General features: G+C 34.0%; 25 protein-coding genes, 1 long non-coding RNA gene, 3 other non-coding genes and 1 pseudogene across 59 annotated transcripts; 19 read left to right on the forward strand and 11 right to left on the reverse strand.

The window, feature by feature from the left end:
- Nucleotides 1-2685: 2685 nt before the first annotated feature.
- Nucleotides 2686-5730, forward strand: LOC110806457 (zinc finger protein JACKDAW). The gene is made up of 3 exons (XM_088214450.1): nucleotides 2686-3237; nucleotides 3333-3732; nucleotides 4128-5730. Exons 1-3 carry the CDS (start codon nucleotides 3051-3053, stop codon nucleotides 5125-5127), a joined length of 1587 nt encoding a protein of 528 aa, XP_088070576.1. The 5' UTR covers nucleotides 2686-3050; the 3' UTR covers nucleotides 5128-5730.
- A 9278-nt stretch (nucleotides 5731-15008) lies between these two features.
- On the forward strand, nucleotides 15009-17716 carry LOC148269015 (uncharacterized). Its single transcript, XR_015817393.1, has 3 exons — nucleotides 15009-16312; nucleotides 16556-16652; nucleotides 17621-17716. It is a non-coding gene; the product is annotated as an uncharacterized LOC148269015 (long non-coding RNA).
- Nucleotides 17717-18864: 1148 nt separating this feature from the next.
- Nucleotides 18865-20178, reverse strand: FLA12 (FASCICLIN-like arabinogalactan-protein 12). Its single transcript, XM_022031342.2, has one exon. The coding sequence runs from the start codon at nucleotides 20022-20024 to the stop codon at nucleotides 19272-19274; it is 753 nt and encodes a 250-aa protein (XP_021887034.1). The 5' UTR covers nucleotides 20025-20178; the 3' UTR covers nucleotides 18865-19271.
- A 3914-nt stretch (nucleotides 20179-24092) lies between these two features.
- TRNAK-UUU (transfer RNA lysine (anticodon UUU)) lies at nucleotides 24093-24165 on the forward strand. The gene has a single exon. It is a non-coding gene; the product is annotated as a tRNA-Lys (tRNA).
- An 845-nt stretch (nucleotides 24166-25010) lies between these two features.
- Nucleotides 25011-25083, forward strand: TRNAK-UUU (transfer RNA lysine (anticodon UUU)). The gene has a single exon. It is a non-coding gene; the product is annotated as a tRNA-Lys (tRNA).
- Nucleotides 25084-25366: 283 nt separating this feature from the next.
- TRNAK-UUU (transfer RNA lysine (anticodon UUU)) lies at nucleotides 25367-25439 on the forward strand. The gene has a single exon. It is a non-coding gene; the product is annotated as a tRNA-Lys (tRNA).
- A 1918-nt stretch (nucleotides 25440-27357) lies between these two features.
- LOC110806452 (dehydrodolichyl diphosphate synthase 6 pseudogene) lies at nucleotides 27358-28654 on the forward strand (annotated as a pseudogene).
- NF-YC10 (nuclear factor Y, subunit C10) lies at nucleotides 28567-33493 on the reverse strand. Its single transcript, XM_022031326.2, has 5 exons — nucleotides 32965-33493; nucleotides 30116-30200; nucleotides 29126-29167; nucleotides 28891-29032; nucleotides 28567-28803 (listed from the first exon to the last, which is right to left on the reverse strand). The coding sequence occupies exons 1-4, from the start codon at nucleotides 33451-33453 to the stop codon at nucleotides 28959-28961; spliced, it is 690 nt and encodes a 229-aa protein (XP_021887018.1). The 5' UTR covers nucleotides 33454-33493; the 3' UTR covers nucleotides 28567-28803; nucleotides 28891-28958.
- Nucleotides 33494-37631: 4138 nt separating this feature from the next.
- On the forward strand, nucleotides 37632-46480 carry BGAL8 (beta-galactosidase 8). Of its 2 annotated transcripts, none has more exons than XM_022031332.2 (20): nucleotides 37632-37920; nucleotides 38009-38218; nucleotides 38361-38456; nucleotides 38887-38999; nucleotides 39103-39169; nucleotides 39247-39339; nucleotides 39537-39680; nucleotides 39860-39948; nucleotides 40094-40199; nucleotides 40330-40417; nucleotides 40627-40745; nucleotides 42052-42213; nucleotides 43049-43251; nucleotides 43358-43467; nucleotides 44317-44426; nucleotides 44620-44730; nucleotides 44833-44934; nucleotides 45393-45604; nucleotides 45683-46019; nucleotides 46136-46480. In XM_022031332.2, the coding sequence occupies exons 2-20, from the start codon at nucleotides 38051-38053 to the stop codon at nucleotides 46241-46243; spliced, it is 2538 nt and encodes an 845-aa protein (XP_021887024.1). In that variant the 5' UTR covers nucleotides 37632-37920; nucleotides 38009-38050; the 3' UTR covers nucleotides 46244-46480. The 2 variants fall into 2 exon arrangements, with proteins under 2 accessions (XP_021887024.1, XP_021887025.1); XM_022031333.2 differs by having other exon boundaries at nucleotides 38017-38218.
- Nucleotides 46481-46589: 109 nt separating this feature from the next.
- On the reverse strand, nucleotides 46590-48335 carry LOC110806459 (uncharacterized). Its single transcript, XM_022031334.2, has 2 exons — nucleotides 47793-48335; nucleotides 46590-47526 (listed from the first exon to the last, which is right to left on the reverse strand). The coding sequence occupies exons 1-2, from the start codon at nucleotides 48124-48126 to the stop codon at nucleotides 46745-46747; spliced, it is 1116 nt and encodes a 371-aa protein (XP_021887026.1). The 5' UTR covers nucleotides 48127-48335; the 3' UTR covers nucleotides 46590-46744.
- A 2483-nt stretch (nucleotides 48336-50818) lies between these two features.
- On the reverse strand, nucleotides 50819-53062 carry LOC110806463 (uncharacterized). The gene is made up of 3 exons (XM_022031337.2): nucleotides 52379-53062; nucleotides 51530-51966; nucleotides 50819-51351 (listed from the first exon to the last, which is right to left on the reverse strand). Exons 1-3 carry the CDS (start codon nucleotides 52857-52859, stop codon nucleotides 51070-51072), a joined length of 1200 nt encoding a protein of 399 aa, XP_021887029.1. The 5' UTR covers nucleotides 52860-53062; the 3' UTR covers nucleotides 50819-51069.
- Nucleotides 53063-54415: 1353 nt separating this feature from the next.
- PDX2 (pyridoxine biosynthesis 2) lies at nucleotides 54416-60766 on the reverse strand. The gene is made up of 7 exons (XM_088214451.1): nucleotides 60589-60766; nucleotides 60245-60372; nucleotides 59143-59230; nucleotides 58929-59002; nucleotides 57240-57431; nucleotides 54876-54973; nucleotides 54416-54803 (listed from the first exon to the last, which is right to left on the reverse strand). The coding sequence occupies exons 1-7, from the start codon at nucleotides 60638-60640 to the stop codon at nucleotides 54674-54676; spliced, it is 762 nt and encodes a 253-aa protein (XP_088070577.1). The 5' UTR covers nucleotides 60641-60766; the 3' UTR covers nucleotides 54416-54673.
- A 9223-nt stretch (nucleotides 60767-69989) lies between these two features.
- GRIK2 (geminivirus rep interacting kinase 2) lies at nucleotides 69990-76600 on the forward strand. 2 transcript variants are annotated; one of them, XM_022031341.2, is made up of 13 exons: nucleotides 69990-70204; nucleotides 70711-70943; nucleotides 71175-71598; nucleotides 72239-72313; nucleotides 72392-72436; nucleotides 72765-72839; nucleotides 73403-73490; nucleotides 73578-73702; nucleotides 74330-74425; nucleotides 74964-75030; nucleotides 75127-75242; nucleotides 75337-75415; nucleotides 75986-76600. In XM_022031341.2, exons 3-13 carry the CDS (start codon nucleotides 71290-71292, stop codon nucleotides 76141-76143), a joined length of 1233 nt encoding a protein of 410 aa, XP_021887033.1. In that variant the 5' UTR covers nucleotides 69990-70204; nucleotides 70711-70943; nucleotides 71175-71289; the 3' UTR covers nucleotides 76144-76600. The 2 variants fall into 2 exon arrangements, with proteins under 2 accessions (XP_021887033.1, XP_021887032.1); XM_022031340.2 differs by having other exon boundaries at nucleotides 71225-71598.
- A 12415-nt stretch (nucleotides 76601-89015) lies between these two features.
- Nucleotides 89016-91444, forward strand: LOC110815604 (Galactose oxidase/kelch repeat superfamily protein). The gene is made up of 2 exons (XM_088214452.1): nucleotides 89016-89184; nucleotides 89493-91444. Exon 2 carries the CDS (start codon nucleotides 89955-89957, stop codon nucleotides 91119-91121), a length of 1167 nt encoding a protein of 388 aa, XP_088070578.1. The 5' UTR covers nucleotides 89016-89184; nucleotides 89493-89954; the 3' UTR covers nucleotides 91122-91444.
- A 2400-nt stretch (nucleotides 91445-93844) lies between these two features.
- Nucleotides 93845-104918, forward strand: LOC110815560 (putative E3 ubiquitin-protein ligase LUL2). Of its 3 annotated transcripts, none has more exons than XM_022043414.2 (6): nucleotides 93845-94638; nucleotides 95093-95591; nucleotides 96006-96161; nucleotides 96602-97808; nucleotides 103100-103142; nucleotides 104621-104918. In XM_022043414.2, the coding sequence occupies exons 1-3, from the start codon at nucleotides 94187-94189 to the stop codon at nucleotides 96120-96122; spliced, it is 1068 nt and encodes a 355-aa protein (XP_021899106.1). In that variant the 5' UTR covers nucleotides 93845-94186; the 3' UTR covers nucleotides 96123-96161; nucleotides 96602-97808; nucleotides 103100-103142; nucleotides 104621-104918. The 3 variants fall into 3 exon arrangements, with proteins under 3 accessions (XP_021899106.1, XP_088070581.1, XP_088070580.1); XM_088214455.1 differs by having other exon boundaries at nucleotides 93846-94638; nucleotides 96006-96222; XM_088214454.1 differs by having other exon boundaries at nucleotides 93846-94638; nucleotides 96006-97808.
- Nucleotides 97667-104918, forward strand: LOC110815538 (Pentatricopeptide repeat (PPR) superfamily protein). Its single transcript, XM_022043369.2, has 4 exons — nucleotides 97667-97808; nucleotides 98352-100667; nucleotides 103100-103142; nucleotides 104621-104918. The coding sequence occupies exon 2, from the start codon at nucleotides 98467-98469 to the stop codon at nucleotides 100201-100203; it is 1737 nt and encodes a 578-aa protein (XP_021899061.1). The 5' UTR covers nucleotides 97667-97808; nucleotides 98352-98466; the 3' UTR covers nucleotides 100204-100667; nucleotides 103100-103142; nucleotides 104621-104918.
- A 573-nt stretch (nucleotides 104919-105491) lies between these two features.
- On the forward strand, nucleotides 105492-111381 carry LOC110815583 (zinc finger (CCCH-type) family protein). The gene is made up of 14 exons (XM_088214453.1): nucleotides 105492-106169; nucleotides 106540-106632; nucleotides 106728-107024; nucleotides 107119-107191; nucleotides 107411-107543; nucleotides 107615-107768; nucleotides 107858-107941; nucleotides 108047-108169; nucleotides 108535-108708; nucleotides 108803-108937; nucleotides 109209-109304; nucleotides 109498-109803; nucleotides 110659-110702; nucleotides 110797-111381. The coding sequence occupies exons 1-14, from the start codon at nucleotides 105606-105608 to the stop codon at nucleotides 111041-111043; spliced, it is 2523 nt and encodes an 840-aa protein (XP_088070579.1). The 5' UTR covers nucleotides 105492-105605; the 3' UTR covers nucleotides 111044-111381.
- Nucleotides 111382-118041: 6660 nt separating this feature from the next.
- LOC110806462 (RING/U-box superfamily protein) lies at nucleotides 118042-123542 on the forward strand. The gene is made up of 8 exons (XM_022031336.2): nucleotides 118042-118568; nucleotides 119413-119910; nucleotides 120241-120403; nucleotides 120876-121170; nucleotides 121719-121791; nucleotides 121865-121955; nucleotides 122368-122447; nucleotides 122896-123542. The coding sequence occupies exons 1-8, from the start codon at nucleotides 118503-118505 to the stop codon at nucleotides 123154-123156; spliced, it is 1527 nt and encodes a 508-aa protein (XP_021887028.1). The 5' UTR covers nucleotides 118042-118502; the 3' UTR covers nucleotides 123157-123542.
- A 480-nt stretch (nucleotides 123543-124022) lies between these two features.
- Nucleotides 124023-127993, forward strand: LOC110806469 (DHBP synthase RibB-like alpha/beta domain-containing protein). Of its 3 annotated transcripts, none has more exons than XM_022031347.2 (6): nucleotides 124023-124485; nucleotides 124580-124686; nucleotides 125100-125331; nucleotides 126400-126530; nucleotides 126740-127031; nucleotides 127452-127993. In XM_022031347.2, the coding sequence occupies exons 2-6, from the start codon at nucleotides 124614-124616 to the stop codon at nucleotides 127516-127518; spliced, it is 795 nt and encodes a 264-aa protein (XP_021887039.2). In that variant the 5' UTR covers nucleotides 124023-124485; nucleotides 124580-124613; the 3' UTR covers nucleotides 127519-127993. The 3 variants fall into 3 exon arrangements, with proteins under 3 accessions (XP_021887039.2, XP_021887037.2, XP_021887038.2); XM_022031345.2 differs by having other exon boundaries at nucleotides 124025-124485; nucleotides 126355-126530; XM_022031346.2 differs by lacking the exon at nucleotides 124023-124485 and having other exon boundaries at nucleotides 124553-124686; nucleotides 126355-126530.
- A 1158-nt stretch (nucleotides 127994-129151) lies between these two features.
- HDS (4-hydroxy-3-methylbut-2-enyl diphosphate synthase) lies at nucleotides 129152-137670 on the forward strand. Of its 3 annotated transcripts, XR_002538284.2 has the most exons (21): nucleotides 129152-129335; nucleotides 130050-130276; nucleotides 130506-130663; nucleotides 131201-131307; nucleotides 131400-131500; nucleotides 131578-131654; nucleotides 132245-132364; nucleotides 132461-132691; nucleotides 133010-133126; nucleotides 133231-133305; nucleotides 133395-133472; nucleotides 133590-133649; nucleotides 133754-133816; nucleotides 134026-134170; nucleotides 134330-134468; nucleotides 135000-135077; nucleotides 135160-135319; nucleotides 135403-135501; nucleotides 135598-135702; nucleotides 136046-136234; nucleotides 137292-137670. XR_002538284.2 is itself a non-coding variant. In XM_022031320.2 (20 exons), exons 2-20 carry the CDS (start codon nucleotides 130069-130071, stop codon nucleotides 136145-136147), a joined length of 2223 nt encoding a protein of 740 aa, XP_021887012.1. In that variant the 5' UTR covers nucleotides 129152-129335; nucleotides 130050-130068; the 3' UTR covers nucleotides 136148-136354. The 3 variants fall into 3 exon arrangements, 2 of the variants coding, with proteins under 2 accessions (XP_021887012.1, XP_088070583.1); XM_022031320.2 differs by lacking the exon at nucleotides 137292-137670 and having other exon boundaries at nucleotides 136046-136354; XM_088214457.1 differs by lacking the exons at nucleotides 129152-129335; nucleotides 137292-137670 and adding an exon at nucleotides 129432-129450 and having other exon boundaries at nucleotides 136046-136354.
- A 1633-nt stretch (nucleotides 137671-139303) lies between these two features.
- Nucleotides 139304-140490, reverse strand: LOC110806455 (uncharacterized). The gene has a single exon (XM_022031329.2). The coding sequence runs from the start codon at nucleotides 140072-140074 to the stop codon at nucleotides 139556-139558; it is 519 nt and encodes a 172-aa protein (XP_021887021.2). The 5' UTR covers nucleotides 140075-140490; the 3' UTR covers nucleotides 139304-139555.
- A 1781-nt stretch (nucleotides 140491-142271) lies between these two features.
- On the reverse strand, nucleotides 142272-146514 carry PDIL1-4 (PDI-like 1-4). Its single transcript, XM_022031338.2, has 12 exons — nucleotides 145780-146514; nucleotides 145105-145234; nucleotides 144719-144884; nucleotides 144507-144625; nucleotides 144323-144403; nucleotides 144075-144161; nucleotides 143894-143968; nucleotides 143615-143683; nucleotides 143451-143531; nucleotides 143229-143363; nucleotides 142937-142993; nucleotides 142272-142838 (listed from the first exon to the last, which is right to left on the reverse strand). Exons 1-12 carry the CDS (start codon nucleotides 146346-146348, stop codon nucleotides 142671-142673), a joined length of 1737 nt encoding a protein of 578 aa, XP_021887030.2. The 5' UTR covers nucleotides 146349-146514; the 3' UTR covers nucleotides 142272-142670.
- A 10028-nt stretch (nucleotides 146515-156542) lies between these two features.
- LOC110806460 (zinc finger, C3HC4 type family protein) lies at nucleotides 156543-159131 on the forward strand. Its single transcript, XM_022031335.2, has 3 exons — nucleotides 156543-156662; nucleotides 156813-156932; nucleotides 158809-159131. Exons 1-3 carry the CDS (start codon nucleotides 156642-156644, stop codon nucleotides 158923-158925), a joined length of 258 nt encoding a protein of 85 aa, XP_021887027.2. The 5' UTR covers nucleotides 156543-156641; the 3' UTR covers nucleotides 158926-159131.
- Nucleotides 159132-159769: 638 nt separating this feature from the next.
- LOC110806470 (uncharacterized) lies at nucleotides 159770-170629 on the reverse strand. 23 transcript variants are annotated; one of them, XM_088214459.1, is made up of 11 exons: nucleotides 170502-170629; nucleotides 169665-170398; nucleotides 169508-169583; nucleotides 168549-168749; nucleotides 168189-168403; nucleotides 168030-168092; nucleotides 167823-167932; nucleotides 161317-167700; nucleotides 160882-161086; nucleotides 160333-160741; nucleotides 159770-160233 (listed from the first exon to the last, which is right to left on the reverse strand). In XM_088214459.1, exons 3-7 carry the CDS (start codon nucleotides 169568-169570, stop codon nucleotides 167860-167862), a joined length of 615 nt encoding a protein of 204 aa, XP_088070585.1. In that variant the 5' UTR covers nucleotides 169571-169583; nucleotides 169665-170398; nucleotides 170502-170629; the 3' UTR covers nucleotides 159770-160233; nucleotides 160333-160741; nucleotides 160882-161086; nucleotides 161317-167700; nucleotides 167823-167859. The 23 variants fall into 23 exon arrangements, 4 of the variants coding, with proteins under 4 accessions (XP_088070585.1, XP_088070587.1, XP_088070586.1 ...); XM_088214461.1 differs by having other exon boundaries at nucleotides 161317-168092; nucleotides 168549-168592; nucleotides 168685-168749; XM_088214460.1 differs by lacking the exon at nucleotides 167823-167932 and having other exon boundaries at nucleotides 161317-161420.
- Nucleotides 170630-171148: 519 nt separating this feature from the next.
- On the reverse strand, nucleotides 171149-171831 carry LOC110806468 (uncharacterized). The gene has a single exon (XM_022031344.2). It carries the CDS (start codon nucleotides 171685-171687, stop codon nucleotides 171271-171273), a length of 417 nt encoding a protein of 138 aa, XP_021887036.2. The 5' UTR covers nucleotides 171688-171831; the 3' UTR covers nucleotides 171149-171270.
- Nucleotides 171832-174887: 3056 nt separating this feature from the next.
- On the reverse strand, nucleotides 174888-176514 carry PIP2;4 (plasma membrane intrinsic protein 2;4). Its single transcript, XM_022031324.2, has 4 exons — nucleotides 176127-176514; nucleotides 175738-176033; nucleotides 175479-175619; nucleotides 174888-175392 (listed from the first exon to the last, which is right to left on the reverse strand). The coding sequence occupies exons 1-4, from the start codon at nucleotides 176434-176436 to the stop codon at nucleotides 175279-175281; spliced, it is 861 nt and encodes a 286-aa protein (XP_021887016.2). The 5' UTR covers nucleotides 176437-176514; the 3' UTR covers nucleotides 174888-175278.
- A 4258-nt stretch (nucleotides 176515-180772) lies between these two features.
- Nucleotides 180773-181535, reverse strand: LOC110806454 (Ribosomal protein L11 family protein). Its single transcript, XM_022031327.2, has one exon. It carries the CDS (start codon nucleotides 181459-181461, stop codon nucleotides 180961-180963), a length of 501 nt encoding a protein of 166 aa, XP_021887019.1. The 5' UTR covers nucleotides 181462-181535; the 3' UTR covers nucleotides 180773-180960.
- An 11542-nt stretch (nucleotides 181536-193077) lies between these two features.
- Nucleotides 193078-194001, forward strand: LOC110806456 (protein S40-4-like). The gene has a single exon (XM_022031330.2). It carries the CDS (start codon nucleotides 193185-193187, stop codon nucleotides 193704-193706), a length of 522 nt encoding a protein of 173 aa, XP_021887022.1. The 5' UTR covers nucleotides 193078-193184; the 3' UTR covers nucleotides 193707-194001.
- A 20522-nt stretch (nucleotides 194002-214523) lies between these two features.
- On the forward strand, nucleotides 214524-222222 carry LOC110806449 (SAND family protein). Its single transcript, XM_022031322.2, has 14 exons — nucleotides 214524-215240; nucleotides 216599-216678; nucleotides 216774-216845; nucleotides 216930-216969; nucleotides 218054-218155; nucleotides 218302-218423; nucleotides 219205-219337; nucleotides 219603-219694; nucleotides 220443-220524; nucleotides 220599-220663; nucleotides 220873-221163; nucleotides 221254-221345; nucleotides 221603-221667; nucleotides 221819-222222. The coding sequence occupies exons 1-14, from the start codon at nucleotides 214764-214766 to the stop codon at nucleotides 221912-221914; spliced, it is 1809 nt and encodes a 602-aa protein (XP_021887014.1). The 5' UTR covers nucleotides 214524-214763; the 3' UTR covers nucleotides 221915-222222.
- Nucleotides 222223-226388: 4166 nt separating this feature from the next.
- DRB2 (dsRNA-binding protein 2) lies at nucleotides 226389-231185 on the forward strand. The gene is made up of 3 exons (XM_022031343.2): nucleotides 226389-226895; nucleotides 228925-229144; nucleotides 229724-231185. Exons 1-3 carry the CDS (start codon nucleotides 226650-226652, stop codon nucleotides 230689-230691), a joined length of 1434 nt encoding a protein of 477 aa, XP_021887035.1. The 5' UTR covers nucleotides 226389-226649; the 3' UTR covers nucleotides 230692-231185.
- The last annotated feature ends 12833 nt before the right edge of the window (nucleotides 231186-244018 follow it).

Below are 244018 nucleotides of genomic sequence, written 5' to 3' on the forward strand. Positions count from 1 at the left end.
CATTCTTAATACCCATGTAAATATTGTAATAACTTGATTGATCATATATATATATATATGTATATATACACATATTTGGACACGTGAGAAATACTTTTATTGACTAATTTGACAAGAATTAATCTTGATATACAAATATTGACTTTAACATTCTTGACCCCTAAAGTAAAATTTAAAAAAAAAAAAAAACAAATCATTCGAAATTGGGTCAATTAACACGTGGATTAAAAATATTTTAAATAAATTTAACTAAAAGAGAAAGAATATATGTATATGTATATGTATATAGAATATTTCTTCTTGATAAATATATATATATATATATATATATATATATATATATATATATATGGAGAGGCAGCCACCAGGGAATGGAGGTTGGAAATTCGAGAGGGTGTGGTCGACAAATCAAGCGGTAGCAGTCATCTCTTGTCTTTTGTATCTTATCAGCTTTTTTTTTGTTTTTTTGGGCTTTTGCGGGGCCCTCACCACCCGGCCAACTACTTACCTCTCACGGACGCTACACTATTCTCTTTTCCTTTTTTATTTAAATAAATAAATAAAATATTTTTATTTTAATTTTTTTTAAAAAATATTTTCTCTGTCTGAAAATCTTGAATGTAATTATGTCATAATCATTTTTATCTTCATCAATCAATTACTGGCTGTAAAGGTTACTCACTTTTCTACCTCGCTTATTCACTCTTTCTTTTATATATATATATATATAATTTTATTATTTATGTAATTTCAAGATACTAAATTAATTTATTTTAAATGCAATTTAATACTAAGGGTGGTGATGTTAATAATACTTGGCTTTTACATTTATGTTAAAATTACATTATGTTTTCTAATTTAAAATTACATTTACCTAAGATCTATTTATTTCTTTATTTTAATAATACTTTCTTTATTTAATTTTCTTTTTTAAAAAAATAGTAAAATGCCAACATAACTCGTTAATAAAACTGAGTATTATGATAATTTAACTTATATATTTGTACAATTAAATGTATAAAATGCATTTTGAATCAAATGTAAAAGTGAAAGTATATTCTTTATATTATACATCCCTAAATGTAATTGAATGATTATTTTATATTATATATTCTTAAATGTAATCAAATGTACTCTTTAATCTAATGAAAACTTAATATGTCAAACTAGCTTGTGATCATTATCTCCCTCAATTGCTCTTTGTCTCCTTAAAATCATTTGTCTTTGTCTCCCACAACCATTCTTTTAAAGGTAAATATATATATACACATATATATTGATTAGAGATTAAAAAAAACTATCAGACTTGAGGAAACTAAAGAAAAAAATAAGACAGAATATCTAAAAAAAATTATAACAAGATAAAACTCAGGCACCAAAATAAGAAGCATCTCGTAGTTATTAAAACCCATAAATCTGACCTCATAATCATAATCTCCTTAAACCTATCCATCTCTCGGTCTTTAATATTTATCTTGATCCACACATAGTTTGGAATGCGCAGGAAAATATCTTTTATCTTCATCTTCTAACCTAATTTGCCTCTTAATATCTATTGATCATAACAATCATTTGGTTGAACTTGTATGTTATTTAACTTAATAAAGAAAACGAGCCAATGTATCTTCTCTGTGGTTCAATGTGGTATCTCATAATCAGCATCTTCATAACTTACTAATCTAACTTCTTCTTGAGTACTAAATTAAGCAATTACATACCTTACGTTAGATTATAGTACTATATTATTCAAATATATGATCTTATTTTATCTTAGACAAATTATAATAGGTAACTATTGAGGTATATTGGAACGAAGATGATTTTTCAAAGATTTATAAAGAAATAAAAAATTGGAGAAGCACATCTTAAGACTTTTCTAGTGAAATGATTCTAATACTCAAATTAGTAAGAAAAAATAAAGCGAGCAAAATGTAAAAGATATAAGGTTTTGTATTAATGAATGTCAGACCTATTATAGATATTTGGTTTTATTAAAAATATTTGCATATGTTGTATCATCTAAATGGATAATTTGACATAGTTTTCAATTAATATAATAGATTATCATAATAAAGAAGTTCCAACGAACTTTACCATTGAAGTAAGAAGTATTATATTTTAACCATTAATGAATTATCTTTATAAAAGAAAGTGACTATGCATTGACTTAACTACATTAACAATGAGTGACTTTTTTGAAAAATCATATTTGAAGTCAGTGTTTTTAGTATACAGCTATGGTAATTTACGAGTCGTGAAAGTATTTATTTACTTATTCGCTGAATAATTATAAAATATAAATAATACGTATAACAACTCATTATTAATATAAAATATTGTTATATTGTACGCATTCACTCGTAAATAATTTTTTTTAATTAATTATATCTCTCTGAAAAAAATATCAAACGTTGTTCTTAATCTTTTACATGTTTAAGACCTTTTTCTTCCCTTTTGTTGACTAATACATAGAAAGAATAATGAGATAATACATAATTAATTCATATTGTGAACCTTGCTTTGACATGACCCTTTGCAACACTATGTGCACATATTTTCCAACTAGTACATCAATTGGGTGAAAATTACATGTACCCTTTTCAAAATATATACATGTATAACGAAAAAAACATATTTAATTAAATTATTATTAATTTTGTATATAGATGGTGGTCCATTTGAGTCTATAGCAGACTGACTTGGAGATGAGAAGCCGTGTAAGATAAGGAGGGAGAGAGAGAGAGAGAGAAAATATTCTCTACAGCTAGCTTTCTTTTTGGTGTTTTCCTCTTAGTTTTAAAGCAAGTGAACAAAGCTATTACCAAAACCAGTCCAATTTCTTGATCTGCAGCTCACACCAACCTCTCAATTCTTCTTATTTTCTTCAGTTTAATTTCATTGGATTATTATGTTTTTTTTTTGCACCAAATCTTTTGTTCTTTCTTGATTTTTAGTAGGTAGGAAAATTTGTCTCTCTGTTGTTTCTTCTTCTTGTTTTTGCTAGCTACCAATTCAGAACCCGCCATTTTTATACTTACAGAAGCTCAAACATGATGCATCAAAACCATGTCCATGGCCTTTCTGTTTCCTCCACCGTTAAAGGGTTTGTTCCTCCTCCTCCTCATCGTCACCAACAAACAGCTACCTCCAACCCTAACCCTAATCCAAACCCTAATAATAATCCTTCTGCAAATCCGGCTGCCAACAAGAAGAAGAGAAACCTCCCGGGAACCCCAGGTAATATACGTATGTGTATATATATATAGTGTCTTAATTTGATTTTTAACATTTTGACGAATTCTTTTGGGCATTGTTCATCTGGGTGATGGCAGATCCAGATGCAGAAGTGATTGCTTTATCTCCGAAATCTTTGATGGCGACGAACAGATTCATCTGCGAAATCTGCAACAAGGGTTTCCAAAGGGACCAGAACTTGCAGCTGCACAGGAGAGGGCACAACCTGCCATGGAAGCTGAGACAAAGAACGAACAAAGAAGTAGTGAGGAAGAAGGTGTATATATGCCCGGAGAAGAGCTGTGTACACCATGACCCCTCCAGAGCTCTGGGTGACCTAACGGGAATTAAGAAACATTATAGCAGAAAACATGGCGAGAAGAAATGGAAGTGTGAGAAATGTTCCAAGAAGTACGCTGTTCAGTCCGATTGGAAAGCTCATACTAAGATCTGTGGCACTAGAGAGTATAGATGTGACTGTGGCACCATCTTTTCCAGGTATTACATATGCATACACACACACACACACACACAAATGTATCAATTAGTGGTTGTCTGTGTTCATGTTTGAAACTTGTTTTCAATTGTGTTATAATTGGTGTTGGGTGTCTATAAATCACTTGTTGGTTAATAACTGTATGTATTTCTGCTCAAATATGTATATATATACATGTGTCATGAGTGCGTAAATGCAAATCAAATCTTTTCATATGATTAGTTTGTTGAAGAATTTAATGCCCACGTCAAAAGGATTTTCATGGGTATTTATATCTGAAATTAATGAAGTAATTTGTCAAATATATATATATGTATATATGTATGTATGTATGTGGCTTTACATATATGACAGAGTTTTGAAATGGGATATGGCTTTTTTGTGAATCTAATTACAGGAAGGACAGCTTTATCACACACAGAGCTTTCTGTGATGCTTTAGCTGAAGAAAGTGCAAGGTTCACTTCAGTTTCAACACTACCAATAAATTCAAATCTAATAATCAACAATCCCAATAATGCCCATGAAGATCCCCACCACCAATTCTCCTCAGTTTTCCGGCCAGAGTTGGCCGCCGGAGCCGGCAGCTCAGAGCTCCTAACTAGTTCAAATGGGCAAAAGCCAAGACTTTCTCTTTGGCTCCATCAACAAAACGCTTTCTCCGAGCAACTACCTCCAGTTGCGCCGATGAACGTTTTTGGGTCGTCCCAGTGGGTCGAAAAATACCCGGAAGGATCATTTACAGGATCCAATCTCTCCATGTCGCCGTTGCCAAGATCAGACCAGAAAGTGGATCAGCTGGAAGAAGACAACAAGGGAAATATTAATCTGTATAATTCGAATAATAATAATCATCATCAGAGCATCCAGCAAGCTTACATGTCAGCCACTGCACTTTTACAGAAGGCAGCCCAAATGGGATCTACAAGAAGCTGCAACTCATCACCATTGAATATAACTTCTGGGTTTGGATTAATGAGCTCCTCGTCTCTGTCGAATCCCGGGAACAAGTTCGTCAAGAATCATAGTATAATAAACGATCAAAATCTGAGTGAACTATTGGCGAGTTCATTGCCTCAAGCTTCAACTCAGTCAGCCATTGTTAAAGAAGCATCGACATTGTTGGGTACTGCCGGTTTAAACTCACATCCATTCGTCAGTACTTCATCAATACCCAAGAGCTTGGACAGTCTTTTCATGGCGGATCATAATAATCAGAGGCAGATTAATTCAGCAGCACAAAAATACGGGAGTTCCAATGAAGTTGATCAAGAGAGTTTAACCAGAGATTTTCTGGGTGTAGGAGGTGAATCCAGTAGATCTCCATTCTTGCACCAGGAGCTAGCCAGGTTTGCTCCAATGGGTAATCCAGCTATGGATCATCACCTGAGTCAGTAGTGGCCATCATTAACAAGACGGCATTCGCATAAACAAAGGTAAGATCATATATATATATATATAAAAGATCCTCGTTGGCGTATAAGAGATTCATGAAGATGGCCATGGTTGCCAGAATACGTATAGATGAAATATTCAGGAGAGCATTAAATCAAGAAGAGGGAGTGATTTATCCGAGTTGAAACGTCTGGGAAGTAAGCAAAGTGAGTCAACTCGGTCAGGAAACACAGAAAAAGAGATGAGAGAACGAGAGAGAGAGAGAGAGAGAGAGGGAAGTTGTGAGATTTGTGAATGGTGGTCAGAAGGGTAGGGGGCCACTGCATGGTGGAAGAGACTTAACAAAAAGAGCCATGAAGATGATGGGACCCGCCATGCATGTAGTTTGCAGTTTGTAGTTTTTATTTTAATTTTTAAATTTTTTTTTGGGGTTAAATTTTAAATTTATATATTTTTTTTTTAAGAAAAGGGAAATTATGGTTAGGCTAAAAGTACGGTGACCACTTGTCACTGCCTTTTTTCCCCCTCACGGCCCACCATACTCTGACGGCTGTGATCAAATGTCTTTCATAGTGGATTTGAATAAAAAGCGGCTTTCGTCCTGTATATTTTTGCTTCTCAAAAGTATAGTACAATGTAGGTTAATCTATTTTTTTTTTATATAAAAAATAAAAATTTTGTTTTCATAAATTATTATTATATTGATAATTATAAGCTACTAAAATTTGAATTTTTGAGCCCTATTCATTATTAATTTGTTAAAAATTATTGGGTATCAATTGCTTATTTTATTTTCAATAATTTTTTTTGTATCTAAAAAGCTTAGGATTTTGTAATTTTTGTGAGTCTAATTTATTGAAATTATGTAAAATAAAATAAAAGAATTATAAATTTCTAAAATAATAAATAAAAATACTGAAAATTGAACACTTATTAAATGAGTCGTTCAGAATCTATACTTTACCATATTACATATTTAGTGTTTTAATAAATTATCAACAATAATTCAGTCTTACATCATATCTATAATTGTCTTCAACGGTCTCTGAAATTATAAACCCTATTTTATATTCATTAACATCTATTGACTTTCCATATCATTCTATTGTAAATAAATAATCTTAACACATTTAGTTTTGTCTTGAAATTATGTAATAATGGAAATAGCTACCATTCATGTATTCGGCGTACTTTAAGTTTTAAATGGTACACCCTGTATACTACGTTTGAGCAACTCTCTCAGTAACTAAGAGACCCGAATATGAAAAATTAGATATCATACTATCAAGTTTTAAAAAATAGTATGATAAAATAAAAAATATTAATAAAAATTTATGAATAAAGGTGTAAAGATCCGGAACTTAAATGGGAACATGATCATAAATTAAATGTAGAACCGTATAATAACGTTGGTGTTTATATTGCTTACACATAAATTAGCAATAGAGCTATAGAATGTCTCTTTCACGACGGTTCATAAAACAACGTAATAACATATGAAAATAGTAAATAAGTGTTGTAGGGAGGTTAACCTCAAGTAGTTCTTAATAGGATCCGGAGGGACACTTACTCACAGCCCTCGTGCTAATCAATATCTGGATATTGATTATTTTTATATGAAATGATTAATAGATGAAGGGGTGAGTTACACTAACTCAATAAGAATATCACACTACTCACCGATACATAAACTGAATGTTGGTAAAAATCATAAAAACAACTAATTAGGTTCTTAATTTAACTAAATTTATTTATCATAAGAAAATTATTTATTGCATACTTACCGTTGCGAAATTTTCAAAATTGACCTATAAAGACAATAACTCAAATAACATTATGATATCATATTAAAGTATGTAAGAACAATAACTTTTCCTTTTTTATTTTGCTTACTAGTATCTCTGGGGGTCCATAGGGGTGTTCCACTATACGTGAACCTAATATATAAAATTGTCAACTACCTGGTCATTCCCAAACTCCATTCGATATGAGCGCCAAAAATACCGTCCATTTATACCCCGTTCGGTGTTAGGTAACATTCACGGTAGAGTTCTCTATGTATCCAGTCCATCCACCATCTTTCAGAATATCCAGTAAGACAAACACTCATTAATTTACATAACCAAGCTATTTCTCATTTGCATATTAATTTCAAATTTCACAAATCAACCGTAAATCATACAATACAAGCAATATATGTATCAATGAAATACAACTGAATTATTCAACAATTCCAGTATTTTATTGTGTATTAAAGCTGTAAAATTAAATAATAAGTTAAACATAACAAATAAATAACTAATTGGTTTTGACTTCATTAGTGACCTGTAATCATTCTTAAAGTTTTCTAAATTTCACAAAATACCATATTATTGATTATTAAACTTCAACTCCATAACAGAAAATAAATTGATGGATTCTTACCTGAATCGGTATCCGAAACACCGAACTTTTTACTGTGCCTACTGGCGGTCCCCAGAGATTAAAACACGCTTCATGTACATAAAAATATCTCAAAAAATCAAAATTAGTGTTAAAAATCATTTTCAGCCAATTTTAGGGTTATGGAGCGACGACACCGTTGTGTTTAGGGGACGACACTACCTCTTGCGGCAATTGTTTGCCTCGGCCTAGCTGTTTTCAGTCAGTTTTGGCCGGTTTCGACCAACTTTATGCATATTATTGCAAAAAACTACGTTACGGGGTCTCGGTTGGTCGAAAAAATTAGAAGACAAAAATCTACCGGTGGTAGAGTTTTCTGGGTACGGCAGCTTTGCCGACTCACCTTCATGACTAGGATTTTTTCTTCGATCAATATGTAAAAGACATAACAATGAATACAACAGTAAAAAAATTGTACGAAACGGAAAACAGAAAGGGGTTCATCGGAGGAGGTTACAGGTTTTGCCCGCACAGCTCCGCCGGGCTTTATCCGCGATTTTCGATTAACTCACTGTTTGTTTTGCTCCGATATGGTCATAAGGGTGCTCGAAATCGAATTCCGAGCAAGTAAGAGAATTTTTACCTTTCTTAATGGTCGGAGGTGACTCCGGTGCAGCGAAAATCGACGGTCAGAGGTAGTTCCAGTGCGGCGAAAATCGGTGGTCGGCTCCCTTTTCTGGTGACTGGTTCTTCTTTTCCGGTAAGAGGATGCAAAATATTTATATTTATCTCGCGTTAATCTGGACTATTTATCTTATTTGATCTCGACCGTTCGATCGCGCCTAATGAAAAAAGTTCATTGTGTTTGATCTCGATCATCCGATCACGTTTAAGGGAGAAACGGATTAGGACCGTCCATGCGCGGGGGATCGCTTCTTGGTCGTCCAATCGCGAGGCATACGGATCGCCAACGTGGCCTCCCGCGTGGCATCGAATCAGCGCGCCTTGCCACACGGCGCGCTATGATTCGTCGAGATCGCTGACTAGGCGGTCCTACATGGTCAAATTTTTTTTATTTGTATTCTGACCCCCAGTTTTTGAGTTTTCTTTCAAAAACACATTCTGAACCCAAATTTTTACTATTTTTTCTCAAAATTATTTTCAATTTCATTCATAACTTATTTTTTTTCATAATTTTACATTAAATTAAGATTTATTAATTTCAAAATTAGATTTTTTATGCATTTTAGAATGTTAAAATTAATTTCGAACTAAATTTCGAATCTAGATATTACAAAAGGTGAGTCACTTGAACTTCTCCATTCTCTAAATGGGTTTGATTCATGTTCTAATTTTATAGAACAAAAATAAGAGTATAAAATAAATTGTAGATATAAATTTAAATTAAAATTACATCATAATCATAAGTTAATACTAGTTTTAACTTGAATTAAATATTTTTTATTATTATCTCAACATACACAAATAAAAATAAAAATTTATAATTGTAGAATTATGTAGCACCCGGAAAGGAGGGAAAAAAAAAAAAGGGGGCCACGTCAGCAGCCACGTCAGCAGGCCCGGTCAGCAGTTCCGGCCAACCAGGGCCTGCCACGTGGCAAGATCGCGTCACTCCGAAAGGAGCCACGTTGGCGATCCGCGTGGGTGCGATCCGACGGCCCAGATCAATCGCGCGATCGGACGGCCCAGATTCAAACGCACGGACGGTCCAGATTCAATCAAAAACGAACGGCCCAGATTAAAACGAAATGAACGGCTGTGATCAAAAGGCAAGGGGTTATAAATAGAACCCACACACCAGACCACAAACCCTAGCCGCCAGCCGCTCGCCGGAGAAGACGAACCAGAGGCCGACCGCCGCCACCCGCCGCCACTCGCCGCCGCACCGGGGAAATTTCCGACCGCCGATCGAGGTAAATTTCATACCCCCGACTCGTTTTTCCCCACTGATTCCTCCTATGGCCAAATCGAAGCCGAAATCCCGGCCAAACGGCCGGAATACGCGGCCGAAGCCCAGCGGCGCCGCCGCGCCCCCTCTCGGTTTTTGCCTCCGACGAGGCCCTTCCCGGCCTCCGTTCGATGTAATTTTTATATCACCGTGATCACCATTCTTTTCTCTACAGGTTGACCGAAGCCAAATCACCAAAACACGAACCTCGCCGGAGAGTCGCCGTACCCGAGAGCGCCGCCGCCGGTAAGCTCCGCTTTTCCGTGATTTTTTGGCCCCCCGAGGGCCCTAGGGTTGTTTTATGACAAGGACCAATGCGAGTGTGGCCGAATTCGGCCGAAAACGGCCGAAAACAGTCAACCCGAGGCGACTCGCCGCCGCCAGCGGCGGCGCCGTCGCCGGAGCACGGCGGAGCCGCCGTGCCGGAGTTGCGATTTGGGCCGAAAGAGGCCCTGGGCCTAATTTGGATTTTTTTTGGAACACGTGCAGGTACTGTTAGTGTGTTTCAGTTCCCCGGGAAAAATTCAGGGAAAATTAGGGACAGCCTGCAGGCGCACTGTGAATCGTATTCGGATCCCGAAAACAAGTAAGGACCCCTCACCCTATTTCCTATCACGGTATTAAAGTTCAAAATGATAAAACAGTATTTCTTGTATTAACGAATGTGTGAAATTGCTTAAGGTAGCTAATGGAGCCCGAGTCTAGTGTGATTGGTGGTTTACTGTTATTTGGCATGTTTACAGCTTTAAATGCAAAATGAGGTTTGATGTGTTTATTTTACAGATTTGTGTGCATTTACTACGTTTTTATTAATCATGGGTTGAATGACTGAAAAACCGATACTGTATGTTGTCTGTTTGGCATGAATTACTGTTTGCTTGTTTGTATGTGAATTGATGATGCTGATTGAGAAAAAGAAAAATGAAAGGTTGTGTAGACTGATAATTGTATCATGGGTCAGCCTGACTAGATATCTTGGGAGATGGTGGACGGACCGGGTCCGTAGGGAACCCTACCGGGATTGTGGTCTCACATACCGGATGGGGTATGGAGATCTTATGGTTTTGGCGCCCATACCGGACGGGGTATGGGGACGGCCCGTTTCACCCTCATACCGGACGGGGTATTGAGGTTCATGGTTTTGGCGCCCATACCGGACGGGGTATGGGGACGGCCCTGGAAACTGATTATGAATGTTAAAGATTAACGGGTAGCGGAACCCCTATGGACCCCCACGGATACTAGTAGGCTGGTAAATGAGAAAAGAGATATGTTGTACAATGATTGAATTACAAGAGGCGTGATAAGTGTTATGTTTTACAGCTTAGATTATTCAATGATTATGATGATGTTATTGTTTTTCTCATATTGTTTTCATAAATTCCACCAAGGTAAGTGGATGGTAAAGGTTTTCATGTTAATAAACGAGTTTGTTGTAAATTATGCTCCATTGGTCTTTTTGTGGTTTTCTACCCACCTTTATCTCCGTGACGGTGAGATATCGTGATGTTCTTACTGGGCTAGTGTAGCTCACTCCTTAATTAACCATTTCAGATCAGGAAGACATGGTTCCCGAGCCCGTTCCGCAGGAGGACGACGAAGGGGATGCCTAGAGACTCTGTAGTCATACGCATAGTTTATTTTCGAGTTTTCTTTCTTAGTTAGTTTAACCTTTTATATTTTAAGTACGTTTTTTGGTTTTTCGTGTAAGGGATGTTAACTGAAATTTTGATCTCGCTTCCGCATTCGATATATTTAAATACTCATTTCTTTTTTAATATTTTCCGGGGCGTTACAGTTGGTATCAGAGCCGCATTTCCTCGGACCCATCCCTTACACTATAGTCCTTTAAAGAAATACTCACCGATTGGTCGTTACTCAACCATTCCTTGTAAATGCAAGTACACAGAAATGAGGAGAGGAAGGCCCCCACTAAACCGAGCGGCCCAAGATAATTCGCTTCGGGAGGATTTGGACAGATTATATGAGATGGTGGAAGCTCTCGTAGCTGCTCAGCGAAGGCAAGAGGAGAGAAGGGAGTTACCCGGACCTCCTCCGCTAGCGCAGGTTGAGCCCCCGTTACAGCAGGCTGATCCCGAGCCACCCCGGCAGGAGCCTGTTCCTCCACAGTACCACCCGGCACCACAGCCGCGGTACGACCCGGTACCACAGCCACAGTACCAACAGGTACCGCCACAGCACATTCCAGTGCCCCCACCCCATCAGCAGGCGCCACCACAGGGTCCCCCAGTTCACCCTCAGCCGGCCCCAGTCCCTCTACCTCGGGACCCCGCTCCCTCCTTGATCGACCCCGGCTTCATAGAGAGGTACAGGAGACTGAACCCTTCTACTTTTTCAGGGGGATCCTCTTTCGAAGAGGCCCAATACTGGCTGGCGGAGACTGAGAGAGCCTTTGAGACCTTGGGAGTAATTCCTGAGCAGAGGGCTGCCATTGCCTCCTACATGCTGGTAGGGGAAGCAGTACGCTGGTGGGAGCTCAAGCGGGCCACCCTGCCTGTACCAGTTACTTGGGAGCAGTTCCTAGCGGCTTTCCATGCGGAGTATCTCCCTAAACACATCCAACATTTAAAGGAAATGGAATTTGCTCAGTTGGTCCAGGGTAATATGACAGTGTCGGAATATGCTCGCAAGTTCCTGGAGCTGGGCCGACATGCCCCGGAGACATTGTTGGATGAGGGCCGAAAGGCCAGGAAATTCCAGTGGGGTCTCCGCCCGGCGATCAGACAGCACTTGTTGGTGATGGAGCTCGAGACATATTCGGCAGTCCTGGCAAAGGCGCAGATCATAGAAAGGAGCTTCGACACCCGCCCTCAGCTAGCGGGAAGTTCCCGACCTTCAGCCCCGCTCCGCAGGCCAGCGCCTACCATGCCTGTCCAACCCAGCAAGAGACCCAGGCCTGCCGCTCAGGGCCCTCCTCAGGCTATGGGGGCAGCTCGTGGGAAGATCTGCCAGTACTGCGGCAGGGATCATGGGGACCGACCCTGCTACCGCCTCAACAACACCTGTCGCATATGCGGCAGTGCCCAGCACTATGCGAGGGAGTGTCCTAGGAACCAGAATCAAGGGAGGCCTCCAATCCAGGGCAGAGTTTACAACCTTACCCAGAAGGATGCCGATGCAGACCCGGACGTGGTACATGGTAAACCCAAGAAGGAAGTTTGTATCCAAGAGATTCCAGTAGTCCGAGACTTTCCAGACGTATTTCCGGATGAACTGCCTGGTCTACCAGGGGACAGAGAGGTCGAGTTCACCATAGACTTACAGCCAGGAACCCAACCCATCTCGGTAGCTCCTTACCGAATGAGCCGCATCGAGATGGAAGAGCTAAGGAAACAAATCACTGAGCTACAAAACAGTGGCTTCATTAGACACAGCATTTCCCCATGGGGTGCCGGGGTTACTTTTGCAAAGAAAGGAGATGGAACGTTGAGACTGTGTATTGATTATAGAAGGATAAACAAGGTAACAATTAAAAACAAGTACCCTCTCCCCCGGATTGATGACCTTTTCGATCAGTTGCAGGGTGCACAGGTCTTTTCTAAAATAGATCTACGATCAGGTTACCATCAGGTAAAAGTGAGAGCAGAAGACATCCCCAAGACGGCATTCCGAACCAGGTACGGACACTATGAGTTCCTGGTTATGCCGTTTGGGCTAACCAACGCCCCGGCCATCTTTATGGATCTAATGAACAGAATCTTCAGAGAGTTCTTGGATAAATTTGTCATCGTGTTCATCGATGATATCTTAGTCTACTCAAAAAGTAGAGAAGAACATGTTCATCATCTTGCCCAAGTCCTCCAGGTACTCAGGGAAAAGAAGTTGTATGCAAAGTTGAGCAAGTGTGGATTTTGGCTCGAGCAAACCGCCTTCCTAGGACATGTTATATCGAAGGAAGGGGTGTCGGTGAACCCCGAAAAGGTTGAAGCGGTACTTGGTTAGAAAAGGCTGACAACAGTTAAGGAAATTCGCAGTTTCCTAGGGATGGCGGGTTATTACCGCCGGTTTGTCGAAGGGTTCTCCAGTCTAGCGGCCCCTCTAACCCGACTCACAAAGAAGAATGCAAAGTTTGATTGGAATGAGAACTGCGAAAGGAGTTTTTCAGAATTGAAGAAGCGACTGACTACTGCACCCGTGCTGGCTCTACCGAGTGGATCAGGAGGGTATACAGTTTATAGTGATGCCTCCTATCTGGGCCTGGGTTGTGTCCTGATGCAGCATGGAAAGGTTATAGCATATGGGTCTAGACAGCTAAAGAATCATGAGAAGAATTATCCTACCCATGACTTGGAGCTTGCCGCAATCATACACGCCTTGAAAATCTAGCGCCATTATTTGTATGGAGAGACCTTTCAGATCTACACCGATCATAAGAGTTTGAAGCACATCTTCACTCAGAAGGATCTCAACATGCGTCAGAGAAGGTGGATGGAACTCCTCAAGGACTATGATTGTGACATCCTATACCATCCAGGTAAGGGCAACGTAGTAGCCGATGCCCTCAGTAGGAAGAGTGCAGGCACCCTAGCCCATCTGATGGTTTCGGAATGCAGGTCCATTGGGGCTACGCAGCAGGTTCGACTGCAAGATCTGAAGAGGGCCACATGTTTGAGCCACCTAGCAGTCCAACCCGAGTTAATCCAAAGAATAAAGGAAGCCCAGTCAATCGACCCCGCCCTAGTAAACCGCAAGAAGGATGCAGAACAGGGAGTGAACTCAGAATTTCAGATCTCTGCCGACGGATTGATTCGTTTCAAGGACAGAATGTGTGTCCCAGACGACAATGAATTAAAAAGAGACATCATGACAGAGTCCCATAGTTCAAGGTTCGCCATGCATCCAGGAAGTACAAAAATGTACCAAACTATGCGACCCCGATTCTGGTGGAATGGGATGAAGAGAGATATAGCCGACTTTGTATCTAAGTGCTTGGTATGTCAGCAGGTCAAAGCAGAACATCAACGCCCAGGGGGGTTGCTTCAGCCTTTACCGATTCCAGAATGGAAGTGGGAACACATCACCATGGACTTCGTATCGGGACTACCCAAGGCACGATCGGGACACGATGCCATATGGGTAATTGTTGACCGACTCACTAAGTCTTCCCACTTCCTGGCCATCAGAATGACTGATTCGTTGGACAAGTTGGCAAGAATGTATGTCCGGGAAATAGTCAGACTGCATGGGGTCCCAGTAACAGTGGTATCCGACAGGGATCCCATATTCACTTCTCGGTTTTGGAATAGTTTCCAGCAAGCTATGGGAACAAAGCTGTCCCTCAGTACTGCCTTCCACCCCCAAACCGATGGACAATCAGAGAGGACAATCCGTACGCTGGAGGATATGCTCCGAGCTTGTGTCCTTGACTCCGGAGGCCATTGGGACGACCATCTACCCCTGATAGAGTTTGCCTACAACAACAGTTACCAAGCAAGCATCGGCATGGCCCTATACGAGGCGCTATACGGGCGTCCGTGCAGGTCACCGATTTGTTGGGAGGAAGTGGGCGATAGAAGATTGTTTGGCCCGGATTTAGTGGAAGAAACCACGTCCAAGATAGTTAAGATCAAGAAGAACATCCAGACAGCTCAGAGTAGGCAAAAGAGCTATGCTGATACCCGGAGGAGAGACCTGGCCTTTGAGAAAGGTGACCGTGTGTTTCTTAAAGTCACCCCCTTCAAAGGAATTAGTAGGTTCGGCAGAAGGGGAAAATTAAACCCCAGATACATTGGACCCTTTGAAATCTTAGACAAGATTGGTACCACTGCCTACAGAGTTGCACTGCCCCCTGAGCTCTCCCGGGTTCACAATGTGTTTCATGTATCTATGCTGCGCAAGTACAATCCGGACCCTTCTCATGTCGTGGCTCATGAACCGCTTTCACTCCGAGAGGACTTGTCTTATGAAGAAGTACCGGTCAGTATCACGGACCGAGAAAGCAGAATACTCCGTAACCGGGAAATATCATTTGTAAAAGTCTTGTGGCAGAACCACACGCCTAGGGAGGCGACTTGGGAGCTGGAATCAGAATTTAGGGCCCAATATCCTCATCTGTTTGATCAAGAGTAATGAGGCAAATTTGGGGACCAAATTTCTTTATGGGGGGGAGAGTTGTAGCACCCGGAAAGGAGGAAAAAAAAAAAAAAAAAAAAGGGCCACGTCAGCAGCCACGTCAGCAGGCCCGGTCAGCAGTCCCGGCCAACCAGGGCCTGCCACGTGACAAGATCGCGTCACTCCGAAAGGAGCCACGTTGGCGATCCGCGTGGGTGCGATCCGACGGCCCAGATCAATCGCGCGATCGGACGGCCCAGATTCAAACGCACGGACGGCCCAGATTCAATCAAAAACGAACGGCCCAGATTAAAACGAAATGAACGGCTGTGATCAAAAGGCAAGGGGTTATAAATAGAACCCCCACACCAGACCACAAACCCTAGCCGCCAGCCGCTCGCCGGAGAAGACGAACCAGAGGCCGACCGCCGCCACCCGCCGCCACTCGCCGCCGCACCGGGGAAATTTCCGACCGCCGATCGAGGTAAATTTCATACCCCCGACTCGTTTTTCCCCACTGATTCCTCCTATGGCCAAATCGAAGCCGAAATCCCGGCCAAACGGCCGGAATACGCGGCCGAAGCCCAGCGACGCCGCCGCGCCCCCTCTCGGTTTTTTCCTCCGACGAGGCCCTTCCCGGCCTCCGTTCGATGCAATTTTTATATCACCGTGATCACCATTCTTTTCTCTACAGGTTGACCGAAGCCAAATCACCAAAACACGAACCTCGCCGGAGAGTCGCCGTACCCGAGAGCGCCGCCGCCGGTAAGCTCCGCTTTTCCGTGATTTTTTGGCCCCCCGAGGGCCCTAGGGTTGTTTTCTGACAAGGACCAATGCGAGTGTGGCCGAATTCGGCCGAAAACGGCCGAAAACAGTCAACCCGAGGCGACTCGCCGCCGCCAGCGGCGGCGCCGTCGCCGGAGCACGGCGGAGCCGCCGTGCCGGAGTTGCGATTTGGGCCGAAAGAGGCCGTGGGCCTAATTTGGATTTTTTTTGGAACACGTGCAGGTACTGTTAGTGTGTTTCAGTTCCCCGGGAAAAATTCAGGGAAAATTAGGGACAGCCTGCAGGCGCACTGTGAATCGTATTCGGATCCCGAAAACAAGTAAGGACCCCTCACCCTATTTCCTATCACGGTATTAAAGTTCAAAATGATAAAACAGTATTTCTTGTATTAACGAATGTGTGAAATTGCTTAAGGTAGCTAATGGAGCCCGAGTCTAGTGTGATTGGTGGTTTACTGTTATTTGGCCTGTTTACAGCTTTAAATGCAAAATGAGGTTTGATGTGTTTATTTTACATATTTGTGTGCATTTACTAAGTTTTTATTAATCATGGGTTGAATGACTGAAAAACCGATACTGTATGTTGTCTGTTTGGCATGAATTACTGTTTGCTTGTTTGTATGTGAATTGATGATGCTGATTGAGAAAAAGGAAAATGAAAGGTTGTGTAGACTGATAATTGTATCATGGGTCAGCCTGACTAGATATCTTGGGAGATGGTGGACGGACCGGGTCCGTAGGGAACCCTACCGGGATTGTGGTCTCACATACCGGATGGGGTATGGAGATCTTATGGTTTTGGCGCCCATACCGGACGGGGTATGGGGACGGCCCGTTTCACCCTCATACCGGACGGGGTATTGAGGTTCATGGTTTTGGCGCCCATACCGGACGGGGTATGGGGACGGCCCTGGAAACTGATTATGAATGTTAAAGATTAACGGGTAGCGGAACCCCTATGGACCCCCACGGATACTAGTAGGCTGGTAAATGAGAAAAGAGATATGTTGTACAATGATTGAATTACAAGAGGCGTGATAAGTGTTATGTTTTACAGCTTAGATTATTCAATGATTATGATGATGTTATTGTTTTTCTCATATTGTTTTCATAAATTCCACCAAGGTAAGTGGATGGTAAAGGTTTTCATGTTAATAAACGAGTTTGTTGTAAATTATGCTCCATTGGTCTTTTTGTGGTTTTCTACCCACCTTTATCTCCGTGACGGTGAGATATCGTGATGTTCTTACTGGGCTAGTGTAGCTCACTCCTTAATTAACCATTTCAGATCAGGAAGACATGGTTCCCGAGTCCGTTCCGCAGGAGGACGACGAAGGGGATGCCTAGAGAATCTGTAGTCATACGCATAGTTTATTTTTGAGTTTTCTTTCTTAGTTAGTTTAACCTTTTATATTTTAAGTACGTTTTTTGGTTTTTCGTGTAAGGGATGTTAACTGAAATTTTGATCTCGCTTCCGCATTCGATATATTTAAATACTCATTTCTTTTTTAATATTTTCCGGGGCGTTACAAATTAAAAATATGAAATTAACTTATCAAATGATGCATAAAATAATAAATATGACTAATCATGCATATTAATTAACATCAAAAAATTAGATTAGTTAAAATTAAATAGAAATATATACGTAATTAAATAAATACATTTTTATTATTAATTAACTTTCTCTTGTTTTGACTTTTTGTTTCACAAAATGGTTGACTCGAATCGTGCCACATAAACAAAGTCAACGTACAGGAGGAGTGTATGAAGACCAATGTGTAGTTTCCTTTTCGTCGTTATCGTTATGAGAATGATAGCCGTAATTTTTAGTTTAAAAAATAATTCAATTTATTTGAAAATATTAACTTTATGGTAAATTAATTTTTTTTATAAAAAATGTATATTTGGATTGAAAATTAAAATTTTAAAGTACGTTTCTAATTTTGATATTATTTATCTGCGTTATTATTTATATTTTTAATTAAAAAAACATATAATATTTAAAAAATATAAATTACAAACATACTTGAATTTTAAGATATAAAAATTCTAGTAACATTTGAAATAAAATATTAAAAAACGTCAATAATTAAGAATTATTTTCTGTTGTCAAAAAAATAAATATTGTTTTTGTAATTTTAGTTTTTTAAAATATTATTTTATATTATATTTTAAATTAATTTTTGTAATGAGAAAAAAGTTAATACTTAAAAGTTGAAAGTGGTAATTAGTCATTTATTAAGTGGGGCCAAAGTGAAAAACTCATCTGGCTGTAGTGATTTTGAAAGGCAAAGAGTCTCTTTGCCTTTGGAGAAAAAGAAAGGCTAACTATTGGGGAAATAATTGATCATTAGATACAAAAGGATGCTTTATAGATTTTCTTTATATATATATATATATATATATTAGTATATTGATATGTATATATAGGAATATAATTTTAAAAAATTAAAAAGTTGGCACAAATTTATTTGGAGATAGGATGAGATATATGTATAGATACAAATTTTCTCGTAATTAAGCTAAATATTTGGATAGATCACAAAAATATATATTAAATGGTCAATCATTATCCATAAAAAAAATGCAGTACAATACTAAAATATCCAATTTCACAGAGAAAAATATTAAAAAATAAATTCAAAATTACATTCAAGCTGAAAGAAAATTGAAAAAAAATGTAAATTAAAAAATACAAGATTTTTTTTTTCTTCCAAAAAATAGACCTTAAAAACATTGACCGACTCTTGCATTAAAAACATTGACCGAACCGGAGAGACCACGTGGCAACATGATTTGCAAAGCACTCACCTCACCCACCCGCTTGACCATCATCACCACCGTCAATGGATCACCACCGTCCATCAAATCATGCATATCACCACGCCAAATGGACCCCGCCGCTAATATATTTTTTTTTTTTTTTTTTTTTTTCGTTACAAATAAAATCCTGCAAAAACACCAATAAATCCAAACAACACGACCCTGTGCATGGAACTAATAAGACTCACGGCGCCAGCAACATCCGCCGAATCACTAGGCTCCGCCGCCACTTTCTTCTTCTTCTTCTTCTCCTCAGTCTTATCCGGTGCCGGAGCCGGCGCCGGCGGCCTGGGATCAAAGATCTGTACGGGTTTAAGAACTTGGTCGATCTGATAAATCGCGACCTGCCCATCACTATAAACAGTTCCAGAAACGCTAGTGTTCGTCAACCCAGACGTTAAATTCACACTATTCCCCGTAGTGGTCACATTAAGAGGAAAATGATCGTCTCCGCTGTCTCCAGCTTCCGTCCTCAACGGATTACTAACAGTCTGGAAACCTTGGGAGGATATAAAAGTAGGGATCATATGGAACTGAACCAGCTCCGACTGTTGCTGGCTTGTCAAGGTGTTGAGAGTTCCGGCTTTGAGGCTAGAGAAGGCGTTGTCGCTAGGAGCGAAGATGGTCATACCGTTGTTGGAGTTGTTGAGCTCGCCGATGAGGCGGTCAGACTCGCCGGTAGCCTTGAGTAGCCGGATGAGGGTGGTGAATTGACCGGCTTTTTCGAGGATCTTGGTGACGTTTGTGGGGCCGGGAGGTGCCGGGGCGACGGCGGGAGTTTGGGATAGGGTTTTGGTGGAGTGGAGGAGGAGGAAGAAGAGGATGGAGAGAGTGAAAGGAAGAGTGTTTTTGTGGATGGTCGCCATTGTTGGATGAGTAAGAAATGGGAGTGTTACAGAAAGTGTTTGATGAAATGGGAGAGAGGAAGGAAGGGTTTTATTGATGAGTGAGGAAGAGGTAGGTGAAGTGTGAAGTTTCAGTTAGCAAAACCTTAGCTGTTATGATTATGGAAAGGTACAGGGTAATCATAAGGGTTAGCTAGAGGAGAAAAAGATTGGTATGATTCTCTAATTTGTGATTAGTGAAATTATTTAATATTATATTCTTATTTTAGTAATGGATTTTTTATTTTTTAATTGATTTTGGTTTATTCCAAGTTTTATAAAATATGAATAAGAATTTGTATAAATATGATAAAAAAAAAAGTTAGAAAGAAGATAAAATTTTAATTTTTAGTTAATTTTATATTTAATTTAAATTGGGTATTTTTACTATTTGTTCTTAGCATGTGAGGATATAAATTTATCATTGTGAAATTATATACACATATATATATGTAAATTTGATTCAATTATACATTAAATTTATAAGTTTTATATATCAATAACTAAGATTTATTAATTTGAAATAAAATAAAATTAGATCTAATTACTTGTTAAATACAATTTTCTTGTGTAATATTATGTTAAATAATTAATTCTAAGGGATTTACCATTTTACTTTGTGATGCACAAATTTATTTGACTCAAAAACTTGTATAAAGAAACAAAACACTTTGTAAGGGAAACATGGATTAAGCACAAGGTCACTAGATCTTTCTTTTAGAGAAATTTAAATAAAATAATCACACAATATTTAAGATTCGATTTGGAAAACTTTAGTTAAGTAATTATTTGAGATTAATTATTTATATAAACCCATCATGAAAAGAAAATAATATAATATATTATATCTACATATAAAACTAGATTGCTTGAAAAGGCAGGAAAGACAGAGGAATGGGTGATTTGATAAAGTGGGTGGTGTGGGTGTGTGTGTGTATATATATATATGTGTGTGTGTGTGTGTGTGTGTGGGTGGTGTGGGTGTGTGTATATATATATATGCGTGTGTGTATGTATATAAAAGATAATATGGTGAATGATGATTGCTTTGCTTTTAAATTGTAATTTTATGTACTTTGGGGTGAAATGTTTGGGTTTTTTAGGGTTTGTTGCCACATTCTTAAGAAACAAGTTTATGTTGTTACGGCAATTTTGTTGATGGAAAGATTTGGTGTGTTGGTTAGTTGGGCCCATATGGCCCACCACCACCAAATCTTCTGGCGATATCAACGGTGATTGGAGTCTCCAGCTAAAAATTGATATGCCTCCCTGTTCCATTCTATATTTTCTCTCCAAACACTCTTTTTTTATTTATAAATCCACTGCTAACAATAATAAAATGTAATATTTATCTTTATTTCTATTAAATATTGTATAATTTCTAACTTATTCAAACTTATTTCAATTTTCGTCTGTTATGTAACGACCTGCGACTTAAAAAAAATAAATTACACATTGAATGCGAAAGCGAAATAATAGAATTAGAATTTATATTTCTTACACAATAATTTAGAATACTTAATAGGAATATGAGAATGATCATTCTAAAAGAAAAAACGAAAAATTAAGAAATAAATGAAAAGTAAGCAATTAGGTATCATAGGACGATCTTTATTAGCCTTTGAAGGGAGTTCGGGTGGTGAACTATTCACAATCTCCTTGTTCATCGGGATCTGAATCTTGGTTTTCTTGATCTAAAATGGTTAATAAAATGGTGAGTTACACTAGTTTAATAAGAATATCACACTACTCACCGATACAGAAATAAAAGTTGGTAAAAATCATAAAAACAACTAATAAAACTCTTAAATTAAGTAAATTCTTTTATCATCAATAAAATCATTTAGTACATACTTAACGTAGCGAGATTTTTAAAAATCGATCTATAGAAGCAATAACACAAACAATATCATAATTTCATATTCAATTAGCCAGAACAACAATTTTTTCTTTTTATTTGTTTACTGATATTACTGGAGGTCTGTAGGGATGTCTCATTATGCGTGAACCTATAATAAAACTTGTTAACTAACCGGCCGTCCCCATACTACGTCCAATATGACCGCCAAAAGTACAATCTCTCAATACTTTGTCCGGTATGAGGGTGAATCGGACCGTCCTCATACCCCGTCCGATATGAGCATTAAAAATATCATTCATCGATACCTCGTTCGGTATGAGGTAACGTTCACGGTAGAATTTTCTATGTACTCGGTCCGTCTACCATCTCCTAGGATATCCAGTAGGATAACCATTTCATTCATTTACTTGACCAAGCAATTTTTTGTTTACATTAAATTTTTATTTTTACAATTTAACTGTAAATCATGCAAGACAAACAATACATGAATCAAGGAAATACAACCGAATCATCTTACCAATTCCAGTGTATTATCATGCATTTAAAATCGTAAAATCAAACAATCATTTAAAATAAGAAAAACAGTAATAAATAATTGGTTTTTGCTCTATAAGTAACCTGTAATTAATTATCGAAAATTTTTAAATTATACAAAATACCGTATTATTTATAATTAGACTTTAATTTTATAACATGAAATAAGGAGATAGATTTTTATCCGAATCAATGTCCGAAATACTGAACCTTCTACTACGCCTACTAGCGGTCTCCGAGTTTCTTGAGTTTTTCTGCGGAGATTAAAACACACTTCACATACCTAAAAATACCACAAAAAATCCAAAATCGGTGTTAAAATATTTTTTGTCCAATTTTAGAATTTAGGCACGATGACACCACCGTCTGCGGTAGCGGTTTATCTCGGACTGGTTGTTTTCGGCTAGTTTTGACCGATTTCGACCGGTTTTATACTCATCCCTGCAAGAAAACACGTTAAGGGGTCTCGGTTGGCCGAAAAAAATTAAAAAATAAAAACCTACCAGCAACGGAATTTTTTAGTGCGATGGCTCTGCGTTTTTCTCGACTGTGCATTTTTCTTCGATCAACCTATAGAAAACATAACAGTGAACACAATGGTGAAAAAATCGCACGAAACGGGAAACAGAAAGAGGCTCATCGGAGGTGATTTTTGGTTTTTTCTGTGACGGCGGCACCGGGCTTTACCCACGATTTGTAGCTTATGCGCCATTCTTTTTGCTCTGATTTAGTCATGGGGGTGTTTAAAATCAAATTTCGAGCGAATATAAGAATTTTTACCTTTTTTGGTGGTTGGAGGTGGCTTCAACGCGGTGGGGGGCGACGGTCGGCTCCCTTCCTGGTGCAGGGCTGGCGGCTAGGGTTTGGGTTCGGTATAAAATTAGATATTTATACCTATCTCTCTTAAATTTGGGCCATTTATTGTGATTTGATTTGAACCGTACGATCGTGTTTAAAGAAAGAACGAATTTGGGTCGTTCATCACTTTTAATCGTGACCGTTCGATCGCACATGAGGAGGGAAATGATCCAGACCATCCACGCGTACGGGAATGCATTCGAGCCGTCCGATCGTGGGCACGCGGATTGCCAGCGTGGCGTGGCCTCTCACGTGGCATCGAGTCAACGTGCCCTACCACGCGACACACTCCGGTTCGTCGGGACTGCTGATTGTGCAGTTTTATGTGACGTTTTTTTAAAAAAATTGTATTTTGACCCCCCAGTTTCTATTTTTTTTTTCAAAAATACCAATCGAATCCAATTTTTCACTTATTTTTTTTCAAAATTATTTTCAATTTCATCATCCACTTTTTTTTTTCTAATTTTACATTAAACAAAATTAAAAATTATATTTTATATATATTTTTTTCATTTTAAAATTAATCACGAACCAAATTTTGGGTCCGAGTATTACACGTTACTTTAGTTTTTTAGTTTTTTTGTTTTGAATTGATCCCAAACTCAAACTGACCATTACTAAATATAATTGTGACATTGATGTTTTATCTATTTATATGCAAATGTGGATTTGATTCCTATCAATGGTGTTACAATTTATCAAGATGCAATTGCATTTTGTACATATGGTCTCTAATAAATATGTATATATGTGTATATCTATTTAGTAGGCAACTCTTTGGCACTAACCATTGTAGAGCCATCTTAGCTCAGCTGGTAGAGCGCATGGCTTTTAACCATGTGGTCGTGGGTTCGATTCCCACAGATGGCGTCTCAATTTGAGAAAAAATATATTTATCAAGTGTTACTTTTTTGATAGTACATATAGTTTATAGTTTTTAACATATAATACGCATAAGATTTTTATAGATAACATTATAATTTATTGAAATGACATATTTTTTTTGTAATTTTTAATATGTATATATAATGTATAATTCAAATCAAATATAATAATATAACTCAAACTTCGGTTGAGCTCAAGTTAAGTTTACGTAATTTACAAGTCTCAAATTTTTAAAAAAATATAATTTGTATCAAACTCAAACAATGAAATTAAATGTCATATGTTTAACTTAGCTAAATGCCCCATCTTCTTTATCCATGTGGTCGTGGGTTCAATACAATTCCTATATATGGTCTTATAATTTGCTTAGATAACATATTTATTTTATTAATAGTTTTTAATATATAATCTAGACCTGACAATCTAATTCACTGTAGAGCCACCTTAGCCACCTTAGCTCAGCTGGTAGAGCGCATGGCTTTTAACCATGTAGTTGTGGTAGTAGGTTTGATTTGCATATTTGCAATATATATATATATTGTTGAATTTATAACTCAAACTTAGATTGAGTTCAAGTTAAGTTTACATAATTTACAAGTCTCAATTTTGAAAAAAATATGATTTTTGTCAAACTCAAATAATGAAATTAGATGTCATGTATTTAGCTTAGTTAAATGCCCTAGCTTCCTTTATTCATGTGGTCATGGGCCCAATACGATTCTTACATATGATCTTATAATTTGTTGAAATAACATACTTATTTTATTCATAATTTTTAATATATAATAAACATAATTCGAACTAAACCTGATAATATAATACGTTGTGGAGCCATCTTAGCTCAGTTGGTAGAGCGCATGGCTTTTAACCATGTGGTCGTGGGTTTGATTCCCACAGATGACGTCATAATTTGTGAAAAAATATATTTGTCAAGTATCTGATTTTTTAGTTTGATTTTCACATATAACATTATATGATTTTTGTCAAACTCAAATAATGAAATTAGATGTCATGTATTTAGCTTAGTTAAATGCCCTCGCTTCCTTTATCCATGTGGTCGTGGGCCCAATACGATTCTTACATATGATTTTATAATTTGTTGAAATAACATACTTATTTTATTCATAATTTTTAATATATAATAAACATAATTCGAACTAAACTTGATAATATAATACGTTGTGGAGCCATCTTAGCTCAATTGGTAGAGCGCATGGCTTTTAACCATGTGGTCGTGGGTTCGATTCCCATAGATGGCGTCATAATTTGTGAAAAAATATATTTATCAAGTATATGGTGACAATAAAACTAAAACTTAAGTTGAGTTCATGTGAGTTTGATTTTCATATATAGCATTATAAATGATTTATTTATCTTGTTTATAATTTTTAATATATATATATAAGGTATAATATAACCAAATCTAATAATATAACTCAACATTCGATTAAGCTCAAGTTAACTTTACGTAATTTACAAGTCTCAAATTTGAAAAAAATATGATTTGTGTCAAACTCAAACAATGAAATTAGATGTCATGCGTTTAGCTTAACTAAATGTCCTCTCTTCCTTAATTCATGTGGTCATTGGTCCAATACGATTCCTGCATATGATCTTATAATTTGTTGAAATAACATATTTATTTTATTCATAATTTTTAATATATAATAAACATAATTCGAACTACACTTGACGATACAATTCACTGTAGAGTTATCTTAACTCAGCTGGTAGAGCGCATGCATTTTAACCATATAGTCGTGGGTTTGATTCCCACAAATGGCGTCATAATTTGTGAAAAGAATATATTTATCAAGTATTGGCTTATAATCACGTGGTAGTAGGTTTGATTTGCAATATATAAAACTTAAGTTGAGCTCATGTGAGTTCGATTTTTACATATAACGTAATAATTTGTTGAAATGACATATTTGTCTTGTTTGTAATTTTTACTATATATATATATATATATAAGGTATAATTCGAACCAAATCTAATAATATAACTCAAACTTCGATTAAGCTCAAGTTAACTTTACATAATTTACAAGTATTAAATTTGAAAAAATATGATAACCTGACAATAAAACTAAAACCAAAGTTGAGCTCATGTGAGTTCGACTTTTACATATAATGTTATAATTTGTTGAAATGATATATTTATCTTGTTTGTAATTTTTAATATATATATATATATATAAGGTACAATTCAAACAAAATTAATAATATAACTCAAACTTCGATTGAGTTCACATTAACTTTACATGATTTACAAGTATCAAATTTGAAAGAATATAATTTGTGTCAAACTCAAACAATAAAATTGGATGTTATATGCTTAGTTTAAATTAATGCCTTATCTTCCTTTATCCATATAGTAGTGAGTCCAATACGATTCTTGCATATGGTTTTATAATTTGTTAAAATAATATATTTATTTTATTCATAGTTTTTAATATATAATAACCATAATTCGAACTACATCTGATGGTATAATTCACTATAAAACCATCTTACCTCAGCTTATAGAGCGCATAACTTTTAACCATGTGGTCGTGAATTTGATTTCCACATATGGCATCATAATTTATGAAAAGAATATATATATATATATATATTAAGTATCTGGCTTCTGATCACGTGGTAGTAAGTTTGATTGCATAATTCGAACTAAACTTAACAATAAAATTAAAACTTAAGTTGAGCGTTGTAATTTGTTAAAATGACATATTTATCTTGTTAACTGAATATAATAATAAAACTCAAACTTATATTGAGCTTAAGTTAAGTTTACATAATTTACTACGTCTCAAATTTAAAAAAATATGATTTGTATCAAACTCAATATGTGATATGTGGGTCCAATATAATTCTTGCATATGGTGAACTAAACCCACTATATAATTCAAAAGTAGGTTGAGCTCAAATAGGTCAACCTACTTTTATCATAATTTATTGAAATAACATATTTATCGTGTTTGTAATTTTTAATACATATATGTATAAGGTATAATTTGAACCAAATATAACTCAATTTTAGGTTGAACTATATAGTTTAAAAGTCTCAAATTTGATAAATTATAATTCATGTCAAACTCAATCGTCAAAAGTAAATATCAGATTTTTAGCTTAGCTAAAAGCTCTCTCATCTTTTAACCCTGCAAATCTGCCGGAGTAAGGTAACGAGGACCCCTGGATTGCAAGATAAACGCAGCCATAGTTTCAGTTTTAACTTAAAAAAAGAAGTGTAACAGTTGCCTACGCTCATCTTTTTTTGCAGAATTATAGCAGCAATTTTCTCCTTTTACTTCGCTCATTCTTTGAGCATGACCCACCAAGAAATCTCTTCTTATACTTACATCAAAATCCCCGTTGGCAGTCTCATACACTCAACAGAAATGGAAGAGGGAGAAGGAAATAGGTTTCCCCAAGTATTCAGATTTCCAGGTCTTCACATGAGAAGATGTATTTTTAAGGTACTTTCCCAAGCTGCAATTCCAAATCATATTGCATTCATCATGGACGGAAACAGGAGGTATGCCAGGAAGGAACAACTTACTTCGGAAGGCGCTGGCCACAGAGCCGGGTTCTTGGCGCTCATGGCCATGCTTAAATACTGCGGCGAACTTGGAGTCAAGTACATCACAATCTACGCATTTAGCATCGATAATTTCCATAGGCGCCCCGACGAGGTTCAATTGTTAATGGACCTGATGCTGGAGAAGATAGAATTGCTGCTCAAGGAAGGTCATCTTGCAGGACAATATGGAGTGAGGGTGATTTTCATAGGTAACCTCAAACTATTGAGTGAACCTGTCAGGGCTGCAGCTGAGAAGGCAATGATAGCTACTAAAAACAACACTAAGGCCACAATCTTGGTTTGTGTAGCTTATACGTCTACCAATGAGATCATTGGTGCTGTTGAAAAGTCCTGCAAGGGTAAATTGGATATATCACATGCGATTACGATGAAATCCAAAGAAGCCTGCGATAGTGAAAACAAATATGCAGGACATGAATGGATGCATCAAGATAATGTAAAACTGGTGGACGTAGAGCGGGAAATGTTCATGGCAGTAGCTCCGGATCCCGACATCCTAATCCGAACAGGTGAGAATCGCCTGAGCAATTTCCTACTCTGGCAGACCCCTAACTGCTTGTTGTACTCAACAAACTCATTGTGGCCAGAAATTGGTTTACGACACTTGGTGTGGGCAGTATTGAACTTCCAGCGAGCTCATTCTTACCTGGAAAAGAAAAAGAAGCAGCCGTAGATGCACAACATTCTCACACCACAGAAAAGTACCCTCTTGTTAAAATCTTCTAGGAAGTGCACAGAGGTTTTTCAGCAGCATTCGCAAATTAGTCAAATGTTTAAACTACAAGATTGCAGAAACTTTCAAATTTAAGCATTTAATAGAAAGAAAATCAGTAACTTTAATTTAGAATAAAGTGAAAGGCAACTCTCCTTTTCATCCGATTTGTTTTTTTTTCTTTAACATCTATTTTGATTTCTTTAGCCATACATTCAAAAAATCCAATTACAAAGAGGCGGGTCAATCAGTGCCCGATGGTTGGACACTATTAAGAGTAAGATCTGTTAGCTCTTCAATTCAATCTACACCTGCAAATGAAAAGGAAAAAAAATTGCAATTTCTTTAAGCAATATAAGCTTTTGGTAGACAAAAACATAAAACTCATTCCAACCTACCAAGGAAAGACTATTGTCTGCAGTATCATGTTTCTCAGCTTCTATCCAGGTTACCGAAGAAAGAGGTCCTATCCAGCTCCTCTCTCAGCTAATTTGCTCTGTGCCAATGCATCTTCTGCCGTTACCTTTTCAGGAACAAAATCTGCATATGCAAGATAAATATGACAAGTTTGCAAAACCAGATATTTAAATGAGAGAATGAGTAAAGACAAGATGGGAAATAGGTGAAAAGTACCTGAAAGAAATTCATATCTAGTCTCTTTACTTACAACTGATGCTGAAACAACAAATGAGAATTTCAATATCAATTTTTCTATGCATGTAACCATATTTTGTAAGTAACCTTACATTATTCCATCACATTATTAACCAATTTATTTGTCTAATAATGAGCGCATAAGGAAAAGAAGAAAGAACTGACACCCACCAAGTTACACAGTTAATTCATTTTACCTGTTTTAAATGGAATTCCTAACCCACTGAGCATATCTCAAGGCTAAAACTACATTATGTTTCTAGCAGGTGAAAATGTGCACAAGCAGAATATTAAATCTCAAGGAACACAGTGACAACTTTAGATCAAATTTACAGGTAAACTCTAAATCATAAGAGCAACATTTGATGAAACCTCTCTCTTACTAATCAAATCAACAGGATGCAGTGCACTCAAAATACTATTGGAACAAATGTTCTCATATGATAACCCAAAAAATTAAAGTCCTTTGTGCTTCAATTCTTATTCATTTCCTACTCATTCCTTCAGGTAATTACTAAACTAATCTTTGATAGGTAAATCTAGATAATATTTTTTATGTTTGAACCAACTCAACAAAGCAGAACTAGTTCAAATATGGAACTATAATGCAATTGTTCCTATCAAAATTAATTTGGTAATTAGGTGCAAGAATAAGGTAGGAACTGGAAAGGAATTAAACCAAAGCTACAATAGATATCAGGGAAGAAAAGTTGATTAGATTATGATTTATCAGGAAGGCAACTTTTCCATAACACCATTAGATGCTCCAGTTCATGCTGACAATGTGTTAAGCTGCACTACAAAAATTCCTTTTTGACGAAGCTGTATGGTAAATATTACAGGTCAAAGTAAATCTCAACAACAGGTATTAGGAGGAGAAGGTAATAATTGAACATGAAGTGCAGACTCAGATAACAGCTGATATTTAATAGCCTAAAAATTGGAAATGAGTATCAAAAGGGAGATTACATAGGTGCTTGTAATGTAGATTTTTCTTGCGATCCTCAACAGAACACTTATAAGCATCTTCACAAAATTTCTCAATCAGCATCTCCTGCATTGTTCAAGACTATGAGAGCACAATCTATAAACTTTACAAGTCCAAAATGGGAAAAATGGAGAGTCAGATAATAATAATAACAACAACAACAACAACAACATCATTAGAAATTATAATTATTATTTAACTGATAATTGTATATTACTGGAGAGAGAATCCATGAAAAAAAATATAGGAAACAAATTTTCTGGAGAAAAGTTTCTGCACAGGGACTCAAAGCTTATTTTGCTAGGCTTTCAGCTAAAGCTTTTGCTATGAAAAGACAAGCATCTTTAAATAGAAGTGCGTTGATTTAAGGGCAAATTACAAGAATGTTACTAAGGTTTAATCTACTATATAAAAGCATAACTTCGTATTCAAACTATATAAGAAAAATGAATAGTTCTTATACACATTTTAAATTTATGTTCCGAAAACATAACTGAAAAAAAAGATACTCAACAGCCTTAAACTTAATAGCTAAAGGGGAAAAAAAGAACTTGGTAAAAATGACCAAATCATCCCACCCTTCAACCCAAGCTCTCTTACCATAAAACACTTTCCCCTTCCCATTTGGCACCAAAAGTTATCTGCTTAATATTATATTGAACCATACTTATATATCAGTCTGGTTTTGCACCTGGAAGGACTGAACCAAAAAAGAGGAAGAAGAAGAAGAAGAAGACGAATCAAAGAAGAAGGAGTGTGAAGTCCTGTGGTGGCGGCCAAGCAAGAAATAGGGATGGAGAAAATAGTATTGATAACAAAAGATAACATTCTTCTTCCTCATTATTACAATACCTTTTCCTTCTTGCACAAAGTTCGTGATGACCCACGTTTAGATTTACCTCATTACCACAAACTCACTCACTTGATATTATGATTAAAAACAAAATGCAACCACAAAACAAATGTTCAAATATTTAAAAAAACACACAATAAACATAACAAAGAAAAGGTGGGTTTTGCCTCACTTTTGTAAATATATATTCAGTTGGCTATGACTTTGCTGCTATAAATCAGATCTTGGAGGCCACAAAGAGAAGCCAAAGAGAACTCTCGCTGTAAAATATCAATCTTTCTGAACATATGAGGGACTGGAAAGATTCCCAACAAGGAAATCCTCAAGATTGTGAAGGTGAACTTCGAATTTAGGCCTGAATCTCAACCTTCAGAGCAGTGGTAATGGCAGGTTGCAAAAAGAAAAAGTTTGCAACCATGAGAGAACCAACTGCTGCCGTGAGATGATGGCAAAAGTGAGAAGAACTAATTTATTTGGTGAATATAAGCTGCTGATTTGGTGGAAGAATTATGGCAGGAGAACAGAAGCTGATGGTTAGCTAGAGAAAGATGATGGATTCCGGGGAAGAAGGGTCAAAATAAAAAATGGTAATTTGGGTGTTTCATTCCAAATTTAGCAAACTTTACTTCTGTTGACAATCAACGTTTACTTAGCCATATTTTTGTATATTCCAATATGAAATCATGTTTTTGTAGAATAGACCAAATTTTAGTAATCATCTTTGGCAATTAACAAAACAAAATAGCGTTGCTTTTAACATTGACAACATTTTCTACAAAACTTGTCTCAAACTCTATATAACTCTCACTTCAAAACTACTTTTATTGAGCTATTCTTGCAGCACCTTTTATCAATCACAGCAGAAACATCAGCTTTCTCAAATGGGCATTAACTAGGCCTAACAGTGTCCACAAACCACAATATCCGCACCAAAACCGAAAGACAATAATATACATTAATAGATGATAAAAGAAACACGCTCGACAAAGAGAAAAGCTAATGCAAACAGAATCCTAAAAGAAGGTAATGAGAAAAAGAAGTGGAAACAGTTACTTGGAAAAAGTTCCCCACCAACCCTCCTGCCCCAAGCAGAAACAAAATGGAGAAAAATGAAAAGCACACTTTATACCCAGGATGCTTATAAGTTGTATATCACAATATCAAAGACAAGAAACTTTTTCTTGGCTGCTTTGCCAGTTGCATCCTCTTGCATGCATTACTTGCAGAGCTGCACCTACCTCTTGGCTTGCTCGTTCATCGAACTTATCCATTACATCAAAAAGAAATGCATATCAATTGGGAAATGAAAATTACAAAGAGCAAGTCCAAGAGTATGTTTAGAACATATGATATGAGATGGAGGAGATCATTCATGTACCATAAAAATTAAGCTCCTAGATAATTTTAACTAAAATTGAGGCATAAATATACAAATTCCATTAAAATTCATGGTTAAAAAAATGTGAATTTCCAAATGAATTCTACAAATAAATTCTACAAAGAATTAATTTGTTCAAAACACAGCCTAAATTGCTCATAAAATAATACAAGCTCTGTTTGGAATATTGAACAACAAAATTCCATTTCATTTTGCAAAGGAAATGACAAATTAATTTAGTTTTAAATGAATATTGATGTTTGAAACAAACTGTGATATATAAAATACATTTGAGAAAATACTAACATGTTTCTTTATGAGTTCCATAGAGCTTTGACGGAATTTCAAAAACACTTGCACAATTTCATATATACTCCATCTCAGAATGAGTTCTATAATTTCGTTATGAAATTCATTTCTTCCAAACAAAGACAATTTCTAATCGAATTCCTCAAATGTAAGTAAACTGCACAAACACATGATTACACGTTCATGCACCATACATTCTAGGTTCTTGGACAATATGAAACCCTAATCAGCGATCAAATTCGAACAATTCGTATTCAAATAGAAAATAGCTGAAGAAAAAGAGAAGATACCGTGGCTTTGTTGACCAGGAAAAGAGCCTCTTGAGTAATCAGACAATCAGGATCCTCGCTCTTAATTATCCTCTTGGTTCGATTGATAGGAATTTTACATATCTTCTCCTCCCCTTTCTCTGCACCGTTGCCCTCGTCCCCGCCTCTTTCCTTCTTGCTTCTTTTCCTGGGGCTCGTGACCTTAGCTGGCGGATTCTTCGTGATCTTTCCATTACTCTTCGGGTTCTGCTCCTCCTCGTTCTCTTTCTCTGAGTCACTGCTTGAAGGTGTAACTTCAACGATAACGGGATCTTCAACGGTGCCATTTTGGGTGGCTTTATTCTTCTTGTTGGAGCAAGTTTTAGGGTTTGGCTTCCTTAAATTTTTCGTAGAGCTCGTTTTCTTCTTCTCTATTTTGCTGGTGGGCTTTGTGGTGGAGCTGCCCGTCGTTTTCTTCTTCTTCTTCTTCTCATCGTCTTTTGCTTCATTGGATTTCTTCAAGGAGGCCATTGCTTGGACTGAAACTGGGAAAAGCGTTAATTTCCTTTCTTGTTTAATTGCATCGAAACGGGGCGTTTTATGCCTTGACAGGTGACAACCGACAAGCGTTAATTTCCTTCCATCAAAACGGAGCGTTTTATGCTCTGACAGGTGACAACCGACCAGAGTTAATTTCCTTTCTTGCTTAATTCCATCAAAACGGGGCGTTTTATGACTTCACAGGTGACAATCGACAAGCAACAGCCATCAACGCTTCGTTGGGCCTCTTTTTCACAAAGTGAATGGGAGAACTGTAAAGCCCAGCATCTTTTCAGCCCACAAAAAGAAAAAAGATAAATTACTAAATTAATTTTCAACATTTATTACTTATTATAATTTATTTTTTAAGTATTTTATATTTATTTTAAAAGTATAGCTTACATTTATTTTTTAGTAAAAAAATTAAAATAATTAAATCGTGTTTTAAGATTTTAAAAATAATTTATTTTAAATTTTAAAATAATTAAAAAAATTTAAAAGAAAAGAGTTCGTATTTACATTAGACGAATCATTTTTAAAAAATTATTTTTTAATTATTTTAAATTGTACAATTAATTTTTTTTGAAGCCTTGGCACATAATATAAAATTTTGAACGTATATAAAATATTAGAGACAAATCATAACTAAAAATTATTGGAAACAAAATTATAATAAATATCAACGTTTATGAATTACTAAAAAAATGTAACATCATTTATCTAAAAATATAAAGAATTATTAGTTGCATGGCAATCTAATTGTTAATTTTTTAATATTTTATAATATTTAAATTAATTACTTTAAAATTTATTTTATTAATATATTAATAAATTTATGATACTAAATTATATTTTATTACATTAGGTATATTTTTTTAATTAAAATAATTATAATATGTTAATATTTGATTTAAACATTATATATAAATGTAATTGAGCATTACACTCTTTTCTTTTTTCTTTTTCTTCAAATGCAATCATGGAAATTTGATTAGATTGTCAAAGGGACACCTGTCACATACGAGCTCCGAATTATTCACCGCCCAAATGCTGGTCCAAACGAACCAACTCTTAGTCAACAATTGGTGTCACCTCTTTTACGTTTTCATTTTTTCACGTTCGCATTTACTAAATAATTAATTCTTAATTATATTATCTAAACTATTCATGTATTAAAATAATTAATTACATAAAATAAAGTTTTTAAAATATACATTAAATATGTATGTTATAATTAAATTATATATATATATATTAAAATTAAATAATTTCTAATAATTTTTTATTAATAATATTATTAATGTCTCTTCACTTAAAATATATTTGGTAATTTTTTAATTTTATAACTTTTATCTCATTTTATATTAAAAAAAATAATTGAAATTAAAAAGAATTATATATATATAATTAAAATATTATATATTTTCTTAAAAAAATATGATATTTTCAAATTTAATAATTAATATAACATATAATAAATCAAGATAATGAAACAATTTTGATTAAATATTATACATCTCACCAAATACCTAATATGTAGGTGTATAACTTATATAATTATATTTATAAATATACTTAATATAAATTAAATTTTATTTATATTATTTAAAAATATTTTTTATTAATAATTATATTTATTACGTGTATCAACTTATCATTATAAAGTCTTAACACCTAATAATTACTCATTAATTTAGCATTGCATAATTGTTTTTTTTTTTTTAAGGATAATGACCCTAGGCAAATCCAAGCACTAGTGGCTAATGCCATTTATCTCGTATTTAATATTATCATTAGATATCCAATTAAATTAATTTTTGAACATCCACTAAAAAATAATAATCACTAATCATAACTCATATTCATATAAAGTATTATATTATTAATATTCCAATCATAATAATTTATTAAATAAAAAATTATATTAATTTTTTAAATTATTGTAACTATTATAATAAATATATATATAACCGCTATATAACATTTATTTAATTTATAAATATAATAAATTTGTTAATATTTAATTCAATATTATTAATACAGTAATATTAATATATTAGTAAATTAAATTTTCGATTACATTATATCAAATATTATATACAAATTATCATCAGTTATATATTTACAGAATTATGAACCGTACACATTTTTAATAAAATTTAAATTTATAAATTTTAAATATTAATATAAAGTTTAAATTATTTTATATTAAAATATAAGTAATTATTGTTTATTCACTTATCAAATAGTCGCAATTTATATGCAACATTTTATTTATAAGTCATTCAATTTCAATTTGAGTACAGTTTTTAGTTAGATTTAACTATAAAATAATACATATATATTAATAATAATACAATATAAATAATTTTTACAATCCAATTAAAACTTAAACTTTATTGTAAATAAAAAAATATCAACCATTAGATAATTTTGATTAAAATTAACTGAAATACTATGGCAATTTCTATACCGCGGACTTGCCTATTTCGTGGATATTTGGTTCAAAATCAATAATATTAAATTTAAATATTTTTTTATTTGACTATATTAAAATACCATAGGTTATTATATGTTCATTATTGATTTGTTATTTTCTCCCATATTTAATATTTGGATATTGTTTAATGGGTCCATCGGAGTAGATGATGTGAAGGTGGAAGTCAATAACCATGTTCACTTAGCCTTGCACGCGGTGGACCTTCACCCACCGACATTCATTGGGCTTTATTCACGAGTCATGAGTTTTGATTCTATTTTATTGAATAAAATTAATTGTAAATTAGTCGTCTAGTTATTATTCTTAATAAAAATAAATACATTTATTAATTATATAATATTTAATTTAAATCATAAGACTACATAAATAATCTTAAAATAAATACATACACCCAAATACATAAATGACATAAATCATAACTTTTACATAAAAGTACGTATTAAAATACAATTTGACTAAAATTTATTATTTTTTATAAAATAAGAAATATACTGATCATTAAATTATATATTGTTCGATAATTAAAGTACATTATTTTAACTATTAATATTATTTAATGAGATGGATTGTATTATTTCTATGCCGTTGTTTATAATTATAAAAATTAAATTGTGAAAATGAGTAATTAAATAAAATAAATAATTAATTACATATAAAAATATTACGATAATTTATATTATTGACAATCACTAATGTTTCAATTAATTTCATTATAGTACTTATATTATTTTTAGACTAATTTAATTATTTTAATAATTATATATATTTATTAATTTAATAAACAATAGAATTTGATACACATTTATAATAACCCCTAATTCCCGCACGTGTATTTTGTAAAATTATTAATCAATGGTTTCTTTATATTTTATTATAAGCGAATACTTATGCACAAAGGCTTGTTCTATATATCATTTGACTATTTTAAATTAAAATTTAAAATATATTTAAATTAAAATTTAAAATATATTTAAATTAAAATTTAAAATATATTTAAATTAACGTAATATATTTCTCAAATTTTGTAAGAAAATGATGTAATATTTTTCTAATTAAATTAATGAGATATATCTTAATAAATATCACCACGAATTATATTTTTACTTTATCTAAAATTATTATTTAATTGAATATATATTAAAAAAATGTGATCAAAAGATATTCTAAACATTTTTATGCGAACAAAATTTTTATCGTATAAAATAAGTTATTATGGATAAATTTATTTAAAAATATTTAAAAAATATAACCAAATTAAATTATAATATAATATTTTGAAAATTAAAAATAAAGCTACCAAGAAAAATAAAATTATCCCGCCAAATGCTGAAGAATCTCCATGAAATATAGAAATGCGGGACGGTCGTCACGTTAACAAAACATTACCAACAATACACCAAACACGTACCAAAAAGAAAGCGGCACTCACCTGTCCAGTCCTCATGCAATAAAAGGTTGTACATTAGGGACCATGAAGGTACCGACGTACAAACCATAATTTGCACATTTGCTTGATTTGAATGCCACGTGTCAGACATTGAGAAAAAAATCACCAATTCGTGATTATATCATATCTGGACGTCCGCACCTGATATTTTTCCTATTCTGTTACAGGGCCACAGCTTGGTTGCACCAGTTCACTGGTTTGCATTATAAAAGCACATCACTGTCTCTGCAACCAGAAAATAAATATCCGATGGATATATTTAAGAGCCGAGAAAAGAGGATTAGAATTTAGAGGAAGACGACGGAAGAGGAAGAGGAAGAAGAAGCAGGAGGAAAACCATTGACTACGCGTTCTCTGTCGTGCAGGCAAAAGGTGGCGTCTCTTCTTTAACCAGAAGATTACTCTGTAATGCAAAGCGGCAAAGCAACATTTACTGTGAAATCAAAGCATCAAACCAGAGAAACTGTTTTAAAGAAGCAAGAAACTCTGTTTTCTTCTTCGTTTCTTAAAAGTGAGATCAAGTGTTCATACTGCCTTTTCTCTTTTGTTTTATCCTTTTCGCTTTTGTAAAGAGAGGGATTGATTGTCGGTTTACTTAGATTTGCAGAGATTACGTATTGCTGTTTGACTTGTTTGCGAAAATGAGAGGAGATGTGATTCTCCTGATAGTTTCGTGTTTAGCGATCGGGATTCTAGCGAGGACGTCGTTTGGAGCCACTGTGACGTACGATCAACGAGCCTTGGTGATCGATGGCAAGCGCAGAGTCTTGATTTCCGGTTCTATTCATTATCCTCGTAGTACGCCCGAGGTACCGTAACCACTCTGTCGCTGTCTATGACTCTTAGGCTGACTAAGCAAACACTGGCTCGGTGTTTGGATATACGTACCTATCAGTATGTGTCTCCGAGTATTTGATTTACGTGTGTGCGTATTTTTTATTTTCGTTCCAGATGTGGGCGGACCTAATACAGAAATCGAAGGACGGAGGACTCGATGTGATTGAGACGTACGTGTTTTGGAATATACACGAGCCAGTGAGGAACCAGGTTGTTCCTTATGTTCTAATGTTCATTTTTTATGCTTTTCGTTTATTTATATTCCGTTAATATATGCTTTGCTTGATTGAGGGGGAAATGTTGGGAGGACTTAGTTAACATCTATGATGCTATTTATCCCAAAAAAAAAAAAAACAAGAGTAATGTAGAAAGCACGGAGGCGGTGTTGAAAAAGAATTTAGATGCTCAATCTTGTTATTTTTTATTAATTATTTTTTTGGTTATTTTAAAATCATTTTCTGATTTTAATTTTGAAATTCTTTTGACCGTTTTTGTATCTTTTAATTCGTTTCCTGATTTTTTATTTTTAAAAAACGCCAATGGCGGTGTGCTGTATTAGTCATTCCTTAACAGCAAAATTGGCCAGAGAAACTAAATTAATCAATTTATTTTTCTAAACTTGTTCATGCTCAATTTACAGTACAATTTTGAAGGAAGAAACGACTTGGTTAAATTCGTGAAATTAGTGGCAGAGGCTGGTCTTTATGTTCATCTACGGATTGGTCCATATGTATGCGCAGAATGGAATTACGGGTAACCGGATTTCTATTGCTGATTGTTCGTGTTCTTAGCTCCCATTTAATTAGATGTGAACGAGGTCCTTACACTCTTCTTTTTCCCCCTTTATTTTGACCAGCGGTTTTCCTCTTTGGTTGCATTTTATGCCTGGAATTGAGTTTCGAACTGATAATGGGCCGTTCAAGGTATCTAATCTTTACTAGCTTCTGTTCATTATTTGCTAATTACCAAGTTAATACATTATATAGCTCATGTTTTGCAGGCAGAGATGCAGCGATTCACAACGAAGATCGTGGGTATGATGAAGGACGAAAAACTTTATGCCTCACAAGGAGGACCCATCATCTTATCACAGGTTGGTTACTTTTAAGTCCTAAAATGAATGGTTGTTTGGGGTTTCATGGTAGCCTCCGTCTAAAATGGGCACATTCTCTTGGGTGAACGCTCCCGTGTCACGGTGCAAATAGTGTATCATTATGTAAAATTAGTAACTGATATCCTGGTTATTATTGATGGGTATGTATTAATGATTTTCAACTTTCAATGCGCTAGATTGAAAATGAGTACGGAAATATTGATTCTTCTTATGGGGCCGCGGGTAAAACCTATATGAAATGGGCTGCAAATATGGCTATATCTTTGGATACTGGAGTACCCTGGGTTATGTGCCAGCAAAGAGATGCTCCTGATCCCATTGTGAGTTTTAAGTTTCACCGTGCCTTTACTTTTCTCTATCACTTTTAAATGATTGTTTATCTAGAGTTCTTGCTTTCTCACAGCCAACATTTCTGGTTAGAGACTTTTACCAGGATGTTCCTTATTTTACAGTAGCGCCTTCACTCTGATTCTTCTCCTCTCTTGACTATTGCTTGCAGATCAACACTTGCAATGGGTTCTACTGCGATCAATTTACTCCAAATTCAAAGACAAAGCCCATGATGTGGACTGAGAATTGGAGCGGATGGTAAGGCGTCTGAGTTGTTGACACGAACATTATGATTGTCCAAAATTGATGATTGATGTATCGCTAGAAAAAACTGTTGCTTCAACTTCAGTTTTTCTTGTAATTTCCCTTGACTCTCAACTTTACGCACAATTTATAATACTAGGTTTCTTTCCTTCGGTGGCCGTGTACCCTACAGACCTGTGGAAGATCTTGCTTTTGCCGTAGCACGATTTTACCAGCGGGGAGGAACTTTCCAAAACTATTATATGGTACTGGGAGTTATTTTTCTTTGCTTGAGTTTAGTTTCTGATACTAACGAGTTCTATCTGGGAGCAGTTACAGTTTCAACAAAGATTAACATGACATATATATCAAATTCACTTTGGTTATTTTGTACAGTACCATGGAGGGACGAACTTTGGCCGGACTACTGGAGGACCTTTTATCAGTACTAGTTATGACTATGATGCTCCCATTGATGAGTATGGTAAGGCATCTATCTATTTACTACTATTGTTGTAGGTCCTTCGCCGAATAGGGTAAGCTTTTTGTCAATTTAAAGTAGACATCCAGGTTTCCCTGCTGACACTATATCTTATGAAATGATGGAAATACTAACAGTTATTACTCAGGTTTGGTAAAGACTTTATCTTTAAGTTTTCATGAAAGAATCAATCGCTTTCATGTCTGTCGCAGGACTTATCAGACAACCTAAGTGGGGTCAACTAAAAGAGTTGCACAAGGCCATAAAGCTTTGTGAAAGTGCACTGGTGGCAACTGCTCCAACAATTACATCTTTGGGTCAAAATTTAGAGGTAAAATCATTTCCATTAACATCCTCCTTGGATGATGCGCGTTGTGTGTGCCTAATTGTGATAGAATATGTCATTCTCCACTTTTTGGCATATGTAGCATCATTATTCAAAATTTACTAATGAGAAAATGCTTAATGGTTTCTTTTTGTTATTGTGCTGCTTAAAATAAAATCGGATATGAGTTTACTGCACTAACTGCATCATTACTCTTGTGAGACTCCAGTAACAGCTGAACATGGTTGTCTGTGTGGTCTTTCCCTAAGTGATAACTGGCCTTCAACCCTCTACAATTTCTTCATTAGTAAGTTGCTAGAGTTCAGGCTACGATTACGATATTTTAAGCGATTAGTGTGCAGCTTAAGTTTTAGACTAATAGTGATTGGCGATATAAAAAAATTCTCAGGAGTAGGAAAATCATTCGGAGATGGGCAACAATCAAATGCTGAACTGATTATGCCATTTAATGACAATGCCTGTAAAGTTAGACCAATATTAGTGCTTCCTATTCCCAAGTGGAACTAGGAATGGTTCTTCTTGTATCTTATACTTTTTTCAAATGAAAGTGAATTTAGTCTCACGTCAAGTTCGCATTGTCGACTTGAATCTATCAACCTTCTTGTGTTTTTTTCCCTTCTTCAAGCTTCTTTTTCTTTGATCTCCTCTTCCATTCAAAAATTTAACTGATGTGGCTATGAGAAATTCCTGAACTTCTGGTTGCTTCTCCATAATCTAGTTTATTATTGACAATAATAGCTAGGTGTTTTTCTATCTAAATTTCATAGCTGTGGATATTGTAAAAGGTAATCATAATTGAGGAGTTATGATATATGTTTAATTTCTAACATCATCATTTAACTATTATAATCATATTTTGATACTATGCATGCCCTGTTTGATCTTCAAAGAAAATTGGTTCTCCTATTATCATTATAATGCACTATATTGCGTTAGAGATCAGTGCATGACTTGAATATTTGCATATCATTCTTGGCTTATCAAATTTAAGGTTATGTTTGGAACAAATAAACTTCACTTGTCTAATTAATTGGAAATTAACTCTTAGTTGAATTATGAGCCCATAGAAATCCTTCTTAAATGACATAAATTGAACTCAAAAGAATTTCATGGAATTAAAAAAATTACATTTGAAATTCAATTAATTTTGTTCCAGACACAGCCTACATGTAATTTGTTAGATTATTATTGTAAATGCTGTAGCCTTAAACCTCATCTATATGGGTCCTTAATTTTCTAATTTATGCTGAAATAATGCTCTAATGAGACATTATGTACTTTTTTCCTGCAGGCTGCTGTGTATAAAACAGGATCAATATGTGCAGCTTTTCTAGCAAATGTTGGCACCCAGTCTGATGCAAATGTGACTTTCAATGGCAATTCATATTTTGTACCTGCGTGGTCTGTTAGCATCTTACCGGACTGCAAGAGTGTGGTTCTTAACACTGCAAAGGTTTGCAAAGTAGCTTCTGTTGCATTTTTTTTATTAAGTTGTCTATGTCTAATTTCTAGAGCAGAGAGTTAGAATATTACTCCCAATAAGGTGGATCATGTCTGCTCTTGGCTCAAAATGTTCTGCAGGAGTGGTTCCTTGCATTTCATCCTTTTTATGTTCAACCAGACTCATTGAATAAGTCAACTTTCATCTGGCTCTGGTTCATGTTATTGATTTTAAACTAGGATTATTTGGACAGCTGAGCTTCTCCCTTTATTATTATAGCTCTGCATATGACAGTTGTTGAAGTCCTATAGATTCCTTTTGCCAGTTTTCCGTAAATTATTTTTAGAGGAGCTCCATTTTATCAACAATGGATAATATAATAAACATACTATAACCTAGGAAGACAAATAATTCAGAAAGTGAAGCATTGTTGGACTTTAGAGATGGGTAGTTTAACTACAACTGGATTATTTTTATTAGGCGCATTCTACCTTTGTCATTTAATCTCAGAAGTTTGTTTTCAATATAAAACCGGTTTAAGTAGATCTTACACAGTGATCAGAAAGTGAAGTATCTTTGACCATGATTTCATGTGAATCGTGGACACAACTAAACATATTTTCTTCTGAGGGTGGCCAAAACATCAGAATAACAATTTTCTCTCATTTTAACAATGGGAATTTACTCTATCTTTGCTTCTTTATGTCATTCTTTATAAATGGCCAAAGACAGATTTTAATTTCTTTTTAACTTTGGTTCTCTACTCTAGTACAAGAAAATAATTAAGCTTTCTTTATTGTTATCTTAACTAATGCAAAACCTAAGTATTTTACTTCCTCATTAACAGATAAACTCTGTGACTGAGATTCCAAGGTTTACGCTTCAGTCTCTTAATATTGATGCTGATTCACCTGAGACATTAGGTTCACAGTGGAGTTGGATTAATGAACCAGTAGGTATTTCTAGAAAAGATGCCTTTTCGAAACCTGGGTTATTAGAGCAGATAAATACAACAGCTGATAAAAGTGACTACTTATGGTACTCAATAAGGTATTGAAGTTGATGACTTTTAATTTTCCGTGCATGATTGGTCTTCCAATGATAATTATGATGCTGTGCATCTCAAATAAAAATGTTTTCTGCTTACTTGTGACAGCACTGATATCAAAAGTGATGAGCCTTTACTTAAAGATGAATCTCATACAGTTCTTCATGTTGAATCCCTTGGGCATGCCCTTCATGCTTTTATAAACGGGAAGCTTGCAGGTAATTGGAAATGCAGAATGTTGTATGTTATATGATTTGTTACCTGTATTGTTTTGTTTGAGAATTTTTTCCCACTATAGTTGTCTGGTTTATCTCTACGATATTCTGAAGCAAACAGTTACCCTACTCTGAAAGCATGTTTTACTCTCGTGCAATCCTGTATAAATCTGTCTGTTATTCCAAACTGGTGTGCCTGGAGGATCCAATGCAGATTTCTCTTAAAAGATTTAATAGAGGCGTGTTGACAATTTTTTTTTTCATGTCTTTTGATGTGAAAGTACTATTTTTTTCCAAGTCCTTACCTAGCTGGAATATAAATTGTTGCACTGTCTTGGTTACTTCTAATTGTCAGTAAGTCTGATTGCTTTCCTGATTTTCCTTCTCTTTCCTATTTTCAAGTTAATACATTTGTAGATAACTCTTCCACACATTCTTTTTTTTCACAGGTGAAAGAACCTCTGAGCTGAGTGTTTGTGGCAAAAAAGTGTCTGCTCCACATTGTTGATTAGAACATAGGAAATGCTACTGTTTTTTTGTAAAATTTAAGTTGTTCTCTTTTTTGAGTTCTTGGAGTAATTAACACATCTAGATGAATTTATACAAGCTAAATTCCTTTTAAATCTAATATTCGCTTATTGAGTGTTATAACATCAACCAAAACTTCATAGCATGTTCCCGGTTTCCGCAAGGCCTTCTGTACTATGTTTTCTAGTTATTAAAGTGATAAAGCTAAGATGTGAAACTTAATATGTTCCAGTCATTTCAAATGTTCAACTTCTTCAGCCCAGGTGACAGATGGATTGAATTACTACAACAAGACTGATATTTTATATATTCGATTTTCTGTAGGGAGTGGAACAGGAAGCAGTAACAATGCTAAGGTTTCAGTGAAGATTCCTGTTACTCTTCAACCGGGGAAGAATACCATAGATCTTCTGAGTTTGACTGTGGGACTTCAGGTTTTTGCCCTCCTGGTTTAAATTTACGTGAAAGTTTTCTTTTCATCTCACAGGATAAACATAAAAAAGAAAGAATAGAATCATGATCTACACTATTTCTGTTGGTTCAATTCTCAAGAAGACTGATAATTTAATCAGCTGGCCTTTTTATCAATTAGTATTATCTGATATATGTCTTTTCATATATTTTAAGAATTATGGAGCATTCTTTGACAAAGTGGGAGCAGGGATCACTGGTCCAGTAAAGCTGGAAGGAAGCAATGGTGCCTCTATTGACCTCTCTTCACAGCAGTGGACATATCAGGTTGCTTTTCCTTTAAAGACAAACTGGAAAATAGTAAATAGTGTGTATTAGCTTCCAAGAGAAAGTATGCAACTTAATGATTGATCTGCTTTTCAACTGCAGGTTGGATTAAAAGGGGAAGAATTAGGTCTGTCTACTGGAAGTTCTTCGGGGTGGGTTTCTCAACCTACCTTGCCTGTAAAGCAGCCTTTAATATGGTACAAGGTAATATTCAAACATATAAAAGTTTATATAAATTGAAGAACATAATTGTAATACCAGAGAATTAACTTGTAAGGAAGCTATTCAGTTATGTTGTTTGTTGTCTTTTTCGCCTTTTTTTCTCCCTCTTTTGTATGTTTGAACATAAAAGTTCTAGACATTCTACTTAACAAGTTTCATCTTTTGTCTTGCCATTACTTTTTCTATTCTCTTATACTTGTACACGGATATTTAAATATCACTATTACCTATTACCTAGATTACTGAAAGCACAATGCCGCTGTTTGTCTGTATCTCATACGATGATAGATTTTCATACCATACTCGAATTCTATTTATTCTTTTAAAAAAAGTCATGTCATTCTTGGCCACTTGTTATTCTTAACAAGGACATTACTGCAAATGGATTGGAAACATTATATTTTATTGCTAACAAAAGGCAACTCTATGATTTATTTCAGACAAAATTTGATGCCCCTGCTGGAAGTTCCCCCGTTGCACTGGACTTCACTGGAATGGGAAAAGGTGAGGCATGGGTGAATGGACAAAGTATTGGTCGTTATTGGCCAACAAATATTGCACCAGGCAGTGGTTGCACCGATTCTTGTAATTACAGAGGTTCTTATAGTTCAAACAAATGCCTCAAGAACTGTGGGAAACCATCTCAGTCACTGTAAGTGCTAAAATAAACTAGGGAGAAAAATCCAAAACCCATTTCAGGATTTCTGATTCTTATATCACAATCTCACAGGTATCACGTACCTCGGTCGTGGTTGCAAGCAAGTGGAAATACTCTTGTATTGTTTGAGGAAATTGGTGGGAATCCGTCGGAGATACAAATTGCTACACGACAAACTGAAAGTTTATGTTCATATATTTCAGAATCTCATCCCTCACCTGTAGATATGTGGAATTCAGATTCAGAAAAAGCAAGAAAATCAGGTCCCATGCTGTTACTAGAATGCCCTTCTCCTAGTCAGGTGATTTCTTCAATTAAATTTGCAAGTTTTGGCACTCCTCGGGGGACTTGCGGAAGTTTTAAACATAGCAAGTGTAATAGTTCCCACGCTCATTCAATTGTGCAGAAGGTATGATCTTACTCACTCTTAGATTCTCTTCTTTTCTCAGCTCTTCCCTAACTATGTACATATCATGTGGAAGTATAACGTATATATGTATGTATTTCTCGAATTAAACTTGACAGGCCTGTCTAGGATCAAGGAGTTGTAGCATTAGCGTTTCAACCGACGTATTTGGTAATCCATGTAGAGGAGTGCTGAAGAGTTTGGCAGTAGAAGCTTCCTGTACATGAAGAGTCACAGCGCCTACATGGGATGCAACTGGGAGTCAAGCATTACGCCCTGTTAAGTGTCTAACCAAATAAAAAGTTTATTTTTCAATGTTTGAAATAATTGTAAAATAGATGCTTACCAGAAAAAAACAAAAAGAAAAGGAAAGAGAAAGGCAGGCATCCCTATGATAAACAGTATGCATATTCATTCAGAAAAAGAAAAAAAAAATGGTTGGCTCTGGAAAGAGCTTTCATAAATTGAACGGATTTTCGGTCTCTTACAGGGAAGAGACAGAGAAAATAATTCGTTATAATATCCGAAAATGTATATGATATTATAGAAAAAAAATTTAATTTAAATGTCTGATAAATATAATTGTTACGCTCGGACTAAACATTAATAACATTTTGGGTAACAAATTAAGATGACAGCTTACAACAAGATATAATGGAGGCATTTTGTTAGCCCTTATTATGTCCCAAAATTACAGAAAGAACTGAATTAACCCAAACATAAACACCTTATTCTTCAGTTGCTCCTGGCAATTTCCCCAACATCCCAGAAACAGAAGACCCTCCCCGAAACCTGCAAGCTTTGCACACAGAAGAAAACAAAGAAGGAGTCTGGTACTTATCTTCTCCACCCATCATTGGCATTGGCACTCCGATCTTCACCGGACTGACATAACCAGGTCTATAAGTCTTCCCTAAAACCCCCTCCACTAAATCACTCAAATTAAAGAATTTGAACTGTGTCTCCAAATGTGCAAAAGCATCTTCCTTCGGTATCTGATAATTATGAACTCTGTTTTCTTCTTCCCCAATCGGCCTCACCTTAACATCCATCTGCAAAATCCCCGAAACTGTAATTCTCACGCTATTCGTCTCGTCAGTCCTCTCCACAACCACCTCTCTCTTTTCCTCTTCTCCTTCTTCTTCTTCTTCTTCTTCCCAATTCGATCTTCTCCACTCTGCTTCTCCGTCGGTCGGGATGGTGATATCACGGCCGTTGAATTTCACAGTGAAGGCATCAACGGCGTCGTTCCACTTATAAACTCTCTTGGCGGCAATGGTGAGAGTGCTCGTGTCGAACATCACTGAGAAGGCTTGTACCCATGTGAAGTCGCGGGTTCGTCCCGCCGGTCGGGTTCCGATGAAGTGGGCGTTTATTTGGAGGTTGTCGTCGGAGACGATGGCGAAGTTCCCGCCTTTTGCGCCGTGGAAGTAGAACATTACGCCGTCGCCGCCGACGAAACGGGGGTCGTAGCAGAGAGAGCCAAAGCCGTTGCAGTTGGCTTTTCTCCCTGTTTACAAAATGACAATATGAAAGCATACAATGGAATAGCATATTTTCAAATTCTTTTTTATATAACTTGATGAAGGAAAAAAGATGACTTTCTACTTTCTGGTTTGGTGTAAAAAGCACTCTACCATAAGCTTTAAAGATCAAATTTTTAATTCTAAAATTAAAAAAAAAAAGAACTGGTAGAAAATTAATTAAATCATGAGTACATTTATATTTTTTTCCGTAAAAATAATATAAAATGATCAAGTAGCTGAGGTGGCTTACACTTGCAAGTGACTTCGCACTTGCTACTGCAATCAACAAAGCACCCCTTGTTCTTCTTGTTCTTCTTTGGCTTCCTCTGAGGGCATTCAGCCGGACAAACAAGAGTCTTTTGGTTGCAGGCCCCTCTGGCTTTGCAGAAAGCTCGTTCTTGCCCGGACGGGAGCGGCGTCAGCACGTTATAATTTGTCGAAGCCGCGTCGAAAGGGGCCTTCTTGTTCTTGTCTTTGTCCTTGTTGCTCTTCTCGTTTTCTGTTTTGGCTAGTGCAGCTTCCATGCAAATCAATATTACGGCGAAGAAACACGCCAGGAAAAGTAAGTACCTTCCCTTATCCATATCGATCTGATCTAGTCTCTGACCACTTGTAGTGTATATATATATATGCTGCGAGGATCTGCAAATATATATATATAAGTACCCTTAACTATATGGTTAAGGATATATAGTTGGTAATGATCGCTGTGGCTGTTAATTCTACTTTTCTCTGTGCTTGTGAATAGAAATCTGCAAGTTTCTATCGATGGGAAGACGGTGGGTTGTACATACACACACACACACACACATATATATAGGGAGAAAAGAGCTGTTAGGGTGCACGGTAATGTATATAGGGCTTGGAGTAAGGCTAAATTCATGGGCATTTTCTTCTTCCTATGAAGAAAGAAACAGTAACAGTGAAGAAACAGCTCTTCTGCTATTTTACTATGCCTCTAGAGTAGCGATAGATATGTTTGACCACGTAGCCATGCATAGGGACAAGTTTAACTTGTTATTGTACGTATATAACTTGTCTTACAAACACCTATACCTCATATATATGTATACCTAATTAATCTACAACGTGTATGTCTACATTTCATAGGGTCAAGTAAACTATGTGCAAATTTTCAAAAAGCGAATTTAATTGATTTACTATAAATTCATGCACACTCATAATACCATTAACAACGCATGACACCATTCACCTAAAAAGTAACTAGTCTTATTGTATTTAATTTATTTTTTAATTTACATGAAATTAGTAATTTTTTCAAAAAAAATATTTGCTCTATTTAATTTTTTAAATATTAATTACATGTTCTTAATTTATTTATTAAATTAAAATATATTTAATAAGCATAAATATATTTAATATAACAAATTTTTATTATTTTTAGCTAAGTTGGATTCTCCATACACACAAAAATTCTTAGTCTGAATTGAATTTTAAGTCGGCACCTTTTGAGAAGAGTTAATTTTTGTAAAAGACAAATATGTTGCTTTTCAAGCACTACATTTATTTTTTTTAAAAAAAGAAAAATAATTAAAATTTATACGAAGAAGAAAATTAATTAATTAATTAATTATATGAGCGCGTAGCGTGTATATGCCTAATACGATGCAGGCAATATAATTAAGGAAATGAACAAATTGAGAATTTAATTTTCTTGCTTCAAGTTTCTTTAATCCATTCACATGGCTTCCAGCTACAGTCTTGATCGGTCAAACCAGAGGGGCTGACCTTTTCTCTCTACTGCTTAGATTGATTACTGCTGAATAATTTAATATTTTTGTTTTTCGATAGAAGGAAAATATTAAAGAGTAAATCTAGTGCCTAATATTTCTTAATATGATCTAATTAAGACCCTAATAGTGCCTTCAATTCCATAAAAGGCTATATATATATATATATATAATACGGCCATTATATATATATATATATATATATATTTACATATCTATGTATATTTGGAAGAAGGGTCCATGAAAATTCTGGTTTGTAAGGTTTGACTTGATTCCAATCTAAATTTTATAATCTGTTCTGGTGGGTCAATGATCAATCAAAATCAGTGGAGGAAAATTAAAATAGCTAAAAAAAAGAAGCCTATGGTTTTATGTAAAATACTAAAAATTAAACTTCAATGGCTGAATAGTTACAGGAGAAACTACACGAAGTGGAAGTGAAATTGTTTATATATCTATTTATACGTGCTTATTCAAAACGAAATCTCAATTTATTTATAAATAGGGTAAGATGTTATATACTTGATAAAAAAATATCTATTGCACCATTGATAAAAGTTTTTGTTAAAATGTACGAAATATTTTTGTTGAAACGTACGAAACTTTCTTTCAAAACGAGAAAACGTGAGAAGCTTTGAGTTCAGTTTAACTTGTTTGGAAGGAGAGAAAAAGAATGAAAACTTTGAATAGCCAAACACATTTGCTATTTGACGAAAGAAAAATTTTAACTATCCTTCGAGTTTTGGCCTTTTATATTCTAGTTACTTTCTTAATAATTCTAATTTTTCATTTTATTACTCTTTGTTTTTCTTTTAAGTAAATACGATTGGTATACGACAACAAAAGGAAACATTGCAGTGGATTGATCGTGGCAATAGAATTGCTGCGACAATATTGTAGTAATTAGGGTTTTGCGACAGCTTAACTGCAACTATATTTTTCAAGATAGTTACTTTGGCATTTCTGGATAAACTTTGAATATATAAGTATTTATTTTGTTACTCGAAAGCGTGTTTACACATTAATGTACTCGAAAATATTTTTTTTTCCGAATTATTGTAGAAAATTACATTTTTTTAGCATTTTAATCTGGCAAACAAATTTATTAGTATTATAAAAATTCAAGTTGTTTTCTGAATTTTTTTTTAATAATACGATTATTCATAATATTTTTTTATATTATTATTATCTAGGCGAGTTTTGTAAATTTTTAAAGTGCCGATTACATTTTAGATATTTGAACACGTTTTTAAATATTATAAACTTTTTAAGTGTATATTTTAATTTTTATATTACTATAGCATCGTTGGATAATAATTTTAGACGTTCTAGTATTTAGATGCATTTATAAATATTACGTTAGCGCGGCCAAATTCAAATTAATTTTAGATCATCTTGCAAATTTAAAATTGGATATTAAAATCTATTTATGAGTAAGTTTGGAAACTTAAAAAGAAAGAAGAAACTAACAAAGATGTTTCAACTTCAAAGCAACATCAACATTACCTTTTTTTCAGAGCAAGGAAAACCTTAAACAATCATATAAAATGGTAGATACATGTATATGGGCAAATATTTGGATGCCCTTATTCTTGAATTCAGTCAAAAATCAAAACACTCAGAAAACAATAAGAACACTTTAATATTCTTTGATAAATAACCTTTATTTCTTTTTTTTTTTGAAAAAAAAAAATTATTATCGCGACTGTGAAAACCAGTATATGTATGTAGTTGCAGATTTCCAATGAAGATTCTTTGGTTTTCTCGTAGAATACTTCACATATCAGCAAACCAGGATTTTCCCTCAAACCTGCAAACCCTACAGAGAGGTGATAGGAGTGATGGAGTCTGGTATTTGTCTTCTCCACCCATCATTGGCATTGGAACTCCAATTTTCACCGGACTGATATATCCCGGTTGATAAGTCTTGCCCAAAACTCCTTCGACAAGATCTGTCAAGTTCTTGAACGTGAACTGCATCTCCAGATGAGCAAAAACATCATTGTCTGGTAACTGGTAATTATGTGTTCTGTTCTCTTCTTTTCCAATAGGTCTTACCTGTTTGGATGTAAATAATCAACGCGTTAGAATATAAATAATCGACGAAAAATACAGTTCTTGTCTTGTGGGTTGAATTTATTGTATTTTGATCATCCCATTTTGAGTTTAATTCTTTATAGATGTAGAATTTCAATGTTAAAGAAATTAAAATTAGAGTTAAAGAAAATAAAATTACCTTTACATTAATCTCAACAATCCCAGAAACTGAGATTCTGAGATTATTTGTGTCATCTGTTCTTTCAATAATCACCTCTCTGTCACTATCTTCTTTCCTCCATTCAGCTTCTCCATCTACTGGGATGTCTACGTCTATGCCGTCGAATTTTACAGTGAAGGCATCAACAGCATCATCCCAGACGGAAACTCTTTTTGCTGCAACGACAAGACTCTGAGAATCATACATGACAGACAAGGCTTGCACCCACGTGAAATCCCTACTTCTTCCTTGCGGCCTGGTCCCAATGAGATGAGCATTGATTTGTAGGTTGTTGTCTGAGACAACGGCGAAGTTTCCTCCCTTTGATCCATGGAAGTAGAACATCACACCATCTCCACCTACGAATCTTGGATCGTAACAGAGAGAACCATAACCATTGCAGTTGGTTTTTCTCCCTGCCAATCCAAATATTAATTATAACACAATCTTTTAACAAAGATATAAATATAAGACACTATATTTGCTTAAATCCACATTACCCATAAACAAAGTTAAAGTACTCAAGCGAAGATAAATGAATTTAGCTGAAATATTAATAGTAATACAATCTCTCAAGAAATATATAAGTACTACACAGTATACCGCTTAAACCCACGTACCCATAAACAAAGTAGAAGTACCCAAGTGAAGATAATTGAACGTAATTCAATTTAACTTAAATATTAATAATAATAATACGATCTCTTATCGCTTAACCTACATACTCATAAACAAGGTAGAAGTATCCAAGTGAAGATAAATGAATTGGTAATTCAATTTAATTCAAATGCAAGTTAAGATAAGTGAATTGAGTAATTCAAGACTTACATTTGCAAGTAGCCTCACACTTGCTGCTGCAATCAACGAAGCATCCTTTGCTCTTCTTGTTCTTCTTAGGTTTTCTCCGAGGACACTCAGACGGACAAGTCAGTGTCTTGTAGTTACATGATCCTTTCGCTTCACAGAAAGCTCGTTCTTGTCCGGTCTCCACTGGCGACAACATTGTGTACTTGGTTGACTCATCTTTACCCTTGTCTTTCCCATTATCTTTTCCATTGTCGCCACCTTTGCCGTTTTTGTCACCCTTTCCATTTTTGTCACCTTTGTCGTCATGGTCGCCACCTTTGCCCTTATTATCACCTTTGTTGCCATTGTTATCGCCATTACCTTTGCCCTTATTGTCACCTTTGTTGCCATTATCATCGTTCTTATCGATATTGTTAGCAGCCTGGGCCTGGACAACAATGGCTTCCATGCATAGTAACACAACAAAGAAAGCAACCAATACACATACCTTTCTCCTATCCATGATCTCTACTTGTGTTTGATTCTACAATTCAAACTGTTGTGATTAGGGTTTTTTTTTTTTTCTTTCCTTCTTTGATTTTTTTCAGGTGCTTTGTGGATTGATGGATGTTGAAAGAAAGAGGTCAAAGGAGGATTTATATACGGGATTCTTGATCCCTGAAACCCTGAAAAAAATTGATGTTCCTTTGCTTCTTTCTGTTGAAAGTTTCATACGATCATGTGGCTTTTGATCAATAAATTACTTCATGGGTTTATCAGCATTGATTATTTGTGTATGTTTTTACGTTAAGTACCTTATAAATTGTTAATATAAAATTATTAAATATTTTTTTTGGCTTTTCAAGTTTTTGTAAAAATATTATATTTATTTATTGTATATGTTATGTAGTGTATATTAGAGTCAACTTCTGATTATTATAAGGACTGTTAAGTTTCGTATTCTCCACATTTCTGCCGTACCATTATAAACTATATCATTTTGTACTAGCCTTAAGTCTTTTAGGAAAAAGTAATTTCGTTCAATTATTATGATTTATATATATATATATATGTATAAATATGTATGTATATATGGCTTGTATTTAACTAAAAATAGCTGTAAAGAATTATAATTCTTCTGGGTTTGCTTAAAAGTTTATTAGCTTGCTTAAATTCAATCTGTTTGTCAAGAAGCATAATTGTGGGCTTGCTTACAGAAACGAAAGGGTTCCTTTTTGTTCGGTTTAAGCTAATTCCATGTTTTATGAAAATTATTAATTTCTTTTGCTATTATCTTGTAATTTTTTTATTTTTTGTTTTTATTTATGTAATTTAATTTTTGCATTTTTGTTGTTATAAATTCAAACAGATCTGAATGTTCTCTTATGTGTGTGTGTGTGTGTGTGTATATACATACATATATATATATATATATAGAGCAGTATATTTGAGCTCCTTCTATATTATAATATTATTTCGCATGCTCTAAAAGTCGCCTCGTTGACTTTATATATGGTATACATCTATATGCACATAGAGATATTTCTGCTCCACTCATATGCATGGTAACATGTTGTAGCGGATTTTTATAAGCAATGGATAACCTGCATTGAAAGACATAAACAGTTCTTTTAAATTAAGAAATTAAAAGGGTATGTATATATATATATATAGAGCTTTGCCTGTCCTACAATCTTGGATCTCCGAAGCCACTTTTATGCATCTGTACAATATGCAAGTTTTATTCACTTTCCAAGTCAATTGCAATCTCCAAGTGATGAAAAACTACTCACCTAAACTATCACAATTCACCAAAATGGCAAAACTAAAATTGTATGTAAGTCAGAATTTACACTTTCTAAAACTGATATTTCACACAGTATTTTTGAATAATAATCAATTAATTTTATATAACAACTGATAATATTACTGCACAAAATCACTGAATGACTATGAATGTTATAAAATTATCAGAGATGCATTGTGTCTGAAAAGGGATACAGATTTTCCAGCTACAAAGTAAAAAGTAACAACCGAGACACTAACAAAAATGAAAGGGCAAGATCAAAAAGCTGAACATTAACCACCCAAAAAAAGTATCGACTTCATTATTATAACCAAGAAATGTCAGATTAGCAAACTCTCTACATTTTATATACACCAGACAAGATGCAAATCATTGTGTCTGTATAACAACTAAATTAACGTAAAAGAATCCTTGAATAAATTGACTTTTTGTAGAGCTATCAAAAATCAGGCAAAGAAAACGACAAGTCGATAATGAAAAAATGTATTTGAAAAATAAGATAGCAGTTATCTTTCCCTGTCACCCTGTTACTAGTGAAATATAGGAAGGTAAATCCTCTCTTCTTGGTCGGAAATTTGACTTTCTCCTCCAACCGGGGCAATACTACTTGAGGCTGCCCCATCTCCCATCTCACTTGCCATCTTCAAGAAGTAACTATGCCTGCAAATGAAGCTGCTTAGAAATAAAGTTTTCAGACTAGAAGAAGAATAATAAAGCATGAAAGTTCTTTACCAACGAGTATCGGCTGTCAATTCAGGATGGAAGGCAGTCCCTAACAAGTTTCCTTGCTTCACAGCAACAATAACTTTCTTTTCAGGCACAGCATCCTCCTGAAATAGCCATCACTACATAAGAATATAATCCAAAGATCAAGTAACTAGAGATCAAATAAGTAACAACTGATTTTTTTTGACCGTTCAGCACTTGCATCTAACTGCAAGTTGTCTCTTTTTCTTTTCTTCTTTTACACGCTGGGGTAGAAGAGGAAGTATAGTGAACAAACTATCACAACAACTAGAATGAAAGATTTAACACTGAACCGTCAGTTAGAGGATAATGCACAATGTGCAACTGAATATAATAATCAACAATCAACAATCCCTCCTGGTTGACTTGTGATGTTACTGTTTAAAATGAACTTTGGTCCATATGTACTGCAATAACCGTTACCATGAATAAGGAATCTATGAAACTACCCCTTCATTACTTAAATGACTAGTGATAAGAATAAAGATCGATGCAGAGACTAATTCCTAGCTTGATACTTTTCCCAGCTCAATGATGATCGATTTTGAAACCACTGTCTTATGTTTTTTCTGGATGTATCAATCTTCATTCCCTATGTTTGATGCTAAGGATCAGACACAACAGTCAGATCCTTTAAAGATCTTGGTGTTTCCTAAATGGATGTTTTATAAGAAAATTAAAAGTTGTGAATCCTATCATGTAGCAATCTCTCCCTCAAACAAAATAATGGGGAAAACAGTTTAAAAAAAGAGTGGTCAAACAACTTCACAAGACTGGAAATATCCAAACATATGACTCTCATTTCAACACAGGAATCTAGAGTTCTCATTCTTTTCATATGTTTAGCTGCATTAGGACCAAGGGAAGAAAATTAATAATTGCAGCATAGTACAAACCAGTGGTGAAAACATTCTCAAAGGCATTTGTTAGTAAGGAAGAGACTTTTTCTTTTAGAAAAATAATGTAAAGACTATCATTTTACGATTGAGAGAGAATAAAATGCTCTATGCAATAGTATAAGGAAAATTACTTGGAAAACTACAAATCTTCTGTGGAAACATTATCTCTTGCCAATTCAAATTCTCCACGAACATTTCACATAAAATAAATTCTCTACGCATGTTACTTTAACATTCAAGTAAATTTTCCTACCAAAACACATCTTAATTTTCATATATTGCATGAAATAAAAAAATATGTCTTCATTGTATTGCAGTAGCAGTGTTTCTTTTGCATATAACAAAAGACATTTGTATTCACAAGCCACCAAGGGCTGCCACCAAATTATAAAACACATGCACAGGTCATAAAATTCTTTAACTTAAGCTCATTCATAACCAGATTCTTATGTAAGACAAGGAGAGATTAAACATAAAGTATGAAGAATTTAAAAGAACAAGAAACAGAAATCTCAGATATCAATGATCAATTCACACTTCTCAATTGTATTCAATAATAATCAAGACAGAAAAGTCAAATGTTCAAAAAAATTGGAATTATTAAAAGAAAACTAAGGTAGAAGAGAAACTAGTAACCTACAATAGAACCTGAATTTTATTTCCTAGTAACTGTTAAATTCATAAACTAATAGTATTTCCCAAATCCTAAATATTCCAAATAATGTTAAAAACATTATAATTGCTAGTTTCTTTAAAAATACTTCTCTATACTGTACTTCTTCCATTTAGCATCTTGTTCTTTATTAGATGGCACTAGATCAAAAATTTGAGCACCGAAACCATATCTGTTCAGTTGCTAGAAGTGAAGCCTGTCTACATCAAAAGCACATCTGTCTCTTCTATTCACTGCCTAACAGTTATCCAAGTGGATATAATTAATGCTTTTTTAACAATTCAGTTGCATAAAAATCCCTGCTGTAACCAAAATCTTCCACAGTGAACAACAAATTGAAAGACCCCAACAGAAACAAAGTCATTTCTCTCCCATGCCAGTACATGTTCATGAAATTTGGTGATTTTTTAGTTCTATATGTTTACTCTTTTTCTTGCTAATTGAAACGTCAGACTTCCAGCTGGACAATAAGCCATGCTAAGGTTATCACCCACTGGGTATACCTTCATTTGATAAGAAACATTGAACCAAAATAATGAAGTGAAACCACCTAAGCATGATCATAAGTTACATCAAGACAAAAGTTGGGACATACAAAGGAAGAAGGGAATCCAAGCAAAATTATCTTAACAACCTCAGGTAATATCAATGAAAGTCAATAACGTTAACTCAATTATCAGTATATAAGAGGGGGAAAAACCATCTAATATTGAATCGAGTCGTGTTTCAATCTCTGCAGGCCAAACGAGGTAAATAAAGAAATAGCAAACAGCGAACCTCTTGGATTTCAACAGTTGAACTTGAATACAAAACTTTGTTAGATGGGATAGGATAATCTGCCAGCACGTCAACCTCTGGCCCTACTTCAAGAATTGCAGGAGCTCGGATGAAAACGCCACGAAATGTCTCAGGACCACCTTCTTCAGAGGCAAGCTTTGGCACTGAAATCTCAGCTTCAAAACTTTGAATCTAAATATATATGATTTGATTAGATCAGAAATTCTGCTCTCTTGTAGATAACACATATTTCTATTGTTCTAAAATCAATAGAATGAATACAATCAAACGTTCTTAGCTCTTTTGAAAGAAGTCCATTTCATGAATTCTCATATTTGCATCTAATGTAAGGAACATTAAAGCTAAAACATCAACATGAATGAGCATAAAAGTAAAAGAACATGCACGGTAGCACTAATTGCACAAATAATGAAATTTTAAAACTAAAACATTTCATTAACTGATGTACTTGCTCCTGTCAATAAGTGAAACCCATCTAAAGGAATTCCTAACCCACTCATATGGCCTCGTGCAAAAGTTTCCATGGATACCTCAATACAAGATGTTTTTTAATTTTTTCTTTTCTTCGAGAAACAAACATTTATCTGATGCTGCCACTGATAGCAAATTTCCTACACATGTCTCCACGAGTACGATGCCATAGTAATACAATTTCGATATACTTGATAACTAATGTACTTGATCCTATGGCTTACAATCTTTGGTGTATGGTGTATGGCCTTTTGGGGATTGAGTGGGTGATGGCTGGGTCGGTTGGTATGGAAATTTGGAATTGGGGTGGTTTATATGTAAAAGACAATATTGTTAATTTAATTCCATTGTCTGTTTTTTGGGTTCTTTGGAAAGAAAGAAATTTTAGAGTTTTTGATAATGTCGAGAGTAGTGTGTACAAAATAAAAATGGCAATATTGTTAACTTAATTCCATTGACTGTTTTTTGGGGTTTTTAGAAATAAAGAAATTTTAAAACTTTCGATGATGTCGAGAGTAGTGTATACAAAATAAATAATAGATAGATTCACTATTTTAAATTTATTTTGTTAAGTCATGATATTATTAGTAACGAAAATTTTAAAAATGTCATAAATACTCTAATACTATTGTAAATTCTTTGTACATGGGTAGTACCCCCTTTTGGTACCATGTTAATATAGACAGCATACTTTTTATTTCAAAAAGAAAACTAATGTACTTGATCCTGTCAATCAGTGAAACCCATCTAGATGAGTTCCTAACCTACTCATATGGCCTCGTGCAAAATTTTCCATGGACACCTCAATAAAAGACATTTTTTAGTTCTTTCTTTTTTTAGAGAAACAGACATTTATCTAATGCTGATGCCAATCATTGATAGCAAATTTCCCACGCCTGCCTATTCATGTACGATGCCATTGTAATACATTTCGATATACTAACACTAACATACTTGATCCTGTCAATCAGTGAAATCCTTTCTACAGGTGTTCTCACCCTATTTACGACCTTGTCCAAAAGTTTCCATGATATATCAATACAAGACATTTTTTTAATTCTTTCTTTTCTAGAGAAACAGAAATTTGTCTAATTCTGATACAAATTTTTTACACATGCCTACGTGTGTAGGGTGCTATTGTAGCACAGATTTAATATACAGTAAAAAAACAGATAGAAATTAGAAAGTAAACATTACTTGGCTACCAAAGAAATTTCGTTGCACAGTACAATCTAGGCCCCCAATTAGTTCCTGTCCTCCTGTTTTCTGTCCTGAATAATAAAACATACCATTTCAACTTCCAATAATATTTTAGCCATATTTCTCAAATAACATGGATTAGAACTCTTAAAGAATCTCAATAAAACAATGCCAAAATACAATTATGAGGTGCGGAAGTATAAAAGCTCACCAACAGCATTATTTGCCAAGAAGATAAGACCTGCACAGGTCCCCCAAACTGGCTTCCCCGTTTTAACAAACTCGCGCAGAGCAGGGAACTGCAAGAAATGGAAACCAAAAACTTTGAGAAAAAAATTACCTTAAGCTCTGGTTTACCCAGGTATCATAGCAGACAAATGCAACAAAGGGAGTTCCCACTGTTCTTTCTTATGTTTCTAGTTAGTGAATTAAATTAACAGCTTGTCAAATGGTTCCTCACATAATGTACCCAAAACAGTTTTTATACCTTATTAACCTTTGGACTATCTACTGGAACCAGGGTTGCATTTGGTTTGGTTGTCATCTAATTCCTAAACAATTCTGCATTGTAATTCTCGTATTAGTGTTAATATGTATAATTAGGACATAATCCTTTTAGTGTGTGAGTTATCACCAACTCACCTTAAATTTTCTTGATGTTGGGAATTATTTCTACATTTTAAGGTGCGGCTTGAATTCCCACCACAAAGGAATTCAAAATGAAAGTGAATATAACTACTTTACGTTTTATAGTATATACAAAGACTAATATGAGAAATATAAATCGAATTAGTAATTAAATGGGAATTGAATCAAAAGCAGCATAAGAAAACACTGTTTCCCCACACAAGAGCGTCTACCATAGCTCCTATCCTGGGTTCAATCTCACTTGCAACCAAAATCAGCAGGCAAAAGAATTCTTCAGTTTTTATTTATCATTTTCTACATTTCCTTCTCCATAATCTTCATTTGCACACGAAAGACAGAAATCATTTAAGCATTTCCATAATTCCACCAAAAGAAAAAGAAAGAGAAAGAGAAAGAGACCACTTCACTGAACCAGACAATAAATTAATAAGAACTCGGTTCATAAAACACAATAAAACCAGACCCAAAAAAAAAAGGAAAATGAACCTGCTTCATCAAACAGAAAAACAATCACCATCCAAATAGACAAACCAAACTTTAACTATAAATCCAGAAATAGGACTAGAATAAAACCTCCGACAGATATATCTATATATATATATATATTTGTCAAATTGAGTTTACTATTAAAAACAGATGAAAAGGAAAAAGAAAATAAACAGAACCAGATTATGGTACTGAGCGAGCTTGGCCATGGTGGTGCTCTCTCCTCCGGGAATGATTAAAGAGCTCACACTATCCAGCTGCTCTGCTTTCCTTATTTCCACTCCCTTCACTCCCAGCCTCCTCAACACTGCTCGCATGAACAAAACACAAAAAAAAACAGAGATCTAGTAAAAGAGAGAGCGACAGAGACAAAATTCGAGCATGTCAACTTACACAACCAACACAAGTACATATACATATACGTGTACATGAACACAAAAACATGTAGACGTTCTTGAATTAATTCATATACACACACACACACACACACACATAGAGAGAGAGAGAGAGAGAGAGTGCGTGCCTGCTATGTGTTCGTTGAAAGATCCCTGTAAAGCCAAGACACCGACCGCCATAGGTAACGCGACAAGAGCGAGCGAGAGAGGGAATGAGAGTGGTGAGATAGTGGAAGACTTGAGCCTCTGGTTTATTGATGGCGCTGGTGGACTCGGCAGTCCCTTCTCGATTTTCGCTCTCCTTTTGGTGGATACTTGGGATAATATGTCGCACCCGAATCCGAACTCTATGAATCGGGTATGATTTTTTGTTTTTTTGTTTGTTTTTTTTTTAATTACGGGTTTAATTTGAATTAAGTTCGGATTAGCCAAAAAAATAATTTTATAATGACGGACTGAAGGTTTATTTATAATAAAGTCATTTTTTTACATAAATTTATATTTATTTGGAATATAAATTATTGTTTTAAATATGAAATATTTGTGACAATCCTTTTGTTGAAAATTTAATTATTAAGTTTATAAAATTATTACAACTAATAATGTTTTCCATGCAATTGTACAAATTTTAACAGAAATTATGTAATTTTTTTCTTTACCTATGTTTTATTTTCTGTAAAGTTTTAAAATTATAATTATTCAATGTTAAATTAATAAACTTAATAATATAAAATAACTTTATTTTATTTGAATAACGCAAATAACAATATCATATATTAGGGAATAAGAATAAGCTTTCGTTATTATTTTTAAATTTTTCTAATTTATAATTTTAAAAAATAATTATATTTTTAAATTTTTTATATCATTAAAATAACATAAAGTACTATAATTATGTAGCACCCGGAAAGGAGGAGAAAAAAAAAAAAAGGTCACGTCAGCAGCCACGTCAGCAGTCCCGGCCAACCGGGGCCTGCCACATGGCAAGACCGCGTCACTCCGAAAGGAGCCACGTTGGCAATCCGCGTGGGTGCGATCCGACGGCCCAGATCAATCGCACGGACGGCCCAGATTCAATAAAAAACGAACGGCCCAGATTAAAACGAAATGAACGGCTGAGATCAAAAGGCAAGGGGTTATAAATAGAACCCCCACACCAGACCACAAACCCTAGCCGCCCGCCGCTCGCCGGAGAAGACGAACCAGAGGCCGACCGCCGCCACCCGCCGCCGCACCGGGGAAATTTCCGACCGCCGATCGAGGTAAATTTCATACCCCCGACTCGTTTTTCCCCGCTGATTCCTCCTATGGCCAAATCGAGGCCGAAATCCCGGCCAAACGGCCGGAATACGCGGCCGAAGCCCAGCGGCGCCGCCGCGCCCCCTCTCGGTTTTTGCCTCCGACGAGGCCCTTCCCGGCCTCCGTTCGATGCAATTTTTATATCACCGTGATCACCATTCTTTTCTCTACAGGTTGACCGGAGCCGAATCACCAAAACACGAACCTCGCCGGAGAGCCGCCGCACCCGAGAGCGCCGCCGCCGGTAAGCTCCGTTTTTCCGTGATTTTTTGGCCCCCCGAGGGCCCTAGGGTTGTTTTCTGACAAGGACCAATGCGAGTGTGGCCGAAGTTGCGATTTGGGCCTAAAGAGGCCCTGGGCCTAATTTGGGTTTTTTTTGGAACACGTGCAGGTACTGTTAGTGTGTTTCAGTTCCCCGGAAAAAATTCAGGGGAAAATTAGGGACGGCCTGCAGGCGCACTGTGAATCGTATTCGGATCCCGAAAACAAGTAAGGACCCCTCACCCTATTTCCTATCACGGTATTAAAGTTCAAAATGATAAAACGGTATTTCTTGAATTAACGAATGTGTGAAATTGGTTAAGGTGGCTAATGGAGCCCGAGTCTAGTGTGATTGGTGATTTACTGTTATTTGGCCTGTTTACAGCTTTAAATGCAAAATGAGGTTTGATGTGTTCATTTTACAGATTTGTGTGCATATACTACGTTTTTATTAATCATGGGTTGAATGACTGAAAAACTGATACTATATGTTGTCTGTTTGGCATGAATTACTGTTTTGCTTGTTTGTATGTGAATTGATGATGCTGACTGAGGAAAAGGAAAATGAAAGATTGTGTAGACTGATAATTGTATTATGGGGGTCAGCCTGACTAGATATCCTGGGAGATGGTGGACGGACCGGGTCCGTAGGGAACCCTACCGGGATTGGGGTCTCACATGCCGGACGGGGTATGGAGATCTTATGGTTTTGGCGCCCATACCGGACGGGGTATGGGGACGGCCCGTTTCACCATCATACCGGACGGGGTATTGAGGTTTATGGTTTTGGCGCCCATACCGGACGGGGTATTGAGGTTTATGGTTTTGGCGCCCATACCGGACGGGGTATGGGGACGGCCCGTTTCACCCTCATACCGGACGGGGTATTGAGGTTCATGGTTTTGGCGCCTATACCGGACGGGGTATGGGGACGGCCCTGGAAACTGATTATGAATGTTAAAGGTTAACGGGTAGCGGAACCTCTATGGACCCCCACGGATACTAGTAAGCTGGTAAATGAGAAAAAGATATGTTGTACAATGATTGAATTACAAGAGGCGTGATAAGTGTTATGTTTTACAGCTTATATTATTCAATGATTATGATAATGTTATTGTTTTTCTTATATTGTTTTCATAAATTCCACCGAGGTAAGTGGATGGTAAAGGTTTTATCATAAATAAAAGGATTTGTTGTAAATTATACTTCATTGGTCTTTTGTGTTTTTCTACCCACCTTTACCTCCGTGACGGTGAGATATCGTGATGTTCTTACTGGACTAGTGTAGCTCACTCCTTATTTAACCATTTCAAATCAGGAAGACATGGTTCCCGAGCCCGTTCCGCAGGAGGACGACGAAGGGGATGCCTAAAGACTCTGTAGTCATACCCATAGTTTTATTTTCGACTTTCTCTCTTAGTTAGTTTAATCTTTTATATTTTAAATACGTTTTGGGTTTTTCGTGTAAGGGATGTTAACTGAAATTTTGATCTCGCTTCCGCATTTGATATATTTAAATACTCATTTCATTTTAATATTTCCAGGGTCGTTACAAATTAATTATAAGGCGCTGCCCAAAGCATTATTGACAACTAAAGTTTTTAAGATTAAATTATTCAATTTCAAAAATATAAACTTAAATTATTTATTGATATCATACCACAAGTACAACCATATTTAATATGCACAAGTTGTAAAATATAAAATTATATTAATACAAAAATTTTAAACTGATTAATGCTCTAATATTAACTTTTAATATTTTTTAGAGAGTCTAAAATTCATTTTTCAAATAGTTCAGTACGGTGGCAAGCTCCATATACGAACATAACTTAGAGGATGGATATGGGGTTATTTTCATGATTAGACAAGAAATGTAATAACGGCTTTAACTGGAAGGATATCAGTGTGTCAATCACCGTGTCTAGCCAAGTTGTTGGAGTGTAGAAACACGTTATAGTATATATCAACAAATCTCAACGAACCTAGCATACTGGAGATGGAAACCCAAAATGTAACGACTGCAATCACAGCCCGATACTCAGATAACTCTGAATTTCAGTTTATCATTGAAAATTGTAGACAGATGTTAGTTTTAAGACCGGACATTTATGTTTACTAAATTAGAAGACAAACAAACACGGCGGTGCCTCTGTGAAAGCCCAAAGTTAAAGAAAATAAAAATATTGAATTATAGTAACTATAAGCAGAAACAATTTAGAATCTATAATTTACATTATTTGCGCAATAAATTATGATGTTCAATAGGATTATGAGAATGTCAATTTTACAATAGTTCATAATAATAGAATAAATAGTTAAAACAAACTAAATAAAAATTTTACGGAGTTAACTTATGCTGAGCAACTCTAATGGAGTCCGGAAAGTAACATTTACTCGCAAACTTCATGTTGTTTATGACCTATATCTTGATTTTCTTAATTTGAAATAGTTAAATAGGGGAATGAGTTACATTTGTCCAGTAAGAACATCACACTTATCACAGATATAGAGAACTGAAGGTTGATAAAAATCATAAAACAATCAATGTAAAGGTCCGAAACTTTAAAAGGAAATAAATTATAAATTGAATACGGAAGTGAAATAATAGAGTTAGAATTTAAATTCCTTACTAAATAATTTAGAATACCCAATAGGGTTACGAGAATAATATTTTTAAAATAATAAGCAAAAAATCAAGAAATAAATAAAAAGTAAACGATTAGGTGTCCTATGACGACCTTCATTAGCTTTTGAAGGGAGTCCGGGTGGTGACTTATTCACAACTCCTTTATTGATCGAGATTTTGATCTTACTCTGAAATGGTTAATGAAATGGTGAACTACACTAATCTAGTAAAAATATTACACTACTCACTGATATAAAAATGAAAGTTAGTAAAATAATTAATAGAATTCTTAAATTAAGTAAATTAATTTATCATAAATAAAATCATTTATTGCATACTTACCGTAGCGAGATTTTTAAAACCAATCTATAAAGATAATAACACAAACAATATCATAATCTCATATTTAATTAACCAGAACAATAATTTTCCCTTTTTATCTGTTTATTGGTATCCGTGGGGGTCCATAGGGATGTTCTCATTACGCGTGAACTCTTATTTAACATTGTCCAGTATGAGGGTGAAATGGGTTGTCCTCATACCCTGTCTGGTATGAGCACCAAAAATACCAATTTTCGATACTCCGTCCGGCATGAGACAACGTTTACGGTAGAGTTTTCTATATACCCAATCCGTCCACCATATTCCAAGATATCTAATAAGGTTACCATTCATTCATTTACTTAACCAATCAATTTTCCGTTTACATTTAATTTCTAATTTCACAATTTGACTGTAAATAACGCAAAACAAGCAATACATGCATCAAGAAATACAACTGAATTATTTTACCAACTCCAATATATTATTATACATTTAAAACTGCAAAATCAATCAATTAGCTAAAATATGACAAACAGTAATAAATAACTGGTTATTGCTCCATTAATAATCTGTAATTAATTATCAAAATTTTTTAAATCTCGCAAAATGTCTTATTTATAATTAGACTTCAATTTTATAACAGGTAATAAGGTGATAGATTCTTATTTGAATCAGTGTTTGAAACACTAAATTTTATCCTGCGCTTACTGGCAGTCCCCAGATTTTCTGAATTTTCTTTTAAAAATTAAAACACGCTTCAAGTACCTAGAAATACCCCAAACAACCCAAAATCGGTGTTAAAAATCTTTTCGGGCTAATTTCAGAATTATAGCAATGTGGCACCACCGTGCTCCAACGACGACATCGTTGCTCGCTGTGACAATTTATCTCGGGCTGGCCGTCTTCAGCCAGTTTTGGCCGATTTCGGCCAATTTTATACTCATTTCTACGAGAAAACACATTAGGGAGTCTTGATTGGCCAAAAAAAGTCAAAAAATAAAAACTTACCGGCGACGAAATTTTCCAGTGCGGCGGCTCCATTAGCTCACTTCGCGCTTGGACGTTTTTCTTCAATTAACCTATAGAAAATAGAATGTTGAGTACAATGGTGAAAAAATCATACGAAATAGAAAACGAGAATGGGCTCATCGGAGGCAATTTTGAGTTTTGCCCGCCACGGCGCTGCCGAATTTTGCCTGCAATTTTCGGCTCATCTACCGTTCCTTTTGCTCTTATTTGGGTATGGAGGTGTTTGGAATCAAATTTCGAGCGGATAGGAGAATTTTTATCTTTTTTAGCGGTCGGAGGTGGCTCCGGTGCGGCGGTAGGTGACGGTCGGCTCCGTTCTCTGGTGACTGGTTCTTCTTCTCCGGCAGAGGCTGGCAGTTAGGGTTTGGGTTCTGTAACGGCCCCGGAAAATATTAAAATAAAATGAGTATTTAAATATATCGAATGCGGAAGCGAGATCAAAATTTCAGTTAACATCCCTTACACGAAAAACCAAACAGACGTACTTAAAATATAAAAGGTTAAACTAACTAAGAAAGAAAACTCGAAAATAAACTATGCGTATGACTACAGAGTCTCTAGGCATCCCCTTCGTCGTCCTCCTGCGGAACGGGCTCGGGAACCATGTCTTCCTGATCTGAAATGGTTAATTAAGGAGTGAGCTACACTAGCCCAGTAAGAACATCACGATATCTCACCGTCACGGAGATAAAGGTGGGTAGAAAACCACAAAAAGACCAATGGAGCATAATTTACAATAAACTCGTTTATTAACAACAAAACCTTTTATCAATAATAAAACTTTTACCATCCACTTACCTTGGTGGAATTTATGAAAACAATATGAGAAAAACAATAACATTATCATAATCATTGAATAATCTAAGCTGTAAAACATAACACTTATCACGCCTCTTGTAATTCAATCATTGTACAACATATCTTTTTTCTCATTTACCAGCCTACTAGTATCCGTGGGGGTCCATCGGGGTTCCGCTACCCGTTAACCTTTAACATTCATAATCAGTTTCCAGGGCCGTCCCCATACCCCGTCCGGTATGGGCGCCAAAACCATGAACCTCAATACCCCGTCCGGTATGAGGGTGAAACGGGCCGTCCCCATACCCCGTCCGGTATGGGCGCCAAAACCATAAACCTCAATACCCCGTCCGGTATGAGGGTGAAACGGGCCGTCCCCATACCCCGTCCGGTATGGGCGCCAAAACCATAAGATCTCCATACCCCGTCCGGCATGTGAGACCACAATCCCGGTAGGGTTCCCTACGGACCCGGTCCGTCCACCATCTCCCAGGATATCTAGTCAGGCTGACCCCCATAATACAATTATCAGTCTACACAATCTTTCATTTTTCCTTTTCCTCAATCAGCATCATCAATTCACATTTAAACAAGCAAATCGTAATTCATACCAAACAGACAACATACAGTATCAGTTTTTCAGTCATTCAACCCATAATTAATAAAAACGTAGTACATGCACACAAATCTGTAAAATGAACACATCAAACCTCATTTTGCATTTAAAGCTGTAAACAGGCCAAATAACAGTAAATCATCAATCACACTAGACTCGGGCTCCATTAGCAACCTTAAGCAATTTCACACATGCGTTAATTCAAGAAATACTGTTTTATCATTTTGAACTTTAATACCGTGATAGGAAATAGGGTGAGGGGTCCTTACTTGTTTTCGGGATCCGAATACGATTCACAGTGCGCCTGCAGGCTGTCCCTAATTTTCCCTGAATTTTTCCCGGGGAACTGAAACACGCTAACAGTACCTGCACGTGTTCCAAAAAAAATCCAAATTAGGCCCAGGGCCTCTTTCGGCCCAAATCGCAACTCCGGCACGGCGGCTCCGCCGTGCTCCGGCGACGGCGCCGCCGCTGGCGGCGGCGAGTCGCCTCGGGTTGACTTTTTTCGGCCGTTTTTGGCCGAATTCGGCCACACTCGCATTGGTCCTTGTCATAAAACAACCCTAGGGCCCTCGGGGGGCCAAAAAATCACGGAAAAGCGGAGCTTACCGGCGGCGGCGCTCTCGGGTACGGCGACTCTCCGGCGAAGTTCGTGTTTTGGTGATTTGGCTTCGGTCAACCTGTAGAGAAAAGAATGGTGATCACGGTGATATAAAAATTGCATCGAACGGAGGCCGGGAAGGGCCTCGTCGGAGGCAAAAACCGAGAGGGGGCGCGGCGGCGCCGCTGGGCTTCGGCCGCGTATTCCGGCCGTTTGGCCGGGATTTCGGCTTCGATTTGGCCATAGGAGGAATCAGTGGGAAAAAACGAGTCGGGGGTATGAAATTTACCTCGATCGGCGGTCGGAAATTTCCCCGGTGCGGCGGCGAGTGGCGGCGGGTGGCGGCGGTCGGCCTCTGGTTCGTCTTCTCCGGCGAGCGGCTGGCGGCTAGGGTTTTTGGTCTGGTGTGGGGGTTCTATTTATAACCCCTTGCCTTTTGATCACAGCCGTTCGTTTCGTTTTAATCTGGGCCGTTCGTTTTTGATTGAATCTGGGCCGTCCGTGCGTTTGAATCTGGGCCGTCCGATCGCGTGATTGATCTGGGCCGTCGGATCGCACCCACGCGGATCGCCAACGTGGCTCCTTTTGGAGTGACGCGATCTTGCCACGTGGCAGGCCCCGGTTGGCCGGGACTGCTGACCGGGCCTGCTGACGTGGCTGCTGACGTGGCCCCCCTTTTTTTTTTTTTTTTTTTTTTTCCTCCTCCTTTACGGGCGCTACAGGTTCACTGTGATGTGAGATATTTATTCTCGTCTCCCTTAAATCTGAACCTTTCATCGCGTTTGATCTCGACCATCCGATCGCGTTTAAAGAAAAAATAAATCTGGACCGTTCATCGCAATTTGATCTTGACCATACGATCGCATTTAAAGATAGAATGAATCTGAACCGTTCATCGCATTTAATCGTGACCGTCTGATTACGCCTAAAGAGGGAACGGATCCAAATCATCTACGCGCGCGAGAACGCATCCGGGCTGTCCGATTGCGGACACATGGATTACTGGTGTCGTCTCCCGCATATCACCGAGTTAGTATATTTTGCACGCGGCGCGCTCTGGTTTGTCAGAACTGCTGATGGAATGGTCCTACGTGGTACAATTTTCTTTAATTACGTTTTAACTATCAGTTTCTGATTTTTCTTTTAAAAATATCATTCGAATCCAAATTTTTACTCGATTTTTTAAAAATTATTTTTAATTTCATTCTCAACCTATTTTTTTTCATAATTTTACATTAAACAAAATTTATAAATTTATAAATTATAGTTTTATATATTTTTTAAAATTTTAAAATTAATGTCGGACTAAATTTCGGAACAGACATTACAAATAAAGAAATTTTTAATAAATATATAAAAAAAACTATTATATTTTAAGTATTTATAAAAATTTTGTAAAGTGAATGAGATGTAAAGAGAAAGTAGGTCGTTAAACATTTATACAGTGTATAATATTATATTTAATAAATAAATAATTATTATTTTTATTATATTAATTAATTTATTATTATATTAATATAAAAATATTTAAAAAATTAATACGGTCAATTTTTAATTTTTTTATTGATAATATATTTATATATATATATATATACTGATATTGATTGATATTACCCAATACTTTATTTATATCATAGTAGATCGAGAAACCTACGTATATTAAAATATAAGAACAAAGCTACTTCGTATTAACAAGTAGCTTGTCATATCATTTTATGTTTATTTTATTTTTTAACATAAGGTTTTATTATTTTATTAAAATTAGCAAAATATTATATGATTCTTAAAAGTTATGTAACAAATGTATTGACATGATGGGTATATATGCTTTTTTAAAAAATAATTTTATTTATTTATGACATTTAACTTATATAATTTTATGAATAGAAATATATAATTCATTTTTATTTTTCCTATTTATAATGGCAGCATCTGAAAAAATAAAAATATCCTATTTTTTTCCTAAGAACAATTATACTTTCTGTTTTTTCAAAAAAATACCCCGGAGAAATCATCAAATTCGCACTAATGTCCGTCAAAAACACGCGAGTTCCTTTTCTTTCTCTCCATTTTTCCAGGTTTCTTCTCAAATTCTTCTCCAACGTATCCAGCCTCTGCAAATAATACGCCGCTCGAAGCTCAATAAGCCTCGTAAACTCAGTCTAAGGATTATTTTCTGATCAACAGGTAATACCTTCGTTATCGCCTCTGCATTTTCTTTTTGGAAAGGTTTTTGGGTCGTTGCAGACACGCGGCGGGGGGGGGGGGGGGGAGGGGAGGGGAATTCTCTCAAATTAGACCACCATGGATGCCGGAAAAGAGAATTTAGTCATGTTGTGAACGTCGCCGGCCTGCCAATAAGGCGTCGACATGCATACAAGCTGATATTTATACAATTTCCCAACATGAGGCTCCGGCCATCGGCATCCACAAGATCTGGAACTGTTATTTTTATAGGAAATAATTGGATGGACTTGAATTGTTGGAAATGACATTGTGACTTGTCTGAAATAGATGCGTGTGTGTGTTTGTATTTGTTTTAATTGGTCGTTCGTGGTTGATTGCACCTGAAAGTTGCTTGCAAGTTTGTCTTCTTCAACGAAATTTAAAATTAAAGCTAATATTTAAGTTGGTTTTATTATTTTACTTTTAATAATTCATTTAATTTATTGTTTTTTAAATTCTGGAAAAAGGTCAACGTTTTGTTGGTGAAACTTGAAAGGGAAAAGGTTGCGTTGGAGGTCATTAGGCCTGGTTTTTTTGTGATATAAACTGGAGTTCTAGCGATGCTGGGTCTCAATCGCAGTGGCTTCAATATCACGGGCTGTTTCGTTCATTTAGCTGAATGGCATCCACTGGAATAGCAAAAGCTGATTAGGGGTTGGGCCCTCTCTCTCTCTCTCGCTCTCCCTTCTCTGACAAACAGGTTTGAATTTTTTTTTTCCCTTTGTAAGTTGCTATAATGTAATCTTAATCATAATTTATGTTTGGGCGTGTGAAATTTTTTGGTTCATATATAACTCAACTTCAAGGAAGACTAACCCTGAAATGCCTAGATGAGTAATTCTTGAACTGATATGATTGCTGCTATAAAAACTACTCTCATCTTCCTTTCGTTTCTGCTTCCTGTTATTGTTTTTTCCTTATTATTTTGTAGTTGGGTTGTGGAATTGATGGTCTCTGAGTTGAGGAGCATGCTTTTTGCAGGGTTTCAGATCAGTTGCCTTCTGCTTCTCAGAGTTTCAATACCTATTTCTAATTTTTAGGTGTCCATGTTTTCTAAGAACTTTTTATTTGCTAGAGCAATGGGCTGCTGTGGTTGTTTTGGATTTGGCAGAAGGCCACAGTTATCCAGCCACACTTCTCAGATGGATTCCCGGGATTATTTGTTAGATGAGGAAATTGAAGATGAGGATGATTTTTCGTATAATGGTGAAGTCACCAACACCGCTCATGGAGATGATAGTGAGTTCCAAAGCCACGCCAAGCATCCAGAAGAAATTTTGAAGTTCAGAGAGCAAAATGGCTTAATTTGCAGGAAATATCCAGTCAAGGAAACCAATACACTTATCCGCGCAGAGGCAAGCATAGAATTAAAATGGTTATTGTCGCAAAAACATCTGATGGCCTGATTAGATGTTTATGATGCGTCTGATCTATTTGTGACAACTTTTGAGAGCCTTGGCATTGATTTACATACAAGACATTGGCTGTGACTTCATGATCAAAAGTTTTCATATTAACTTACTCAATTTGGCAGTGTTTCACTCTATGTCAATTTCTGGATTTTAGCATTGTTATGTAACCAGAGAATAACTTTTAGATGTGTTTTTCCAAATCGGAAGGATTAGAAATATCTTGTAGAAAAAGTATAACTGTTCTTTGACTTTTTGTCAATTGGACTTTTTTTTAATTATTTCCGGAAAATAGGAAATGTTTCTCAAAAAGTAGAAGAATTTATTCCAAGGAAACAAACTTTTGCTTTTCCTTTTTTCTATAATCCATCTTTGGAAAATGAATCTTGCGGTGGACTCTTGATCTTAGTGGGGAACATTTGCATGTTATGCTCTGTCATCTAGTGTTGTTTTGCAGACATGTTGCATGTATGAGATTTATTCATGTTCAAGAAAACTTTACATGTGGATAGCATGCTATCCCTAGGCACGCAGTTTCTAATAGCAGTAAACAATTGCTTTTTCTAATTCTTAATGGTTTTTTCAGGATGAGAATGGGAATAAGATGATCAACCAGTATGTTCGTGAATATAAGATCGGTTCTGGTAGCTATGGCAAAGTGGTGAGCGTGGTGGTATTATGGAAAGTACTTGCCTAAACAGATGGAATATTTCAGTAATTTGTCTGTCTTTATGAACAGGTTTTATATCGAAGCAATGTAGATGGGAAGCATTATGCAATTAAGGTATGTTTCTTGTTTCATTTTGGAAGTATCCATTTGGGAAAAAATTAATACTACAACTAAGGACTGATTGATTCCACTTTCTTGAGATTAGAATTGAGTAGTTGTTTGGGTGGGAGAAAATTTTTGCTAGTCCTATAGTTTTCTGTTATATTTGAAGTTTAATGGACCTGCTTTAGATTTATTTTTGTGGTAATATGGAAATGAATCTTTCAACTTAGCGCAAAAGGATAGTTGAATGATGCAATATTTGGTACTTTATCAGCTACTTAATGGTTTTCTATGGATGGGATAGAAGATTTTTTATTTTTAATATGTATTTTAATTGCAGGCCTTTCATAAGTCGCATTTACTAAAACTACGGGTTGCACCTTCAGAGACAGCTATGACTGATGTTTTAAGAGAGGTACCTACCATATGCTTTCTGCTTTGCAGCTTCCTTTCTAACTAGCATCATTTTCCTTTTCTGGTTAGCAAATGTACTATAATGCTCATCATCTGTTTAATTTTCCAGCTTCTTCCAAACGACTGCAGCATATCTGTATTATACTGTAATTATACAGGGAATACTGCAATGTAATGCTTACTTCTTGTAGTTGCACTATCTTTTGGCCTGTGCCTTTGTCCTACCAATTTTTTGAACTCTTTCTTTTTTCAAGAACCAATATTTTTTGACGTTTCTAGTGCTGTGCTGCCTGCAGTTTCCGGCTTTCTGTTCTTGATGCTTCCATGTGTCACCATGGTCCTTGGTCCAGTAGTTTATACGATATTTTATTGGTAGAGCCAAAAACTTAGTTTACAGTTCAATAAGAGCTTAATGTAATTCTACCCAAAAATTGAGTTAAATATGAGCTAGCTTATTTAATAGTTATGGTAACTGGTAACCTGTGGAACATGCTTTAGGTTCTGTTTTGTAGATTATGTTTCTCCTTGCCAAGCCGCACAATGATTTATACTTTTGCCTTGCAGGTTATGATTATGAAATTGTTGGATCATCCAAATATTGTTAACCTCATTGAGGTGATTGATGACCCCAAGACTGATCATTTCTACATGGGTATTATTTCCTTCTCGTTCAGTCAAAATATTTTACTCTATCTTCACTGCTTTAATATGTTGGTTCTAATTCTTTCTGTTTCTTCAGTACTTGAATATGTGGAAGGCAAATGGGTTTGTGAGGGTTCTGATCCAACAGGTGGTATTGGAGAAAGTACTGCTAGGAAGTACTTGCGAGATATAGTATCTGGGCTAATGTACCTCCATGCTCATGTATGACCTTGAAAGCCTGCTTTTTGGCTTCATTTCGTTATCCTTCCTGTGTTCATTTTCTGATATTGGTATTAAACATTATATTTAGTTGTTATACTTCTATTTTAGCTTCTATAAAGAAAAAGAAAGTTGTATCTGGTTTCTAGCTATCTATAAGTTCAGTGTCATACAGATTTTTACCACTTGTCCCCTTAAGGTTTGGTCTTGAATTCAAAAGATGTGGCCTTTTTAATATAAAACACACGTCTATGTTAGCACTTTTTCTTTTTGTCCGCTGCAGCAGTTGTGCATATGCTCAATCTCCTGAATATTGCGACTTAAAATATTAATTGTGAATATGCTCAATCTACTGACTATTGCTACTAAAAGTATTAATATGGTGAGGTAACTACACTTAGTTTTACCTGCCTTGTTTATTTGCTAGGTTTTGTTTGTCTTCTCAACTATGGTTCCTAACCCATTTTAGTATCTTCCCCTCCCCATATTTTTTTCCCCTGAATCCTGACCAGAAAAGGAAAACAATGCTGATACTTATGTATTTTCCTCTTTATCTAAATTTCCTCCATTCTCTATTAGATATCATCATTGTTACCATATTCGCTTACCATGCTTTTTTTGGAAAAACAGAATATAGTACATGGGGATATAAAACCTGATAACCTGCTGGTTACTAGTACTGGTACAGTGAAGATAGGAGATTTCAGTGTCAGCCAAGTATTTGAGGTAATGAAAACTCTCACTCTTTGATATAGTCCAATTTCCTGAATGGGAAAGGACCATTGAGAATTGTCAAATTTAGTGACAATGCAATGCTTCTTCCTTAGTTTTGTTTATGGCTCATGTTAATTACTTGAATTTTGAAAAGACTGTTCTAAAATACTGAGTTGATGGTTACTGTTTGAAGTTTTTAAGTAACTGCTAACTTTTGAATGATGATCTGCATCCATCTTTTAACAATTATTTCAGTGTGTCATATCTTATCTCAAACAGGTGGATTTTGCAGTGTTTATTCTAGGAACTTACTTGGTTGATCATTGTAACCTAAGCTTGCTTGGAGTTTTTAGCAACGTTGAACCCAATATATAGCTTATTGGTATTTTGTTCCATAGATTCAGCCTAGCTTAGCACTAATGTTTTGCTCCTTAGATGGTTGAAATTCAGGTTGACAAAATTTGTTTTTGTTTGCTACTTTGAGTTGTGAACCAACTATTGCAGTTTAATATTCATTTCTTTCCTAACTTCTGTAACTGTAACTCTGTAGGATGATAATGACGAACTTCGCAGATCTCCTGGGACCCCTGTTTTCACAGCACCTGAATGTTGTCTAGGTGAAATTTCTTTTTCAAGCTTTTGACTTGGTAATTTAAAAATGAATGAAGAAAATTGCTATACTCAAGAGTTACCAATATCTTCCCAATCATCAGGTCTAACCTATCACGGCAGAGCTGCAGATACATGGGCAGTAGGAGTTACTTTGTACCATATGATACTGGGACACTATCCATTTCTGGGGGAAACACTGCAGGATACGTATGACAAGGTGTGCAATTGTTTGTTGTTTTACGTCCTACTATAGTATCACTAATTTTGGCTCGAGATATCTAAAACAAAATTCTTTTGCCCTCACCCTGCAGATTGTAAATAACCCTTTAATGCTTCCGGATGATCTGAACCCACAGCTGAGAAACTTAATAGAAGGGCTTCTTTGCAAAGGTGAGTAAATTCCTCTTCTGATCAGAATTTTATTTCCATGGGAGATAGACTTTCTATAAATTCATTGTGTTTTGCGATTAAAACAAAGTAGAGACACCAATAGGATGTCACTCAATAACAAAAGATTTGCAAACGAGCAGAAACCAAAATGTCTACCATTGGAACATCGTAAACAAAATATTTGGGCTGTGGAATCAGTAATCTAATCTTGTCAAAAGGAGAGTAACTGCCCTGAAAAACTTTGCTGTTTCTTTCCTTCAAATACCCAAAAGAATAGACACAGTAGTGAAAGTAAAGAATTTTCGTAGATCTACATGTTTTAATACCCTACCAAGCTCAAAGTTCACTGGAAATTGAACCTAAGCAACTCAAGGCAATTAAGAAGAGCTCAAAAGTAGATGATTGAGGAATTTTTTGCGCACAAAGTCATAGAGAGCACCAAATAAATTCATTGTTTCTAGTTCCCAAAAAATGTTCTACCATTACTTTGTAGTCCTTACTATCTGCAGTCACATATTTAATTTTTACAAGGTAGTTTTTATGTTCATAATGTAACTAAATGTTCTCCAGACCCAAAAGGAAGGATGACTCTAAATGATGTAGCTGAACATAATTGGGTTATTGGAGAAGTCGGTCCCATCCCCCAGTACTTGTGTTGGTGCAAGCAGAACAAATTGCAGAAGGAAGAAATGAATGGAGTGATAACTAACATAACCTTTACTGACTAAATTGATAAATTAGTTCAGATATCTTTTATGTACAGTATGAAAGCAAGGTATGCCTGATACAAAGGCTTGCTGAGAGAAATTTACTTGAATTCATGAGATATGAAAACCTTCTTTTTGTGTGTTTGTGGAAGAAGGGAAAAATATGTGAAATCTATAGGTTTTCTACTAAAATTGGCGAGAGAAAAAGAAAGCTTGGTGTGTGTGTGTGTGAATGTTCAGGGTTTCTACTTTTTTCTTTTCCTAACAGTCGAAACGTAACATAAGCTGAAATTTTGAACGAGGAATTTGAATGAGAAGCTTGGTCATGAGCTCTTCTGATTATCGATAGATTCATTTGATAGATGCCAGATGTTGTATTGTATGTCTAGGCAGGTAAAGACTTGCTCTATCAGTAAGAATGCCAAAACTTATGTAAAGCTCAAGACAATTTGCTGAATGATGATGTTGAATTGGTAAACCAGACTTTTTTTTTTTTTTTTTTGTTCTTTTGAGATAAGTGAACTCTGGAAAGGTTAATTATCATTAATTAACCAAATCCAGATAGATATGGCAAAGAAAGATGAAGAAGAGGAAAAGGTAAGAGAAGAATGAGAAAAAAAGAACAATCTCCTTCATCTCTCCTCTGTTTCCATTCTTCAAGAACCCATCAAAGATTACAAATTTTTTTTTTTTTAATCCCCCGGTCTTCAATTCGAATTCGAAAACAAAAACTGCGACAAATTAAGAGTTTCACAATTTTTTTATACGTAATTGTTGAATTACATATAAAAGCTGAATTCATATACTATTAATAACTCGAAATTAAATTTGTGAATATTAATTGACTCGAAAATTTACAAAAGTCAACAGTACTTGGGTCCGGGATGTTGAAGAAGTTCGCGATGTCTATCTGTATGGGTTTCTACCGTAGAAGAGAGAAGCAACTGGGTAAGAAAGGGTTGTGTTTGGCAAGTCAGAAAGTGGAGAAAGAAGTTGAAGGAAAAAAGGTGACAGACAAGTTAGATTTTTCTTTTTCTTTTGTTTGTTTTTTTATTTTTGAAAATTATTTAATAATTAAAAATATTTTTTTAAAAAAAAAAAAAAAAAAAAAGAGAGGGACGTAGTAAGGTGTAAATTAGGAGGGTTGAGAGATTGACAAATGGCCCAATCAAAACTGTTGATTCCTCACATGGCTCTAAGCAGACTCACAAGAAAGTATAGATTCTCTTCCATCTTTTTCGTGTTTTATATTTTATTTTAATATAATAATAATAATTAATTAATTGATTAATTAATTAATATTTTATAAAATAAGCACCTTAATTTTATTTATTTATTTATAATATTAAAAATGTAAAAGTGGGTAGGGAATTCTGTAAATGCTAATTTTTTAAATTAACTAAAACCTTGAAATTAGGCTTTTTACTCATTTGTTGTCTGATATTCTCGTGACACGTGGATATGCTTAGATGGCATCATAATCAGATCAGACAATAAAGCTGTCTGTTAATTTATTTTTATGAGGTTGGTGGATGTCAATTAATTTAATATTAATTAATTTATTGTGGTGAAAATTACACAAAAAAAATATAATATTTTATGAATTCTTATATTCGTTAAAAGATTTTATAAAATTAATATATTGATTATTAGATATATAAACTTTAAAATAATTAAAAGTAATGTATATCGATATATATATATATATAATTTTCCCTTATTCAAACGGATAAAATTAAAAATTGCGATTAAAATATGAAAGAAAAAAATTATTATATTTATTTAATAATTACTTGAGAGTTTATTGGTGGGTATATATAATATTATTATTAGTGGGTTTTTTTTTTTTGTTATTGTTGTCGATTATTTTTATTATTACTAGTGGAATTGATCATTATATAGTTGTCACTAACTATTTTGTTATTATAAATAATTAATAATTAATAAATATGATAGAAAGTTAAAATTGAATATAAAAATAAAATCTATTAAGTTAGTATATAAATTAATAAAATTTAATATAAAATAATAGTAAAAATCTTCAAATTTCATAATTAAAAAAAAAATACTAATGATGGAAAAAAAATTTGTAACTTATAATAATTACCTCCAATTAAAAAGTAAAAAGTAGGGTATAAAATTTGATTTCTCTTTAAACATTTTGCTCTAGTTCCAAGGTAAATTCAGGGGAGTCCATGATGACATTTCATTGATTATAAATTAAATTTTCAAATTTCAAAATTAAAAAAAAAAAAATTCTCTTCTTTTTTTGGGGACAGAGTGAATCTCATCATGCACCCCACTTCTATATTTTAATTTTTAATTGTAATTGGGGTAATAAAACACTAATATACATGTTGTATAAAAAAATTTAATTTCAATTATATTTAATTTCGCTTTGATTTTTTTTTTTTATATATATAGTTAAGTGGATAAGAGTTATAGGTTAAAAAAATTAAATAAAAATTTATTTTTATTGAATTTATGAACTTTTTTATTAATAATTTTATTTATATATTCTAAAATTTGATAAAATAATTTTAAAAAATATATAAATGTAATTTTTTTATAAAAAAAAATTATTTTTAGTATTTTGGTAAGAGAAACATGAAAGATAGACATAGATTCTTTTATATGGTTTTTAAGTTAAATGTATATAAACCTATAAGTTAAAATGAAATAGTAGGAATTATGGGGAGAATATAAAAATATAACAAGTAATTATGAAGGGAGATATTTTTCTTTATTTAATTTTGCCCTTTTTTTTCACATGAAATGAGTGATTGTTGAAATTATGCAATGCATGTTGATGACACTTTAAAAAATATATATATATATATATATATATTCATCGTAAACAAATTTTGAAGAAGTCAACAATAGAGGCATAACAAAATATAGTTGTCATTGAGAGAGTCGTAAATAAACTTTGAATTAGCAATTTGTTCGTACATTACTGCAAATTGAATTTCTAAATATTGTAATCTATAATCAATGTCTTGGCTAGGGAGGTGCTCTTAGTTATTGGAATGTATTTTAATCTCTGTAGAAAAATTTAAGGAACTCGAGAACTGCCAGTAAGCATAGTTGAAAGCTTAGCATTTTGGACATCGATTCAAATAAGAATCTCTCACTTTATTATCTATTATGGAATTGGAGTTTAATTATAAATAATACGGTACTTTGCGTAATTTAAAAAATATTCATAATTAATTACAAGTTACTAATGAAGTCGGAACTGGTTATTTATTACTGTTTGTCATGTTTTAACTGATTGTTTGATTCTACAGTTTCAAATGCATGATAATACACTGAAATTGGTAAGATGAGTTGGTTGTATTTTCTTGATGCATGTATCGCTTTTTTTACGTAATTTATAGTTAAATTGTAAATCTGAAAATTAAATGTAAATAAAAAATTACTTGATTAAGTAAATAGATGTATCGTTTTGCTAGATATCTTGAGAGATGGTAGACAGATCGGGTACATAGGGAACCCTACCGTGAATGTTGTCTCATACCGGATAGGGTATCGAGGATTTGTATTTGGCACTCATACCGGACAGGGTATGGGGACGACCTGTTTCATCCTCATACCGAATGGAGTATTGATAGATGATATTTTTTTGACGGTCATACCGAACGGAGTATGAGAACGGCCGGTTAGTGAAAAATATTGAATAAAAGTTCACGCGTAGTGAGTACATTTCTATGGACCCCCATGGATACTAGTAAGCAAATAAAATAGAAAGTTGTTGTTTCGAATGTTTGAATATGAGATTATGATATTGGTTATATTACTATCTCTATAGGCCAATTTTTGAAAATCTCACTACGATAAATATGCGGTAAATGATTTTATTTATGATAAATGAATTTATTTAAATTAAGATCTCCATTAATTATTTTTATAATTTTTATCACCCTTCATTTCTGTATCGGTGAGTAGTATGATATTCTTACTAGACTAGTGTAACTCATTTTTTTATTAACTATTTTAGATCAAAAAGACAAATATCTAGATCTCGATTCATAAGAGAGTTGCAAATAGGATGTTCAATTGTTTACTTTCTAGTTATTTCTTTAATTTTTTGTTATTCTTTTATAATGGTTATTCCCGTAGTCTTATTGGGTATTCTGAATTATTGTGTAAGTGTAAACTCTAACACTATTATTTTACTTCTGCATTCAATTTATAATTTATTTCTTTTTAAGTTCCGGATCACTACAAAAACTGGCCGAAAATGACCAGGCTGAGGCAAACTGTCGCCGCGGGCGGTGGTGCTGCCATGCCAGAATTCTGAAATTGGTCAAAAAAAATATTTTTAACACTGATTTTAGATTTTTTTGGGATATTTCTATGTACGTAAAGCGTGTTTTAATCTATGCAAGAAAAATCATAAAACCTAGGGACCGCTAGTAGGCGTAATAGAAAGTTCAATGTTTTAGATACCGATTCGGGTAAGAATCTTTTACCTTATTCCCTATTGTAGAATTGAAATTTAATTATCAATAATACGGTATTTTGTGTAATTTAAAAAATTTTGAGAATTAATTATAGGTTACTAATGGAGGTAGAACCGGTTATTTATTATTGTTGTCTTGTTTAACTGATTGATTAGTTTTCTAGCTTTAAATGCATGATAATATACTGAAATTGGTAAAATGATTCAGTTGTGCTTCCTTGATGTATGTATTGTTTGTCTTGCATTGATTTACAGTTAAATAGTGAAATTAAAAATTAAATATAAACAGAAAACTGATTGATTAAGTGAATGAATGAATGGTAGCTTTACTGGATATCTTGAGAGATGGTGGATGGACCGGGTACATATAAAACTCTACCATGAACGTCGTCTCATATCGGACGGGGTATCGATGATTGATATTTTGGCGCTCATATCGGACGGGGTATGGTAACGACTTGTTTCACCCTCAAACCGGATGAGATATTGAGGGATGGTATTTTTAGCACTCATACCGGATTGGGTATGGGGACGGCTGGTTGGTTGACAAGGTTAGATGTTGGTTCACGCGTAGTGGGATATCTCTATGAACTCCCATGGATGTCAATAGTCAAATAAAAATAAAAAATTATTATTCTTATTTACTTGAATATAAAATTATGATGTTGTTGAACTATTGTCTTTATAGGTCGGTTTTAAAAATCTCGCAATAGTAAGTATGCAATAAATGATTTTACTTATGATAAATTAATTTACTTAAATTAAGAGCTCCATTGGTTGTTTTTATGATTTTTACCAACCTTTAGTTTATGTATCAGTGAGTAGTGTGATATTCTTACAGGACTAGTGTAGCTCACCCCTTCATTAACTATTTCATATTAAGACGATTAAGATTCAAATTTCGATCAACAAGGGAGTTGTGAATAATTCACCACTTAAACTCCTTCAAAAGGTAGTGAAGGTTGTCATAGGATGCTCAGTTGTTTACTTTTCCTTTATTTCTTTGATTTTTGTTTGTTCTTTTATAATAGACATTCTCGTAGCCCTATTAAGTATTTTAAACTATTGTGTAAGAAATGTAAATTCTAACTCTATTATTTCTTCAATTTATGATTTGATTTCCTTTTAAGTTCCGGACCGTTACATAAAATGTCATAATTATTATTATTGTGGATTGAGTTATAATAATAAGTTTTAAGAATCTTTTTGTACAATAAGGTTTTATTTTTTTCGGTGTCATTTTTAACTAAAGCTAAAAACATGATCCCGATTAACTAGGTACTTCTAATAGATGGTAGATGTCTTACACATGTGAAGATTACTCCACCATTATAACCCCTATATATGACACTTGATTTAACCTATTTGTTATTTCCTAATGAAGAATTTGTGTTTTAAGTGACATTGCTTTTTATAGACATGATAAAAAAACTCACATCCTACCAAAACCATCCATCCTCAGAGAACTTATTTTGGGTTTTAACCGAAACTAAATTAAAAGGGAGTATATTGGTGTAGATTTTTTAAATGTATCTAACCAAGACAAGGTATGTTTGAGTTTATATTATAATTTTTTTTTGAACTAGATTGATTACTATTTATTAATGAAAAATTTAAAAATCTATAAAATAATTAAAAACATATAAAGAAAGAAAAAAAAACCCTAAACCACACATTACATGTAACAACCACAATTTTTTTGTTGTGATTAAATAATTAATAAATATAAATTTTATAATTAATTTATTTTATTGTATTTTATTTTATTTTATTTAGAGTAAAAATAAAATAAATTTGATGAAAAATTTAATTGAAAATAATTTTGGAAAAAATGGGTAAAAATTTAGATTCTGTGGGTATTTTTTAAAGAAAAATCAGAAAACATGGGCCAAAACGCAATTTTAAAAAGTTTTATCACGTCAGACGCCAGGTCAACAGTCCTGACCAACCAGGACACGCCAAGTGGCAGAGACACTGACACGGGAGGCCACGCGGGCGATTCGCGTGCCTGCGATCGAACAGCTGAGGTCCGTTTTCCCGCGCACGGTCGGCCTAGATGCACTCCCTCCCAAACGTGAAAGAACGACTAGATTCAAACGCGATCAGACAGCTCAGAATAAATCTCGATAGACGGCCCAGATTGGATCGTGATGAACGATCCATATTCACTTCCTATTTAATCGCAATCGGACGGTTCAAATCAAATGCGATGGACGGTCCAGATCAAAATCGGATGGATATAAATAACCCCCATCCGCACCAAACCCTAACCGTAGCCGCTAGAACCCTTCGCCGGAGAAGACGACCCAGCCGCCAAGGAGCTGACCGCTGCCACCCATCGTCGCACCAGAACCCTTTCCGACCACCAAAAGGTAAAAACTTTCTATTTTGTACGAAATTCAATTTTAAGCTCACTCATTGCCAAATCGGAGTGAAAAGATCGGTCAATTGATCGAAAAATACCGGCGAAACCCGATGGTGCCACCGCGGGAAATTTCACAAAACACCTCCGATGAGGCCCTCTCTGATTCCCATTTTGAGTAATTTTTTTACCGTTGTGATCGCTATTTTCTTCTTTAAATATTGACCAAAGTAAAACACCCAACCGCAACGTGAGCCGGAGGAGCTGCCACACCGGAGAGTCCAGCCGCCGGTACTATTAGTGCGTTTCAGTTCCCAGAGAAAAATTCAGGGAACCTAGGGACCGCCCGTAACCGCAGTAAACAGTTTAGCTTTTCAGACGTCAAATTGAGTAAAGATCTCTCACTCTATTCCCTATCATAGAATTGAAGTCTAAATAAATAATAATACGATATTTTATGTGAATTTAGAAAATATGCATAATTGATTACGGATTGCTAATGGAGCAAGAACTAAAAATTCTCTACTGTTGTTTTGTTGATTGTTTTACAGTTTATATACATGATAGTACCTTATTAATTGATTTTATGGTTTTGAATGCATGTATGATTTATTTTATGTGTTTACTGCTTAATCGGAAAAAAAAAAAAATGTTAAACGGTAAAAATTGTGTGATGAAATGAATAGATAAAAAGACAGCCTTACTGGATATCTTGGGAGATGGTGGATGGACCGGATACATAGGGAACCCTACCGTGAACGTTGTCTCATACCAGACGGGGTATGAAAACTTGATAATTTGGCGCTCATACCGGATGAAGTATGGGGACGGCCCGCTTCACCCTTATACTGGACGGGGTATTGAGGTTTGGTAAATTGGCACTCATATCGGATGAGGTATAAGGACGACCTATAATTGAGAATGATAAATGAAAGGGTTCACATGTAGCGAAAATATCTTTATGAGCCCTGATGGATACCAGCAGACTGGTAAAAATTATGGTAGTTATTGTTTGGTTTATTAATAATGAATATGAATTTATAACATGTGCTATGATAACTGATTATGCATGAGATATTGGTCTGTATGATATTATTGCTCTTATAAGTTATTTTTGTAAATTCCACGATGGTAAGTGAACGAGAAATGATTTTATGATTGATAAATGAATTTGTTAAATTTAATACCCCATTAGTGGTTTTCGATTTTATATCAATTTTACGTATGTGTCGGTGATATAGTGTGATATCCTTACTAAGCTAGTGCAACACATCATTTATTTAACCATTTCAGATCAAGAGAATCAGATTCCAGAGCCCGATCCGTAAGAAGATTGCAAGAAGATGCTATATATTTTTTATTTTTCATTTGTTTCCTTATTTCTCGTGTTTATTTCAAAAAATGAATTTCATAATACTATTTAATACTTTTAAGTTATTGTGTAAGGAATGTAAATCTTAACCTAAGAAATGTAAATCTTAACTTTTTATTTTACTTTCGCACTTAAGTTATTCTATATTTCTTTTTGGATTTTTTGGGTCGTTACATTACATATGTCACTTCTTCCCTTCCACACAATTGTCTCTTTCACCTTTTTCCTTCAGCTTCATCTTGACATATCCATACACCCATCTATGCTTTTTAACTCCCTCATTAGACAATACTCTTTTTGGAGACCACTGCAAATAGAGAAAACCATGAACCTCATTGTACTTTTTCATTTTTCTGAAGTGTTTGTTGTCCATCCTCTCCTGTACAACAATAAATCATGAGCCACTAAGTACCACATATTCACGACTCTTATATAAATGAACTATGTATTTGGTATATTCATTATCCACTCATGTCCTACTATTGCCATCTATTACTCTAGTTGTCTAGTAGTCTGATGATGTTGTGAGGATCTTTAGTTTAACAAATTGCAGGGTTATCACCACCTTTATAACTTTGCCTTGCAACACTACTCCAACACTGGGGTGGAGTGAGATGGGTTTCACCATAAAATCATGCGATAAAAAAAAAAAATCACAAACTTGCCCCGAACTAGTATATTATGTACCTATATCGAATTCAATTTTTATAAAATTCACCTCAAACCTGTCAGTCGTCATCTTTAATCTTTTAATAATTAGTAAAAAAAAATTATTATTATAACTATTATTATTTTAAGAAGTTTAACATTAATAATCGAAAAACTGTTATTTATTACCACTAACTTATTAATTATTATCAAGAATTAGATATTTGTTTCTCATACTATCTTCATATATGTATTAACTATTGTCATATAGACACCACTTTATTCAATTTACCTATTTTTCATTTGCCAACATTTATATAACTATTTATTATTTTATTTTGAATACAATAATATTCATACAACACAAATATACACCTTATTTTTCTTGATCTCCTTATTTCAATTTTTATAACTAATAAAATTATTAAAAAAAAAAGTGTATCTTAAAAACTTTCTATAAAAATATACACAAAAAAATTATCCTAAAAACATTAATACCACTAAAAAAAATACTCGTATAAATAATAAATATAAAATATTCAATAAAAAATAATTAAATTACTATAAATTTTGAAAAAAAAAAAAAAAAAACCCATATATAACTATGACCCATATTGGAGAATATATATATATATATATATATATATATATGAAGAGAGTGAGTGTGTGGGCTATGATTGCCCAATCAAAGTAACTTGTTGGTTCCTGCATATATTATGTACGCAAGTACCTTGCAGGACCCTCACATTGAGAGTGAATATACACGTTACCTTGGGAAAAAAGGTCAAGGGTACTTTGGTACTTTAACGTTGACAATCCTTCCAATTTTGTACTGACCAGGGGCCTGTACTTTTTTTTTTTAATTCAAATAAAAAATTTACTTTTTACTTTTAAGACCATTAAACGCCGCCACTAGGAATCTCTCTTAATTGTTGACCGAGTAAAAATGTGCGGTCAAAATCGTGATTTGACCAACCTCTAAGTGTAATTATTGTTGTTTTATTCTCCCAATTTATTCAAACTTTGAATCAAATTATTCCGTTATTGAAAAATTGGATTTAATTATATAATTTAATTACTTTAATTACCTAAATTTTGTAAAATTACAATTTTTGGGTTCAATATAAAATCATTGTGACAATATATAAGAACTCAATTTGATTATTTATAACATTAAATCGTAGTAATTTTTTTTTTCCATGCATTATCTAATTCTTTTAGTAGTACAATTTCTCATAAAAAATTAGTTACATATATCATATGATTCGCACATTATATTGTGTATTGTATTGATGATAAAAAAGTTTAGGGGAAAATAATTCATTATATTATTGATATGGTATTTTTAAAAAAAAAATTATGTAAACCCAAATGAATAAAATGTGTGTTTACAACTTTCAAAATAACAAATTATGCCACCGACCAAAAAAATAATCATTACATTAAGTTATAGTCTATGAAAATTCTCAATATCAAATTATTATAATTTGTATTATATTAATCAACTCATAAAATATATTTAAATAAGAAGAAATTTAATTATACATAATTAATAAAAATAAATATTTTATTTTTTAAAATAAATTATAATCACGGGTTTATGACATACGGTGTATAATGCTAATCACGCGAGACATGTCTTACAACAGAAGTCTAATAAAACAGAGACATTAGTTTTTTGGTTCCAATTGGTCAACACTTTGGCGCGGCATAGAGTTGTCAATCCTTATCTCAAAATTATTATTTATTTATTTATTTAAAAAAAAAAACTTTTTGTAATTTACCCATAAAGGCCTTAATTTTACATAAATTGCAAAATGGTCACAAACTTTACTTATATTGCCATTTATTCTAGCTAGATTAGTTAAATTACACATTGAGTACTCAGTAATGCAGGTTTATGGCCTTTTAATAATTCAGATCCCTTCTCCATGCATTATTAAGAATCTTTATATGGTGTGGATTTTATTGGGGGGGGGGGGGGGGGAAATTAAAATATCAATAATAAGAATATATATATATATCAATTATTACTCATTTTTATTAATTTTTTATAATAAAAAATTATATATCTTATTAATTAATTAGTACGATAATACAATCTCCTAATGATATTATATTGTACGTCTCCGTTATGACTTGAATTTATATTTTCATAAATATATATAAAAGTAAAGTTAGTTCCGTAATAATAAAAATAATAGAGATTTAGAATATATGTTATTTTAATTTTATGTACATTTAGATTTTTGTGTGTTTGAAAAGTTAATTATGATTATGATAATTAAAGTAAAAATAAAAAATAAAGAGAAAAGATACTAGTTTAAAAAAGTGAAATATAAAGTTCATAATTTTATGCACTAATTAAAAGTGACGAGAACTACAATCGTCCTAATTTTTAATATTTTTTAAAATTGATAATTTAAAAAAATTAAAATTTATGACTAATAATCATTCTAATTTTTTTAAAAGATAATAATTTTAATTATCTTAAAATACTATATATATATATATTTATATTAAAATATAATTTTTTAAGCCTTTATTATATATTATAATTATTTTTACTATTAAAATTTAGCTGTCATATAATATTTATTTCATCTAAAAAGATAATCAATGATTGAAATTTAATACAAGCTTATCAACTCATGCACGAATAATACTTAATATTAAATAACTAAAAAAAAATATCACTTTAAACTTGAAAATAACGTTAAAAAATAATTTTAATCATGATTTATAACATATACTTTTACGATACGAATCTCATATTAATCATAACTAATGTCGAACTAATTATCTACCTGAAAAATAAAATTTAAACTAAACTCTAGACTATATTAATATACTTCTGTTAATAAATGAGTCTAACTTATTTAAATTTTAAAATAAATAAGTTTGTATGCTATATATAATTAATGCTATTAGGACCACTACTACACATTAATATAGTTTAGGTTAAATTATCAACATCATTGGTTTCCATTTTTAATGCGGTAGTGATGGTCGAGCTCTAAATTAATCCAATACGAAATCTTTAGTTTTAGTTCAATATAGTCTAAATTACATGATGTAATTATAAAATAAACGAAAATTTTCAAAAAAACTAAATTGTTGTAACATGAGTTTTTATTATTTATACCAAATATTATATTGTTAAAATGGAAGTTTTCTTATTTTATAAAACAACCAAATAAAAAATTATGCATTAACTTAAATTAATGAATATAGTTGTGGTATAAGGTCTAATTTTACAATAATATATGGAGAATATTTTTATTTAAATTTAAAATTGAGGGTTTAAGTTATTATTTATTATTCACTTAAGTTACTTAGAGTGTAATTTATACGAGTTTGTTTGAGCACTAATCGAGATGCTAAGTGAATTTTTTGTATGTTTGTAGTTTTTGTTGTGAGTTTTGAAAGTCTTGTTAGATTATTTGTTCACTGAATATACTATTAGTAAAAAAATTATTTAATATTTAACAAAAATAAATGTAAAAAGTAGTACTAATTTAAAAAAAAATTAGGTTTTAAGTTTGACGAAGATGGATTTTAAGATTTTTAAAGTAAAACTTATATATATATATATTTTAAAAATTACTTATTATATATTTTATATTTAAATATGTTAAAAATAAATTTACCTTTGATTTTTCTTAAAAACATTAGAATTTAAACTAGTTAGTCGTAAAATTATTATGAAATGCAAAAATCAAAAGCTAAAATCTCCGGGGTTAAAATACAAAATTTTAGACTCACAAAAAGTTTCTTGCTCTAAAATTAATAATTGATTCTTCAAGTAATAGTGAAGTGAGGGAAATAGCTTTTTTCAAAGAGAAAAAAGTTCAAATTTCAATTACTAACAAATCCAAAAGGGAAATAGTAACATTAAAAAGGGGCTGCATGAAAACCAAAAAGACATTAGGGATATATATGAAAATAAAAAAATGCAAGACGTGAAATAGCAAAATATTTGAGATATGAGGGACCAATCTGAAATAAAGAATATTTTTTCAGTTTTATAAGCCATCCCCTCACTTTAAGCAGTTTCAGTTTCTCTCCGTTTCATTTCAGTCTATCTCCGAGACGCCTCTTTCTCTTTCTCTCTCCATTTCTCTTCTCGCCGGAATCCGGCGACATGCCCAGCGGATAATTTCTCCGGTGAACCACCCGGAAACCCAAGATCCAATCGAGCTTTCGCGAATTTCGGTACGGTTAATAAATTTGTCATTGCCAAGGGATTTTTGTGAAGTCTCTTATATGCACTCGCTTCATCTTTCATCTTGTATAGTGAGATCCGATTAGTTGTCTTTTCTGGATCCGAATCCGCTGCATGGGCGATGTTTTGGGATCCAAATTCATTCTATGGGCTTTGATTTGGATCAGACTGTAGCCTTTTACGGTCTTAATTGTTTCTCCATGCTTCACTGTTCTATTTTTTTTTTCTTTTTGGAAAGTGCTTTTGAGTTTTTTTATTTGTAATTAGTTCGTTTTTTCGTGGATTTTTTTTTCTTCAGGTGATTCTATTTGGATTGGTCGGAAAGGAATGAGAAAAATTTGACGGGCAATTGTGGTGAATCTGTTCTTCTGTTTGGAGATTGGAAATTTTATTGGCCTTTTGGTTTTTCCTTAACTCCTGATTTGAATTCATTGATATAAGGAGCGACTTTTTTGAACTCACAAGAATTGGGTTAGATTTGGTTTTTTTTTTGTCTATTTCATAATATAAATGTCTCGAAGGTGGCATTTTTTTGAGCATAAAATGTCAGGTGGATATGTTCGATTTGATTTGTTAATTTGATGGAAGGGATAAATAAATGGAGATTGATCGGGTGCAAAGATCGGAATTTGTTTTCTGGGTATTGGGAGCAAAATGGATAATTTTGGTTTGATGGTAGCTTTTTGACATCTCATCAAGATTGTTTTTGCTTTGCAAAATTTGCTTCATTTTGTTGGGTTAAAGTAAAAGCTTGTTTAACATGGCAAGTAAATATTGTCTGAATTATATGATGGAGGGGGGGAAGGGAGAAGAAGTAACTACTTTTTCAATAGTGAATACAAGGGGAGGAGTGAATGATGGTCGTTGCCGATTGGGATCAAGTGATTCACTTCTCCCTGGTCTTATAGATGATGTTGCATTAAATTGTCTGGCTTGGGCTTCTAGATCGGACTATGCTTCGTTATCATGTATAAACAAGAGGTTTAATAAGTTGATTAAAAGTGGATATTTATATGGGTTGAGGAAGCAGTTGGGGATTACTGAACACTGGGTGTATTTGGTATGCGATCCCAGGGGGTGGGAAGCCTTTGATACCAAGAGAAAGAAATGGATGGTGCTGCCAAAGATACCCTGTGATGAATGTTTTAACCATGCAGATAAGGAGTCCTTGGCTGTTGGGAGTGAATTGCTGGTTTTTGGGCGTGAATTATTTGAGTTTGCAATTTGGAAGTATAGTTTGATTCATCGTGGTTGGATCAAGTGCGAGGGAATGCACCATCCTCGCTGTTTGTTTGGATCAGGTAGTATTGGTTCTATAGCTATTGTTGCAGGAGGGAGTGATAAGAATGGGAATGTTTTGAAGTCTGCAGAGTTGTATGATTCTACATCAGGTACATGGGAAATGTTACCTAACATGCACTCGCATCGTAGGCTGTGCTCTGGTTTTTTTATGGATGGCAAATTCTACGTTATTGGTGGGATGTCAAGTCCTACCACATCTTTGACCTGTGGAGAGGAGTTTGATTTAGAGACGAGGAAATGGAGGAAAATTGAGGGAATGTATCCAAATGTTAATAAGGCTGCTCAGGCTCCCCCTCTTGTGGCAGTTGTGGATAACCAGCTATATGCACTTGAATACCTTACCAACATGGTGAAAAAGTATGACAAGGAGAAGAACACATGGCATGTGCTGGGAAGACTTCCAGTCAGAGCTGATTCATCGAATGGCTGGGGCCTGGCATTTAAGGCTTGTGGGGAGGAACTTCTTGTTGTTGGTGGGCAACGTGGTCCTGAAGGCGAAGCTATTGTGCTGAACTCTTGGTGTCCAAAGTCAGGGATCAAAGATGGCACCTTAGATTGGAAGGTCCTCGGGGTGAAGGAGAATATTGGTGTGTTTGTATACAATTGTGCAGTCATGGGTTGTTGAGGATACGTTTAGATTGACTACAGGAGGTACGGGCATCTACAACATGATCTTGCTTTTTAGGATGCTTCCCTGCATATTTTCTCTGATTGACTAGGATTAATTTTCAACTGATAGATCCTTTTGAAGCTGGGATTAGGAATCCTTCACTTAACGTGGCTGTATTTGATCGTGTGTCCAACTTCTGATTCTGCAGTTTTATTTGCTTTTGATAGTACTTTGAGGTCACTCTGAGAAATGTTCTGTTCTCTTATCTTGTTCTTCAACCATTTCTGATCCCAGCCAACTATTTACACCAATAAATTGAAAGGTCGTATTCTTTTACATATGCTTTCTCTTTCATTCTTTTTTGCTTTGGTGCTGTATGATTTTATTTTGTATACCAGGGAAAATAAAGTACTTCTACTTGGGGAATTAACAAAATTAATCTCTTTAGGGCAAGAGAATGGTTGTATCTCATTGTTAGTTGATTACTAACAGATAACTGATCTATACCAGTTTAAAATGCTGCTATGTTTTTGTATTAATATGGATTTTTCATCGAAGCAACAAGCAATTATTTTGTACAACAGTATACACTGAATTGACATTGACCCATTATTATCAGTAGCTTTATATACAGCTCCGTAAATTTTGCTTCTAATAATAATGAAAACATATCCATGTGCATAGCATATGAAAATTGTAAGTAACTGTGTGATGGATGCAAAAGCCATAGGTGAATTATGGTGTTGATCTTTGTTGTAGATTCAAGCATATGGTCCTGACTTTTTTCCGTGGGAATTTTCGATTAACAATCCTCTTTTTTTCTCTCTTCTGCATTCTTTCTGATTATCTGCTTTGTTGAATCCATACTGAGGACTCGACTAACTGGTTCTCTCCATGTTTTTCTCCGATCTCTCAAAAAGTTCATGACTTCCAATCAACAGGCCTTTCTCTTCTGCAATCTCTCCGATCAATCTAAAACAAAATAGGTCATTCCCTTGAGGTCTGTAAAACCTGTGATTGTGGTGAAATAGTCTCCTCCTCCATTTTTAGAATCTTGCAGAGTTTATTGGTGGGAAGAGGGCTCGATTATAGTGTCAGCACATGGGATCAATTTCTGACCCCATTATACATCTTATATTGTAAGCATGTTATGATGTTAATATTCTGTGTCAGCACATACCCAAAAACAAATAACTGTAACCCATTATTATTACATATATTTCTCTCTATATATATATTGCACCAAAAAGTTCCACCAAACAGTTGTTCTCTTTTCTCTTCTGGGAAATGCAAAGAGTATGAGATTTTCCAAATGTAATGCAATTTCTGTAACAACACTCATCAAACCCTTGATTTACCTACCATACATGGGTTGAATGTGTATATATATATATATATATACACACACATATGCATGTATATGTATGTATCTGGGGTTGGGTCAATGGAGTGATGGTGTAGACCATGTGAATCAATGCCTTGGCTCGGGTAGAGTCCAGCTAATCAGGCTAAATGTATGATTGAATTGAATGTAAGCATAATTCGTATTTATTATTTTTATTTTATTTAAATGTATGAGAATATATATATATATATATATATATATATATATCTTTGTAGGTGGGAAAGGAGGTGGCGGTTGAGTATAAGATGAATCAAGCGGTTATGCCAAACTATTGATAAGGGAGGGGCCCACTCTGGGCCCAAACATATCATTTCAGACACCCCATACCAGGGCCCAAATGAAGACAAAAGCAGCAAATGATACGCCAACATAAAGCCATTACCCCCATCATCAATCTTTATATATATATATATATACACAACTATTTTTATTATTTAAAAATATAAAATTAATAATTTAATTGAATTTCATCATTTAATAAATATTTTATTTATTGCATTTGTTTATGTAATGCTCATCAATCAATTATTACAGGGAATTTACTTAATAAATTACTCCATTATTTACAAGAGAATTATAATTTTTATATTTTTAGACATATGATAAGTTTACTTTTATTTTTTATTTAATAATTATATTCTCTTACCAACTTTTTTATTATAATTATTTTTTAAATTCAATTAAATAAAATATAATTAATTTCAAAATTAAAAATTTCAAAATTTTAATCTTGGATTAAGGATAAGGTCTTTTTTTTTTAAATAATAATAATATGTACATTTTTTTTATTACGTTATTATATTCTAAAAAATCATTACATTATGATTATGCAATTTGAAAATCATAATATTATGTATTTATTTTATGTACGATAAATATATGTATAAGAAATAAAAAAATAATAAACAATAAATTCAAAAATTGTTACTTTTTAAGTATTTAGGTCTCGATATTTTAAATCTATTTTCTAACAAATGCAAAAATTATTTACATGAATAAAATATTTGCTCGTATAATAATTTATTCCGAAAAAGAAGATATTAAAAGAAAAAGCCAAGTCATTCACACGTGTGGAATTATTAGTACTGCGACACATATCCAAATCCAAATAGTCACAAGTGTGGCTCGTGCGGTAATTCATGATTAAGCGGCTCCTATGGGTTAATTAATTGGAGATTAATCCTTTAAATTACATACTTAATCAATTATTAACTAATACTTATTTTCTTAATATAAGTTTCATGACCTGATTGTCCCTTTCCTTGATTTTACTGATTGCAGAATCAGAGAAGGACAAACAAAGGGAATCAGTTCTACTTCTAAGGTGCAAAAGCTTCTCCATCTTTATCAATTATTTTATCTTTTATGTTTTGATAAGTCTGTCCTCTTTTTTTTTAATAAAAAAATTTACACTTGAAAGTTATGAGCTGTTTGTTTGCCGAGAAAATCTGGGGAGATAGAAAGAAAATGATCCAAAGTTTATCCCAAATTTATCGTTATTTGAAACAATTATGAAAACCGAAGATTCAGGCAGAAGTCTATTAGGTTAGTTTATTTTGTAGAAAGCTTTGGACTCAAATGGAATGTTTAGGCTGAGAAAATCCTTTATTTTCTTATTTGATTGTCGTGGGTTTTCTCATCAACACAACAGAAGATTCAAGAAGAATTCGAGGAAATGGGAAATACTACAAGCGGTGCTGTATCGGGGAGGAGACACCATAACCACCATCATCCACCAACAGCACCACCATCGCGGTCAACACAAGCACCATCGGAGGCTTCACATCCCCAAATCAATGGAAACCATTATGTATTTGCTGGCTCTGCATCTTACTCTTCTTCCCCATACCCTAACCCTAACCCTAACTTCACTCAGTACAATCAGTATCCAGGCTACTATATACCACAACCTATGCCAGCTTCCCGCAATTACCATCGTGTTCCTGGTGGTCTGCACCCTTGTGGAGCTCCTCCCATTCCGGTTAGCCCGTTTGTTGAGCACCAAAAGGCGGTAACTATTAAGAATGACGTGAATATCAAGAAGGAGAGTCTTAGGATTGAGCCAGACGAGGAGAATCCCGGGAAGTTCCTTCTTGCTTTCACTTTTGATGCAAATGTGGATGGAAGGTAAAATCCTAACTCACTCAATATCATCTGTTTAAACAGAAAATTCACTAGTTTGTGATATTATTGTTCTGGTTATGTCAACTGGATACTGGTTTTCGCAATTTGTCTTGGTTGTGGTACTATGCTTTTTCATGATTTTGGATGTGTGGATTTCGGAATTGTGAGTCAAGTGAATGAATAATGATTGAATTAATCCAAAATAAGCATATGAAAAAAGATCACTGTGAAATGTGTTTGATTTGAAAGAAAGTGTACTTTCTCATGAAGTAATTGAATTCTCGATTAGTATAATCCTGAAATTGAAGAGGGCATTTTTAGAGTAAGCAACATTTTTATTTTCTGTCTAGTGTGTGATCATTAGGGTATGCTTTTATCTATGGTTACTTTGTTTTGAAAAGACCAGTTATTTATGCAGTTTAATTTATTCTTTTAATGGTTTTTTTTTCTAAAACAGCATTACCGTCGTGTTTTTCGCCAAAGAAGGTGTTGACTGTAAGCTGCTTTCAATGAAGGAAGACACGATTAAACCATTCACTTTCTCTTTCAAACAGGGTTTTGGACAGAATTTCAGACAACCTTCTGGAACAGGAATTGACTTGTCAGTTATTGAAAACACACAGTTAGTGAAGGAGAATGCTGGTGATACAGAAGTCTATCCTCTTGTTGTGAAGGCTGAGACACACAAAGAGAACCACAATGGATCAGAAACAAATCCCACTAGAAACTGCCAGATCACCCTGGCAGTATTTGAAAAAAGAGAGGAAAAACATGATTATCAGGTGCGAGTGATGAAACAGATCTTATGGGTAAATGGAATGAGGTATGAGCTGCAAGAGATTTATGGAATCAGGAATGCGGTTGATGGTGAGCTTGATGAGAATGATCCTGGCAAAGAATGTGTCATCTGCTTGTCTGAACCACGAGATACAACTGTCATCCCTTGCCGACATATGGTACACGCTGGTTTTTTTGTTTTTCCTGTCACATTTAGATTGTTGACATAGAGAAATACAGATATTTATGCATGTGTATGAATTTATAGCTGTCCTCTCCACACAAGGCCAAGAACATGCCAGTGGTTCTGATGGTCCATAGACTAGAACCCATAAGCAAGTTGCATAGCTAAACAAAATGAATTTAATGAATGACTAGCTTCTTATAAAAGAAAAAAGATGATGGTGACATATAATTATGATGATTGTCCATTTTGCTGATCACCTACTCAACTAGTAGAAGCACTTTCTGCTTGAGGATGGTGGTAGTGTCAAATTTTCTAGAGGTCACTAGTTTGATTTATAGCTGCTAAGCATGTAAAAAGTACTTCATTTACTTCAATCTAACCCGTTTTTCCTTTTAACATTATGCAGTGCTTGTGCAGCGAGTGTGCCAAGGTTTTACGTTTTCAAACAAACCGCTGTCCTATTTGTCGACAACCTGTTGAGCGTTTCCTTCAAATTAAAGTGAATGGTGGGCCTTATGATTGAGGATTTTCTAGTGCCAAGAAGAAACGGTTGCTTTTCAATGTAGGTTGACATGTTTTGACAAAGCTAACTTTACAAATAGGGGTTTTGGTGTGATACACAGGTTTGATGTTCTTGACTCACATAACGTAATTATCTTCCATGTTGCTCCAAGTTTTAAATTATTACAAGTTATAAGATGCAATAAAACAAAAATCAAACTATTAGTTGTATGGAGAATCCTTATATTGATCTCGTAGAGAAGGTGGTGCGAGGAGACTTGGTACGGTTACTTGTTAACCAAGTATCTTAAACTTCGCTTTCACTGAATCAAACAGTAAACAGAATATAAATCACGGTTACTTGTTATCGTACCGGATCAGTCTGAAATTTTCTGTTCTGTAGATTGCAGCAGCAGTTTGTAGGGAAGTACGAAAAAGAAAATTATCCAAGCCTTGTGGTGTTTTTGACTGTAAAATTCTCATCTTCTCTTAATATCTCAGGTGTGAAATGGCTTTTTAATGCGGTTTCTTTGCTGGCTGCCAGACTTGATGAAATCAGGACCCAACCATGAGATAGTTTGCTGGGTGACTCTGTTGTAATAGCAAATTGTTTTTATGAGTCGATAAAATTTTGTGGGAAAAATTTTCAGATTTGACCAGATTTTGTCTGATGACAAACTGGGTTCCCATGCTATTGTTTAATATGAGTTGAAAAAAGTTTGTGAAAAATTTTCAGATCTGACCAAATTTTGTATGATGAAAAACTAGGTTCCCAAATGCTAGCAGTGAATTTGGAGAAGAAGCCTGCAATGGCCATACAATCTTGTCCATAGGATTTTTAAGATTTGTATAAATTTAGGTAGACAAAAGATTTATTTATATATATATATATATATACACACACACACACACATATATTGCATCTCATGGTCCAAAATACAAATAGATAACAAAGTAAAAAATTACCCAAGTGCTATCATACTGGAAATTCCTAATATTTTAGTATCATTCAGTGAATTATATATATTTTTTCAATTTTTATCAATTCTCAGCAAAATTCACCATGAATTATATCTTTTAATTCTTTTTATGGAAGAAATTTTTTTGGCTTATTTAATCTAATACACATCAAAAATTTAATTTTAAATTAAAAAACAAAAGAAACCTTTAAACAAGTACTGTCAATTTCCACTCCATACTCAAAATTTAATTGTTAACTTTAAGTAGATCAAACTAATTCCAACTCCATTTATTTGATTAAAACCCAAAATTTTCTTCTCATATTTTCAACTTAGGGCCATGATTAAGTTGAATCTAAAGTCCATTACTTTGTGGCTGTGTAAGCGGGCCCAGCTCAAGAGCTCAAGCATTTTTCCTCTGCAGCCTCCCCCATCCCTCCTCCATAACCACCGGCGGGAAGTCACCGTCGGCAATGGCAGGGCCTTGAATTTTACTCCTCAGTTCAGCTCGTTCAACTGGACCTATACTACGGTCGAGGGGAGAGCTTGAGCTTCAGAAAGCTCCTGCTTTATTTCCATCTCTTTCGCGGCGCACTTTCACTGAAATCAAACCTCTCTTGACAGACTTGACGGAAACTTTTCGCATGCCACAAACCGATCATCACCGGTTGGTGAGCTTCGGTAGTGTCTGCTTCTCGCTGTTTCTACGTGGATAGCTTCTGCTCCCTTCGTCAAACGCAAGGCCTTAGGTAATCCCTTCGTCTTTCCCTCAAACTTTGTTGTTCATCAGATTAGGTATCTAAACTCATGGTATTTGATAGGTTATATTTTGATGCTAAATATTTGGTTTAGTCACCTTAGTTCGAACTTAGGAATTTCGAGTTTGATTTGTTTTGATTGGAAGATTTTAGTCTCACAGCAGTCCTAGGTTTAGCTTGAATTAGTTCGCTAATCTGAACGTGGAAGCTTGGCGAACAAATTGAGAAATAATTCCTGCAAGTGTCCCACTTCAGTAGCAATTTTTGTGTTTGATCTTAGAGTATAAACTGAATATGCAAACAATATTCTGGGTTTTGCTTTTTTCTTTACTAGATACCTGTAGATTAACAGGTGTTGTAGCTTTTAACTGACGAAAGCATACAGGAATGGAAGTTATATTGTTCTTTTCATGGTACATATGGAACTTTTTATTCTTGGTAGTTGGAAAAACTAGTGCATGCTATTAATGTATTTTATCCTCAACGGAGGTTGAAGATTTTAGTTGAAAATTCTTTTGGTGATCTTCTGGGCAGTGATTTCAGTGGTTAGTCGTGGTGAAAATTTTGCTGTGTTTGATGAGACCATGTCCGGGACAATGTTGGGAAGGGAGGTATATGAAAGACGGGTGCGAAACCAATTTTTTGGTTGATGACAGATATGTCATCAAAAGTGAATGCCATCCTCACTCTGTTACAAGGATGCAATAGCCTCAAGAGACTTCAAAAAATTCAAGCCCACGTTATAGTTAACGATCTCGAGCACCACCCTGCAATTTCCAGCCAACTCCTCAACTTCTGTGCTGTCTCTGTCTCTGGCTGCCTAGCATATGCTTGGCTTCTCTTTTCTCGCCTTCACAATCCCCAAATTGAAGCTTGGAATTCCATTATCAGAGGCTTTTCACTCAGTCCTTTTCCTCACCAGGCTCTTCTCTTCTATAATCGCATGCTTTTCACTTCCTCTTCCAATCCAGACACCTTCACTTTCTCCTTCGCGCTCAAGGCATGCGAGAGACTCAGGACTCTTGCCAAATGCCAAGAGCTTCATGCTGCAATTATTCGAAGTGGATTCTTGGGAGATGTTGTAGTCTGCACTAGTCTCATCAAATGCTATACAGGGAATGGACTGACCAACAATGCGGAGATTGTTTTCAACGATATGTCTCAACGGGATTTGGTTACTTGGAATGCCATGATTTCTTGCTACTCAAAGGCTGGTTTGCCTCACCATGCCTTGAACCTGTATGCTACAATGCAAAGGGAGGGCATGGGGCTGGATGCTTTTACGCTTGTTGGCCTGCTGTCATCTTGTGCTCATGTGGGTGCTTTGGGCATGGGAATTGAGTTGCACAGGATTGCCTGTGAAAGGGGCTTTGACACAAATGTTTATATTGGGAATGCCCTCATTGACATGTATGCCAAATGTGGCAGCTTGAGTGATGCTTTCCAAATCTTTGATGGGATGCGCAAGAGAGATGTGTTTACTTGGAATTCCATCATTTTCGGGTATGGGGTCCACGGTCATGGCACTGAAGCAATCTCCTTGTTTGAGCAAATGCTTATGGCTGGAATGCAGCCGAACTCCATCACATTTCTTGGTTTGCTGTGTGGTTGTAGTCATCAAGGCTTAGTTGAGGAGGGGGTTAAGCATTTCCACATGATGGGATCTAGGTTCAATGTAAAGCCTGGAATTAAGCACTATGGATGTATAGTTGATCTTTATGGGCGGGCAGGCAAACTAAGTAAGGCACTCGAAGCAATACACATGTGTCCTACGCAGGATGATCCAGTGTTGTGGCGAACTCTACTTGGCTCTTGTAAGATTCATAGGAACGTGGAAGTGGGAGAAGTTGCCATGGCGAAGTTGGCCCAGCTTGGGGCGTTCAATGCTGGAGACTGTATTTTACTAGCTTCCATATATCTTCGGGCCAACGATGCCCAAGGTGTTGCGAGAATGAGAAAGCTGATTAAAAGCCAAAGAATAAAAACAACTCCTGGTTGGAGCTGGATTGAAATTGGCGATCAAGTTCACAGATTTGTTGTGGATGACAAGTCACATCCTGATTCTGCACAGGTTTATCAAAAATTGAGTGAAGTAATTCATAGGGCCACCTTGGCAGGTTATGTGCCAGATGAATCTCATGTCTTTGAAGAATGCTTGGGATCACTGGGCATATGTCATAGCGAAAAGCTAGCAATAGCTTTCGGGCTGGCCAGAACTCCAGAGGGAGCAAGTCTCCGTATAGTGAAGAATCTGAGAGTTTGTAGGGATTGCCATTCGTTTACCAAATTTGTTGCAAAAGCTTTTAATCGAGAGATAATTGTGAGGGACAGAGTTCGATTTCATCACTTTAAAGGTGGAGTTTGTTCTTGCAGAGATTACTGGTGAAAAAGAAGATATTGAGACCAAAGTAGCATCATATCCAACAAGCACTTCTGTATCAAGATCTATTTATTCTTTTTTCAGGCTAATACAACAGCATACAGATGCTTACTGCATACGAACAGATGTAAGATCTGTCAAATTAATCTTAATGCCATGGTTCACTATCCTACTTCTTTCTTCCACTCTTACGAAACGAGACCTGTAAGCATATGATTTGATAATCCAGAAGAATCTCTTGAACATATAACTTCATCTACAAGGAAGAAGTCCTTCTTGCTATGGATCCAAATGTCTAAATGGTGGCAATTGCTGATTCTGGATTTGCAGTACCTTGTCAAAAACCAGCTATGATCCAAAACCAGATCTCACCAATGTGAGGAAAGTCAAATGTCTGAAATTTCTCTGTCTAGCCTCACCAAAGTGGGACATGAGCTGCACAAGGAGTTTTTTTTAGACATTAATATGAGGTAACTACAATTACCTCATGTTTTTTGATCTTATTGCTCTTCAAATTTTGTGCATTTTCTTTATGACAGTTCAGTAATTTGTGATTAGTTGTTTGTTATATTACATAAAACTAGTAGTTATTCTAGAGGACATGTTCACATGTCTGAAGTTCTAAACCCAGACATGTTGATATGATAATAGCCTTAAAAAGCTAGTGATTTTGGCAAACTGATACAAGATCAAACAGCAAAATACTCAATTCTCACATGATTCACTGATTTTAAATTGCAATAAAGTCAATTAACATTAGGTAAACTATAATTTTCCATAATCATGATGTACCAGTTCACCTGATAAAAACTTTAGACATAAAACGCCAAATTCATGAGAATGCGTGTATCTTTTTTATGCAGTTTAGCTTTACCCCAACATAATGCATATAAACATACTACCAACCCAAGGAGATAGTCCAGCAAAGTATTAGATTGACACACAGCTGAAGCTATATAGAAAGATAAAATTTGTATTGGAAAAAGTTTTCTTTGGACACCTCTTGTAAGAAATTGAGACATCTACCAATTAAGGCCTATGGTCCAATAACATAGCCAACAAAGTCATGTAAATCCAAAAACAATAAACTTTTATAGTAAAAGTTTACATTGAAGCATCATAGACGACAAATAAACATGTGCGAAAGGTTAGTACATTTAACATTTAGTGCATGTTTGGTTCTGTTTAATATGTCCTAAGAAATTCTGTGATCAAATTTGATTTTGCAATGTTTGTTTTCAATAAATAACTTTGTAATGAGAGTTGTAATGTTATCACAATCACATTTTTAGCTGTAATTTATTACCTTACAAGTCTACATTATATAAAATGATTGCTTTACCCTCATATTTCAAACAATTTTCAAATCATGTTCCTAATTCTCACAGTACCATTCAATTTCTTTGCAAAATGCTTTCTCGCATCCAGCATTCTCCATCAATCTCTGTAAAATGGGTATCTTCAGGCTCCCATAGTTATCTCTCATCATCATGACTTCTGTAATGCTGTCTCCTCTTATTCCCAGTCATTTTATCTTCTAGCCAAGCTAAACATAGAATCCTCCTTCACTTCCACAGGCCAGTGACCTGCCCCCTTTTGCTTCTTGCCTCTTCTTCTTCTTCATGTAATGATAACACACTCAAGGAGACCAACACTTACCTGCCTCCTTCCTCAAGGCCAATCTTCAGTATAACATCCATCCCCTAAATTAAATAGAAGAAATGTAAATAAATAAATAAAATTGGAGTTAGGATTTAAATGAAAGAATTTTACAAATTTTAGAGCTTTTAATCAATTTTAAAGATGCAAATGAAAGTAGTTAAGAAAAAAAAAAGGATAAAAACATAAATAAGAGAAAGTAGAAGGGGGCAAGAGAAATCAAGAAAATGGACGGCCTAAATCGGACCGCTAGAGGAGATCAGATGGAAGAGATTTAAAAGAAAACAGACAGTTAGATCGAGCTTATGAGATCTAATGGCTGGGGGAACGAGTATAAAAGGGAAAGAGATTAGGGTTTCTTCATTTGGGAGAGAAGCCAAAAAAGAGAGAGGGGCGATCGGGGAGAGAAGGAAGAGAGGGTGTCGCGCGGGGAAGCGAGAGAGAGAAAAGAGAGTGGAAAGAAGAGAGAGGTCGGAAAGGAAGAGGGGAAGGGAAAAGAAAGGAGAGGAAGGGAAAAAAAAGAGTGTGGCCGAGTGGGAAGAGGAGGAAAGCCGAGAACGGCCGCAGGGGGAGCAGAAGAGAGAGAGTCACGGAGGCGGAAAGCCGAAGAGAAGGGAAGGAAGGGAAATCGCAGCCGAGGAGCACCGTGTGACGACAGAATCCAAAATCGAGACTGTTCGGATTTTTCGAGCATTGCACCCGAGCCAGGTGCGTTCTTTTTCCTCTTTCGGTGTGTGTTTTTTACCAAACGAGTATTCATGTGTGTGTGTGTGCAAGTTTGGAAGCTAGAGAGCTGCGGGTGACCGAGAGAAGGCGACCAAGAGCCAAGCAGAGGTCGAATCGCTCGCACCGAAGGTAAAATTGTTTTATTTTCGTGTTTTGGTGGTGGTTTGGGCAGCGGTGGAGCGGGACTGGTGTCAGGATGGCTGCGCAAGCTCGGCCGGGCCACCCACCCGCGTGGGAACCAAGGAAGTTCCCTCGGGAATGAAAAAACCTACCCACCGTGGAAGTCGAAGGGTCTTCTGCGGGAATGGAGGCCAGAATCACCTTTTGAGATTCTGATTTACCGTTTAGGAAGCTGAAAAGTATTCTTCGAAAACAAGAATCTGATTCGCTGAACGAGGAGTCAAAAGGTTTTTCGGGTACTGATCCCGATAATTTTGGGTATTATAGAACTTGTGATTTGATTTAATTAATTTTTAGTATTTCAAAGTATATTAATTAATTTATTTCGTGTGTACAGGGAATTATGATATTCAGACGGATTCGGGAAGACACGTAAAAGCGTAAGTATTTTTAAATCTTAACTGGGTTTAAATTTCAAAAAGTGCATTCATTTCATAAAAATTATGAATTTAAAATTTGAACGCATATTGACTCAATTTTCGATAAAAAGTAGAACCCAAATTTATGACCAGTGAATCTAAGCAATTTGAAATTATGAGGAGATGAAATCAAAAAACAGACCCAAAATACTGAGGAATATTTGGACTCTGATGAGATATGAATTGAAGAATTAAGAGAAATTCCTAATCAAGTGAAATTTTGAAAAAGAAAAAGAAATAAAATAATAAAATAAAAAATAGAAAGTAAAAGAAACAATTATAGTGGTGAAATGATCAATTAAATAAAATTTCAGAGAAATTAATATAAGAGTAAAATAAATAAGAAATTAGAAATGAGGAATTGTGAATAATTAGAGTATGGACCCTGAATGTCATTTCGTTTAGTCTGAACTGAGGAGAGGAGTGTATGTGCGGCTGAAGTTCAGTGAGTATGGTGAACTTGCACATGGATAAAATATGAAACTTAATCCAAACTTTGATAGGTGTTTGTGAGAGTGAGTCACCTAGCAAACTTATTTGTTGTGGCCATTGTAGAATTTATGTGTGTATGCGATCCATGCAATAGGGGGATCTATTTCGCCTTTTCTTGATGACGATATAAATGGCATCGCGCGATAAAATTATAAAAATAACTTTTCAAGTGTATATGTGATCTTTTGTATGTGTAATTATATTCGAAATGACGATTGATATTTGAGTATATTTATGACTTTCGAGAGTATGAGTATATATATTTGAGGTTTGTATATAATATTCGAGAGAATTCAGAAGATCGATCAGAAATATGTAAAATAATAAAAATAAAAAAATGAATTTTGCACTGAAACATTTTTATTACTTTTGTTTCTTACCATTTGTTTTTCATGAAATTTTATCTGAGTTGAAAGAATGGGAATACTTATTGAGTTGATGAAATTCATTAAATATTACTTTCATATTTTTCATAGGAAAATGAAGAGTCAGCACCGCTGTTAGACGAGTAGAACCTATAAAAAGATTCTTGTTTTAGTATATTTTGTGCATATTCGAGAAGTTTTATTTTATTTTGTTAGATTCTAAATTCTGAGTTCATATTTTATATATATATTTACTGTACATATCACATGCGAAGTTAGGTTGTATTATATATTTTTTTATATATGTATATGTATATTTTGTAGACTCACTGCATGAAAATGACATAAGTAAGAATTACGTTTTATATAATACAACCTTGACATCCAGCCTTGTGCTTTTCTTGGAACTAGAAGGTAAATTTCCTGTTTTCTATCTGATTTTATTTTTGTTCTTTCTATATAAAATCTAGTGATACTCCCTTTTACATTTAATATTTGTTATCTTCTGTACCTGATTGAAAGTTTGAGTTGGAGTTTAAACAATAAAAATCTTTTGACTCTGTGATTGATTTTTGTACGCAGTTGGGGTCATTCATCTCCTTTTCTTTCAATTATAAACATGAGCTGATGGTCTATATTACCTGTTTTGCAAAAGACATACTTTCTGACGGCTGGTCAAATCCTGGATTGGAGCTGCTGACTTTCTTTATTAATGTAATATAATGCCCTATCAGTTCAGTTCATTCCGGTGGTGATCCCTATTTATAATGGTGATTTGCAGCCTTCTGCGGTCTTTATTCAAGGCAAAAACAAAGTAATGTAAAATACAAGTACGTTGGAAAATGATATTCGGTAAGGAAGCACAAACTGTTTTTGAGCACCCTACGTATGATCCTGTCAAGATGGTTTCCTTTGCTTTTTGCTTCATCTCCATGCTTGACTGTATGGTTTAGTTATGAAATTTTGGTTGGAAATTACTGTGGTCAAGGCCTGATTAGGAGTAACATTCATGGTTGGCTTATGCATCTTATGGTTCTGAGGTCGACTTGAATATATTATTAAAGAATCTGACAATGTCAAGATAATTTTGTAATGATGCTCTTCTTTATATGGGTCGACCATATATTAAAAATAGTTTAGAACGATTAGTACTTTTACTTGTTTTTTACGAAAATGTGGATTCGAGACTCGAACTCGATCATACACTGTTGCATGCAGGGGAGGCCCAGTTTGCATGTTGATACGAAAAAAGACTATTTTATATATTTGACACCTTTATTAGAGGCTAACAATTTTTTTGCTTAAACCTTTTGTTAGAGGCCAACCTATTTGAAATTTGACACTTTTTAAATGGCAAAATGAGCAGGTTAACTGCTAAAAATTAAATAATAATAATAATAATTTAAAAAACTTAACCCAAAAATACAAATAAAGGGTGGTATATAAACCACTACGGTTTCAAGTGTTCACATTTCGCAAGTATACCGCCAAAAAAGGCCACTAGCCCAAAACCAGTTACTTGACTACTCCATTATCGGCGCCCCCAAACTCCAATCTCAAATCATCCATGGAGCCATCTCCCGATAACCAACTCTCTGCAGTCCAAACCCTAGACCCGGCCACAAATCCCCCTGCCGAAATCCCGCAGTCCGATCCTCAACTGACCGACGATGCCAATCCAGTTGGCGAAAAGCGAAAACGCGACCAAGACGAGGAGGCGGAGGGAGAGCAATCTGCGAATCAAACCGTATCATCAGACTCCACGCTTCACCCCTTATGGAAGACCAGCCTCTGCTCGTACTTCAGGCGGAACTCGGGATCCTGCAGCCACGGAAGCTCCTGCAGGTACGCTCACGGCGAGGAGGAGCTCCGTCTCCGTCCTGATAATACGTGGGACCCGACATCCGAGCGGGCGAGAAAGGCTAGGAAGACTGAGAATAGTGCGAACTGCGAGGCTGGGGGAGAGGAAGAGGACGAGGTTTTGATGACGGAAATGGTGGACGATGATGGTGATGGTGGTGGTGGTGGTGATAATAGTGAGTGCGTCTTGGATCCTGGGTTTAGTAAATGTCTGGTGCATTTACCAAGGAAATGGGATTCAGATCAGTTGAGGAAGTTTCTTAAGGAGCAGGTAAGGGACCTCTCAGTGTTTTCTGTTTTTTATCTTTTATTTTTTTTGGTTGCCTTCTTGTTTCATGTTATTTTAGTACTTGTTATCTTGAAGATGATGATGGAGGAAATAATGTATATCAATACATTAAGTTGTATAAATTATGCATGTACATGCATTATTTCAGTAAAATCATTGTGTGAGAAACTAATAACTTAAATCTATATGCATACGCAAGTCTCCATCCTAGATAAACAAATACATGTGTGTATATGTATGTGTTTGTGTGTACATATATTTATATGCATATATGCGGCACGTTTTGACTATATTATTAGACAGAAAACTGGTAGTTACAAGGAATATTTTAATGGGTTGTTTTCTTTTTCAGGCAGTTCAGTTTAAGTCCGCAAAGAAAAAGAAGGGGATGATCATTGGTTTTGTGGGGTTTGAGAGTGCAGAACAATTGAACACTGCAATAGAGGTGCTTCCCGTTTTGCTCTTGTATGTACAGCTTCATGTCTCATGAAGTTACTGATAGTGTTTTCTGATTGCTGTTTGGAAATTTCAATTTCTTAGGTGTTGGAAGGCAAGTCTATTGGCAACAAGAATCTAAAGGTTGCGGATGTCCTTCCCCGATCCTACGATGAGAAAATCAAATCAGCAATGGCTGCTGCAGTAAAGCCTTCATTGGCCGGAGATTCTGTCACATCTAATGCTGCCGAGGATGAGACAAATGATGATGTTTCTGCACTTGATTCTAAAATCTCCAAGGCAAAAAGATGCCGTGATGTTGTGACTCCCCTCGCAGACATGTCATATAGTGAACAGTTGGAACACAAAAAGAACTCCCTACAGCAAATGCTGAAAAAGCTTGTTGGAAACTATTGCTCTCGTTTTATTTTTATTTTTTAAATATTTTGTTACATCATCAATCTTTGAAATGAGCTGATAAAACTTTTCTTGGCAGACTAAAAATGCACGCAAAGCTTGTCCAAAAGGGGTTTCACTTCCAGAATGGATTCTGAAGGCTAGAGAAATAGGTATGACCTTATGGTATATTCTTTTGGAGACTAATTGCATTTTACTTGCTTATTACAGTAGTCTTCAATTGGAAACTAACACGCATGAAGAGTTTTATTCTTTTGATTGGTCTAAACATTTCTTGTGATGCCTTCTCTTTACTAGATAATGAAATGTTTCATGTGTTTAAGTTAATTCCTTAAATGGTTCCTATGACATCCTTCTCTTAAATACTGCAGGTGGTCTTCCTTGCAAACTAGAGGGTATAATTGAATCACCCCTTGTAAATGGATATCGTAACAAGTGTGAGTTCTCCATTGGATATTCTGTACAAGGTAGACCAACTGTTGGGTTCTTGCTTGGGAACTTTAGGTAATATGGACTAACTTGTTTCTAAAAGTAGCCTTCATCGCACTGTTGAGTTAAATGTAAAATCTTTGTAGGGAGGGTGTGACAGCAGTTGAAGAACCTTTGGACTGCCCAAATGTGTCTAGAATTGCTTGCAAATATGCATCAATATTTCAAGAATTTATACAACAATCAAGCTTTCCAGTTTGGAACAGATTTAAAAATACTGGTTTCTGGCGACAGTTGACAGTAAGTGTTACTGAATCAATGCATGAATGCACCTTAAATTTAATTTTTGCCTTATATTCAACATTCAGTGTCTAAAAATTTCATACTAGGTTCGAGAAGGGAGAAAACCAGTGGATGTCACTGGTGTTGAAGATTTTGAGGCAAATATTTCAGAGGTCATGCTTATTGTTCAGGTATGTGTTTAATCTATAACCTTATTGAATTGTGATAAGATATTGGATGTAATATCTCATTATTTTTTTCTCTTCCATTTTCCTGGATCTATGTCCACTGCATAGATTTGTTCTCTGGGCTTTGATGATGCACAAATAACAACTGAATTTGCGAGGCTGGCTAAAGCATTTGCTGAAGGGGCTAGAGGGAGTTCTCCATCTCTGCCCTTAACGGCTTTGGTTGTTCAGGTACTCCTCTTTAATTTTCTTTGTAACCTAAAACTAGCATATAAGTTACACTCACTATTTCTTGCATGTTGAACTGAAAAAAAAAAACTAAAAAAAAACTCTCCTTTGATTTTGTGTCATAACCATAAAACTAAGCATATAAATTGGGTTTACTATATCCTGTATGTTTCCTAACTTGTCTCCTTTATCTCTCTCATTTGATTGTCCTGTTTTCAGTTACTACTCTTAATGGTGGAGAAAACGCCCTTATCCATGGCTATAACATAATGGGTTGAATAGCATCATCATTGTTATCAAATTGTCTCTTTGTTGATTCATTAGCGTCCAATCAAATATCAATTGCAATTATGTTGCTTCTTATGCAGGATCACCAGGGAATATCGAATTGTGCACCAGCCGATGCTCCACTGCGCTCATTACCCATTCCAATTTCTGAAATTCATTCTGAGCAGGAGGCAGGCAGCAACATTGTAGAGCCAAGAATTCATGATTATATTAACAATCTTCGATTTAGTATATCACCAACAGCTTTTTTTCAGGTTAGAAACCTTAGGTTGTTTTATCTTTCTTTTCTCAATTAAAACGTTTTGGCCAATAATATTGGAGATTTGACAAAAAGCTATTGAAATACAGGTTAACACTCTTGCTGCAGAGAAACTCTATTCACTTGCTGGGGATTGGGCTAGTTTGGGTCCCGATACCTTGCTGTTTGATATATGTTGTGGAACTGGAACGATTGGGCTCACTTTAGCTCATCGTGTTGGTATGGTAATACTCAACTACCCAATTTGAGTCTTTTCTTTCTCATCTTCAATCATGCAATCTACTTTAGATGCAACTTGTTTAATACCTTCTATCCACTTAACATTGACTGACTTGATCGCTAGATGAAATTAGAAAATTATACATGGGAATTTATATCAACAGGTCTGAAGCTAATTAAACAGTGATCAGATTTATTTCGTTCATCTCATCTAGAGATATGTAATAAAAGATAGGCCTTTTCGTGCCCTTTGTCTTGGGTGTCAAACTCTTGTAGGTGGTTGGCATTGAAATGAATGCTTCTGCAGTATCAGATGCTCATCGGAATGCTGAGATCAATGGCATAAAAAACTGTAGATTTGTCTGTGCAAAGGTAATGTTCAGGTTTTTCTGCTTTTTTTCTTGGTTATCAAACTTAATGGCTAGGAGTTTGGGATTGGCATAAGATGTCCTCTTCCCTCTCTTTTAAATAATCGCGATCAAAGAATTTTATTCTTCGACTTTTTGCCTTTTGGGCTAATTTAATGAAGTTTATTTATTTATTTATTCTTAATTTTGGATAACAGGCGGAGGATGTAATGGGTTCTCTACTAAAAGAATATACAGACATGTCTAAGAAACAAGATGAGATTTCACATGTTCCCAGTAGCGTTGACAGAGATGTTTTTACTCCTGATGAGACGAGTATCTCCACCAATAATTTTTCAGGCTCAAGCCATGAGCCTGAAAATGGTAAAAATGCATCTGGGGATTCAGAAAATGGTTGTGAAGAGTGCCAGAGTTGTAAGGTAGATGCTGGAAAATCTTCAGTTCCACGGTTTAAAAATATTGTTGCTATTGTTGATCCTCCAAGGGTCGGACTTCATCCCACTGTAAGTGACATGCTCTTATTGTCTATCTGCAGCAGCTTAAGCTATTCATCAAAATTAATGCGGTGATTCTACCTCAAAATTGATCTGTTCATTGTCTAGCTATCCCATTTGATTCTTTATGCCAGAAAGATTGTAGTTTTTCCTAGTATCCTAAGCATTTATTTTTAAGAACTCAAGTGAAAGCTCTGGCGGGTCTTGCTATAATTGAGATTCCATATGCAAATTTCTGTTTTGATATTTATCGGGTAAAACAGACTTTAGGCAGCTAATGTGAATGTGAATCCTTGAAATTTGAAGGAAATAACTTCTTCTCTTTGGATTTTAGTTGGATTAACATCCAATTTTTATTGTTATCTTCCACAAACGTAACTTTTGTGTGTTTGTATAATTGTCTTTGCACAATATCCGTATCATGTCAGAGACTGTTTCAATTGTATATAGCTTTTAGCACGCCTAGCTCAAATTTAGATGTCTCAAACGTTTAATCATCTTTCATGAATTTAATCATGACATTTGGCTTTTTACAAGTTGCATAATAACCCCAATGATAGTATTTGTCTTTACCAGATTAGTAATCCATATGTTTTGTAACCATGTATTGGAAATTAATTCCGAAGCTACATTTTTCTTCTATTACTGACAAATTAGAACCACAAGTTACTAGTTTAATCTTTTTTAGTAGGCCTTGATTTTAAATTACAATCATAAGTTATCACTGACAAGTTAGGACTTTGGATAACCGTATAGGCCTTGATCATCCATCTGCAACTTGTATTTTAGTTAACATCATTAGACTTGATTAATCTAACTTTAACATAAAATGTTTGTATTAATTTATGCTTTTTGAGAGTGCAGGTGATCAAAGCTCTAAGAACTCATTCACATCTAAGGAGGCTTGTGTTAGTCTACATTCTGAAACTTCCATATATATTGTTTTATCTATATCTCTTTTTTGTTGCACTAAGTTTCCAAAACCCTGTTTGTTCTCTGTAGTTATATTTCATGCAATCCTGAATCCTTGGTGGCAAATGCCATTGAGCTTTGTACACCATCTCCTGACAAGGTTGAGAAAGGGAATAAAAACAATAGAGGGTGGAGGAACATGAGCAGTGCTGGTCTAGCACGACACAGAGCGAAGTCTATGCCAATTTCAGAGCCTTTTATACCAGTTAAGGCAATGGCTGTTGATCTTTTCCCACACACTCAGCATTGTGAAATGGTGATGCTTCTGGAGAGGTAGGTAGGCCAACTTTTTCTGGAGATTTTTTTACGGACTACATGTTTCAAAAGGTAGTAAGGATTCAAGTGAAGATGGGATGGGTTGCGACAAGATTGTTGCTTCATCATATATAATTAATCGAGTTGGGCTGTCAGCTGAGGTTGTACGTAGACATAAGAGTAAGTCTTATGGTAGCAAGTTCATCTGGTCTTTTGCTTGTTTAAAACAGAATTAAAATTTTGCATTGATTTAAATTAAATTCCACAATACTTTTTTTAGATAAAAGTTCCTTAGAACTTTTTTAAGTCATTGAGAAGAAATAATGCTATTTTTTTTAATAAATTTTCTATTTTTCTTGATTTTCCTGACCTGCTTTGGTTTTCCCCGGACTTCTGTATTTCTGTTCTATCCGGTAACTACGAGTGAAGCATTTTACAACAAATAGATAGCTTTTACATGCTGCCTTGGAGGTACCATGCTTCCGAGGGACTTTTAAAATTTATTTACTTTCTGTAGTAATTCAGTAACAAAACTTTAGTATGTTGATTCTCTTACAACATAACTATATTACTGTACTGCATCTAATGATTACTCAATATTATCAAATTTTTGCTAAATAATTGAACTAAAAAGGGAGGTATAATGCATTTCCAGGCTTCATTGTAGTATCCAAATACAATAGCCTTTATCCCCAGCCGTTGGTTTTAACTACTATCCTGTTTTTTGGGCTTAAGCCTCTATTGGAAATCCTAATCTACTTAAGGCCATCCAACTGAATCCCCTCTAAGTTTGAAAATATATTCTTCATGGGTCCACTTCTCTATAACCTTGATGGCTAATGAGAGTGGATAAGAAATACATCGAAGCCACACTTGCTCTGGTGGAACTTAGGAATGCAATAAGATGATCTGTCTCCCCACTATGACGAAAAATGATTGGTTTGTTACAGAGTTTTTATTATGCTTTTTTCTTCTCCAATCACCTCCTTCCCTCTAGACATTGGCTCTTGATGCGTTTGCTTCTTTGTTAGCTCTATAGTGCTATACCATAATTTGTGCATGCGTGTTCCCTCTTTCTCTGTACACACACACATCTTGGTTGATGAGACATTATTAGGTGACTGAGAAAGCATAAATGAGTTATGAGTTAGGAATATGTGATTGGTTGATTTCAAATATTGTGGGATTTTCTAATTCATTTGTTCTGTTGGAGTATCTGACAATTGTTTGCTTAAATTATGCTGCCAAATTTGCAGCTTGGACGGAATCATAAAATGATGACTTCAAGAGTTCTGAAGTTATCAATTTGTTCTATAAATGTACCTTACTGTTAGGTTAATTTAGAACAAGTTTAGGAACTTGGTGGAATTTATCTATAACTTTGCATTTAATTTAATTGTAGAAAGATACAAGTCTATTAGGAGATGATGAAAACTAACCAACATAGCATTTCATCTGAAACTAAATAATACATTTTAAATTTCATTACTTTCTACAAAATTCGACGTGCGTTTGTTTTAACTTTACATAAAATTCCGTGTGACGTTATTCTCGTGTAATTTACGTTGTTTCTTAGTTGAACTAAAAATAGATTTACCCACAAACTTGACCTTAGTAAAAATAAAAGTCTGCTGTGACTTTGGGATGTAGATTGTTTTTTCCTGTGGAGGTGGGTGTGTCCTGTCTATGACTGAGTATTAGTTATCATTAGGTACCGTTGCTTCAGATGCTGGCAACTTTGATGATTATATTGTTTACAAGTACAAAACTCTTCTTGTTGAAGCCTCAAGCAGTATGATTAGTGTATGAATTGCATGTAATAGTTGTCTTTGAAAGGAGCTTAGAAGTGGGTAATGCCTTTTGAGGATTACTTTTTTTCATGGGTGCCAATGCCATCATGCCTAACATAACCACCAAACCTAAGTTGGGTTCGAAGTTTTCTTTATGAGAAATGAATGTGTCTAGATTTTTTTTCTTTTTTTTTTTTACAAAAATTTATGTACAAATTGACTTATTGGATAAATTTTTTGAGTAATTTAGCTAATAAGATATATATATATATATATACTATGTATAAATTATTTTTTAGATTTTATTTTTTCATTTCATATGTTTATTATTATGCATGAAAACAATGCAAGGTGTTGTGTATGCATGGTATTTATGTGTTAATGGAATGTATGGACTATACATAAAAGAAAGTTTTTTTCCAAACTACTTAAAATAGTATTTTGTTTTTTAAGTTTGATTTCAATATTATTTTACTGTTTTCTAAATAAAAAATAATGTAAGGTCCGGATTTTTAACTTATTGTGTTTATCGTAATTAGAAAATTTACCCGTTATGATACGTTAATTTTTATTTCAAAATTTATTAGTCTAACTAAATTATTATAATTTTATAAATACATTAGTGAAATAAGTTTGTCATGAATTAAATATTATAAATTTATTATTATTAATTTATAGTATTAAAATTTAAATTCGTTATTTTTAAATAAACCTTTTTAAAAATTAGGAAACAGTCAAATGTTACTATATATATATATATATTTAAAAAAAAATGTTACTACAAATTTCCAGAACATTTATTAGAATTAATGATATTTGTACCGATAGGTGAAATGTGAACATTTCTCCAATTGGAAGGTGTGTGTGTGTGTGTAGGGTAAGCAAAATTGAGAGTTTTCTTGGAAGATTTTGTATGGAGGAGATTTTGATATGGATATTATTTCACTCGTATCTTGCTGGGTCCTTATCTTGTTTTTTATTGTCACCCATAATCTCAACCAAAAATAATGGTGATTATATATAATCTTATACCATATGAATTCATAATCTTATATGGTTAGTGGTGGGATTTCTGTCCTATGTGTGTATGTGTACATATATATATATATATATATATATATATACATATTCACTTTAGCAGCCATTAGGAACTTAAAAGTCAATTCCCACTTTAATCTCTCCAAGTAAATTCCAATAATCAACTATTCCACTATTCTTGGACTAACACTCGAGTCCAAATCTTCCACTATTTATATATAATCCAAACCTTTTATATATATATATATATATATATATATATATATATATATAAGTGTATCACAATATGACAATGTGAACAAGGCTTTTCTTTTACCACTTGGATAGAATTTTAAATTTACAAGTGGGATTATCTTCTCTTAACATCATCCTCTCATCCCTTCACTTTTTTAGTACATTGTAGAAAATTTAAAAAAAAAAAAGTGTGTAATTTTTTAAAAAGATATTTCTCAATATGGGATTATTATATATTTAATTTTAAAATAACATAATACTTATATAAATTATAGATTCAAGTGAGAATTATACGTTTCTATGTGTATTTCTATTAAAAATTTGATTGTATTATTATTGGTATGCAACTATTAAATAATTATTATGCCTTAAAAAAATTAAAGATGCCATAATGGAATTATCTTCAATTTTTTTCCTTTCCAAACGAAGGGCTAAATGTTGTTTTTGTAAATAAAGAGAATTTATATTTTAGTATTTATATTACAAAAATAATTTGTTTATGAATAAATTAAAATTTTAATATAAGTGGTGAAATTTGACCTAAAAAATAATAATGTGTTAGATTATATAAGTAAGGGTGAACACCACCTAATGTGGTAGAGGTGGTTGTAAATAAGCATCTTTTTGAAAAGCAAAAGGTGAGGCCTCAATCCATCTTTAGGCAAATATTAGTTCATTTTTTTTAAGCTCGTGACAAGTAATATACGGCAAATATTAGTCGTCTAAGCATTGTTTATTCTAAATATTTTCAAAAGAAATATCTTAAACTAGTCACATTTCTCTTTTCCCAAATCTTTATTCTTTACAACTTATCCATACACATGTATATATGTGTATATAAAGGATGTCCTATCCATATTTCTTTTATATTGCTAATATTATGTCCAAATTTAATACCATGTGGGATTAAATGTTAATAATGTTGTTAATAACTAATAGAAATAGATGAATTCGAATATTTTTTTAAAAAATATATGAAATAGTTTAATACAAAAACGCAAACGTAAATTAGATGGAAAATGAAAATACTAAGGATCAAATAATATTTCAACTTTTTTTAACATATGCTATTTAAAACTAAGTATACTCTTTCTTTTATGACTCATAAGCTTTTTTTTTTAATTCAAAAATATATATATATACATAATTAAGAATTAGATTGAATAATTCAATAGAAATTAGAATACATATATATATATATATATGTGCTTGAGTGTTATTAATCAACTTGGCTCATCCTTGACACAATGAACTATTGGTGACTTGTACCTAAACTTAATAGACTAATTTAAGTAGAATAATTTGCTTGAAAAGTATTTATAATGAGTAGTTAGCAATTGATTTCTTGAATGCATTTAGCATATTTTCATTCTCTACCAAACTCTTAAACCTAAAAATTTTGTTCTTTTGAGCATTTCAAGCAATTTTGTTCATGTGGGGCATATAGCAAAAATAGAAAAGTACCCATTACTTTTTTACCACTTCTTTTATATATAGATATATATATATGTGTGTGTGTGTGTGTGTGTGTGTGTACGTATATCCAAACTTAAGGATCACCATGTTGAGATATACTAGCATTTCTAGTTAATATTAGTTTACTTTATTAATATTTGTATTTATTTATACAAGATAACAATTTTATTATAAATATTAAAATAAATTATTGTGATTAATAAATTTTAATTTATACGACTCTTATTATTATATAGAGACTATGTATTTGAATTTATTTATAAGTTATTTAATATCTTACTTATTCATATAAAAATTGTGTGTACATATAACTATTGATATATATTTAAAAAGTTTAATAAATTTTAGAATTTTTTTTAGTAACATATAGAATACTTTAATGTATACCTCAAAATAATAAACATATAAAGTGCAAAATCAAATAGGAAAGCTACGATGACTTAATGCTTTAAAACTCAAATTAAAAGAGGCGGGTTCTTGGTTGCCTAATTGACAAGATTAGTTGTTTCCAAATTTAATCGTTCCCAAGCTAATCTCACCGGCGGAGGCACAGAACCCCAGTGCACTCACCTCCTTGTTTCCATTTTCTCACGAGAAAATGAGATCCACAACCTTTTGCTCCTCCCCGTCTGTTCGAGTATTTTATTTTTTCTTAAAAAAAATAAAAAAATAAAAATTAATCCATACTTTTTATTTTTTTGTCTTTGTTTTTATATACTTTTATTTATTTTTAAAAATAATAAAATTCATAGATTATGACAGCACAAAACCCCGTGCCTCCAAACACACAGCACTGAACAGTAGTAAGTAGTAACGTGTTGTCATTTTCTTTTTCAAGTTATCGATAAACTATAATTATCGAAATAATTAATTTTTAAATTCGTTTTTTTATATATATATTTTTTATTTTATATTATATATGTTTATTAATAAAATTTTGTAAAGTAATGGAAGCATGACTAATTATATATATATATATATTTTTTTTTACCGTGGCTTTTCTTATTATTAACTAATTTATATTATTTTATTATTATTAAACAAAGTTGATTTTGATTTCACACTTACCCGTCAATGACTGTAAATATTTTATTAAATTACTTTTTTATCTACTCATGTTTATGGCTTTTAGTCCCCACGGAAAGAATTCTCACATGTGTCTCGTGCATGCTTTTAATCGAAAAGTAAAAAATTTAAATAAATAAACTTTACAAATATATAAAATTTATTATTTTATATATTATGTTTTTAAATAAAAAATTAAAAATGGTGTTTTTTTTTTAAAAAAAAATTGAAATGCCTACAAACAGAATCAAACCCATCATATTATTTTAGCGAAACCAATATTTTAATGTGATTAATTTTTTTTTTAATTAATACCCATAATGGAACAAAACTTATTGTATTGTTTGGTAAAAAAAAAAAACATTTTGAAAAGTTAAATTTTTTAATTGAAATATTTATAAACAAAATAAATTTATTATGTTTTAAATTAAAATAATTATAAAATTTAATTCAACCTTTATGTGATTAAAGAATGAGAAAGCTTTTTCTTTTAACCTTTGGCTTCTGACATGTCACTCCCACAGCATTCCTTTGACTCACCGTCACGTGATAATAACCGCCCCCCCCCCACCTTTTCTCTTACAACCTACCTTGAAAACTCCATTTCAACTAAGGTTTAAATTTTATTTAATTGTCTAACATACTTACCCTTTAATATTAATCTAATCCTTAATTAATTTTATTAATTTTTTTCTTTTCTATACAAAAATAATAATAATTAAATAATCAAACGTGAGTATTACAAAATTTCATAAGAGAATTGTAGTAAAAAACGATCCTCTATAGACCATTTATAAATTAGGTTCGTCACATAATCAATACCTCTATTACCATCTCGACACGTATGTTGTACCGTAACAGTTTAGATTTTAGTGAGTCAAGTCTTAATTGTCATCAATAATTTTAAATTTTAAAAAATTAAATATGATTATATATAATTATTTATGTGGGGCTAAATATTATTTTATGTTTATCAACAATAATTTTGCCACCAATTACTCTCTTTTTACCTACCAAGCATAATTTCAGTACATTATTAAATTTTCTCTTTTTATCCCACATGATTCCGGATTACATATAATTATAAGTAATTAATTATATATTTTTATTGAAAAATTATATTATAATTAGTATTTATAGATTATTTAATTATTAAAAAATATATTTTTAAAGATAATCCTAAACTATACGGTAGCGAAATAATACTTTTTCCAAATTGAAATAAATAAAATTACTAAAATAGAAAATTCGTGTAACGGGATGCATACATACATTCATTTGCATATGGACAAAAAACAGTTATTTGAATTTATCGCGATAGTTGAGTTGAGAATATGCAACCATAAAAAAACGCGGAATCATCTCGTCATACTCATACCCAGTAATGGGGTATATAATAGTTTATTCCCAACTCATGACATGCGTCAAACAAGTACCACTTTTATACACACCAAATTTGCACAACACACAGTACGCGCGCCCCGCAGTAGAAAACTATCAAGCCATTTTTTTTTTTTTTCCAATGCCACCTTTTGCCATTAATGAGAATATATTTCAAGCTTTTGCTTTTCTCCACTCTTCTTCTTCTCCTTCTTCCTCATTGATTTGACTCATTTTCTCTTCCCATTTCTTTTTTCTCTCACCTCTTCATCTTCATTAATCATCTCCCACACACTTACCAAGAACACTAGTAAAGTATCAAACGTCAATCTCTCTCTGTTTCTTTTTTCTTTTCCTTCTTTTGTTCAGTTCTATTCAGCCCAGGATCAGGCTTTTTGGGTGGGGGTTGGAGGGCAGGTGTCATATTTTTAAGGGGTTGTTTTGATTTGTTTAGGGCTTTTTGGTTGTCGGTTCGGTGGATTTTGGTGGTATGTAAGGATGAGTACTGCACAGGAGAAGCCTGTGGTGCGGAGTGATGGGGAGCATGTTGCTATTTCTCTTAAGGTAATTTTTTTTTTAAAGTAATTTTGTTTGATTTCCTTTGGTTGATTTTTTTATTTGGCAATCTGTTTTTGCTTTTTTGTTTTTCTGGATTCAGTCCAGTTGATCTTGTTTGTGAAAAAAAGTTGATGAGATTTGGGTGGTTTCTTTTCTGGGTCATCTCCTAATTGTTGTTGTAATCCTCAATTGCTTTTTCCTCCAATCACTCTGTTTGATATATTCAAAATCCCTTGTGAATTTAAAAGGGTTTTTGTGATTCATGGAATTTCTAGCTATTGATGCTGTCTCTGTTTCACTTTACTTTTTATTTTTTTTTTTGTGTTCTTGAAATTTTTTCTACCATTAGTTATCATTTGATTTGAATCTATCTTAGTTCATAATGTTTTGAAATTAAAGTGGTAAAAGAATCTTATCAGGATCAATTAGAAGAGAAATGTATGTTCACCTTCTAAATTTTTTATTTGTTCATGGGAGTTATCCTAGTGTTTGAATGCTAGATTTCTTAGGCCTAGTCTCCAATTAAAGATGACTGTCATTTGGGTATTTTTCTTTAATAAATAAATAAAATATGTCTTTTTCCAGTTTGCTCAATCATGGATTGCTATTGATTTTCATCCAGAATAAATCACGGATTTCTAATAAATTTCATAATATATAACATTAGGTTCCAAGAGGTTTTGACAAAGATCGCTGCGATTTGAACCTTAAATTCTGGGATCAATAAAGAAGTTTTTATTTAATATATATATATATATATATATATATACACACTACATGGCTGTACCTTATGTAATTTATTCAGCATTATTCATTCATTGATTCCATTTCTTAACTGCTAATTTTCAAGGCTGATGACCAATTCAATATAACTGAAGAAAAGACCCATGCTCATCATTGGAAGAAAAATAATCTCTCTCTACAAATACCCTCAAGATCATTGGAAGAGACCTCTGAGGATGCTGTTTTGATAAAGATGCCTCCAACTCCTAGTCCGAATCCTAGAAAAGTGAACTTTCTCTTGACACCGAATATTGCAGATGTTAGAACTGCTGGGTCCCCTGGCCCTTCATCATCTAGAAGCAAATCGTCCTTAAAGACTTTATTAACAAAAGTAAGCTTCAAATATCGAAGTTATAATTCAGATGTCGAGAAGACGCCCAATGTAGCTCCAGAAGCTTCACCTCCCCTTCTACGAGAAAAGGCTTCAATATCAAGGTCATTGTCGCTCACAAAGATATTTACTCCTAAGATAAAGAGAACATCGTCACTGCCTGTAACTTCGATTACACATGCAAACTCCATGCCTACATGTGGTGAAAGTGTTGGTAGCTTACAGACTTCAAGTGTAAGTTGTTTTTCCTTGTTGTTGTACGGATGCCAAATCGAAGTATTTGATAGACTAATAACTTATGGCGGGGAATGATAAAGCCAAAAAGGTTGCCTCTATGGTAATCCAGTTCTATTTTCATTCTGCTCTGTACATGGGAAGTTGCATCTATATAGTGTTTTGCATAGAGCGTGAAGATTAATACACATTCCTTCATGTATTGCATAGTCCAAAGGCTACAATGTTAAACACTGAAAACCTAGAGATCCCTTATTGTAACTTCCTTGGGATTGGACACCTTTCATGTTGTCTCCGATTCCTTCATAAATCTTTGATTACATTTTGCAGAGTACGGAATCCCATTGCCATATATCTCGTTCTCTTTCAGTACCCGCAAACAACAAGGACGGAAGCATAAGGAGAATGGATTCATTTTTCCGAGTTATTCCTTCAACACCCCGAGTAAGGGAAGGGGATGACTTGTCAACTGCATCTCCAATTGCTGACCCTGGTAATTTCGTTTTCTTTTACTAGCTTATCAGATTTGCAATTGTGCATGTTTCAGAAATTCATTGAATTCAATTTTTCTTTTTATTGTTTCTTTAAACGTTGGTGGGCTTCTTTGCCTCATGAGGTTGTATGGTAACTATTAGTCTTATAGACTAAATTCATGTATGCTTAGCTGGTGACTGAAGTTTACATTCTTCCCAGTCATTTCGAAATTTTGAATCATTCTATTCAAGCTCCTCTCACACAAATTTTCCTAGAAGATTCGTGCTATCAGTTGTCATTTCGACGCATATCCTGTTTTCATCACATGCAGACATTTGGTATCCATATACCTGACATGAATGTGTTTTTAGTTTCAAAGTATTTGCTCAACTACTTTCTCCAAGCCCTCTGTCCAGTATGCTTTTTGTTCTCTGTATTTAACCTCAAAGTTCTATTATTATCTAGCATCTTACTGTATCTTGAATAAACAGAAGACAGCAATGCTGATGGTGAAGACATTCCTGAAGAGGAGGCTGTTTGTCGAATATGTTTGGTTGAACTGTGTGAAGGAGGCGAAACATTAAAGATGGAGTGCAGCTGTAAGGGTGAACTTGCTCTGGCCCACAAAGACTGTGCTATAAAGTGGTTCACTATCAAAGGTAACAAGACCTGTGATGTGTGTCGACAAGAGGTTCAGAACCTACCCGTGACTCTCTTAAGAATCCAAAGTACTGCACATAATATGGCCGGTATTCGAGCTCTACATGGAGATCTTAATGGATATAGGTATGCAATTATTTGATTTGCTTTGTTATCATGATGATCATCTTTGCAGGACATATAAGATGTAGTTATTTATTTTTGGAGGAAGGTTTTCTTTTTTTGCTGTGAAATCTCATTTGTAAAGATTTTTTGTAATGGGTTAAATTGGCTTTTAGAGGATTTATCTTCAGTATATTTCACAGCAAGCAAATTAATCTGAATTTCATTCTGACTCCAGATTCTTCTGAGAACTCTGGTAATATATTATTAATTATAGAATTTAGCATTGTAGTCATTTACTTAGCTTACAATTAAGCCTTAGTTGTCTATGTGGTTGTCTAGTTTCGAACCGTTTTCAAACATCTTTGTTTGAAGCTGGTATATACATAACACAGTATTTATTCATTGGGTCTTTTCTTGACTCCTGAGTTCGTAACTGGTTTGACCTTAGCTGATATTGAACCCTGTATAAAGTTGGTAGGATAACTGAGATCGAATTGCTCTTACACTTCTCTTATGTCATCTTGACATGGCTTTGATAATCAGTTAATTGTCATTGCAAATCTTATCAGGGTTTGGCAGGAGGTACCGGTGCTTGTAATTGTCAGCATGCTTGCCTACTTTTGTTTTCTTGAGCAGCTTCTGGTAAGCTTGGTTTCGTTGACAATTTTCTGACATTTACTTTAAAGCCTTCAGTGATATATATTTTTATGTGCAGGTTGGCAGAATGGGTACTGGTGCTATTGCTATATCTCTTCCATTTTCTTGTGTACTGGGTCTCCTGGCATCCATGACCTCATCGACCATGGGTAGGCTGACAAAGATCCTGATAAAATTTAAATAATTTGGTTGAATTTATATCTTTTGTACTATTTGTTTATGGACTTATTTATCGGAAGAAATGCTGCATGCCTCAGAACCATCGGTTGTTGGATTGAACCATTATGGTTTGTTAGGTTAGAGACCTAGCCACACGACTCACAATCACATGGACATATAATCTGCAATCTGTGCGATTATGATCAATCATTTGAACATAAAAAGTATCAGGGTTGACCGTGTAGATTGTTCTGATAATGTTTAAAAAAAGAAACGCTATCCTGCCTTCAAAAGTTTAATGATATTGCAGGATTGAATCATTCCACACATGAATTCCTGCCCTTTCTTTTTCTTTTCATCATTCAAGGCTCTCTGATTTGGTTTGATGCACTTCTATGCTAGTGAGGAGAAGATTTGTCTGGGTTTACGCGACAATACAATTTGCTCTGGTGGTTCTCTTCGCCCATATATTTTATTCTGTGGTAAGTAGTTCTTGATTCAAATATTCTTTTCTTTCTTGACCAAGTTGAACTGCCATCTGTAGGGTTATCAGGAAGTCCCAGGATTAGATTTGCAATGGGCTTGATATATAACGTTTCCGTATCTATGATGCTTTGTTGAGAGGAAAGGCGATGAACTCCAATACCACTTTTCTTCCTAAAGGCATAGTTGTGAGCAAAATTCCATTAGTAATACACCAGAGCTTAAGTTGATAAAGAAGAACCCAATATATTTCGTATAGTTAATGTCCCACTGATCCACGACTCCTGAATTTGTGTTTTGGCTTTCGTAATATGTTAAATAAATGATCGTAGCCAATTATCTCAATTGCTTAAGTGAATAGGAGATCGTACAATATCTTACATTTATATATTAAAAATCACCTTCTCACTTTACTATAAAATGTTTGGATTTCTGTACTTCGTGTAGGTTGGCGTGCAAGCAGTTCTCTCAGTTCTCCTCGCAACATTTGCGGGATTTGGTGTTGCAATGAGTGGGAGCTCAATTCTCGTCGAGATCCTAAGATGGAGGAGAAGATGGCAAGCTAGATCACAGCATTTGCAAATGATGGCACAACCTGGTCGATTCCCAAGACCTGCAGCTCCATTGAGGACATTGACACCACCCCAACCTCCCAATGATCAGCAGCAAAGTGGACAGGGAAGTTCAGAAACTTTCCATGGGAGCTGAAATTGAGTCAAACCAAATAGGTTTCTTGTGTCTGATCTGGTTGAAGTCAAAACTAAGATGAATCCGATCAGTCAATCAATGATCTTTTCTGCTTGTGTATCATAATATATAAATTTCAATAGGGTCTAAAAAGGTTTCTTTTTGAGTTATAAGCTGATTGATAAAAGAGGGTTTCCAACAAATTTATTATGCCTGTTTGGTTTTATTAGGGTTCTTCTCAATTTCAGATCTCTTGCCATGGAGATTTTCTTACACATATTATACTGTCAATTGACTACAGTTTATTTGGGTTTGTATCTACAAACAGGAATGAAGAGTGAATTGCTCTCTGTACTATTGTGGTGGTGCATTTAAGTTTTTCTAGTTATAATAATTTTATTTATTTATATTTTATTTTTTGAATTAAATTTGAGAATTTAATTCTAGGTAAAAATAAATTTTTCATTTTTTAAATTTTGTAGTCATCTTTTTTGCCCAATACAACTTTTTATATATGATACTTTGTCCTGGTATATGATCATATTACTTGACACAGAGATGAGGTACTCAGAAATTTGTCAGCATTCTATTGAACTACGTGGCTACTGGTGATTGGCCTGTCATTTTCCTGCTGTGTCAGAATGTAGACGTGGCGAGTTTTTGTTGGGTCCTAAATTATTGCTTGATTTTTTTTTTTATTACTTGTAGATAATTATTAGTTTCCAAATTATTATTTTAATAATTTATTTTAGTTTTAAATTTTTATATATTTCGTGCATGAAATTAAAATATGTATAAACTTATATTAAAAATTAACAAATTTATCTAAATTAAATTTACATAATTATATAATTAATTCTCTTATTTTTAATAGACGAACAGTAAAAACCATTACTCAACGACGTCGTCTTTAGAAATATTCTCTTCTTCCTCCAGCCTGCATCGAACTCAGGCCTCTACCTTAGAATCTTCAGCAACGCTACTCTGCTGCAACTCAAAACCCTAAACCAACGGAGCAGCCGTATTGATCTGCCTGTTCCAAGGACAGGAAGCGCATACGCATTCAGTCCTCGCCAAACGCGCTCAACTCTCTACTCACCCGGTAAAAAATACTTGTATAATCAAAATTCAATGTTTGCATATTTGCTATTTCCAAGTAACCTGTCACCGGTCGTCGATGGACTTCCGGTGCAATTCACGTCGCTCAAGGGATTCTCAGTCGACAAACTCTGCGCGGCATCGTGCATTGCTCGAACCCAAACTGGAGCTAGTTGAAAGAAATCCGTTAAAGGACAGTAGTAACCCTGCACGGAGTTGGCGCCGTTGAGAGTCTAGTTGTTTTTTAAAAAGGTAACTTTTGTCTTATTACGAGGGTAATATAGTAAATTCGTAATTTAGTTATATGATCTCTGACTAGGGTATTTTGGTGCATAAACGGTCAAAGTTAGAATCGTCCGGAACAAGTACTAACAGACTCCATGAATCTCTCAACGACGATTGCTGAGAAGCTGCCGCTTCTGCTCCCTCCTCATGCTCCTCTTACACTTAAAGGTGATTTTTTTGATCGAGTTATGCTAGTCTCTTAACAAAGATTCTCTTTTTTGCTCGTTTGGTTGCTGAGAAATTGATGGGTAATTAATAGTTAATGCCTGTTTGTTGCTAAGTCTAGCCTTAGTTTGCTGGTTGAGTTTTAAACTTTTTATATTGAGAAAGTTTATTGGGCTTAGGTGCTGCCCATCAAGTTATGCTAGTGTCTGAACGAAGATTGCCTTTTTTTTTTTTCTTTTTTGGTTGCTGATAAGTTGGTGGATAATTACTTCTTAATTACTGCCTGTTTTAGAGTTTAGGCTGAATTGAGTGTTATTGAGAACTTTTCTACATTTCAGCTTGTTCATCACTTCTTGTCTCTGTTCTTTTCTTTATTCAATATGTTCTTATTAGGAGGAGTATTGTGATGTTTTTAGGTGTGACCCATTTTGGATCTGTGTCATTTTGGCACCAGAAGAGGAAACTGAGATGTGGGTTTCGAAGGAACATGGCTTGCCATTTGAAAATGGAAACGGTTGTCGAAAGTAAGTTTGGGATAGTTCGCCCTGCAACCGGTGCTTATGCCCAAGAGGCCATTGAAGCTCTTAAATCTGGGAAAGTTATTGCAGTGCCTACAGATACCCTTTATGGATTTGCTTGTGATGCTTGGTATCAATCCCATTTTTATGATTTCCCTTTAGTTTCTTTTTTCTTGTTATGTCATTTTATGAATTGCTTTCTATACGATTTTATTTATCTGGTTCTATGATGGTGTAGGATTCTATTTCATTGGTAATTGGATGTTGGAAATGTAAAATAGCTAGAAGAGGACTAGGTGAATATGAATAGGTTTGTAGGCAATAATCAGTAATGGTAACATTTAAGGCCGTACTGGCTTGTTATGCTTGACTATTTCCTCTGGTTGTCCTGTTCCTGTGCAGTGTGACCTTATATCTTGATTTTTGAGTATGTAAACCATGGAAATATTTCGTTGTTGGCTATATGCATTAGACAATGTTTTAGACCATTGTTTCAACGTTAGGGAACACCAGGAAGCAACAAATTCATCTTCTTCTGGCTAGATATACAAGATAAAGGTTTTTGATTCTTGGAGATCAGCTATAGAGTTGCATGGTATTCAGAGGAGTTAAAATGGTTGCTGGGTTATAAGATTCTGCTATAAGGGCACAAGTTGAGTACAAATTAAGAGCAGGGCATGTCAAAGTAGAACTGAGAGCAGGGCAAAACTGGGCGGATAATAAATTCTTGCTTGTTATGAAAGATAAATTATTGCTTGTTATGAAAGCAAATTGTTGTATGATCTTTTACTGAAGATAAATCTCTTTTTTAGTCATATATTGTTGTGTATAAAGTATCACTAACTGAGGAGATTTGGTTTACAGGGCTTTTTGGTTTTACAAACTATTTTCATTTGAACCAAATAATTCAATCTTATGTAATTGGAAAAACATTTGCAGAAAATGTACTGGACATTTAGTTCTCCAGGAGTTAAAGTATTGGTTATATCTGTTTGCAAGGAAATAGATATAGGTGTGTCCAACCCTTTGATCATTGCATTGAAAAAAGAAAGTGATATTGCACATCTTCACTATATTCACCAGGCCTCTGGTCATCAATTTTTGCATAATCGTTGATGCATTAATTTTTGCTCTTCTGATAACATAACTGCAGTTCTTTAGAAGCAGTTAACCGGATTTATGAGATAAAAGGTCGCAGGCTTACAAGTCCTCTTGCCATATGCGTTGGGGATGTATCAGACATACAACGGTTTGCTGTCACAGATCATCTGCCTCATGGTTTACTTGACTCTCTCCTTCCGGGACCTGTTACTGTCATCCTGGAGCGAGGTTTGTTGATCATAATTCTTTCTTTGTTGGAAATGAAAATATTATGCTTAAGTATCTTGGCCTTTTTATTCACTTCCACTGTCTATTCCATGTAGTACCACGATTTAATAATTGCTTATCTGTTTAGCATGTGAATTCTTGACTAAATATGATTTGCACGTTCACCATTTCCATCCTGAATATTGTGTGGTTTATTTGTTATGTTATAGGTGTTTCAAGTATTCTTGAGAAGTCCTTGAACCTAGGATTGGATAGTATAGGAGTACGAGTGCCTGACTCTGATTTCATCCGGATTATTTCACGGGGTTCAGGAAGTGCTTTGGCCCTTACAAGTGCAAACCTTAGTGGCCAGCCAAGTACTGTTTGCATAAAAGATTTTGAAAACCTTTGGGAGCACTGTGCCTATATTTATGATGGTGGTATACTTCCGTCAGGTCGTGCAGGATCAACAATTGTGGATCTTACCAGGAGAGGGACATACAAGATTGTCAGGGATGGGAGGTACGTTAGTAATGGTTTAGGCCTTTTTGGTTTCATGAAGAACATAATTTTCTGAAGAACGAATCTTGCTAAATCTGCTATAAAAGCCTATGAGTCCTTTTCGCTTCAATTTCATTACATATGACAGCTATCTGCTTTCACCCCAAAAAAAAATCCTTACTGATGCTACAATTTAACATAACAGTTCAAAGATCAAAAAGTTCTCTTTAATAGTCCTTGCTTGCTTTCCCCAAAAACCCTTAATGGTATTGAACCTAGGGAACCCGACAGATCCTTTTCAAGTGAATTGAAAATTTTTGTACAATCCTTGAGGGGAAAGCTTTTACTTGCATTTCTTCTGAAATAATGAAAGCCTGCAAGTAAACCTACTATAAATCCCGCAAGCGATAACTTTTTCTTTCTTTTTATTTTTTATTCCAGTGCAAGAGAAGAGACTATTGCAATCCTGGAAAGACATTCATTACTAGAAGAAACTGCAGCTAGTTAAAGAAGATAGATCGAAATGTCACTTCATTCTTTTCACGAAGCCGATGATTCACTTAAACCCAGAAAGAATCCTGCTTGTCCAAGTGGAAATATCACGGTTGAGGTGCCATCTTATCTCTATCCACCAGATTTTTTGTGTTCTTGAGCTTTCTGAAGATATTCCACTTCATTGCCTGTAATATACTTAACCGAATCTAGTTGAAGGACCGTTAAGAATGCCACGAATGTTTTCAAATTCACCCAAGAGGAATATAACAGGCTTGGAGAGCAAGATGTTAAAGAGCGTTGCCAGTTAGAAGTTGGTCTTTATCACATGGACCTTATGAAATAGTTCATGAGCTGTCTCTTGCTTTGACTTTTCTCCCTTTCAAGATATTTGGCTCATAATTTTACATGACTGACGGTGGAAAAGGTGATTTAAAAGCTGTAGCATTATACTCGTGTATGTTTATTTTTATGTGAAGACAAATTTTCTAGACTGGCTTTCATTTTCATGTATGAATAAATATTTAGAAAATAACTTTAACTTTATTAAAAATTTATTATTGAAATTTAACTTGATAATAAATTTTCCAGGTATTTATAATAAATGCCAAATGATTTAATTATATTTTTAAATTTATATTATAAGATATAACATTTTAAATACCTATTCTATTTAATAAAAAAAGATTATAAAAATTACACGTGATACCCGCTTTGCTTAGTTAATGATATTTTCCCTATTAATTATTATTTAAAAATAAAGACACTTAAATAATGTGTATCACACTATTAACATAAATTTTAAATTTTAAAAATAGCAAATAAAATAATCATATGACGAAAATAAATAAAAATAAACGCGTGGTGGGCACGTGCCTGTATTTTCTCTTTTGTTAATATTTTATGTGGGAAATAAAATGGACAAAGGTCGTTGTGAGTCCTCTTCCTGCTAGCGAATATCGTAAAACGGTATTCAAGAGATTCCTATACCGTACTCGTACACGTGTCAAGCAGAAATTTACAGTAAAGCCCTTCTACTATCGCATAAATCTACAAGGCCCCAACATTAACTCTTTGTTTTTTTTCAGTAGATTATTATTTTTGAATTTCGATTGATAATTATACAAATAAATTAATTTTGCAAAAAAGAAAAAAAAATATATTTATATAATCAGAAATCTAGATATTATTGAGTAATTTGGTCAAAAAAATTATGTACCTAGACTTAGCTAGAGTTTCCTTATTTATATATATTAATCCTTAATTATAAATTTATCTCTTATCATTTTTATTTTTTTAAATAATATCTACAACAAAAGTGTCAACCCAAGAAAAAATTCTCTCTTATAATTTTTTGAATCAAACTTAATATTTTTTATATCTATTTTTTATAATTACATTTTATTTTTGAATAAATTAGAAATTTACCAACTCTTGCTTTGATATCCTTTAAAATTAAATTATATTTTTTTAAGAGTTATATTATTAAAAAAAAAATTAAAATTTTATTTTATTGGACAAATGAATAGCGAAAATAATGTAATAACTAAATAAATACGGGGTGGAATTGTAAGATTTGGAAACTCGAAGGGCAAGTTGACAAAACAAACACGCAGGCAGGCAACTCCGTTCATCCATTACCATTTATGCTCAGAGCATGTATCTGTCCTCATCCATTTCTTTTCTTTTCCGTTTATAAATCCAATTTCGCTCGGAAAATTTACATCGCTCTCGTTCTGGTCCCGCCACCGAACTCCATTCTCCAGACTCTTCTGTTTCATTTTCAGTTTTCTCGGTCTTTCAGCTCGCAAGCCATTAACTACAGTTAAATCAGTAAGTTCGGAGAAAACTGAAGGCTTAGATTCGCTTACACTCTCTGCTTCTGTGTTTTTTCGTGGCCTAATTATCATCGGAGTTTTCTTCGACTGATTTTGACTCGATTTTTTTGGTCGGTTGTTGTGATAAGTTTCTCTGTTGTAATTGTGATTTTGATCATTTTCCTTTGTATGGAGTTGATTTGACTGAGTCGATTGCTTAAACTCTGGTTTTGCGGTTCTTTAGTGGTTTAATTGCATGGCAAAAAGTTTCTTTGACTGATTTTGAGTGGGATTGTTTTGTTTGGCTGGTTTTTTATGGAAGTTCTGTTGTTGTGGTTGTGATTTTAATGATTTCGTTTTTGGATTTGACCGTGTGAGGAGATTGCTTAAACTCTCTAGTTTCTTTGTCGTTTTTCTGCTCTACTTATTGCATGTCAAAGTTTACTTGACTGATTTTATTATTTCGTTTGTTTGGTCGCTTATCAAGGTGAATTTCTTTTGTTTGATGCTTCTAGGTTTGACCGAGTTCTTTTGTGTGGTATGAATAAATTGGTATGATACTGTTTGGTTGATTAGAAAGTTAAGGAAGTTGACAAAAGAACAGCAGAATCACTTATCGGTTCTTGTATTTTTATTATTAGTAAAGAAGATGAAATCCAGTTTTGGAGCTAAATATTTGTTGAAGACATTAAATGTATATTTAATTGTTTGTTTTCATGGTAATTTGAAGGAGCTTGTACTTTGTGAAAATGGCAACGGCAACTGTGCCAACTTCTTTTCCGGGCCTGAAGAGTGGGGACTCCAGCATAGGTTTCGCTAAGAGTATGGATTTTGTGAGAGTGTGTGATTTGAAGAGAGTTCAATATGGAAGAAAAAGAATTTCAGTTATTCGGAATTCAAATCCCAGCTCAGATATTGCTGAACTTCAGCCTGTGTCAGAAGGGGGCCCGCTGTTAGGTATAATTTAGATCATGTTCGTAACTTTTGTTTAGATATGTGTTTTAATTTCAATTTGGCAGCTTAGAAACTTGAGGAGAAGGAATAGGATTTGGGTCTGTTGTTACATTAATTCAGTTGTATGATATTCAATATCCTATTATTTTTCAGAATAAACCTTATAATTAAGGTAAGAAATGTGGCCTTCCACACTTCTATACGCTTATATTTTTTAATTGTTTGCGTGTAGTTCCTAGACAAAAGTACTGTGAATCCTTACACAAAACTGTCAGGAGGAAAACGCGGACAGTGATGGTTGGAAATGTGGCTCTTGGCAGTGAGCATCCTATAAGAATCCAAACAATGACTACAACAGACACAAAGGACGTAGATGCAACCGTTGAACAGGTTCTTTATCATTTCTTTTGTTAAAGCATTTTGTGGTGAAAGTGTGAATACGTTACTCATCTTACATAGCCTAGGTCTAAAGCAACTGTATGTATCCAACTTTTGTTCATCCAATAAGTGTAATGCTGTGAAAGTGAGAGTAAGTCCTATACACTCAATTTTGTACATCAGATATGCATGATTATGTTTGTATAAATATAGTCCTAGAAAATTTTAGTAAGTCCTCTACACTTAATTTTGGGCATCAGATACTTAGTTTTATATTTGCACATGCAAATATTTACATTGTTGGAGTCTTTGTTGATTGACCATAGCGCCTGCAAAGTCAAATGGAAAGATATAATTCAAATGGTGCCTCACCAAAAAAGGTTCATAATATATATGAATACAAAGCATGAGTTATTCCAATAAATATAAATTGTTCCAGGAACGTAAATTCAATTATCTTTACCAAGTTTATTGTCGAGACATATGAAAAATTCTGATAATTTTTCTTAAAAAGCAGCAATTTAATGTCAGCCACTTCTATTCTGGCAGGTGATGAAAATAGCAGATAAAGGTGCAGATATTGTGCGAATAACTGTTCAAGGGAGGAAAGAAGCTGATGCATGTTTTGAAATAAAAAACTCCCTTGTCCAGAAAAAGTTGGTATCAGCATTTGAACTTTTTGTTTTTCAAATTGAGACTTCCTAGTTTATGAGAATTCAACCATGTAACTATCTTTCTGTTGGTACAGCTATAATATACCTCTAGTTGCAGATATTCATTTTGCCCCTTCAGTGGCATTGCGGGTTGCTGAATGCTTTGACAAAATCCGAGTCAACCCAGGAAATTTTGGTAGAGTTATCAGTCATACATTTTGTTATAAGATACATTATGTTACATATTCTGGACTTACAAAAGTATTCATGCAGCTGATAGACGAGCACAGTTTGAGAAGCTAGAATACACAGAAGAGGATTACCAGAAAGAACTTGAACATATTGAGCAGGTGACTTTCCTCTTTTTGAAACTTTTGGAATACAACTTTGCATTATGCTGCAATGCACCATACCAGATTTGGTTATATTTTTCCTCTTTGAATCTACCCATATATTGCAGAAACAAGTGGTTCTGTTTGACAGAAATTTTCAAAGGAAAGTTTTTTTTTTGAGTAACCAAGGAAAAGTAATTGTTTGAGAGAAAATAGGATAAGCAGATAACCAAATCACAAGATTCTCCCTTTTTTAATATATTAAAAGTGAGTCAAGCAACCATATGTTAGTAACTATATATTTTCCGTATTGTCAACTAAGTCATTGATGCTTGCTTCTTTGTCATCATTGTTGTGTGCCACCATTAAGTTATGGCCACTTAAGTTCTGCACAAGTTGCAATTTGCTGCATTAGTAAATTGTACACATGAGAAACACATAGGACTAAGAACTTTTTCCAGACGTGCCATTTGCTGTTGACTTTAATCAGATCGTCCATCCACTTTTAAACATGCAACAATATATGTACTTATCTGTTTTGCTTTATCTGTTTTACTTTATCAAGTTGGTCTAGTTAACCTTTTTCTACCCTTTTTCAACAATACAAGGTGTTTACCCCGTTGGTTGAGAAATGTAAAAACTATGGAAGAGCAATGAGAATCGGGACTAATCATGGGAGTCTTTCAGACCGTATAATGAGCTACTATGGGGATTCTCCAAGAGGAATGGTGAACATTTATTTTCACTGATGCTGACAAACAGCTTTTAACCTTCTTTTGTTTACCTACAAATTTGAGTTGCATATCCTACTTGTTTTCAAACAGGTTGAATCTGCATTTGAGTTTGCAAGGATATGCAGGAAGTTGGACTACCATAACTTTGTCTTCTCAATGAAAGCAAGCAATCCAGTTATCATGGTCCAGGCGTACCGTTTGCTTGTGGCTGAAATGTATGTTCAAGGCTGGGATTATCCTTTACATTTAGGTGTTACTGAAGCTGGAGAGGGTGAGGATGGACGTATGAAATCTGCAATTGGCATTGGGACCCTTCTTCAGGTACTTTTTCATAAGCTTAACCGGATATTCAACCAATATATAGTTCAATGATAAGGTATGCAACCACAGGAGATGTACTGGACATACTCATTTGAGGCAAAACACATGTAATTTGTTGATTGGCATGCTCATTTACTGAGAAGTTAACGTGAACTGGAAAATGCATGTACTGTAGATAAGAGATGGTATTCAGTGGACAATTTATCCATGGTCATTTTTTTTCTGTTTCTCTACTCGAAAGTTTAATAGTGACTTTGAGATATTGTATGCAAGAATTTTAATACGACCATCTTGCTGTACTATATGTTGGATATGCAGGATGGTCTGGGTGATACAATTAGAGTTTCTCTTACAGAACCACCGGAGGAGGAGATAGATCCTTGCAGACGATTGGCTAACCTTGGTATGAAAGCTGCTGAACTTCAGAAAGGAGTGGTAGGATTCTACAGTACCCTACAATCTGTTAACAATTGTTGAGGATCCTTGTTAGTGTTGATTAGAACCTAATAGTGATTGGTCAATTGAATTCTTCTCATCAGGCACCATTTGAAGAAAAGCACAGACATTATTTTGATTTCCAGCGCCGGTCTGGTCAACTGCCATTACAGAAAGAGGTTAAACTTCTTATACTGGTGTATAAATTGCCTCCATCCTCTTTTATCTGAAAATTTTAGCAGAAACTTGGCTCTTTGTTTAAACACAGGGTGAGGAAGTGGATTATAGGGGTGTCCTGCATCGTGATGGCTCTGTTCTTATGTCAGTTTCACTGGATCAGTTAAAAGTAAATATGTGGCTATGCTTTTTGTTTTGTCCTTTTGGTTTTGGATTTCCATGGGAAGATATGGAAGCTAAGAAGAACTTCATTACTGATTATCCTTTCCCACCTTTGTCTTGGCAGGCACCAGAACTCCTGTACAAGTCACTTGCAGCAAAGCTTGTTGTTGGCATGCCATTTAAGGTCTGTTCTTCTTCCATTTCTTAGCATGCATGAACTAGGAGAAGATTTTGTTTCATGGAATTCATGTTTCTCTTTTATTAAGCCAATTAATTGCATTGATTTAGGATCTGGCCACAGTGGACTCAATATTATTGAGAGAGCTTCCCCCAGTGGATGACAATGATGCAGTAAGGATCCCATTCATTTGTTTTGATACTTTAGGGAAGAATTCCTTATTCTCTCTCTCTCTCTCTCACACACGCGCGCGCGCACAGACAATGCACGCGCATGCATACACAAGGCTTACCTTGTTATACATTTAGACAACTTTAGTGTGGAATGGTCATCTAATATTCCTGGAAAAACTAACTTTTGCTATGCATTATATGGTGACTAGCGGCTGGCTCTCAAAAGACTGATAGATGTGAGTATGGGGGTTATAACTCCTTTGTCAGAGCAGCTAACAAAGCCATTGCCGAATGCCTTGGTTTTGGTAAATCTTAAGGAATTATCAACTGGTGCTTACAAGCTTTTGCCAGAAGGTAAATCATGGCGTTCTACATATCTTTTCTTTGTCTGAAAATTGGTTTTTCCTTATTTTATCTTATGTTTTATTTCTTCTTTAACTTACGTCGCCCAAAGCTATTCTTTTTTATAGCTGAATTTTACTGCCTATATCGGAACAATTAATTTCCCTTCAGGTTCACGCATGGTGGTGTCAGTACGTGGTGATGAATCCCATGAAGAGCTGGAAATCCTCAAAGATGTTGATGCTATAATGCTTCTTCATGATCTACCCTTTACAGAAGAAAAAATTAGCAGAGTGCATTCAGCTAGGAGGTAAGATTGGTGCAGATACAAATTTACAACCCAGTGATAAAATTTAATTTGGAGCGCAACAGCATAGCAGTTCATAGCTTCTTGTCAAGGAAGTTTGTCTGAGGTCAATGCCTTCATTCACTTGCCAGTTGCAAATCATAGTGAAGTGAAAATTCAAGGCACATTTTGGCTGGCTCTTTGTCCCAGGGCCATATTCGATCACATTCTGTCTCCCTGAATGTGCCTGCCAATGACCAGAAATTCAGTTATATTGAAAAGTATGCAATTTTGATTTGCTTATTCAAGGCAGAAAACAGAGTCCTAGAACAGGCATTCATGCTATGTATACCACATATACTGTGCTTTTACTCCCATTAAATTTTATCCCAAGCTGATTTCGGTTCTCTTGTTCTCCTTACCTTCTTTCCTCCCCACCATGTCCTTCATTGATGAATTTTCATTCCATGCAATCAGTTATGTAGTTGTAGCATTCTTTCCTTGTGGGATTCATCTGTTCTTTCGCTAATAAGTTGAGCATTATGTTGACTGCAGGTTATTTGAATATCTGGCTGATAATTCTCTGAACTTTCCTGTTATTCATCATATTCAGTTTCCAAAGGGGATACACAGGTAACACAAAAGCGTAGTACTGGTTAAGTAGAATGCAAGGTACGAGCAGGTTTAACTTAATAATATTTTCTTCCACTTGCAGGGACGATTTAGTCATTGGCGCTGGCACAAATGCTGGAGCCCTTCTAGTAGATGGACTTGGAGATGGTGTCTTGTTGGAAGCGCCGGACCAGGATTTTGATTTCCTCAGGAATACTTCTTTCAATTTACTACAAGGCTGTAGAATGCGGAATACAAAGACGGTATGAAAGTCATCTATAAAGGAAATTTGTCTCAACTCCAAAAAGTGATAATTTACTTGTATTTATAACTAATCACATTGCAGGAGTATGTCTCTTGCCCATCCTGTGGCAGAACTTTGTTTGACCTACAAGAAATAAGTGCCGAAATAAGAGAAAAGACATCTCACTTGCCTGGCGTTTCAGTAATTACCTAGTCCTCTCTGTCATGGCAAAATTTTTTTCTGAATAACCTAAGCACTGATATGGTTCCTTTATTCTTTTTCTTTTCATTCCTTCAGATTGCAATCATGGGTTGCATTGTCAATGGACCAGGAGAGATGGCCGATGCAGATTTTGGGTATGTTGGTGGTGCTCCTGGAAAAATTGACCTCTATGTTGGGAAGGTACGGCCTCTCATACTTTGAGATTTTGTTTTTATTTCATGAAGATTTAAATCAAAGTGAAAACATCTCTAAATAAACAGCAAAAGACTTTCAAAGGTCCTGATCTTCTAGTCAAGCTACTATTGGATATTATTTATTATGCAATTGATATTGAAGAGAAATGATCTATTCCTATAGCAAGAACAATATACTTGATTTAAAACCAAAACTAGTTTTCTGGCATGTATTAGAAGTTGACATATCATTTACCTGGATGATCCTGTGTGGTCTATATAAGTAAATGTGGTTGGAATTTCTCTTGTATGAGGAAATCTTGGTGACTGGAAGTTTGACTCCATTTCAGACGGTTGTGAAGCGTGGGATTGAAATGGAGCACGCAACTGATGCGTTGATTCAACTGATAAAAGATCATGGCCGTTGGGTGGACCCTCCTGCAGAAGAGTAAGATCAGGCAGTTTTAGTTGGAAGATGAGCAGAGAAAACATTGCATGGGAGGTCAACTTTCGTCATGTTGTAGATTGGAGTCTCCCAGGTACAGGCATTTGACGGTAAAATAGCAGCATATTTAAAACAAAAATTTCAAAATAAAAACCTCATGTTATTAGCAACATTGCCATGCTTCCATAAATGAAAAGTTCAAGAGTTTCCTGGATATTCTCCTGTATGTTTCATGATATTCTCTTGGATGCCTCAAATAATTATTTCAATTTCATCTCCTTCTAAATTGCTGTCTGCTTTTATGAGATGCTGAAATCAAAAGGCCACTTTTTAGTGTAGAAAATTTACTGGATATATGGAATATGCAATGCTTTCTGATCAACACCCATGCACCAAGGATAGACATGTGGATTGTCATTAGGTTTAGTCTTGAGGTGCCTGTAAAAAACCTGTGATCATTCCATTTTTTTTACAAGGTTAGCAGAAATTTGACCTTTATTTAATTGTAAAGGAACTATTCTCAATTTTCTTTTCTAATTTATATGTTTTATTATACACAAAAGGGGAGATAATGCCCGTGTGTTGTTTAATTCCTATTCAGCTTCGTCTCAAGTCTCACATCTAATTTTCATATTGCCTTTAGCATATGGAATTAGAACTTCTAATCTCATCCCCAGCCCCCACTTTAAATTCCTTCGGGGTTGAAATTCAGTTCACATCTCAATTCATTGGACCTGAATTTCCACTTCCAAAGAATTAAATTTGGGAGGGGCGAGATTGATATACAAATCATATTCAAATTTTATGTATTATATTTTCAATATTGTTCTTTAAGATTATTTTACTTTTGACCCCTATAAATATTTTTGTGGGTGATATAAGAAGTTGCCATTACCAATTTACCATTTTGGGGAGGTTAGAGACTAGAGGGTCTTTATGATTTTTTTTCCTTACCTACTTAAAACTGATCAAAATAGTCTTATGTGGTCCAAGTTAAAAGGCTTTACACTCGCAAAGTCTTTGGTTCATTGGCCTCTGACTGCTTTAGTTACACATTCCCTAGCTAGTGGTTGGAGAACTTGTTTGAAGAACAAACGTTTTATTCCATGCATTGTGTGTCTGTTTGTCCTGTCAATAATTATTTTTTACAGGTAGGAACGAAGATATCATGTGGATCACCTCTCAAATTCTCTCTCTAATTAGAAGAAACCAAGCTAGCCCACTTTCTCTGTTCCTTTTACTATCAGGAACTCATTTGGTACAATTTCCTTATCCCGATGTTCACATCCAACCCTCTCTATTTTCTCATTTGCACTTCGTGTTTTCGCAAGAATAACATAGAGATCAGAATTCACGTGTGAAACACGAAAATTCCAAAATACAGTTTCATATTACCGATGACTCTTGGAATCTTGTGCGACGCACGGATAGTACGTTAGTTCTAATCAAAATTATTCAAGAGTTGCTAATTTAATTTGGGTAAATCGTAATTCTACTGTGGACTGCCTAATTCGATCTTATTACATTTCATCTCTTTGTGATAATTCGGTTTCTGTAGTTCATTTTTTTTTTTTTGGGTGATCTTATTTATAATCATTAGGTTTCCAATTATTAATTTTAATTTGTTTGGATTTTAACCTGCTATATGTTTGTATTTAACATCAAAGTATTCTTTAGTGAAATATTATTTTTTCAAGGATGGTAAGATTTCCTCAAAGCTATTTGGGCAATTTAATAAACTAGGGAGAGGTTGATTAGGATGGAGGAGTCAACCTCTTTGAAATTTGAAAGTAGTGCATGTGCAAAAACGTGGGTGGAGTTGTAACATCTTTGTCATATATGAGATTCACGTGTCCGACCTTCTTTGTTATTTAAGCCAATAGCCACCCCAATAAAAACTTCCAATTAAGCAAACCAAGCCCCGCCTGTTTTTCTTTTTTCTTCTTTTTTCCATCTCTGTCTTCATTTAAAAAATTATTTGTATTACGTTATTGTTAGAATAAATATATATATATATATCACTTAATAAATTAATCTATACATTCTACGCATTTGTGAAACTCTAATAACTTTTCGTTTAAATAGAAATCATAAAGCTTAACAACTCAGATCTAAATGAAAGATTATTACATGGTACCGCACTATGGATGAGTTGAAACTTCTCTTTACATAAAAATTTATATAACTTGACCAAAAAAAAAATGTGTCCCCCAATTGAAAAGGTTATAAGTTGCCAAACTTTTATACAAGGGAATACAAAAAAATGTTGTGTTAAAAATAAAAATTTGGATGAAAGGTCGCGAGATCCTTTTGTCTTCTTCTCCTCTCTCGTTATTCAGAGCTGTCATATATCAGGTAATTTTTTTTAATATTTTAATATTAATATAATAATTTTGTATAGTAATCATGTAATCTTGTGTAATAATTTAAATTGCTATATAATGTTAAGAAATTACTGAATTAGTACGAAGTATTAGAAAATTACTGGGGAAACCTTCATATGCCAAGGAGATATTATAGATTTTTACAGGAGGTTACACAAAAACCAGCAGGCATAAAATGTGGTGGAGTTAACTTTTAATTAAATTTATTTTTAATTTTGTAAATATATTATAAATTAATAATAATCGACATTTAATAAAATAAAAAATTTAATTTAATAGTATATTAATAAAATAAAATCACAGTGACTAAACTAAAACTTAGTACAATTAAAAAAAAAAAAAACCTCAAAAGAGTTAGTTTCCTTTAATTTATGTTTGACTGATAAATTCATATATTTTTAAATTTAGACTTTTATTAAGTAATGAACTTGAGCTATAAATAACAACTATAGTTGAAATTAAACACGATAAGGAAAATCAACAATGGATCGTCTTTCTTTTTTCCTTTTTTAGTGAATTCATTTTCTTTTTATGTTTTTCCTGAACAAGAAAATATGTAATTTAATCAAAAACCATGATTGCCAAGATGGTTTAGAGATTTTAATATGGCGGATATTGGGTGTCTTCCATTTATGAAGTTCTAATAATGGAGAAAAATTAAAGTTACAGGGAATACCACTCTTCTTCCGCTGACTGCCTTCTATATATTACCCTACAGATCCTCATTGTACTCTTCCAACGGTTAAAAATTTAAATGTAATGTAAAATTAAAATTTCAATTTTAATGTAATCGAACCCAATTGAATTGATAAAATTATTAAAGGAAAATCACTAGTAGTAACAACACAGTATCGACTATCACTAACAAGCAATAATACCAGACGAAGAAGAAGAAGAAGACATGAAGATTAACTATATAATTATAAAATAAAAAAAAGACCCTCATCATCATTTTCCTCGGCAAAGAAATCATGAATCATAGTAAAACTAGTAAAATATAATAATTAACCATGAAAGAATCTGAATCGGAATCACAGTAGCTCCCTTCTTGCCGCATACCCGTATTGAGTCCTCTTGACGTTATCCCTCCTCTTCTTGTACACCAATCCTCCTAACCCAACCAAACATGCTGCAACCACCACTCCAAGCACGATCCCCGCCTTCTTCCCCCCGCTCATCCCGCCGTCACCAGAGCTCTGTCCATCATCTACATTCGCCGATACGTTCTCGTGGTTTACATCACTCGCTTCGCTTGGACTCGGCGCAGGCGATGGCACAGGCACAGGCACCGGGGAATGCTCCGGCGCATCGGAGTTCGCTGGTGCTGACGCCGGTGCGGGACTCCTCATCGAGGGAGCTGGAGGCGACACTGGCTCCACCGGCGATTCTGCCGGCGCATGCAACGGAGATCCAGAATCCGGTGCCAGAACAGGCAGTGGAGGGGAATCAGCCGCCAAATCTGGCGAAGGAGCCGGTGACGGACTCACGGCGAACGTGAACTCCACAAAGAGAACCACCAGGAATATCAACAATAATCCGGATTTCGCCATCGGTGGACTTCTCCTTCTCTGCAAGGCAACGCGTGAAGTTTGAAGTAGATTCGAAATTGGAAAGAAGGAGAGTGGATCTGGAGAAGATATATATACACACACACACACACACACAAAAGACGGTTTTGATAAAGGGAGAGACCTGAATAGAAAAATATGAAAAAGGGAATAAAAGAGGCTGGATTCGAGGTAACGGAAAAGGGGAGGTCCAATCTGATTTTGACACGTAGGTGGCGTATAGAGTAATATACGGAAGCGAAACACTGGATCTTGAACACCAACACCAGAAAGCTACGGCGGAGGAAATATCAGGTGCGGGCCTGCCTATTATTGATGATGATGATTAAAATGATTTAAAAAGATTTTGTCCGGGGGATTTCAAACTTTTTGGATTTTGTGTTTGATTAAATAGATTGGAATGATGAAGGTGTTTTATATAGGGAGAGAGATTAAGGGAGTATTAATGAAGAAGCAAAGGCTAATTATGAGAATTAAATGTGTGATGTAATTAAAGTTTAATGCAAGATAAAGAAAGTAAATTAAAGTTGACATATTTATTTAACATGATCTCCCGTTTAAGACGGGAATGATTTTTAATAATTATATAATATAGGTGTATTGATCATGATAATATTTAAATAATTCGTAATAGATTATTTTCATTTTTAAGAAAATGAACGGAGTAAGATTTCTCTATTTGAGTAGAAGTGAAAGAAGAAGATTCAAAATTGCACGTAATTAGGGGATGCATTGTGTTGGAAGAGTAAAGATGGTGTGGGGCAAAATTGTAGGTGGGTAAAATACATTAGCTACTATAGTTTGCTTATAAAATATTAAAAAAATTTATTTTACAAATATTTTAATTTCACATCAAATCTTTGATAAAATTTTTATTTTTTATTTTTTTATGTATCATTTATCGATTATATAAAAGATACACATCAGAATAATCGAAATTAAAACCAAAAAAAAAAAGTATTAAATATTATTAGTTTTCACTTTTATAATATGATATTAAAGGGAAGCTGCTGCTAAGTTAATACGAAAGCATCAATGCTGGTCGAAAATGTCGGATGTGACCCCGAAGCTTTTTGAAGCTCTAGTAGATTCCTTTGCATTAATAATATATATGTGTGTGTGTGTGTATATAATAAGAAGGCCAAAACCCATGGTGTGTTTGACGTTGGAAAATTAGGCGAGGTTTGGGTTGGGTTGGGTTGGCTGCTGAGAATTAAAAAATTTAATATGCGAAGAAAGGAAATTCCAGTTGAAATTTCTGTGTCCATTTTTTTACAACTTGAAGAAAAGAAAGTGCATTGGGAAGCCACTATTTCGATTATTAAATTTTGGTATCATGAGTGTTCGATTTGTTACAAAATAGACTCATAAATTTTTAATAAACACTAGGACTGTGTTTGAAAATTCCAGTCAACATCTAACTAATGTCACGGCGCCATCACCACGACATAGCTGGGACCTCAAGGCCTCCGTTGTGATTCTTCTTTCTTGAGTTGGCCTCAGGCCTATCCTACGACGGACCGGACATCGACCACTGCCTCTAGCAACTCAACATCAACCACAGCGGCCTCCGATCAATGACCCTGTTACTTGGATCCTCTTCCAAAAATTATTCATGGGTTTTGCAAGTTTTGATTAATTGGTAGGATACAGAGGGGGTTGCCTCTGACGAAGAAGAAAGAACACGATCAAAGGTAGAACAATATAAAGAGATTAAAAAATCTGATGTAGAACAAGATGTAGTAGCTTCTCCAAGTCTCAGCAAGCCCAAACACGTTAAAAAAAACTTTATAAAATTGTCACATTTTAAAAATTCAAGAAAAATTTTTAATTAAAAAAAAACATATTTCAGTGAAACTTTTAATAGTTTAAGAAGAATTTTGGTATTTTCACTTTTTTTAAAAAGAAAAAGGGAGATAAAAGGAAAAAACACTAGTGATTTTTGCAAAAAAAAAAAAAAAAGAAAATTTAAACTACCAGACATGGAAGGATAAATAAATAGCTCTGGTACCGATGAACATAAGATGCAAAGAGCATTGGGATAACTTTTAGTGTACTACTAAAAGAAAAACTACCTTTATTTGGCATCCATAGATTGTTATCTGCTGCCCTTAGTTAAGGGATAATGAAACAAAACAACCCCACACAAAAACCATAAGAGTAGCGGACAAGGGTTGAATATAAGAAACAGAAGCCTCTTTATTAGCTTTTCCTCAGGAGAGTTGTCAACAAAATATAAAATGTTCAACCCTGTAAGCTGATACAACATGCTTTTAACCCTCCTGGTGGTTATGGAAGTTCACCGATCATAAAAGGGACTTCTCCCTATCTATGTAGTAGTACTTTGCATGTATGTGATCACTTTCCTCTCTAGCTATGTAGAACTTTGCATGTATGTGGATCACTATTCCTCTTCTACCTAACTCAAAAGCAATGATGACACATGAAAGCACATAACTTATATAAAATTCTATTAACTTTTTTTAACTCAGTGACATACAAAAGCCCAAAACTTGTAAAACGGATCTTGATCCATTTTGTCCTTTTAATCAAAATCCATTTGTGCTTTTACTCAAACTCACAATTCATCTTTCACATCTGAAGTAGTGCCCTCGACGCTTTCTTTGCTGGCCGAAGCATCTGCTTTTGGAATTGATTCTGGTTTTTGGAGCTTAAAAGGTATTGAAGCGTGTTTCTTAAGGAATTTGTAAAATGCTACCACGGTACGATCAGTATCTACAGTTATCTGCCAACACCAAGTAACCATGAGTTGTGTAGATTAGATCTATCACTCTAATATAATATATAGATCACAACATAAACAAGATAAAAAATTCAACTCACTGGATCAAAGCTCTTGTTTCCTGCTGGGAAGAAGAGAATTGTGGGAAATCCATCTGCCTGTGAAAAGAGAAGCACCTCTCGTTATAAAGTTTCTCATTCTATAGGACAACTAAACAATGCAGTTTTTTTCATGATAGATTAAGGTCCCAAGTGCTCATCTACTAGGCAATCAAAATACTATCGGAAATAAACAAATAAGAAATTGATCAGACCTATGATCATAAAATTTTCCTTGACCGGAAAAAAAAAAAAAAAAAAAAAAATTATTATAAAATTTTAACATGTAACATACTTTTGCCCTGGGGTGTTCATTCGTTGTTCCATCCATCTTCGCTATAACAATAGACTCAATACCTTGTAGATGTTTGGCAAGCTTATTGTATGTTGGCTCAAGAGCTTGGCAATGTCCACACCAGGGTGCGTAGATCTAGAATATATACAATGAAGTGGACAATTATGAACTACGCATATTTACATAGGTCCAAAAATTTTATATTTTGGCTTCAAATAATACCTCAAGAAGGACATCCTTGGACTCATCCAGGACAATTTCGTCGAAATTATTCCCCACTACTATTTTCACATCCCCATCATTCTGTGTCATTTACAACAAATCAAGTAAGTTCACAAATAGTCAAAGATGATGAATTACTCTGAAAGACAAGCAAAATAGCTTACAGTTTCAGGAATTGGATCTGACTTATAGAAAGGTTTAAGCTTTTCTTCCAAGAAATCCGCAGCAAATGCCTGAGTGAAAATTATAAAAGAAAAGTCCTTAGAGAAAGCAAGGGCTTCTAAAGTTACCATGTTTTTTTATTGGAGCAAAAAAAGGGAGACAAAAGGAAATTTCTGGATGTTAAACCATCCTTCACCAGAGAAATAATGTGTAAAATGTGAGCTATGAGGATGCAGATGCCCATGTCCATAAGAGAAAATAGAGAAAGAGTTTGGATCAACCTTAATTTTTTCAAATGCCACTTCCCCATCAAGGGTATACTTTTTAGCATCATCATTTCCTGTGTACGCAAGAACCTATATAGAAACAACTCAAATCACATAAAACCAAAAGCAATAAAAGCGATACTGATACCACACCAAAATAATAGCATGATAATAAAAACTAGGAGAGATTGATTACTTTTGGACCATCCCCGGTAACACCAAAATAATCAGCAACAGGTTTTCCATAGTCCTCGTTATCAAGCTCCACATATACAAAGACAAGCTGCAAGTAAACACAAAAAACCATAAACTGACGACCTGGAAAATTGCACATTCTCTTTCATCTTCAGGATCTCATAATAGTTGTTCATCCATCCATTACAACTGTTTCTTTGGAATCGAATGGATCAGTTTAAACTTTTATAACTTTAAGTTTTGAATTACCTTTCCCTTAAAAGATTTGGCTGCTTCTTGAAATTCAGGAAGAATCTTCTCTGAGTCGTTGGATGTGGCAAACAACAAGATCTGAGCAAAGAAATTTTTTTGAGTCAAGAACACCAATAGACAATTATCAAAGTATTGGACTCTAAGGCCTAAACATGAAAAGGCACACATGAAGTGGTTTTACCTGTTTCTTGATTGGGCTTTCAAAAATTGAAGGGGCACTTTCCCTGGTAAAAATGTTAACCAGAGGAAGCTTGTTGGCAAAAACAAAGTCAGCTATGGCTGATTTAACAAAATCACCATCTGCATATTATGAGGAAAGTAAACATAAGATTAACTCCAAGACAAGTTAACTTTGGGGTTTCCCAGTGAAACAACTGCTGTGAAGAAACTAACCAAAATAACTGATTTTCTGTTCCTCCTTCTTCAGCAAAATCAAAGCTGGGCGTTTCACTTCAGGATCGAAGTGGAAAAACTTTGCCACATCAGGATTCACAGTTTGATAGAAGTTGACATCATCTTCACCTCTTGAAGCAGCCGCAAGTTGGTCACTCTCAACACCCTTAGGTAATCAGGACATTCAGACCGGGTTACCAAACCACAAAACTAAAAATCTAATCAGTTAAAAACTTATATGATTTGAGTTATTCTTCCTTTTAACCCTCAGCAGTTACTGCTTAAACATGCATCAAGAACTGATTATTTTAGCACACGTTCCTCCATTATTCTGGTACCAAACAATTACACAAAGAAAAGATAATGAGATATACAAAAAACCGCACCACAAGGGAGTTCACATAGCCCAAAACAACTTTGCTTTCGGAAGTGAGTATGCGTTCGGCGTCATCCACAGTGGTTATATTGTAGATCCCAGGACCGATCTTCTTCTTAATCCAGGTCACTATTGCATCCCTGATTTGTAGATTACCCATCAGTCCCTTGCATATAGAAGACTCCAACAAATTTTTAAGGGAAATAACAAAAGCTAATCTTCACATATATCAACAAGTAAACTCCATCCACACTTTTTAAGTATTGGAACCGAAAACCATAAAGGTAGTTATGCATGTCACAAAATGCCAAAGCAAAGACGTGATTAGACGATTTAAAGCAACATTTGGAACTTTTAACGTCTTCTCTCAGTACATCTTCTCGACCACTAAAAAGAAACAACAGTTAAACATCCGAAATTGGATGTAAGCCAAAATCAAACATTTGAAGTCCTAAAACCCCATAATGAAACTAAAATCCAAACATCGAAATACCTAATCTAAACTAAATTCAATAGATCCTTGCATCAACACAACCCCACAACACTGAAGCGGTCCGGTTAATTCAAACATTTCAGAGACTCACGAGACGCTAACACCAGTTAGCTGATATCAGTTTGAACCAATCTATTTCCACTCGTGAACGAATAAAAATAAGCATAGTCAAAAGAAATCTACACTACTTACTTGGTCCTAGCGCCAGTGTAAGGCCTTTTCTCGCCATCGATGAAGAAGTAGACGGTAGGGAATCCCTGCACATCGTACTCTTGAGCCAGCTCGTTCTCTTCGGTGGCGTCAACCTTACCCAGCGCCACGCCCTCCGATTTGAGCTCCGTAGCCGCCGCCGCATACTCCGGAGCCAACGCCTGGCAGTGTCCGCACCACGGAGCGTAGAATTCCACCATGGCGAACCTGTTGTTCTCAATAAAATCACTGAAGTTCCTCTCCTTCAAAACGACGACGTCCTTTTCGTCCACCTGCGGCTGCTGGTACAGATCCGATTCTGACTCGTCGAAATCCGAGAAGTTATCCAGATCGTCCTCGTCAACTCCGTCTTCTTCCTCTGAATGATCCGCGTCAGGGTAGTGGTGTGCAGCCTTGTTTCGAGCAGAGTCATCGGACTCCTCGAGAAAACTGAGATCTTCATCGTCGTCATCAACGGCGTCGCTTTTCTCGGGCTTGCAGAGAGAAGGAGAGATGGCAGAGAAGAGGAGGAGAGTGGTGAACAAGAGAACGAGAGCGAGGCGACTCGCCATTGTTTCGCCAAGTTGGAAATGGAAGACTCAGAAGTGACAGAAATGGGGAAGCGAGATCTGAGAGCGAAGCGAGTTTAAAGCTTAAACAAAACCGAGATTCACATGGCACTGCAAGTGCAGACGATGGACGAGAACACTACGACGTCGTTTCCTGCTTGAATCGTTTTTTGTGGGTTAGACTCTTAACGCATATTTATTAATTGATTTTGACAAGTATTTATTATATTTTATTTCAATGGATGATTCTTGTTATTATTATTATTTATTTATTTATTTTATAAAATTTTTCCCAAGTAGGAGAACAAAAAAAAAGAGAAAAGTTGTAAAAAATTTTAGGAGAAAATTATCTCTTTTATATTTCATTGCTAATTTATAATTTTATTAATAAATCATACTATTAATTATTTTTAATGAATTATATTTATGGAATTATAATACCCATTTTTTATTTTTTTAATATTTAATTATTCAAATAACCAAAAAAAAAATCTTATTTCCCTCTCTCAGAAAAACCATTGCTTCTCATTTTTATTTTTATTTTTATTTTTATTTTCTTTGTATTATTTAAGAATATATAAAATAATAATTATAACTCTAAAGATATGGAACTCCCACAATATTTTCGTTGGAAAATAAATTCCTTCCATGTTTTAAATAATTACAAAACCAATTAATTGGGTAAAAGTATAATTATTACAAATTCAAATTCAACTCAAGAAATTAAAACAGACATCAAATTGAGAATTGAAATGACCAAATTCTCCCTCCAACTCTTCAACGACACCTTTCTGCAATGGCCTGTTTGGAGAAATACCCAAAACACTTTAATGCCAACTCCAGAATCTCTTCTCCAACTTTCATAAGCTCCAAAAAAAAAAGTGATTATAAAGAGAATTCAGAGATTTATTTTTAAACCTACTTACAGAGAGAATCAATAAATGTATTTTTATATTGCTGAGAATAATTGAATTTTAATTGAATATTACAACCATATATATATATATATATAGAGGTTTTTCAGGAGATAAAAGAAAATAGGTAATTAATTACAATTAATCGTTGTCAAGGATATAATTGTTATATTCAATATTTAATTATTCGTATAATATATTGAATACATTTTAATTTGATAGTTTATTTTAATATATAAAAATAATATTTTTATTATCATATTTATTATGGTGTTGTTTAATTTATATGATACAATTATTTACTAAATTTACAGGCTTTATATCAATGTGGAGATCTTAATAACGATAGTAAAAATTTTTATGATTTAATCTAAAATGATCTTGGTCGTTTGATCATCAAAATATGATATTAATGATCTTATAAGACTAATATATATTTTATGGTATCTATAAGATAAATATTAGTTAATCTCATTAACTAAATCACATACATAGATGACCGAGACTGGAGAAGGAATCCCAATTGTGAAGATGAGCCAGCGGAGCCGCCGCACTCAAAAACTCCATCATCGGTAGGTTTTTATTTTTTTATTTTTTTCAGTCAACCGAGACTTCCTAATGTGTTTTTTTGTAGAGATACATATAAAATCGACCGAAACCGACCAAAACTGGCCAAAAATGGTCTGGCCGAGGCAAATTACCGCCGTGGGCAGTGGTGTCGTCGCTGGAGCACGGAGGTGCTGCCGTGCCGAAATCCCGAAATTGACCGAAAATGAATTTTTAATAATGATTTTGAGTTTTTGGGCTATTTTTAGGTACGTGAACTATGTTTAATCTCCGCAAAAAATTTCGAGAAAGCTCACAAAGAAAAATTCCATTTGGCAGGAGAAAACCAAAATTTCAAATCCCAAAAGATTCCCGTAAAAAGAATATGAAAAAGCTGATACTACTACTACCTGCAGTCATGTAAAGTTAATATTACCCATCAACTAACGTAATTTCTAATGGAAAAAAAAAATTGAATTCCTTGGTTTTGTTCAGAAAGATTTTGACTGGGTTGGATTCAAAAATTTCTGACTTCCCATTTTTCTCAATAAAATTTCTTAGAACCCCAGAAATTGACCAAATGACAAAAGGAAAATGGAACAAGAAAATGATAATAAGAAATGACATAACAGGTCTTTTTTTTATTGCAAAGTAGAAACCGATTCAAAAGAAGAGTCACTTCTGAGTTTTGACAGAATGTAGAACCAAAACATTAACTACAAGAACAAAAGGCAAAAGTAGTAGGGGAGAGATAGAGATAAATAAGAAAAAACCAGTAATAAAGCTGATCATGCCTTGCAAGCTAGTAATTGAAGCTGAGGATAAAATAGCTTTTAAGCTCTGGAACTGCGTAACATTTAATCAATTATCTATATTAATATTGAATATAAGCAATTATATAATAGCTTAAGCTTTTGCAAAAACTAATTATTAATGCTTATTATAGTTTCAACCCATGCAATAAATTTTTGAGGTCTTATTCAACAGATTCTTGAAAGCAAGCATTAAATAACAAATAGTCCAAAAAGCAAGAAGAAAAATCAAGTATATCTAAATTTTCTCATGTAATCTCAGAAGTCGAACCCTATGTTTTTTTAATGAGGCAAAACAATTGTTTGTCTTGCTGCTTCTGGTATCATCACATGCAAATCATAATGCTCTTGTTTTCTTTCTGCAACACCTTGTAAAAACTACATCTTGCAATTATCATTTTTGTTTCTTACTTTTACTCGTTGTATTCTGATATTACAATATGGATTTAGTTATAATGTTGTATTATAATTTATGTGTATATATTATTTAATTAATAAAATATATAATTTTTTGTTAAAAAAATATGTATAATAAAATTTTTTATAGAACTATGATATTTCGAGATATATTTTTCAAAAATAGATGAAATAATTTATTAAGTAGTTCAGTAAAATTATGAAATAATTAAGTTAGCAATTTACTTTCTAATAGTTTTGTTATAATTGAATAATATTTTTCTAATTTTATAACAATTTGATTTTTATACATCAGTAGTTGAGTTATGTAACAACCCGAAACTTGAAATGAAACAAAATCATAAATAAGTAAAATAATAAAGTTAGAGTTTACATTTCTTACACAATAATTTAAAATACCAATAATGTTATGGGAATGACATTTTTAAAATGACAAACGAAAAATTAAAGAAATAAATGAAAAGTAAACAGTTGGGCATTCTATTCGCAACTATCTTGTAAATCTGGATCTGGATCCTGGTCCTCTTAATCTGAAATAGTTAATGAAATAGTGAGCTACAATAGTCCAGTAAGAATGTCAAACTATTCACCGATACAGAAATAAAGGTTGGTAAAAATCATAAAAATAATTAATAGATCTCTTAATTTAAGTAAATTCATTTATCATAAATAAAATCATTTATTGCATACTTACCGCAGTGAGATTTTCAAAACCGACCTATAGGGACAATAACTCAACAATATCATAAGTTCATATTCAAATAAATAAAAATAACAACTTTTCATTTTTTATCTACCTACTGGTATCCATGGGGATCCATAAGGATATCTCTACTACGCGTGGACCATTATTCAACATTATTAACTAATTGGCCGTCTCCATACTCCATCCGATATGAGCCCCAAAGATACCATCCTCTCAATACCCCGTCCGGTATGAGGGTGAAACGGGTCGTCCCTATACCCCGTCCGGTATGAGCACAAAAATACCAATTCTCGATACCTCGTCTGGTATGAGGCGACGTTCACAGTAGAGTTTCCTATTTACTTGGTCCGTCCACCATTTTTTAGAATATCCAATAAGGGTACCATTCATTCATTCACGTAATCAAGTAATTCTCGTTTATATTTAATTTTCAGTTTCATAATTTAACTTTAAATCACGCAAGACAAGTAATACATGCATTAAGAAAACACAACCGAATCATCTTACCAATTCTAGTGTATTATCATGTTTTTAAAACTGTAAAATCAAACAATTCGTTAAAACAAAATAAACAGTAATAAATAACCAGTTCTGCCTCCATTAGTAACATGTAATTAATTATCGAAGTTTTCTAAATCATACAAAATACCGTATTATTTATAATTACACTTTAATTCCATAACAGAGAATAAGGTGATGGATTCTTACCCAAATCGGTGTTCAAAATACTAAACCTTTAGCTGCGCCTACTAACAGTCCCTGAATTCCTTGAATTTTTTTTCGGGGATTAAAATACGCTTCAAGTATTTAGAAATATCTCAAAAAACTCAAAATCAGTGTTAAAAACTTTTTATGGAAAATTTTAGAATTATGGTACAACGACACCATTGCCTACGGCGGCGGTTTGCCTCGAACTGATCGTTTTCGGCTAGTTTTAGTCGATTTCAGCTGGTTTTATACTCATCCCTGCGAAAAAATACGTTAAGGGGCATCGGTTGGCCCAAAAAAATCAAAAAACAAACACCCACCAGTTGCGAAATTTTTCGATGCGGCGGTTCTGCCGACTCACATTCGCGGTTGAGCGTTTTTCTTCGGTCAACCTGTAGAAAATAGAATGGTGATTACAATGGTGAAAAAATTGCATGAAATGGGAATCGGGCCATAAAATTGCGCATCAAATTGGGCCTCAAATATTGCCGTAAGTTGGGCTTGGAATTGGGCTCAAATTGTGCCTCAAATTGGACCTCAGTTTGGTTAATAAATTGGGCCATTTATTGGACCTTAATTTTTGCTGTAAATTGAGCGCCATATTGGCTCAAATTGGTCCTAGATTAGGTCATAAACTGGTCTTAAATTGGACTCTAATTGGACCGTAAATCGGACCTCAAATCAACCCCTTCTCTTCCTTAGTGGCACAAAACACTTTAATGCCAACTCCAGAATCTCTTCTCCAACTTTCATAAGCTCCAAAAAAAAAAAAAAGTGATTATAAAGAGAATTCAGAGATTTATTTTTAAACCTACTTACAGAGAGAATCAATAAATGTATTTTTATATTGCTGAGAATAATTGAATTTTAATTGAATATTACAACCATATATATATAAAATAGGTAATTAAAGATATAATTGTTATATTCAATATTTAATTATTCGTATAATATATTGAATACATTTTAATTTGATAGTTTATTTTAATATATAAAAATAATATTTTTATTATCATATTTATTATGGTGTTGTTTAATTTATATGATACAATTATTTACTAAATTTACAGGCTTTATATCAATGTGGAGATCTTAATAACGATAGTAAAAATTTTTATGATTTAATCTAAAATGATCTTTGTCGTTTGATCATCAAAATATGATATTAATGATCTTATAAGACTAATATATATTTTATGGTATCTATAAGATAAATATTAGTTAATCTCATTAACTAAATCACATACATAGATTATGCATATAAAGATATGATAATTGAACTAACTCAATTAAGAATTCATAATTATTAATATTTTCTTAAGCTATCAATTGTAAAATGATGAGATATAATAATTTTCTTTGACATGAGATTGTCATAGTAATTAATAAGTCATTTGTCATACTTTGATTCGAAACACCTGTAATCATAGAATTATAGTTGAAAGGATATTGAGTGTAATTAAATACTTGTAGAATTAATGATTGATCAATACATAATTTAAAAACTTTGCTAATAAGTTTAAACTATATGTTTTCATTTATTATAACGATTAAATTAAGACATTGATTAGGGTGATTAAATGAAAGAAGAAAAGTGTAATACTCGGGTCCGGAATTTGGCGCAGGATCAATTTTAACATTCTAAAATGTATAAAAATTTATTTTTGAAATTAATTTATTTTAATTTGGCGTGGAATTATGGAAAAAAATAAATTAAGGATGAGATTAAAAACAATTTTGGTAAAAATTGGTAGAAATTTAGGTTATAGAGGTATTTTTTAAAGAAAAATTAGAACAGGAGGGTCAGAGTGCAAATAAGGAAAATTTGGCCATGTAAGACCGCCCAATCAGCAGTCTCGACGAATTGGAGTGCGCTGTGTGACAAAACACGCTGACTCGGTACCACGCAGGAGGCCACGGTGATGATCCACGTGCCTTGCGATCGAACGACCCATGAGCGATCCTGCGTGCATGGATGGTCCGAATCTGTTTTCTCCTTAGGCGCGATCAGACGGTCAAGATCAAACGCGATGCCTTAGACGCAACCGGACGGACGAGATCAATCGTGATGGCCGGCCCAGATTAAAGTGATATGGGTATAAATATTTCGCATCACACTGAACCTGAATCCTAGCTGCCAGCCTCCCACCAGAGAAGAAGAACCAGACGCCGGAGAAGGGAGCCGACCGCCGACCGTTGCCGCACCGGAGCCACCTCCGACCGTCAAAAAAGATAAAAGTTCTCCTACCCGCTTGGAATTCGATTTCGAGAACCCTTGTGGCCATATAAGAGAAAAACGAATAACGGGTGAGTCGAAAACTGCGGGTAAAGTTCGGTGGAGCCGCCATAAGCAAAACTCTTAACCTCCTCCGATGAGCCTCTTCCTGTTTTTTATTTCATGCGATTTTTCTACTGTTGTATTTATCGCTCTATTTTTTTGCAGGTTGACTGGAGAAGGAATCTCAATCGCGAAGATGAGCCAGCGGAGCCGCCGCACTCAAAAACTCCATCATCGGTAGGTTTTTATTTTTTTTATTTTTTTCAGTCAACCGAGACTCTCTAATGTGTTTTTTTGTAGAGATACATATAAAATCGACCGAAGCCGACCAAAACTGGCCAAAAATGGTCAGGCCGAGGCAAATTGCCGTCGTGGGCAGTGGTGCCGTCGTTGGAGCACGGAGGTGCTGCCATGCCGAAATCCCGAAATTGACCGAAAATGAATTTTTAATAATGATTTTGAGCTTTTGGGCTATTTTTAGGTATGTGAACTGTGTTTAATCTCCGCAAAAAATTTCGAGAAAGCTCACCAAAAAAAATTCCATTTGGCAGGAGAAAACCAAAATTTTAAATCCCAAAAGATTCCCGTAAAAAGAATATGAAAAAGCTGATACTACTACTACCTGCAGTCATGTAAAGTTAATATTACCCACAACCAACATAATTTCTAATGGAAAAAAAAAATTATTTTGACTGGGTTGGATTCAAAAATTTATGACTTCCAATTTTTCTCAATAAAATTTCTTAGAACCCCAGAAATTGACCAAAGGACAAAAGGAAAATTGAACAAGAAAATGATGAATAAGAAATGACATAACAGGTATTCTTTTTATTGCAAAGTAGAAACCGGTTCAAAAGAAGAGTCACTTCTGAGTTTTGACAGAATGTAGAACCAAAACATTAACTACAAGAACAAAAGGCAAAAGTAGTAGGGGAGAGATAGAGATAAATAAGAAAAAACCATTAATAAAGCTGATCATGCCTTGCAAGCTAGTAATTGAAGCTGAGGATAAAATAGCTTTTAAACTCTGGAACTGCGTAACATTTAACCAATTATCTATATTAATATTGAATATAAGCAATTATATAATAGCTTAAGCTTTTGCAAAAACTAATTATTAATGCTTATTATAGTTTCAACCCATGCAATAAATTTTTGAGGTCTTATTCAACAGATCCTTGAGAGCAAACATTAAATAACAAAGAGTCCAAAAAGCAAGAAGAAAAATCAAGCATATCTACATGCAAATCATAATGCTCTTGTTTTCTTTCTGCAACACCTTGTAAAAAATAAAACACCTAAATCTACAGACCCTAAAATTAACCAGCCAGAACCTTATAAGAGAAAAAAGGGTAAGAATTAAGGGGGGTGTCCTATGGAAGGGAGGGGTAATATGGAGAGAAAGGTACTAGTCCTTTTTATGTGATAATGGTCCTCATCTATAACCTGTTATTGTAGAGATTTTTGGCCTTGGGCCATAGAAGAAGATGAGGGGGACCATGCCAGCATGGTTTCCTGCGTGAATCAGCATACTTTACCACGCGGCACGATTTAGTTTGTCGAGACTGCTGACTGGACGATCCTACGTTATACATTTTTCTTAAATTGTATTTTGATTTCCTATTTTTTATTTTTCTTTCAAAAATACTTACCGAACCTAAATTTTCACCATTTTTTTTTCAAAATTGTTTTCAATTTCATCATCCATATATTTTTTCTAATTTTTTACATTAAATAAAATTTTATAAATTTAAAAATTATATTTAAATATATTTATTATTATTATTATTATTTAAAAAATTAATTCCGGACCAAATTTCGGACATGGATATTACAAGTTAATTATTTCGATGTTTAGTTTATATATTCTATTTACATTAAATTCCCAAATTTTAGTTATTTTATATGTACAAGTTAATTATAATTTTATATATAACTAAATCAATTTTACTCGTATCTTTTTATGATAATAGATTTTATATTATTGTGTGTTAATAATTGGGCCTCGAATTAAGCTCAAATCGGGCCTTAAATTGGGCTTCAGTTGGGCCATAAAATTGGACCTCAATTGGGAGTAAATGGGCATCAAATTGGGCTTAAGCGGGACTCAAATCAAAATAAATTTGGGCCTTAAATTGGATGCAAATTGGGCTCAAATTGGGCCTTGAATTGGGCATCAGATTGGGCCATCAATTGGGGGTTAAATTTGGTCTCAAATTGAGCCTTAAATTGTGCTCAAATTGGGCATTAAATTGGACCATAAATTGGCAGTAAATTGGGCCTTAATTAGGCTAAAACCTGGCGTTAAATGGGGCTCAAATTGGACATCAAATTGGGCCTTAATTTGGGCCTCAATTGGGCTTACATGGGCCCATTAATTGGGTCAAACTGTTCCGTAAATTGGACGTTAAATTGGGCCTTAAGTTGAGCCGTAAATTGGGCTCAGATGGAAACTTATATTGGGCCTCAAATTGGGCTGTAATTGGGCCTCAATTGAGTCTCAATTCGGCCTTCAATTGAACGTAAATTAGGTCTCAAATCAGGTTCAAACTGGGCCTTAAATTGGTCATCAAATCGGGCCATAAAATTACGCATCAAATTGGGCCTCAAATATTGCCGTAAGTTGGGCTTGGAATTGGGCTCAAATTGTGCCTCAAATTGGACCTCAGTTTGGTTAATAAATTGGGCCATTTATTGGACCTTAATTTTTGCTGTAAATTGAGCGCCATATTGGCTCAAATTGGTCCTAGATTAGGTCATAAATTGGTCTTACATTGGACTCTAATTGGACCGTAAATCGGACCTCAAATCAACCCCTTCTCTTCCTTAGTGGCACAAACTCCCTTTTATATCCCCCCTAGTCCTTAATATATGGATCCATAGCAGAGGAGCACATAAATCCAAGGAGAGAGTCAATTAAAAATTATTTTTTCATTCATAAGGGGCGTATCGATCTACAGACGATTCTTTTAATGCCTTAAGCATTCGACGAGTTAGCAGGGCTATCAGCTATCATCTTACTTTATATCTATCTTTTATCTGTTAGTGGTGAAAGCATAATCTAATGCCTGTAGTAGGAAAGAGCAAATTGTAATTCCTAATGTTAGCATGCCCCTTGTGAAACTTTTTCAATAAGATGAGCGAGGAAGGGAATTCTCCAATCTCAAGCCAAGCCATTCATGCCCATACGAGATGAGAGATGTATAGAAAGTATGCAGTGAGGGAGGTAGTCAGTCTTTACTTAAGCTTGACTTAGTAGCCCCAACAATGCTTAAAGACTCTCGTTACTTTCTTGATTGGACCAACCTAACTAACAATTTCCATTTTTCTAAATTGGAAGAGTAAGAATCAGTCTCTCTTTCTTTTTTTTTTTGGGGGGGGGAGGGGGGCAGAGCGAGAAAATTAAGTGGATTGCGGTGATGTCAGAATTTGTACTTATTTGTATATATTTAGTGATTGGGCCTCAAAATTTGGCCTTAAATTGAGCCGTTAAGTGGGCCTCATGTTGGGCCTTCAAGTGAGCTGTGAGTTGGCCTCAAACTGGGTCGTTAAGTGGGCTTTTAATTGGGCCTCAAATTTTGTCAAAAGTGTACTTTAAACAGGGGTGATTTGGGTTTGAGTTGGGCATCAAATTGGACTCAAATCAGGTAAAATGGGCCTTAATGTGGGCCTCATACTGTAAATTGGGCATCGAATAGGGGTCAAATTGGGCCTCAAATGGGGCTTAAATTGGACATCGAATTGGGCATTAGATTGGATCTGAGATTGGGCTCAGTTCGGCCGGAAAGTGGGCCTAAAGTTGAGTCTTATTTGGACCAACAAGCTTAAGAAAAATAGGCGCTTAGCAATCCAAAAGAAAAACCCATCATTCCCCTCCATTTCTAAAATTTGGTAAAAGCGGCGAAAACAAATACAATGATTAGCATTCTCGCTCAGGTGATCATCAATTCAATCTTACGTTAATCTCTCGATTCTTCTTTTTCTTTCTTTTTTGAATTTTCATTATATTGATGCTCTGTTCACCTTTTAATTTCGTTTAGTTTCTTCAAAATTATTTGTGAAGTGCTTAGTTTTGTGAATTTGCAGGAGCGTCTTCTTGGCGCTGCATTGGGAAGCGCGTTCGCCGGGATCGTCGTTTTTGAACAACGCAAACGCATATACGAGTCCATTTCGGATAGTCAGCCTCAGGTCGCCGCCAAATCTCAGGTTTGATTCTGAATGTTAAGAGGTGGAAGTTGAATTTTGTGCTTCTTTAATATTAAACCCTAGAGATTGATATTTTCCTGTTTGTTTTGCGTTAGTTCGTAATTATTGGATTGATATTCTGCTTTATGATGTTAGAGTGAAAACTTTCTATAAGTGACCATTGTTTGTACCTTCATTAGCTTTGTATTTGTAAGATATGGATCTTAAAGTGTGTTTTATTTTATTCTAAGTGAACTAGACGGTGTTTGGCTCTGCTTATATTTTGAATTTGGCTTCACTAGATCTAGTGACAAGTCACCAACTCAAGTGACAAGGTTTATAATTCCAATAAAGTCATAGTGAATTTTCTACCAAGTCAGAGTTGCTTGATTTCTCCACCAAAGCAAGAGCTACTTGCTTTTCAACCAAGTTTCAGCTACTTGATATCACTTCTTTTTTTGAATTTTGTATATTTATTTATCTTAATTTCACGTGCTTAATATTTACAGTGAATTTTTCTGGTTTTACCTATTATGCATAGACGACGATGTTTTATATCAGTTCTCTCCTCTTTTCCGTATAAAAGAAAAAAGAAAATCAAGAGTCTCCTAGTCATGAAGAGCATTTGTTAGGTGTTTGAGAAAGAGAGAGGCCTTCAATGTGAAATCATTTTCTCATCACCTCTCTGGCAGGGTTTGTTCCCTTGGAAGCAACCTTGAAAAGAAAATTGCCTTCCTGAATCTTGCAATTCTCACCTGGTAGGCACCACAATAGGGGAAATTTGACATTTGGCAATATAAGAAAGAGAAGGGAGACGTGGGTCAACGGATGTTTATTGTTTCTGAGGGAAGTTAAGACACCTCATTAGCTGCTCTTCTGGTGCCTTTCGATATCCAGTTATAGAATACAGACTTGAAATTCCTCAATCTGATGTGCACAGAGGGGAGTTTAAATTTCTTTTTAGGTTTGGGCTTGACAAGGTATCCAAGCTGTTATAGTCCATAAGAAGTTTCTTGATCCCATCCTGTTGTCCAAAGGAAGAACTTACCTGGGATTGTGTTCTCCCTTCGCTAAGATTGTCAATTGCTGGTTCTGGGACCTTTATTTTTTGTTTTAGGGTTAACCTCTTTGGAGGAAGATTTACGGGTCTTTGTTCATATTTGATTAATTTGTAACTCATTCTTTTGTAAATGGGTCTCTCTGGTGCTTTGATGATATTTTATAAGTAGGAAATTTCACATCCCTCCTATGATCTTATTATCTGCAGTAAGTTGCAAATAGTGTTGCCAAGACTGTAAGAAAGCCTGCATTGCCAATATCCTAAGACTACAGACCCATTCATGCATGAGAGTCAAGGGAAAGATCATCACCAAAAAATTTTACGTTTAAAGAAAGCAAGAATGAATATTTTCTATACTTTTTAAATACACATAAATTTTAGTAAAAAATCATCTAATATATATATATATATAACATATTTGATTTCCTAAAAGACAAATTTCTTTCCTGAAATACAATGTGATTATAATATATTTCCACAAACTCTTTAGAAGCAGTATTCTTACTAAACGCAAATATTAGGACAGCATCTTCATCACTACTTTACAGACTACAGGTTATCAAACACTATGTTTTCTCTTAATATCAGCATGTTTTTAACAAGTAATAGTATTTTTTTTTTTTGGTTGAAGTGTTTTCCTCGTCACAACCAAATGAAACTAAAAATTGGAAGTTAATAAATTTGAAAAGATATCTTGTGAGTTTGGCTGAAAAAATAATGAATCAATGCTAATATTTTGCTTTACATGTAATTTTGGTGTGTGTTATTCTTTTTATTTTCTTTTTTTGCATTACATGGCATTAAGTTGTTGAAATTCTAACTCTGGACTTCTTTCAGAGAAGAGAGCCAATATTGGGAGAGAGTTTTCGCTCAGAGATTGCGTGCTTGTGGAACAGAACTGTGGACCAGACACTGGGACCTGTAATTGCATCTCTTAGTTCACGTAGATGGTAGAAATGGAGTAACTTCTTTATAAATATTTTCACATAACTATTCTTGTGACATTCGTACTTGTTGGACACATTTGTATTGTCTACCTTGTATTTCTGAATTACTGGGAAAACATGCTCCCGCCTGGGAAACAGGTAAGAAACCTTGATAAATGTTGACTGCTGTTTTCTTTTCCCCACAAGTTATTGCTGTTGAGATATTTAAATTTACTTATTGGGCAATTGTAGTACATGATTGAAGCAATATTATCATTACATGATGAGTCTGATTTTATCACGTGCTTGTTTGATATGATACATTGTTAATTCGTATTGAAGTATATTTACGCATGTGGATATTGCTAGCTGCAAACTGTATTTAACTTGTATGTGGTTCATTTATCAGTTAATTGTTAGTTAGCTCATAGCTGTTCTATTCATATTAGCCCTAATATGCATAATTAAAATGTTAGCTCATTGCCTGCCTCTTTCTTGTCGGCATATCGCATTAATTTAATTACTTCTTTACCACAGACCATAAATTATAGTGTTTAATTTGACTTAAATATATACCATTATCATCCACTTCTTAGATTTACTTGTTGACATATCGAAGTGTTCCATAATTTATATACTAGATGCTTAGTTAGAGTAGCTCCGATCATATGTCTAATTTTGTAATGGTGGCTTTGTATTTTTTATGTTTGGTTTATTTTGAATTGATTGTGGAGTTGTTTCGATGTAATTTTTATTAATAACCTACTGAAACATACAAATACTCCATACTAATTACTTACACTTTATAAATTTCATGTTCTATCTAACAACTAAAAATGCGTAAATAAAAAATAATGAAATATGTATGCATATAAATACTGAAAAATATCACATGGTATCTTTTTCTATTTTTTAGAATTAAAAATAAAAAGTAACATATTAATGTTATGAAGTGATTTGGCACTTCTTCCTTGGCCGAGAGTACAAATCTATTAAGTAGAAACAGTTCAGTGAGGAAATTTACTAAATTATCCTTTCTGCTCATTTTCTCACCTTTCAAACTGAGCCCTTGCCAAGCCAACGTTTTGGCCGCGCACGCCAAATTGCACTACTCCTCCCATTATTTGAATCTTGCAGACCTGTAAAAAAATTTTGCAATTGCGCAGTACCCCCTTGGAACCAATATTAATACACACATGTACCTTTTTACTCCAAGAGAAAAATATTTGAATCCAGCACCAAGAGACACAGAGTGTAAATAGATACTGCATACCCACTGAGCCAGCAATCCATACCCTTGCCGAACGAGGATTTTATTATTGTCAGAATATGGTGCCTGTAAATCAAAGAACAAGAAAAGGGATCAAGACACACTGACACAACTCCCACCAACATCACACAATAAATTAACAGTAACCGGTAATAAACATAATACCGAACACTATCATTAGTTTCCAACGTGGGAACTATGTTTCTTTTGTGCACTTTGGATGGCATGACCTTGCAGGGACTATGAACCAGACGGGATCAAGATTATGGGAGCTTGGTTCCCACACCACGGACGCCCCTGTACGGGGCAAGCATCTCATGCATCCTCGAAACCTTTCTCTCATAACCACAGCGACAGCATGGACAGGCCAAAAGTAATGACCTTCAGCTTTAAGGGGAGACCAAAACACGTGGGGGACAGGGAAGCTGAGGACTTCCATCATGACATCTTAAAGATTATTTGAAGTATTATCTAATTCTAAAATACTCGCACTCCGTGCAGCACACGTTGTTTGTGTAGACAGCAGCTGGAAGAAACTCCATTTTTTCAACTCAAACGAGTCTCCAGTAAATACCTACAGCAAAGAAAAGTCAGCAACAAAATATTGACGCTGCTACGCCAAGCTTCGCAGTTGCCTTGCATATTCAACGTTTCAATCTCTTTTAACCACAGATTATCGCTCAAACAAAAAAGGGAAGAGAAGAAAGAGCTTACAAGATTTGAAGTTTGGTTGTACCACCACACTTTTGGCTCCAATATACTTCCAAGGTTTAGTTCCTTTCAAATAGTTATCTCGGCAATTATTTATGAAGATGACCGACGTTAGTGCAGTGACTAGAACCAAGACAAATGCAGCATATAGTTACTCTCCCAGTATTTGAAGTCAAATATTCTACTCTCCATTTTAATCCTTGAGTTCCTGCTAGATGAAAAAGATTTTAAACGAAAAACTTGGATGAGTAAACGTACAAGTCTAAGACATCGACCGACAGTGCTGAAGTTTGGTGCAAAGTTGTAGGTTCCGAGTATTGGCGGCTTAATGCCAGTATTCGTTGCAACCCGGACATGTATGATAGCTCAACCGATTTCAAGAACTAAAATTTTTGGTATAACCTACCAAGCGAACCAAGAAGAAAGACAATGGCATACCTGAACATATCAATCTCTTTTAAACAAGTCTCCAGTAAATACCTACAGCAAAGAAAAGTCAGCAACATAATATTGTCGCGGTTACGCCAAGCTTCGTAGTTGTCCTGCATATTAAAGCGTATCAATCCCTTTTAACCACAGATACTGCTTACACAAAAAGGAGAAAGAAAAAAGATGTTACAAGATGAAGTTTTACTTAGATTTACTTCGAAGGTTTAGTTCTTTCAAATAGTTTTCTCGCTAAATTTATGAAGATGACCTGCGTTACTACAGTGATTAGAACCAAGACAAATACAGCATACAGTTACTCTCCAAGTATTTGAAGTAAAATATTCCACTCTCTATATTAATCCTTGAATTGCCGCTAGATAAAGATTTTAAACGAAAAACTTGAAAAAGTAAACGTACAAAAGTCTAAGAGATCAACTGACACTGCTGAAGTTTGGTGCAAAGTTGTAGGTTACAAATATTGTTAACTTAACGGCGGCATTCGTTGTAACCCGGACATGTAAGGTAGCTCACCAATTTCAAGAATTAAAATTTTTTCGTATAACCTACCAGCGAACCAAGAAGAAAGATAATGGCACACCCAAGTAGAGACACAAACGTAAGCTGCAAGTACTTTGGGCCTAAGAAATCAAAATGACATCATTTTCCACCAAGTCTTAATATGTAGGGTGAAATGGAGATAAACAGAACAATCTTTCTTGTAAAAGTAACACAACACTAAGCATACAAGTCTGTAGTTTGTGTGTGATAAGATATGAAAGAAACAAACAGCAAAAGTCCTCAAATAAACTGTGAGATACCATAACCAAACCCACACATCTTTAGCCCGCGGCCCTAAAAGATTAGGAGGGCGAATATCCAAATCTCTAAGAGCAATAGCGCGCACATGATAGCTTTTACTTGCAGATTCTCAAACCTCTTAAGAGGAATCATGCCATCAAATTGGATCCTACTTTCAAACCCACATACAGAAACGTGTTTTCGTTGAGTCAAAAGCTCAAAGCACGTTTTCTACAACTAGAGAACTGGACCGGAGAAGATTTCAATTGCCCCAACAAAGAAACAAAAAAAAAAAAAAAAAAAAAAAATTCTTATCCATCGAGGTAATTTGTTTCAGGCAATAGAAACAACACACTTTTACGCTCCAAAATAATAAATTGAGGCTCTCTTGCATTCCAAGCCTGGACATGTTCCATACAGGACAACCGTAAGCAATTATTGTTAAACAAAAGCAACAAACAAACACTCAAACAGCATACCAAAAATATTAACTCGCGAACAAATAACGTCCGCACATACTGTTTTTGAGTTCCAACAAGCCGGGCGATGGGGCGAATTTTACTCTCTCTCCCAAGAAATTGAAAATCCATTGCCTGGACGTCAAAGTACATTTATTTTGAAACAATAATAAACCAAAGCACTCTCATTTGCGAAACAATTAATTCAGCCACTTTTACTGAAGTCCATTAAATTGGCTTCAAAATCAAGAACGAAGACCTTTCTCAAATAAGAGCATCTATGTCTTTCGTCCGCAGTAATGAATGATTGAGAACGGACACTGGCAGTTATATAAAGAGAAAGGTTGCCAACTCTCCAAAAGAAGGGGTGTCATCACAGTAACTTTTTCTTTAAACCAACATATTCTGAAAAATACTTGCTTTGAATCAAAAGTCCAAACCACAACTTTTAGAGTTCCGAAAACCCAAGGCATCAAAAAAGTTTTACTCTGCTGCAGCAAATCCAAAGTCATTTTCTTTTGCACCAAGGCACATTTATCTTTTAAATAATCGATAGAACACGCTTTCAGTTTCTAAAAAACTACTTGAGCTCCGCTTACTTTTCCAGCCGGGACACCTGTAGATTTATTTTTAAAGCAAAAGATCAAGAAACTTTATCCAAGGGACCGGCTAAATCTCACATTGCCCCAAAAAACTGAGGAACGTTTGCTCAGGGACCAGCAAAAAAAAAAAATTATTTTCGAAAAATAAATGGACACCCTCTCTTTCAAAAAGATTAACTGAGGCCTTTTACTTTCTGAATACGGGACTTCGAATTATATATTTTCGTAGCAAAAGATCACGAGTTTCAGACCTTCAAAACATATCTCCTCTATCTTATGTAAACTAAATATGACACTTCCCGCAATCGGGCATACAACTTTTCTATCCATGGCTATCATATACAAGGAAAGCAAATTACCGCATCTGAAGTGGTGTCGTCACAATCTCCTTGAATCTGTCTCAATGCAAGCTTTTCTAAAAAATGGAACTACACAAGGGACCGAAGCAGATTTACATTGCCCCAAGAAATCGAAATTCATTTTCTTGTGCATCAAGTCACATTTATCTATAAATAACACATAAAAACAGTTTTTAGGTTTTAGATAATGAATCGAGTCTCCTCTACTTCCCAAACCAGGACACTTCCAAAACAGGAAGCTATAAGACAACAATTTTTTTCTATTAAAAAAAAAAAAAAAAAACAAGTTTTAACAAAAGCCAAAAAGCTTTAAAACCACATATAAAAAAAAATATATATATATATATATTTACTTGCAATCAAAAGATCCCAGCATATTTCTTTTCACGTTCCAACCAACCGAGAGAACGGAGGAATTTTACTTTTCCCCATAAAACAGAAAAACTTTGGCTTAAATACCGAGGCACGTCTATTTTAAAAGAATTAGTTAAAACGCTGCATCTAGATTATCAATGTGGCTTCAAAACGAAGAACGGCAACCCTCCTCACATACAATGACAATTCCCATAAACCTAGCATCAAACTTTTCTGTCCATGCTAAGAATAGGTTGGGAAAGCATATTGCCATAGCTAAGCGTGAAGGGTCGCCCAACTGTCCAAAACAAACAGTGTGTCATCAAAGAAACTTTTACTTTCAAACCGACACACCAAAACTTTGGATCCAGATTTTAAGCCACATATTTTTGAGGTAGCACAACTTGAGGGATGCAAGCAGTTGCATTTTGCCACCAAAAATCAAGATTCGCATTCTTATGCACCGAGGCACATAAGTTTGTTTTGAAATCTTTAAATTCCAAAATGAAATATTGGTTTTCCTAGTATTTTGGGACTGAAAGGTAAGAGTTAGTTAATATGGAATTGAAGCTCTTACATTTTGGACCGAGAATCTCAAATAAAACATTCATTACGAATGCAGGGGCCGCAGAAATGATGTTTTCTACTCAAGAGACCCGGCCAAATTTGATCCTTCACCAACTATATTTCATAAATCAAGCTTCAAAACACATATCAACAACCTTTAACTTTCAAAATGAAATATTGGCTTTGCGAGTATTTTGGGACTGAAAAGTAGTTAATATGGAATTGAAGCTCTTACATTTTGGACCGAGAATCTCAAATACAACATTCATTACGAATGCAGGGGGGGCCGCAGAAAAATCAAGAGACCCGGCCAATTTTGATCCTCCCCCAACTATATTTCGTAAGTCAAGCTTCAAAACACATATCAATAACCTTTAACTTTCAAAATGAAATATTGGCTTTCCTAGCATTTTGGGACTGAAAGGTATTTAATATGGAATTGAAGCTCTTACGTTTTGGACCGAGAATCTCAAATACAACATTCATTATGAATGCAAGGGACGCATAAATAATGTTTTCTACTCAAGAGACCCGGCCAGCTTTGATCCTCCCCCAACTATATTTCGTAAGTCAAGCTTCAAAACACATATCAACAACCTTTAACTTTCAAAATGAAATATTGGCTTTCCTAGCATTTTGGGACTGAAAGGTATTTAATATGAAATTGAAGCTCTTATGTTTTGGACCCAGAATCTCAAATACAACATTCATTATGAATGCAAGGGACGCATAAATAATGTTTTCTACTCAAGAGACCCGGCCAGTTTTGATCCTCCCCCAGCTATATTTCGTAAGTCAAGCTTCAAAACACATATCAACAACCTTTAACTTTCCAAATGAAATATTGGCTTTGAAAGGTATTTAATATGGAATTGAAGCTCTTACGTTTTGGGCCGAGAATCTCAAATACAACATTCATTATGAATGCAAGGGCCGCATAAATAATGTTTTCTACTCAAGAGACACCGGCCAATTTTGATCCTCCCCCAACTATATTTCGTAAGTCAAGCTTCAAAACACATACCAACAACCTTTCTCGAATAAACTAAATCTGACAGTCCCCATAACCGAGCACACATATCTTTTGTCCATGGCTATCACATACTAGGAAATCCATCGCAACGTCTAAGGGAGAGAGGGTGCCCATCATGATAGCTTTCACTTCCGAAGCGACAAACATGAACATATTTACTAGGGAATCAAATGTTCAAGACACATTCTCTCACAGTTGATGCTACCCGAGGGACCAGACCAGATTTACATTTTCTCAAGAAAGAAACACTTTCTTGTTCATCAAGCGCGTTTATTTTAAATAAATAAATAAATAAAACAAAAATTCTAAAACATGCTTGCAGTTTATAAGTAAAAATTTGAGGCTCCCTTACTTTCAAGACCGCAACACCGTAAAAAAGTATTTTTTAACAAAAGAAGCAAAAAACTTAAAACAACACCCAAAAATATTTACTTGCAGTCAGAAGATCCAGGCACATTCTCTTTAGTCTCAAGACCAAACGACTAGAGAACACTATTATTGGACCAAGATTACTTTCCAGCGTGGGAACTATGTTTCTTCATGCACTCTGGATGGAATGACTTTGCAGGGACTATGAACCAGACAGAATCAAGATTATGGGAGCATGGTTCCCACACGACGGACACCCCTGTACGGGGCAAGCATCTCATGCATCCTTGAAACCTTTCTCTTAACTACGACAAAAGTGTTGGGACAGGCCAAAAATAATGACCTTCAGCTTTAAGAGGAGACCAAAAGATGTGGGGGACAAGGAAGCCGAGGACTTCCATTCTCTGATCTTAAAGATGATTAATAGGGAGTGAAACAAAAGAGAATTACCTGAAAACCAACATAGGAACTTGCTGGTAAAGTAGACGCGCAGCATCGATTTCTAAAAAACTTGCCATATTTCGAGATGTGGCTTGCTGCCTCTAACGAATGATTGCTCAAATACAACCAATTTGTCTACGTTACATTATTTCAGTCTAGCAGACTTGCAAAAATTTTGTAAATGCGCAGTAACCCCTTGGCAAACAGTATTAATATGCGCATATGTAACTTTTTATTTCAAAAGAAAAATATTTGAATCCAGCACCAAGAGATACGAGTGCAAAATAGATATTCCATACCTCTTGAACCAGCAATCCATACCCTTACCGAACGAGGATTATAATCTTGTCAGAATGTGGTCCCCGTAAATCAGAGAACAAGATAAGGGGGATAAAGACATATATTGATGCGACTCCCAGACACATCACACAATAAATTAACAATAACCCGTAATAAACATAATACTGGGCACTATCATTAGTTTCCAACGTGGGAACTACGTTTCTTTATGCACTTTGGATGGAATGACTTTGCAGGGACTGTGAGAGCCAGACAGAATTGAGATTATGGGAGCATGGTTCCCACACGACGGACACCCCCCATACGGGGCAAGCATCCCATGCATCCTTGAAACCTTTCCCTTAACTACAACAGAAGTTTGGACGGGGCCAAAAATAATGACCTTCAGCTTTAAGGGGAGACTATGAGATCTTAAAGATTATTTGAAGTATCATCTAATTCTCAAATATGCAAACATAATGTTTTTCGTAATTTTATTAATACTGCAATATTAAAGATGGCACAATATCGTCAATTATCCATAATACGATCGTCACGCACAGTTAATCTTTATATGAAACTACATTAAATTCGCAAATTTTATATTATAATTTTTATATGCAGAAACATTTTTCAACAAAATTCAGGATAACATAATACTCACATTCCACGCCGCCACACATTGTTTGTGCCGATAGCAACTGAAAGAAACTCCATTCTTTCAACTTAAACAAGTCTCTAGTAAATACCGGCAGCAAAGAAATGTCAGCAACATAATATTCACGCTGTTTACCTGCTACCAGGCGATCGAGGAACATGTTGATGCATCCAGAACAATTTAGTTTATGGACAAGCGAGGCACCCTTTTTTTTTTTTTTGGTCTGAAAACCAAAAACAAGAGAACTTTACTATGGGACCACGATTACTTTCCAGAGTGAGAACTATGTTCTCTTGCACCCTCCGGACGGAATGACCTTGCAGGGACGATGTAACCGAGCAGAATTAAGATTTCGGGGACGTGGTTCCCACAAAATAAACACCCCTGTGTGGGGCAACTCTTCCATGCATCCTTAAAACACCCTTCTCTTGCTAGAATAAAAAGTGCTAGAAAAGCCCAAAATCGTGACCTTCAGCTACGACAGGACAATAAAAGATGTAAAGCAACAAGGAACCCTCGAAGACTTCCCACTCCGAGATCTTAAAAACTGGATGATTGAAAGGGAGTGAAACAAAAGAGGATTGCTTGGAAACCGACCTAGAAACATTTTAGCACCAAAACTTTGTTGGCAAAGCTAACGCGAACCATCAATTTTTACAAACCCGCAATATTTCAACATGTGATCTGCTGCCTCGTGCAAATGATTGCTCAAATGCGACAAAAAAGAAAAGTATCAGCAAATAGGTATACCATATTATTTGAATCCAGCACAAAGAGGTATACACCAAGATAGACATCGCATACCTCTTGAACCGGCAAATTATACGCTGACTGACTGAAAACTGTGATATTGCCAGGATATAGTCCCTGTAAATCTCAGAGATGAGAAAAAACATCAAGTTATACTGATGGCAACTGGAAGAAACTCCATTTTTTCAACATAAACAGGTCTCTAGTAAATACCGGCAGCAGAGAAAAGTCAGCAACATAATATTCATGCTGTTTACCGCTACCAAGTGATCGAGGAACATGTTGATGCATCCAGAACAATTCAGTTTATGCCTTTTTTTTATTCTAAAAACCAAAAACACGAGAACTTTTATCATTGGACCATGATTACTTTCCAGCGTGAGAACCATGTTTTCTTGCACCCTCTGGATGGAATGACTTTGCAGGGACTGCATAACCAAGCAGAATTAAGATTTCGGGGGACAACCGTTCCCACAAAATAAACACCCCCGTATGAGGCAAACTCTTTCATGCATCCTTAAAACACCTTTCACTTGCGGGAATAAAAGTGTTAGAAAAGCCAAGAATCGTGACCTTCAGCGACAACAGGACAATAAAAGATGTAGAGCAACGATGAACTGTTAAAAAAGAAAAGCATGCGAGTAAATAGGTATACCATATTATCTGAATCCAGCACCAAGAGGTATACGCGAAGATAGATACTGCATACCAGTTGAACCAGAGCAAATTATACGCCGACTGAATGAAAACTATGATGTCGCCAGGACACAGTCCCTGTAAATCAAAGAGACGAGACAAAATATCAAGTTCTATTGATAGAAGCCCGTGAATGTCGCACAATGGATTAACTAACATCAAAACTAAGCACCGTAAGCAGACATGATCCGGTTACAACAGTGTTGATTATTTTTGTACTCAGATGATAGAACCGCGAACGACACATGAAATGGAACAGAAACAGAAAACAATGGGTCCATCAAGGAGGATGAAGAGTGGAGGAGGGGAGTAATTTGATTTCTGCCGAAAACCATTAGCTTCCTTACTGGTTGTTTTCATTTCTATATTTATTAAAATTTAACTCTGGTGGAGCTAGCAATCATTTACAAGAAACTTGCCCCGCACGCACAAATCCACCGAGTGCCTTTATTTTAGAAGAAATAAGCAAAGAGTAACTACTCATGGAAGTGAAATTTCAAAATTGCATATATCTAGATATCGTGCGAAACCGACATTTCCAATTCTTGCTATTATTTCGCTATAGAAAACACAAGAATCGACGAGGATCTTTACATCACTGTCGAAGCATCAGAAAAAATTTATGGGAAAATAAACTTGAGTCAACAATGAGACAAATATGGAATAAAAGTAGCTGCACCTACGAAAATAATATGCAATAAGAAAGAGGATAACGGCGAAAGTGGAACTAAACTGTTTCCGGGCAGAAAGTAAAATTGTTAGCAGCTATTATTTATGATGAGTTGTTCACCAAAATTTAACCCCAAGAGCGGCAGAAACTCCGGGTGCATACTTACGGTGCAATCCCTCGAGATTAAGGAATGCGAGGAGTACCACGAATTCTGCTCAAAAGCGTCCATCCTGAGTAATTAACTTCTCAAGACAAAAATGTATCAGAATGCGAGTAGAAAAAATAAATTTCATTTCCACATACACATCAAAACAGAGACAAACCTGGGATGAATACGTCATAGGACTCAGCAAAAGTGAAAACACAGTGTTGAAGAATGTAAAAGCGTACATAACACTCACATGCAAGACAGAACTGATGGCCCGTGTCTCTCACCTGTACATTGAAACCCTAATAAACATCTGCCGCAAGAAAGAGTGACCAACATCGCAATTAGGCTCCCATGTCTTGCTCATCATAAACAACAACCTTTTACAAAACCACAAATGTTTGCTCGCACAAAAACAAACCTCGGAAAATCTGAAGTTCTGTTACGCTACTTTAAATTGGGGCATCAACATACCTTAAGAGGCTGTTTCTTGCAATAAATAAGTTGTATTAAACCTATTACCCTGACGCTTCAATCTCTGTCTCCCTTTTCCAATTTCGAACCCTAGCCCGCCTCTTTTCGTACACCGACTGGATACCGGTTTCTGGTTTTCAGTCCCATCGTCAGAAACTAGAGAATTATGCTCTCATGTCTTGCTCATCATAAACAACAACTTTTTACAGCCACAGAATGTTTGCTCGCGCAAAAACAAACCTCGGAAAATCTGAAGTTCTGTTACGCTACTTCAAATTGGGATATCAACATACCTTCAGAGGGCGTTCCTTGCAATAAAGGAGTTGTATTAGATCTATTACCCCGACGCTTCAATCTCTGTCCCCCTTTTCCAATTTCTCCACTCGATCTCAAACCCTAGCCCGCCTTTTTCGCACACCGACTGGATACCGGTTTCTGGTTTTCAGTACCATCGTCAGAAAGTAGAGGATTGTGGATGATATTTGATTAGAAGATGGGAGTTCGTAATCAGAAGGAGAAGAATAAAAGAGAAACCTACCCGGACCAGGAGAGCAGAGACGGACAGAGAGGAATCCAATCGAGAGGAGGGGGAGACTCTGGCCCTTTTATAGAGGAGCCGAGGTGCGTCTATCTGACGCCACCTCCCGCTTCGTAAATACGCGGAACGGCAGAAGAGGAAATTAATAATTAATAATTTGTTTTATTTTTATCTCAACTAAAACTAACTAAATGAACCAACAATTCAACTGTAGAATTGCACTAATTTTTTTAATATTAATTAATTATTAAATCCAAAATTTTAAAAATTATTGCCCGCACCTTTCTTGTCGGCATGTCGCATTAATTTAATTACTTCTTTACCACAGACCATAAATTATAGTGTTTAATTTTGAATTGATTGTGGAGTTGTTTGGATATTGCTCCAATTTGAAATTATGTAACATTTGTAATTTTTATTAATAACCTCTATGCTAATTACTTTCTTTATAAGTTGTATAAATACATAATTTATAATTGATTAGTTGCTTCATGCATGATTAAAAATCTTATTAGGATAATTTGATCAATAATATTTTTTATTTCCCAAGTGCTTGTTATAATTGTAACGTTTTCTTTTTTTGACCTTTTAGGATCCTGTTTTTCTTTTTTTTTTTTGTTGGATTAAAAGACTTTTACGACACTTGATTTAACACCAAACTTCCATGAGTCTCATCACTATGACAAATAGAATACAAGGGCTACATTACTGATTAGTTACCTTAATTTAAACAAGCAAAAAAAAAAAAGTCTCTGCCTTTGTGATCGGATCAAACATCAGGTTTAACAGTGTTGGCTCGACCCATATTTGTCCGCCGAGCGACGAGCACGTAATAAACACCCATTGACAGTAGCACCAGAACTGCAAGACCAAATACAATTCCGGCAATTCCTCCTGCAGAAACTCTACCTCCACCTTTGCTAGCCGGTAATGTCTTGGTAACTTCTTGTGCTTTTGTGGCATCTACTTTTGCTGCCTGAGGCCACGAGCGATCGGTTTCATCACCCGGTTTTTTAGCGGCAGGCTCTGTTCTGTTCGGATGGAAGAAGTCGAATGCTGCAGGCGAAAAAGCCATTGGACTCTCGTAAACTAGGCCGTGAGGAGCTCTCTCGTCTGCTCTAGCAATGGCAAGAAGAATGGCCAGAGAGGAGAATAGAAGAAGAGGAAAGGAAGGTGCGTGAGTCATGTCTTCTTCCTAATCCCTTTTGTTTTAACTTTTTGGGTTGGGATTTTGAATTCGACGAGGCTTAAAGGTGGAAAGCTTTTTGACGTCGGAGTAGGTTTTTATAGCGTGTACGAGTGGTTTGTTGCTTGGAGTTAAATTCTTGGTGATGAAAAAGATGGCCAAAAAGGAGGGGGGGGGGGAACAAAATGATTTGTTAGGCAAATATTAATTATTCTATTGGTACCCCGAAATACCCTAGTCAAAGCTCAACCAAAGTCATATACATGTATACTAAAAGATATGTATATATGTAACAAGATATGTGACTCCGGCGTCCTCTTCATTCCTGAAGAATGACAGTCATAAATGGTTTTCATGTTCTTCATCAGATTTTCACCTATGCTTTAAAAGGTGGTGGCTCGCAAAATCATAATAACTCCTCACTTTGAGTGCCTTCTCAAACACACATGTATGTATGAGTATGGACTGGGGGAATAAAAATCATTCCCCCAGTCCATACTCAATTATTACAGAGAACCCAATTTATATATGCGTGTATATAATGTAATATGCTATAGAGCGCCGCGTACATGGTTGTTTTATAAGTCTTTTGTTGTTATTATTATTATATGATATTTAATTATATAATCACTGAAAACAAAAAGGGTTTCAATCAAAAAGAGTGGTCTCTAATCTATTCTTAATTAATTTGTTCTTTGGTTTGTGTACGTGTAAAGTAAAAGAAAGCATATTATGACACGACCAGGGAACTCTTTATCTTCAAGCATCGGCAACGGCTATATAAATAAATTTGGTATAATATATATATATATATATATATGTGGTTGTAATTATAATGAGGTATAGGCCATGTCCGTGTGTGACTTGCCCCGAACATTATTACGCAAGAGGCAAGCATGCAAGAGGTGATATCGTTCAGATTTCCTTCCCCTCACTCCCTCCTCTTATTAAAATCATGTCTGTTCTTCACGCCTCCCTTTACCCACTTCTCTCCTTATTTATTATAATTACCTTGCCAATTTGATGTTGTCTTATTATACATATATATATATATATATATTTAGTGATCTGTGTTAAAAAAAGTTACCTTTGTTTTTTTGGCAATTCTAATTTTTAAGCTAAACATTTAAGATAATCCAGAGAAAGAAAACTATACTTGAGCAGAGTGAAAGTATGTAGTTATCCATGCAAACTAATCTTGAGCAGGGTTTCAAACTCCATTAACCTCCTTATTACCATATGTTTCTATACACATATAATATACATGTCTGACAAGCTATATATATAATGTACAGTGATATATAGATATAGAAGGGAGAGAGAGAGAGAGAGAGAGAGAGAGGTTCATTTATTATTAACACAGAATGCTTGTTTAGACATATGGGCCTTTGGGAATTCACAAGTTATAGAAGGCATACATGACTCATTTATTAAAAAATAAATAAATAAAAATCATGGTGCCATAAATCTAAATTCTAAATAGAGCAGATAATGTATTAAAATTATGAAATTGATAGTTTCTATCAGGAATGTGATAAGCCCAGTAGACAATATACTCTGATGAAATGTATACATATATATATAAATATATATATCTTATGTTATATAAGTAAATATATAGAGCAATCAAATTATTGTTTCTATGACATCAAAACTCAACGCAGAGAGAAATAAGAAAGACATACTTCAGAATATTCTTTTGGAGGTGCTACTTAACCTAATATCATCATACAGCGACCACTCTATTAAAATCCATATATTATATATATATATATGAATTTGTCTGCGTTTGTGTACGTATTTCCATTAATTGGACCCACATATTTCGTGATATATAACCAATATAGTTTTGAAGTAGCTAGAAATTAATAAACAATTATAAATATTAGTCTGGTTAGTAGTGATATATATATATATATATATATATATATCTTCTTAGCTTGATTATTTAATTTGTTATTGTAATATAGCATTTTAAAGTATATAAACCCTTGAATAAATTAAATTAATGTAGGAAGAATACTTTTAAGATTGTACGAAAATAAACTGAATTTTGATGCGTTAAGTTAACTTGAATATAACCTTACCTTAGTTTAAATATATTATATTATCGTTTAATTTTTACATATTTATAATTTAATACATAGAGCTTATTCATAATTTATATATTTGATTAATAAATCAATTAATTTTTTCTAATATATATGATCATATAATGTGAAAGTTTTATATTTTTACCAATCGATAAATAAATTGTACAACATTTATTTTAAATTAAAAGTTGAATTGAGATATTGCTTTCATTTCAATTACTATTATATTTAAGTTGCATTCTTATTTATATTATATAAAAGATTAACATCAAAATCAAAAATTAAATAACAATGTCATATCCAAAGTCCAAATTCCAAATAGCAAAAGCTTACCTTCCTCATAATTTAAACAAAAAATATATGCATCACATCACTTTTAAAAAAAAAAATTAAAAAAGGAAAAAACTTATCATAAAATAATGAACAAGATAAGCTTAATTAACCCACTTAATTATATTTTTATCAAGGTACCTCAACTTTTAATATAAAGCCAATGAGGGAATCCCAATAAGCCTCTACTGACCTCTAATTAATTAATTAATTAATTAATTAATATTGGGTAATTAACATTAATTTCCTCTTTTTTTTTTTTATAATGATAATACTAATCAATTATGCAATTTTACAAAAGCCAACTCGTATGATTAAATTAAATATCTTATTGGGCTATCACTATCCTCAACTGCCCTTTGTTGGGTTTTGTGTGTGTGTGTGTGTGTTGTCTTCAGCTTGTTGACAAATTGCGTAATTTAAAAAAAAAATAAATGAGAGGATAAGTATGCCCACAAAAGCCAAAGTTGTAAAAATTAATTAATTAATTAATTAAATGGAAAAACCCATTAGTTTATTAATAACGAAGAATCTATTATAGAGGAATAGAATACAATTTTTATTAATGATAATTCTTTTATTGGTTATTTTTCTTTTTTACTTTGAACAATAATTACATATGTATTTATCTACTATTGAATTTTGATTATATATTTAATTTTATAGCGAAATATTTGTTGGGGGAAAATTACCCATATTCATTAATTATATGTTATACACATACTAACAACTATAATATAATATTAATAACTTATAATTAATTATGCAAATATAAAGTACAATCAAACTTGAAATATAATATTAAAATTGATCGAAAAATAATCGAACGGAGAATTTAAAAAGAAAATACAAAATGATAATAACAACACAGACTCGATACACTCAAATAGAAATCAAAAACGAAAAAAAAAAAGAAATTCATAAAATATTTTTATTTACAATTTCATGGGTTATCTCTCTCTCTCTATAATCCATAAGAGAGATCATAAAGAGATGTTGCAGAAGAAACCCTCAAGATCACAGACTTTGCATTGCAAGCACTCTTTCTTTTTTTCTTTTTTTTTTGTTGTTTTAATAATTTTTATCACCATCACCCAAATTTTGCCCATTAATTTGTTTATTGATTGATAATTGATAATTATCGACGGCAGTAATTAAGCTTAATTAATTAAGCATTGCTTCTGAAGGATCCAAGAGCTTTAATGGCTGCGGCTCTGAGAACGTACTGGTGGTAAATTGCAGCAATTGCAGCTCCAATAAATGGTCCGACCCAGAATATCCACTGAAAAAATAATTATTATAATTAAGAAAATATTAGTTAATTAGTTTAAGAATTCATTAATTAATTAATAATTAACGAGTAATTACGTGGTCATCCCAGGCTTTCTCATCGTTGAAAATCACAGCAGCTCCAAAACTCCTAGCTGGGTTAATCCCAGTTCCAGTTATTGGAATCGTAGCCAAGTGAACCATGAACACAGCAAACCCAATCGGGAGCGGCGCCAATACCTTCAATTTCACCACCACCCCCACCGAAAAAAAAGGAAACAAATTAATCAATAATTAAACTGTAATTAAAAAATTAATTACAATTTATGAAAAGTGAGAGGAGTGATCAGGTGCATACAGGAACATGGGAGTCCCGTGCATTTCTCTTAGGATCAGTGGCCGCGAACACTGTGTAGACAAGAACAAAGGTCCCGATTATCTCCGCACCCAATCCAGTCCCCTTGTTGTACCCACCATTCAGCGAGTTGGCCCCACCACCATACCTATTATAGAATGAACTTTGAAACGCTTTGACCAATCCCACACCGCAGATAGCACCCAAACACTGTGCTACCATGTACATAATCGCCCGGATCAACGACACCTTTCGCGCCAAAAACAACCCTAACGTCACCGCCGGGTTTATATGTCCCCCTGCATATACGTACATACAAATTTTTATGCTTTATAGTTCAAATTTTGTGTAAATATATGTGTATGTACAGACGGAGAGAGTGGTGTACTGACCAGAGATTCCAGCAGTGCAGTAAACAAGGATGAAAATCATGCCGCCGAAGGCCCAAGCGATTCCGAGAAGGCCGACGCCGCCGCACACGTCGGTGCCGGCCTTCGTTAAATCAGTCTGGCTTTTGTGTCCGATCACCGTTAACACCGTTACGTATAGGAACAGAAGTGTGGCTACGAACTCCGCGATTAGTGCCCTGTAAAACGACCATTTCGTCAGCTCCTCGACGTCAATTAACGGCGCCGGTGGAGGGTCGTGGTAATCTTTCGCCGAGAACTCCCCTTGCTCCGCAACCTCCACGTCCTTCGTCATCGTTAATTAAGTGTTGATTAATTGGTAATCACAGTGGTAATTGCGATTAGTAGATGTAAGTGTGGGTTGTTAGTGGGGGGAAAAGGAAGGGGTATATATGGAGGAGAGCGGGAAGGATTAATGATTAATTAATTTACTTAGTTATAATTATAATTATAATTTTTTTTTTTTAAAAAGGCCGCCCATTGGACACCTTTACGTACCGATTTTGTGAGCTTGCAAATGGGCCCACAAAGGTTAGCTACTACTTAACCGCTACCTTATTATTCTCTTTGGTTTTTTCACTTTTTACTTTTTTTGTGGTGATTAATTATAAATTATATATTTTTTTTTATTTTATTTATCGAGGTGTATAAATTTTAAATTTTCATTATAAATTTCTTTTTCAATTAAATTAATAAAACATTAATCACAAATGTCGACGAATTTAATTAAACCCATTTTCATATTCTATATGTATGTATATATGTTGGAATTTAAAAATTAAAAGATAAGCTACTCATCATAAAATATAAATAAATAAATCCACAATGATTAGTGGGGAAGTAATTAATAAATTATAATTAAAATAAGCACAACGTTATCGTGTTGGGGGCTGATGATAGCTTTACAGAGGAACTTATCTGGATTGGACAGACCTAAAACAAATTAATTTTTAAATTTGGTTATGGTTCCTACCATTTATATATACAGGCTGCATACATACATACATACATATATATATATATGTATATGTTTACATATACATCAATCCAATATCCAACTAGATATATAAGATTGCAATCTTTCTTTTTAATTTTATTAAAACTTAAACCTTTGCAAATGAATTTTCCTTGCATCCAACCAAGAGAAAAGTCTAAAATAGTTTCATACCCATAAGTGATTTCATTAATTACATGTTAAAAGTGATTAATTAAGGCTAAATTTTGTATAATTTCACCTGCTTTAATATGATCCATATACCGAACTTTATCTTTATACAAAAATAATAATAATAATTATTATTAAAATATAATTTAATTATATTTATACCCTAATTTTATTTACGTATAAATATAATTTAAATAAGTCTAAATTAGTTCATTGAAATTTAATCGTACCATACCAATTTAAAAATAGAAATATATGACCTCATTGTATATACATATTAAAAATATGTTGTTTATTAATTTGTGATAAGATGGTGATTGCATATTGAAGACGATCAACTAATCTCTATTATATCATGTAATTACCAATTAATTATATTTTGTAATACAATTTTTTGATACAAATTTGAAAACTCCATGAAAGTTTATATTATACTGACATAAAATAATTAATTAAACCGACCAAAAAATGTAGACCATGTTTTATATATTTTTTTAAGATGATGATGTGAGGAACCGACCGCCATTCCATTCTTAAGCCTTGTCGTTTTACGTTACTAAACGTTCACTTCATACGCCGTTTTAAAACCCAATTATCATCGCTAATACAATAATTAATCATTTATTGACAAACTCCCCCTAATTTTTTTTTATTGTTTTTAATTGATTTTCAAAAATTCCTTTTGGGTTATTTGGCTCAATATTGGTTTGTTGAATTTCAATAGTGGCTAGAAGAGCGCCACGTGTCCCATTATAAACCTTAATTTAATCGGAATTAAATCATTTAAATATTTTTTTAAAAAAGTTTTTTAAGTGATAATTAGTGGCGATTGTAATGGGTCGGTGACGGCTTTCTAAATATTTTAAGTAATAATGTTTATCACTTTAATCGTAATTATATAAATTGAAATTTTTGTCTTCATCCATCAAATTCAATCCCAAATATATAATGGTAAAAAAAAAAAATTATATCAGATTTACTATATGTATATGAAATTCTTAGTATTCAACTAAAAATAAACTATATACTTTGATATTATAATTTTTTTTTAAATACATCATAATATATGTCAATCTAACTATAAATAAAAATTAAAATATAAATCTCTATTTTAAATTAAGATTTCAAAACTACTATATCCAGTTGAGCATAATTAAATCGTGACTCCATTTTCTAAAATTTAACATGTAATTCACTAAATATTATGCGGTAACTGAATAACATGTGTTGTAATATTATAAATTATACAATAATCTTGATGACTATTGTATAATATTATCACATTACTATATCATGTTATGAGATTAGTGCATAATATCACTAAGAAATTCGAGACGAGACTCCATAGACAACATAAACTTTAGATGCCAAGGTAGGAGCACCCTGCATTCATCTGCAAAACCGGGGAGCATTGCCTAGGCAATTTGTATGATCTCTTGGATCGTTTGTCATCTTTCTCGTCATTATCAACATCAAAATCTTCTGATTGCTCCTCTTTGATGGGTTCTAGTTTTGGGCAGATAGTCGACGATTTCTGAGGCAAACCAAGGAGCAAAGGTGCAACCTCAATCCAACATTTGTATCTCATGGCGGGTCTCAGCTCTTTTGCCATTACTAAGGTTCCGAACAGCGAGAGAGTAACGTCGGTGTTGGTAAGATGGGAAGATAGCACTCGGGTGTCTCTCCAAACAGAAAGAGGGAGAGGAAGAATTAGCATCAACAATGAAATTGACAGAAGCTTGAAATAATTGGAAAGGAGGGACATGGATGAGTAGTTATCTAGGTAAAAGGAGAATCTAAAGGAGGGCTTTTATATAGGATTTGATGACGGCTTGAGAGAAAATTAAGGAAAGGGAATTAGGTGGGAGAAAATATAGGTAATCAACTTAAAAAAAAGCTAGAGAAAATAGTAACTTAAAATAGGAGATTCATTGATTAAAAATGGCTAAAAAATCTAACTTCTTGGAGAGGAAATAGGAGGGAATGGGGGAGAATTTACTCCACAACAGCAATTGTAATTTTTCTTTTCTGGAAGGAAGTTTCTGCCTAAAAAACTAAGTGCATCAAACCTAGTTTTTTCTCAAGAAGTAACTAATATAAGACACCAGAAACCATAAAATATAAGCCGCACAAAAGAGGTTTCCTCCAATTTAGAGATTTTAGGGGAAGGTTTTATGGGAAAACGGGCACATATCCTGTCTTTCTAATATTACATAATACTAATCCATTAATCATTTAATTACTACACGGTTTACTTAAGTTAACACCAACCCCATTTTGAACTCTTGATCGTTGGAACTTAACCCCGACCTTAAAATATAGAAATTGAATCCTCAGCATCGAAGAATTCAATAGGGTAACGGTGATAACTCAAGCATTACAAATTACGTTCTATTAATACAAGAATCAAAAGCTATTAATACAAGAATCAAAAGCGGGAATTGAATAAGAACAGGAACCAAAGACAATCATGGAGTTCAGTTGTCTAAAGTTCTTCAAGGGAATCAAATACTTAAATCTTCCAAGTGGAGCATTCCACTAGATATAAATATTACAAGCTTCCGAACCTAATTCACAACTTCTTAGCAAATCCAGAAGGATATCTTCTGGGCAGAAAAAACTTTAACCTCGATATCATATCTGACATACAGGAGTCTTAAGAACTTAAACAAACAACAATATACGAGTAGATTCTGTCGGCAATGTCATATAACCAGTAAAACAATACCACTTCAACCATACAGACAAACATACTCATCAAACTCACTCTCCTCTTCTATAGTAAGTTCTATTTATAAATGGAGAGGAAAGTTTGTCTTGTACTGTTACACATAAACATGTAGCATTTTGTGGTAGCTACTGATAAGTACAAAGGGAATACGACGGTGCGTAATAGAAAATACCAACGGTGGTAAATGCATATATTCGTCTCAAACTAAATGGGTTAGAAATTTGGAGCAAGTATATAATAGGGCCAACGTTGATACAAATCATAGCAATTCTAAGATATTAAGCAATAACCAGAAATGTAAATGACCCAGATGCAGAAAGTATTCAAGACCCAAAATCTCCATCAGAGAAATGTAAAGCAGAAATTGGCACAGTTGAAAGCACAACCTTGACTAATAAAAATAGTTTTGTGTCCCCATTTCGGCGTCTAACCTTAATTGGTAAAAATCAACATTCTTTAGAAAGCTCCGTGAAAGCATGTCTTACTGAAATGCATATCATAAGCTAGTAAACATATGGAAATTCAAGACAGAAATGATGTACGTGTTATATACAACATCATCGTTGATGAAATTATTTCACACAGAATGACACCCCTTTGGACTAGAGTTCATTAAAGATACCTATAGACTACACCAAGTGCAGACTGAAATGAAACATCAAGGAACCATTTTCAATTCATTTCCTATAATTTCCTATGCAATCCAAGAAAACCAGATTAACAAGAGGCAATTGCTATGGGAGTAAACCATTCTATTTGTCATCTAAGAACTTCATTGAAGTTTGAATAGACAAAACTAAACTGAATCTAAAAGAAAAGCTCAAAAATTTCCAGGAATGTTCAATTATACCAAACAACCACTTGAAATAAACCAGTAGAAAGTAAACAAAAACAATGATGGAACCTTCTTTCCTCTATTCCTCTTACTCTAAGGGAATCTCAACATCGCCATCATTGATCTCCTGCTGCAAGTCCTTAGGGTCCTTTCCATCCACAGTGCATCCAACGGACACGCAGGTGCCAAGGATCTCCTTGACTGTGCCACTTAGATCCTTAGCCATGGATCTATGGCGCATGATCTTAGCGATCTCGATCACGTCATCAAGCGAGATGTTTCCATTGTGCTTGATGTTCTTCGTCTTCTTACGGTCCCTCTCTGGCTCCTTCAACGCCTTGATAACCAGCGCAGCCGCCGACGGAACCACCGAGACCTTAGCTTGACGGTTCTGCACAGTGAGCTTGACAGTGACACGCAGACCCTTCCATTCCTTAGCCGTCTCCTTAGCTATATCTTCTCCTACCTTCTTCGGGGAGAGACCAAGTGGCCCGATCTTCGGCGCGAGTGAACTGGCTGCGCCGACTTCGCCGCCAGTGACCCGCACGAAGACATCGACGACTTGAGACGGGTCGAACTTGGGCGGCATTTCCCTTTCCTTTGCTTGATTGTAGGCCGAGAATGTACTTAGGGTTTCTTTAGCCGGGAGGAAGTTCAAAATATAGAGGTAGGGTTCATAGTAGTAGCCTGGATGACAAGACGGGTCGGGATATCCGGAATCCGGAATGTCTACGAATTGGGTTCGGTTTTCGGGCTGTAAATTTCACAAATTTTCAAAACTCGGGTCAATTGAAATGGACCGATTAGAGGAAATTGGTAGAAATCATGGGCCGAAGTTTAAATTGTGAAGAAGCCCTGTTTGTTGGATGTGATTGAACGGAATGATCTGGTATCAGTGGCCTTATCTTTCATTATTAGTTTCCTATTTGGGACCCCACCCTGCTCCATCAAATTACCTTTTCTTTTTAAGACGTTTTGACTTTAAGCTATAGAGATAGCCCATTATATATAATATGTGTGATGATGTGCGTATTAAATTTTCTATATTAATATAAAAATTAAGATTTTAGTTTCCACTCTTACCAATAACAAGATTGAGTTAGCAAGTAATTGAATACGAAAATTATAAGTTCTATTTATGTAATATTAAGTTGATACGTAATTAGATATGAATTTTTATTTAATTATATTACATTTGAATTTAATTTTATAATTGTAATACTAAAAGTAATTAAAATAATATAAAATATGAATTTATATACTAAGGTAAACTATCTTTTTAAAATAAAAAAAAAACAGAGAAACAGTGATATTGATGTCAACATTTTGATAGCTTCAGAGAATGGGACCCACCATTATTATATTATTAATATAATACAAACGCGCTCGACAACGCAATCCAATAATTAACCAATAGTATCAAGTGATAATTGTTGCAGGCCTGGGACCCACAATTTTTTGGATATTTATTAATAGTTTTTTAAAAAACTGTTTTTTTAAAAAAAAAAAAACTATTATTATTATTAATTAAATCTAAATACATTTTTTTCAACATGAATATATATAAGATTAAAAATAATTTCGAATTTGGAGGGCGAAGAATATAAATTGGTCACAAATACCATCAAGATAAACACGTTGAAGTGGTCACACGCCTATTTTATATATATATATATATATAGAAAATTGAATGATATAATAATAGAAGCCACGTGTACAGTAGTAGCCAGCTAATTATTTATTCTAATGGTGGGCAGCAGCAAACACCCATTATCACGCGAATTTCAGAATCACCCACGAGAATCACTACTTTCGAATCAAAAAATTTAATTTTTTTTTTTTTTTTTTGTTTCCCCACATAATATACTCCAATTATTAAATAAAATAAATATCATCAAATAATTCCCCATTTCTACAATTAAATCACATTTTTTTCACCAACATAATTGGTTATCAAAATTTAAATTTAAATGTAAAATAACAAAATCCTACTTTTTTTTTTTTTCTTCATATAGTTGAAGTGTGATTTTTTCTTATGCTCCCTATATTTTATTCATATACATTACTAAGGGGCAAGCTATAATAATATTTCTAACATTTTAAAATTTTAAAATTTCATTACGTACATGTAATGATAATTACGAAATAAAAATTATATCGAGTCAATTTACAAATATGCATAACAGAGAATTAATTCAGAATTTCGAGTTTCTGTCGATGAGTTGTTCAGATTTCATGACAATGTGTGTGTTACATGTGACAATGAGTTGAAAACGGACATCATGACAGAAGCCTAAATCTCAAAGTTTGTCATGCATCCCGTGAGCATTAAGATATATCACAGTATGCGATCCCGCTTTTAGTAGAACGGGATGAAAAGAGATGTGACCGACTTTGTTTCTAAGTGTTTGGTATGTCAGCAGGTCAAGGTAGAGCATCAACGCTCAGACGTGCTACTTCAGTCATTACCAATTCCAGAGTGGAAGTGGGAACATATCACCAAGAATTTCGTGATATGACTGCCTAGGTCACGCGCAGGACATGATGTCATCGTGGTAATTGTTGACTGGCTTACCAAATCTATCCACTTCTTAACCATCAGGATGACTGACTCCTTCAACAAGTTAACAATAATATATATCTGGGAGATAGTCATATTACATTGAGTGTTAGTGACAGTAGTGTCCGATAGGGACCCCATGTTCACTTCTCAGTTCCCGATAAATGATTTTATTTATGATAAATGAATTTACTTAAATTAAGAGTTCCATTAGTCGTTTTTATAATTTATACCAACCTTCATTTTTGTATCAGTGAGTAGTGTGATATTCTTATTGGGGTAGTATAACTCACTCTTTCATTAACCATTTTAAATCAAAAGGACCAGAATCCAGAGTCCGATCCATAAGAGAGTTGCGAGTAGGACGTTCATTTTGTTTACTTTTAATTTATTTCTTTGGTTATTAATTGTTCTTTTAGAATGGTTATTCCTGTATGTTCTATTTGGTACTTTCAGTTATTGTGTAGGAAATGTAAACTTTAACTATTTATTTCACTTCCACACTAAATTTATAATTTGTTTCGTTTGGAGTTTTAGGCTCATTACACAAGACATGATGCTATCTGGATAATTATTAACCGCTTCACCAAGTCTTCTCATTTTTCGCCATCAAGATGACCGTCCTATTCGATAAGCTAGCAAGAATGTACATCCAGGAGATAGTTAGGTTACATGAAGTGACAGTGCCAGTAGTGTTCGATAGGGACCCTAGGTTCACTTCTCGATTCTTGTATCGTTTTCACTAAGTTATGGGAATAAAACTGTCCCTTAGTACTGCATTCCACCCTCAGACTGATGGACAATCAGAAAGGTCGATCCATACACTAGAGGATATGCTCTGAGCTTGTGTTCTTGATTTCGCGGGCAATTGAGACGATCATTTATCCCTGATAGAGTTCGCTTACAATAACAGCTACCAAGCAAATATTGACACAGCTCTGTACGAGGCGTTGTATGGCTTACAAAGTCTTTCCACTTCTTAGCTATCAGGATGACTGACTCTTTCAATAAGTTAGCAAGAATGTATATCCGGGAGATAGTCAGATTACATTGAGTGTTAGTGACAGTAGTATTCGATAGGGACCCCAGGTTCACTTATCGGTTTCCGATAAATGATTTTATTTATGATAAATGAATTTACTTAAATTAAGAGTTCCATTAGTTGTTTTTATAATTTATACCAACATTTATTTCTGTATCAGTGAGTAGCTTAATATTCTTATTGGGCTAGTATAACTCACTCTTTCATTAACCATTTCAAATCAAAAGGACCAGAATCCAGAGCTTGACCCATAAGAGGGTTGTAAGTAGGACGTTCAGTTTGTTTACTTTTAATTTATTTATTTAGTTATTACTTATTCTTTTAGAATGGTTATTCCTGTATGCTCTATTTGGTACTTTCAGTTATTGTGTAAGAAATATAAAGCTTAACTATTTATTTCACTTCCGCACTAAATTTATAATTTGTCTCGTCTAGAGTTTCGGGCTCATTATATAGGACATGATGTCATCTGGGTAATTATTGACTGCCTCACCAAGTCTTCCCATTTTTTTTCCATCAAAATGACCGTCTTATTCGATAAGCTAGCAAGAATGTACATCGGGGAGATAGTTAGGTTATATGGAGTGTCAGTGCCAGTAGTGTCTGATAGGGACCTTAGGTTCACTTCTCGATTTTAGTTTAGTTTTCACTAAGTTATGGGAACAAAATTGTTCCTTAGTACTGCATTCTACCCTCATACCGATGGACAATCAGAAAGGATGATCCATACACTAGAGGATATGCTCCGAGCTTGTATTCTTGATTTCGGGGGCCATTAGAATGATCATTTATCTCTGATAGAGTTCGCCTACAATAACTGCTACCAAGCAAATATTGACACGACTCTGTACGAGACGTTGTATGGCTGCCCATGCAGATTGCTGATCTATTATAAAGGAATAGGTGATAGAAGATTATTTGGCCCAGATATTGTAGAGGAGACTACAACCAAAATAATTAAGATCATGAAGATCATTCATACGGCTCAGAACAGATAGAAGATTTATGTGGATATTTAGAAGATGGATTTAGAATTTTAGAAAAGTGATCGGTTGTTCCTTAAGGTCAATCCTTTAAAAGGAATCAGTAGGTTTTGCAAGAAGGGAAAACTAAATCCCTGATTTGTTGGGTCATTTGAAATTTTAGACAGAATTTGCACCACCGCCTACAGACTGACACTACCTCCCGAACTTTTCAGGGTTCATAATGTGTTCCACGTATCCATGCTACGCAAGTACATCCCGAACCCCTCTCACGTCTTCATTCACGAGACTCTTTCATTTCAGGAGTTGTCCTACGAGGAAGTACCGGTCGATATTGTAGACCAAAAGAGCAGTGTACTCCGCAACTAAAAACTTCCCTTTGTTAAGGTCCTATGACAGAATCACACACCAGGAGAGACCACATGGGAGCTAGAATCAGACTTCGGAGTCCAGTGTCCCCAACTATTTGATTGAGTGAGAGAGAGACAAATTTAAAGGATCAAATTTTTTTTAAAGGGAGAGAGTTGTAATACCCTTGATTAATTAATTTTAATATAATTAAAATTAATATATAAATATAAATTTTTTTATTTAATATAAAAATGAAGAAAATTAAAGGGATAATAAAATTGAAAATAATTTTGGAAAAAATAAGTGAAAGTTTGGGTTATGTGATATTTTTTAAAAGAAAATCAGAAACTAGAGGTCAAAATATAATTTAAAAAAATTGGGCTACGTAGGATGTCCAGTCAGCATCCCCGACAGCTGGGGCGCGTCGTGTGGTAAGGGACGCTGACGCGGTGCCATGCGGGAGACCATGTTGGTGATCCGCATGGCAGTGATTGGCCAATTTAAATTCCTTTCCACGCACACGGACAGTCAGTATCCGTTCCCTCCTCAGATGCGATCGGACAGCCACGATTAAATACGATGAACGATTCAGATCTACTTTTTATTTAAATGTGATCAGACGGCTCAAATCAAATCACGATGAACGGCTCAGATTAAAAAGAGATGGATATAAATAACCCTTTTCACACCAAGTGCTAACCTTAGTCGTTAGACCCCTCCCCTCCCGGAGAAGAAGACCTAGTCACTGGGAAGGAAGTCAATCGCCGCTGTCGCTGCGCCAGAGCCAATTTCGATCGCCAAAAGAGGTAAAAAAATTTATCCTTTGCTTGAAATTCCATTTTAAATACATTCACGGCCAAATCGGAGCAAAAGAACCGGTGGATTGATCGAAAACTGCGGTAAAATCTGGCAGTACTGTCGCGAAAAAAAGTAAAAACCACCTCTGATGAAACCCTTTCTGATTCCTGTTATGTATAATTTTTCCACTATTATAATTTTCTTTCTCTACAGGTTGACCGAAGCAAAACACCCAACCGTGAATGTGAGCTGGCAGAGCCACCACACCGGAGAACTACGCTGCTAGTAAGTTTTATTTTTTTAACTTTTTTGGCCAACCGAGGTCCTTTAACGTATTTTTTCGCAAGAATTGATACAAAACTGGCCAAAAATAGCCGACCCGAGGCAAACCGCCGCCACGAATGATAGAGGCATCGCTGGAGCACGGCAGAGCCGCTGTGCTGAAATTTCAAAATTGGCCAAAAAGGGTTCTTAACATTGATTTTGGGATTTTTATAATATTTATAGGTACTTGAAGTGCATTTTAATTTCCAAAAAAAAATTCAGAGAACTCAAGGACCGTCAGTAAGCGCTGTTGAAAGTTTAGCATTTTGAATTTCAATTTGAGTAAGAATACCTCACCTTATTACCAGTTATAGAATTTAAGTTTAATTTTAAATAATATGGTATTTTGTAAAACTTAAAAAATATTTATAATTAGTTACATCTTACTAATGAAGCCGGAACCGGTTATTTATTTTTGTTTGTTATATTTAACTGATTGGTTGATTTTACAGTTTTCGAATGCATGATAATATATTGAAATTGGTATGATGATTGATTGTATTCATTTGATGCATATTTTAGGTGATTATGGTTGAATTGGAAAACTGAAAATTAAAGGTAAACAGAAAATTATTTGATTAAGTGGATGGATGAAACGGTAACCTTACTGGATATCCTGAGAGATGGTGGACAGACCGGGTAGATAGGGAATCCTACCGTGAACGTTGTCTCATACCGAACGGGGTATCGAAGTTTGGTAATTTGACCCTCATACCGGATAGGATATGGGGACTGCCCATTTCACCCTTATATTAGACGGGGTATTGAGGGATGGTATATTTTAGCGCTCATACTGGACGAAAAATGGGGATGGTCTGTTAATTAAAAATATAAAAAATATGGTTGAGGCGTAGTGGAGATATCTTTATGGAACCCAATGGATACCAGTAGGCTAATAAAAAGGAATGTTGTTGTTCCAACTGATTATATATAAAAGTATTATATGTGTTATGTTATTGACTCTATATATTATTTTTTGAAATCTCGTTACAGTAAATATATGGTAAATGATTTTATTTATGATAAACGAATTTATTTAAATTAAGAGCTCCATTAGTCGTTTTTATAATTTCTACCAACTTTTATTTATGTGTCGATAAATAGCGTGATACTCTTATTAGACTAGTATAACTCCCTCTTTCATTAACCATTTTTTATCAAAAGGATCAGGATCTAGAGTTTGATCCATAAGTGGGTTGCGAGTAGTACGTTCAGTTTGTTTACTTTTAATTTATTTATTTGGTTATTATTTATTTTTTTAGAATAGTTATCCCCGTATGCCCTATTTGGTGCTTTCAGTTATTGTGTAAGAAATGTAAACCTTAACTATTTATTTCACTTCTGCACTAAATTTATAATTTGTCTCATCTGGAGTTTCGGGCTCATTACACAGGATATGATGCCATATGGGTAATTGTTGATCACCTCACAAGTCTTCCCATTTCTTTGTCATTAAGATGACTGTCCCCTTCAATAAGCTAGTAAGAACGTATATTCGTGAGATAGGTAGGTTACATGGAGTGCCAGTTCCGGTAGTGTCCGATAGGGACCCTAGGTTCACTTTTCGCTTCTGGTCTAGTTTTCAGTAAGTCATGAGAACAAAACTGTCCCTTAGTACTATATTGCATCCTCAGGTCGATGGGCAATCAGAAATGATGATTCACATACTAGATGATATGCTCCGAGCCTGTGTTCTTGATTTCGGAGGCCATTGGGACGATTATTTATCCATAATAGAGTTCACCTATAATAACAGCTACCAAGCAAGTATTAGCACGGCTCCGTACGAGGCATTGTATAGCCGCCCATGCAGATTGCCGATCTATTAGAAAGAAGTGGGTGATAGAAGATTATTCGACTCAGATCTTATAGAGGAGACTACAGCCAAAATAGTTAAGATCAAGAAGAAGATTCAGACGACTAAAAATAGGCAAAAGAGTTATGCGGATACCTATAGGAGGGATTTAGAATTTGAGAAAGGTGATCGTATGTTCCTTAAGATTACTCATTTCAAAAGAAAATAATATCTCAGGTTTATTAGGCCAATTCAAATTTTAGACAGGATTGGCACCGTCGCTTACAAACTGGCATTGCCTCTAAAACCATTTAGGGTTCATAATGTATTCTATGTGTCAAAGCTACGTATGTACAACCTGGATCCATCTCACGTCCTGGCCCACGAGCCCTTTTTACTCCAGAAGGATTTGTTCTACGAGGAGATACCGATGGGTATTATGGACCGAAAGTAGTAGAGTACTCCGCAACCGAAAAATTTCCTTCATTAAGGTTCTATGGCAGAATCGCACACAGGGAGAAGCCACATGGGAGCTATAAGTAGACTTCAGAGCCCAGCGTCCACAACTATTTGATTGAATGGGAGAGAGGCAAATTTTAGAGAACAAATTTCTTTTAAGGAGGGGAAAGTTATAATACCCAAAAATTAATTTGAAATATTCAAATTTTTGTATGAAATTTAATTTTTAATTTTATAAATTATTATTTAATGTAAAATTAGAAAAAAATTGGTTGATGATGAAATTAAAAATAATTTTTGGAGAAATGGGTAGAAATTTGGGTTCTGAGAGTTCTTTTGAAAGCAAAATCGAAAACTTGAGGTCAAAATGAAATTTAGAAAAAAATGTGCCATGTAGGACGCCCAGTCATTAGCCCCGACGAACAGAAGTGCGCCGCATGGCAAGGTATGCTGACACAATGCCATGTGGGAGACCATGCTAGCAATCTGTGTGTCCGTAATTAGACGGTCCAGATTTCTTCCTGCGTGCATGGACGGTCCGGATCCGTTCTCTCCTCAAACGCAATCGGATGGTCGCGATTAAATGCAATTAACGGTCTAAATCTACTTTCTTTTTGAATGCGATCGGATGATTTAGATTAAATTGCGATGAACAGTTCAGATTCACTTCCTATTTAAACGTGTTCGGACGGTTTAGATCAAATGCGATGGAAGACCCATATTAAAAAGACCCTATTCACATCAAACTCTAATCCTAACTATCAGACCCCCTCCTCCTGCGCCGAAGAAGAAGAGCCAGTCGCCGGGAAGGGAGCCAACTTCCGTCTACCGCTGCACCGGAGCCACTTCTGACTGTCAAAGGAGGTAAAAAAAATTCATTCGCTCAAAATTCAATTTTAAACACTCCTATAGTCAAATCAGAGCAAAAGGACATGCGGATAAGCCAAAAATCGCGGGTAAAACTCGACGGCACTACCGCAGAAAAAAGCAAAAATTACCTCCGATGATGTCTTTGCTGATTCTCATTTCATATAATTTTTTGACCATTGTAATTATCATTCATTTTTCTATAGGCTGACCGAAGCAAAACACCTAACCGCGACGGTGTGCCGATAGAGTCGCCCCACCGAAAAACTCTGCTGCCGATAAGCTTCAATTTTTCACCTTTTTTAGCCAATCGATGCCTCTTAACGTGTTTTCTAACAGTGATGGGTACAAAACTGGCCGAAATCAACTGAAACTGACCTGAGGTAAACCGCCAATGTGGGCAGCAGTGCTGTTGCCAAAGCACGATAGAGCCGCCGTGCCGAAATTCCAGAATTGGCCAAAAAGGGTTTTTAACACTTTTTTATTTTATTTTTAGGCTATTTTTAAGTCTTTGAAGTGTGTTTTAATCTTCGAAGAAAAATTCAGAAAACTCGAAGACCACTAGTAGGTGTAGCTAAAAGTTTAGCAATTCGGACATCAATTTGAGTTAAAATCTCTCACTCTATTTCTTGCTATGGAATTGAAGTTTAATTTTAAATAATATAGTATTTTGTATAAATTACAAAATAACCACAATTATTTTTATTGGATATCGTGAGAGATGGTAGACGAACTCGGTACATAGGGAATCCTACCGTGAACGTTACTTCATACCGGGCAGGGTATCAAGAATTAATAATTTGGCGCTCATACCGGATTGGGTATGGGGACAACCCGTTTTACTCTCATATTGAATGAGATATTGAACGATGGTATTTCTTAGCGCTCATACCGGACATGGTATCGAGAATTGGTAATTTGGCGCTCATACCGGATTGGGTATGGGGACAACCCGTTTTACTCTCATACTGAATGGGGTATTGAGCGATGGTATTTCTTAGCGCTCATACCGGACAGGGTATTGGAACGGTCCGTTAGTTGAAAATGTTAAAAAAGAGTTCACGCGTAATGGGGACATCTCTATGGACTCCCATAAATATCAGTAGGTCGATAAATGAGAAAATTTTTATTCCGACTGATTGAATATGAAATTATAATATTGTTTATGTTATTGACTCTATATGTCAACTTTGAAAATCTCGCTACGGTAAGTATGCGGTAAATGATTTTATTTATGATAAACGAATTTTACTTAAATTAAGACTTTCATTAGTTATTTTTATGATTTCTAACAATATTAATTTTCGTGTCAGTTAATAGCGTGATATTCTTACTGGGTTAGTATAGCTCACCATTTCATATTAAGAGAACCAATATCCAGAGCTCGCTTTTAAAAAGGGTTGCGAGTAGGACATTCAGTTTGTTTGTTTTTTATTTATTTTTTTTATTATTAATTATATTTTTAGAAATGTCAGTCCTGTAACCCTATTGAGTATTCTGAATTATTGTGTAAGGAATGTAATCTCTAGTTTATTATTTCGCTTCCGCGTTCAATTCACAATTTATTTTTTTTTCAAGTTCATGGGCCGTTAAATAGTTAGTGATAAATATGACAGTGCCGAATAAAAATGATTACAATTGAAGGCTTTAAGATTTTGTTTCACGATAATAGTGAAATTTCGTTTAAGTACCTGAAATTTTTTGATTAATAACTATAAATAAAGAAAATTTGTAAATATGTAAGATCAATAGTTTGTCAAAGTAAAAATAATAAATATTTACAGTAATTTATGCTCAGAGATAAGTATGCTATTTTATAGTTTATTTATTTATTTTTATTTAAAACATATAAAAATTAGAATTTAATTTGAATGTAGTTATAAAAATAATAACAATTAATTTTAATACTAAAACTTACTTTTAGTAGTTAATTTTTCGAAATTTACGAACTTTGAAAATATTATTAAAACTGTGATTTAATTATTTTACCTAAATAAAAATATTAAAACCATCTCTTCTGTTATCAGAACATTTAAAGAAAGAAAATATTTTCCTCAAAAAAATTAAAAAAAAAATAAAGTAAAACACTATTGTCGAGGTGAAACTTCTCGCGATACGATAATTTCGCCGACGTTGTTGGAGTGAGTTAACTCGCGAGAGAGAGGAGATGATAAGAGAAGACAGTGTCCCAGCTGGCAGAGGGAGAAGAGAGTGCGCTAGATTCGAGCGTAGGGCCTCTACTTCACGTGCCACCACACCTTCAACGTTATGCGCAAAACAGGACGGCCACGTGTCGTTTTCTGGTTTCAAATGCCACCTAGCATAACACGTGGCACAATTCCCAAACTTTTAACTCTGAGGGAGTGGGGCCCACCTTATTGTTCTCTTTCTTCGAACTGGGTCAGGTGAATGACCCCTTCTCTTTTGTATTTCCTCCTGCTCACTCTTCCGGGTCGAGACAAACTCGAACAAGTAGTACAAACTTGTCTTTTTCTTTTTCTTTTTAATTGAAATTCAGAATTAAATTAAATTAAATTAAACTTGATATTAAAATTTTATTTTTTTCGTATTTATCTAAAAAATGATTTAATTAAATGAATTTAGACATATTAGGTAAATCAAGTCATTTTTCGAGATATAATTATTCACAGTTAGTTCGTATATTTTAATTTTTTAATTTCATAAATAAATTCCACTCTGTATCTAAGTGGTTTCTTTAAATCTTAATCCAATAATAATTTAAAAAACAAAGAATAACGTATTAAACGGATAAAATTAAAATGATACATTATCCATAATTAAAATATTAATAAAAACTGAAATTTGTAAAATTACGAAAATATCCACAGAGCCAAGGAATGAACATGCCGCGGAATTAATAACAAATTAGAAAGCCCAAAAAATTTAAGTGGTAATTCTACCAAAAATGGAGGGGTATTTTGGATATTTCATCAAACTTTTGAAAAATGAGAGAGAGAGAGAGAGAGAGCCCTATCCATTGTACAGCCCAACCTTTATTAAAGCAGACCAAAATCATCGCACCAGGAAACTCAAAACAACCCAAAAAATCCCAAAACGAGAAAATCGCCATAGCCGAAAAGGGTATTTGCTTCTACTCACAAATTCGTCTTCAATGGCGGCAAGTAAGAGTTACTACGCACGGCCAAGCTACCGTTTTCTCCCCAGCGACCAGCATCACCACTCGTCGATCTCCACCGACTCGGGTTTCGAACTCGATGAGTCGGATCTCTACAACTCCGGCTCTGCCCGGCCGAACTCCCCCGATGTTCGCAAGCCCGTTTCCAGCTCTCGGATCGGGAAGAAGCCGTCTGGAAAAAGAGTAGAGTCCGCGGGCGATCGGATCGGGGCGACTCCGTCGTCGTTGCCAGTCAACATACCGGACTGGTCGAAGATATTGAGAAACGAATACCGCGAGAATCGGAGAACGAATGACGACGACTACGATGACGTCGACGGCGAGGATTACTACGAAGGCGGCGTGCGGGTGCCGCCTCACGAGTTTTTGGCACGGCAGATGGCGAGGGCGGGGATCTTGTCGTTCTCGGTGCACGAAGGCATAGGGAGGACTTTGAAAGGAAGAGATCTGAGTAGGGTCAGAAATGCAATTTTTGAGAAAACTGGGTTCCAAGACTAATTGTTTTTTTTTTTCAAAAGGTTCAGTTCTCTCTCTCTCTCTCTGTTTCTTTTTTTGGCCCTTTGTGTTTAAGAATAGCGGGAATAACTAAACTTCTGCGGCATTATATGGAAATTTTATCCAAAAATTTTGTTTTTTCCCTTTTAATAGTTAGCTTTTTTTTCTTTTCTTTTCTTTTCTTTTCTCTTCTTACTGTGATATGATCAAGAGAGGATTATGATTATGTAATTCTAACTTATAGATTGTATTGTATCTTGAATTTTGGCAATGAAATATGAATTAATTTTTGTTTTCATTTTCATAATTCCATGATTCGGAAATTTGGATTGAATTTATGATCTCACTACTGTCAATGATATCAAACTTGGAAGGATGAAGTTGAAATGGGTGGAGAGGGGAAGTTGGTTGGGTCATGTTTGGGAAGGAAGAAAATTGAAAAGAAAATTGTGAAAGAGAGAGTTTATTTGGTGGGGTTGTTGAAAAAAATAATAAAAATAAAGGAGAGCCTAATAATAAATCAACTTGATAATGACCTTAACAATTTTTACAATACGTCAGATCATCATAAAAATATAAAATATCATGGTATTTCTTTACATTAAATATTTAATAATTTTACATATAATATCCACACCATAAATTAATTTTTTAAAAAATAAAAATAAATATAAATATATAAATATATAATTTTTAATTTTATAAATTTTTATTTTATATAAAATTATGAAAAAAATAAGTTGAGGAGAAAATTGAAAACAATTTTAGTATAAATAGGTGAAAATTTGGATTCGATAGTATTTTTGAAAGAAAAATTGAAAATTATATGTTAAAACGTAATTTAAGAAAAATTTAGGTCCGGATTTGTTCTGCACGCATGGAAGGTCCAGATTCGCTTTCTCTACAGGCGCAATCGGATGGTCGTGATTAAACGCAATGAACAGTCAAATTTTGTTTTCTCTTCAAATGTGATCGGACAGTACAGCTCATATCGCGATGTACAGTGCATATTCATTTTTTTTTAAAACGCGATGGACAACGCATATTAAATGGAGATAGACATAAATATCTCACTTCACACTGAACCTTAACCCTAGTTACAAGCCCCCCACCGGAGAAGAATAACCAGTCGCTGGAGAAGGGAGCCGACCGCCGCCTGTCGCAACGCTGGAGCCACCTTCGACCGCCAAAAGAGGTAAAAATTTTCTCATTCGCTCGAAATTTGATTTTAAACACTCCCATGACCACATCGGAGGAAAAAGACAGGCATATGAGATGGAAACCGTGAATAAAGTTTGGCGGGTGCTGCCGTGGGAAAAACCAAAAGCCGTATCTGATGAGCTTCTTCCCGATTTCCGTTTCGTGTGATTTTTTCATCATTATAATCACAGTTTTGTTTCCTACAGGTTAACCAACGGAAAATGTCCAACCGCGAAAGTGAGCCGGTGGAGCCGCCGCACCATAAAATCTCGCCGCCGGTGAGTTTTTTTTTTTTTTTGATTTTTTTCAGCTAACGGAGACCCCTTAACATATTCTCTCATAGGAACGAGTATAAAACTAGCCAAAAATGACCAGTCTGAAGCAAATAACTGTCATGTTGAAATTTTAAAATTTGCCGAAAAATATTTTTAACACCGATTTTAAATTTTTTAAGGTATTTATAGGTACTAAAAGCATATTTTAATCTTTAAAAAAATTGAGAAAATTCGGGGATCATCATCATGCGCAGCTAAAAGTTTAGTGTTTCAAACACCGATTCGAATATGAATCCCTCACCTTATTCCCTATTATGGAATTGAAGTTTAAGTATAAATAACACGGTATTTTGCGTAATTTAAAAAATATTGATAATTAATTACATGTTACTAATTGAGTTAGAACCGGTTATTTATTACTGTTTGTCATATTTTAACTGATTGTTTAATTTTACAATTTCGAATGCATGATAATACACTGTAAGTGGTAAGATAATTCGGTTATGTTTATTTTATGCATATATTAGTTGTTTTGCGTAATTTACAGTTAAATTGTGAAAGTAAAAATTAAATGTAAACAGAAAATTGCTTAATTAAGTGAATAGATGAATAGTAACCTTATTGAATATCCTGAAAGATGATGAACGGATCGGGTACATAGAAAATCCTACCGTGAACGTTGTCTCGTAGTGGACGGGGTATCGATGATTGATATTTTTGACACTCATACCGGATTTGGGTAATGGCCCGTTTCACCATAATACCGGACGACATATTGATTGATGGTATTTTGGCGCTCATACCGGACGGGATATGAGGACGGCCCGTTTCATTATCATACCGGACGGAGTGTTAATGGATGATACTTTTGGTGCTCGTATTGGACGGGGTATGTGGACGACTGGTTAGTTGATAATGTTGAATGATAGTTTACGCGTAGTGGGAACATCCCTATGAACCTTCATGGATACGAGTAGGTAGATAAAAAGATAAAGTTATTGTTATGGCTAATTGAATATGAGATTATGATATTGATTATGTTATTGTCTTTATAGGTCAGTTTTAGAAATCTCACTATGGTAAATATGCGGTAAATGATTTTATTTATGATAAATGAATTTACTTAAATTAAGAACTTCATTAGTTGTTTTTGTAATTTTTACCAACTTTCATTTATATATCGTTGAGTAGTGTGATTTTCTTATTAGGATAGTGTAACTCACTGTTTCATTAATTATTTAATATCAAAATGACCAATATCCAAATCTCGATTCACAAGAAGATTGCGAATATAATGTCCAGTTGTTTACTTTCTATTTATTTCTTTAATTTTTCGTTTGTTATTTTAAAATGATAATTCTCGTAACTATATTTAGTATTTTGAATTATTGTGTAAGTAATGTAAATTGTAATATTATTATTTCGCTTACGCATTTAATTTATAGTATATTTTCTTTTAAGTTATGGCCTGTTACATTACAAGTATACAATATACTAAAAATTAAATTATAATAAAATTAAATTCAATACGGATAAACATATATATATATATACATAAATATATGTTTATTGGGTGTTGGAAGTGGTTTGTCAAGATAGCCCTCGTAAAATTTTAAATTCTATGCTATACAATACAAAATTATTAAAATTTCATATGTATATAATAAATTCACCACTAAAATCTTAAAAAATAAAATATGTTAATTTAAAGGTTATGCTAATGCCACTTTAACATTTAATGCCATTTTTTTTTTTTTTTAATATAAAAATTATGCCTTGGATCTGGCAGCTAAAAGATATGGCACAGATTAGGGGTTTAAATATTGTATTATCCAAAGCTGGTGTTAATTATTGTATTTAAATCCTTAAATTTTTGTGAATAATCACAAACTTTAATTTTAATTTCATTGAGTTAATATATATATATATATATAAAGAAATTATTAGTAGCAACTTGCTTTCGGTTTGTTTATGGGGAACTTGCTTTGTTGATTGCTATAAAGCATTGCAAATCTCCATGCAAAAAGCATCAATTAGTGATTTAACTTTGGATTATTAAATTAGCTAAAGTGGTAGCATGCCATTCATTCTCTCTACAAATTGTAGGATTCCAAGATTAAATGAGTTTAAATTGAAATACCATATAATAATGACATAAAAAATTAATCTTTCTAATTTAAATAAATATTATTTGTTATTATTTTCAATGGTGTTGTGTGTATATATATATATATAACATCTAAAGGAATTTATGGGTCATAATATAAAAATAATCAAATTCCATTCCTAATTATAAAATAATTTAGACATTATAATATAATCATTACACTAAATTATAAAATCCAATAATTTTTTCGAAGAAAGAAAATAATTGAAGGTAACGCCCGTCTAATTGGGAATAAAATAAAATAAAGCTGAAGAGATAAATAAGACAATTTTGAAGCATATTGGAAGAAAAATCCTGAACCGTTAGATTAACTTTTTTTTGGTGGGGTCCAGTGGGTAGGAACGATTAGTTTACTGATTTTTATTTTAATTAATCAATCAATCATCCACCGCTTACCAGCCTGTGGCGTTTTGTTTACGTTCGCCCGTCGTTTTCGTCGTCCCGTCTCTTTCTCGGTTTATGGCGACATGGGAATATGTAAAATGTCTTATCAGTGTCGACACTGATAAGCTCACCCGACTGTCATTTAATTTTTTTCTTTTTCTTTTGGTGACGCCAAGGTCGAGTAAAGTCGTGTGATGACGTGCGAGCAGGACAGTAGGGCCCACATCAAGTGGGACTAAAATCATAAACTGTGGGCTCAGCCCATAAATGAAGAAAAGAGAATACGTACTCTGTGGGCTTCACTTTAAGTTTTTTTTTTTTTCCTTTAATTTTATAAATTGTTATAAAAAAGAATAATCTAAAAATTAAATATACCTATAAACTATAAGTCATTTAAAAAATAGATAAATAAAAAATTCATCCAAACAGAGCCTTGTTGAATTTGGGCAAGAGTATAGTCTTAATAATTGAAGGTCATTGATTTGATAATAAATGAAAATTAACACATAAAGTTATTCATGAGATGGACGTATCCCCCAAAAAAAAAAAAAAAAAATTGGAGGACCATTTTGAAGGCAATGTACATTTGTCAATTTTCAAAATTTGTTGTCATTTATATCCATATGAATATTTTATATTTTTTTTTATTGTTCTCATTGTTTTTAAAAATATTTAATTTATAAAGTGAGTTTCAAAGTATATTACAAGATTGAAATAATTTTATATTTTTTATATTTTTTAAAAATTTATTGATAGTATATGTAATGGCCCAAATTCTCATTTAGAGTTATGACCATTCGTAAACTAAATTATGATATAATAATTTATAAAAATATTTAGCACAATAAATTTTAAAATAATAAAAAGTACATACCTTTCATATTTAGTTCAAAATATCTAATATTCATGAAGCATGCCTAAACTCTAAAATAAATACTTACTAAAAATGAAACAATTAATATTAAGTACTATTCGAATTAAAATAAAAATTAAACAATCTCCTAATAAATTTCTCATTGTTTAGGAGTGGGGTTGTGAATATTCTGATCTCAAATAAATGAATAATAAATATGGTTAGTTTAATATACTCACTAAGCATGTAAATACCAACAAATAATAAGATAATATATCCAAGTTTGTAGAAAACATAAAACTACCGACATAAATGATTAAAAACACTTTTTTCTTTAATTCATAAAATATTTGGTATCTATACCATAATTTATTAAACAAACCTTATAAATCAGTTTATTCAATAAACATTCAGAATTTATTTTTTCAATACTACAACTCAATGTATAAATAATTTAATAAATAACATAATTCAGTATTCAGTATCACAATTTAAATGGTAAGTAGTTTAGAAGATATTAGTTAAATATTTAAGTATCGTAAACTTTACTAATAACTTTCTATTCATTCATATTAGTTTATATCTTATTAAAAATAGTTTCACTACACGATATCATTTTCTCATGTATCAACGAAAGCAGTAAAAATCTCTTGTATCACGTGAATATATCACAATTTAAACTTGTATTCAACCCTTATAATGAGGAGTCATTTATAAATTAATAAAATTCTCTAATATTTGTTCCTTTATGAAAATTTTTCCTATTAACAAGTGTTTTAACTCAGCTGTTTTCTCTAACTAGACAAATCTAAAAAAGAAATTTGTATTCAAGAGATCCCGGTAGTCCGAGACTTCTCAGATGTGTTCCCAGATAAAATACCTGGACTGTTACTAGATAGAGAAGTTTAATTCATCATAGACCTTCAGCCAGATACCCAGTCTATTTCGGTCGGCCCTTACTGCATGAGTCGTGTTGAGATGGAGGAGTTGATGAAACATATCAAGGAATTGCAGGATAGTGGATTCATCGGGCATAGTATGTCCCATTGGGGTGCCGAAATCACATTTGCAAGGAAGGGGGATAGGACGTCAAAGTTATGTATTGACTACAGATGACTGAACAAGGTCACGATCAACAACAAGTACCCCCTCCCCATGATCGATGACCTTTTTTTATCATTTGCAGGGTGTCAAAGTCTTCTCCAAAATAAACTTGCATTCAGGTTACCATTAAGTAAAGATAAAGACTGAAAACATTCCCAAAACAGATTTTCGGATCAGGTACAGACACTATGAATTATTGGTCATGCCATTTGGACTAATTAACGTACCAACCATCTTCATGGATTTGATGAACAGGATTTTCAGACAATTATTGGATTAGTTCGTCATTATATTTATTGATGATATTCTGATCTATTCAAAAAGCAAATAGGAGCACGCTCACCATCTGACTCAGATTTTACAGGTTCTTAAAAAAAAGAACTTGTGTGGAAAGCTGAGCAAGTGTGGGATCTAGCTCGAGTAGACTACATTCCTATGGCACATCATATCAAGTGATGGAGTGTCAGTGAAACCCGAAAAGGTTGAGGAAGTATGAGAAAAATAACCTCAATCAACGAGATTCGTAGTTTTCTGGGAAGGATAAATTATTACCGCAGGTTTGTGGAAGGATTTTCTAGTGTAGCTGCTCATTTGACTCAACTCACAAAGAAGAACATCAAGTTCGAGTGGAACGAGGACTGTGAAATGAGTTTTTTAAAACTAAAGAAGCGTTTGACTACCGCACTGTGTTGCTTTTGCCGAGCGGGACATGTGGATATACAATTTATAGTGATATCTTCTACCTAAGGTTGAGTTATGTTCTGATGCAGTATGGAAATGTCATAACCTTTGAGTTCAGGCAGTTGAAGAGTCATGAGAAAAACTATCACACCAATGACTTGGAACTTGCCATGATTATCCACGCTTTGAAGACTTGACGCCATTACTTGTATGAGGAGACCTTTCAGATTTATACCTATCATAAGAGCTTAAAATATATATTCACTCAAAAAGATCTCAACGTGCGTAAGAGAAGATGGATATAACTTCTCAATGACTATGATTACAACATCTTGTATCACCCGGATAAAGATAACGTGATAGCCGATGCACTGAGCAGAAAAAGTGCAAGTATATTAGCTCACCTAATGGTTTCAGAATGCAGGGCAATAGGGGCCACACAACAGGTACAGCTTCAGGACCTGAAGAGAGTAACATATTTGGCTCACCTGACTGTTCAACCTTAGTTGATCCAAAAAATAAAGGAAGCTCAATCCGCCGAGTCCACCCTGGCAGCCCTTAAGAAAGATGCAGAATAGGGACTTTATTCAGGATTTCGAGTCTATACCGATGGGTTACTTAGATTTCATAACAGGGTATGTGTTTCAGGCGACAATGAGCTGAAAAGGGACATCATGACAGGGGCTCATAGCTTAAAATTTGTCATGCATCCTATAAGCACTAAGATAAATCAAAATATGCGACCCCGATTTTGGTAGAACATGATGAAAAGAGATGTGGCCGAACAAGATGACATCAAAATATGTTTCTAAGTATTTGGTATGTCAGCAAGTTAAAGTAGATCATCAATGTCTAGCCGGACTACTTCAACCATTACCAATTTCAGAGTGAAAGTGGGAACATATCACAATAGATTTTGTGATAGAATTGTCTCGGGCACGTTGGGATATGATGTCATTTAAGTAATTGTTGACTGAATCATCAAGTCTTCCCACTTCTTGGCCAACAGGATAACCGACCCCTTGGAAAAATTAGTAAAAATGTACATACAGGAGATAGTCACGTGATATGGAGTGCTAGTGACAGTGGTGTCAGACAGGGACTCCAGGTTCACTTCTCGGTTCTTTTCTAGTTTTCAGTAGGTTATAGGAATAAAATTGTTCCTTAGTACTGCATTCCACCCTTAGACCAATGGACAATCAGAAAGGACGATCCGCACACTGGAGGATATGCTCCGATCTTGTGTTATTGACTTCGGAGGCCATTGGAATGATCATTTACCCCTAATAGAATTTGCATACAATAACAGCTACCAAGTAAGTATCAGCATAGTTACGTACAAGGCGTTGTATGGTCACCAATACAGATCGCCGATCTATTGGGAAGAGGTATATGATAGAAGATTATTTGGTTCAGATATTGTGGAGGAGACTACAGCCAAAATAGTTAAGATCAGAATGAACATCCAGACGGCTCAGAACAAACAGAAGAGTTATGCAAATACCCGGATGAGGGATTTAGAATTTAAAAAAGGTGATCGAGTGTTCCTTAAGATCACTCCACTCAAGGGAATCAGTGGGTTTGACAAGAGAGGAAAACTAAATCCCTGGTTTATTAGGTCATTTGAAATCTTAAACAGAATTGGCACCGCCACTTACAGAATAGCACTGTCTCCAGAACTTTCTAGGGTCTATAATGTGCTTCATGTGTCTATGTTACGCAAGTACAATCTGAATCCCTTTCATGTCTTGGCTCACGAGTCTCTTCCACTCTAAGAGGATCTTTCCCACAAAAAGGTATCGGTCGGTATTGTGGACCGAAAAAACAGAGTACTTCGCAACCAAAAAATTCTTTTCGTTATGGTCATATGGCATAATCACACACAGGGAAATGCCAAATTGGAGCTAGAATCAAATTTCAAAGTCCAGTATCCCCAACTATTTGATTGAGTGAGAGAGAGATAAATTTTAGGGACCAAATTTTTTTAAGGGGGAAGAGTTGTAATAACCATAATTAATTTTTAAATATTTAAAATTAATGTATAAAATATAATTTTTAAATTTTTAAATTTTTATTTAATGTAAAAATTAAGAAAAATAGGTAGATGATGAAATTGAAAATAATTTTAGGAAAAATAAATGAAAATTTTGGTTATGGGGATATTTTTAAAATAAAAATTAGAAATTGTGAGTCAAAACGTAATTTAAGAAAAATATGCCACGTAGGACCGCTTAGTCAGCAGCTCTAATAAACCGAAGCGCGGCTGCATGGTAAGGCATGCTAACACAGTGCCATGCGGGAAGCCACACTGCCAATCTGCGTGCCCACGATTAGACGGTCCGAATTTATTCCCGCGCATGTGATGGTCCGGATCTGTTTTCTTTTTAGGCACGATCAGACGGTCGTGATTAAATGTGATGAACGGTTCAGATTCGTTCTCTCCTTAAATGTGATCGTACGATCTAGATCAAATCGCAATGAATGGTCCAGATTCACTTCCTATTTAAACGCGATCGGACGGTACAGATCAAACGTGATGGATGACCCATATTAAAAATAGACGGATATAAATATCTTACTTCACACCAAACCTTAACTTTAGCTGCTAGCCCCCCCTTTTTCTGCTGGAGAAGAAGAACCAGTCGCCAGGAAGGGAGCCGACCGCCGCCTGCCGCCTGCCGCCGCGCTGGAGCCACCTCCGACCACCAGAAAGGTTGACCCAGGAAAAACACCCAACTGCAAAGGTGAGCCAGCAGAGCTGCCACACTGAAAAAATTTCATTGCCTGTAAGCTTTTGTTTTTCGACTTTTTTCGATCAACCGATACCCCTTAACATATTTTCTCACAGAAATGAGTATAAAATCGGTCAAAATCGACCAAAACTGGTCGAAAACGGCCAACCCGAGGTAAATTGTTGCTGCAGGCGGCAGTGCCATTGCCGGAGCACAGCGCTGCTGCCGTGTCGGAATCCCAAAATTGGCTGAAAAAGGTTTCTAATACTGATTTTAGGTTTTTAGTGTATTTATAGGTATTTGAAAAGTGTTTTAATCTCCGAATAAAAATTCAGGGAACCTAGAGACTGCCAGCAGGAGTAACTGAAAGTTTAACATTCGGATACCAGTTTGGATAAAAATCTCTCATCCTATTCTTTGTTATAGAATTGAAGTCTAATTATAAATAATACGGTATTTTGCGTAATTTAAAAAATTACGATAATTAATCACAAATTACTAATGGAGTCAGAACTGGTTATTATTTACTGTTGATCCTGTTTGATTGATTTTACTATTTCAAATGCATAATATTACACTGGAGTTGGTATGATGATTCAGTTGTGTTTCCTTGATGAATTTATTGCTTATTTTGCGTGATCTACAGTTAAATTGTAAAACTGAAAATTAAATATAAACGGAGAATTGTTGGATTAAGTGATTAAATAAATGGTAACCTTATTAGATATCCTGATAGATGGTAGACGGACCGGGTGCATAAGGAACCCTACCGTGAACATTACCTCATATTAGATGGGGTATCGAGAATTGGTATTATGGCGCTCATACCGGACGAGATATTGAGGAATGATATTTTTTGCGCTTACACCGGACGTGGTATGGGGACGACCGGTTACTTGAAACTGTTAAATAAGGATTCACGCGTAGTAGGGACATCCCTATGGACCTCAACGTATACTAGTAGGCAGATAAAATGAAAAAGTTGTTATTTTTACTTAATTGGATGTGAAATTATGATATTGTCGTGTTATTGCCTCTGTAGGTTAGTTTTGAAAATTTTGTTACGGTAAATGTATAATAAATAATTTTATTTATGATAATGAATTTACTTAAATTAATAACTTCATTAGTAGTTTTCATGATTTTTACCAACCTTAATTCTTGTATCAGTGAGTAGCGTGATATTCTTACTAGGTTAATGTAGCTCATTCGTTTATTAATCATTTCAGATCAATAGGACCAAGATCCAGATCCCAATCCACAAGAGGGTTTCGAATAGGATGTTTAATTGTTTATTTTCTATTTATTTATTTGATTTTCCGTTGTTCTTTTAAAATGGTCATTCTCATACCCTATTGGGTATTTAGAATTATTATGTATGGAATGTAAACCCTAACACTATTATTTCGCTTCTGCAATTAATTTATAAGTTATTTACTTTCAAGTTCCGGGTCGTTACACCACAGGTTTGGTTCACCACAGTCACACGCCAAAAGACTACACACACACACCCACCCATTAATGATACCGGTTAAATGAGTTTTTTAAATCTTTTAATATCTATTTATTTATTTCAACTCACTAATAAAATTCATAATTTTTATTATTTAATATATTTTATACATATAACACGCATACTGTAACTATTAATCACCCTAAACTTTTCTACATATCTTTAATATACTCTCACTTACATAACAACCAATACATATACGAATTTAGTTATTAAAACATAACAAAATAATTTATCAGTAATTTCAGTAGTAACTATAAATAAGAATACAACAATCAATAGTAAAATTTCGTCAGAATCCCATAACTAATTACCAATTATTAAACGTCATAGTTTTATTATATTAGAAATATTAAACTACTTTTGTAAGCGCTTACGCGCTTACTTGATTTCTGTCTAAATTTTGTATATGAAAATTATCTCCGATGTACAAGATCAACATGTTACAGTGATATCTGTATCGGGTTAATAATGAATTAGTTATTCTATAATTTCAAATATCCGTGTCTAAACTTATTCCTGATTCTAAACTGAATAAATAATTTATTGCATTCAAATTAAATAAGATTATTTAACTATAAATCTAAAACGATTAACCATCAGGGTTTTTAAACTCACATACCGAACCAGGTTTTTAAAACTTATTGCGTGCAACCACTGAAAGTCTGCGCGCCTCCATACGTGCAGCTACTGAACCGCCACACACCGCTTCTTACCGCTACGGATTGGCCGAAATTTACCATAGAACGATTCACGCCCTCAAATCCGACACAGATCTTGTAGAATCATGCTGGAAGGAGTCGCGAAACAGCAAAAACACGCGTCAAGCAGTCGCACAGATCGTTTTATTCTCCTGCGCACCATTACGTGTAACACCAGCTTCTACTCCTCTTTTTTCTTATTCTCCTTGTTTTTCCTCTTCTTTTTTTATCATGTCCCCTATCTCTTTCTTTCTCTCTTATTGCACCGATCTCCTTCCCTCTATTCGCATTTTATAGGAAGAAGTGAGAGGAGTCTTGCACGTCCCTTCTTCTTCGGCGTGCAGGTCTCCACTTATTCCTTTTTGGCCAGTGGCAGAGGCATACACGCCTCTGTCTCTTCATCTTTTTCGACTATAGGCAAATACACCTTTGTTTTTTTTTAAAAAAAACCTAAAACAAGTCATTTTAGAGTTTTTAAAACGATGTCTTTTTAGTATGTTACATAATAACTATGATTTAAATTATTTAATTTATTAAAATATATTATTTCATATAAACTATATAATTTATTTATTTTTTGGTTATGCTCGAAAGGCCCTCTTCTAAACTATAATACATGCAATGCTCAATATTCACCAAAGCGACTTATGATTCGAGATCTCTACTTTTTTTTTTCTTTTAAGAACTAAATGGGGAAAGAAATTAATAAATATAAATTATCAAATGCCAAATCGATAAAAGTTGAAAATATACAATTTTAAATTTGCCTCTTTTAATATTATATTTAATAATATTTTCAATACATGTTGTAATTTGATGAACTAAATACTAACAATAAAAATGCATACATACACCTTATTAATGTAAGAAATGTATTTAATACCAAATTTAATTAACAAAGTAAATTACTAAATTAATTATAAAAATTGACATTCGTTATAGTTTGGTTCATAATATTTATTTATTATATTTTTTTATTATGTGTTTTATTTATTTTAAACGTTTAAGTTTCTATTTATTCATTAACAAAAAAATAAAATAATTAAATTATATATTTTAAAAATAACTTAAAATAATAAATTTAATTACTTAATTAAATTAAATATGTCAATACTTCAATGATAGTATTAGACATATTTTTATTATTATTACTTTAATTAAATTAGTAAAAGTTATTTTTAAAAAATATTTAGAAATGGGTCTAATCATTTTAATTTTTAGTAAATGAAATGATACTAAATATTTGAAATAAATACAAAATGACACAAGTCATGTTATAATTAAAAAAATTAAATAATAAATTAAAATAAATGTGAAATTAATTTAATAAGGAAAGTCCCGTAATAAGCCGGCCCATTAAAATTCTCAAATTTGATTTATTTATTAGATAATAATCCAAATTAGTCACTGTAAATTAAAAACATTAATGAAATTAATATTTTAAATATACATAAATGACTAATAATATATACATGATGTAAATTTTAAATAATAAATATCATCCATGCCAATTTTTTACTATAGTCCTATTAAACTTTAAATATTATGATAATAATAATGTTTATATTTATATTTATACCATGAAGTGATTACTTGAAGAGGTGTCAAATACAAGTAGTTTGGCGGGTTTTTTCATTAAAAAAATCAAAATCACGCTTTAATTATTATTTTTTTAAAGTATAATGTAATATATATTTATCCACGTTAATCAAAACTTGAAATTATCTAGGAATAAAAATATAAATAATAGATTATATATTTTTGTGTAAATTGTGAAAGTTTGTGATAATTTATATACATTTATAGCGTGATGACAATAAAGCAATAATCAAAGTATATACAATGTGGGAAAATGATTTCTTATTATCGATATGAATACATTCAAAGTATCAAACAATTATGTAAGAAAAAATATTTTCTTTAGTATAAACATATAAAGATTAATTTAATTTTTCCATAAAATTTGAAAAATAAATAATCACATACAAAAAAGTTACTAAAGAAATTGTAAATATTACATATATTTTAAGTTATATTATCATAATTATTGCATGCTATAATTTTTTAAATAAATAAAACTTTTATTGCATGTTATAACTCAAAACGTACATAATTTCTTTAAATTTTTATTGCGGGTTTTTAAATAAATGAAAAGAAGAGCGAATACAAAAGTACCGTATGACAACATTCATTAGTACTTGAAGGGAATACGGGTGGTGAACTATTCACAACCCTCTTACTGATCGCGATGTAAATCCTGATCATTTTTTATTTGAAATGGTTAATGAAAATTTTAAATGTTATTTATTCATGATAATTTTCTCATTACATAGTGCTTTAACTCGATTATCTTTTATACATTAGACAAATCTAAAAAAGAAGTTTGCATTCAAGAGATTCTGATAGTCTGAGACTTATCGGATGTGTTTCTTGACGAACTACTCGGACTGCTGGCGGACAATGAATTTGAGTTCACTATAGATCTCCAGCATGACACCCAGTCTATATCGGTAGCCCCTTATTGCATGAGCTATATCAAGATGGAATAACTGAGGAAACAAATCAATGAATTACATGTCAGTGGGTTCGTCCGACATAATGTATCATCCATGCAGATCGACGATCTGTTGGGAAGAGGTTGGTGATAAAAAATTGTTCAGTCTAAATCTTGTGGAGGAGAATACAGTCAAAATAGTTAAGATCATGAATAACATCCAGATAACTTATAGCAGGCAGAAGAGTTACGTGAATATCTGAATGAAGGATTTATAATTTGAGAAAGATGATCGAATATTGATGAGAGTCACTCATTTTAAGAGAATCAAAAGGTTTGGCAAGAGGGAGAAACTAAATCTCCAGTTTATTGGGTCATTTAAAATCTTAGAAATAATTGACACAGCCGCCTAAAGACTAACACTACCTCCAGAACTATCAAGGGTTCATAATGTTTTTTATGTATCAATGCTACGCAAGTACAACCCGGACCCCTCTCACGTATTGGTCTACGAGCCCCTTTCACTCAAGAATGATCTATCATATGAGGAGATACCAGTGAGTATTGTGGATCGAAAGAGTAGAGTACTCTGCAACTGTGAAATTCTATTCGTTAAGGTATTATAACAGAATCATACGCAGAGATAGGCCACATGGGAGTTAGAATCAGACTTCAGAGTCCAATATCCCCAAATATTTGATTGAGTGATAGAAAGACAAATTTAAAGGACCAAATTTCTTTTAAAGGGAGAGTTATAATAAGCGGGCCCGAAATTTGGCCCGGAATTAATTTTAAAATAAAAAAATATATAAAAATATTAAATTTAAATTTATAATTATTTATTTAATTTAAAATTAAGAAACAATAGGTGGAGGATGAAATTGAAAATAATTTTAGAAAAAAAGAGTGAAAATTTGGGTTCAGGGTGTATTTTTGAGAGAAAAATAAGAAACTATGAGTAAAAACGCAATTAAAGAAAATTGCACCATATAGGACTGCCCAGTCAGCAGCCCCGACGAACTAGAGTGCGTCGCGTGGCAAGGCACCCAACTTATCTCTGTAGTCCCTTACTGCATGAGTTGTATCAAGATAGAATAACTGAGGAAACAAATCAATGAATTACAGGTCAGTTGGTTCGTCCGACATAATATATCATCCATGCAGATCGACGATCTGCTAGAAAGAGGTTGGTGATAAAAAATTATTCAATCCAAATCTTGCGGAGGAGACTACAGCCAAAATAGTTAAGATCAAGAATAACATCTAGATAACTTATAGCAGGCAGAAGAGTTACGCAAATATCTGAATGAGGGATTTGGAATTTGAGAAAGATGATCGAGTATTGCTGAGAGTCACTCATTTTAAGAGAATCAGAAGGTTTGGTAAGAGGGAGAAACTAAATTCCCCCAGTTTATTGAGCCATTTAAAATCTTAGAAAGAAATTACACAGCCGCCTACAGACTGACACTACCTCCATAACTATCTAGGGTTCATAATGTGTTTTATGTGTCTATGCTATGCAAGTACAACCGGAACCCCTCTTACGTCTTGGTCCACGAGCCTATTTCACTCAAGGATGATCTGTCATATGAGGAGATATCGGTGGGTATTGTGGATCGAAAGAGAAGAGTACTCTACAACCGTAAAATTTCATTTGTTAAAGTTTTTGTGTTGTGTTATGGTATAACATGAGAATGTCATAGCTTATAGGTTCAGGTAGTTGAAGAGTCATGAGAAAAACTAACTCACCCATGACCTAAAACTTGTCACGATTATCCACACCTTGAAGAGTTGGAGTCATTCCTTATATGAGAAGACTTTTTAGATCTATACTGACCATAAGAGTTTGAAACACATATTCACTCAAAATAATCTCAACATGCGTCAGAGAACTCCTCAAGGACTACGATTGCAACATCTTGTATCACCCGGGCAATGGTAACATGGTAGCTGATGTACTCAGCAGAAAAAGTACAGATATATTAGCTCACCTAATGGTTTCAGAATGCAATGTAATAGAGGCCGCACAAAAGGTACGACTTCAGGACCTGAAGAGACTAACATGCTTAGCCCACCTGACTATTCAACCTGAGTTGATCTAGAGAATAAATGAAGCTCAATCCGCCGATTTCACCATAACAGCCATCAGGAAATGTGCAGAATAGCGAGTAAATTCAGAATTTTGAGTCTCTGCCAATAGGTTGCTCAGATTTCAAGATAAAGTGTGTGTTCCATGTGACAGTGAACTGAAAAGAGACATCATGACAGAGACTCATAGCTCAAAGTTTGTCATGCATCCCAGAAGCACTAAGATGTATCAAAGTATACGACTCCGATTTTGGCGGAACGGGATGAAAAGAGAGGTGGTCGACTTTGTTTTCAAGTGTCTAGCGTGTCAGCAAGTCAATGCAGAACATCAACGCCCAAGCAGACTACTTCAACCATTACCGATTCTATAGTAAAAGTGGGAACAAATTACAATTGGTTTCGTAACAGGATTGCTTAGGGCACGCTCAGAACATGATGTCATTTGAGTAATTGTTGACCGGCTCACCAAGTCTTCCCATTTCTTGGCAATTAAGATGACCGACCTCTTGAACAAGCTTGCAAGAATATACATCCGGGAGATAGTTAGCTTACATGGAGTGCCAGTCATAATAGTTAGGTTACATAGCGATCCATCTCGAGTCGGTTGTTTTCGACCGTTTTTGCATCGATTTCCGCGAAAAAACATGTTAAGGGACCTCGGTTGGGTGAAAAAATACAAAAAACCAAAACTCACAAGCAGTGGGGCTCTCCGGTGCGATGGCTCCCCCGACTCACGTTGGGGTTGACTATTTTGCTCTGGTCAACCTGTAAAGAAGAAAATGGTGATCACAATGGTAGAAAAATTATACTTAACGGGAATCGGGAATGGCCTCATCGGAGGCATTTTAAAAATTTATCGTAGCGCCGCCACCGGGCTTTACGCGTGATTTTCGGTCAATCAATCGGTCTTTTTACTTCGATTTAGCTGTAGGGGTGTTTAAAATTGAATTTCGAGCAAAATTTTTTTTTTTACCTCCTTTGGCAGTCAGAAAGGGCTCCGGTGTGGCGGCGGGTGGCAGCGGCTCTACTTCCCGGCGGCTGGGTCTTATTCTCCGGCGAGGGCGTCCGGCGGCTAGGGTTAGGGTTTGGTGTGAAGAAGATTATTTATTTCCGTCCCTATTTAATCTGGGCCATCTATCGCATTTGATCTGAACCGTTCGATCGCGATTAAATAGGAAGTAAATCTAGACCGTTCAATACAATATAATCAGGAACGTTTATCGCGATCTAATCTGAACTATCTGATCACATTTAAATCTGGCCATCTGATCGCTTTTGGGGAGGGAACGTATCCAGGCCGTCCGTGCGCAGGAACGAATCTGGACCGTTTGATCGCGGGCACGCGGATCGCCCGCGTGGCACCGTGTCAGCGTCCGTTGCCACACAGCGCGTGCTAATTCGTCAGGGCTGCTGAGCGAGCATCCTACATGGAAAAATTTTTCTAAATTATATTTTGACTACCGGTTTCCGATTTTCTTTCATAAATACCCATAGAACCCAAATTTTCATCTTTTTTTTTTCCAAAATTGTTTTTAGTTTCATCCTCCATCACATTTCCGTCATTTTTACACTAAATTAAAATTAAAAAATTAAAATATTATATTTATAATTAATTTAATTTATAATTAAATTAATTTGGGCATTATAGTAGGTTTGACAAGAGGGGGCAATTAAATCCCTGATTTATTGGGTCGTTTTAGATCTTATACAGAATTGGTACGACCACCTACAGACTTACACTACCTCTAAAACTATCTAGAGTTCATAATGTGTTTCATGTGTCCATGTTACGCAAGTACAACTCAAACCCCTCACACATCTTATCCCACGAACCCCTTCACTCTAGGAGGATCTATCCTATGATGAGGTACTAGTGGATATTGTAGATTGAAAAAGTACAGGACTTCACAACAAAAAAATTTCATTCACCAAGATCCTATGATAAAATCACACACAGAAAGAGGCCACATGGGAGCTAGAATTGGACTTCAGAGTCTAGTATCCTCAACTGTTTGATTAAATGAGAGAGTGACAAATTTGAGGGACCAAATTTCTTCTTAACGGGGGAGAGTTGTAATACCCGGACCCAAAATTTGGTCCGAGATCAATTTTGGTATTTTAAAAATAAATAAAAATTAATTATTAATTACTTTTATTTAATTTTATTAAATTATATAAAAAATAGATAAGGGTGTAATTGAAAACAATTTTAGAAAAAAAAAAGGTGAAAATTTGAATTCAGATGGTATTTTTGAAAGAAAAATTAGAAACTAGTGGAGTCAAAATGTAAATAGAGAAAGTTCAACCACATAGAACTGCCAAGTCAGCAGGCCTGACGAACCAGAGCGCGTCGCGTGGTAAGGTACACTGATGTCGGTGCCACGCAGACAATTCGCGTGCCCCGCAATCGGACAGTGCATGATCGATCCAGATTCGTTTTCTTCTTAAGCACGATCACACAATTGAGATCAATCGGGATAGATGGCCCAAATTCATTTTTTCCTTAAGCGCAATCAGGACAGAAGAGATCAATTGCGATAGACGATCCAAATCAATTCGGGATGGGTATAAATACTCTGCGTCGCATGGAAACTCAAACCTTAGCTGCCAGCCCCCATAAGAGAATAAGAACCAGGCACAAGAGAAGGAAATCGACCACCTACCGCCAGAAAAGGTAAAAAATTTTCTTATCCATTCGAAATTTGAATCTGAGCACTCATGTGGCTAAATTGGAGCAAGAGGGACAACGGGTGAGTAAAAAATATTCGGGGTATTTAGACATCGATTTTAGATTTTTTGGATATTTTTAGGTTTGAATTCCGTAGAAAAAATTCAAGGAACTCATTACCTATTAAGAGGCATGGTAGATAGCGCGACGTCTCGAAATACCGATCTGGGTAAGGATCTCTCACCTTATTCTCTGTTATGGTAAATTGATGCTTAACAATGTATAATTTCGTATTTTTATAAAAAATTATAAAATCTTAAAATTAATTATAAGTTACTAGTGAAGGCAGAACCGGTTAGTTCACAATTATTTTAATTTTCTGTTTATTTTCCTATACTATCTTGTTTGCTTTATTTTCTGTGATACATGTTCTTAATTTATAGTTTCAATGGTTTTATTGATTTATCTGGTTATTTTGGTTATATATCGTCGACATGAATGTAATTTAATTGATCTGTAAATGAAATATGAGATATTGATATATATATTTATTGGTTATTTTGTTGATGATAATATTTTTGTAAAAGACTTACTGGGTACCCAGGAAAAGGGCGGACGGGTCCGGTACAAAAAGAACCTTACTATGAACATTATCTCAGTCGGACAAGACTGGGAAGTCCCTTATCATAAAGGTTTTGGATATATGGTTTACCCTCATACCGGACGGGGTATCGAGGCGATAGAGTATTTGACACCTATTACCATACGGGGTGTAAAGATGACCGATTAATCATAAAATTGGATATTGGGTTTATGAGTAGGGGGAGAAATCCCTATGGACCCTCAAGGGTACCAGTAAGTAGGTAATAATATAAAATTATTATCTTTTGTTCTCTTATGCGTGAAGGTAAAAAGTGATATGAATATGAGTGTTCATATGTTGTTTTTGAAAAACTTATTACGGTAAGTATCAAACAAGCTTTTTCAAGTTTAAAAGTATTTAAATAAAGCAATGAATTCATTAGGATTTTTTCTGATTTTTATCAATCTTCAGTTTTTTGTATATGCGATTATTATGATATTCTTACTGTGCTAGTGTATCTCACTATTTCGTTAACCATTTTAGATCAAACTAAAATCTAGATCCCGATCAGCAAAAGGGTTTGTGAGTAGTTCACTACCCAAACTCCCTTCAAGTGCTAGTAAAAGTTGTCATATGGTACTTTAATATTCGCTATTTTTTTCATTTATTTAATTATCGTTTGTTTTGTATAATAAGTATTCCCATAATCATATTGGATATTATAAATTATTGTGTAATGAATATAAACCCTAATTTTATTAATTGCTTCCGTATTTAATTTTATGAATTCATTTTTCTTAAAATTCTGAATTTTTACATTATAAAAATTAACTATTGAAATAAATAAAAAAATTAATTATTATAAATAAATAAAACTTAATATTGTTCGGTTGACATAATTATTAATCAATATTTAGCTCAATTGTAACTAGATAAATAATCAAGAAAAACATTATTAAATAACAAAAAATTTATTATTAAAAATGAACAAAATAAGATCGGCATAATTGAGTAATTTATCATTTCATTTACCGTCATTATATATTTATTTGAGCTATTATTTATATAATTTTTTAAATTTTTAATTTTTAAATTTTAATGTTATTATTTAAAATTTTAGAAAATATAAATATGTTATAAATAAGTTTAGTAAGATAAAGCCATACATTTCCTCAAAATTTTTTGATTGTCACAAACTGCTTAATTTTTTTTTTTTTTGTTAAAAAAAGAAACGAAAAAAACATAAAAAAAAAAACAAGAAAGTGAAAACAAGAAAGAGAAGCCGACAATAAAATACAAACATCTCAACCGGGCCCCGATTCGTACCGGCCCAGGCCCATATATCGAAACACCTTCTTCGCCTAAAAGCCGGTCTAATCCTTTCGCGGACCTGCAACGGGCAAATCAGACCCGATCGCAGCAATTCGGGTTGGTGGCACCTACTGGTCAGAGACGGAGCCTGTCAGTCAGTCTTCTTCGCGTCGACGCACAGCCAATATGCAGAATTAAAGCAATAATCGGTAAATATAGGAAAGCTCTCACTGTCTCAATTTTCAACAAATGAAACTCGAAGAAAATCTCGCATCGTAACAGTTTTTCCCAAATTGTAAAAGTCTAATGTCTTTTGTTTCCGCCTCTTCCTCTTCGGCCTCCGTGGATGGTCTCACTGAGCATAATCCGAAGCCTGTTGGCGATCAATTGGCTTCTATGGTATTGGCCGCGAGTGATACCGTCAGCGACCATGGGGAGGACGAGGCCGATAGTGGATTATCAGGGAATCAAGAGGTGGCTAATGGATTGGTGAACAGAGACGTCAACGGCGAGAGGATGGAGAATTCGAGAGATCAGGTAGTTGAGAGTAGCAGCGGAGGAGGAGGTGTGCTGTGGAGAAGGACGAATTCGGAGTTGGAAGTGGAGGAGGAGGGTCCGTCTAGCCCCAGCAGCAGCGGTTATGCCGGAGAAAGAGGGAGTAGCAGCGCTACCAGTGCCTCCAGGATTGACGAGGCCAGTGAGGATGAGATACAGGAAGTAGCGACCGCTGAGGATTCGCAGCAGGTACCTGCTTGGATGCCGGGAAAACGCCATATCGATGAGGTGAGTTCGGTGCAGATGTTTCATTCTCGTTTTTAGATTTAGTGTTTCAAAGTTCTTATTGGTCTGAATTATGGGTACTGAAAGCTTTTAGGGGCTAGGACAATCACTTGGTAATGGGAAATGGGAAAGTGGTGCCATGTATTCTCTTATTAGTCCGGATAAAGTAACCTTACATTTGGGAATGAGAGTTTCCCATATATTTTTATGAGTGACAATTTTGTTTGAGGAAGTGGAGATTGGAGAGCTTGATGGTTATAGATTATCACTGGCTATGGAGATTGAAAAAATCTATGATGTTAACTCTTTTTGGCATTAACCTGAGCTTGTAATTAAGGCACCATTTTTATGTAGCCGAAGTTGAGTGCATAACCGAGTTTCTCATCATTATTGCTCATCAATTTAATTTTACTGTCTGGTGATTGATAAGTAAAAAAAATAATGAGATGGCCTCTTGCCTGATTATCTGTTTGAACCCCGGTGGCAATGAGTATGAAGTTATAGGTTACTGAGAAAGTTAAAATTGAATTTTGTAGCATAACTTTCCAACAGTCCTTATTGAGTTCTCATTTCTGTGTGGTGGATTGTCTTGAATTTCTGAAAGAAAATGTATTAGAAGTAGGTAGTTAAAATAAAAAATATGTTGGTTAAATAAATGCTGAAGATTCAAGACATTAATGGACTGAGCTACCAGCAAAAAGCTAAGGCTAAAGAGCGAGCGAGTCTTTTCTTCTTTTTATGGATCAATAGAAACACGAAATCCCTCTTTTTTGATTAAAAAAAATGGATGAACTTTTGATATAAGCTTATTTGAATATGAGAAAAAATTTAATACGAGAACTTGTAAACGAATGGGGACACAATGTGATGCTAATTTATAGCTTGCACTAAAGGTATAGTGGAAGGGAATTGTCTCTAAATAGAAGATACAAAATGAACTAGTTACTTGAAAATGGAGGGGTGAGAGTCTTAACATAGAATAATCTATACTTAGCTGGAGTCCTCAACTAAATATTTTGTGTTCCTTTATGTGCGATTATGATTCATATCGCCGTTCATTTTTGGATGGTTTAACTGAAATTTGTTTTTGTTGAGCATTGAATGATAGTCAAATGCATCAAAACAGGTTAAGGAAATAATGAATTAAGAAACATAGTGGAAAAAATATGACCCAGCTTAATTTGTTCGCCTGAGTTTTTTATTTTAGGCCGTTGAATTTATTTAACACGGTCAATATCGATGACCCTTAATGACTAGAATTTTTTGTTGGAAGACTTTTCTAATTTAGCTTGCTATGAGTAGACACTTTGTTGAGGATATATTTAGTATAATATCCTTTTTTATTTGTAAATGAAGTGCAGGATGATGCTTCTATATCATGGAGAAAAAGGAAGAAGCATTTCTTTATTCTGAGTCACTCTGGCAAGCCAATATACTCTAGGTCTATCTCTTCTGCCGCAGCATCACAAACAGCACAATTTTGTTTGGTCTATCCATTATATTTATACATCTATATTTTCTCTTACTGTCTTCTAGATATGGAGACGAGCACAAGCTAGCGGGATTTTCAGCAACTCTGCAGGCCATTATTTCCTTTGTGGAGAATGGGTATATTACTCTAGATTTGTTTATTTGCATAGATCGAATCTTGTGTTTAATACCTATTCTTATTCTTCCTTAATAACATCTCAGGGGAGACAGGGTGAAATTGGTTAGGGCAGGAAAGCACCAGGTACATTTATTTTATTTTCCTTGTACATCTGGAACAATTGTTCTTTGAGTTTCATTAGCTTAGACCATAGTGGTGGTGGAGTTTTTTTGAACCAACCAATAAAGAGTAACACAGATCAGAGGAGATTTGGGTTGAGGATTTAGAAAATTAGGAAGGAGTTTAGAGGAAAAGGGAAGTAAGACAAAGATAATAAGATGGAGAAAGAGGAATGACAGCTAGGTAAGATAGAACAAAGGAAGAGAAGTAGAAATCAAAAGAAGGAGCTTAAGAATTGAGTGATAATAGTGCTGAAAAAAAAAATCAGTTTCAACATACACTAATCTCTTCATTAACAACCTCAATCCAACAAAATAAGAGAAATCGAAATAATAAGGGAAATATCCAACGTTTTAAAAGTAAACACATCTCTCATGAAGTATTAAAAATCAACTTTCCTTATTTAACTAAGATTCCTATGGTTTTGAATCTTAGTGCTTCTACATCACATAGTGCATACTCATATCTCTTTTAGCTGGAGGAATGCAATCCCTAGATGAGGATGCATGTGCGAAGTTTAAGTCTAAATAATCAATTTTCTTATTTTGTTTTTAGCTTAATAAGCTTTATGTTATGGTCTCTCCTGACAGTTCGTTATGGGATGATGAATAATGAAATCAGTAGGCAAACAATTATTCTATTTCTTGCCTTACTTATTTTAGATTTAAGTTTGAGGGAGATAACTCTACAATCTCTGGAGAAAGAAAGCACTTTTCTTAAAATAGATCTTCGTCCATGCTGTCTTTAACCACAGCCATGTCTTAAATTCATAAGGGAAGTAAGCAATTAATTCTGGAAATAAAATTCCAGAACTGCCTAGACTGTCCTTGTCATTGCAAGACTTATTTCTTGCTTAGATTGCCTCCTATGCTGCACGCACATACAATACATACTTTTATCATTACAACTTACACAATTATGTAATCATTACACATACTAAATTCCCACATAACTGTTTCACAGATTTTTTATTTTCATATCTTCTCGGATACACCTCAAAAGAAACTATTTTGTTCCTAACACTTTGCATGGCATTTTCGTACATCAGGTAGTCTTTCTTGTGAAAGGACCAATTTACTTAGTTTGCATCAGCTGCACAGAGGAGCCTTATGATTCATTAAGGGGGCAATTGGAGCTTATATATGGTCAGGTAGCATGCTAGAGCCTTCACTTCTGCTCTTCAATCATTTCCATGATAATATGTTTAATTACTGGTGCATATCCTCTGCAAAATTCTTCTAGTAGGTGCTGTTGTATCACATTTTATTGATCATAGTAATCATGGTATGGATGCAGATGATACTTATTCTAACAAAGTCCATAAATAGATGTTTTGAGAAGAATCCGAAGTTTGACATGACGTCTTTGCTTGGAGGAACAGATGTTGTATTCTCTTCTCTCATCCATTCATTTAGTTGGTTTGTTTCTGTCCTTAACTTTGGAGTTCCTGATTTCTTTTGAACTGTTTCTTTTGTTGGAGTTGGAAAAGTAGAAATTCATCTCTGCTTTGAGTTGTGGAGTGTTATAGAAAGTGAACTCTGGCTATGTTTGCCCAAAAAATTGAACCTGAACCCGTCCTATTGGGAGAATAAAATTTGACCACTAACCAAATGCCTTGGTCAAATAGTGGGTCTACTTGTTCTCATATTCTTGAGCTTTTTTCTCTTCTTACTGGGTAAAAAGTGAATTGTAGTGGAACCATGCTAGAATTTTTTTTTGGGAAAAAATGGCTTCTTTTTTCTCAAGTGCAATTTTGGGGTTAATGGTATTCCAGAAAGTTCACATGAAGCTCCTAACATGCAGATTAAGAACAGTTTTATTTCACGTGGTTATTTAGAGAATTCCTATAGAACCTGAAACCATTTGTTATATCTGTACTTAAACTTCCAATTTATATATTAGCTGAATACACTTAGAAAAAATCTTTTTGAATTTAACCCATTTGGTTAAAGTGGATAGGCTGGCTTTCATATTGAATGAATCAATTATGACTTCTGTTTAGTCTGTGCCAATGAAGACTGCTCTTGCGGGTTGCAGGAAGCAACCTGGTTTACTTAATGCTCCTTTTTGTGTACAAATTGTGGGAGCATGCTTAGTTATTCTCTTTCTCAAAAAATTAATTTAAACTGGAGTGTAAAATGCCCTTAAATTTATGTGGGATAGAACCTTATAAGATTCCACACTTATTTCTTTATATAGGAATCCTGCCACATTTCTTCATGCATACACTTGCCTTCCTCTTGGCTATGCTACAAGGCAGGCTGCGGGTGCTATATTGCAAGATGTTGCTGATTCAGGTGTCTTATTTGCAATATTAATGTGCAAACACAAGGTGCAGCTCCATTCTGAACTTCTAATCTATAAATTATTTGTTAGCAACGATAACGATAGTGTTCTATAGTCATCCAACATGGGTTCACAATTGTTCATTTTTTATAAATAATTTTTCTTAGATGCAATCACTGTTCTAATGTTACTCCTCATCTTTTAGCTCTCCCTCTCTCCCCCTTTCATGTTCTCCCTGGGCCTATTGCTAGCCAACGTAATCCATAGCCACAGTTTTGCTCTTTTTTTAATAAGTTCAAGCTTGATTGCAGGTGGTCAGTCTTGTAGGTGCACAAAAAGCATCCCTTCATCCTGATGATATGCTGTTACTTGCCAACTTTGTTATGTCATCGGAATCATTTAGGCAAGTAGAATTGAATATGACAAGTAGTTCATTTTAGGTTTATCAACCTGGTTTGGATATGATGAAGGTGCAACGTTTAACATGACTTATTTAAAATCTCTTTATAAGCTTCAAAACAGAAGCTACAAGAATGACCTGGTTTTCAGTGTCCATTAAATATTTGCTTTTTGTCTTTCATTTTTTGTTTGTGCTTATTTTCGATTCTCCTCCACCTTGTTGTAACATTACTGTAGATATAGGTGTTGAATCAATGTTAAATTAAGTTCAAGCATAGAATTTTTTACATTCCACTAGCAGTAGCACTTGATTTGATAACGGAAATGCATTTGTTTTATCACCTTTATTATATTTCTTACTAAGTTTTGCGGTTTAACATCTGTATTTTACACGCTTAATTCAGGATTTTGATAATTAAGTGTTGTTCCTGGACTCCTAGAGTTCACAGCTAGTTCTGTTTGAAGTTCTTCTTATGGTTGATCTGCATGATTCAGTTTTTATAATAGTACTAGTGAACTTAAAGGACTCTTGTTTGGAGTTATTAACATCATCCTCAATCTCCTGCCTTTTTCTCCTTTACACTGTTTTCTTTATGGATGACTCAACCTAAATGTTGCTTAGTTTTTATTATATGTTTAGAACTCGGCTTAACAGACTATATGTGCGTGTAGGATATTGAATGAACTCCTTAACTGTTCCATTTTATCTGTGGGATGAGATGCCGGTCTTGACTTATTTTGGCTTTATGCAGGACATCTGAATCTTTCTCACCAATATGCTTGCCGAGATACAATCCCATGGCCTTTCTGTATGCATACGTCCACTATTTTGATGTGAGTTGAACTTGCTCCACCACACTATGTTGATCACATCAACAAGGAATAATAATTTTATCTTCTTGTGGCAGGGGGATACGTACTTGATGTTGCTCACTACCAGTTCGGAAGCCTTTTATCATCTCAAAGATTGCAGGTGAAATTTCTTTCTAGCATCTTATAAAAAATTAGTAGACATGGGCGTTACAAAGTTTCAACTTGTCTACCAAAGGGCTGCACATCTTTATGCCGATTTAATCTAAAGAAGATTATGAGTTTATGGGACTAAGTATTAGCTTGCTATGTAACAAATACTGCTTTTTTCTCTTGCACATTTTTTTGAAAACTTAAACTGAAAATTTATAGGATTCGTGTTGAAACGGTACTTTTGAAGTCAAATGTTCTGAGCGAAGTGCAAAGATCAATGATAGAGGGTGGCATGCGTGTTGAAGATTTGCCAACTGATCCACTGTCTCGTTCTGGATATCCATCTCCTCACCTAGGCCAGCCCAGGCTTCCAACAGATTCTCCTGAACCATTTGTTGGTGTTGGTGGTCCTGCTGGACTTTGGCACTTCATATACCGCAGTATATATCTGGATCAATATGTATCTTCAGAATTTTCACCACCAATTAACAGTCACCAACAGCAAAAAAGGTAAAATGCTTATTCTTGTCACTTTCCATAACCCCTTTGATGGTGAGGATATGCTTGGCCTGTCGGATAAGTAAATTTCCTGCTTTGCAGATTATATAGGGCTTACCAGAAACTGTATACTTCTATGCATGATAAAGGAATTGGGCCCCACAAAACTCAATTTAGAAGGGATGAAAACTATGGTGAAGTATTTTTGTTCAAGTTCTTTGTTTTTTGATTCATCAACTCTGAAAATTCTGATATTTCATTTAGTTGTCTACATGAGTACTCATCCTATACAATCTTAATCACAAATTTTATGTTGTCTTTCCATAGGACAACCTCAATCCATATTCCACATGACACATATGTTCATCTAATGATCTTATCTTCTCAATAATATTTCCCGGATTTTTCACTTGTTTTGGAACCTAAAGTCATCATTTTCTTCATGTGGCAGTTCTACTCTGCTGGGTGACACCAGATTTTGAACTCTATGCAGCATTTGATCCACTAGCTGACAAGGTTAGATCTCTGCAAAAACATATACTAGTTCCCCACCAATTGATCTGTTCACACTAATGCTGTAATAATCGGCAGATACTTTGGATGTGTAATCGGTACATAATGTCGAAGAACTGAGATAATTTAACCATTGATTAATTTGGATTGGCAGGCTTTGGCTATAAAGACGTGCAATCGTGTCTGTCAGTGGGTAAGAGACGTGGAGAATGAGATTTTTTTGCAAGGAGCAAGCCCCTTTTCATGGTGATGTGCCAAATCATTGTACAACAACAGCTTGTATTCTATCTTTTCTCATTATTGAAATCCCACACGACTGCTTTGTGGACTCACATTTTTCTCTCTCACAAATACCAATAGTTTTTTATTTGTTAATTTGTATAACTAACTGTCTAAAGACATGCTCCATCTTGCCTCTCATCATAAGCTTGTCCTAGAGCAATTCTGAATTATTTAGAGATTCAGTATTTGATTGTAATAACCAGAACCCTGAGCCATTGGACAGGCTAAATTTTGCCACCAAATCCCTTGGAAAATTCTTGTCAAATTGGTTTCTCATTTTCCGGTGACAAGTCAAATTGTTTTTCCTTTTTCTTTCTGGCCGCGAAGGGAGAAAATCAAGGCTCAGGCTCACACAGTATAACACCCACCAAAGGGAAGGTATTGGTTGTGTTGAAGTCCTTAGTTGACGAGTCTAATTAGTTTTGGTTAGTACTTGCTAGCTTCTTTAGTGTGCCAAGTCTGATCTCAGGGATGATGAAGCAAAAGCATTCCAAGGGCCACATTACGGTATGTTCCTATTTTTGTACGTTTCGTCTTCTTTTTTAATATTTCCGAAACGTGATGCTGAATCAAAGGCATCAAGCTGGTCTGGTCTGGATATGATTTCTTATTGTTGCACATTGTCGGGATACCACTTAAGGGTAAAAAAGATATATTGCACAAGACCATATATAATAGGGAGGAAAGAGACATTTATCCGATCGTTTTGCTGGCCTTTCGAAGCCATTGCAACCTCTTGGTGTGCCCAGATAGAATATGCGTTATTGTAGTTTATAAATAGGCATGAATTTCATGCATGAAGCATCGAAAAATATTATAATCAGCAAGGTATTTCTCTTTCTCAACTTCGCGGAGTCTTCTTGGTTTTCTCTTTTTCTTCCAGATCTGAATTATGAACGAAGTACCTGACACACATTCTTGAATTTATTTTTTCCCCCAAGAATTTCATATTTAGATCATGTCATGTGATCTTATAGTGGTGAAGACTTACCATCAGTTGCTGATTTGCTACAATTTGAACAAAACCTTTAAAGAGGGGGAAGTACACTTTCAAGATGAAGTATCCAATCGAGTGGGTTGTAGGTAAAACTGTAGCCTCAATTTGAAGTTGAGCTTGAAGTAAGAAACAACTGTGGATGGGTTTGTCGAGTATAAAATCTGAGTATGTGGCTTTATTTATTCGAATTTTATTAACAGTAATTACTAATTATAAGCAACACAAGATTATTAGTCACTGTTGTTTCCATCTATATATATATATATATATATATACACACACACACACGCACGCACGCACACATAGATACAGGTTGGTGGAGAGACAAGACGTGAAAGGAAGCAATAGCAGTTATGTCTAGGAGGGGAGAAAGCAATAGTTGGTAAATTGAAGATGACTTAAAATTAATACAGTAGTGGGGTGGTGAAATGTTTTTATTTTATTTAATTTATTGCTAAATTTATAAATAAGTAAATATACGGTGAGTTAATATAATCACCAGAAAATATAACTTATTAAAAGTATATATATATATATTAAATGGACAAAATTAAGTAAACAATCTCCTTCAGTTTTTTAATGTGAACGTGATTAGATTCCGTTCTCTTGATCTTACAATAAATAAATTGAGTATAAATAATCTGATATCTACAAGTAGATACAAAGCTCAATTAAGGAACTTATTTTTGGTTAGCCAAACACGACTTTAACAGGGAAAACACACTCGAATTTTCCTAAAGCGCTTAAACCCTGTCGGCGCCATTTAATGCATAATTAAATTTCCAAAAAACGTCTTCGTTTTGCATTTCCCCTCTCATTTATTATCCACCGCTTTCGATGTTAATAAATTATTTTTCAGATCGACAAAATTTTATTTTATAATGTTTTTTAATCAAATTTTTAAATTTTACGGAATGACGTCAGAAATATGAAAGTCAAACCTTATTTATATATTTTTTTAAAAAAAAAATAATATTTATTTTATTTTGGTAATTGAAAGCGATTAATTAGTTTTAAAATCAAAAAATTATGATAAATAAAAATTCTCACAACACATTCAATGAAATTTTAATATAATAGTTTATATTTGTCGAATTTCTTTTGGTAATTCTAAACTCAATTAAACACGTCATTATAAATTATATTCAATTAATTTTAATCACTAAGTGCAAATTAAAATTCAACTCATGATAATTAAATGAATATATAATAAATTAATTTTTTTTTTTTGGAAAATATCAGTAAAAAAAATTTAAAAAATAAAGAGAGTGTAAATAAAAAAAAAATCATTTTGAAATGTTGAGTGTATGTTTAACCGTGCGTCCAAATTCATAGTTTAAAATGTGTCATTTTATTAAACTACTTGCGCGTAAATAATTATAAGGTACAACTATATTATATGTATATTTATTTTTTAATAAAATTTTATCTTTAGTAATGGATCAAATATGTATATCTCCGAAAAATATAAGATATTTTTTTGTAAATTGATTAATAAATATCGATAAACAGTAAAATTATACGGCAAAATATCGATTTGTAATTAAAAAAAAAAGTAAGTATTTTCAAAATTTGGGTTTTCTAAAAAGAAAAGAGAGATTTTCTTTTTTTTTTTTTTTTTTCTTAATCCAAAAAATATATATAAAAATGGCGAACGTTATGTTCATACACGACTATTGAGTGGCAGTATCGTAATTTTCGGGCCAGTCAAACTCAAACTTCACCAATTTCGGAGATTAAAAATTAAAAAAAAAAAAAAAGTGTTTGTTCCCCACTTAGCTTCTCCACCATAATGAAAGTGTTTTGACTGAAATTCCAATAAAGCCCTTGGATAAATCAATGTATCGACCCCGTATGCTTTGTTAAATATAAAAGGGTATTTTTGTAAATGACTTCTCTCGGCCAGATAGAATCCCATGGTCCAGTTTGACTTAGGCAACGTGTATAAAACATCATCATCATCATCATCGTCACTCATGGAAAGGAGGTGCACCCTAAGGTGTGGTGGAGACCACCACATTTTCGCATTTTGAAGGAAAGTAAACCAATCATGCTTCCTTGCATCCAACACGTGATTAAGTTGTAATGATTTTTGTTGTAAATAAATATTTGATTTAAAAAAAAAAAAATTAACTTCTGTCTATTTAGAGTAATTAATTTTTTACATAAATTATTATCAATTGTTTAGTGGTATATTAGTATTTTTAATATTATATAATTATTAATTACTCATTTCTTTTCAATGTCAATTGGATGCATAATGCTATCTATTTTACATACAAACATATATATATATATATAAACTATTTAACTAAATAACTTTATATTATGATGTTACTATATGGTGATTAGGATTTTATTTCACCAAAAAGTTTAGGTTATAATTACGGACGTTATAATCACACAAAAAATTACTACGGACGTTAAGTAAATTTTATATTTTAAATTAATAAAATATTTTTTTTATATTTATATGACCCAACTTAGGTTATTTATAATAATAAAGGTAAATTTCAACCTATTTATAAAATTAAAAAATATATATATATCAAATTTTATTTATTGAATTTTAATAATTTTAAAATGAATATTATATTTATTGATTCTCATAAAATTAATATTGACCGAAAAAATTAGTTGGTTGGAGATGGATGGCATTAAATTTAAAAGATTTTAATTTATAATAATAAATAATAATAAAAAGTGAGATTGGGCTTCATAATGGGCCTGGAAATTTTCCAAATAGGCCCAAATTTAGCTGAAGTGTTTACATACATGTATAAAAATGTATATGTATATATGTGTATGTATATGTCAATGAAGCTCCCTGTATATTCAATGTGTACTTGCAAGTATTAATTGCACATTTAAGTCTCTTGTTTTGTCATGTTTAAAAAATTATTTCTTGCTATTCAATTTTTATTTTCTTTTTATGAATATGTGTTTTTTATATGTTAATATTTACTCCATCATATCAAGTTTTTTTTTTTTTCTTTAAAAAATTTTACAGGGCTACATATAATTTATTTATTTAACCATGATTTCTTTAATTTTTTATATTAATATATAAATATATTTAATATGTTCGATATTCATATTAATTTATCTGAAAAAATGTAAAAAAAAAAAAAATTAAAATCTAACATAACTTAATTATATCCAAGAAGAATAATATAAAAAAGTAAAATATCTTATTTTATATATTTTAATTTCAAGTTAAATTAATGTAATAAATATATTATATAAATGAAATAATTATTTAAAAATGTAGAAAATCTAGGGAGAGGATCACATCCATGCAGAGCCGAGGCTGATATATAACGTTCAGTTGACTCCCAGAGATAAAAGCATTAATAAATTCATATTAAAATAATTCAAAAAGAAAAAAGAAAAAACAACCCACCCCCCACTTCTCTTTTTTACTTCTCTCTTTCTTCACTCCTTTCTCTCTCTAATCCCCCCCCCCCCCCACCCCAACCCCCTTCTTCTTCTTCTTCTTCAATCCCTGCAGCACAGCAAAAACCCTAAAAACCTTGATCCTATCGTACTCATTTGCCTCTCCGACTCGATTACTCGCCGATCCGATCCGCATACGATTCTCATTTCCTTCTTCTCCGGCTTCGAATTCCCGCTGTTGAAAGAGACGGAGGGAGTCAGAGTGGAACCGAGATAGAAAACAGAAAGGAGAAGATAGGAGAAGACTGAAATGTATAAGAACCAGCTGCAGGAGCTGGCGCAGAGGAGCTGCTTCAACCTTCCCTCGTATACGTGCATTCGGGAAGGTCCGGACCACGCTCCTCGCTTCAAGGCTACAGTCAACTTCAACGGCGAGATCTTCGAGAGTCCTCACTACTGCTCTACTCTTCGGCAGGCCGAGCACTCCGCCGCTGAGGTGGCTCTCAACTCGCTCTCCAACCGTGGCCCCTCTCACTCGCTCGCCGCCAGGATCCTGGTGATTACTCCCTTCGTTTGCTTTAATTTCTCCATTTGATCAACATTTTTTACTACTTACAGTTAAAACCTTACATGGATTTTTCAAACTTCATCTTCTTCTTTTCCCGGTTTGTTTGTTTTCTTGTTTGCTTCCTCTTGTTTTTTTGCTTGTTTTTTGTGTGCTAAGCTTCGAGATTCTTCTGGTTGTTTGTTTGATACTGAGAAAAAGAAAGAGCTTCATTTTTAATGGAAGTGCTACTTTGCGCCGTGTTGGGTGGGGTGATCGGCTTAACCCGTGCCACAATAGATAGTCGCCGGTGATTGGCCGGAGTCTAAGACCGCCCCGGTCGGTGTGGTGAGTTAACGATTAGAGAAGTGAATGACGAGAATGTCCATTTCTTTGTTTTTGTTTTTGTTTTTGTCTTTTTAGGGGTTCATCACCTGGTGAGATTTTCTGAGGGTCCATCCTTTCGGTGAGATTTTCTGACTTGGCTGACGGCTAGAAAATCAAATCTTAGGAACTGAGAAATTTCTCAGAGGAGGATTCGAACAAAGTACCATCTGGTTTTCTCTGTCTTTTATATCTGGAAAACAACTGTACTTGGTTTTATGAGTTGGTTGGTGAAACTAATTGCTTGGCTTACCTTCTGCTTGGTTACTTGGAAAACTAAGAGAAGAGAATGAAAGAGGACAGGAGGTTTGCTTGAGCATCTTCCTGTTCAAATGTTCTGTTTTGATTCCTCATTTCAATATAGGTTTTTAGTTATTTACCTCCTGTTTTTTTGTTTAAAATGAAATCGTCTATTGACTGCTAGCATCCCTGTCTCAACAAAATTTTCATTTTTGTGAGGGAGAATCACTTCAGAGAAAAGTTTTATTTGAACTGAGAGGAATGTTTAGATTGTTAACGAAGGTGACCTGTGTATTTCTTACAAATGAGTGATGGTGATCCAACTTTAAGTTACTCATATTTTCTGTTCTTTTGGACTGGATACAAAAGTTTATGGTTATTTGTTGCACAAATTGTTTGTGGAAGCAGCTTGTTTTCCATGGCAATATGGTATTTTGCTATATTAGATAGATGGTAAATATTTCAGAGATAAAATTGAGCCTTGTTTCAAAAGGAAAATTTTCTTTTTGCCACCTAATGTTCCTTGGTATTGGCTAACTACTTAAAAGGAATTTCAAAAATTGTTTATGTCCATTCCATTTTATTGAGTCCAATGTTCGTATATTCAAGCTCAGGTTTTCCAATTCAGTCATTTCACTGTCTAGACATTCAAACAAATGTTAAGGGATCTTATATTTAGTACAACTTAAATGCCCTGCCGATATGAAGTAATGTCTTGCTTATGTAATTTATCAAATTGATTTCATTTTACATTTATTTCTTTATGGAGATGACATTGTAGTATGTAGAGCAAATTATCCCATACTGTGACTAAAATGTATTGCCAATTAAATGTTGATTCTTCTTTTGCACTGAACTTCTTTTTTATCATAAAATATTTCCTCTGTTAAATATGACACATGTACAAAACACTAGTCTATTCAGATGGTTGGCCATATATAATGCATATGCTTTTCTGATAAATTCCTATTGGTACATTCATTTATGCAAGTGCCTGACGTTTATATTGTGAAAGACATACTTAAGCTCCAATCTGCATGTCCTGTTGGTGTTCTCATTTTTATTGCTGCTCCAGCAAAGGTTACTGATAATGATGAAATATTTGCGTTTCCATGTGCTGCTGAAAGTGAAAGTAGTTTGCAAGCTTATTTAGCTCTTTTAAGGTTGCTGAACATGCTCCTTTTTTATCATTTACGTTGTTGGTACATCTCGTAAGCATGCAGTTAGGTCTTTGTCAAAAACTTTTCAATAAAATCCTATTCATGAACCAATCATGCAGTCTCTGTGACTAATGATAATGCAATAACTTGAGCTCAAACAAAGTATTGTGTAAATGTTTAATTTTATGTCCCCATGTGCATTCAGATTGCTTCTGTGCTCTGTTGTTTTGATACTAACTTATGTTGCCTCCAATTAGGATGAGACAGGAGTTTACAAGAACCTCCTACAGGAAATTGCACAAAGAGTTGGAGCTCCGTTGCCACAATACACAACATTTAGGTCAGGCCTTGGACATCTACCTGTTTTTTCAGGAACAGTAGAATTAGCTGGAATAACATTTACAGGGGACCCTGCCAAGAACAAAAAGCAAGCTGAAAAGAATGCGGCTATGGCAGCTTGGTCTTCTCTAAAACAATGTGAGTCTCTAAATTTTCATTGCTAAGCACTTCTCTTTATAGGATGTATTGGCTGTTCTACTATATGCATGATTAATCGATCCCAAAGTCCAGTTGTCCACTTTATATATTTCTTCGAAAATAACTGTTGGTCCTTCTAGTTAAAAAGTGAATGGTACTTCTTTCATTAAAAAAAAAAAAAAAGTCAATGGTACCACTTATAGATGGTCCTGTGTTGGGATTTTGAGTCTTGTATAATCTATGTAAAGTTTTTGAATGTAGACGTAGCTTTGGGCGGGTTCATTCACCAACAACCATTTCCCATGAATGCATCTTTTCTGTCTTTAATTGGGTGGTACTTTGTCAAGCCAGACTCTTTTTCACTCCGACCATTTTGAACAGAAGGCAACCTATCTAAAATTCTTATCATCAACCTTCTTTCTGCTGATTCTTTTTGCATAGTTGTGCCATAGTATTCAGTCTTAATGGAATATTTGTTTGATGATTTACGTATTAGTGCCATGGTATATGCATCCAAATTGAGTCAAGCCTGGGTGCAGCCAGAAGTAATTGATAATTTTCTATCTTCTTTTTTATCAGTGGCTAAAGAAACTGCGAGCACTTCATCTGAGCCAGAGAATAATGATGAGCTTGAACAGGTTACAATAGCCCGGGCCTTGTTAAATTACCGACTAAAAGAAAAGATTGCCATGGCAAACTCTCCCAATGCAGTTATACCATTCACAAAGAAATTTCCTGTTCAAACCCAAAGACCAACAAGTCCGCAGCCTCCGCCTGCTACTACCTCTAGGATCCTTCCTTTCATTTGTGCAAAGTCATCTCCTCGAAACAGAGTAGGCTCTATGTCAGTGAATGACAGATCTATGCCAGCTTCACAGGCAACTGCACTCGAAGTCCGTGGGACTCGTCCCCAGAAGTTCCCAGCAGCAGGAGCTGCTCCATATGTTCCCATGCGACAGTATAGGACGTCTTGTCATGGCATTGCACCACCAGTGACAATAAGAACTGCAGTGCCTGTTTTCTCTGCACCTCCACTTGCTCCACCATCCGTTCTTTCCTGTCAACCACCAGCAAATGCCAATCAACCTCAGCCTTCACTTTCTCTACTTTCTCCACAGCCAGCACCAGCATCCACACATCCGTCTCAACCCCCTTCGGCGGTTCTTCCCACCCAGCCACCTGCATGTTCCCAGTCTCCAACATCTATGATATCCTCTCAGCCGCCAGCTTCAGTGAATCTTCCTAAGCCTCCGACCTCTTTGCTTGCTCAACAGCCACCACCTTCTGCACTCCCCTCTCAGTTAATGCGAACCTCGCCCATAAGAATTGCTCCGCCAGTCACCATCAGGCAGGCAGTGCCAGTTTTTGCAGCTCCACCAGTTCAAAAGGAATCTTTGGCTGTTCGTAAAGAAGACAACATGGGTGTCATTTTTCCTGCCATGCCAAACAAGTCAACTGCTCATGTAGAGGAAACCGGGGCCACCGCTGCTGCGAAGAGTTTGCAAGTATCCCAGACAGTACAGAGCTTGAAACAACTCAAGATCTGATGATCGTTACGGAGGAGGAGAGGATGAGACCGACAAGTCTTGCTTCTGCGTTGGTCTTAAAATTTGTTTTGTCATCTTATATGAGTGTTTTTCTTTCTCAAAAATCCTTGATGCGTCATTTTTCTGTCCACCCATCTTCATTTTTTGTTTATTAGGTGCAACAGTTGCAGCAGGATCAAGATTAGAAGCATCAACAGTCCCATTTCATTGCAATTTAACAGCAGCTGTATTATATAATGTTGTAGAGAGAGAGAGAGAGAGAGAGAGAGAGAGGGAGAGGGAAAGAGAAAGAGGGCTTTGAAAAGTTAAACCCACCCCTCTCCCCTTTTGGCTTTTGGGCTGAGACATAGTTTAAGGGCCCATAATACAGTTGATGACTAAAGGGTAAAACCCCAACCTTCCATTTTCTTGTACTCCCTGGGATGTAGTTGAAATTGCATTGTGATGAGAGTACCCCTGCAGAAAATTTATATATGGTTTTCTTTTTCTTTTTCTTTTTCAGAATCTTTATCCTGCAGTTTCGCACTATCGGGCGGGGTTAATTATTACGGCAATCCCAAGGCATCATTGGTAGAAAACTCCTACTACCGAAGTTTAGTTTTACTTAACCGCTTAGTTTTACTGTAAGTTACTCGATGATTGCTACTTACTATAAAAGATTCTAAAAGTAAATCTTTCGTGATCTGCTGTAAGAGAAGTTTAAGAAATTTTTGGAGAAAGAAAAAAAAGGGGTATGCCCACAAAAGTACATGGTATTGGTGATTGCAATTGCATAGTGGTTGGAGAAGAGGAATGTTGATTGATTATTTATGGCTTGGCTTGGCTACTAATTAGATATAAGATTCTTGGCGTTTTGAGTAGATAGTTTAAAGGAGAAAATGAATATAAATCTGTAGATGATGTGATTAGGGTTGGACCCAATTGACTCCTAAATTCCCATAAAGTAATTTTTTAAAAAAAAAGTTAATTGGGTGACTTTAGAAGCCGGCTGACTTTTTTTTTTTTTAAAAAAAAAAAGTCATTTAACAACCCAATAAGGCCTGTCTTCTTTAATTTGCATAACTTTGTCTCTCATTTCAAAAATTCAATTGTTAATTTACAAGATTTGGGGGGGGTTGAGTTCATAATTTGGAGACTCTTCTCGGCTAGATTCAAACATTTGGATTTGTGGGTCAATCCTTTTAAACCATTTACAACGTCAAACTTTTAAGAAAAATTAAAAATATTGGTAGTAATTTTATTTTATTTTTAGTAGACCGAAATATATGTTGAATTTAGAATAGTATATAATTTTGCTGACATAAATTTACAAAAAATATTACGTCACCATAATAAACAAAAATAAATATATCGAACTCTTAAATTATTGGTTTATCTTATATAAAATTTCACATTTGAACGAGGAGTATCCTTTTATTCTTATACTTTTGCATATATGATTCTTGATAATTTTATTTGATAATTGTTACAATTTTTTTGTATATATATATATATAATACGAGATTACATAATATACAAATACACAATTTCAAATTATGTTTTAAGACTCATATTAACCTAATGATCGAGATCCTTTTACTTTACATAAAAATTATGTCTCAAATCACATTAACATTAAAAGAAAAATGATGTTCGATTAACAAAAATCACTTTCTTGTTAAAGAGTTCCTGCCTCCTCTTATATGATTCTCAATAGTTTTGAACTTTCACTTATTCCTTAAAGAGATCAATTTGGATCGAGTTTTGACTTCAAAATTATGACAACAATTGAGGGTCTTGAAAGTTCCTTGTTTGGCTGCTTCTTCCTATTTCCCCCTCCCCCCCCCTTCATAATTCTACAAACAAAGCTAATTACAATCTGGATAGTCTTGTACATTGAAATTAATGAAGTTGGAGGGCCACGGAAGGGGAAGAAAAAAAAAAAAAGAAAGAAAATAGTTGTGCAAAGCAAAACCCTTTTCATATTGGAGATTGTGACAAGCTTAATGTGAAAGCATAAAGGACGTAGAACCTAAAAGGGCTAGTCCTTTTTCATCTTCCAAACAAAACCCATACGATTATATAAACCCAATTCATCAAAATATAAACTAGTTTTTCAAAAGATAATTAATGGGTAACCGTTAATTAATTATGTTTTTGTTATATAAGAAAAACAATACAAGAATTATTAAGGGGGATGGGGAGGGATTAGTAGTTAACTATTTAGCATGGTAGAAACAAAAATTGGGAAATGAAGGTTCAAGGAGGCAATAATGGTGGGAGAAGGTACTTAGTTTCCACAATTGGAGGAGCCATAAAAAAGGAAACTACAACTATGACTTTATTCTCCTCTCCCTTGTGCATGCTTACTTGCTTATTGTCAATGCTTTTCATTTATTGCTTTTGTAACCAAATTACTATTCTCTTTCTCTTTTTTCACTCAACCCAAAATATATATATTATACGTATGAAATATACTTTTTTTTGGTGTCTCCAAAACCCATTTACATATAAATTTAATTAAAATATTAGCTACCACCCTAATTTAATCCAAAAGATGTGAATATTTTGTTGAAGTGACTAGTGTTGTTAGATGTTGAAGATTGCACCGAAAAAAGAAAAAGAATGTCAGAGTTTGATTAGCTTTTTTGCCTTGAAGATTTCACTTTCTTACTGTTTCTTTTCGGCATCCTTTCAACCATCTTTTAACTTCTAACATACAAATGGTCCAATCCCAATCCCAATTTTTTCCCACACTTGCAAGCCAAAACTTTCATCCCACATTTTTACCTTTCTTTTCTTTCTCTTTCCCATATTTCATCAATAACCACAGTTTGATTCGAACTCGCGATGAATTTTATTAAAAAATTTGTAGTGTTTATGATTTATACGTGAAAAATATATATATATATATGTGTTCGGTGAAATATTATAGTCTTTCTGTTATTACTATTATAATTGTTGTTATTATAACGTGTTAGCCAACATGTGTAAGTTCCCAAAAATCAAAAAAATAAAAAAGAAAGCTTGTCTGCAACTCATCCCACCTCAGATCCATTGAATTATGGTGCAGAAAGAAGCTTTTTGGCATGTTTTCCTTCATATTTTCCGGTGCCTGCCAAATGCTCGTGAGAATGTTGAAGAAAAGAAAAAGGGTGATCATGCTTGGAAGATAAGGTTTTCTTGGGGAGGGGGAGGGTAAAAAAGACTGAAAATTATTACTGGGTTTCCATTTTTTTTTATGACTCAGTTCAAATCTCCTATACCGCATGTGTGTATTTACATGTTCATCCAATATAATAATTTTATATAAAATCAGGATAAATAAATAACAATTTGTAAGATGTTCGATTCATTTATACCGAGATCGTATAAGTTTTTTCTTGTATAAATGATTCAATATTTGCACTACAATCATCAACTAAAAAAAAAAGACTAACATTGTATGGAACATTGATCAAAACGTGCACGTAAAACTGGTCAATAAAAAAAAAATATATGCATGCATCCCAAACATTCTCTCAACGACTCACACCTCCATGAAATTATTACTACAGCTTTTGTCATGTTTTGCATTTTGCGGTGCCCACCGAGTGTTTGTGAGAATTGTTAAAGAGAAGAAACAAAAGAGTTCTGGGTCCTTTTGTTCTTAGAACAAAATAAAATTGTTTCTTTCAGCTTTTAGCATGTTATGTATTTATATAATGTTTATATGGGTTTAAATGGTAAGTGTGTGGGTAAAGCAATGATATAATTTGATTGTTTAAAAATACTTCAATGGAGATTTGCACGAACCGATTCGGATAGTTTGTTGGTATTTTTTAATGAATTATGAGTTCGAATCAAATTATATGTTTTTACGGAAAACCCTTTCGAGTTTTTAACATTTTGCAGTCTCCACACACACACTGTGTTTGTGTGTGTTGTGGGAAGATAAAAAAAAAAAAAAAAAAAGAAGTGGTCCAAAATTGAATGAGATTTTGAACATGCAAATTGCAAAAGTCTTTCAACCCATTTTAATGCTTAGCTTTTTGGGGCCCTCCACTAACCCATCTTCTTTTAATTTTAATTTTTTATTTGTATTTTAATGGAGGATTAAGACCTTCTTGCCAACCATTTTCTTTCTAGTTAGTGATGGATAAAAACTCACCCAATCAACCATCCACTTTTGTCAAAGTCATATATATACCTATAAGAATATACAAAAGCTAGATTTGATCTTGAGAGTCCTGAGAAACTTTGATCGTCTTAATATTAGATAAAATCTTATTAAAAAATAAATACTGGATACGAGTTGGATTCAGTAATATATTTCAATTTAAATATAAAAATTTTGACACGTTCATATTATTAAAATGAATTGAAACATGTTAAAAACAAAATTTAAAATGAAAAAAAGTTAAATTTTGATGCCTTCTTTCAATCTTTTTTTTTTTTCTCTTATCTACTCGATCGATAGATAGGAATAACTAGTTCAAAAAATATTATTGATATCTTCTTCTTGCTTCCTATCTCTCGTCCTTGTTTCTTCTCATAATCGTGCCCTGGTTTTTAAAATGCTGTCGACTTCTCATTTTTTGCCTCCCGTCTCTCACCGTCGTTTCATTTTCTGATCATGTTTTAAATTTTTAAACAATCGATTTTTTCTTTCAAAGTTCAATATTAAATATTGTCTTTTTAAATTAGTGAATAATTTTATGCACGATAATATCGTAAATTTCTTAGTGATCAAATGAAATTTATTGTTATGAATTGTGATACGTGATATTTCACACGATGAAATATATATATATATGTATATATATCTAAATTGAAATGAATTACTTTTCAATTCAAAGCGGTTTTAAAAAATAAACTAGTTCAGTCAAATTTATAATTTAATGAATACCCTAAGATCGGCTAATCATTCACGATCTAATAAAATCTTTTATATACCGTGTTAAGAATTCTCAATTTAACTTTGAAATTATTGTAAAACTTGCGTAAACAATTTAATTTACTCAATCGATACTCATTACTTCAAAGTGTACTTAACACGTTACATTAATAAAGTCGTAGACGATAAATTGTTTATCTAATAAACTCATTCGACAAATCACAACCAAATTCGTTTAAAAAATAACTACAAAAAATAAAAAGATTATTCCTTTACTATTTGTTTGGTTAAGTTTTGATTATTTTTACTTTTGTTTTTTTTTTTATATATTGATCTTAACATGTGTGTAATTATAATATATAATATAGTCTTAATGTATAAATATATCACTATTAAGTTAGAATTTGAAGTAAATAGAATTGTTTTTGTCAACACCCAAATGTTTTGTTTACAACAAATCCAAAATACCCACATGAATATTGCAAGATGGAGTGATAAAAACTTTGTCCTTTTTTGGGTAATACAAGAAATTGGAACCCTAAGTGATTGAATTAGGAGGAGTAAAAGAAGAAGAGACAGAAATTGTCCAAATAGGCAAAACATATATATATATGTGTGTGTGTGTGTGTGTATATATATATATATATATATGTAAGTGGGGCCCCCACCCAAATTGACTTGTAGATTCATAGAAATTGCTTACCCAACACCCATAACTACCACCATCAAACACCAAATGTATTGCATCTCTATCCATTTGTGGTGAAAACAATAGAGCATGGAGAAGTGAAATCATTATATTTTTCCACCCCCTTTTTTTATAAAATTTAAAAAAATAAAATTTATATTATATTAATTTTCTAATTTTCATATCATACCCATTAAATCTATAATAGTTTTATATACTCTTCTTATTCTAAAATTATATAATCTAAATAAACTCAGAAATCAAATTGTATTTTAACATTTCTACCAAATGGGTTTATTTAATTTTAGATTTAGAAAATATCAATGTATTTTTAGAATAATAATCTTAAATTAAATAATTTGAATATATATATATATATATATAAAACACAAAAACAAAAGAATACAAGTGTGCCAAACAAGCAAAGGGGAAGAGAGAGAGAGTTACAAAGTGGCTGACCTGGGTGGGCCCACGTCTGCACTTCCAACAACATCAACCTCCCAAAGCAATGCCACGTCACCATTCTATTGATTTACGCAACATTTTATTTTTATTAATTTTCTCATTCACATACAGCGCGTGAGTGTATGTATAGGTGTGTGGATGGGGCCGGCCGGTCCAGAAAGTTGGGCCCACAAAGGGAATGACGGGGGGCCCCCCCAAAAGGGGTTAAGGAAGCACTGGCATTATTCCTTCCCTATGACAAAAGCAATTGCTCCAATCAAAAAATGAAAATAATAATAAAAAAAGTTAAGATGGGAACCCTCCACCCAAACACGCCCTTAAATTATTTTATTTTTTAAAATACCCAAAAAATAAAAATATTTGCTAATAAAGGAAGAGGGGGACAAAGTGGAAGGATGTTAATCCCATCACCTAAAGTTAAAAAGAAAAAAGAAAAAAGAAAAAAGAAGATAAATTATTAATTTAATTAATTAATTAATTAATTAAAATATACCCATTTGACTTTCCTATAGCTCATCATATACCATTGATTGTACTTTATATCAATTGGGGAACATGTAACATGTATCTCATGCACAAGACTCTATATATATATATATATATATATATGTGCGTGTGTGTGTGTGTGTGTATGTATATATATCTATCTTTTTTCCTCCTTTCTTGATCTTCTCCAACATGCTTGGCTTTGGGTTTTTGTGTTTCAAAACTTGATCAAGTGTATGATTGCCTTTTTTAAAAAATATATTTATATATATTTAAATAACTTAGGATGAATTGCACATTCACATTCTACCAATTTCATGATAATTCAGTACATATAGTTTTTAATTTTCTAAAAATTATAAAATTTTAAACTATTATCTTATAAAAAATTATATACTCACTAAACTATTATATTATAATTGTGCGTGTTTTACGTTTAATTTTAATAATGTAAAAAAAAAAAACAATATTTATACTTAAAACTTGCATAACCTACTATATATTTATATATATAATAATAGAATATAAATATTGATACGAATATAAGAAATTATATTCATACCAAAAGTATTATAAAAAAAATATTAGTTTTTATTAAGAATAATCGTTTCGAAATTTATTTGATTATATTTCGTTTCATAATTATAAATAAAAAAAATGATTAAACAATTATTAATCATGTTCGTTGCATATTGGATCAATTAGGGTGACAATTTTTACAACGAAATTTTATTCAAAATTATATAGAAAATGTTATAAATTATTGTTTATAATATGGGAGATAACTTAGGCCACAAAAATCTTTGTCTTAAGCACAAAATTTTGGTGGGAGACAAATGATAATGGGAGAATTAAAAGGATAATCATGTGTTAATGTATCTTAATCATCACCGAGTAAGTGCCACGTGGCAAACTATAAATCCATGCACATAAAATGTTGTGTAGACATCAAGGATATCCACTTCCCACCACCTTTTTCTTTTGCTCGCGATCAATAGTCAATCTATGTATGTATATAAATGTATGTGTGTGTGTGTGTGTGTATATATATATATATATAAACATACATACATATAAATTAGGAGAAGAAAAAGGGAGGGAAAATGTTGTCTGATATGATAAAAACACAATAATAAACATAATAATGCCGACAACACCATACATGGAGCATGAAATGCTTTTTCGTTGTGTGTTTTTTTTTTTTTTTTTCTCAAAGTCAATCTAATTAATTTTTGTAAGAACAAAATATTTATTTATGGGTTTTTTGTACGTGGATTCAATTTTAATTGGTAGGTCTTGTTTGGGAAGTAGGAAAAAGAAAAGGGTAAATGAGAAAAAAAAGGCAAAGTCGTGTATAGGGAGGCAGATTGGAAATTCTTTTTTTAAAAAAATCTTTTGAAAATTAGGGTTTGAATAGAAGCTTTCCATTATGAGATCCAAACAAAGATATGTTTCCATAATACGTGTCTAGTCACTTGTAGCATAAGCATAAACATATGTATATATACATATATGTTTTTATATTTGAAGAATGAAAATGAAACCCATTATCAACTTTTGATTTTAGTTTTATTTAATCCATATATTTTTTAATGATTTTATGTTCGTAAACATGTTGCTAGTTGTAAAAGGAGTAGGAATTTTAAGTTGGAAATGAAAATAAAGAAAGCTTCAACCCTAAAAATAATAGTTTTTGGCCTCTCACAAAAATAAGAGCCAATTAATAATCAAAATTTTAGTAAATAGTTTTTTCGTTGATTATATCAAACCATATTTTTAGGAGATCAAGAATTCAATAGTTTTATTTAAAACATAATTAATTATAAATTGAATTATAACGAAATAATAAATAATTAAAAAATAAAGACTGATACGAATATAATTTTATGTTAAATATTAAGAATACGTGAGTTTTGCAAAATCTAATAAATATTAAGGATAGATGATTTAATACTTTTATTTCTATTTTATTAAATCACGATATATTAAATTATAAAAATATTTGGGTTGTCATGAACTACCTGATCGATTTGTAATTTTGTATTTTTAGGTGTTATTTTATCTTAAAAAAAAAAAGAATATGTGAGTTTGTTACGTAGACATCGAGGAAATCGAATTCTTTCAAACTTTGAAAAAATTTATTGATATAAACAAATATATTTGCCTACTATAGATTATTAGTATTTACTTTACGACACGAAACTATAATGAGTTAGCATGCGTTATAAATACTAATGACCAACTTAAAATTATCTTTATATAACCAAATTTTATTTTTTATTTGCGAATAGATTGAACTACAAGATAATTTGCTATTTTGAAATTTTTAAAAAAGAAAAAATCTAATTTATCCGATGAAAAAAGTACTAATTATGTTAATTAACCATTCTTAAGTAAATAATTTATCTGTTGATTTTATTTAATTATTACAAATTAATGGATTTAGCAAATGATTTTTTTTTTCTTAATAATAAATTCACTGAAATTTTGGGATATCATACTCAAATGATCAATATAGTAATTAATTTATAATATATATTTAAAACCATTATACTTTATTACAAGCATTAATTCGATACCAGATTAATTAACATATGATTATTGATAAGATATACAAGTCATCATATGTATATGTATATATCTGTCTATCTATACATGCATATATAGAAAATAAACAGTTTTAAAATGGAATATGAATCTTCTTCAAGTGTAGCTCTTGAAATGGAATATAGCAACTGTATATTTGTAATTCAAACATATCTACGCGTATATATATATATATATATATATATGTATAGATATTATTATTTTGCATGCAGCAATATCTATCCATGTTAGATCCAGCTCATCATAATACATATTAAAAGAAATTAATGATGTGCATTAATTAAAGTATGCTTTACATAATTACTTTCATTTTGCTTCAACCATATATTTCCAACCTTACTTGAATTTCACATGATTAATTTACTTATAACCACAATGAAATAACTATATATATATATTTTTTCCATATTTATCAACTATAAATCGCAATGATACATTATATATGTATTTAATTTCCCTCTAATTAATTTGTACGCACTCGAGTTTGCAATTCCTCGAGGTAAATTAGATGAAAAATCACGTAAACTTATTTCATAAGTTGTACGATAAAATATTCTTCACATCATAATTATTCATAATTATAAAAATTTACACGTTATATATGTCAAAAGTTAAAACCGTGAATCGATTAATTATTTTTACGTATGACATAATTGATCGTATTTATAAAGATCTATTTTCAACACGTATTAATTAAAATTAATAAATAATTATCTTACAAGCAATATTTATTAATAATTTTTTATTGAGTTTAAAATATTTCATAAATTTTATAACATAAAAGTAGTAAAATATTTTTTCAAATTAAATATTAATTTTATTAATTTAAAAATTTATAAATTCGAGCACCAAACTTTCATATGTTTTTGTTTGTAATGTAAAAATAAAACTAAACACACATAAATATTATTAATATATATATATAATATTAACTTTTATTATTTATTTCATGTTAAGATCGTTTATAAGGTTATAACTGATTAATATATATAAAAATATATATTATACATATCATTTTTCAGAAGGTTAGTTTAAAACATGTCAAAATTTCATGTACTTATAATAATCATCACATATTCAGATTCATCATTTCATTCATTTTTTCTTTAAAAATATAAAATATTAATAAAAAAAGCACGTAATTTAAAATATTAATTTTAAAAAATAAATTAAATTAACTGCACATCATTGTAGCAAAAAGATTAATTTCAACATGTAGCAAAAAAAAAAAAATTATTTATTTATTTATTTATGTTCATTGCTTCTGATGCAATTTTAGCCTCTGTCCTCTTCCTACTTTATTTATTTATTATAAAATAAATGCAAACTATCTTGTTACCCAAAAAAAAAAAAAAACATAATTACTCACTTTTATAATTTTTATTATTAATTTACTTATTCATTCAAATTTATTTATCAGAAAAATATATATATTCTTAGCGTGTTGTGGGCAGCACGTGACACCAACTTTTCGCGCATGCAAAAAAAGCAAACGAAAATAAAACGCCACTACCATTTAACACATTCAAAAAGTTGAAACGTGTACCAGTGATTTATTAGATAAATAATTATTATTTAATTAAGCAAATTAATCTTAATTAGATTTTATTAATTATTAATTTACATAAATTCTGACCGACCATGACCCAATGTGCGCCGACGAGCCGCGCCGCAACAGGAACAAAGTTGATATTTATTTTATTTATTATTTTACTATATTTTTTAATTAATTAATATGCACCAAAACGGTGCGTTTAGTCCCTGTGCAGCATTACTTCACTTTATATAATTATTAATTATAATTTGGTGGTCTGGAATTAAGAAACCGTTTTCACTTTCTTGTTTTTTTGCAAGGAGACAAAAAATGGAATAACCCTTGTTATCTGACAGAATATCGAGATTGCCACTACGTGTGATTTAATTTATATATATATATATATTTTTTAATTAGAGAATATTCTTATCTTTTGGACTAATGTTAATTTTGGACCAGTTTGGTTGGTGATTTTTATTTTTTAATTTCAAAAAGTTTGACCATTAATGGGTCTCGATTTGACTCCAAATTAAGGCATGTTACCATTTTATTTGGCATGTGACGTGTACATTTTTTTGTACGTTTACTAAACATTAATTTAAATATACATATATATATATGTGTATATACAAATGAGAATAAAAATAAAGCAACAGATGAAATTCTTTTTGAAATAATAATTTCATTGTTTTAAAAAATAATTCTCGTAAAATATAAAATCTTAAGCAAATTATACAATGTAATTGATTTATTTCTGAATTCTTTAAATAAAACTTAGATTTAAATAAAAATTTGAAGGGCTAATTTGATATTTTTTAATTTATAAATTTTAGTATATGTTTTTAATTTAGTTGGTATTATATACTCAAATTAATAATTTTTTTTTTTTTTAAGTTATATTACAGGTGTGGTCGTATCACTGTTGACCGATGAAGGATTCTCAAAGGCCAATGCCCAAAACAGAGGGTTCTAGAAGGTTTGTTTTTGTTTATTTATTTATTTTTAATTAATTTTTTTTATATATAAAAAGTTAAAATAAAATTTATTTAATTATTTTAAAATTAACCTCTTACATTTCACTACAATATTATTATTAATTGTTAATTAAAAGGGTAAAAGCAAACCTGCGAAAGAGTAAAAGGTGATTCAAGATTTGACAATTCCTTCATATTAAATTAGTTACAATATGATTGATAACTTTTTTTTTTTAAATTCTAATATAATGTTTTAAATAATTTATTTAATAAAATTAAATTTTAATTTACTAATATGATAATAAAATTATAATCACTAAATTTTAATATTTTTTTATGTTTATATAATATAAATATAAAATATATAAATCGAATAATCATTAAAATCTTTATATTCTTATTAAAAAATGTAGTGATTAATCTTAAATAAGTCTTAGTAATTTTATAAAATAAATATTTTATATTTGATATGTTCGTGTAGTTGACATAAACATAACAAGTTAAATATTTTATATAATTTTTATTAATAAAAAATAAATATAAACAAAAAATAAAATATTTTTTTGAATTATTTTTATTCTTATAATTATTTTATAGATAAGTGTTAATCATTATTTATATTTTTTAATTTAGTTATATTTTTAATTTTATATAATTTATATTCATACGTGTTAAATAATAAATAACAAAACATACAAATTACATCGAATATTAAAGTATGTATGGAATTATAATGCTTATTTTGTTTATGTTAATATTTTATTTTAATTTTTAACTAAAGATATTGAAATAGATTTTGAATAAAATTCATCATTGAGTTTGGTTTCAAATTTAAATTAAAAATATAAGTATAAAAATACATAAATATATGTTAAATTCAAGTTGAGTGTTTTGTTTATTCATTCATTATTATATTAAAATATAAATTTATTATTATACAATTAGAGATAATGATACGAATTAGATTATATATCAAATATATAAATTGTAACCAATTTCTACACGTAAATATATAAAGAAATTAATTAGAATAATAATATTTTTTGATGAAATAAATTATGGGAGGAATCATAAACTAATTTTTTTATTTACTTTTATTATTAGATACCAAAATGATAAATAAATCATTATCCTACAAATGATAATTATTTTGATTAGTTAATAGTTATCTGTTTAATTTTTATTACTAACAAAATGTGTTTCTTTAATTATCGATATTACTATTAAAATTTATCATAAGTAATTGATAATTAATTGAAAATTTTGATTTAAAAGGATTATTAACAAAATTATTTATTGAAAAGCCATTAATTTATACTAGTTGGGGTTTAATATATCAATTAAGAACTAATTAAGTGCCAAGTACATTACAATTCCCAAATGAGAGTATACTTTGAATATTCTTATATTTATATACGATGATTCAAATATTTTTATTTTTTTATTGTATATTAGAATTATATAATTTTACTTAATAAACACGGGTTATACGTCACCCAATACTTTGTTTAACAAATTACATAATTAAGATACCTAAAGTGATAACAAAATTGAATAATCGATTTATTGAGTATATTATATGATCAATATAAAATATAAAAAATTTAAAATGATAAAATAAATAATTATTAAAACAAAATAATAATAACTACTATTATTATTATATAACAAAGAATTAATTATCATTATGTAAAATTAAGATTATTAATACAAGAAAA

The sequence above is a fragment of the Carica papaya genome, chromosome 2 (assembly GCF_054855325.1).
Source record: "Carica papaya isolate Zhongbai chromosome 2, ASM5485532v1, whole genome shotgun sequence".
Taxonomy (NCBI): Eukaryota; Viridiplantae; Streptophyta; class Magnoliopsida; order Brassicales; family Caricaceae; genus Carica; species Carica papaya.

Excerpts from the sequence above, each read along its gene's own strand:
- LOC110806457 (XM_088214450.1), top strand. The coding sequence starts at position 3,051 with ATGATGCATCAAAACCATGTCCATGGCCTTTCTGTTTCCTCCACCGTT. Across the intron at positions 3,238-3,332 it reads AAACCTCCCGGGAACCCCAG|ATCCAGATGCAGAAGTGATT; the intron begins GTAATATACGTA and ends GGGTGATGGCAG. Across the intron at positions 3,733-4,127 it reads TGTGGCACCATCTTTTCCAG|GAAGGACAGCTTTATCACAC; the intron begins GTATTACATATG and ends ATCTAATTACAG.
- FLA12 (XM_022031342.2), bottom strand. The coding sequence starts at position 20,024 with ATGGCGACCATCCACAAAAACACTCTTCCTTTCACTCTCTCCATCCTC.
- NF-YC10 (XM_022031326.2), bottom strand. The coding sequence starts at position 33,453 with ATGGCCTCCTTGAAGAAATCCAATGAAGCAAAAGACGATGAGAAGAAG. Across the intron at positions 30,201-32,964 it reads TCCTGGTCAACAAAGCCACG|GAGATGCTGATTGAGAAATT; the intron begins GTATCTTCTCTT and ends TGAACAATGCAG. Across the intron at positions 29,033-29,125 it reads TAGATATGAATTTCTTTCAG|ATTTTGTTCCTGAAAAGGTA; the intron begins GTACTTTTCACC and ends TTGCATATGCAG.
- BGAL8 (XM_022031332.2), top strand. The coding sequence starts at position 38,051 with ATGAGAGGAGATGTGATTCTCCTGATAGTTTCGTGTTTAGCGATCGGG. Across the intron at positions 39,340-39,536 it reads GACCCATCATCTTATCACAG|ATTGAAAATGAGTACGGAAA; the intron begins GTTGGTTACTTT and ends TCAATGCGCTAG. Across the intron at positions 42,214-43,048 it reads TGGTTCTTAACACTGCAAAG|ATAAACTCTGTGACTGAGAT; the intron begins GTTTGCAAAGTA and ends CCTCATTAACAG.
- LOC110806459 (XM_022031334.2), bottom strand. The coding sequence starts at position 48,126 with ATGGATAAGGGAAGGTACTTACTTTTCCTGGCGTGTTTCTTCGCCGTA. Across the intron at positions 47,527-47,792 it reads GTGCGAAGTCACTTGCAAGT|GGAGAAAAGCCAACTGCAAC; the intron begins GTAAGCCACCTC and ends TTTTGTAAACAG.
- LOC110806463 (XM_022031337.2), bottom strand. The coding sequence starts at position 52,859 with ATGGATAGGAGAAAGGTATGTGTATTGGTTGCTTTCTTTGTTGTGTTA. Across the intron at positions 51,967-52,378 it reads GTGTGAGGCTACTTGCAAAT|GGAGAAAAACCAACTGCAAT; the intron begins GTAAGTCTTGAA and ends TTGGATTGGCAG. Across the intron at positions 51,352-51,529 it reads TTGTTGAGATTAATGTAAAG|GTAAGACCTATTGGAAAAGA; the intron begins GTAATTTTATTT and ends ACATCCAAACAG.
- PDX2 (XM_088214451.1), bottom strand. The coding sequence starts at position 60,640 with ATGGCGGTCGGTGTCTTGGCTTTACAGGGATCTTTCAACGAACACATA. Across the intron at positions 60,373-60,588 it reads TTTCAACGAACACATAGCAG|TGTTGAGGAGGCTGGGAGTG; the intron begins GCACGCACTCTC and ends TCATGCGAGCAG. Across the intron at positions 59,003-59,142 it reads CTTGGCAAATAATGCTGTTG|GACAGAAAACAGGAGGACAG; the intron begins GTGAGCTTTTAT and ends TTTATTATTCAG.
- GRIK2 (XM_022031341.2), top strand. The coding sequence starts at position 71,290 with ATGTTTTCTAAGAACTTTTTATTTGCTAGAGCAATGGGCTGCTGTGGT. Across the intron at positions 72,437-72,764 it reads GGAAGCATTATGCAATTAAG|GCCTTTCATAAGTCGCATTT; the intron begins GTATGTTTCTTG and ends TTTTAATTGCAG. Across the intron at positions 75,243-75,336 it reads TGCAGGATACGTATGACAAG|ATTGTAAATAACCCTTTAAT; the intron begins GTGTGCAATTGT and ends CTCACCCTGCAG.
- LOC110815604 (XM_088214452.1), top strand. The coding sequence starts at position 89,955 with ATGGCAAGTAAATATTGTCTGAATTATATGATGGAGGGGGGGAAGGGA.
- LOC110815560 (XM_022043414.2), top strand. The coding sequence starts at position 94,187 with ATGGGAAATACTACAAGCGGTGCTGTATCGGGGAGGAGACACCATAAC. Across the intron at positions 94,639-95,092 it reads GATGCAAATGTGGATGGAAG|CATTACCGTCGTGTTTTTCG; the intron begins GTAAAATCCTAA and ends TTTCTAAAACAG. Across the intron at positions 95,592-96,005 it reads TCATCCCTTGCCGACATATG|TGCTTGTGCAGCGAGTGTGC; the intron begins GTACACGCTGGT and ends AACATTATGCAG.
- LOC110815538 (XM_022043369.2), top strand. The coding sequence starts at position 98,467 with ATGACAGATATGTCATCAAAAGTGAATGCCATCCTCACTCTGTTACAA.
- LOC110815583 (XM_088214453.1), top strand. The coding sequence starts at position 105,606 with ATGGAGCCATCTCCCGATAACCAACTCTCTGCAGTCCAAACCCTAGAC. Across the intron at positions 107,544-107,614 it reads TTCTTGCTTGGGAACTTTAG|GGAGGGTGTGACAGCAGTTG; the intron begins GTAATATGGACT and ends AAATCTTTGTAG. Across the intron at positions 108,709-108,802 it reads CACCAACAGCTTTTTTTCAG|GTTAACACTCTTGCTGCAGA; the intron begins GTTAGAAACCTT and ends ATTGAAATACAG.
- LOC110806462 (XM_022031336.2), top strand. The coding sequence starts at position 118,503 with ATGAGTACTGCACAGGAGAAGCCTGTGGTGCGGAGTGATGGGGAGCAT. Across the intron at positions 121,171-121,718 it reads GGAGATCTTAATGGATATAG|GGTTTGGCAGGAGGTACCGG; the intron begins GTATGCAATTAT and ends AAATCTTATCAG. Across the intron at positions 121,956-122,367 it reads CATGACCTCATCGACCATGG|TGAGGAGAAGATTTGTCTGG; the intron begins GTAGGCTGACAA and ends CTTCTATGCTAG.
- LOC110806469 (XM_022031345.2), top strand. The coding sequence starts at position 124,614 with ATGAATCTCTCAACGACGATTGCTGAGAAGCTGCCGCTTCTGCTCCCT. Across the intron at positions 124,687-125,099 it reads TGCTCCTCTTACACTTAAAG|GTGTGACCCATTTTGGATCT; the intron begins GTGATTTTTTTG and ends TGATGTTTTTAG. Across the intron at positions 126,531-126,739 it reads TACTGTCATCCTGGAGCGAG|GTGTTTCAAGTATTCTTGAG; the intron begins GTTTGTTGATCA and ends GTTATGTTATAG.
- HDS (XM_022031320.2), top strand. The coding sequence starts at position 130,069 with ATGGCAACGGCAACTGTGCCAACTTCTTTTCCGGGCCTGAAGAGTGGG. Across the intron at positions 131,655-132,244 it reads AACTTGAACATATTGAGCAG|GTGTTTACCCCGTTGGTTGA; the intron begins GTGACTTTCCTC and ends CAACAATACAAG. Across the intron at positions 134,171-134,329 it reads TTACAAGCTTTTGCCAGAAG|GTTCACGCATGGTGGTGTCA; the intron begins GTAAATCATGGC and ends ATTTCCCTTCAG.
- LOC110806455 (XM_022031329.2), bottom strand. The coding sequence starts at position 140,074 with ATGGCGAAATCCGGATTATTGTTGATATTCCTGGTGGTTCTCTTTGTG.
- PDIL1-4 (XM_022031338.2), bottom strand. The coding sequence starts at position 146,348 with ATGGCGAGTCGCCTCGCTCTCGTTCTCTTGTTCACCACTCTCCTCCTC. Across the intron at positions 144,162-144,322 it reads CCAAATCTTTTAAGGGAAAG|CTTGTCTTTGTATATGTGGA; the intron begins GTAATTCAAAAC and ends GTTTACTTGCAG. Across the intron at positions 143,969-144,074 it reads TTACCGGGGATGGTCCAAAA|GTTCTTGCGTACACAGGAAA; the intron begins GTAATCAATCTC and ends GTTTCTATATAG.
- LOC110806460 (XM_022031335.2), top strand. The coding sequence starts at position 156,642 with ATGATTAGCATTCTCGCTCAG. Across the intron at positions 156,663-156,812 it reads TGATTAGCATTCTCGCTCAG|GAGCGTCTTCTTGGCGCTGC; the intron begins GTGATCATCAAT and ends GTGAATTTGCAG. Across the intron at positions 156,933-158,808 it reads AGGTCGCCGCCAAATCTCAG|AGAAGAGAGCCAATATTGGG; the intron begins GTTTGATTCTGA and ends GACTTCTTTCAG.
- LOC110806470 (XM_088214459.1), bottom strand. The coding sequence starts at position 169,570 with ATGGACGCTTTTGAGCAGAATTCGTGGTACTCCTCGCATTCCTTAATC. Across the intron at positions 168,750-169,507 it reads TAATCTCGAGGGATTGCACC|GGACTGTGTCCTGGCGACAT; the intron begins GTAAGTATGCAC and ends TTTGATTTACAG. Across the intron at positions 167,933-168,029 it reads ATAATTTGCCGGTTCAAGAG|CAATCATTTGCACGAGGCAG; the intron begins GTATGCGATGTC and ends GTCGCATTTGAG.
- LOC110806468 (XM_022031344.2), bottom strand. The coding sequence starts at position 171,687 with ATGACTCACGCACCTTCCTTTCCTCTTCTTCTATTCTCCTCTCTGGCC.
- LOC110806454 (XM_022031327.2), bottom strand. The coding sequence starts at position 181,461 with ATGCCGCCCAAGTTCGACCCGTCTCAAGTCGTCGATGTCTTCGTGCGG.
- LOC110806456 (XM_022031330.2), top strand. The coding sequence starts at position 193,185 with ATGGCGGCAAGTAAGAGTTACTACGCACGGCCAAGCTACCGTTTTCTC.
- LOC110806449 (XM_022031322.2), top strand. The coding sequence starts at position 214,764 with ATGTCTTTTGTTTCCGCCTCTTCCTCTTCGGCCTCCGTGGATGGTCTC. Across the intron at positions 215,241-216,598 it reads GAAAACGCCATATCGATGAG|GATGATGCTTCTATATCATG; the intron begins GTGAGTTCGGTG and ends AATGAAGTGCAG. Across the intron at positions 220,664-220,872 it reads TATCATCTCAAAGATTGCAG|GATTCGTGTTGAAACGGTAC; the intron begins GTGAAATTTCTT and ends GAAAATTTATAG.
- DRB2 (XM_022031343.2), top strand. The coding sequence starts at position 226,650 with ATGTATAAGAACCAGCTGCAGGAGCTGGCGCAGAGGAGCTGCTTCAAC. Across the intron at positions 226,896-228,924 it reads CGCTCGCCGCCAGGATCCTG|GATGAGACAGGAGTTTACAA; the intron begins GTGATTACTCCC and ends GCCTCCAATTAG. Across the intron at positions 229,145-229,723 it reads TTGGTCTTCTCTAAAACAAT|TGGCTAAAGAAACTGCGAGC; the intron begins GTGAGTCTCTAA and ends CTTTTTTATCAG.